This window comes from Panthera tigris, chromosome A1 (assembly GCF_018350195.1).
Source record: "Panthera tigris isolate Pti1 chromosome A1, P.tigris_Pti1_mat1.1, whole genome shotgun sequence".
NCBI lineage: Eukaryota > Metazoa > Chordata > Mammalia > Carnivora > Felidae > Panthera > Panthera tigris.
In genome coordinates this window covers 171,172,139-171,415,931 of record NC_056660.1, presented here as the reverse complement: position 1 = coordinate 171,415,931, position 243,793 = coordinate 171,172,139, and the positions used below count along the sequence as shown (strand labels likewise).

Below are 243,793 nucleotides of genomic sequence, written 5' to 3'. Positions count from 1 at the left end.
GAAAGGGTGTCCCCCAGGGGAGGGTGTTTTAAGTCTCTTCAAGAGTCTTTCCAAAAAGGCTATTGAGAAAAACTATGCTGAGTTCTGGCATTGGGGGGAAAAGCATGTCTCTGACAGTTCTTTCAGGGTGGTCGTACATTTCAATTTTTAGATTTCAAATGTCTTAGTAGGGTTAGCACAGTAGTACAGGCACATCAGACCAGTCCCACTACACTGAGGGTGGGGGCAACAAGGGCACCTGCCTCTCCCTTTCCACCTGCTTTTGCACTCATCGGATTTGCGAAAGGAGCTCGCAAGAGTCTCACCCGACTCTACCCTCCGTGGATTAAGGCTGCTAGACGCGGGGTACGGTCGCCCCGCCGGGAGCCGCTGCAGCTCGGGCCCCTTGCCACTGCCAGGGAGGCGCAAGTCGGGCCGCTGGCCGGGTGTGGCGCTGGTGGCGGAGCGCGGGTGGGGCGGGCGGGGCGGGGCGAGGGGCCGCGCGGGGAGCTGGCCGCGTCAACTAGCGCCGGTCCCGCCCGCCTCCCGCCCCCGCCCTCGCCCCCGCCCCCGCCCCAGTCTTCGCGCTCAGCCCCGGCACTAGGAGCAGCACGGGCGGCGGTGCGAAGGTCCTCGCCATGTCTGCGGCCGCGCGAGAGAGATTCGACCGGTTTCTGAAGGAAAAGAACTGCATGACCGACCTTTTGGCCAAGCTCGAGGCCAAGACCGGCGTGAACAGGAGATACATCGCGCTCGGTGGGTGCGGGGTCGCCACCGCCTGCTGGGCCCCGGGAGCAGCTGCTGCACCAGCTGCAGGGGAAGCGAGCGGGAAGCGGGTTCGGAGGTCGGTGACAGACGGGGGCGAGAGGCATCCTAGGGGCCGTCTGGCCGCCCGGGGAGGCTTGGGGCCAGAGACCCCGCCGGGGCGCCTGGGCTGCGGCGCCGGGGGGGGGGGGGTGCTGGCCTGTGTCCGCGGCCCGGTGGCGGAGCGCCCGGGGAGCGGGGAGGGCCGGCGCTGACGTGTCTGTCCCCGCGGCCGAGTGCCGTGTCCCAGAGGCCTTGCGCAGGCTAGGCTCGGGATGGCAGGGGCCTCCTGCGGGAGGGAGCGCGGGCATGCTCCTAACACTGTCCGTGGAGCTCAGTACAGAGAAGGGTGTCCCCGGGAGGGGAGGGGCCGCGGGCAGGCGAAGGAGTCGGGGCCTCTCTGGATCCTCTGTGGAGCCGGGTTCCCTGGGCTACTGCGCGGTACGGCGGGGGAGCCCTGTGTAGGGAGAGCATGAGGAACGGCTCGAAGGTAGGGGCTGCCTGGTTATCCCCAGACTCACTGCAAAGCCCGCAAAGGCGCGGGCCCCACCTTACGGCGGTTTGTTTTTCTAGATCGCCTATACCCGGCCAAGCCTTGCGGTGTGGGCGGGGGCTGTCCGGCTTAGCGCTTCTTGTCCCACAAGACCCACTTCTCTCCTCATCCTCATGTCTCCAGGTGTCATTGGGCTGGTGGCTTTGTATCTGATGTTCGGTTATGGAGCTTCTCTCCTCTGCAACTTGATAGGATTTGGCTATCCGGCCTACGTCTCGTAAGTGGCTCCCCCTCAACCCTCCTTTCCTCCTCTTCCCTCCCCATCCCCCATCCAGGGCTGCCCTAGTTACTAACACATCCGCATTTTCCTGGGAGAGCGGTCAGTGCACCAGAAGGTAGTAACTGCTTAAGGTTACACATTTTAGAGCCTTAACTTGATGCCTGATCTCCTGATGACTAGCCGAAATGCTTATTTCATCAGATTATGTTGGCAGGGTGGGTGCCTTCTAATGGATGCACAAATGGAAAGCGTTACAACAAAGTCGTCCTGCCTTAACTGGTGGGGAGATCTTAACTGGGTACAGAAAGCTGATTCCTTCTCCTTAACAATTATTTAAATGGATATTTCTCCTTATATGTATGTGCACAGACAGTAAAAACCCATCAAATGGGACTTCCCTAATTCAGAATTAATGTTAATGCAGAAACTGGGGAGACTTTTGCTTTCATGATTTTGAAAAGACTGGCTACTTCTTACAGGCAAATGGAAAACACCCTAGGATAAAAATAAAAACAACCTTATAAAATGCATTCCTAATATAGATCCTTGGTTGTAGAAATGACTCATTTATATAATTAAGCTTAAAAACGCATCTGAATTTATTACTACTTGAGGTTTTCACCCTACAATGGTTATTTTGAAAATATTCTATCTACAATTTTATTTTTTCATTCATTCAAATAGGAATTCTTTCCCACAAATGAATTGTTTTACTCTACACCACTACCCGAGAAAGCTGGTGGGTTTTGCTTTCGTTGAATTGGTCTCTGCAACTTTTCTCGCCTATAGAGATAAAGGAAAACATTTAGGCTGGGAGGCTAAGGCACAGATAAACACATGTATTACATCTTGGGTCTATTACAGGGCAGGCTAGAATTTAATATATGACTAGAAAGAAGGAAACATGTTTTGGAAGTTAGTTCTGATTTGAACAATTAAATTGAAGTGACATAAGTAGTTGCTGTATTAGTTGGGTGCATATCCTTAGTAGCACTCCGTGAAGTCTGGCCATATTAGGATACTACTTGCTTATGAATTTGGAGGTCCTGTCGTCATGTTGAGAAAAGCGTTTACCCTTATCCGGTATTACCTGCTAAAGCACCATTGAGGTTGCATATGTATACCAAAAGATTGTGAAGGGCAGACCAGGAAAACTGATTTGACTTTCAGATCAGTGAGAAAAAGTATAAGAATAAAAGTTTTCCAAAAATGTAATCTACTGAGAATATGGTGTAGGTGTATATAGAAAGTGTGTAGGCAACACTGATTATAAAAATGGCTTGTGGGCACCTTGGTACCTCAGTCGGTTAAGCTTCTGTCTTGATTTTGGCTCAGGTCATGATCTCATGACTTTTTGAGATCCAGCCCAGCTTTGGGCTCTATACTGAACTTGCAAAGCCTGCTTAGGATTCCCTCTCTGCCCCTACCCTGCTTATGCACACTGTTTCTCTCTAAATAAATAGATAAACTTACAAAAAAGGCTTGCACCACATGTCTATGATAACAGACAAAATAACATAAATGTACGTTCCTTCTGATTGTGTATTCTACTTGCAAGAGTTTTTTCTTTTAAATTTTTTCAATGTTTATTTATTTTGAGAGAGAGAGAGAGAGAGAGAGAGAGGGAGGGAAACAAGTGGGGGAGGGGCAGAGAGAAGGAGAGACAGAATTCCAAGCAGGCTCCACACCATCAGTACAGAACCTGATGTGGGGCTCAAACTCACAAACCCATGAGATCATGACCTAAGCCGAAATCAAGAGTCAGATAGATGCTCAATGGACTAAGCCGCCCATGTGCCCCAAGAGTTTCTTTAATAAAAAAGAGTTTGAAGCATTTTTCAGGTTTGTAGTTCAGAGGTTATTGATTATATTTTGAACAAATCTTGGGTGGCATTTTAGTAACGGTCTAGCTACTTGAATTATTTTGAACTAGCAAGGAATACAGACTTTTGAAAATACTGAGGGATAAAAAACTTTTCCACATCAGTACCATTTGGTACATAATCCTGTGAGAAACATAACCTTCTCTGTTGATGTGATGAGATCGCTGATGTGGGCTTTAGTCAAGTAAAAATCTGTTTCTAGGTGGGCTATGTATATTCAGATATGTGCGGTACTCTACATGACTAAAGGTGCAGACAGAATTCAAGTATGTTTCTCCTTGACCTGAAGTGGATTAATTCCAGCAGGAACCTCATTTTCAGTCATATTTTAAAGCAAGTCAGTTTCAGGTTTTTTTTAAAAATCATTTGTTTGTAGTCATTTATTCATTTTCTGCATAGTCAGCTGAATAGTATTGGCTCTTTTTACCTCCAAGAAACCAAATGCTCCTGTCTATTGCTCATAATTCTGTGAAATGATAGAGACAGTCATATTTCTGAGTGGGTCAGGTGGGTGGGTTTTATATATTTTAGAATTAATTCTATTCACTGAGTATACTTTCCTTTCTATTTGAATATTCTGAGGTAAAGTGACATTTGTAGGACACCTTACTAGGGGTTGGAAAAGTGCTAAAAATCTAATAAAGGGAATATCATGAAAAATTCAGGAAATAATGAGCATCTCTAGAGTGGTATTTATTCATAGGATGCTTCCTTTTTGTAGACGCAACTCTTTTACCTATAAAATAAAGATAAGATTCTCTGACCATAAGGAAATTAAGTGAAGATTGCTCTCTGTGGGTATTTGGACTTTTCTCTAAAACAATGGTTCTCAGCCTTAGATGCCCATTGGAGTTATCTGAGGAGCCTTCAGAAGTGCTGAGGCCTAGTCCCAACCTCCAGAGATTCTGGTGTAATTGGCTTGGGATGCAGCCTGGGTTTGGGGGATTCAGGCTCGTTGGTCTTTTACAATTTGTAAAGGGTTCTAATGTCAGCCAATGTTGAGAACGTGTGATGTACAGCAGCAGCAATCTGTGCTTGTTACACTTGAAAATGGGGTACAAGGGAGAGAAAAATGGCCTGCTGACCCTGGGCCCCACCTGGCCTCTGCTTTGTCAAGGTGATGTGGAACTGTGTGCATAGTACAAAGCACACAGACCCCCCCTGTGAGTAAAATTCAGGCAGTCAATGTTAAACATTAGTCTAATCAAGTTTGTTCATCGCTTAAGCAGTGTAATTGTGTAATTGCCAGAAACCCCTTGAAAATGGTGTTATTGGTGGCACCCAAATCAGTGTTAGTTGTGGGGCACCTGGGTGGCTCAATCGGTTAAGCTTCCTACTCTTGATTTTGGCTCAGGTCATGCTCTCATAGTTTCGTGAGTTCGAGCCCCATGTTGGGCTCTGTGCTGACCCTGAAGAGCCTGCTTGGGATTCTCTCTCTCCCTCTCTTTCTGCTCCTCCCCAGCTCCTGCTCTGTCTCTCTCAAAATAAACTTAAAACAATTATTTTAAAAAATGTGATCTGTGATCCCTTTCCCTTTAATAGTTCTCCTTGCCTCTTATAATTCTCCCTGTGCTCCCCAGCCAGAGTTATTCTAAACAATATGGGTTCATCTATTTAGCAAAAGTCAAATCCAGCCACATGCCAGGCACTGTGGCAACACTTGAGATACACGATGGGCTGAGGTCAACATGCTCTCCATTCTCTTTGAATGAACGGTCTACCTACATGCACTACAATAAATAAAGTAGTGACACAGTGTGGTAAGCAAGCCCTGTGAAGAAAATTGACAGGGAGCTGGGGTAGGGGATTGCGGGAAGGACCCCCTTTCCGTATTTATATGAGATACCATCTGAGTTAAGGCTTGAGGAATGAGAAAGTGCCAGGCCAGCCAAGAGCAGAGCCAGGCCGAGGGAGCAGCGTGTGCCAGGAATGGCGCCTTGGACGCTCTGAGCGGGAAGAAAGGTGAGATCGACCCAGAGAGGTGCAGGTGCCATCAGGCAAGGCTGGTGGCCGGTTAATAAGTGTAGTTTTTATTCCTGGTAGTTTGTAAGGAGTTGGCAGGTTTTCTGATTGCCTTGGATGGGTTTTAAATAGGGGGTGACATGAGGGACGCCTGGGTGGCTCAGTCAGTTAAGCTTCCAACTCTTGATCTCTGCTCAGGTAATGACCTCACAGTTTGTGAGTTTGAGCCCCGCATCAGGCTCTGTGCTAATGGTGCAGAGTCCGCTTGGGATTCTGTCACTCCTCTCTGCTTATCCCCTGCTTATGCTCGCTCTCAAAATAAAGAAACATAAAACAATTTAGGGGGTGACATGATATGATTTACATTTTAAGGCCATTTTGGCTACTGTGATCTCTGGAAGGAATTAGCCATCCTGCAAAACTCTTGCCAGTCTCAGCCTTTCTCACCTTCAGCTTTTGCTTCCGCTATTTCCTTTCTTCTCCCTCCATCGTAGGGAGGCCCACAGATTGTATGTAATGGTCAGCACTGGGCTTAGAGGCTGCGGGGCACAGAAATAAAATTTGGAAAAGCTCATATGGCTTCATTGCTTATCCTGTGACTCACCACCTTGGGAAAGCTGTGGGTGGGACCCTGGCATTACCTGGCTTCAGGTGAGGTTGTGGCATGTTGGAACAGACAGCTGGAGGCCTGGCTCCTGGAGGGGCAGTTAGTGCCTTATGAGGTATCCCCTTCCTACCGGTTACTCTTTAAAAAAAATTTTTTTTTAACGTTTATTTTTGAGAGACAGAGAGTGGCAGAGCATGAGCAGGGGAGGAGGAGAGAGAGAGAGAGAGAGAGATAAAGAATCCGAAGCAGGCCCCAGGCTCCGAGCTGTTTGTCAGCACAGAGCCTGACGTGGGGCTCAAACCCACGAACTGCGAGACCATGACCTGAGCCGAAGTTGGACACTCAACCGGCTGAGCCATCCAGGCGCCCCCTACTGGTTACTCTTACTTTCTGGTACATCATTTCCGTATGTTTCCAGGCTTTTTGGCCACACTGTACAGGCACTTTGAAATCTAATTCCAGCCTTCTCATTGTCAAGAGCTATTGACAGAATTGCTGTCATCTCTTTATTCACTCTATTCCTGAGAAGAGAAGGCAGACCACTGCATTGTAGGAACTCTGTTATTAAGGTAGACCCACCCCCATGCTGCCCATTTTTTTGCCAAGATATAATTCACATGCAGCCTTTTTAAAGTGTACAATTCAGTGTTTAGTATACTCATAAAGTTGTGCAACCATCACTGCTATCTAATTCCAAGACATTTTCATCACCCTCAAAAAGAAACTGGATCCATTAGCATTCACACCCTATTTCTCCTATGCCCCAGTCTCCAGAAACCACTTACAATTTTCTGTCTCTATGGATCTGCTTGTTCTGGACTTTTCATATAAATGGAATCCTGTAATATATGGCCTTTTGTTTATGGTGCAGCCTTGCTTTTGTTTGGTGAGAGGGCAGAGGGAGGGAGGAAGGGAGGGAGAAGGAGAGTAGTGGGGCAGGGGGAATCTTAAAGAAGCTCCATGCCTAGCACGGAGCCTGATGCAGAGCTTGATCTCATGACCAAGGAATCATGACCTGAGCCAAAGTCAAGAGTTGGATGTAACAGACTGAGCCACCCGGGTGCCCCAGTACAGCCCTGCTTTTAGTGGCATTGCACAAATAAGAGTCTTTCTGAAAGACGCCCTATGAGCGTGTGCTATGCTGCACCCTCACATGCAGAGTCTGTTGCCAGAGACCTAAGGTAGCCCTCACCAGGGGTCCTCGAGTGGGTGCTAGTCTTGTCCCTGCTTCTTTGTTCAAATGGAATTATGAGGGAAAGTCTAATGACTTTCTTTCCTCTTTAAAAAAAAATTTTTTTAACGTTTATTTTTGAGACAGAGGGAGACAGAGCGTGAGTGGGGCAGGGGCAAAGAGAGAGGGAGACACAGAATCTGAAACAGGGTCCAGGCTCTGAGCTGTCAGCACAGAGCCCAATGTGGGGCTCGAACCCACAAACTGTGAGATCATGACCTGAGCCTAAGTCGGATGCTCAACCGACTGAGCAGCCCAGGCGCCCCTAATGACTTTATTTTCTATTTTTGCTTTTGTCCTGCAGAGAAAGGAAAGGAGGAGAGTTTGCTTTCTATCCTACTCAGCAACTTAAAAAAAATTCCACAAAAATGTCTATTAACTTTTATTTTTATTTCATTTTTTCATAAAGATCAGGCTACCACCTTCCTGGGACTATCAGAGTTGGGCCTTAGAGATCAAGCATGTAATCTAATTCCTTTGGTTTTCTTTTCTTTCTTTCTTTTTTTTTTTTTAAACCCCAGCATAAGGCTTTGAACTCATGACTCTGAGATCAAGACCTGAGCTGAGATCAAGAGTCTGATGCCTAATGAGCTGAGCTACCTAGGTGCCCCTAATTCCTTTAGTTTTCAAATGATCCAGGCACAGAGAGGTAGAGTATGTTTCTGAAGTTCACACAGGGGCCAGTCTTGGTCTGGAACCCTCAGCTACTACACAGGAATGTGAAAGCACCTTGAGGCATATTTTAGTACCAGACTCGAAAAGATTAAATATGTTTAGAGTCCAGCATTTTGATGACTGTATACAGTCTAATGTTTGGCAACACTTTTGAAATCTCATGCCCATTTCAGTGATGTGTGATTCTATCTCCTGTGTCCTCACCAGCACATTAAAAAAATTTTTTTTAATGTTTATTTTTGAGAGCGAGAGCGAGAGCACAGAGCAGGGGAGGGGGAGAGAGAGAGAGAGTGAGACACAGAATCCGAAGCAGGCTCAGGCTGTGAGCTGTCCGCACAGAGCCTGATGTGGGGCTCAAACCCACAAACTGTGAGATCATGACCTGACCTGAAGTCGGATGCTTAACTGACTGAGCCACCCAAGTACTCCATACCAGCCCATTTTAAACTGTGCCACCAATACAAACAATGTTACTGCTTTTAGCTCTTTGCATAGCTGAATACCTGTGTAGCACTTCATTTAATAGATACTTACATCCCTATTTAAGTGCCTTACAAATGTAGCTCATTTAATCCTTATGGCATGATGTAAATACTATGATTGTTCCCATTTTACAGATAAGGAAACAGAGAAAGAAGTAACTTGATCAGGGTCTCACAATTAGTAGATGGTAAAGTGTATTTAAACCCAGGGAGCCTGGGTGGCTCAATCGGTAGAGCATAAGACTCTTAATCTTGTGGGTCATGAGTTTAAGCCCCAGATTGGGCATAGAGCTTGCTTACTTACTTACTGACTAACAACAAACCCAGAGCCCATGTTTTTAAGTTTTATGTTACACTGCTTTCCATGTGGCTCTTCGACTGTCTCAGATACATGCCATGCCCTATGCAGAGATGAAAATTGAACTGTTGATGTAAACTTTTTCTTTTCTCAGTTTGACATTGTCAATACACTGTCTTGATGCAGTGTATTTTTCCTCTCTCAAATAGGGGACTGCCCCCCCCCCCCAACCAAGTCATCTATCTGCACACATAGGCATTTGCAGTGTTTTGGGAACATGAGTTAGAATGTATTAGAAATAACTAACAAGTTATTTCTCTTGTTATGTATCATTGATTTACAACAGCAGTGACATAACTAGTTATTTGCAGAGACTTGCTCTCTTTTACCAGGGCAAGCCCCTATGAGGATGGCACACTGAATTGCATTTCCTGAGAGAATGTGGCCTTGCCTTTAGTTCTGTGTCAGGAGGCAGAGAATCTTTAGGAGGAGATGTTTGGGGGTGACTCCTATGCGGTAAGATCGAAAAGGGGATGGTGTGTAGGGGGGTGATATTTGGGAAAGACACTGTCAGAGTAACCACAAGAGTTGTAATTCAGTTAACCAGAAGTAAAAGCTACTGCCTCTTCTTAGCTAATGATTCACAGCAGACAAAGTGCAGGAGCATAGTTTACAGAGGACTCAGATCAACTCATTCAAGATTTTCAGTGGCAGCCTCCTGTAACAGAGGTGTTCTCCGAAGGAGCATTGGAGGAAGTTGTCTTGGTATGACTGGCAGTTGAGCACCACTTTCTGTTTCGGAAAACAAAGTCCACTGACGCAAAGTGAGGCTTCCCTAATGGTGCTGGAGGATGTGTACTTGTGGTTCTCTTCTGAGACTCATTAGTAAGGGGGGTGTTTGTTTTCTTGGGTGCTTCCCCCCCAAAAAAAAAACTTGTAATTATGGTTTGTTTCTTTTTTACTCTTGAGAACTTGGGGGCAGATAGATACACTTTCTCCTAAGCTGCTTACGTTCCTATTACACTAGCTTTTCTCTCTACAACTGTAAGCTCTGTGCTGGAGTGCTGAAGAGCAGAGTGGCGAATGCCCACACTTTGACTCCTCTGGGTAGTGTGAAGCTCAGGTGGTGTTCTGGCCGACGGTGCACTTGGCTCCATTATTGGCATTGTGTGAATTTTGCCTTCAGCATCCTGAGATGTCAGATGTTTAAGTTTTATCAGCTTTTTATTGGTTGAGTTTTCACTTAGTATTACTGCTAATATTGCTGAGCTATTTTAAGATGGAATTGTGGAGAAACTAAAAATGTAATAAAATATCCTTATAATCGCATGTCACTATTTTTGTAGGCAATTACAGCCAGAATTTTAGATTAGGTTAGGTTAGGGTTCCCCCCATCTCCCTTGCCTGTACCATAGAGAAAGGAAGGTCTTAAGGAGCAAATAAGATGAATGATTTAAATTACTTACTCATGATCTACTTTCTGGGCTCTTAAGCAGTCGTGAGGAGAGATCTCATTCCTAATGTTCTGTTCTAGAATGCTCCCTGTGAATTTTAATGAAAATGTTTTCCTATTTTTGAGGGCCCTAGAGATGTGGTTTATTTGTCCTCTGCCTTCATCCAACTCATCTTGGAGTTCTCTTTTTCAAGACTGACTCTGAATGAGGAGTCCATTTCCAACTTCATTTCCTCTTATGGTATTTAAAACAACTAGAAATACATATGGGACATTCTAAGGTATTGGTGACTGTTGACAACATTACCAATTAGTTAATTTTGAGGAACAATGAATTAATTTAGAATTGGAAAGCAGTTTCAAAAATTGTTCATGAAATGGCTTTTTGTAGCAATTGAAATATAAGTGGGGCCTGTAGAAACCTCTTCTGACTTTGGTCTGTGGCTAGCACACTCTTCTGGTTCTTGGGAGTAGAGCTTATCAGTCCCTCTCAGTCACATGACCACTATATTTATCCTGCAGCCTCCGAGAGTTATGCCAGGTGATCTGGTGAAGGGATCACTTACATGTCAGAGGTAACTCGAGGCTGCTATCTGCCTATCTTGATGTGGCCTTCTTTTGTCTAGGAAAGGTCAGTTTAGATCATTCTTGTCCAGGTTGTGAGGGTACTTGAGCCTAAGGTAAACTTGATGATACTATACTTGACATAGACATTACATTTATAGAACCATTCATTTTATTGACAAAGGGTTGTTCCAGTAGGATTTGCATCTGCTGTTTTATTGCTTTAGGCATACATTTTTTTTAACTATCAAATAGTTTAGCACATTAAGCTTTTTTTTTCTTTTTTTTTTTTTCCTTCAAGCAGGGAAAGAATGATCTTTTATTTTTTTATTTTTTTTCAATATATGAAATTTATTGTCAAATTGGTTTCCATACAACACCCAGTAGCACATTAAGCTTTGAGTTATAAAACGTTAGCTAGTTTAGGTCCTAGAGATCAAGCTGCTGGGTCAAGAGCTACCTTTACAGATTTGGAAACTAAGGCCACAAACAAGTTACTGGACTTGGGTCATGGGTTTGTTGGGGCAAAGCCAGGGGTAGTCGTAGGGATGCCTGAATTCTCTGGCCTGCACACTTTAACATTCCTCATGTTTTATATTTGACTGTAACTGAATATTTCATTTTGCATTAAAAAACAAAATGGTGGGAAGTTGGTAAATAAGATCATTGTAATTAAACACCAAACTATTTGACGACTGAATGACTACTTTTGTTTTATTATTCAGTCTCCCTTGGAGATGTTTTATAGACTCATCTAAAATGTATTTGCCTGTGAATTTAGCCTATTTATGTATTTCATTAAGTCGGTCATTTTATATAGGAGAACAAACACCATATTAAAGAGTAAAGGAGTTTGATATATTTTCGTTGTTCTTGTATAGTAACCTTAGAAGATAGTTTCTACATATTCAGGATGCATACCTAGCTACCTATCATATCTTTTTTCTTTCTTTCTTTTTTTTTTTTCCGAATAGGGGAGGAAGGCTGGCTTGATATAAATCGTAATAAGCAAATGGAGTTTTTCATATGTTCTGTTTTCTTCCATTAGTTTCTCTAGCTCTGTACAGGAGCCTCTCTCTTGCTTTGAGAGCACAACTACTCTGCAGTGGAAAACAAGTAACTCTGAGTGCCCATGGCTTCTTACCTTCTTTTCTTCCATGAAGAAGAAAAATGTTTTTATTAGCATGGAAACAAACTAGTGTTTATGTCTTAAAATACGTAATTTTTTCCTTCTAATTTGATGCACTGTATGTGTCAAATAAGATTTGCAGTGGCATTCTCCTCAACCAAGGTAATAAGAAATTAGTAAACCTTTTTGAGCTCTCAGGAGTTCCTAAATCACACTCTCTGATAAATTAACACAGCAGAAGTAGTCTCATGCATAGTGGGTGCTGTGCATGGTCACGTTATATGTTTGCCGTATCAAAAAGGATTATAAACATTATGGTCTGTATTCTTCATACTTAGGCTTCAAATAATCTACCTTGAACTTGGGAATATTTGCTATTAAATAAAATTTACCACATTAGAGATAAAACAAACCAAGTGGAATCGAGGCAGATTTCTTTCTGTTCTTTACCAACAGCATATCTCAAGGCTGTTTATTATTATAGGTTGTTTTATTAACTGTTTTTTTTTTTTTGATTCACTGTCAGTCTGGTGATATAATTGACTCATGAAAATTAAACTTCCATGGATGGATACAATTGGTTTTAGTAGTAAAGCCAGTGCTTTGAAGAAATATATTATTTAATTTTATGTCATTTGGCTAATCTGAATTGTAGTGGCCAAGTTACATATGAACCATGTACCATTCAGGTGGTGTATACCTGAATTTCTTTGGTGTGAGTGATCAGAAGCATATGTATATAGACCTGATAATTACTAGCTGTATTAACTCTTGGGCAAATCAGATTAACTTTCATAAAGGTCAATTTTCTTGAGTAAAAGGGGTGGATAGTATATGTCAAACACTTGGCACAGAATCTAGCATTCAGTAAGTGCTTAATTAAGGGTGGTTACTTTTACTAATCTACAAAGAGGAAAACTAATCATTGTTGTGATGAACTCTAGGTCATTGAGCTTTTAAATGATTAAGGAAAGACCTCCTTTCATTAATTTTCATTAATTTTTTCCACTTAACTTTTTTGGGTCCTTAAGACATTATTATTCCAAGAGCAAAAAAGTACAATAAGAGTTTGTTCTTCCAGGTTTGTAAATATGTGGTATGGCTGATGGTTTTCTTCTGTTATGGTACAGTGGTGTGCATGTTCCTAAGCACTGGGTGTCATTTTAACAATTTTAAAATCTTAAATCCCATTTTTTACTTTTTGTTTCTGTTAAGATTTCCAGTTTCCCATAACTCTGCCTCCATAACCCTCCTTCATAAGACCCTTCCCCAATCACACATATGCTCCTTAATTAGCAGGGGAACTATTTTTTGACTGTTGGCTTTTGGTCCTTGAGTCTGTTTTGGCCCCAAGGGCTTTAATTACAATGTCAGTTGCATTGTTGGTGCTCAGTATATATACTTGCATCTGAATGAATCTGTCACTGATTTTCTGTGGTGGATTACCATATGGGGCAGGGAATATCTTAGGTTCTCTGAATAATGACTCAGATTTGGAGGGAGAGAATACTGGTAGCCCAAGATTACCTCTGTGCAAACTTTGTTTTCTTTACACGTTTCTCTTTCTCTCTCTCTTTTTTTTGAGAGAGAGAAAGAGAGAGAGGGCACAAGTGAGCAAGAGGCAGAAAGAGAGAGAATCCCAGGAGGGGTGATGTGAGACTCGAACTCATGAACCGTGAGATCATGACCTGAGCCGAAGTCAGATGCTTGACTGAGCCACCCAGGCACCCTCTTTACACATGTTTAATGCTATCCTTTCACTATCCTTCATGCCTGCCCTTGCTTTTAGAAAACAGCAATAAAGGTGTAAACAAACTAATGGGACGTGGAAGGGTGAAGGCAGCCGGTACCAGTCACTGGAGGAGCCCAGTGGTCTGGCCAGTGGGTTCTGTGCATATCAGTACCAATCTAATACCAATGTAAAGAATTTTGGCCCATGAACCTTCACACCATGGGCCTGAAAAATGTTTTCACCAGTGTCTGAGTTTGTTCCCATTGACCTGCCAATGGGATTTGGGGATTTCAGCTCTTTACTCTCTATAGCATTGGGATTTGGAGAGTGAAGTGTAATTAAAATCCATGGGTAATTCTCTAATCTCCTTTTAGCCTTATTAACAATGCTGTTAACCCTCTACCAGCTGTACTTAGCCAGAAGGACTAAGCTTTTTTTACTCTCTTGCCTCCCAATAATAATAATAATATTAGATTATTACCACATTATACGTACTATCTATTAAGGTTATATTTAATGAGAGCTTACTTGGTTCAAGTCACTGATTCTAAGTGCTTTGCATGTAATCATTTAATCTTCATAACAGCATGATCAGGTTTATCATTCCTTCTTGACAAATGAGGAAACTAAGGCCCAGAATAATTTGCTCAAGGTCATGTGCCTAGTAAGTGCTGGAACTGGGGATACAAGGTGCATGCCAAGGGTGGTGAAGTGATGCAAAGCCAGATGAGCATTGGGAAGGAATGGAGGGAAAAGCCAGGCTATTCCATCATCCAGAGTAATTAATAATTTTTCAAAATGTTGATATATTTTGAGAGACAGAAAGCACATGCACATGCGCAAGCAGAGGAGGAACAGAGAAAGAGGGAGAGAGAATCCCAAGCAGGCTCTGTGTTGTCAGTGGCAGAGCCTGACATGGGGCTCGAAATCATGACCTGAGCTGAAATCACAAGTCAGATGCTTAACCAACTGAGCCCCAGGCACCCTGTAATTAATAAATTTTTGATAGTTTGCTTTTTTGAAATAGAAAATTAGAATGAGTCCATTCCATGTGTTGGACTACAGGACTCTCTTCTGATCATTGTTAGAGAAGTTTGTAAGAAAACCATGAGCTGTTTCCTCAAGAGAGAAATTAAATGAATATGCCTGATGTTCACTTCAGTGTTTAACAAAGCCCTAAAGAGACAGTTAGTCCCATAGGAGGAAGTAGTTATAGAAAGCCTGGTGTTTATTTTTCTCTCCCACATAGAAATATTTTTCCTTTCTCTTGTTATAAAAATATTGTACAGGCTCATTACAAAGACCTTAAAAAAGTGAAATTCTGCAGTCCCAATGCCCAGGATTAACTTTACACAATTTGAAATCTATGCTTCTGGATACCATTCTTGGTCTGTAAACACATAGAAATAGATGTCCATGTCTCTTTCTTTTTCAAAACACAAAGTTATCTACTTTTTACATTCAACATTGTAGCTTGGACATCTTTCTTTGTTAATATCCTTTTTAAAGACTTCAGAATATTTCATTGTATGGATATACCAAAATGTATTTACACAGCCCATTGCTGCCCTTAAAAAACCTGTAGACACATACTTCATAATATTTTATTTTCATTGAAATTACTTTAATATCAGTCTTTTCTCTTTGAACTTCATATGTTGGTCTATATAATATAGAACATGAACAGTTTGTCTCTAAGACAGCTTCTAACTCAACATTCTACAATTTCTTTTTTTTTTTAATTTTTTTTTCAACGTTTTTTATTTATTTTTGGGACAGAGAGAGACAGAGCATGAACGGGGGAGGGGCAGAGAGAGAGGGAGACACAGAATCGGAAACAGGCTCCAGGCTCCGAGCCATCAGCCCAGAGCCTGACGCGGGGCTCGAACTCACGGACCGCGAGATCGTGACCTGGCTGAAGTCGGACGCTTAACCGACTGCGCCACCCAGGCGCCCCAACATTCTACAATTTCTAATTCTGCTCTGTGAATTTTTAGAACTGCTAACCCCTCCCATGTATAGTATTGACAGCCATCTTCTGGACCTTAGCCCTGTTTCTGCTGCTCACCCAGGCCTCATTTCTTTTTTGCCCCTTGCTTGAGGTAGACCAAGCTCTGCCCCCGGAACATGGTAGGTGGCTGAGGAGAGAGAGAACAAAGAAGCCATAGAACCAAGCCCAAGTGACCAGGCTTTGGATCAGTGGTGAGAATATGGCAGTGAGTCTGCAGAGAGCAATCTAAGACCATGGTGTCTGTCTTTTGTGAATGTGTAGTTCTAAACCCAGGTTTAGTGTCTGTGGTATGGCTAACGTAGCTCACTTAAGGGCAAGGGCACATTGAGAATAAATAAGACAATGGCCCAGGCCTGTGGGGAGAGTGGTTGGAATTGTTGCCAGCTGTCTTTGGGATAGTTCCAGAACTCCTTTGGGGTTTAGCTAGAGATCGAAAAGCCCCGGGGGAGGTTGATATTCTAGCCAACGTAATAGAGAACTTTTAGATTGGTTCTTAAAATTTTAGCAAAAGAGTTTTGTTTAGGAGATGTTTTTATCTTGAATTCTTTTACAAGTTTGAGAATGCTCAGGTGAGCGTTCTACATTATCTTAGAGTGACTCATCCTAATTGTAGCAGAGATATCATTCAGTTTGCCTTCTCTGTCTAACTTTTCTTCTCTCCTGGCCTCTTGTTTGTTGCGGGAAAGGGGTAACCTACCCTTTGGCTACAAATCCATCATTTGGGTTTTCTTTCCTGGAAAAGATATGCAGAGGTGGTGCTGAGACTGAAACTTTGACCAATAGTTCTGAAACTTGGCTCAGCCTTAGGATCACCTGCACAACTTTCTAAAGCTTAAAGCTCTACATGCCAGAGTCTGAATCACTAGGTCTGAAAAGAACCCAGGCGTGTATGTTTAACTAGTTCTGTAGGTGGTTATGGATCATCATCTAAGTCTGAGAAACAGTGGACTGGGGCACCAACTCAGAACATGTCCTGTTCACTTCTGATAACCTCCCTTCCCTCCCCACCTCTGCCTGTCCCCCCTCAGGTAAGCAGGTTGGAGGGTGGAAGGGTTCTCTAAGGATCTGGGCCTTGAGACTGACTTCTCTTATTTGTCTTCTGTGACCAATTTACCCTTTTTGGGTCTTGGTTTTCTTCAGCACAAGACTAGATCATTCTGGTCCCTTCCAAAAGAAATATTATGAACTCTTTTTGTATTTATAGTAATGCAGTAAATATTTATTAAATGCCTACTTGGTACCAGACATTTTGTTAAGTGTTATGCAGCCTGGTGGTGAGTTGTTCTAAATAGGGAAACAGACTGGGATAGTGAAATAGGCACGGGCTTTGTTGGAGTTAATCTTGGGTGTAAATCCAACCTCTGCTACCTGTTCAATTTCTTTTTAAAGTAAGCTCTCCACCCAATATGGGGCTTGAACTCATGAACCCGAGATCAAGAGTCGCATACTCTACTGAGTGAGACAGCCAGGTGCCCCCAGTCTCTGCTGCTTGTAGCTAGGAGCCCTGCACATGTTGTTTTTCTTCCTTAAGCCCCAGTATTTCCTGAAAATAACAATCCTTACATCATAGGGCTATTATGAAATTAAAATAACTCTTAGGTAGAACACTATGAGGCATTGATGAAAGTAATTGAAGAGGACATAGATGGAAAGATATAACACACTTATGGAGTGAAAACATTAATATTGTTAAAATGTCCATACTACTCAAGGCAATCTGCAGATTCCATGTAATCCCTATCAAAATAGCAGTAGCACTTTTCACGGAACTAGAACAAATAATCTTAACATTTGTACGGAATCGTAAAAGACCCTGAATGGCAAAAGCAATCTCGAGAAAGAACAAAGCTGCAGGTATCACAATGCCAGACTTCAAGATCGATTACAAAGCCACAGTAAACAGTATGATACTGGCACATAAATAGACACACAGATCAATGGAACAGTATAGAGAGCCCAGAAATTAGCTCATGCTTTCATGGTCAATAATGCTTATATGGTTAATCTACAATAAAGGAGGCAAGAACATGAGGTGGGGAAAAGATATTCTTGTCAGTAAATGATGTTGGGGAGGAAAATTATTAGGTTCCTACCTCTTCCCATTCTTTAGCTGTGCCATTTTGGCTAGAATGGAAGGGTGTAGAGTGCTTAAGATTTTTGAATTCCTGTGTTGCCTGATAAGTTGCTACATCCTCATTCTGATATACTGTGTTGAAATATGATTCAGTAGAAGTACAAGGCTGTGGAGTGTATTGTTGAATAGTCACCTATGTCCATGCACTCGGACAAGGAAGTATATAAGTAAATAGCACTCAGGAAATGCCAGTTTTGAGCTCTTCTCTACTCTTCCCATAACTAGATTGGAGTGCTTCACCATTTTGATTCTAAGGTTCCACACCTATGGACTGTCACTTATGTTCTTTCTTATTATGACTAGTTTATTTTACTTATTTTGAGAGAGAGAGAGAGAGGGGGGGGGGGAACACATGTGCCAGCAGGAAGGGGGAGCAGAGTGGGAGAGGGAGAGAGAGAAACCAAGCAGACTCCATGCTGTTAGCCCAGAGCCCGATGTAGGGCTCTATCCCACGAACCGTGAGAGCTTGACCTGAGATGAAATCAAGAATTGGACACTTAACCGACTCAACCACCAAGGTGCCCTTATGGTATTTTAAATTAAAACAGTAATTAAATGCTTCAATTATCTGAGAAATTCTATTAAAAATCTCTTCAGCTTAATAAGACTCTGGTTTTGTCCTGACCTCTTTCATGTGCCTTGGTTTTCTACAAAGTTGTGATCAACCTGTGTGTTGTTTGGAGCTCTTTTCTTCCTGCTTTCGATGTTACTACGTAGTTTTCCAAGTGTATTAACATGGAAGCCTTTGAATGCCTAGTGTTTATAAGTTATGGAAATTAACTATTTAAAAATTTATTCCTTGAAGCACAGAACTTGAACTGTTTGGGGTGGTTTTTCTGGTTTTGAATCTGTGGACCTTGACTAACCTCTTAAAAACAATGACATAGAATGGAATTGAAAATACCAGAATGTTTCCATGAAATGTATATTTCAGTTTATATTTATGTGTGGATACATTTGTTTACTGGATGTTTGTTTACTACATAGTCATGAATTGCTTTGGTTTCCAAAATGAATACCTTAAGTGAAATATAACTCCATATCCCCTCTGCCCAGGAGTGACATCTAAGAAACAAATCTTTATCAAACTAATAACTAATAACTTAAAAGATCCACTTAAATAGAAATGGATAGGAAAATGGCCTTATGTGTAAAGGGGATACCACTGTTAGTTCTTTGGTTAATGTGCTTGCCCACGCTTTTCCTTTGGCCTTTTGTTACATTTGCCAGCTTCTATCTGAGGAAAGCTGGAACACAGACATAGTCCACAAGTTACAAGCCATTATTTTATAATCTGCTCTCATAAATTAATTTTATGATTCTTTTGTGTAAGTTGAAAAACTTTTGCGTTGTCTTGGCTTGCAGAGAGGTATTGATTTTATCTCTTCTTCCTCTTCTCTTCCTCATGTCATTAGCACTCATCTCAGTCAGCTAGAACTTTCCCGTCTTTGGTTGTTTTCTTACAACACCCAGGCATACAAGCGGACCTCAAGCCCACAGCTGCTTCTCATCACTTCAGAGGCTTTCTTAGAGAATGACTCAGCATGATTCAGCAGTCTAACGGTCCCTTTGGGGAACCCATCTTACCAAGTATTTTCAGCAGTTAGCCCATCTCATAAGCTAACAATATTATTCATAGACCTTCGAGTTTCCTGTGTTAGTCCAGCTCAGTTCTGATAAGTGTCCAGACATGTGTTAGGATAGGATTAAAAAATTAAGGAATTCAGCTTTAGAATGAAGAGATTCCCAGGCATGAAAGAAATTTCTGTGATTCAGAAGTAAAAGATTAATTAATTAAATGTTTATTTATTTTGAGAGAGAGTGAGAGAGAGTCTTAAGCAGGCTCCACTCATCCAGGTGCCCCAGAAGTAACAGATTATTTTAAACTTATTTCCATTCATTTGCAGAATGAAATTTGTTTAAGCAGTAGCTGGTACTGAGAAAGTCATGTTATTAACTGATGAGGGAAGGAAAGGCTACAGCCAAAAGATCACACAATGATAGAACCAAATGGACACCATGATACTTGTTTTCACCTGTTTGTTATGAAGTTATGTTACAGACTTTGGGCAGTATCTGACCTATGTCCCAGAAGTTCCTTTGTGGAAGTTTCTACTTACCCATAATATAGCTCAGTTATTAAAAGTACATAAAAACTAAGTTACCATGAGAGAATTCTTTTTTTTTTTTTTTAATGATTTTATTTTTAAATAATCTCTGTACCCAACACGGGACTCAGACTTACAACCTTGAGATCAAGAGTCACATACTCCACCGACCGACTGAGCCAGCCAGGCTCCCTGCCATAAGAGAATTCTTTTTCTTTTCTTTCTCTTTTTTCTTTTTTTTTTTTTTTTTAAGAATCCTTGATAAAGCTCTGGAGGCAGGCCTGCACTTGGGAGTTCCCAGTCATTGGTGATATCTCCTGGTGCCTGGTTAAGACAGAGTGGAAATCCAGGGGACAGCTAGTGCTGGTTTCTCTAGTGACAAGAAGACTGGTAACAGGTAGTCACAATGGCTTGTTATTTCCAGATTGCTTCTTACGTTGTATTCTTATCTCCATGACAAGGTGCATACATTTGCCTGAGTTTCCTACCTGGTATGGGAGGGCAGGCTGTCAAAGTCTGCTGTTCGAAAGTGTTTCATTGAGATCACACTACATGATGTACTTGCTTTTGTATTGCCTTTCAGGATTAAAGCCATAGAGAGTCCCAACAAAGAAGATGATACCCAGTGGCTGACCTATTGGGTAGTGTATGGTGTGTTCAGCATTGCTGAATTCTTCTCTGACCTCTTCCTGTCATGGGTCCCCTTCTACTACATGCTGAAGGTATGTTGGATTTTTGTGAACTTCTCTGTTTCCTTCCATCTATGTATTTGCTTTGTGCCCTACCACTAAAATAAATTCCATCTTAGGACCTATATAACAGGAACAGATGCTTGAGTGTTGGACATCTGTGGCTCTGCCTCAGATTATAAATAGGAAAACAGAATTCGACACACCTCCCTTATTTTGTATACTGTCTTGGAAACAGCCAAAGCAATTGTGTATTCAAGATGTGTTTGGTAATAAAAGATGGAAATACTGTGACCTAGCACAAGCATTGTTGTTAGTTTACCAAGATCCTCCCTTCAGGCAGTGTTACCTAGGTTTGATGCAGAAGCACTGCACACTTTGGCAGGCCATTGACTATTTACAGTGGTGTGTGGGAGTCTGTCTTTCTTTCTTTCTTTCTTTCTTTCTTTCTTTCTTTCTCTTTTTTTTTTTAAGTTTATGTATCGATTTTGAGAGAGAGTGTGAGCAGGGGTGGGGCAGAGAGAGAGGGGGAGAGAGAATCCCAAGCAGGCTCTGTTCTGTCAGCAGACAACCCGACTCAGGGCTCGATCTCACTAACTGTGAGATCATGACCTGAGCTAAGATCAAGAGTCCGACGCTTAACTGACTGAGCCACCCAGGCACCCTAGGAGTCATTAGAAGAAAAAAAAACACCTTATTTCTTATATAGGTTTGGAGAATGAAGATGTGAAGTGGGCTCTCTGAGGAAGTCATTTTGATAACTTTGACAGGTGCAATGGTCAGGGATCAGCCCTGCCACACCTCGTGTTTGGTAGAAATCTAGCCTTGGTCACCACCATGTGAGGACAAGGATTAGGAAGTTGAAACTCATTCCTAATGGGACCTGTATTGATTCTGACTGAGAATGAAAAAGTTAACATCTTTTAATAGATAGAGTGGTTCTTTCTTTCTAGATAGGACAAACTGTCTTCAGTTGGTTCCTTGAGTGTCTTCCGTGGAAGAGACCTGCTTCCCATTAGTTGCATAGAATGTAGATGGTACCTCAGGCTCATGGGGCCAGACTTCCCAAGCTGTAGAGAGTGGGGATTCCAGCCCTTATGAATTCTGAGTTCTCATCTTTCCCTTCATACTCTTAAGTATTCATTTTTTTAAAAGTCACCCGTGAAATGAAGACTCAAATACTTCTGTAAGATTTTTCAAGAAAAACAGCAAACCCTGCTGCCTATACTGCATTCCTTAAAAGCAACCATTATCCCTACATTTATGGCAGATTATTTTGTCATTTACCTCTGTGTTTCTAAATAACATTCTTGTTTAGCCACCTTTTAATTTTTCTATTTGACGGATTAGCTCTTGATTCCTACTGGTAGGATTTGGTTCCCTTTCTTGGCTTGTCCCTGACATACACATGCAGTCCTCCTGTGTCCCCATCTTCCTCAGGTGTTTGTATCATAATTTTGGTTAGATACACATTCACCACTTACATTATTGTGACTTTGTAAATACGATTTAGTTATACCATGTAGTGTACATATCATGTACATGTAGTGTTCTTGCTGCTTTTTATTTTCCCTGGAACTAATCATCGTTTTCTTATTTACATATTCAGACCTATTTCGAGGGTCCTTGTTAGTTCAATTTGTCTTACTGTTCCTACATTTCTGTTTACTTTCTTTTAAATTTTTTGTCTAAAGAAATTTAGATAAAGGAAATTAGATGCAGGAAGCTCTCATTCTTTGGTCTCCCTCACCCCACCTACCAACATGTTGATGTTGTCTTCATTTTTAATTCTGGGCAGTTATGGATACATTTTTGCTTTATCTCTGGCCTTAGCTGTTTTTACAATCTATAGATGTTTTCTTGTGTAAATAATGTATTTATTCAGATACATATTTTTCAATCTTCCCTTCCAGTTTTGAAGTTTACTCCATTCTGTTATATATGCCACACAGCGTATTCTTTATTTCAACTATTTTTTGTATCTAATGTTTTTGCTCGTCTCTTTCCTATATTTTCTCATTCTTGTTTCTTATTGCTCTGTTTCTTCTGACATAGTTAGCAATTTAGCTTAAGTCTTGGTTAGTTCTAATATTTCTATTGCTGATAGAATTTGGTAGTTGATCGTGTTGTCTTTCTTTTTGAAATGGTTGTGCTTTTCAAATCTCCTGTTATTTTGGCCTGTAAGCTCCTTTTTCTCTAACAGTATCAGCTGTTCTGTTAGGCACTGGGATGGAGGAAGACCACATGCCAGTCCATGCTGGTCCCAGGAAGCTGTGGGTAGGGGTGGATGAGTCCTAGGGTAGGGAGTCCCAGCCAGCAGAGGAACTGTGGTTCATAACCCTTCTCCCACCACATAGCCCCTCAGGCCAAAGGAGCACCCTTTGCTCCCCCAGCAGCATTAGGAGGAGGTGCTCACCAGCTGTAACACACAGCTCAAGGGGACAGAGCAGGAGGGGATGGGGAGGAGCTGCCCTGCTACTTAGTTCCACTCATTTTCCTCAGTGCCTCACAAGGACAGGACTTCTATGCCAAAACCTCTGTTTTAGGGGCACCTGGGTGGCTCAGTTGGTTTAGCGTCAGACTTCAGCTCAGGTCATGATCTCACGGTTCTTGAGTTCATTCTTGAGTTCGACCCCCATATCAGGCTCTGTGTGACAGCTCAGAGTCTGGAGCCTGCTTCGAATTCTGTGTCTCCCTCTCTCTCTGCACCTCCCCTGCTCCCACTCTCTTTCTTCTCCTTCTAAATGTGGGAAAAAAAATTTTTTTTAAATGGGAAGGAGAGGGGCCTCCTGGGTGGCTCAGTTGGTTCAGCATCCAGTTTCAGCCCCGGTCATTATCTTGTGGTTTAAAAGTTTGATCCCCCCATTGGGCTTGCTGCTGTCAGTGTGCGGCCCACTTCTGATCCTCTGTCCCTCTCTCTCTGCCCATCTCCACTCTCTCCCTCTCTTAAAAATAAATAAGTATATATACATATTAAAAAATGGGCAGGAGACCTGAATAGACATTTTTCCAAAGAAGACATACACATGGCCAACAGACACATGAAAGCATGTGTCTTTTCAGCATTACTTATCATCAGGGAAATGCAAATCAAAACCACAGTGAGATGTCACCTCACACCAGTCAGAATGGCTAGTGTCAAAAAGGCAAGAAATAACAAGCATTGGCAAGGATATGGAGAAAAGGCAACCCTCATGTCCTGTTGGTGAGAATGTAAATTGGTGCAGCCACTGTGGAAAAGAGTATGGAAGTTCATCAAAAAATTAAAATTCTATACCATGTGATCCAGTAATTCTATTACTGGGTATTTACCCAAAGAAAATGAAAACACTAATTGAGAAAGCTATATACACCTCTGTGTTTTTTGCAGCATTATTTACAATAGCCAAGGTATGGAAACAATCTAAGTGTTGTCAATAAATGAACTAAATGAAATAAAGATGTGATGTGTACACACACACAATGAAATATTATTCAGCCATAAAAAAGAATGAGATCTTGCCATTCACAGCAACATGGATGGACCTAGAGGGTCCATAGCTGTAACTATGCTAAGAATAGTAAGTAAGAGAAAGATGCCATATGTGACTTGACTTATATGTAGAATTGAAAAAAATGAACAAACAAAAACCAGAAGCAGACTCATAAACACGGAGAACAAACTGGTGTTGCCAGGAAGGAGGAAGGTGAAGGGGCTTGACAGGTACAAACTTCCAGTTCTAAAATAAATAAGTCACACGGATGAAAGATACAGCACAGGGAATATAGTCAATAATATTGTAATAACTCTGAACGGTGACGGATGTAACTCTACTTGTGACGAGCATTGCATAGTGTATATAACTGTCAGATCACTGTGTTGTACACCTGGAATTAATATAATATTGTATGTCAACTATACTTCTATTAAAAAAAAAAAGACTTGGAAAAAACTAGTACACCCATACAGTTAAATGGAATGAAATGATTCACATCTATAGAAATGTTTGCATAATTCATTAATTATAAAAAATTGGTAAACATTACATATAGTGGGACACCATTTATGGTAAAACAAAAAAAAAGAACTACATAGTTAAAAAATTTAAATGAAAACATGCTCATTATAATTTCTTAATTTTGAATAACATTACCACAGAATGCCTTGTAAGATGGCTGAAGAATTTTCAAGCAATTTTTTTTAAAAAGCCTGTGGTAGCAATTAAGATTTCAAAGGTTGCTGGATTTTCTGTGTGTTTTTGTTATTCAAAGATGTTTAGCATTTATATTTTTATAATCTTATTTGGATGTCACATATTTTAAACTACAAACAACTTTGAAGTCCTTCATAAGATCCATCTAATAGTAGTGACATCACAGTGCAGTCTCTAAAGGAAAGAGACTTGGCTTTGCCTTGGGCCCACCTGCTTGCTGCAGGGAACAGTATCCTGACAGCAGAGCCACTCACACCAGAAGCTGACCTCACACTTCGAAAACATGAGCAAGCCTGACTCCAGCCCGCTCCTGATCTCTTCTGCTAATGGAGGTCACACAAGGTAAAGAGAGGATCTGAAATACGAGATAATCACCAAATCATTTATAGTTGGTTTTGAAGTACATTACAAAAATTGCTTTGCAGCAAAATTTTCTTCCTTAATAGTAAAAGGAATGTGCATCCATTAGTAGTCTCAGGGCATCCATGAGAATTTACTGCATGTTCCAAATAGATAATATACTTGAGATTATTAAAAATGGATTATGCTGTCAATCAAAATACTTTCTTCTTGCTGTAGTGCATTTTCTGAGTGGCTTCAGAGAACACACTGAGAAGAAGCCTCTGAATTGCAGAGTGGGTAGGAGAATGTGTTAAGGACTAGCATAGACCATATGCCATGTTACAATCACATGGTGATTGTGTGGAGTATGACGAAGAGATCCAAGTAAGGACATGTTTAATATTTGCAAACAAATGATCTTTTGCAGAATTAATATTATTGGCATTTCCCCCCATTTTTCTAAAGCAGCCTATGATTGGAGAAAATAAGAGGAACCAATGATTAGGCATCAAAGATTAGTAGGAAAGATAGTATGTAATCTGTCGCACTAGAAATAGTGGACCGTGCCTGCTCAGAGCTTTGCTCTGAGGTCTGCCTTTACCAGGAGGTTTAAAAATAAATACAAAAGCCTTTTTTCTCCCTCTGATTATAAAAGTAGTGTATTTTCATTTCTTTATTCAGAAGACAGAATCTGTTCTAGGTTAGAAGGATACTTTGGTGAATAAAACAAAGTCCCTGTTGTTGTATTGTTTATATTCATTTGTGTGTGTGTGTGGGGGGGGCATGTTTTATATAAGGAGGAAAATAGCATTTGTAATCGTACCACCGGTCACATGTTAGTCTTCCTATTTTTTTAATGTGCAAGTATATTGGTCCAAGTACATAAAGACACACAGAACCATATATATATGGTTGAGACCACATTTTATACATGATTCTGTATCTAGCTTGTTTCAATTAACATAATACTAGGAGTATTTTCTCATGTTACTCAATATTCTTTGGTAAACTGTCTAATCCATTATCGATAGCAATGTACTAATTCCCCAAATGATAGACAATTTAGGACATTTATCTCACTTTATCACATTTTAATGAGTGACACAATGAATAGCTTTGTATCTTCTCTTTACACTCATTTAGATCACTTTCTAGATTAGTTTTTTAAACAAAACTCTGGCGACTCTTAGTCCTGACTTAGACTGTCACCTGTACTACTGCACCTATGTTGGAAAGCAGAACATTTCTTAACTTCATAAGAGGCAAAGACCACAGGGAAGTCTTCCCCTTCACGTGTTCTTTTTTGAGCTTTTATTTGTGCATGCGGGGCAGTCTGTTTTAACTTTCGCCTATCACTGTTCTTGTGGCTACATTGCAGAGGTTTCCCTATGGATTTTGTTTCTGATCAAGTGATTGTAGTGTATCAGCAGGTCGCTGATGTGTTGAAATGTGGGTGTTTTGTCTTTTTTGATATTAACTCAGTTCTGACCAGGCTGGTCCCAGAAACTGCATATAAAGTGTATCCCTACCTTGGAAATACCTCTTCTAGAAGAAAATTGGATGGCGACAGCCATTAGAACCACAGACAGAATTATCTGGCCTGCTGTAATCTGTAATTTAAGGATTTATCAAATGAGAGCTCATAGTGCCAGGAATTCAGCCAAAATAGCACAGACTCTGGACTGCAGGTAAGAGTGGGTTTGTGTTTGCTCGTGATTGTGCTGTCAGCGGGCACGGTGAGGATCTGTGTCGTTCAGGGTACTCCTGGGCTCTAGAATAGTTATGTAGGTTAAAGAAAGGGAGTTGTAAAAGCTGGTGACTGAATATAGCCATGAGAGTTGAACAGTAATTAACTTTATTTTTTAATACAAGAAAGCTATTTCATTTGAAAACTGGAAAACGCTAATGACATAGGTAGAGAGCAGTAATTATTTTACTGTCCCAAGATGATAGCTACAGTGCCCTGGAAAGAAAGGAGCAGACCAGAGTGAAGCCTGATCACATTGGAGAGGTATAAAAATATAGACACCTGGCTCTGGTTCTGCCTGGTAGTCTTGCCTTAATTCATTCAGAAAAGATGAATGAGTCAGCTTTTCTGGATTGCTGAGGGGCTGAGGTATTACTTGGGCAGATAATATTCCAGAGATTTACAACAACAGTAAAAACTGTAGGATTTGGTAATACCACTACCGTCTTGTATACTTTCTTCAAGTACATTAATCTGTGACTTTCCTAAAATCTTACAGAAGAGAAAATGGACTCTCAGAGAGGTTGTTTATGACCTTCCCTAAAGTCATAAAATAAAGTAGATACCAACTCTTTGATTCCTAATCCAGTGAGTTCTTTCCATTTCACCTTGATGCCTATACTTATGCTGAGGGTTTCTAGGTCTGCATCAATAGTAATCCATTCCTGAAAATTAGATACTCTACCTGGAAATACCAGCCAGGAGACTATTTCCTATAATTTTAAATGGTAAAAATTAAGATATATACACCTAAAACTCCATACCAGTTTCCTAAATATTAGTAAAACACCGCAAAATACCTCTATATAAGTAACAAATGTGTTAGGGTGTTAGATGCTAACACCAACACTTCTTGTTTTCCAAATTGTTGACATAGTTAGTAAAAAATTATCACTTAGTATGTAGTAGTACATGGCACCTCTAGGATACTCTGCATACCGTTGTTGTTGTTTTAGCTATTTATTTTGAGAGCGCATATGTGCAAGTAAGGGAGGAGCAGAGAGCGAGGGAGGGAGAGAATCCAAAGTAGGCTCCACACTCAGTGTGGAACTCGATGGGGGCCTCTGCATAGGGAATTCTAATTTACTGTCAAGAATGTAGTTTTTCCTTTTTCTCACACATCATTTTGTTTAAATTGTTGTGTTGTGTTTTGGGTATATATGTATTAACATTACCTATATAAACAACCAGTGGAAAACACTGTATGATGTTTGGATGTTACAAACCAGAAGTCTTCCACAAGGAAATGTTAAGTACAGAGATGGTCTATAGGGTCTGCCTGGCTCTAAGCAGAGGAAATGGAAGCTAAAGCCAGGGAAAAATGCAGTTACTTATTTCTGAATTTTGGGTTACTACAAATGGCAAATTATGAAATTTGCAATTAAGAAAATCAAGGTTTCTCTGGCAACATCTTCTTATAATTCATTAGGATAGCCAGCAAGCCCAGGAGGTGCTAGAGCAGAGTCTCTGAGAAAACTAGCAGGAAACACGAAACCACCCACACATACTGAGGTGCTGAGGGTATTTCAAGGAATTGGCTTCATTGAGAGGCCTGGACCTGTAGCAGAAGGTCTTACGATGCCATGTGTGTGTGAGGGCTTGGTGGAGTTTGGGTTGGTTGCACAGATGTGTGTGGTGAGACTAGGAGGTGGCTGGTCTGAATGTTTGCTCTTCCCCTTCCTTTTGCCGTGCTTTTCCCCCACTGCTTCTCTCTTAACATTCCATCTTTCTGCTGTTATGTTCAGTAAATGAGCTGTGGAGTCTGTCACACATCAGGGGTAGGAGGTTTGAGGGAGGACTGGCTTAAAATCACAACTTGGAGATTATGACAGGGAATTGCATTTGGTTGAGTGCTTGGATATGGGAAGCAGCCTTTGTAGTCCCTCCAGTTCAGAAATTCTCAACCTTTTGGAAATATATGGAGGAAATTTTGTTTGTAGCTGTTAATAGTCACTGATTTTACTTAGTATTTTATGGTGTTGTCTAGTATAGTTTGGCTTGAACATTTACATGTTCAAGTGTTTATTTTTTGAGAGAGAGAGAGAGCACAAGCGGGAGTTGGGGGCAGACAGAGAGGGAGACAGAATCTGAAGCAGGCTCTAGGCTCTGAAGCTGTTAGCACAGAGCCCGATTCAGGGCTTGAACCCACGAACCATGAGATCATGATCTGAGCCAATGTCAGACGCTAACTGACTGGGCCATCCAGGTGCCCTAAAAATATATATTGTTTATGATAAATTACTTTCACTTTATTTTTCCTTTATATTAAAGTTAGAGAACTTCTTGATTTTGTTTTTTTGGTAATTATATGCGTAGGTGTATCATTATTTTAAGTTTTATTTCAGGTACTAAAAGTGTTAGAAACGAATTGTTTAAAAAGGTATCTATTGGTTCTGAGATTTGATTGTAATTACCCCATTTAAAGCTAATCAGTTAGCCTGTTACTGTTTCATGGCTGTTGGTGAAAGACAGAATTGTTGGAAGAAAGTCCCAGCACTCCTAGATGTTCCAGATATTTCTTATTTTCTCACAAAAATCTATGTGAGGTAGATTTTTTTTTAAATTTCAGTTAATATCTTTTTATAGTCTATACAGACTTAGGCAATTAAGTTACATACACAAGGTTTGCCTCACTAGTAGATGGCAGAACCAGGACTAGAGCCCAGTTTCTCTTGAGACCATTCTTTAACCTCTATCTACTATAATATATAACTCTTTTTTAAAATGCTTGCATATTTTTGAGAGAAAGAGAGAGACACAGAGCTCAAGCAGGGAAGAGCAGAGAGAGAGGGAGACACAGAATCAGAAAAGCAGGCTCCAGGCTCCGAGCTGTCAGCACAGAGCCCGACATGGGGCTCGAACTTACGAACCGCAAGATCATGACCTGAGCCTAAGTCGGACACTCAACCCACTGAGCCACCCAAGGTGCCCCTAACTTTCTTATTTTTTTTTAAATTTATTTTTGAGACAGAGTGAGACAGAGCACAAGCAGGGGAAGGGCAGAGAGAGAAGGAGACATAGAATCTGAAGCAGGCTCCAGGCTCTGAGCAAGTGTGTAGCACAGAGCCCAATGCAGGGGTTCGAACCCACAAACCGTGAGATCATGACCTGAGCCGAGGTTGATGACTTAACCGACTGAGCCACGCAGGTGCCCCAGCCCCTTCCTCTCTTAAAATCAATTTGTTAGGTGGAGAGAGCTGCATATTTTTAGATCAAGATTTTTAATTTGGTATTCCTTGTTCTGTATTCTTACTAGTTTCTAGTTTGTTTGATATTTCAGTTTCTGGTGGAAGTGTTAAAAATCTATGAGTGTGGAATTTCTCCATTTATACAATTATGACTTTAATTTACATAATTCAAAGCTATATTTGGAAGCTATCTATAATTATATAATTATAAAAACAAATGGTATAATTATATAATTACATATATATATATACATACAAAGTTATATATAATTTACATCTTCAAAGATATGTAGGTTTTATGTGAATCTACTTGGCAAATTCTTTTCCTTCTTTATCATTGCCTTCAATAATGTTTGTGTATGGTTAATATTACTTTATAAGCTATTTTGAGAGTTGGTATTTGTCTGATACATCTCTTTCAATCTATTTTTTTTTAAGTTTATTTATTTTGAGAGAGAGCAAGTGGGGGAGGGTCAGAGACAAATGATCCCAAACAAGCTCTGTGCTGTCAGCATGGAGCCCAACACGGTGCTCAATCCCACAAACTGTGAGATCATGACCTGAACCAAAATCAAGAGTCTGGACGCTTAACCAGCTGAGCCACCAAGGCGCCCCTCTTTCAACTCCGTTATTTTCAGTGTTCCTGGTTGGTTTTGCCTTAGGTGTGTTTCTTACAAGAAACATATAGCTTTACTGTATTTTTTTTCAGTCTAGTCTGATAGCCCGTCTTTTGAAAGCTAGCCCCCTGCTCTCCTGTGTCCAACAAATTCTAGTTCATGAGTGTTACTTTTCCAGAGTTCTATAGTTCAGATAATCTAGAGAGGGTAATTTGTTGATAACCTGTGTTTTGCTTTGTATTTTGAGTGTAATACAAATGCAATACAAATTTCTCAGAGCCAAAATGGTACTGATGGAGTGAGCTTTGGGGCACAAATATGTGCATTTTAAGCCCAAGGCTTTGTTACTGGTTTAGTCCTTTACCAAAAGCTTTTCATCTCTAGAGCAAACATAAACTTAGAAAAGCATTGTGGCTTCTCAGTTATTTGAATACATTGTTTGGTTTGGAATAATAAGGACTAAGGCTGTGGAGTTTAATGGGCAGCAGAAGAGGTGCGAGGTTTTTTCTTTAAGGAGAAGTTGTAAAATGTACAGATTTGGAATCTCAAGAAAGGACTTCATTTTTTATATCACCTGGCTATGTTAGAATCTTTCACCCTAAGAAAATCCAGTAGGCTGGTTATTGAACTTTCTAGGGAAATGAGCAGGTCGCTGTGCATATCCCCTTTTTTGCTCAGTGTCTTAGATGAGAATAAGCGGCTGGGACAACTAAAAGGGCTAAGCTGTTGGCATTTGAATAAACAGTAAGGCTTTTGGGGGGGCATAAATATAAGGTGACAGTTCTTGTTAATAAAGTTTTTAGGGCATAATTCTGGTCTTTTTTATTTCAAAAAATTTTTTAATGTTTATCTATTATTGAGAGACAGAGAGCATGAGCATGGGAGGGGCAGAGAGAGGGGGAGACACAGAACCTGAAACAGGCTCCAGGCTCTGAGCTGTCAGCACAGAGCCTGACGTGGGGCCTGAACTCATGGACTGTGAGATCATGACCTGAGCCGAAGTCGGACGCTCAACCGACTGAGCCACCCAGGTGCCCCTGGTCTCTTTTTTATTTCAATGGCAAAGTACAGCCATAAAAGAGTTGGGAAATGATATCTACATTCAAAGTGGAAGATGATGAACAGTTGATTGCAAAGATTCCTCGAAGGCAAAAACTGAGATTCTGCTGAGTTTGTCTATAACAGGATGGATGTAAGCCAACTAAGAACAAGCTTCACAGGTTTCTTTAGACAGTTTTTTTTTTTAATCTATTTATTTTGAGAGAGAGAGAGAGCACAAGTGGGGGGGATGGGCAGAGAGACAGAATCCCAAGTAGGCTCCACATATGGTCAGCATGCAGAGCATGATGTGGGGCTCAAACCCAAGAAACCATGAGATTGTGATCTGAGCTAAAAGGAGTCAGTCACTTAACTGAGCCACCTATGTGCCCCTAGACAGTTTCCTTTACACGTGCAGTTAAGTACTATGTTTCTTAAACTGATTTTTAAGAGTTTTGATTAATAGAACTTCTTGCAGCCATAAACTAAAAAGTGATCCAAATTAGGAAGGAAGTTAGGCCGTCAGATTTGGTGTGTTTTACCTTTCTGTTTTCAGTCTCAGCATTACTAGGTCATGATTTGTCAGGTGTTTTTTCCATCCAAGAAAAGGGCACTTGTAGCCTGCAGAAAACACTGGAAATGCTATTGGAGAACATAGCCGATGCAGCGGCATCCACAGAGCAGGGGCGGCCGTGTGTGTTGTCAGGATGCCCACTGCTGTCCCGTAACCTGCTGACTCTCATTCTGTGCAGTGCGGCTTCCTGTTGTGGTGCATGGCCCCAAGCCCTTCTAACGGGGCGGAACTGCTGTATAAGCGCGTCATCCATCCTTTCTTCCTGAAGCATCAGTCCCAGGTGGACACTATGGTGAATGACTTGAAGGACAAAGCCAAAGAAACTGTAGATACCATCACTAAAGAAGGTAAGGCCCAGGGGCAGCTGGGTTCAGCAGGTGAGAGGACATGGGAAGTACTGGGCCCAAATAACAAGCTGCTTCTCCCCTTTCCTATCAGCTTTCCTCAGCCAAATGCTGAGGCCACCCTGGGATTTCTTTACTAATACTTTGCCTGTCGCCCTTTACTTTTTCCAAGATTCTCCCACCATGCCACATTTAATGCACTGTTTAGTCAGCACATTAGGAAAAATGACTTTCCTGTGGTGGGCAGAGATTTTAGAGAATCATCTGTGTTTATATACCAGTACAATCTCTTTAATTCATTTCAGGTTGAACTGTTTCAAATTGCTTTTGTTAGAGGTCAAGAGAATGCCCTTTCAGGTATCCAGATTCATTCATTCATTCAACAAGTATTTATTTCTTGAGGTGCTTAATATGTGCCAAGCATGTTCATAGCACTGGGGATGAACCAAACAGACCATACTACTTGAACTCATGAAGCTTATACTCTTGTTGAGAGATACACAGTAAAAATTTAAAATTACATGATAGAGTATACAGAGAAAAATAAAGCAGATAGACAGGGAATACCAGGGCTGAAGGGAAAGGTACAATTTTAAATAGAGTGATTTAGGGTATCCTCACCAAGAAGACTATCCTGAATCAGACTTGAAAGAAACCATGGGGAAGAATGCTCTTGATAGAACTGCATGTTTAAACTGGAGGCAGGAGCAGTATGGCTGGAAGGGAATGATCTAGAGGAAGAGAAGAAGGAGATAAGGTCAGAGAGGTTGGGGAGTGGAGGCTGGAAGACCGATCAGGTAAGGCCTTACAGGCTTTTGTAGAGGCTTTGGCTTTAACTCTGTGAGGTGGGGTGCTGTTGGAGAGTTTTGAGCAGAGGAGCAACATGATCCACCCTGTGTTTAACAGGCCACTGTATTAAGAATAGACTGAAGGGGGATGGGGAAGAAATCAGGAGACCAGTTATAAGGTGTTTGCAGTGATCCGGCTGGAGAGGACGATGGTGGCTTGGCTCATAGTAGTAGCAGTAGGGGGCGAGAAGTCATTGGATTCTTGATATGTGTATTTTAAATGTTTATTTATTTATTTTTGAGAGTGTGGGGAAAGGGCAGAGAGAGAGAGGGAGAGAGAGAATCCCAGGCAGGCTCTGCACTGTCAGCATAGAGTCTGTTGTGGGGCATGACCCCACAAACCATGAAATCACAACCTGAGCCAAAATCAAGAGTCCGTTGCTTAACCAACTGAGTCACCAAGGAGCCCCAGGATTCTTGATATATTTTGAAGGTAGAACCCATAGGATTTGCTTATGGACCAGGCATGGAACATGAGAGAGGAGTCATGCATAAAGCCAAACTTTTCAGCCAGAACACACGGAAGGAAAGAATTGTTGTAGAGATGGGGAAGACTAGATAGAGCAGGTTTAGAGGGGAAAATAAGGAATTCAGTTCTGGACATAACTTTGAAGTGTCTATTAGGTACCTACATGGAGTAGTCAGGCAGCTAGTTGGATATATATGTTGAGAATTCAGAGACAGGTTTGGGCTAGAGATATACATTTGGGGGTCACCAACTGGATAGTAATCATGGGACTAGGTGAGATTATTGAGTGAACGTAGTTAGAAAGATGAGGTCTGAGGCGGTGGCCCCCAATGTTTAGAGATTGGGGAGATGGGAAGCAACTGACAAAGTGGACTGATAAGGAGCAGTCAGTTGTGGTAGCAAGAAAACCATGTGACTGATGTCCTTGGGGCCAAGTAAAGAAAGTTTCAAAGTGGGGAGTGGTCCATTGTGTCACCTGCTGCAGACACAGGTCAAGTTAGGTAACGAGTGAAAACTGACCATTACACTTGGTGGTGAGGAAGGCACTAGTGATCTTTACAGAACAGTTTATGGAGTGGTGGGACCCAAATGCTGATTGGAATGGATTTGAGAGATGGGAAGCAAGGCTGAGAGAATGTAGGTCTTTTGGGAAATTTCCTGCAAAAAGGAGAAGACTGTGGCTGCACCTGGAAGAAGGAACTAGGGTCCTAAGGATGTGGGTTTTTTTCTTTTTCCTAAAGTAGAAGGAACAAAATATGTCTGAAAACTAGTGGGAATGATCCAGAAGAGAGCAAAAAGTGGGTATGAGTGAGGGAAGAGCTTCTGGAGCTCCATCCCCAGTTAGACCAGAAGAGATGGGAACCAGAGTAGGAACAGGACTGGTCATGGGGCACAGAGGTTGAGAACACGAGTAGAGATGCTGGCAGGTGAGTGCCTGTGATGGTGGGTGCCTACAGAAGGGACTTTCCCACTGCTTCCCATTTCTCAGTGAAGTAGGAAGGTCAGCGGAGAGGATGGGGAAGATGGTGATAGAAAGAGATGGTATGAAATAGGTACCTAGGACTGGGGTCAGCAGACGTTTTCTGTGAAGGGTCAGATAATAAATGTTATTTTTTGTGGGCCATCAGCTCTTGCTTGGGACTCTCAGCTCGGCCACTCTAGTGTGAAAGCAGCCCAGATGAGTAACCAGTGAGTGTGACCGTCGGTTGCTGGCCACTCCAGGACCATGGGAGAGTGGACGGACTGGGGCAGTGCCACGTGACTGTCAGGAGTATTACAGGCTCATTTGAAGTTGTGTCAGTGAACTTAGTGAGACCAGTTGACACACACAGCTCCGCAGCTGCAGAGCAGGTGGGGCTCTGTGCCAAGGCCAACTGAGTAAAGAACCATGAAGTGAGAGAGGGACCAGGGAGTGTTTAGTGTCTGATGGTGGAACTTCAACTGGCCAAGGAGGGAAGGGACGGTGGAAAAGGTGGTGGGGGAGGACTCTGAATCAGAACAGAGGGCGTGTGCTGCACAGCTGGGCATGGTGGGGGAGAGTGGGATGCTGGACACTGAGATTATAGAGGGACTTCGGTCACAGGTAGTGATGAGGATCATGGAATGAGTGCCTGGGGTTGGGAGAGAGGTGGGGGTTGGTAGGATGGAGCGTAAAGGTTATTGGAGGGGACAGCCGAGAGGCCAGGATACTGGCAAAATACTGAAATCACCAATAACTAAAATAAGTTTGGAGTTAAAATCTTAAAGAAATGAGGCAGCATAACCCAAGAGTCTGAGATGACTGGAAAAAGAAAGGCTGGTAGCAGATATAATCTGATGCCATGAGATTCTGAACGTGGCAATGGAGAACAAAGACAGCTTACCAAACCCTCCAGACCCACTCGTACTAGGGTCAAGGAAGAAAGAAAAATAGCCACCACCTGAGAAAGCAGTGTTCTCAAGAGACAGCCAGATTTCTGTAAAAGCAAGAAGGTGAAAGAAACATTCGGAGAGATGGATGAGGATAGAGGAGGTTTTGCTGATGAGTGGGTCTTGAGTTCCAGAGGGCACAGAAAGGGTTTTATAAATTGGACAAAAGTAGTGAGGGATGTAGACTTACCATTTTGTTTGGAGAGCTCTGTGGTAATTAGAAAGTGGGAGAGTACTGACCTGACCACTGGGCCAGTAAGATCCCCAAGACAGCTCTCCAGCAGTGTGGATATGTTCTCCCTATTGCCCTTCACACACTTCTCTCTCCACTGGACTTCTCCCCCAGGCATACAGCTCCAGTCTACTTGCATTCCTTTTTCTACAGTTTTAAGTGTTTTCTGACTTGTAGCCTTCATGTCCTCCCACCTGGGGATTGCCAGTTTCCTTTTAAGAAGTTTCCTTCCTGTTCCTTGCCTCAGCCAAAGCAGCAACCTCTGGCGATGTCACTTCTGTCTAGTTCACTCACATTGCTTAGACCCTTGGTTCTCTTAGATGTCAATAGTCTAAAATCCAATTTTACTTTGATACATTGCTAAACAGGAGTGTAAGAATGAAAATAAATTAGGAGGGACTTGCATGCTGACCCATTTTAGACTTCAAAACTTCTGGATTCCTCAGGAAGTAAATTTTTACAATGGGCTAGTTAAGAGAGAGGCTGCAATTTCTTGTTAACTGTTCAGCAACTTTAAGTGAAGGGAGAACAGCCTTCGGGCAGCTGGTGAACAGGGAAGGACTGGCAGTGCTTCACCCTGGGCCCCATCAAAAACAGGTGCACTTTGTGGATTCTCCCAGGAGGCCCTGGAGGCTTCCATAACACCCCCATCCCCCATCTCACACTCCACACTAGTTCTTACAGCATATTCCATGTCGCTTGGTAATTAGGAAGAGGAAGGCTTAGTCTCCCACAGATACAAGAATATTTTCTTGATGAATGTAGTATCTTGCCACCAACTCAAACACTTAGAGGGAAATGGTGGCACAATGAAGAGAATATAAAGGTGTATAAATATTCCATCATTTCTGAGGTGTAGGAAGGAGGAATTTCTGTGATTTTTTTTTTTTTGTCACCATGGGATAGATGACCTAGTTGTCATCAGACTGAGACATAGTCAAATTAAACAGGTGAGCACCCAGACACAAACAAGAATTTCTTGCTTGTACAGAGGAGCACTACATGCCCAAGGAATCCCTGCTTCTTGTGACACCTGAAGGAGGGCAGACGGCTTAGAGGAGACGGTTACTGTACAGGGTTAGGCTAGACGACCTTAAAGAAATATGCTAGGGTACTCAGGATCTGTGCTCTGAAGAGGTCTCTCTCTGGTCCACTTCCTGGAAACTTTCTCAGCCCTGCCACAAACCTCAGTGTGTTCTCATCTGGATATGAGTCATCCAAGTTGCTATCTAGTCACTACATTAGGCACAGAGCTGGCATTACAAATAGTCTTGACACAGTTTTCTTCCCTCCTAACAGCCAAGAAAGCAGCAGTGAACTTACTTGGTGAAGAAAAGAAGAGCACCTAACTGCTGACTGGATGAGACCTTTCTGCCCTCTCTGTACCTGCCTATTAGCGCTTGATGTTATATTAGGGACTGTGGTATAATCATTTTAATAATGTTGCCTTGGAAACATTTTTGATATATTAAAAAAAGGAATGTGTGTTTTTTTGGTTTCTTTTGCTTACTTTTACTGTCTATGTACATAGGGGGCGTTTAAATTTAATGCAATGGGCAGCGTCCAAATTTTTGGAAAATAAATTTTGCCTCTGGGAAGGAAAAGACATGTGTTACCATCCTGTAGGAAATAGAAACTTGAAATTCTATATCCCGCAGGCTTTGTACTACAACAGGCTCTCTCTGCATGCATTTTCTCTGTACTTCTATTTTAGGATACTCTTTAAGGTTCTACTTCATGTAATGTACAATTTTGTATGAAATGTTTTTAATGTATTTGTGCATACATATGTGTAGGGAAATGTTACTGTCTGACTGTGACATGTATAATGCTCACAGGGAGCGCCTGCCAAAAGCTGAAGGTTCCAGTGTGCTGGTGTGATCTGTTAAATAATATCTCAGAAAATTAAAAAAACAAATACTGATATTTCCAGTGAATAGTTAAGTGATAAGTGAAGTTGGGTGGGGGTTGGCCTGGTTGTTTCGCTAACTTTGTAGCAGCTGAATACCAGAATAGATGTGTAAAGCAGTCACTTTGGTGATAGATGGGGAAATGTACACACACACACACCAATAATACACAGCTCCCAACTTCCTGTAGAACTAGTAATGTCTTGTGGCCTTTAAAAAAAAGCTGATTATAAACTTTAGATTTGTCTGTTTTAAGATGCTATAACGGAAACCATTCCTGGTTTCTTCTTCAAAGCTGAGTAATATGTTGGTTTAGTCTTGTTTCTTTACTAGTCTTTTTTTTTTTTTTTTTGAAACTAGCCTAAGGAACCTCTAGACTTTCCCACCTCTGATTACAGGTATGTTCTTGTTTCTGTCATTAGCAGCTACATGCTAATGATGACACCAGGCTCTTAGAGCAAGAGCTGGAAGAATGAAAGGATGATCTAACCTATATAATCCAGTTGACAGTGAAGTCAAACTGCTTTCACCTTCTTTCTCTGGCCTTTAAAGTCAAACAAACAAGAGGCCTCCCTGGTTTAAATTTCAGTCATTTGTGGTCCATTTAAATGCCTTCATCTTTATACTCTGTTTTGATAAATTGCAGATAACCACATAGTTTAAGTACAGAACAAAAATTTAACATTAAGGTTTCTGGTTTGATCTGCCCACTTACAGGAACTTCAAAAACTGAGCAACCTTCTGAATTAGACTACACTGACCAAACAAAACCAAGTATAACAAAACAAGTTTAATTATCCCGTCTGTAAAATACTTTTTAAGGCAAAAAGGAGATAATTAGCTCTCCTTTGGATAATGGGTAAGATCATAATGAAATCTTGTGCTGTAAAAAATACCAAAGATATCAAAAATTAGGGACAATATCAGCTAAATATTATAATATGGATCACGTTATTTTTTTCCTGTAAGACAGTGGTAATCATAAGGCATCTTATTAAACTTACCTTAAAGGAAAAAAAAACTTAGAAAATAAGCAATTAATTATCAGCAGAAAATCAAGCCTTAGATAAAAAAAAAAAGTTCCTCCAGGAGTACTTAAGTTCCTTTCCCCATAATAAAGTACACTTTTCTTGGTGGCAGAAGGATGACAATTAGCAACTTCTAGCATACAGAATATATAATCAGGTTGTCAGCATGTAGAATATATAACTTTCAGTATACAAAATACCAGGCAAGAGGGGGAAGCGTACAAGTTACTATTGCTCATAACTACTTACAGGCTGATACCAGTTTAAAAACTGCTACAGTAAGAAAATATATTCTGAATGCAATTATTTTGTCCTTACAGCTTTTTCCTGCAGTGCATTCTGTAAGAAATTTAGGTTCCTGTTTTTGGCAAAGTGTACATACTAATGACAGAAGTTAATGAGTTGAGCAATTGTGTCTGTTTAAATTTCCCAGATAACATATCGCCATGGCTAGAGTATTTGAAAAACTAATTGAGCCTGTGTCTGGCTAGAAGACAAGCATTTATGTGTACATGAATTGTGTTTCAGGGGTAAAATCAAAGAATCTCCCCAACAGTTCTTCCCTTACTTGAAAGCTTTCAGATCAACAGTTACTGCTACTCTGGGGAAAGTTTTCTATCCATAGCCTGAAGAAAATGAGCATAGCCATTAAATAAGTTATCACCCATCCTGAAGATGTGATATATTAAATGGAAATGGATGTAAATAAACTTCTGTTATCTCACTGAACTGTTACGTTTCATTTTATTTTCTGGGGCTTAAGAGAATCTAGAATCATTTAAACAATATCTGAAGTAAAATACAGGTAAATGAACCTTAAACACTGCTGTTCATTAACCCCATTCTTTACCTGGCCTGTAGTCATCCCCTGGTGGTTACTACCTGTCAGAGGAAAAACTCCCAAAGGAAAACAACCATGAAAAGCTTTTAGCAATAATTAGCACTAGATTTAAAAGAAACCTAAGTTGCTTTCTACTACATATTCCGTTACACTCAGTCTCCTATAAGTTGGTTGCCTGTAAGTACATTTTGATGTAGCAAACACTTCCTGCATGTGCCTGCAAATTACTCTATACTTAAGAAGAAACCAAGGAAGGAGGAACTTGAGAATTTTATCAAAAATGTCTGCTTCTGGGGGGCGCCTGGGTGGCTCAGTCGGTTAAGCGTCCGACTTCAGCTCAGGTCACAATCTCGCGGCCTGTGAGTTCGAGCCCCGCGTAGGGCTCTGGGCTGATGGCTCAGAGCCTGGAGCCTGCTTCCGATTCTGTGTCTCCCTCTCTCTCTGCCCCTCCCCCGTTCATGCTCTCTCTCTGTCTCAAAAATAAATAAACGTTAACAAAAAAAAAAAGTAAAAAATAAATGTCTGCTTCTGGAGGACATGCTTTGGTCAGCTTTGTCTTCCACATCTGCTTTTACATGTCTGTATGTCTAGAATCATGGTGTCTAGAGTGAGAGTTCACATCCTGAGCCATCAGATGATATTAAGTTATATGTAGTACAGTAGGAAAGTAATTACGTTTGAGAATGACCTTCATTAAATCTTTTTCTGGCTCTTTATTACAATATTAGCTTATAAAATCTATAATATACATCTCATAGAGTATTAAGAGCAATAAGAAGTTTCTTTGGTTAGATCAGTCGGTTTTCAAACTTCAGTGTGCATTGGAATTTCTCTGCAGGGGAGGGGATTGTTCTAACAGATTGCTGGTCCCATCCAGAGTTTCTGATTCAGTAGGTCTGGGGTGGAACTGAAAAATTTGCATTTCCAGTAAATCTCCAGGTAATGCCGATGGTCCAGAAACCACACTTTGAACCACTGGGTTAGATAACCATTGGGTTAGATAAACGCTACCTCTACACTTAGTATACAGTAGTTTTTAGATCTGGCTGCATATTACAATCACCTGAGCAGCTTTCCAAAAATGCTGGTATCTCCCTTCACTACCAGAAATTCTGGTATCTACCAGAAATTCACTCCCTTCACTACCAGAAAATCTGGTATCTGGTATGCTTTTAAAACTCTAGGGTGATTCTAACATGTAGCCAGTGTTAAGAATTTGTAGAAACTACTACTGGGGTCAAGAATCCCAAGGTCTGCAGTTTACCTTCGCTCATATTGGTTCACCAGGTCTGTGTTTCCTAATGTTGCTATAACACATTGCCACAAATTTAGTGGCTCAAAACAGTATAAATTTAGTAGCTTACAGTTCTGGAGATCAGACATCCAAAAGGGTCTGCATTCCTTCTGGAGACTAGGGGAGAATCCATTTCCTTGCTTCTTTCAGCTAGAAGCTGCTTGCATTCATTGGCTTGGGACCCCTTAGCACTCTAGCTTCTACTTCCCTTTTATAAAGATCCTTCAGATTACAGTGGGCCCACCTGGATAACCACTACTTTCTCCAGCTGAAGATTCCTAATCACACCTGCAAGGCCTTTTGCCATATGAAGTAATATTCACAAGGGGTTTTTTTGGTGGGAGAACAACACATTATTCTGCCTACCACACCTAATCTCTTTGGTATAGACATTTCATTATAGGGTGCCTGCATGGCTCAGCTGGTTGAGCATGTGATTCTTGATTTTGGCTCAGGTCATGATCTCACAGTTCGTGAGCTCAAGCTCTGTATCCTGCTCTGCTCTGGGAGCACGGAGCCTGCTTGGGATTCTCTTCCTGCCTCTCTCTCTGCCCCTCTCCCACTCGGTCTCTCTCTCTCTCTCTCAAAATAAACAAACATTAAAAATTTTTTCATTATAGGGGCACCTGGGTGGCTCAGTTGGTTAAGCATCCGAATCTTGGGTTTCAGCTCAGGTCATGATCTTGCGGCTTACAGGTCAGCCAGGCTCTGCGCTGACAGTGTAGATCCTGCTTGGGATTCTCTCTCTCTCTCCATCTCTCTCTGACCCTCCCCTGCTTTTACTCTCTCTCAAAATAAATAATAAACATTAAGAAAAAATTTTTTTCATTATAAAGTCACCCGCAATATCAAAATAACCACAAAGAACAATCTTAATGTTGGGAGGGAACTAAAATTTTTTAAAAAGGAATAGTGAAAAAACACCTTATCTTCTTTCAGGTGAAAGAGATTGTCCTCCAGAGATAGTAAAAGGATTTTTGGAGTGGGGAGGACACAGGCAGAGTCAAGGGAGGGAAGTTGTAATAAAAACTGGATTGACTCAATGGTAAGACCCATTTCCCCCACTCCAACTTCTCCCACTGGATGCCCAGGTCTTTATCCTCCCGGGAGCTTGTTGGACTCTAGGGAACAGGTCAGTCTAAGAAAAAACACTTCTGATCTTGGAAATGTCCCCTAAAAGAACATCTCGCCCAGATATCCCTTTAGTAAAATTCAGTCTGCAAACCTTTCTTATGTGCTCAGAACTTCTAATCAGCTTTTTGGTTTGTCACTCAAAAAGCCATCAATCTATAACCAAAAAACCCTGGTCTAAGGAAAGCCACTTAATATGACAGGGATCAAAATAAAAACCACAACCACCACCAACGAAATGAAATCGAAAACAAAAGAATATAAAGCATACCCCCTGAAAACAAAATGCTAGAAAAAGGAAATATTCAGATAACAAGAAAGCTTGAAGAAGCTGAAAATATAAGAAAAATGAACAGTTCAATAGAGGGGTTGGAAGACAGAGCTGAGGAATTCTAGGAAATAGAATATAAAGACAAAGAAATGGAAATAAGAGGAAAAAAAGATGAGAAAATTTGTGAACTAGTCCAGCACATCTAATATCCAAATAAGGAGTTCCAAGATCAGAAAGAGTTCCACTGATGAAATTTTCAAGAAAATTCCCAGAACTGAAAGACACAAGTTTCCAGATTGAAAGGCCCATTAGGTAGGTACCCAGCACAATAGACAAAAAAGTCCAAAGCCACACTATTGTGATATTTTAGAATATTGAGATGTTGTGAGTTTCAACAAGAAAAATGTGAGTCACAAAAGATCATTAACTAGAATGACTTGGACTTCCCTTCAGCTAAAACATTAGTCAGAAGACCACGATGCAATGTCCTTGAACTTCTGAAATAAAATGACTTTCGATTCTAATTCTATACTCAGCCAAACTGTGTGAGGGTAGAATGACATGCAACGCCTAAGAACATTTACCTCCCTTGCATTTTTCCCAGAAGATCCTGAAGATGGGCTACAAACAAGGACGTAACCCAAGACAGAATGCACAGGATTCCATAATACAAGATACCCAAAACAGCAAAGCAGTGAAGCAGGTCACTCTGGATGCAGAGTGAAGCTGTGCACTAAGCCTAAAGGGTAACCAGTAGAGATTAGAACCAGGTAAAATGCTCCAGAAAAGACTTCTTTAAAAAGATGAATTAAACGGACATGAACAAACTTTTTTTTTTTTTTAATTTTTTTTTTAACGTTTATTTATTTTTGAGACAGAGAGAGACAGAGCATGAACAGGGTAGGGGCAGAGAGAGAGGGAGACACAGAATCTGAAACAGGCTCCAGGCTCTGAGCTGTCAGCACAGAGCCCGACGCGGGGCTCGAACTCACGGACCGTGAGATCATGACCTGAGCCGAAGTCGGACGCTTAACCGACCAAGCCACCCAGGCGCCCCTGAACAAACTCTTTAAAAGGATATTTTTTGACAGCTGATACTGTGTGGTTGAGTTAGTGATAAATATTTAAAAAACTAATAAAATAATTAGATCTATGGAAAACACAAATCCAGAAAACAAAAATAACAATAGCATACTTCAGTGTTTCTCACTGTAATGTGCATAAGAATCCCTTGGGGACCTTTTAAATTCTGGGCTGGGGCCAAAGATTTTGCATTTTTCACAATTTCCCAGGAGAGACCAGTGCTGCTGGACCACTGACCACACATTTGAGTAGCAAAGTATTGCATGGGTTCAGCTATGAATGGAATACAGGATAGTAATGTGAACTCTGAATACTGATTAAAGTTATGAAATATAGCGGTAGGAGGGAGGGATAGGAAGCATACATTGGGGGATAAAGGAAGGAAAACTAAATCGTTTTCTTCAACAGATAGAAGTTAATGCCTAAAAAACAAACGGGCGCCTGGGTGGCTCAGTCAGTTAAGCATCCGACTTTGGCTCAGGTCATGATCTCATGGCTCATAGGTTCGAGCCCCACATCAGGCTCTGTGCTGACAGCTCAGAGCCTGGAGCCTGTTTCAGATTCTGTCTCCCTCTCCCTCTGCTCCTCCTCTGTTCATGCTCTGTCTCTGTCTCTCTCAAAAAGAAACATTAAAAAAATAAATGGAAAACACACAAATACTAGCTCGCTCTTTACATTATCTATAATATTGATAACAATAAAGTCCTTAAAAAGTGGCCAAAGGATGTGAACATAACTCACTGAAATAAATACAAATGGCATTTCAACATAAAAATAAATGCTCAGTGTTGCTCATTAGAAAAGACTGTGTTTTTTACTTGATTGGCAAAGGAAAGTTCAATTATGCACTGACTGCAACAATGTGAAAAGTTCAATTATACACTGATTGCCGCATTACAGAAAGAGTCCCGAAACCTTTCTGACAATCCCTATTGCCCCATAACCCAAATAATTTTAGACTCTGGTCATCTTTCTGTGAGAAATCTTTTTTTTTTTTTTTAAGTTTATTTTGAGAAAGACAGAGACAGTGTAAGCAGGGGAGGGGCAGAGAGGGAGAGAGAGAGCATTGCCAGCTGCAGAACCCGACGTGGGGTTCAAACCCCAAACTGTGAGCTCATGACCTGCGCCGAAACCAAGAGTCAACACTTAAACCGACTGAGCCACCCAGGCCCCCCCGTGACAAATCTTTTAAGTTGACTGCCCCAATATCCAGTCTCCACTTTCTTCCTTGGCTGACTCCATTTTCATGACTCAAAAAGTTATACAGTCACTTTCCTAGCCTCCCTTGCAGTTCAAGATGGACATGAGCCACAGTTCTTGACAATGAGACTTAAATGAAAGTTGGCTGGGAGGGATTTTGAGAAATCTTTAGCTTTCCTAAAGCAGGAATAAAAGTGTCTGGCACAGCTAGGTTTTCATTCTGCCTTGAAATCTGATGTTCTATCAGCCCTTTTATAAGCTTGAGACAACAAGCTGTTAGAAACATGCCATGGATAGTGGAATGGGAAGATATGAGGGCATCGCTGAGCAGCTGAACCAACACGTGTAATACCTTTGGATTTTATGTTATTCCAAAAAAAGTAACTCCTGCTTAAGTTTCTCATTGTTTTGTTACATAAACACATTCCTAAGTAATAGATCGTCCCAGAGGGCTACTCTGAATCTTGTTTTGCATAGACTGCCCCCATATGTATTTGTAAATCAAATATATAAACTGCTATGCTATTATGTTCACTATAAAATGTATGAACAACAGAAATTATTAAAGAGAGAAAAAGAGTAAAAATTTGAATACTTCTTCCTACACACCCATGGATCACCTTCCTACAGCCTAGGTGTGTAAGTCCATTTAAAACTCTGAAACTCTGGATTCACTTATTTTGTCACCAAGTGGAATTTTTTATCTCAAGCAATAAAAACTTAATGAAAATGGGATTTACTGGAAGAATATAAAGTATAGTTTACAGAATTCACAGAAGAGCCAAACCAGGCCTCAAGAACAGGACTTAGGATAACTCAAATCTGTAGACCATCAACTATCTTAGCTTCCATCATCAACTATATGTCTGTGTTTCTACTCCAGATTTAAATTCCTGAAAAATAAACCATTGGTCTGGCTTGGGTCATACCCTGTGGTATGTCCTATAATTAATAGCCCTTCCAGAAGCATATGGAGTCAGAGAAGACAGTTCCCCAAATGATGCTCAGACAAAAACAAATGGCTGGATAGTGATTTTCTTAAATCTTAACAAAATTACCACTTTCAGAAATAGTGCTTTGGAATAAAGTCAGAATCACCAATCCAATTTAGTGTTTTGAGAAAAAGTATATCTCAAGGTGTTAAAGCATAGATAATAGCATAACTCCAATTAAAATAACGTTCTTGGGGCACCTGGGTGGCTCAGTCGGTTAAGCGTCTGACTTCAGCTCAGGTCATAGTCTCGTGGTCCATGAGTTCAAGCCCCGCATTGGGCTCTGTGCTGACAGCTCAGAGCCTGGAGCCTGCTTCAGTCTGTGTCTCCCTCTCTCTCTATCCCTCCCCCACTCACACTATTTCTGTCTCTCAAAAATGAATAAATGTTAAAAAAAATATTTTTAAATAAATAAATAACATTCTGAAGCCTATAAAACAAGCAAATCTAAAGCTTAAACTCCAGGATTTTCCATGTCAAAAAACTAGTAACTGAACACTCGATGACAATAATTGATTAAAATGATCTGTAGATCAGCTGTTCATAAACGTCCAAGAGGATTTAGCCATTTTCTTCTAGTTTTAAGCTCACACTAAGACTCATTTTATTCTCTTTAATTACCTCTTCTACTAGCATTAGTTCATAGGCAAAAGCTATTAAAAGTCAGTTTCAAATTTTATTTCACTAACTTAAAAGTTGAAGAAAATGTGTATTTCAAATCTTTAATTAAACTCATTATCTGAAACATGTTTACACACAGGATACAGAATTTCAAGTAACTGATGGTAGAATCCATTGTCCACTTAAAAATATGCTTCTTTCTTCCACAAAAACTCTGCATTGAAAGGCAAAGAAATTTTCTTTTATACTGTGTAAGAGCTAGATGCAAACTTCTGATGTAAATTTATTTCATTGTCAGCTCTGATGCTGAAGCTGGGAGGCACAAATGTCCATAGTTTGATTAAATGATGCAAACAAAAAGCTTCTGTTTCTCTTAGATATAAATTAGAAGCCTTCGTTCACGTCTCTCACAGTAGTACCACATACTTGATTCTCATCCCCGATCACTTCTTCTTCTTTCCTTTCCCTTTTTTACTTCCCTCTCCTTGCTGAAGACTTTGGTCACCACCTCCTGTTTTTTGTGTCCTTGTTTTTAGTTTAGGTATCATTTCCGCTGCATACAACATTACTGACTTACCTAGGAACCAGAAGTTAGGCTTAGTGTACAACTTAAGGAATAAGACATAAAAGCTCATTAACTTCAAATTAATCATAAAGGTCAAGAAATTGTCACATCAGGAGAATGACAAGGATTAAAAAAAAAAAAAAAGAGTATGAAGACATGACTTGCTCAAGTGGGAGCCTTTCCTAGAGAAAAGGTTCTAAGAACTACAATGAAATATTTAAGTGAACAAAAAAAAAATTTAAAACACAAATTTTGGTCTTGGCTCTAGTAACTGACTTCAAGATCAAAGGAGAATTAATCTAAATACAAAAACTGGGAAACAGAATGAAGACATCGTTATCTTAAGCTACAGAAACACAGACTGCTTAATTTTGTCAATGTCATCAAGCTACAAAAGATGTCATTCATATGCCCAGATGATTTATGCCTACAGGTACACTCTCTGTGCACCAAATAATTCTTCAGGCTCTAGTAGCTACTTTCAATACACTAAGCTCCTCATTTTTTCTCTTTTTACTTTCTAACTATTTTCTTGCTAGAAACAGGGAGAAAAATGTTTTCAATTTTTTACTTATATTTTACTTACTGGTGAAGTCAAAACTTTTTTGTTTTTTTTATCTTTTAAGAGATAGTAAAGGAAGATGTCAAACCGAAGAAGAAATACACTGGAATATACTACCTGTTACTCTGGAGTCACAATCTTCTTTCCAGAAATCTCTATTAACCTGGAGAGGTTTTAGCATAGAAAAACCTACCTATGTTAACTAAACCAAAAACAATTTAGTTGTCAGCTTGGGATTATTGTGACAAGAAGGGAATTAATAGCTCCATTTAAAAAATTATAGTTTTTAGAAATGAAGAATTCAGAAAAGAATCATGTGTAAAAAAAAAAAAATTCATCTTCCCCAAACTCAGAATATTTTGGGATACTGATATCTAATTGTGTTTGATTACTGTTGTTGTCTAAGAAATAAAATAAGACATAATGCTACAGTCTTCTCTGACCACCATCCCTGTGTCCCCACTCCCTGCTCACCATTAGGTTAATTACTATTTTAAGACTGGGTTTTCTTACAGTCCACTTAAAATACATTTACATATATAATAATCAATAAGCAATAAGACATATATATCAATAAACAGTAATATTTTGTATTTAAATGTACCTAGGTGGTACCACGCTATGCATTTCTCTTGCTTCTTTCACTTAGTATGGCTTTTTAGATTAGTTTTAGAAATTAAACTAATTTCTAAATTAGTTAGGCCCCAGAGCCTCTAGGATCTGAAATGGCATAAACATCTGACCATTCAATAATTCTACACTATTGGGAATAATGATGGACTTGCAGAGGTTCATAAAATGTTCACAAAACAAATTTTTTGGAGAAACAAACAGGCTTCATCACATTCTCAGAGGTCCTTAACTTAGGAGAAGTTAGAACCACTGTTTTCCTCTCTTCAGCAGTAGTCCTTTTCTAAATTAATCTGTAGAATGCCTATTATGATTTTTACTTTTCAAAAGGTCAGTTTTAGAACCTGTTTTGCAGAGTACAGGAATAAGCCGTCCCCAAACTTTGTTTATTCAGAAAAGCTTACGTGATGGAAACTGTACGAGACAGAGGCTGCCATCTTCCTGTTTGAGCTGGACCCGGACTCGGCCCCTGTACTGAACATCACGATTCCATTCTCTAGAGTACATTTTATTTTTCTAATGTGAAAAGGCAAAACAAAAACAAAACAAAAAACAAAAAAAACAGGCTTTAAGAAAGTTATTACATCAATGAGATTGAGTAGGAAAAATAGTGAAGAAAGAAACACCTCTTACCTCAAGGAATACGTTAAGTCCAACTGCTGAGCACACATCTTGAATCTCAGTAGCTGTAGGATTTTCAACAGCCTGAACAGTTAAAACAAAAACACTAAACAGCTTACCGTTAAGTGGCTACTGCTGTATTATTAGGTGAATCATTTCAAATACTACGATCACAATACCTATCAAAACCTTAGGTTTCCTTTTCATTAGGTACAGTTTTTTGCATTGTAATTTTAAAAACTCCTGGGAATAACACTGATTCATACTTGTGTGTCCATCCCCTTCCAACAGAACATGAACTTCACAAAGGCAAGTACTGTTTTATCACTATATTCCCAAGTTATCTGGTATGAGGCTTGGAGCATAGTAAGTGCTAAATGAATACTGATTAAACAACTATTATAGGTAACAACCGTTTTAGAAAATGGTTTGGTAGTGTCCACTAAAGCTAAACATATGCATTCTTCATGGATGGGCAATTCCACTTCTAGTATATATCCATGAAAAATGCAAAACATGTTTCCTAAAAGACAAGCTTAAGAATGTTGACAGTAGTAGTATGTGTAATAGTCCCAAACTAGAAGCAACCCAATTATCCATCAACAGTAGAATAGACTGTGGTATATTTATACACTTCAACACTACAGAGCAGTGGTTTTCAGTAAGGTAATTTTTCCCCTCTGATATTTACAATGCTAGGAGACATTTTTAATTGTCACAGGAGTCAGGCAAGGCACTGGTATCTGGTGGGTAGAGGCCAAACATGCTGCTAAAAAACCTAAAGTGCACAGAACAGCCCCCACACAAGAATGATCTGGCTCAAAATGTCAGTGGTGCTGTTGTTGAGAAACCCTGCTACAGGGCAGTGAAAATTAACAAACTATACTAAAAAATGTGAATAAATTTCTTAAGCTTAAAGTTCAGTGAAAAAAGACAGACACAAAAGTACATAGTGTATGTAATGCCATTTAAATGAAATTTAAAGGGACTCCTGGATGGCTTGGTTGGAGGAGCATGCGACTCTTGATCTTGGGGTTGTGAGTTGAAGCCCCACGCTGGGTGCAGAGATTACTTTAAAATAAAATTTAAAGGGGCGCCTGGGTGGGTCAGTCGGTTAAGCTTCCGACTTCAGCTCAGGTCATGACCTCGCAGTCGTGGGTTCGAGCCCCGCGTTGGGCTCTGTGCTGACAGCTCAGAGCCTGGAGCCTGCTTCAGATTCTGTGTCTCCCTCTCTCTCTGCCCCTCCTCTGCTCATGCTCTGTCTCAAAAATAAATAAAAACATTTAAAAAATAATAATAAAATAAAATTTAAAAAATAAAGTTTAAAAACAAAATTAATATATTGTGCTGGAAGTCAGGACAGTGGTTATCCTTGTGAGTATGAGGAGGGGGCAGTGACTGTGAGGAGACAAAAGAATCTTCCTAGGCGCTGAAAATGCTTTCTTTTTTTAATTTGGGTGCTTGGTTACCCATGTGTGTACTCAGTCTGTGAAAATTAATCAAGATATACACTTAAGACTTATCTATATTTCTGTATGTATCCTATATGTCAATAAAGTTAAAAACCAGTTATTCTCCAAGTTATGTGAGAAATTGCTACCAGAGGCCTCTGTCACATTGGCTTGATGTCAGGCATTATCCTGAATCAGGACTTTGGTATAGTCTCTTTTACTCTGGGGCAGCAAAGCAGACCTTCCTTTACACATATCTAAACAACAAAATGGGAAATATTAAATAACACAAAAATAATGCATCGCTTCAGGTCATTTCCTTGAATCTGTCATTAGATTACAAAACATAAACAGGGCTTTGGGGCGCCTGGCTCAGTTGATTAAGTGTCCCACACTTAATTTCGGCTCTGGTCATGGTTTCATGAGATCAAGCCCATCCTCGGGCTCTGCACTGACAACATGGAGCCTGCTTGGGATTCTCCCTCTCCCTGCTTCTCCACCCCTACCCCGCTTACTCTGTCTCAAAAATAAACAAACATGAAAAAGTAAAACCCAAACAAGGGAAAAATCCTATTTTTAAAAGCTGCAACACCCTACTTTTTAAAAGTATTACACTTTACCCCTAAAAAAAAAAAAAAAAAAGATAATGGACATAAACTATAAAACTCAACACATCTAAATTCTCTACAAGTCTTTTTATTTTTTCTTAAATTAAAAAAAATTTTTTTAAATGTTTATTTATTTTTGAGACAGAGAGACAGAGCATGAATGGGGAGGGTCAGAGAAACAGACACAGAATCTGAAACAGGCTCCAGGCTCTGAGCTGTCAGCTCAGAGCCCGACGTGGGGCTCGAACTCACGGACCGCGAGATCATGACCTGAGCCGAAGTCAGATGCTTAACCGACTGAGCCACCCAGGCGCCCCTCTGCAAGTCTTTTTTAAAAACGCAGTTGCATTCTGGACATATTATACAATAACGCAAGCTTGGTTTCCTTTATTAAGGGCAAGGTTTTCACAATCTTGGTTTAAAAACCAGTAACAACATGCAAACCCTACCCCCACCCATCCTCTTTCAAGCACAGGCTCATGAAGAACCATTTAAAAAATCCCCCCAGCTAGGAATTAGAGCCTTTCTGGTTTCACCACTGTTAAGAAAAGCGCCTCAATTTTTGGCAGCTGTTCACTTCAGGTCCTAAACAATACAGTCCAGTAAAAGAAGCCCTTGCAGCCCTAACAGTACAACCTCTCAGAGACCCTCAAGTACCGAGGTGGCAGCCCATTTACCTTGCTTATGGGGATTCGCCTCCCCTCCGCGATGGTCTTCTTGTTATTTAAATAAGCGGGATAGATACAAATGAATCTGTCACAGAAGGAAGCACAGCTAGTATCAGCAGAGCAGTATTTCCAAAAACTCATTCATTCTTTCATCACCAACAGGACTGCCAGCATACCTGTTAATTTGCTTAGTAGTCTTTCTTTAAATTGCCTCCCTTTTACTTAACTTACCTAAAAAGTAAACTTTCGTTTACTACCTTAGAAAACACCACTTGCCAGAGAAGGTTTAAAACCAAACTAAACCAATGCCTTCACTGTTCAGTTAGCTACAGCTGCCTAGAGAACTTCCCGAGGGTGGGGCCTGCTGTCACACAGAAACTACGGCATCAGAGGTTTTAAAAGACTGGGAAGAACCTGAACGAACCTTCCCGAACGTAACAAGAGAACAGATTTGTCACTTGTGAGTCTGTTACTCAATGTCTGCCCACGTCGCACCCAAGGTCCTTTGTCTCAGGTACAGGCAGACACTGAGCTACCCAGAGTCGGAATTTCGAGGACCTAGAGCCTGGCGCTGCTGGCCTCCCAGAGGAACCGACACCCGGGGAGCGGCCCGGAGCCTGCGGCCGGAGACCAGCTCCCCGCCGCTAGCCTTTCTCGGGGGTGGGGAGGGTGGCGCAGTACCCGCGGGCTGGCGGCAAGCCCGTCCCTTTCTCAGGACCCACCTGTCCTGGTCGGCCGGGGACCGTGCAGCAGCGCAAGCCATCTTCGCCCAGGCCCACACAGCGCCCGCCCACAGCCTCCAGGCAGAAAGCCTGCCGGTATTCGCCTCTGAGATTTCCCAGGCGACTCCGTTTTCCGGCGGAAGTCCAGCCCACCTGCCCGCCTACGCTTCCGCAGTTTTTCAGCTATCCTTTGTTCCGGCAACTGTCGCTCTGCACCAACGTCTGTAGCTTCTGACGTGGCGTTAGCACCTCTCTTATCGCGAGAGGATCCACGAAAGCTTCGAATTCCTTCTCTTGTCAAAACCAGAAGTTTTAGAACCTTACGCTGTCGCTAAAATGGGGTTAATATTTTACGCTCCTTCACATCCAGTTTCACACTGAGTTTGAATGGTGTTAGCTACCTTCACCGTTAGGGGAGGGCTGTATACCGCGAGTGATCTGTCTACACAGATCCGAGTAGGCGAGGAAATGCCTCTTATGGTTTAATCTTGATCTGCTCCTGGGCCTCACAGCTTGCTTGTTTCCAACTTGGCAAATACGTATGTTTATAGTGGTGAAACAAGATAAATTACTGTTTCAATAAGACGTATAAATGTTAAGAATTTGACTATACACCTTTTTAAACTGAAAAACACCTACCTTACAATTCATTATATTTTTGCATACCTTAGGTTAATTGCAAAGCACTATTTCAGCATTTCCGTTCTTCAACTAAACACACCTTCATTCCTATTCTAGTAGCTGCTGTTTAGTCCACACCAACAAAGGCACTTTTCAAAGGTAAGTATTCTTTATTACAGATCAAACAAACAAACAAACAAACATCCTCCCCAAAGCTTGAGTCTCATTGAAGTTAGTTAATGGCCATTCAGGCTAATGATGGCTGAGCATAATGCCCATCTGGTCCTTCTGGAAGCCCCTGACTTTTCTCCACCCCCTCAATTCCTGCCTCTCAATCTTCCTTGTAGTTTCGTAGTACCGGATTAGTTTGGTGCTGATGTAAATACATCAGTCTTACTTCTTTCTTGAAGTGTACATGATTCCTGTAAAAAGAGCTTCATGCAATGTGACCAACAAAACACAACAGGGATGAAATGAATCCAAGCTTTAAAATATCTACTTTGCCTGTTTTAAGATTTATTTTCATACTTTAGTTGCATCATGAAAACTCAAATACTTTTCAGAAAATCAATATTTTATATATCATATGGGAAAAATGGGACATGAACAAGGTAGCCTGAGGTTTAATACATACAGTAGCCTACTCACCATAGGGTTTTCTTAGACCTATGTAAATACTTGCAGACAAAAAGGCCCAATATTAAAATTGGTTATATTTCCTGGTTCCTAAACACTAAGGGAGTTAATGATGGAGCTGATATTTTTGAGTGCCATTCTGTGCTAGATCCATAACTTCTATTTAACTCTACACTATAGTTGAAATATCTTACAAGTACACAGAAAAGATGGTGGGAAGGGAGACAGCAATGTTGTTACTGCACTGATGCTTAAAGAAACAATAAGTGAACACAAAGTTTTAAAACATTAATGCTTGTGGAAAAGCAGGTTGGTTTAAAGGAGGATGAAGTTGCATGTGGCAAATTGTGAAAATGATGAAAGGGCTTTAGAGATTGATGGCCCTAGTTTTCAAATCTAATTTTTTAAATAAAGTTTATTTATTTCGAGAGGGAAAGGAAGCGTGAGTGGGAGAGGGGCAGAGGGAGAGGGAGAGAGAGAATCCCAAGCAGACTCTGCACTCCCAGTGAAGAGCCTGACATGGGGCTCAAACCTACGAACCCAGAGATCATGACCTGAGCCAAAGTCCAATGCTTAACCAACTGAACCATCCAGGTGCCTCTCAAATCTAATTCTTATCAAACTGTCTTTCTTTTCCTTATTTAGATGTGCCACTAAATTCAACCTGCCAACCTTGGTTGAGGCTACTGGGTAGGGATGGGATTCACAAAGGTGGAAAGAGAAGACCAAGATGGGCAAGAGAAATTTTCCTAAAATAGTTGGGAAGAATTGAAAGCAGAAGGAAGGGACTGAAGAAGAGATATGATATATATGTGTGCATGGGCAGGAGGGGACTGGTAGATATGTAAGATGATCTGTGAGCTTTGACAGAAATGTGATTAGGGGAAGAATTGGTGGATTACATGATATCTGTGCTACAAATCACTGGAGGGCTTCTATTGCATTCAGCAAGGACATTTTGAGAAGCTACTATGTGCCAGCTACTTTAAGAAGTGTTAGGGATACAGATAAAAATAATAAAATAGCTCTTGCTCAAATTTCTCACAGCTCTAAGGGGTGAGACTGTTATGCATATAGGTATACCAAGGCCATCCCAGCCTGCACTGAGTCAATGAGAAAACTCAGGCCAGCCTGGCTAACTAATGGGTTGGTCTGTCTGTTTCACTTGTCTATTACAATGTAACAAAACACTCTAAAAGTTAGTGCTTTAAGAGAACAGTGTATCCAGGGCACCTGGGTGGCTCAGTTGGTTCAGCGTCTAACCTGCTCAGGTCATGATCTTGCAGTTTGTGAGTTCGAGCCCCGAGTCAGGCTCTGTGCTGACAGCTCGGAGCCTGGAACCTGCTTCAAATTCTGTGTCTCCCTCTCTCTCTGCCCCTCCCCTGCTCACGCTCTGTCTCTCTCTGTCTCTCAATAATAAATAAATGTTAAAAAAAAATTAAAAGAACAATGTATTTGCTCACAAAACTGTAGTTTGGGTAGAGCTTAGCTGGAACAGCTGATCTCTGTTCCACATGGCATCTGCTGGAGATAGAAAGTCCCAAATGACTTCTTTAGTCCTATATCTCTGCCTCGCTGGTATGGTTGAATCAGCTGAAGGGTTGCTGGTACCTTCCTTTTCCTGTGGTGTAGCATCTCCATATGGCTAGGCTGAAATTTGACAAAACCTCTCTCCTTGACCAAACTTCTTTAGATAGGCTCCTCTGAGCTCTTGTCTTGACTGGCCTTGACCTTGGCCCGTGTTCTTTTTTTTTTTTTTTTTTTTTTTTTTTTTTTTTGCCTGCCCATCCCAGTTTTAGCAAGAATGCTGCTAAGTTAAATGTATCAGTCAGGGTTCTCCCGAGAGACAGAACTGTAAGATATATAGAGATATATGAGATTATTATAGGAATTGGCCCACACCATGGAGGCTGAGATATGCCACAATATGCTATCTGCAAGCTTGGAGAACGAGGAAAGCTGATGGTATAAATCAGCCTGAATCCAAAAGCCTGAGAACCAGGAGAGCTGATGGTGTAAGTCCCAGTTAGAATATCTGAGAAACGAGATCAGATATGGGAGGACAGGAGATGGAAGTCCCAGTTCAAGAAAAGAGAGAGAAAATGTGCCATTCCTCCCCTTTTTTTGTTCTATTTGGACTCTCAACAGATTAGATGATGCCTGCCCATATTGGTGGAGGCAGATATTTTTTACTCATTCCTCTGATTTGAATGCTAATCTCTTCCGGAAACATATTCACAGACACACCCTGCAATGTTTTAACAGCTATGTGGGTATCCCTTAGCCCAGTTAATTTGTCACAGAAAATTAACTATCAAAGTAAGTATGTTGAGCACCCCCCCCTACTCTTGTTATCTGATCACCCTCAATATCTGATCAAATTCCTCATTCCCATCTCTGATAGTCCTTGGCCTGTCTTCAACAAGAATTTACCCTTAGAAATTTTCCATCTACTGAGGCCCTTACTCTGCCCTTTGGTTATAAATCTCCAACTGTCTTTGCTGCATTTGGAGTTGAACTGATATCTCTCCTCTAGTCCAGTATCCCTATTGCAGTAGCCTTGAAGTCTTCCTTACCATTTTTTTTTTTAACGTTTATTTATTTTTGAGAGAGAGAGAGACAGAGCATGAACGGGGGAGGGGCAGAGAGAGAGGGAGACACAGAATCGCAAACAGGCTCCAGGCTCTGAGCCATCAGCCCAGAGCCTGACGCGGGGCTCGAACTCACAGACCACGAGATCGTGACCTGAGCTGAAGTCGGACGCTTAACCGACTGAGCCACCCAGGCGCCCCCTTCCTTACCATTGTAACAAGTGTCAGAGTAACTTTTTTCTTTAACAACTGCCTCATAGCATGGTAGTTTCAGGGCTTCTTACATAGTGGCTAGCTTCCTGCCGATGGCACGGTAGAAACTACCAGGCCTTTATAATGTCTGGTCTTGTAACTTCTTCCACATTTTATTGGTCAAAGCAGTCACAGGGCCAGCTCAGTAATAGATTCCCACATTGCAAAAAAGCATGTGGGATGGCAGATACTGCGCCATCTTTGAAAATATTATCTACCATAGTGTCAGAAGTTAATTTCTTTAAACAAAATTTTTTTTAATGTTTATTTATTTTTGAGAGAGAGAAAGAGAGAGAGAGAGACACAGACAGAGTGCGAGCCGGGGAGGGGCAGCGAGAAAGAGGGAGATAGAATCTGAAGCAGGCTCCAGGTTGTGAGCTGTCAGCACAGAGCCCAATGCTGGGGTCAAACAGTGAGATCATGACTGAAGTCGGTTGCTTAAACTGACTGAGCCACCCCAGAAATCAATTTCTAAAGAACACAGAATCTGCCCTAGGATAACTAAAAGTTAAGTTCACCAACCTGACCTAACGAAAGAGCTTTCAGTCAGGGGGAAAACACAGAGCACAACGTGGTGTTTATGAGTAAGATTTGCCTACATGCCACATCCAGTCTCTGTTGGATTCATATCTATATCTTGGGATGGGAGGGTAGACTAGAGGCAAAATCTTTTTTATAATAAAACTGTTTCATTAAAAATCCTTTATGGCATTTGAACACAAGCACTCTTGTGGGAAAATGTTGATACTGAGTGGTAGATAGGTGCTCTTTTCATTTCTAGAGGAACATAATGCAATGTCTGGGCACGAGGAACTCCTGACAGTACAGTCCGCATGTAGGCGCCACTAAGAGTCTGACTGGTGTCTGATGGAGGGCCATTTTAGTAGATATGGTTGATATGAAGTTGGTGTTCAAGCCATAGTATGGCTTCGTCTCTGCCCCTGCAAAGTGAGAGAAAGGAGATGATGGGAAAGCAGCAATCAGGACCGAGATGACACGAGAACATGTATTGAACTGAAGACTGGAGATCAGTAAGATTCAATATTAAAAGACAGAGTTGTGGGAAAAAGACACGAAACTGGATTTATGCCAGTATAATTTCTTTATTTCAAGGATAACAACAAAACCCTACAATCACTAAGTTAGGAAATAAAAGTTATGTATAATGTAAACAAAACTCAGACTGATATTTGAACTTCTTAGCCACAGTAAACATTAGATTTTTTTTGTTTTGCTTTTAATAAGTTTATTTATTTTGAGAGAAAGAGTGTGAGCAGGGGAGGGCCAGAGAGAGAGGAGGAGAGAGAATCCCAAGCAGGCTCCACACTGTCAGCACAGAGCCTGACATGGGGCTTGAACTCATGAACTGTGAGATCATGACCTGAGCCGAAATGAAGAGTGGGACTCTTAACTGACTGAGCCACCCAGGCACCCCAAACATAAGTTTTTTGAGGAAAAAGAATTGTGACCCAAATTATCCTTTGTGTGACAGCAAAAGAAAACAACTTTAAACGAGCAAGTATTTAGAAAGTATATCCTTAACTTAGCTTTTCTGGAAAAAAAGTAACTATTTAAGGACATAGTCCAGTTAAGGCAAATCATATTAACATGAAGAATTGAAGATAGTGAAAGGCATGTAATACAGAGGAAACAGTGGTGAAAACTTACATCTAATTTATACTTAAATTCAAATAAATATTGATAGTGTGATGGTGAAACCAGTTGCAATTGTTATGAAAAGATTCTGAAAAATAAAAATCAATGAGTACATTAATACTGGAACAGAGATTTTGCAAAGAACTTAGGGTTCCAACTGAAATAACGTATCTCCGTTTCTAAAATCATTTTAACTGCTGTATCATCAAGGTTTTCATATGACCCTGACTTCTCATTTTGCTGACTCCTCTTTCCTTTTGTCCTCTCCTATCTCTCTCTACTCCTCAGCCCCCATCCCACCCCCCGTCATTGCCTGGGTACCCCGAGAATCCCAAGTTCTTGCCTCTCATAAGCAAATCTGTTAAATTTTCTCTAACCCTCCCTCCAGGCTTGGCTTTATAGATCCCAAACCCATGAAGGTCCTCAGCTATAGAAAAGGACCGCTGAGAGCCTTCCTTTAACAAGGTCCACCCTGTCTGGAAGGAAGTTGTGGTTTTAAATAAAAACAGCTCCTTTTGTTTTGTATAGACCACGTCATCTGTCAAACACTGAGTCTCACTTGTTTTCATCGTTTTTTTATTTTCTATTTGTAATTTCATACATTTGATACTAAATCATTTGAAATTTAAAGAAAGTCCTAAGTGATATTAATCTCCTTTTCATTATATTTGCTCCCTTTTATCCAGAACTATACTGTCTGACATAAATTTGCATTAACTACTTTCTTTACATTTGCCTGTGCAAGTGTGGTTGTACTTGTAGTTTTATCCATTCTGGATCATTTTAGTGTGTCTTTTATTAATGGCATATAGTTGGAGGACTTTTTTACTTGACTTCAACCTGAGAATAATTATTATATTTGTTTAATCCATTTATCATTTGGTACTATTCTGTCATTTTATGCTTCTTTGTGGCTAATTCTCCCCTATGTCTCCCATTCTTTGATCTTGTTCAAGTATTCTTAGTTGTTGTCTTTGGCTAGTGGTTTGGGCGGAAATTTTTATTTTTTAACATTGAGGTTACCATTAAACTAAAAAATTGACTTTGTATTTTTCTAAGTTAAAAGTAAAATAGGATCTATTGACACTGCCTACATAAAACTAGAAATTTAGCATGCTTTTATGTCTTCTCTACCTTGTAACTCGTTTCCCAATTTGGGTTAGAATAACCTGGAATTTAATGTTTAAATTATTAAACATTTCATCTTTTCAGTTTTATGTGGACATTAACACTGAGATTTATTATCAGTGTGGATTAGCATTATCAGATTAACTACAATTATTAACACATTTATTCAGCTTGAAAAGTTTTACTGCTCAAATTTTGTTTCCTTAACACTTTTCCATTTGTTTTAATTGTTTGGGCAGCAGGAATACTATGGCAAAACATCTCATGGTTTCTAGTTGCCCAATGCTTTCAAAGTGCCCCTCATGGATTTGGAGAGTTCATGTTTTATGAATCCAGCTTCCTCAATGGAGAAAACAAAACTTGAGCTCCCAGACTCTATACGTATACATGTGACGTAGCCTCTGCCAATCATGTCCACTCCAGCAAGACTTCAGTCCGCAAATGAGCAGCGTGAGGAAGATGTACCACATGTAATCTTGTTTTACAGTGGGTATGGTGTCAGATGGTTCTGGCGTTTAGGGGAAGCAAGTGGATCTTTACTGAAGCAGTTTCACAGATAGCTGGGTATCTTCTCTGCTGTGGGGCTTCTGAGAATGATTTTCTGGCCCTCATACAGATCCCGTGAGCTACCTAGCATTTGTTAAATGAACGTCTTATCTTTTAGAGGTCTTGTTAACAGCTGTAAGGATCCTAAGTGATACAAGTATTTCAGATAAATTAAATGTTAATTCGGCTGGTTTCAAAATTCTTAGGTAATATTCCCATTCCCTTCCAAATACTGCACATATTATTCTATTTTTTCTTTTTTGGCATTTAGCATTGCAGAGAAATATGTTACTAATCTAATTTTTTCTTTTTCTTTTTTGTAGGCAGCCTATTCCTCTCTCCTCACAAATGTTTTTTAGAAAGTTTTCTCTATCTTTGAAATTAAAAAAAAAAAAACTAAGGTATGTCTAAATGTGGTTTTCTGTTATTTTCAAGTTAACTCAGCCTAATGCTACAAGATATTTCAGTTCTAGCACTCAATCACCAACCAGAAATTTCCTTTGTGACTCTTATTTCAAATTGATTGGCTCAGTTCCCTGCCCCTTAAGCCAGGCAAGTCTTTGGTCACTAGCTGGTTGATGATGAGTCTCTCCTGGGGCAAGTATCCACCTCTGGTACAAATAGCCATGGTCAGGGTACATGGGCTGCGTACATGATTCAGTGGTCAACAGTTGGGCTAAGTGCTTAGATTCCAAAAGGTGGTGTAGGTACCATTTAGCATCATTGTCAATAGTTACTTTTCACTAATGTTGCTTTATATTCAATGGTCACCTTCACTAGTATACAGCATGATGAGTATTTTTAATTAAAAAAAGTAACAATCACATAACTTAAAATAAGTGAATAGTCACAAATGTAGAGAAAGAATAATCCTGAATATCAGAGGAAAGAAAGTGTATTTAGCACCAAGAACAATACAATACATGTAGAACATACAGGTTGAAAGAAGCATCAATGGTCTAACAAAAACCAGAATATAATTTTATAGACCACAGGACAGAGTTAGGAGAATGGCAGGAAAATGATGTGGTCTGTACAGGAGTTAAAGTCAATACTTTTTTAACACTACAAAGTAGTATTTTAAAGTCAACATAGTATGAGGGAATTAGACATTAAAAAATAATTTATATTCTCTATTTCAGATACTTTTGAAAAATTATTTGGTAAATTTTAATAATATGACTACTCAAATATTCTTCAGCTCTTGGCAACTTACCTTTTGCATTTCTGGCACTCTGTTCTTTTCGTATTTTAGATACAAAAACACTATGTGATAACCTGAATTCAGGTAACAGTGCAGCTGGCTCCCATCCTCAGCAAAAGCCTCATCCCTTGCATATTTTATGGGAAAACTTTTTTTTACTTACAGTGCTATTTGTTTCTTTTGGGCTTACCCTTCATTTCATTATTTCCCTCTCATTAACGTTCCATTTACTACTCAGGTAATTTGGAAATTTTATTCTCAAATAGCAATTTGCCACAGTTAATTGGCTGTTAATCACTCCCACAGTATATTAGCAAGTCAGGCACATTATCTTTTCATCTAAAATAATTGTCAACTTCAAAGTTCCCTTTTCATAGTCTGTCCCAATCTTACTGCAAATCCAAACTATGTACTTGCTGAAATTTGCCTTTTCAATAACTTTGTTCCAAAGGGAACATAAGCCAATTTCTCAGAAATAGTCATTGTGTTTAGAATTAATTCATGTCTGCTAAATTTGTCTATTATTGGGAGTGGAGATGGATGGGCTATATCAGATTTTATAGCTTAGCATTCATGCCTAAAGCAGGGGAAAGTTTATTTGTTGGAATACTTTGTCAGATTAAAAGGTCCGGTTGAGAGGAATAGCTAGAACTGAAGGCAATCACTCAAGGAGCTTCATCGTAACTTAGTCACTCGATCTCAAAGTATGGTTGCCAGACCAGCAGCATCAAGCAACACCTGACCCCTTCTTAGAATCGCAAATTCTTGGGCCCTGTTCAGAATGAGCCATTTCGGGGTGTGGCTCTGCTGCGTCTTAATAAGCACTTCTGGTAACTCAGATGCAGTCCAGTTTGAAACCCACCGCCTTGGGAGTTGTTTGCTGCAGTGGGAAGCTAGATGGGGCACTGCCCCCTGCTTCTCTCAACAGGTATCATAACTCTTATTCTCTACACTGCGCTGTTACCATTTTCAACAAGCATATACTGGGACCATCTGGCCTGCTATCAGTTATGGCAGCACACTGCAAACTTCTAGAAGTAGAATTGAAGGTTGCCCCTTTCCTAATTCAGAGCTGTTCAAACTGAAGAGTCTCATATAGCAACTTTTTCCTCCACAGGCAATGTCGATTGACAGGACCATCTGACAGTAGGTGTTGCTTACAGTACTTCCTGAGCTTTCTGGCAGGTGGAAGACATCTTTTTTTTCCCAGCATTGATGGTTTGTTTTTTTTTAATTTTTCTTCCTTGAAAAAGGCAATTTTATTCTAATCGATTTACATCCCATCTCTTTCCATAAAAGTACTTGAAGTGCTCATAAAAACTGGCATGCAGTAGTTCAAAAAAATAGAAAATCAGGACTAAAAGAGCAAGGAAATATGACCTATATGTGCGTATCCCTGTTGGAGAAGGCAGCGTTTGAGAAATACATCAACTATTATTATTATTATTATTCACAATCGATCGATTCATTTAGATAAAATGACAAAAATTTAAATGTAGATATATTCCAAAGCTCAGTAAATTGAAGTGTTTGCAAAGTGGGACAGTGGAAAGAGTATGGGCTTTAGAGGATTTACGGGCATTGATAAACACATGTAAGGGGTACATAACCACATGTGATTTCAGGGGCATCAAGCAGATGTGCTTACTCCTTCTCAACCACTTTTCCCAGTATCCCCACTGTACCTAAATATCTTTTCTCTTCCCCCAAAGCAGAATGCATGAATTTTATCACTAAAAGTAAATTTTCATTTATTCAGTATGTGAGTACTTATCATTTTCACCCTCTGATCATTCAGGACAAATTCTGGGAAGATAAAATATGTTAATATGTGTATTAGTTATCTTACTTCATGAAGGAGGCTCTCCCTGCTCTGTGAAGAAGGGGGCAATGGCACATGTACCCCATAACTCTACCCACCAGAAACAGTATTCCTTAACAGGCAGAGGTTTTTAAATTGTCTTTTGAATCTCATAGTGGTGTTAAACCTTTGAAGTTCCGTGTGATTTGCATTTTCTGAGCATGGCAAAATGCTGATTACAATCAGCTGCTGGAATTTTGCCCCAACATATAGGGGGATAAAAGGTGTTCATTCCAGACCCAGTAGCAACAGAGGGTAGATGAAGGGACAAGACAGTTACACTGCAAGACAGGCATGGAAGAGACTACTTATACCTAAGAATAATCAATACAATTTTCAAGTAAAGAGACTATTAAGAAAAAAGAAATACTCTATGTGGGCCTATTATGTTCAACGTCCAGTCCTGTGCTAGGTAGTGCACATTGCTATTCCATGAATCTGTTTTAAATCAACCCCAGTGGAGTAAGAAAAAATATTAAACACCAGGAGTGCTAAGCTAATCTCATATAAGAATAGTAAGTTTCAGGAATGGTTAAGTGCCAATGCATGGAATGGTTAAATGTCAACAGTTAGCTTCAATTGTTTTTATTACAGTAAGAGGAATTTTACTCTTAATGCATAGAATTTGAAGAAAAAATTTATATAAGCTTTTAAAAGAGGCCTTTTTAACAATTATTAATACAAACATGAAATAAGACCCTTCAAACAAATACCAATTTCAGTAACAGTTTACATACAGCAATAATTTATTCTGAAATGTTCATTTAGTTTCTGTTGAGACACGATTCATGTCTCATTAATAAAAGAGCAGCCATCTCACCTCAAATACCAGAATATACAACAAGTTACAGCATAGCAAAATTCTACCTACTTTCAGATAAAATCTAGTTCAGGTAAAATAGTTTCATTCAATGTTTTACAGTTACACAGATTTTTTGATTTTTTTGTTTGTTTTGAGCACAAAATAGTGTAAATTGTTACACTGTAGCTATCTATATGCACATAATTTGACCACAGAACTGTTAATCATTACTTCTGAAATTGAACCATCAGTTTCACTCATGCAGTAAAGCAAAGCAGGCTGGGTAAACTTGTTCATCGGGAACCATATTACTGTGAATTTCACAGCCACATGATTAATTATAATGTTAGATGGATTCACAAGGACTAAAACAGAATGGTTTTTTGCATAAATACCAATTTCTCCCTGATGTAAGTTTAGTCAGTTTATAATCTAGAAATGATTGAGAACAGCAATATATCATATCCTCTATCTGTAGTGTTCATTATTTTAAGACAAGCAATAATTAAAGTATGATGGGATGGGATGCTACTTAAATACATGTAAAACATACTGTACAAATATACTTGGCTTTACCATTTTTTTCCTAACTATCAAGAGTGCCTCCCAAAATATGACCAGTGAAGACAAAGTATACTATCAAATATGGCTTCCAGAACAAAAACTCTCTAACAATCAAACCTATTTACAAAATTTTTCAGTCTTTTAAAGTTTCATCTGAAACAAGATTCCTACATAGCAGTTGTAATTAACACATAATTTTCTTAGTTTCATCATTCCAGCTCTTTTAAACAGATGTCACAAGGTAAGACCCAGAATGGCGCTTAGGACTTTGAGTTCCACTGGATTCTGTGCTGTCAGTTTTTGAATCTCGTTTCTTCGTGTTGTTGTTCACTGGTGTCGGGATCTGAGATGGCCGAGCTGAAGTGCTATCTGCGCTGCTTTTCCTAGGGCTTGGATTGTAGTTAAAAGGAGTCACTCTGGCAGCAACAGTCCCACTAGGTGAACTGTGCTTGCTTGAACTGCTAGAACTGAAAGGGGTACGCTCAGCTATGGAACTTTCATTAGTCTCTGACACAGGGACAGGGTTACTTTGTCCCGGTTTAGCCTCAGTTCCTTTTTGGTCTGGGGCATCTACCTGAATAAAGGAGTTCAGGCGGTTTTCCAAACCCATGGTGCGTATGGGAGCACTGCCATTACCCACATTTTGTTTTCCCTGATTATCTTTTGAATCTTTAGCGTTTGGATTTCCCTTTTCTGAAACAGTGTCAATCACGGGGGGAGTATTTCCTGTTGGGGATCTTCCGGATCTAGGGTTGTTGATGGGACAGTCCTCAATTCTCACCCAAACATCCTCTGTTTTAGAAACAGCAGGTGCCATTTGATAAATCAGAGTCTTTGATTCAGCACCGTTTGCAGCACCTGAGGAAGTGGTCTGAGAGGTACTATTTGTGGGAGAAATCTCATTTTCTTTTATTTTTCTCCATGTTCCTTTTGTGGATACTTGGTTTTCTTTAGTTTGTTTGGTTCCTGAAATAGAGTTCACATGTTTTTCATCTTCACTTTTTGCTTTTTCACTGGATTCTGATGAAGCAGAAAGAATTGAGGATGAACTTCCAGTTCTTCTCCAAGTGCTTACTCGTGGAAGGGATGATGAATGTTTGCTGTGCTCACGTTTCCAGGTTCCTGACCTATTAATTGGAAGTCTAGAAGGACTTTCAGAATGGGAGCGTGCTATATCATGGCGCTTTGCTGGTCTTCCATCATTATACTCTATGGTGGGACTGAGATTAGGTGGGAGTTTTCGCCATCCACCAGACTGAACAGATGAATGTGTGGACAGAGACATATCAGGAAGGGAAGGACTTAAAACTGGAGTCTGTGCCTGGGACCTAGTGGGAGAATCTGGTCTAGAAGATGGAGAAAGAGATTCAAATGAAGCAGATTCCTCCAATTTTCTCCTTAGGGTTGGGCTTGGAGCTTCTTTGATGAAAGTTGACTGGCGTACTAATACAGGTCTCTCTGACCTATCAGATTCACTTCCACTTGATTTAGTTGAGGACATTCTAGAAAGTTCTACCTTTTTATTGGATCCATTCCCATTATTCATCTGATTTAGTCCTTTGGAGGCAGACTCACTTCTTGGGATACTACTGCCATTCTTGGATAAACCCGTTTGTTTGGTAAGGTTCTGCTGGCTCATCTGTCTGCCTGGAGATGTGTATGACATCTTCCCAGAACCTGAGGACTTAGTTGAAGCAGTACTAGGGGATGAAGTCCTTGGCAACTGGGATAATTTATTAGGAGGGCTTATTCCATTTCGACCAGGAGAAATTGAGTTCCGCCCCGGAGACTGCATAGGTCTACTTAATGGTTGTTGGGCAGGTCTTGAAGGAGTGGAATCTCTAGATCCTGATCTAGAAGACCCTTTATTTGCTCCAGCTGGTTGGGATGTCTGCCTGGTAACAGGGCTTAATTCTGACTTCACAGATGGCTTGGTTCCTCTAGGAGAAGTGGTGGCTGGCTGACCTTCACTAGGGCTTTTGGAGGCTGGAGTCTTAAGGGGTGGGCCTTTTTTAGAAACTGGACTTGTACTTGAAGAGCTATTTCGAACTCCTGGAATATGAATCATTGTCCTGCCCCGAGAGATTGAAGGCATGTTTGTTTGAAGAGGCTGTTTCATTTGGCTTGAAATTTCCGAATTAGAACGAACTTTTCCGGTAATTAAACTTCTATAAACTTTTTTTCCTCCTTTGATTCCTTTATTTTCAGATTCTATCTTTTTAGTTTCCAATGTACTCTTCTCCCCAGGTTTTAGAATTCGTGGGCCCTTATTACTTGTAAAGGGTTTTTCCTCTTGATCAGGTGTAAGATGAAATGGTGATCCCAGGGAGATCCCTGATTTCAGTGAAAGGATGGAATCTGAGTCAGATGATGCCTGTCTAGATAAACATGCAGCAGCAGCAGCTTGATGTAAACTACTTACTATGGAATTTGCACCTTCCTGAATAGCTTTCCAATCAAAATTTTCTGAATCCGGGGATAAACCATGTTCTGAATCTGGTCTCTGTATATCTTTCAAATCAAGTGTCAAATCTTCTGCCAACATGCCACTCATATTTCTGGGACTATGCTTTTCATTATCACCCTTCAGTCTTGAAGGCTTTTTCTTTTTTGGCATTGCAGAACTTATACATTCCTGCAACAGGTCATCTTCAGAATCAATACTAAGAGAACTGAGAGAACTATTTCGTGAGAAACAAACAGGGGTATCTTCAACATGAAATGATTTAGGAGCATAACCTGATGCCTGAGGTTTACTGGGTTCTCCCTGTGAGTCAGGGGGCTCTGTCTCTTTGACAGGTTCACCTTCTTTGTTATTGTTGTTTTCTTGATCAATGTCACTAAGAGAACTTAAAGAGGAATTTCGAGAAAAGCACACCGGAGTATTTTCAATAGCAAAATTTTGTAATTTCTCATCAGTTGCTGCTCCCCTGTCTGGAATGTCTTTGGATGACTGCGGAAAAGTGGACTGCTTCTGCAGCATGGGTTTAGACTGACCTCGATTTATTGGATGTTTTGTAACAGCTTGTGTCTTATTAGCTGATTGTTGGCTAGAGGTTAGTTCTGTGTGGCTGGTAACTTTAGCTTCTGATTCTTTATTTTCTTTCCCCTTTCTTAATTCAGCCTTTTCTCTAGAAAGGTCAACATCATCATCATCAAAATCTAGAGAACTCAAAGAATCATTTCGTGAAAAACAGTATGGAGTTCCTTCAATGGGAGTGTAATGATGAGGTGAATCAAAAGTAAAACTTCCTCTGACTCGATCTTCATTATTTGGTAGCTTATCATTGAAGTCCTTGGAATTATTTTTCAAGTTCTGTTTCTTTGAATCTTTGTTGTCTGAGAAAGTTCTTTCAGCATTTAAATTATTTTTTGAGTCTGTATTTTTTCTTACACGTGTCCTATATTCAGTATTTTGTGGTATAGGTTTTACTGGTGAAGTAGGTTTCTTTTTCTTACCATCTAACTGATTTTTGTTAGCTCCAGATGAAGACATAGATGCTTGTTGGACCTGGTCCATTATCTTCTTCACACGGAAAGGCTTGTGACTTTTTCCTTTGGGCATGGCAGAGTTAATGCATTCTGCAAGAATATCACCTTCTTCTGTTTTATTGTCATCCAGTTCAGGTATAGTTGCAGATGGGGTTTTTACTCTTTGAGCCTCATCTGTACTTCTGCCTTCTGTAGGAATGGTATCTCGTTTTTCAAATTCACCAGACTGTGCTCCTGCTCTAACTCCTTCTCCAGCAGCTAACTCATTTGGAGGAGATTCTATTGTTAGATCACTTAAAGATGTAGCTGTGGAAAAGTTTATAGGTGTCCCTTCTACACAATACACCCGTGGCATATCATCTCCTGGTGTAAAACTAACATGTTTTTGTGCCTGTAACCTGTTTTGTGATGGAAGAAGTTTATACACAGGGAGTTGACTTGGTTTCCTTGCCACAGGTGGAGGTAATTTTGGAGCAGTCTGGGCTGGTTTTTTGGCTTTACGTGAAGATTTTGTTGGCATGGCAGAAATAATACATTCTTCTAATATTTCAATATCATCATCATCTGAGTCATCTAACAGATCTTTTTCAGAATCAGTAGGTTTTTCTGCTTCTTTTACCTGGCTTTCATTTGCTTCTTCAGGCTGCTCAGATTCGGTTTCATTCCCATTGTCATTTTCCTGAACTGGAGGCATTATTCTTAATTCCACATCTTTCTGTATAAATGGCTCATCGAGGCTCAGAGCACTCAGGCTAGATGAACAAGAAAATCCATCTGGAGTACTTTCTGTGGCAAAATGTAAGAGAGTATCAGCATCTGGAAGCACCTGGACTCTCTGTACTGCAGCATTTACAGCAGCTTGCTTCGGTCCACTCTCTCTCTTTTCTGCAGTAGGGGCTTTGTTTTTAGGTACCTCTCGCTTACTCTGAACTGTCTGAGGAGGAGGAGGAGGAGGGGTTTTACTTCTGCTTGGTGGCATGGTTTGTCCAGGGCTATCTGGAAGGTCACTGGGGCTTATAATGCCACTTACCATTCCACTGCAGGGTTCACTCTGAACGGAGCTGGCAATCGAACGACTCTCAAAACTATCAAGTGAACTGACAGAAGTGCATCTGCTAAACATGAGTGGAGTCTCCTGAACGTAGTGCTCTGGTGGACTTTTAGGTGTCTGAGCACCACTTTTTGATGGAGATTTGGCCCCTGAAGAAAATTCAACAGCTTTATGCCTGGTCGATTCTGCAGATAAACCAGAAGCCTGAAGTCTGCTGGATTTGGTTCTAATGTGCTGTGACACTGTTGGAACTTCACTCACAGACTCTTCTGTTGATCTAGTCCCACTGTTTTCTTTTATTTCTGCTATTTGTAGAGTATTAGCAGAATCTGTTTCCTGTGTTGTCTGATCACATCCTATTTCATCTTCGGCCGATGACAAAGAGGATAGTGAACTGCAACGTGAAAAACATATTGGGGTATCCTCTACACAGTAAGTCTGTATTGTTTCTTGGTTGATAGAGGGAACTTTGCAGGAGGTGGCTTTTGGGGTCTGACCATTTCTGCTTTGTGTGGAACTTGGATGGTGCTGATTCTGCCTCTTGGCATTAGATGAAGGTGTGGATGTATTCTCACTGCTTGAAGAGATGTGTTCAGTTTTAGTGCTTTGTCCAGATGAACTCTTTGAGAATGAAAATGGTGGTTTCTGTGAGGCAGGAATGTCTGTGGCATATTTTAAACTATAATCGATAGGTTGATCCACATGATGTTTCTCTTCATTATACTTTATGCTATAATTTGTTGGTCTCTCTTCTTCTTCATGCTGCTCTTCCTCGGAGTAACGTTCACTATAGTTCGTTGGCTTATCATCTTCATAGTCATCTTCCTGACACAAAGACTGGTTTACATTTTGATTAATTCCATGATTGGAACTTACTCGATTTGTTTCTGAACCATTGGCTCCTCTTGACCTATATGGGGAAACACATTCCTGCTGTCCAAAATGTGGCTGAAACTTGAGATGTTTATCATCAGTGCTCTCAGTATATACGGGATAAGTTGTGCTTTGACTTCTTGATTGTCTTTGCTCACTCTGTTTTATTTCATCTTCTATTATATGTTTGGGTCTTGCCCATCTTTCATTCTGTGAAGGGCTTTGCCTTCCGGAGTTCAACTGCTCATCTGAATATTTAAGACTATAATTTATTGGTGTATCTAGTTCTCCATCATTATCATCCATATGATTTGCGCTATGTATTTTATGGGCTAGGTCAGCTGGATACTGACCATAGCTGCAAAATTTACTTTCATCATCTTCAGAATAGGATTCAATGGAAGGCTTCATCTGACCTCTTTTACCATAACCATCACTACTACTGACACTATTTAAACTATCATTTGAAGATCTCTTATATTCCAATTTGGCATAAGGCATAGGACATGTCCTATTTGAATTTTCTGACTTAGTGAAGTTGTAAGTGTTTGCATGTGTGTGGGCAGTGGAGCTTCTTCTTAGTGCATTCCTCTCATCTGTCCCACAATGTAACTCGCCAGTAGACCCAGAACTTCTATCTTCCTGGGAGGTATGAATGGCTGATACTTCTTCCATGACTTTGGCAATCTGGGCTGCAGTGGTGGAAATCTGCAAACCTCGCTTTGAAGAAGTGCCTGGATTTTCTGTTGCTGGGTGGTAGTTGCCTAGGCTAATTCCTCGTTCTCTCTCCAAACTTCTATCTTTTTCAGAACGAGAACTGTCTAAACTTCCTCTTGATGAAGAGGAGCTGGGCAACACTGTAGTATTTAAATATGGTGAAAGGACAGTCATGTTTCCAGTATTAAAATTGTCTGATCTATTATCATCATGTCGATTGGTGTCAAAAACATAGTCACCATAAAGATTTGGCTTGTGTCGTTGCTTACTACGATGAGATGCCTTGGGACTTAAATTGTCAATATTGTCAAAAGTTTCTGATAAATGCTGAGCATCTAATTCTGCTTCTAGGGCTTTTTGTTTCCTGACATGAAGAGATGGCAAGCTTGAACCAGGAGACATTATATTGGCATCCTTATACTTTGCAGGTCTATTTGCCATGAGATTCCTTAAAGCTGCAGCGCTTCCCATAGCAATCATTTTGTGCTTTGAATGAATGAGGTTCTTGAGCATGCTGACTGCCCCCATGTCCCATAATGCTTCCTGGTCTTTAGGATTTCTTGCTGAGAGATTCCACAAGGTTCCACATGCATTACTGACTATTGTCAAACTGTGAGATTTCAAGTGTTGTAATAAGGTTTGCAGGCAGTTGTTCTCTCTTAGGATTTGCCTGAAATAAAAAGAAGAGATCCCAAAATTAAGGTAAAAATCTGCTTATTATAACAATAAATAAAAGGTTAGAAAACAAATTTAAATCTAAAGATAACTACTAAAACTGATTAATAGGCACAATAAAACTGCACCAATTTATACTACAAATTTCAAGCGTTTCACATCTCCATTTGTTCCTAGTTCGTTTAATGTTTATTGTTTAAAAATACTCATCTGTCAGACTAAAAGAAGTGTTAATTTTAACACATTCTGTATTTCCTATTCTGACCCAATAGCCTTTAAAATTTTTGCCTGAGCAGACACATCTGCCTTGTTCATATGGTCATAGAGTTCCCCAATAAATATATCATGAAATCTTATGCTAAACAGGGACTTTGTGGTAACTTAATCTATGGATGGGTGCCACAATGTCGACTAATAAGACGTAGTGGAAGACGTGGAAGAATCGATCGATGGATCTTTATATAGTCATAAAGCTGTAAGCTTTATGTAAGCTCCTAGGCCGGCAAACTGACATTTTAGAATAACCTCTATGTCCCTGGATTGAGTCTGTGGTACTGCCATCCCCCTTACAAATGTGCTGTCAAACTGTGCACGTAGTTTGTTATTTCTAATGAAAGGTTTTGGAAATTTAAAGGTAACTTTAAAACAAAGGTTGAGAGTCCCAAAGGTTGAGAACTTTGGGACTTGAAAGAGCTATAGCTTGTTTAATGCACGGTAAACTGAAGTTTAATGACAGCATGTTCAACTTTAGAGGGCTTTAAAATTGATTGGCAAGGGTGTGCAGTGAGCCTTAACATGACAGTTCTCTCAGCAGTCCAGCAAACAGCTGAGTGCTTACTGAATTTAAGAGGTCTTCTTTGCATAGCAGAAAGGGCTATAAGGCTTGTTAGTCTGTGCATCAAAAACCTAAAGAGAAGATGTTCACATTCTTTACAAGTACTGTTACTAAAAGCACCTTATGGACTTTCTGAAAATGGGAAGCAATACTGGATAATAAATAAATAAATATGCTGTGAAAGATACCCATATTTTTGTTGACAAAATACAGAGCCTAAGTTTTGAAAATGTGTGCCTTGTATCTCAGATACTTTCTTAGGTTTCACAGCCCTAGTTAGATAAATGGTTGTTGGTTAAATGACATTATGATTATTAAGACACCGTTAGAAAGAATATGAACTACTGTGTTCTCTGGATTATACACCTAAGTTTTGTTCTTTATAAACCTTATACTCCTTTATGCCATACTAACATATACAATGAGATTTTGTTCTTTGTAGTATTTGTAACTTTTTATTCCCTACGTATGGGTTATACCTTTTAAGTGTCATTTATTTACTTGTACACATCTTTGTGATACTATAAACTTTTGTTAGAATAAATACAATTTGGCTTAGAACCTGCACAATTAAACAAAACACTACTTACAACTGGGTCTTTTTAAGGGTAAGAATTCTACACTAATTCATTTAAAAGTAATATAAAACTTACCTATGGTCCTCATTTGTAGCTATCAAGCTGGACACGTTCCGTAATATTCCACCTCCACTTTCAATAATGGCTAAAGTATTTGTCTGGCTTCGGTAAGTGAGAGTGCCAACCAGAAATGCAAGCGCACCATCTACAGCACATATATCAGCTTTATTCTCAGTGCAATGTGCTGACAAATTCCATAAGGCACTCAATACGCTTTTGAGGGTTGATTCCTATTAAGAAACAGAACATGCGTCATCTAATTAGAGTTGGAATGTGCCTCTTCCAACTTCTGTGTTTACTTCTATTGAGTAAGTTGTTAATTTTTTTAATTTAATTTTTTTAAAGAGAGAGAGACAAAGTGTGAGCAGGGGACAGGGGCAGAGGAGAGAAAGAGAGAATCCCAAGCAGGCTCCACACTCAGTCCAGAGCCTGACGTGGGGCTTGATCCCCTGATCCTGGGATCATGACCTGAGCAGAAATCAAGAGTTGGACACTCAACCGATTGGGCCACCCCAGCACACCTTGAGTAAGTTGTTATTATTATTGCACTACTCCCCTGCTCCTTGCCCCTCATGGGCAAAGTATTAGGAACTCTTCATTTAGGACAACTTTCATAAAATACCAAATGGAACTTAAGTGATATCCCCATAGAACAAGCAGAACACAATACTAAACTAATGACCTTTATGAACTTTATTCTATGTGTTTAGATGGTACACACATATCTTGCAAGAGCTCATATTAAATTTTTTAACGCTTATTTACTTTTGAGAGAGAGAGAGACAGAGAAACAGAGTGTGAGCAGGTGAGAGGCAGAGAGAAGGGGACACAGAATCTGAAGCAGGCTCCAGGCTCTGAGTTGACAGCACAGAGCCTGATGCAGGGCTCGAACTCATGGACTGTGAGATCATGACCTGAGCTGAAGTCGGATGCTTTACCAACTAAGTCACCCAGGCAACCCTGACAAGAGCTCATATTAGACTATGAGACGGAATTGGTGTGCATTCTGAAAAGATGACATTTCATGATAACAAAACCCAGAAAAAACCCTCTATATACTGACATGGAAAGATGTTTAAGATTTAATATTAAATAAAAACAGCAAGTTGTGTATAACAAACATTTATATCAATGCTCTAAATTTCCTGGTATCTTATTGTAATCCACTGCCAGCCCCAAGCAACTACTGATCTGTTTCTGTCATTATAGATTACTGCATGTGTCAATAGTTCATTAAAAAACATTTTTTTAAATGTTTATTTTTGAGAGAGAGAGTGAGAGAGCACGAGCAGGGGAGGGACAGAGAGAGAAGGAGACACAGAATCTGAAGCAGGCTCCAGGCTCTGAGCTGTCAGCACAGAGCCCAGCGTGGGGCCCAAGAGGTCATGACCTGAGCCAAAGTCGGATGCTTAACCAAATGAGCCACCCAGGTACCCCAATAGTTCATTTTTTTAATAGCCAAATAGTATTCCATTGTAGACATTCCATAACTTCTTTACCCATTCACCTGTTGATATACTTTAGAGTTCTGTCTAGTTTTTGGCTATCAAAATTGCTGACATCTGTGTTTAAGATTTTGTGTGAACAGAGGTTTCTCTTTGGTAAACACTTAGAACTGGAATGGCTGGGTTGTATGGTTGGTATATGTTTAACTTTAAAACACTGCCAAATGTTTTTCAAAGTGGTATATACCATTTTACATTCCCACCAGCAGTGTATGAGAATTCCAGCTGCTTAACATCCTAGACAACACTTGGTTAATCTTTTACATTTTAACCAATATAATATATGTAATGGTATCTCACTAGTTTTAATTTATATTTTCCTCATGACTAATGACGTTGAGTATCTTTTTAAGTGCTTCTTGGCCATTTGTATATGTTTTTTCCTGTAAGAAATACAAGTGTTCTGCTATTTCAAGAGCGTTTTAATGGTATTTTTTATGCAGACCCTAAGTATATTTGAATATTATTGTTATAACCAGTTTTTTAATTGAATACTTTTCCTATTTCTAATTATATTTCAGTTGATTTTCTTGGGTTTTCCTGGTATAAAATAATTTCACAAAAATACATATACAAATAAATAAACAAAACTCCCAAATTCTTTATCTTCTCAAAAAAGGACATTTTGAAGAAAAATAATGTAGGCTGTGGGTCCAGGGGGAATGGTTGGGTGAAAGGAAGCCTGCTTAGTCCCAGATTTCAAGTTTAAGCTTTTCTTTTTAAATTAGCTTAGTTTATGAAGTAGATATGCCATCTGGTGATATTTCCTTTTGTAAGCAAACTATTATTTGAGGAATTCCTTGCCCTTGGGTCTTATCACCTCTTGATAGGGTGACTGTCAAAACTGAGGACTCTGGAGAGCACAGAGTAACACTAACACTACGTACACAGTGATTCTCCACTGGGGATGATTCTTTCCCTTTGCCCCTCTGGGGCACATCTGGTAAGATCTGGAGACATTTTTGACTGTCATGACTGAGGGGAAGTGTATTGGTATCTAATGGACAAAGGCCAAATATGCTGCAAAACACCATACAAGGCACAGGTCAGTCCCTTAAAACAAACAATTATCAGGTCCAAGATGCCAACAGTGTCAAATCCGAAAAACCCTGACTTACCCTAGGACACTTTGTACAATCTTCTCCATCTTAATACTTTAGTAGGAGTTTAGAGCAGTCTAAGAATAAGAACTGATGAGATAAGCGGGTCACCAATTAAGGAATCTCAGGGATGGGAAAAAGTAACCAAAGATGAAAATCCGAATGAGAATATTAAATGTTTTCAAAGGTACCTTTTTAACTTCCAAAGCACATTCCATTAATGCTTTCACACTTCCAACTTCGCGCAATGTCTTTTTACTATTTACATCTGCTCGCCAAGACAAATTCCTCAAAACACTTGCAATAACCTGCAAATGAAATCAATTTTAGAGTAATTTGAATATAAAATAATTTATAGTTTTGTTCTCTTTTAGAGTGAGAGAGCAGGAGTGCCAGTGGGGGAGAGGGGCGGGAAGGGAGAGGGAAGAGAGGGAGAGAGGAAGAGAGAGAGGGAGAGAGGGAGAGAGGGAGAGAGGGAGAGGGGGAGAGAGGGAGAGAGGGAGAGGGGGAGAGGGGGAGAGGGGGAGAGGGGGAGAAGGGGAGGGGGGGGGGGGGAGAGAGAGAGAGAGAGAGAGAGAGAGAGAGAGAGAGAGAGAGAATATGAATCTTAAGCAGGCTCCATGCTCAGCTCAGAGCCCAACCTGGGGCTTGATCCATGACCCTCGAATCATGACCTGAGCTGAAATCAAGAGCCGGGATGTTCAACTGACTGAGCCACCCAGGTGCCTCTATAGTTGTTTTGTTTTTAATGCTTTTTTTTTGTTTGTTTTTAAAGTTTTTATTTATTTATTTATTTTTATTTTATTTTATTTTTTTCAATATATGAAGTTTATTGTCAAATTGGTTTCATACAACACCCAGTGCTCATCCCAGAAGGTGCCCTCCTCAATACCCATCACCCACCCTCCCCTGCCTCCCACCCCCCATCAACCCTCAGTTTGTTCTCAGTTTTTAAGAGTCTCTTATGCTTTGGCTCTCTTCCACTCTAACCTCTTTTTTTTGTTTTTAAAGTTTTTAAAAATATTTATTTTTGAGAGAGAGACAGAATGCAAGTGGGGGAGGGGCAGAGAGAAAGGGAAGACACAGAATCTGAAGTAGGCTCCAGGCTCTGAGCTGTCAGCACAGGGTCCAATGCGGGGCTTGAACCCACGAACTGCAAGATCATGACCTGAGCCGAAGTCGGATGCTTAACCACTTGAGCCACCTAGGCGCTCCTTAATGCTACTGTTAAGAGTAGAAATCTACTAATAAAGAAATTCCTCCTAAATGCTAATATGGTGCCAAAAGGAATTCCTACAATATAATTATTTTCCTTTATTCTGGTATTAATGTAACCATAATTGAAACATAAGACACTAAATATTGAGCCAAAGCTTAAATTAATCTAAATCATGATATTAACCCACAAATACCCCCAAAAAACATTTGTGATTCTAACTAGTACCTGCTGTAAGTCTTCACTTTCAGATTTTAGTTGGGCCACAAGTGCTCTCATGCAGCCTTTCATAGAGCAGAGTGTAGCCTGTAAAATTAGAAATGGAACAGAGGGTCAGTAACAAGGCAAAATGAAACTGTGCTTTATTTTTGTCTAATAAACTTCAAATCCAGTTTTAACGGTCTCATTTTAATCATCCTAATATTTTATCCATAAAAGATGTAAAACCAGATTACATAAGTCTTTTGCTATCAGTTCTTCTCTTAGTATACTGGAGAAATAAAATGAATAAATGATAAGAAATAATAAGCAAAGGGTTTTAAAGTAAAGTCTCTTATTTGGACGGAACCAATATATGTGTATACTTGCATACGTCATCGGGATTTTCAGATTTTTGCTCTCATTCCTAGGAACAGTATTTTAAATGCAGTTATATAAATCCACTACTGTGTTCCATGTTTTGCCTTTGTTTAGGTGTAAGACAACGTAATGAGTAAGAATATGCAGTGGTGTGTGAAGTTCAGGTTTTTTATTAGTGAATGTCTAATGAGGAAAGGAAAAAAAAAATTAGCGAAAGGTAGTTTGTATGAAACTAACTCATACCAGAGAGATCTTAAGAAACAGATCTTCTAAAACATACCTTGTTGGCTACATCTCCAAAAGTCAAGTTTGTCAAAGCCATTCCAGCATATCGTCTTAATGTAATACTGTAGTGGTCATTAGTTAGCCCATACATTTCACAGTCCACCTGCAATAATTCTGCAATGGCCTGTAGTCCCCCTAATTTCAAAAGGGCAAGAGGAAAAAGACAATAATCTAAAATAAAACAAGTAATACCAAATTTAAAAACTAATTACTAGGAAAAAATCTCAAAGAATGAGAATATATGGTTTAAGTATGTCTTTAGAACTACAAGCTACAAAAACCGTTATAAAGAACTTTTGTGAAATGCACTCATAAAGTACAAATGATAATTACTCCATTTTCTGCCAGTTTTCTCCACCCTTCAAACCCTTGCATTAGTGAAGTGAGCAATTATACTCTATTTACTACACACACACTGTATCTTCTCATTGATGAAGAAGGCTACTTTCTAACACTAGATCTTCCCGCATGAAGGCAGAAAAAGGTAACTTATTTTTATTATTAGAACTTTACATTCTTCAATGTTATACACTATGGCCTAATTAATGTTTTTGGTTTGCCAAAGAATTATCCTTAGGAACCCTGAGATTTCTAAATAAAACAGCATGAAGCAAAGCTTTTTTTTTTTTTATGAAAAAGAATTATCTGTTCAACTTATTACTAAGTTCTATAAAACTACATATATATTTTAAAAAAATACATATATATTTATATATTTAAAAAATTTTCTGACTTTTCTTTGATACTCTCAAGTGTCAAATACCAACTACACTAGAATTGAGTATTTTTTTCTCTGTGATTCCCACCACTGGGTATGCTCGACCCACAATGGTCAACACTAGGAAGGCAAGGAGAAAAATGAAGGAAAAGGAAAGGGAAAGACATAAAGGAAGGGGTAGTAACAAAACAGAACAAAATAAAAAAGGTAAAGCAAAATGGTGAGCAGGTGAATAAAAATAAAAATGCATATGGAGGCTATTCAAAATATTATTCATCATCAATGTTAATCATCATGGGACTAGGGATGTTGTTTTGTCACAGAGAAGTGGCTTAGAAAAAAGGAGGATGGATATAAACAGGCAATTCTTGGAAATTCTAAGTCTTAACAGTCAGGTTATTAATCTGAAAGAGGACTTGTACATTTAGTATTTTTGTAAATGATTTAGAAGGGTCAGTATGTAGAGGAATCTGCAAGTTTGTAAAAGTTCTAACTGGGGTCAAGAATTCCAAGCCAGGGGAATTAACTGTAGGAAGGCTGGTGCAAATCTTTATGACTAGCAGTAATGACAGATGAGTTTGAACATAGATAAGTGAAAATTAATTTGGTTAAGGAAAATCCAAACCATATTTAGGAAGGTTTTCCTCCAACCACCCATGATGATGGAAAAATACATAGCCAGTGAACAAAATACAGTCACTATCTTTATGGAGCTTATAGATTAGAGGAAAGGCAGACACTGAACAATTAATTAAGGTAAAATGGACTGTGAAGAAGCACAGGTCAAGGTAATAGGTGGATTTAACCTAGATTGGGAGGATCAAGAAAAAGGCTGAGGAAATAAAGTTTAAGACTTAAAGGATGAATGAGTATCTAAAATGGGTGGGACAGGAATAATACAAAAGCATTTTAGGCAGATGAAACAGTAAGTGCAAGAACCCCTGAACCTTAAATTAGCAACAAGGAGAAGGTCACAAGATGAGGCTATAAAAATGGGTGGAGACATCATGCAAGACTTTATATGTCACACCAAGGATTTCAGACAGGAGAAGGAGTAATTAAATGTGTGCTCTAAATAGACTCCTATGGTTGCAAGGTGCATAATGGATTACAATTGGACGTGTGGAGACAAATAAGACAAAGAACTGCAGAACAGAAGAGACGACAGTGGCTTGAACTGGAGATGAAAAGGAGAGCAGTGATGAGACAGATTTAAGAAGCAGAATGAAAGTACTCAGTTACTAAATGTAGGGGATAAGGAGGAGACAGTCATGGATGTCTCCCGAGGTTGTCTCCTGAGCAACTGGGTTGATTGGCATGCCATTTTCTGGGAAAAAGAACCCTGGAAGGGACAGAGATTTGGGGACGAAGGAGATAACAAATTCAGTTGGGGCAGTTGAGTTAAAAATGTGTGAAAAACCATCTAAATGAAGATGTCAGATGAACGATTTGATAATGTGTCTGAAACTCAGATTAAGACGTAAATCTGAAAAACACTGTAAATGAAGCCATGGACTGGAAGATACTGCCTAGGGAGAGACGAAGAAAACCTACAACAGAACTCTGAGGAATTTCTACCATTTAATACTTGAGTAAAGTATTAAGGAGCTTACTACTAGAAGGAGCCAGTAGAAGAAGTGAGAGTTCTGACTCATGAATGGAAATGGGAGTGACTGATGACTTGAAGACTGTGGCCCTATATACTGATAAGATCACCAAGATGTCGAACACTGTAGAGCAGGCTATCAATACCAAAACAAAACATACTATGCTTTGTGACTATATGAAATCCTGCCTGCTATATCAGTATCTGTGACACTTTCTTAAGAAAGTGAAATGATCTAATAAAGAAGGTCTCAAGAAGGCACTAAATGAACAAAGAGTTTTTTTGAACGGAAAAATTAAAAAACTCAGGACTGGGTTCTGAAAACAATGATTAAAGAAGGATATTGTCAATATCAGCAACACCATGAAGAAAAAGGAACATTCAATAAATTTTAGGATATCAGATAAAAGAGAGAATCTTTTATGATTTCAGGCAAATGAAAAAAAATTTCTGTAAATTTTAAGGCAATGAATATATATGTGAAAACTATAAATGGATTCACAAAAATATGATGTGAATTTATGACTGATAGAATAAAAAACAGATGCCCTAAGAAAACTTAGGCTTTTTCAAGGTAATGCAAAGATGATAAGCATAATTTTTTTCACATTCTGCTCAGTGTCTGTGTTTTAAAAAAGGGGTCCAGATGGACCAAATATAATCCAATGTGGTACCTCATAACCTTAAAGCTAATAGAGGACCAATGGTTTCAAAAGAAACCATTCAACAGAATCCTTAATTTAGACTTATATTAAAAAAAGATAATAGAAAGATGATTCTTAGTTTTAAAAGGTGTATTTTTTCCTTTTACTTGGGTTTTCGATATCACCATTAGCATAAAACGTCTCATTCTAAAATAAACATTAGGGACTCAACATAAATATTCTATATATTGGTGTTTCACAAAATTTCCTTATCATAAGAATCACCTGGGTCACTTATTAAATGATTCCTAGGTACCCCCTCTGGAGATACTGCTTTACTAAGCCTGCTACAGGGCCAGGGAATCTATATGGTTTGACAAATACCTCTGGTGATTATTATGATCTAGTTTTGGAAATACTAATACAAATAAGCCATGAGTTCCTTGAAAGTCAGAACCATATCTTCATCATTTTTACCTCCAGGGCCTGGCATGGTTTCTAGGACAGAGTGGGCATTTAATCAATGTATATATCATTGATACTACAGTCTAAAACCTGTGATACTAATTGATGCAAACCTAAATGACCTGGGTAAGTTGTAGAATCTTCTATGTACAAATAACAGTCCCAGCAGACTGGGCTTTGGAATGTCCCTTCATCTATTTGGGACTTCTTTCCTCCTTATCCCTCACTATCAGATACCTTGTGCTTAATTACTCCATCTCCGCACAGTCCACAAACCTTGATCTTTCTTTTGCTTCGTACAAATTTAGAGGCTAGGAATGAGAAGAAGGTAACCCCCTGTGGCTCTGTGCCAACAGTCACACCCCCAGAGGCCCCATCCTGCTCCTCACCTGCAAGCCCCTGCCCTAGCTCCTGTGATGAAATGCCCCGGGTAGCCTTCCTACCTGAAGAAGGAAGAGGAACAAATACTGAGTCTAGGTTTTACTTTGAAATTCAGATGATCAATGTGTCAGTCCTAATCTACAGTTCATTGGAACACAGGGACATTTACAGGAAAACCTTTGTAGTAGCTTAAAATTGGGTTAGTTTTCTTGTTTATTCATGATTTTTATCCCCTTCCCATAATTACTAGCATTAAAAAAACACTCAAATGTAAAATTTTCACAAATGCTGAGATTGTAGTAAGGAGGGGCAAACTCATAAGACCACACTCAGTTCCATGGGAGGCTGGGGGGTGGGGGAAGGAAAGAGAATCAGATGGGCCAACTGCAAGGGCCTGTGGGAAGAAAAGCACGGCTGGAGGACAGGCCTGAGCTCACAAAGTACACAGCCCCCCAAAGTGATGACTCTGAAGGAGACAACACTCATTTTTGGCCATTTAGGTTCTCTGTGTTTAAGAGTCTCATGACTTTGTGACTTTTAAGATAAATGATGAATGACAATGATGAGGGTGGTAGGAATACAAAGTGGGGGCTGGAGTGTAATGTAAAATAAACAGCATGAAAAGCAAGGGCACAGCTACACTAAGATGGGAACTCAGTGTACGGTTCTTGCTTGTGGCACGACTAGAGATCCAGTTCACATGAGATGGCTCAGCATGATGCAATTATAAATACCACATGTGCAAAATGAACCTAGAAATCAAAGAAAAACCGTTACATGAAAAATGGGGTGCACAAAAATGCAGGTTATAAAAGGTTTAGAGTGTGTGATAACACATACACAAAAGAGTAATCCTTCCAAAACTAGTGGAATATTTCTAACTTAAATTAGACCATAATGCTTTTCTTCATTAACCAGTTTCAGAGATATTATGCTGCTTACCATGAAAATCCAGCAAAGTGCTGATAACCACGAAGATAAATGAGAATTTTAATAATAATTTCTTCTGGTGTCCATGAGAAGTGACTGAGTTCAAGAACAATCACCTAGCTCCACATTTCAAAATAATTTAAATTACCCTCCTCATCAACTATCACATAGGGTCTATTATGGCAACAGGGGCAAGGAGTAGCCCAGTTAGTAGTTCTGCTAACTGTTGTCTAAGATTTTGAAAAGTCAAGTTAGTTTAAACAAGGTAGCAGTGCCTATCATTAAAAACCTTTTTTTTTCCTCCGGAAACCAGAGTATAATCATTTCCTACAAGGAGGAAGCAGGTGGTAATAGAAACATGTGGCATTATACTCCAACGATGATGAAAAATGTTGGTTTCTTCTACGGCATTAAGAAACATTTTTGTCTTACCAAGTTCATTCATTGCATGTCTATGTTCTTCATCAAATGAAAGTTTCATTAGAACACACACAGCAGGACAGATCTGATGTTCAACAGGAGCTGGCACTGAAAAATAAAATTGATACAAAACATAATGCTTTGTTTTCTCAAAAGCAATAATGTTTATTATACTTAATAAAAAAAAACAAGGCTAATATCCCTAATGCATAGTAGTTTAGTAGATCAACAAATATTTGCTGAATAGATGAATAAATACGACAAACATGGAAAAGAAAATATGAGTAAAGGGTTTTTCTTGGTTCCAGAAAAATATTTACCACTTACCTGCCTTTAACCAAATCTGTTAGTATAAATCCCTTGCAGGTTTATGCTATAACTCAAATAATAATTTAAAATTATGTTGAATATATAAAAGAATAAAAACACTTTGGTATAAAGTTGTTTTAATTTCTATTTAAACTATTGTCATGAGTGTGGGTTAAAAACACTTAGCTGTGTACAAATGTAATAAAGAAATCCAGTATAGGGCACCTGGGTGGCTCAGTTGGTTAAGTGGCTGGCTCTTGGTTTTGGCCCAGGTCATGAACCCACAGTTCTTGAGTTTGAGCCCTCCATCAGGCTCTGCACTGACAGTGTGGAGCCTGCTTGGGATTCTTTCTCTCTCTCTCTCTCCCTCCTTCCTTTCTCTTTCAAAATAAGTAAGTAAAAACTTAAAAAAAAAAAAGAAGAAATACAGTATGAACCTAGTAGAGAAAGCTTACTATATAGATAGAGAGTAAACAAAAATCTAAAGAGACGTCCAAGAAAATATACCTTCACATTTAATACCATGTACAAAGTTTCAAAACTCATTATGTGAAATCAAAATTTTAAAAGTCTATTTTTCAGAAGTAATAATATTTAATTTAACCATTTTGAGAACAATTCTTAAGATCACAAAATACAAGTTGTTACATGATTGTAGATACCCAGAGAAAACAATTCCATAAAGACAATATTCTCTCAGTAAAGTATCTTACCAGTTTTCCTCATCCCTAGGACAAACAGATATAAAGGACCATTTCTGCTATTTTCTCATTCTTGAAAATTTGTAAATTTAAAATACATTCACCTTTATACGTAAGTTAAAAAAACCTGCTAAATCTTCCTAGATGGTGTTCTCACCATCACCCCTTGTCCCTAAATCAACAGGTTACTACAACAGTCCCCACCCTGTGTGCCTGTGTGTGTGTGTGTGTGTGTGTGTGTGTGTGTGCGTGTTTTCTTACCAGGTGAAAAGAAGATCTTACCTTATATACTTACTGCTTTTGGTTCTTGCTACAGGAATGAAGTAACTTATGTCCCCAAGGGTCCCAACTCCCATGTTCCCTGCTGATGGAGAGGGGTTGGTTGCCCAGGGTTTCTCCCTCAGCAAAGAGCTGGGTGGCTGATCACTCCCAGTAAGTGGGGCCCATGGCCTGAAGTAGGATGGTACAGTGGGAAGAGCACTGGGTTGAGAGTCAGAAGATCTGGCCTCTGTTCCTGACTCTACCACTTAGTAGCTATGAGGCTTCAGGCAAGTCTTTCAGCCACTCCGAGCCTCAGTTTCTTTATCTGTAAAATGGAGATAATACTTTCCCTTCCTACTTCACAAGGTTGTTGTGAGGGCCAAATAACATAACAGATATAACATATCTCTGCATCCACTGAACAGAATGTTATACAAATGTAAAGATTATGGTGTGGTCACTAACTGCTGAAGAAACTTGTATAAAGTCACTTTCTTGAGCTTAATCTATAAAAGGAAAGGGATGGAAAAACATAATTGCTCAAGTTCTTTCTAAATATACTATGATGCTATGACTATATATCTCTTAATTCCCTGTACTTTTTTGGTTGCCCTTTGCTCAATTTTTTCTAGAAAAATACAGACTTAAGCTTTAAACTATGTTAGCAGTGTAGATGGCTACTATGAACTTCCCATTCCTATATCCCACTCATATTCCACTCATAAAGACGACATACTAACTTAAAAAGTTTTCATTTACAAAACTTTACATTTGCTTTGTAACATGCACTACAGGGAACATACTTGGATTTTTGTCCTGGTCCATGCCTTGTTCATGGGCTTCCTGCCACTCCCAACAGGTTTCACAGTAAGCTCGTATCTGTTCCAAAAGATGAAGGACTCGGATTTCACGCCTGCCTCTCTTGTCATCAGGCTGTGAGTGAATGATGTTGTGAAGTGCTGCACTGGCCCTGGCCCGAGCCTCTTTACTGCCCCGGGAATTTCCCAACAACACAGAGTCTTTGTCATTGCCATGTAAAAGCTGGATGAGGAGAGGAAGACATCCAGACTGTCGCATGGATATACAGCTGTCTTGGGAGCTAGACATAGCTAGCAAAGTTCGCGACATATCATCCTTATCATGAGTACCAAGCATTGATAACAATGAATACACCATTTCCACCTGTGGGCCAAATGAGTTTAGAAACAAAATTATGACTTTAATATCCAAATGCTAACACCAATGAAGTGATGAATGGGATATTTATTGTAACTCATTAAAAAGAAAAACAAAACTCAAAACCCCCTTTCCAGGATGAAGTAATGAGCATTATTTCAAAATCCATATAATCATCACCAATTTGTTTATATGAATAAACAGAAGCAGTGGTGACATACAGTGTTGAAAGAGAGAGTAGCTTCTTACATACTTAAACTGCCCTTTTTCTGGAATAGCTGGTAATAACCCATTGATTATAATGAATGACAATCAAATGATTTCACACACACACACACACACACACACACACACACACACACACACACAATGAGGAATGTGGTTTATTTAAATGTACAATTTAAAATTTTACTGTACTTCTTTTAATTTATAACTATAATCAATAAATAGAAAACTTTTCAACAATTATTTACTACATACTAGTTTTCAACAATCACTAACCTTTACCAGATTATAATATTGTTAAAAGTATATAATTTCTCCCTTATACATATAAAAATATTCTGCCATAAAAGGAAGAATGCCATGATCATATAGGGAGTACAAGGCCAGGATTCTTTTTTTTTTTTTTTTTTTTTAAGTTTATTTATTTTGAAAAAGAGAGTGAGGGTGTGTGAGAGTAGGGGGAGAGGCACATAGAGGGAGAGAGAAAGAGAGAGAGAGAGATAGAGAGAGAGAGATAGAGAGAGAGAAGGAGAAAGAGAGAGAGAGAGGGAGAATCTTAAGCAGGCTCCATGCTCAGGGCAGAGATTGACTCGGGGCTTGATCTCACGAATCATGAGTTCATGACCTGAGCCGAAATCAAAAGCTGGACGCTCAACCAACTAAGCCACCTAGGTGCTCCAAGGCCAGGTTTCTTTCTTTCTTTTTTTTTTTTTATGTTTGTTTATTTTTGAGAGAGGGAGAGACAGAGTCCGAGCGGGGGAGGGGCAGACAAAGAGGGCGACAGAATCCGAAGCAGGTTGCAGGCTCTGAGCTGTCAGCACAGAGCCGGATGCAGGGCTTGAACTCACGAACCGCGAGATCATGATCTGAGACAAAGCTGGGACACTTAACCAACTGAGCCACCCAGGCGCCCCTTTCAAGGCCAGACGTCTTAACCATTTTTTTTTTTAAAGCAACCAGTAAACATCAATAACTCTCTGACAACAAATTCTAAGGGTTTGCTCAGAAGCAGATTAGACTGGAAACAGTACCCAGTTATCTTGCACCATGGTTAGCCTCATTTCAATGTGAGAGCTATTACATAAAAATCGAGGCTATTATATAAAGAATGTATCATCTCTATAAATCAGTGGTTCTTAATCAGGGGTGATTTTGGCCCTCTTAGGACATGCTTTGCTTTGGAGACATTTTTTGGTGTCACAACTGCAAAAGAAAGTGTTATGGGCATTTAAAAGACAAAAGACCAGAGATACTGCTTAACATCTTATAATAAAGAATTATCCAGTCAACAATGCTGAGGCTAAGAAACTCTAAATACATAAACACACACTACTTTTTAGATATTAAAGTTTTAGGAAGGGAGAACCGTGGAAAACTGGGCTTTCAAATTTTGGCCCCACTACTTAGGAATGAGCTGTGTGACACTACCAAGTTATTTGATTTCTGAGACCAGTTTTCTCAATTGCAAAATGGAGATATTAACCTAACGAGATTTCCTCTGTGAAGATTAAATGAAATAATACCTGTATAGGACAGTAGCTGGCATTAAAAAATGTAGTAAGGTCTTAATATGATCATTCACCAGTTACTTCAACAGGAAATGGTATTCTAGCTGCCGATTTTCATGCAGTAGTACTGCTGAATATTAGATTTTCTTTATAGTAAGAATTACATGTTGATGTTGGACAGATCTGGGGATGAATTCCAATTTAAATATGCAATAGCTGCCTGAACTTTTTTTGCTTCAGTTTTCTTATTTAAAAAAGAGGGACAAGAATACCTCACAGTGTTTTTGAGATTAGAGAAAATGTACACATAACTTCTAACACAGTTACTGGCATACCAGAGGTCTCAATTAGCAGCTGTGAGTTATTAAAAGTATTAAATCTCATATTAACAATTATCTCTGATTACTCTAAATTCATTTCTTAAATCAGCATTATTTCAGTAACACTTTTCCTAAGAGCCATTATATTGTCAAAGTAAAGAAAGATTATACATAGAGTATTCTGTGAAAACAGTTAATGAATTAGTGAGATTTAACTAAAAATATACTGTTTAGTTAAATTAGAATTTCATCTTTGTCAATATAATATTAAAGACTCTGGCCAACTTATAGAGATGACAACAATACAATAATTATTTTCTTTTTAAAACATACCATTCTAAAGTCCTAAAATACTTGCTAATATCTGAGAGACTCTAAAAAAACTAGCTTACCAACACTGGGTAACATTCCATTTTGATAATTTTTCTATTCACTGAATATTTATTAAACACCCTTATGTGCAGGTTCTGTGCTAGATGCTGCAAAAGATTAAGGAAAAAAGTCCCTATTTCCAAGAGAACTTCATGCAGGGGGATGTAGGTGGCTCAGTCTGCGTCTGACTCTTGATTTCAGCTCAGATCATAATCTCATGGTTCATGAGATGGAGCCCCTTGTTGGGCTCTGTGGACGGCATGGAGCCAGCTTGGGATTCTCTCTCTCCCTTCCCCTGCTTGCACATGCTTTCTCTCTTTCTCTCTCAAAACAAACAAATAAACATTAAAAAAAAAGAAAAAAAAAAAAAAAAAGAGAGAGAGAACTTCATGCAAACTGCAGTGACCCCGAGGAGGTAGACAGACCACAAGGGGAGGTGAGAGGAACTTGGGAATCAGAAAATGTTCTGTAAAGAAGTAAAGCCCAAGAAGAGCTCTAAAGGCTGCCTCGGATTCTGACAGCCATTTTGTGGTGGTGTAGAAAGTGGATGTGTGTGCCATCATAGGCAAGTCATGGAGGCAGAAAAGTTACAGGTAGTGCGTGGGAAGCAGCAAGGAAGCCAGTGTGGCTGGAGCTTAGAGTACTTGCAGAGAAGTGCACGATAAAGCTGAAAAAGAATAAAAAACTAGCTAATTTGGCAGTTTTTATAATCCTTTTTCCTTTGTGCCCTCTTGTATAAAAAGATGTTTCTTTAAGAAGAGATGGAACCAGAATTGTCCTCTAGCTGAATTTAAAAGATGAGTGAAGAATGTTTTAGAGCAAAGTACTCATAGTATTAGTGACCAGAGTTTGTAATCTTCTGTTACCTTGGTTCCCAGATGACTTGTCAGCCTTCGAGGAGCAGAGTGTGTGCTACCAGAACTCAAAACACTGGCTGTTTCATGATCCATTCGCGCAGCTGAACCCTAGAAATTAAGCAAATTATGAATAGAATGATCTAGATTATAAACAAATAGAGCTAACTTCATGTTAAGGTGCACCAAATGAACTGTCTTTTTTTTTTTTTTTTATTTTTAAAATTTTTTTTAACGTTTATTTATTTTTAAGACAGAGAGAGACAGAGCATGAATGGGGGAGGGTCAGAGAGAGAGAGGGAGACACAGAATCCGAAACAGGCTCCAGGCTCTGAGCTGTCAGCACAGAGCCCGACGCGGGGCTCGAACTCACGGACCGTGAGATCATGACCTGAGCCGAAGTCGGACGCTTAACCGACTGAGCCACCCAGGCGCCCCCCAAATGAACTGTCTTTAAGGTAAAGAGCTAAATACGCAATTAAAAGTGTGGACATTTTAACACTCAAGATGAGTATTTTTACCTGTGAACTTAAGTAGGTTTTAAGGCAAAAATGAAGAAAAGGAGATGTGCTGCAAAAGAAGTTAAACTACTGTGTGGAAGTAACCAAACACTGAAGCAATTCTAAGAGTGGTATTTTTCCACAGATCAAAACAGATGAAACCACATTTGGTCAAATAAACATTTATTGATAGAAAGCTTTATTGATTGATGAAATGCTCTAAATTACCACACAAAACTAACTAGGAATTTGGTTCAGTCTAACTTCTCCAGGAGCTCATAGTATAGAGAGGACTGCTTAAAACCTCATTGGAGAAAGAGATGAAAAAATAAATAACTGCACTGTGATATTACAAGCACCACAGCAGAAAAATGCATAAAATACTTAGGGAAAACAGGAAGAAACAACTACTTGCTAAGGAACTACTAAAGGCTGCATAAAGTAACATTTAAGGTAGGCCTAGAATCTTGGAGTAGGGAGACATATAGAACAGTCTGTGTAAAGGTAATAAATATGAGAGCATGGAGTATTTGTTTAATGTGGACAGAGCACAAGGTGTATGGTGGGAGATAAAGATTGGGTTAAATTATTAAGTGTTTCATGAGTCATTTTAAACATGTTGCTTTCAAACCGTGGGCGTTGTGGAGCCACTAGACTTTAGGCAGGAGGATGGCACAACCAGAATTATACCTTTAAAAGAGTATGAAAAGACAGGATGCAGAGCTCAAAGATGGCAAATCAGGAAGAGGGTATTTTCAACAGCTGAGCAGTGAGCAGGACACAAAGTAAGGAAGTGAGAATACTCTATATTAAAAAAATTTTTTTTAAAAAATAATTAGAGTGCGCGTAAGAGAGAGAGAGAGAGAGAGAGAGAGAGAGAGAGAGAGAGAGAGAATATCTTAAGCAGGCTCCATACTCAGCATAGAACCTGATACAGGTTCTCAACTGACTGAGTGCCCTGGGGATATGCATGTGTAGGGGACAGAATCAATTGGTTTGCTAACTGACTGGATGTGAGTAAAGAGACACTGGGAGCCAAGGACAACGTGGAGGCACTGAGCTTGGATAAATGCATGGATAATGCTGGTATTAAAAAATACATAAAACTCAGGAAGAGATAACAGGTTTCAGTGTGGGAAGTGAGATCACCATTCAATATACTGACACCCAGGAAAAATGGACATGTGAAAACCAGGATGCAACTCTGGACATATTTATCTGGGGCTGCAGATAAATATGTGGGACCTATTAAAATAGAGGCCATAGCTAACACAATTCATTAATGATTAAAAATAATGATTATAAGGATAACATCCACCTAGATAGCAATATTGGCAGGTATTCTGTTGTAGTTCTTAACCTTTCAAAAGGAAAAGCTAGAATGTAAACTTTTTGAAGGCAGAAACAAATTGTATGTGGTAGTAATCAAAGAGTACATAAGAAGAAGTTTCTCTTTACAGAAGTATTCCAGCTAATTTTGCACCCCTAATGAATTAATGGAGCTGGGCATAAGGTATCAGTTACTGATAATATCACAAAAAGAGAGACAACCAGACATTATGTGCTTCCTGACTAAAGATGAGAAGACCATAATGCCACTCTGAAAAAGACTTGCAAAAATAAAACAAAACAACTGAAAATCCAAGGCGAATTCTATCTCTAGATCCAAATACCAATTTATTGGAAATACAGAAGATAGAGAGAAATGTCAAACTACATACCATGGAGATGTTATCAGTAAAATCCAGACTTTGGAAAACTGTATAAAACAAATAGCTTTGGTTCTTTAACAAATAAACATCCAGAAAACAAGAGACAAAAAAGGAAACTATAGATTAAAAGACTTTGCAGACTATAACCAAACCCAATCACGAACCTTACCTGAAAAGAGTCAAATAAATTGTGAAAAATTATGACATTACGAAACAACTGCAAATTTGAATACTGACTGGATAATCCGATATATTACTATTAGTTCCTTTGGGAATATAATAATGGCAATATAGTTATATATTTTGAATTCTTTTTTTTTTTTTTTTTTTTTTAAGTAAGCTCTATGCCCAATGTGAGAGCTTGAAGTTGAGACCCTGAGATCAAGAGTTACATGCTCTACTGGCTGAGCCAGCCAGGTGCCCAAATAGTTGTATATTTTAAAAAAGTGTTCTTATCTTTTGGAAATACAGAGTGAAATATTTATGGAAGAAACGATGATGCTGGATCGTCTTCAAAAATAAAATGGGAGGGCAAGGTAGATAGGGTACATGTGGGTTACTCTATTATTCTATCTGCCTCTGTATATGTTTGAAGTTTTGCAGAGTAAAGTTTTAAAATGCTTATTAGCAGCAAAGTGTTCTCCTATCATTTCATTTCTTTCTCAGTCTTGGCTGATCTTCATCACTACTTACTGGCTCTCACTAGAGATCTGGTTCTAAACTTTAAATAGAAAAGCTAAGAACAAATTCATAAATGAATTACACATACAGTTATATACTAAGCAAGCAGGGATCTGACCTGTATAATTTACTTCTAACTTCGTCTTTCCATTTAACTTCCAGGGGAGATTAATCACAGATCAAGAAACACTATTTCTAGAAGGGATGCCAGATCTTCCTTCCAATTAACATATATTTACTGTTATCTACTATTTACCAGGGACTGTTAGGATATGAAAATGGACAAAACTAGATAAAATCTTTGCCCTTCTGGAGTTTAGTCTAGTGGGGGAAATCAATACTAATAAAATAATCACACAAATAAATGTAAACTGCAAATGTAGTCTTCTTCAAAGAATAAGAACGTCCTAGGATGGCCTATAACAATGGGATTTGTATGTTCAAGCCTCTTGGGAAAGTCATGCTTAAACGCGAAGACACGTGGACTGATGTTAATGGAGTAAAATGGGATGAGAAGAGCACTATATGGAAGGGGCATAGATTGTGCACAGGATGTCCAGGAAAAGAAAGCCCAATAAACATGAGCTACTAACAGGCCAGTGTGGCTGAAGTGGTAAGAGCAAAGTGTGACGTAAAGCTGACAAGTTTGATAAGAGCTAGATTATACAGGTCCTAATAAAGGGTTATCTTATTCTAAGAACCAAGGAAGCCAATAAAGGGTTTTATAACGAGGTGATTAAATCTTTGTAAAGATCATTCTGGCAGAAAGGATATGGGCCAGAAACCAGTGAGAGAGGGTGTACAATGTACTTCACACAGTGATAGGGATAAGTCCGCAAGGATAGGAGCTTTGCTGCATCATGCTACTTTGATCCTGAGAGAGTCAGAGATCTGATTTTCATATTCAATTATTGTCAATGGTTTTTATTTCTGGAGCAAATAATAAAACAAAAAAAGAAATCCCAAGAGGTTGTCATGTATATAGATCCTATTAAGATAGTTAAAGGAATCTTGGTTAATTGAATCACAGTCCCACAGATATATATCACTCAGCTACATCAGGATTTGGAGTAGCTGTAGTATTGTTTTAAACAGTGACTAAAAGTAACCAAATAGATGACATTAGCAATATTAGTGCCACAGAAACACCGATTTGGTGGCAGAGTCTATGGCTAATATTGCCAAACAAATGTCTTATCATATTTACCACAGAATCTATGGCAATATCAAAATTCACCATTTGAAGAATGAATACTTGCCACCGATTCAATGTTTTTAACAGATCTCATGTTCATCACAAAAAATTCACACAATACATAAAAATGTAAATATGAAAGTAAAAACAACATAATCCCAACACTAGAGATATCATTGGTAACATTTTGAATATTCCTTCATTTTTCTATGCATGTACACACATATACATATGTACAGTATGGAAGATTACTTATTTTAAGAAAAAATATTAAAATTATTTTTCTAAATTAATAGCATGTATTAATACTCGGTAAACATTAATTTTTTTTAATGTTTATTTATTTTTGAGACACAGAGCACGAACAGGAGAGGGGCAGAGAGAGAGACACACAGAATCTGAAGCAAGCTCCAAGCTGTCAGCACAGAGCCCGACGTGGGGCTCGAACCCATGAACCATGAGATCATGACCTGAGCCAAAGTTGGATGCTTAACCAACTGTGCCATCCAGGTGCCCCAAACTCAGTAAGCATTTAAACATTTACTGTCTATCAAGTACTATGTTAGTTTGTTCGGTTACAATGGTGAGCAATGGCAATATAGTTCAGCTTAAAGGATTTTAAAAAGGAAGACAATTAAACCTATAATAAATTGTGCTAAATTCGGTGAGAACAGAAATAGTACCTGATAGAGCACTTAATCAGTTCTAGGGAGGCAGGAGCAAGGAAAATGTCCTGGAAGAGTGCCTGCCATTTAAACTGAGGGGAAGGATGAGTAGAACACATATTGGTGAACTGAAACAGAGGAGAGTTCCAGGCAGAGAGTGGAAGGACTGGACATACTCAAGGACCCAAAGAAGCTGAAGTTGAGGGAGTGTAGAGAAATGGGGGCATATAGCGATAATGTTGAAAAAGCAGGCAACAAAGAATTTGGATTTTATTCTTTGGGCAGTGGGTAGCCACTGAAAGGTTTAAATAAATAAGCAATATAAGCAGGTATTTTGGAAGGATCACTCTGATTATAATATGAAAAATATACTAGAAAAGGCAAGGCTGAAATAGAAGATCTCTATATAAACAGAGATCTAATTTATCATTTCTAACATTTGTATGGATGTTTCATGTACCACGTAGGTTCTATGAGGCCTGGGACTGTTTGTCCTCTTCAATTCGATCTCTCCAGAGTCTACTATAACATCTGGCACATAATTTTACTTAAAAAATCATAATTATTAGTTATTAACAACAATAAGCTATTATGTTTAATGAGTGTCTATATCCACCAAAAACTGTATTAAGTACATATTGCATTTAGTTCTCACAACGATATCATCTTATTTTGCTAGAGGAAACACTGAAGCTCAGAGTTCATACTTGTCCAAGATCAGTCTCTCAGCTAGTTAGCGGAGGAATGGGATTAATCCCGGTACTGCTGACTCCAGAGCCATTTAACCACTTATCTCAGTCAAATGATAATTTACTCAGTTACCTATTGATTAATATACATTTATTTCTAATTTTTGTTATTATAAATAATATGATGAATCTCTTCAAACATGTCTGAACACTCTTGACTGAGTACCTCATAGCATAAAATGTTAGATATTGCAATGATGACCCACAAGGCAGGTACAGCTAGAAATTTAGATGCTTATTTACAAAACTGCTTTTCAGAAAGGTTGTTCCATTTCACACATGAGAATGCTTATAAACTTACCATTATCAACACTGAGTGTTAATGATCTTTGTCTACCCAATGGCATCCAAAAAAAAAAAAAAATCTTATTTTGGCTATAGTTGATATTTATATATCATTACTATGAAACTGATGACCTTTCCATATGTTTAAACGTCATTTTATTTTTCTTTTTAGTTCCTGTTCATGTCACGTCATTTGTTCATGTTTTAATGATCTTTAATTAATTTATACTCTTTATGTATTTTGAAATGTAACTTTTTCTTGTTATAAATAATTGTAAATAATGAGATCTTAATTTTTGTCTTGTAACCATGCCATAATTTTATGGTGTACTTGAGTTTTATGTTTTTATGTGAAAGCTACTGATTTTTTCCGTTTTCCCACCTCATGATTTCCCTCATGATTATAATCATTCTACCCACATTTTTCTAATCTTTATATGTATATATTTTCTAATCTTTTTATATTTTTAATTTTTATTTCTGACATGAAATCTAATCTACTTAGAATTAATTCTGATATAAAAAGTGTGGTAAGGATCCAATTATTATTATTTTTAAAGTTTATTTATGTTGAGAAAGAGCAAGAGAGTGCATGCTCATAAGCAGGGAAGGAGCAGAGAGAGAGGGAGAGAGAAAATCACAGGCAGGCTCCGAGCTGTCACCACAGAACCCAAATCGGTTCTTGAACTCATGAACTGTGAGATCATGACCTGAGCTGAAATCAAGAGTCAGATGCTTAACCAACTCAGCCACCCAGGCACCCCTCAGTTATTAGATTTTAAATGGGATAGACAACTTATTGATAAATGAGACTTTAAAATACATAATAACTGGAACATGATCCAAAGCATTAATAGGTGGTCTAATCTGAGGCAAACAATTTTTTTCTGTCAAGAACATAAAAATTTTCTTCTTTCTAGATATGTGGAGGAAAATATAAACTTCCCGAATAATTCCCAAAATATAAAGAATAACTCAAATGTGTTAAATATAATTTCTTTTGCCCCAGTTTACCATTTATAGCTGAAGTTTTCCCCCAGTATAATGGTAATTAGTAATACTAAAAATGAAGTATCTCTTTTTTTAACTCAGTAAAATAAATTTACATAATTATGAGACATTTTAAGCTTTAAATTTTAATACATTTCTTTTTAAAAAATATAGTATCATCAAAAACAACCAGAGACACTAAAGGAGTATTTTACATCATGAGTAGGGAAATTATCTTTAAAAACTTAGTGAAATTCTATTTTAAAAAATCACTCATTTACAACAAAAAAATATTCATTGAAAAAAATGTGGAGAATACGTAACACTCCAAGGAAAATTCTGTCATATGAGGATGCATTCCAATAAAACTCTAATAGAAAACTAATGGCAGGATAACAAGACAACCGTTTTACATTAAAAAAAAAAAAATCAAGTTGACTTCCACAATTTTGCTAGCAATGATGTGATAATGGTTAAACATGACTAGGCTAGGTCTCTTTACTTTTTATGAGCATTAGTATCATTTTTTTCAATTATAAAATTTTGATTTCAGATTTATGTAATGTTAAAGTACAAAAGAAAAAAAGAATTATAACAAAGTCCTTATGATCATTTTTAAAAACATAAAAATGTCTTTGCAAATAATCCCTTTCAAAGAATGCCTTAGAGAAAGAGCAAATCTGTTCAATGCAAGCAATAACAACTAGGTCAAATCATATATATAAGCAAAATGCAGCTTAGCATTTATTTTTCAAAAAAACCCCTCTACTCATGTTAATCATTTCAGACTAAAACAGAAATACAGAATTTAGAGGTATAAAATATAGCTCTAAATTAGAAATTTTGAAACGTTATTGTTAGATGTTTATATAAATATCTAACATTTTTAGATATAGCATTTTGGCACTAAATTCTTCCGGAGATATCCATTCAGGATTAAGGAAATCAATAAGATTTACAGATCATTCTGAGGACTATCTCACCCCATATTCCTTTAGAAATATTTAAATAGTTAATTAAAAAGAAAACCAATAAATTTCTTTACCTGACCACTACCAGGAGTTGCCATGTTGATTTCTGCCACTCCTTGACCTTCATTCTGCCGCTCAGCTTCATGTGAGCCGGCTTCATGCTTGCTCTGAGATGACCTCTGTTAATATGGAGTTAATATCATTACATGCAAAAATGGTGTATGCTTTCTTAGCCCACAGCTTTTTTTCCTGTCCTGTATTAAAGCTCTGAATATATCAATTATATAGGTTTACAAAAGCAAAGAACTGCACTTTATACTTCATAACCTCCAGCATGTTTGGCAGTCGACTATTTCAGCAGGAGGAAAGTGAAGTGTGTCCCTTGAGCATTAGAGCCGCACAAGACAAAGGATTTTCTGAGACTCACAGAAACACCATCCTCCACCAGCTGTGCTCGCATCACTATCAGGGATATAACCCCACTAGAATAAATAAGTGTCTCTTCCACAAGGTCACATGGTTCTGGCATTCAATGTAGCTGCAAATATAACAGTTAAACTATTACCTAAGCTTACAAATACCTTCCGTATAGGTATATTTATACACAGAATATATATACATCCTCTGCTAATAAAAGTCAGATGAAATCAATAAGCTCTTAGAATCTGATATGAATAAAACCAAAAACCTTTTTTAATGTAACCACCATCTGTTATATGAAATGAAAATGACAGATTATATCCAGTAAAAGCAGTCATTTCAGGATAGATTATATCCAGTACACAGCAGTCACTCTGTAAAAATACCACTGCAGAATCAAATAAGTAAAATAATTTTTCCATTATTTTTCATAGCAACAATTACAAATGTGCTTGCTTGCTCTAGGAAAATGATACTCTAAAATAAAAATCACCCTTTAAAAAACTTGGCATATTTAATAGTGATAATTAAATTACAAAATGGCTTCCACTAAAATTTCTTTACATACCAAGCTTTCCTAAACCATTTAAATTTTGACTGAAAAGTTACTTTACATGCAATATTTCCATCAATAAGCCAGCATGAGTTATATGTAGGCAAGAATGAGGAAGCCCCAATAATTCAGAAAAAGAATTGTATCATCTGAAAATCACACTAGAAAATTCAACAAATTCAACAGAAGTAGAGACATACACAAAGTCAATCGAGAGATAAAATGAATCAAAAACCACTAAAAACACAAAGACTTTATACTAACATAATTAAAGATGTCAATGCAAAAGTAATTATTGAGCATCTGCTCTGTTACTTGTACTAGGTGCTAGAGACTACAGGGCTGGCAAAACCAGACATTGCTCTATGTGCTCAAGCTTATTGTCTCATCAGGGATACTATCAAATAATGAGAGAGCTAACAATAAAGTTAAAACTTTGACAAGCACACTGAAATAAAGAGTACAAAGTGCTGTGAGAATGTATAGCAGAGGGATATCACAAGGCCTGAGTTTGGGAAAGAGTCCTCTTAGGGAAGTACTGTTAGAACTGAGACCTAAAAAATAAACAGGAATTCTGGGAAAAGGGACAGGGTTAGAGGAAGGTTTTAGATAAAAAGATCACGGACCTAGAGTAGGAGGGAGCATGGTTTGTTCTAGTACATCAAAAAATCATGTGCAGAGAACAGAACAAAAAAAAGGTAAAAACAATAAATCTTACTTTGTTGAATTTTAGTATAATTCTCATACGTCACTCCTGCCCTCACATAACCAATACTAGATTATTAATGGGAAAAGTTAATATAAATTGATCTTTTAAGGTAAAATTTTAATTTTAAATTTAAATGGCCTAAGTAGATAGGAAACATAGAGACCAGTTTGGAGGCTAATATATCAATGTAAGTGTGAGATGATGGTACCTGACACTAGGCAAGCAGTGGTAAAGATAAAAGAAGTAGAGACAGAGAGGTAAATCTGAAGAACTTGATATGATTGGATATGGAGTAAAGGAAGAGATGTGGTGTCAAGAATAATTCCTTTGTTCCTTAGCTTACACAACTGAATAATAATGGTGTCATGTGCAGAGAAGGTAATAGTAAGGGCGTGAGGGGTTTTTGGAGGGGGTAGAGGCATGGTAAGAAGGACTTAGGAGAAGATCATTAATTATGTTTTGGATATATTGGATTTAAAGTATCTTTGAGACATCTTAGTGGAGATTCAGAGTAGGCAGACAGATTTAGGAGTCTGGAACTCAGGGCTAGAAAATGAATTTGAGAGCCAACAGTGTATAGAAGGTAAGTGAAGCTCTAAGCATTAATGAGATGGTCTAAGGGAGAGCTAATACAGACAAAAGAGAAGATTTAAGGAATGCCTATAATTAATGTCCAGATAAAAGAACATGAGCCTATAAAAGCCAAAGAGGTGGGAAAACACCAAAAAACCGTTGTCATAGATGCCAAGAGAAGAATATTTCAAGAAACAGGAAGTGTTAAATCATGTAGAAAATGTCAAGATTAAGATTGAAAATACCAATTTAATTAATAATACAGAAGTCGCTGATGATCCATTTGGGAGTAGAGACTAGATTGGTGTATTTTAAGAGTGGATGGTGGGAAGAAAATACAGACTTGGAGTCTAGAAACACCTTTAGAGTGGGGAAGTGGGAAAAGACAATGAGGGAGAGAAGGGGACAGATGAAGGAAGACAGCTGCAGGGAGAGGCAGAATTGAGGAAGGTTCATTTTATATTATGAAGACTTGAGTCTTGACTTGAGGATGTTTAAATGTCAATGCAAAGGTACCACTGAAGAAGAAGATAAATGTGAGAAAAGAAATAAGAGTAAGAAGTCCCTGAAAAGGCAGGAGTTGAAAATCCAAAGCACAAGAAGGAAGGTAGAATGCTTCCTAATAGGAAGGGCAGGCAGTTCTGATTTCTCTAGGAAGGAGGAGGTGGAATTATTAAAGGGAGGGAGATAAGTCATTTCCAAGAGAAGAATGGAGATCCACAGAAACACAGTAGTCCTGAAGGATTACCAGGCCCATTTGATGATGGTGAGGATGATGAATATGATAAAGTTAAAAAAAAGTCTAATGTTTACTATGCACTAATCACTTGGCATCTATTGATTCATTTAATCCTCATACCAGCTCTGTGACATAGGTATTATTATTATCCCCACTATACAGATAAAGAAACTGAGAAACAGATAATATAAGTATCTGGCTTTAGGTCACATACTTAGTAAATGGCAGAGTCAGAGTGGGGATCACAAGTCTGACTCTGGGGCCTAAACTAATATTTAACACTTACTATCTTTATTTTCTTTCCTTTTTCTTCTTTCCTTATTTGTTATTTACTTCCCTTTATTCTTTTACTGATCCTAGGCTACAGGCCTGCCTGCACTCTTTATCACTGTCCAAAGATACTGCTAACACTGAAGGTAAAGAAACTATTGCTGATTCTTATGAAAGAATAATCCTGGGGTGCCTGGATGGCTCAGGGGGTTAAGCATCCCCCTCTTAGTTTCGGCTTAGGTCATGGTCTCACAGTTCGTGGGTTTGAGTCCCACATCAGGCTCCATGATGACATTGTAGAGACTGCTTGGGATTCTCTCTCTCTCCCTCTTCCTCTGCCCTTGCCCCGCTTGTGCTCACTCTCTCTCAAAATAAACAAACTTAAAAAAAAAAAAAAAAAAGAACAATCTAACTAGAGATCTCATTTCCAGCATTGCCGGACAACTTCCTCAAAGTTGTCTACCCTAAGGGCTGAAAAAATTAAAAAAAAAATTGTTGAGGTATTTATATAACACAACATACACCCATTTTAGACAATTTTTCTGTAAGCTTACCAAGCATCACCATAATCCAGCTTTAGAACATTCTCACCATTCTAATAAGATTCCTTGTGCTCACTTACAGCCAATCCTCATTCCCATTCATGTCTCTGGCTTACCCACTTTCTGTCTTTATAAATTTGCCTTTTCTAGACATTTTTTATAAATGGGCTTACATGTCTGGTTATTTTACTCAGTATAATGTTTTTGATGTTGATCCATGTTATAGTATGTATCACCAATTTACTCCTTTTTACAGCCAAACAGTACTCCATTGTAAGGATATACACATTGTGTTTATTTATTCACCAGTTGATATACATTTGCACTGTTTCTACTCTGGGGCTATTATGAATAATACTGCTATAAACATTCAAGTTAAAGTCTTTGTGTGGCCACATGTTTTCACTTTCTTGGACGGGTATACCTAGAAGTGGAATTACTGGGTCACATGGTGACTTTATGTTTAATATTTTAAGCAACTGCCAAACTGTTTTCAAGTGGTTATACTATTTTACATTCTCAACAGCAATGTATGATGGCTTGTATTTATCCACATCCTTGCCAATGTTTATTACCGTCTTTATGATTATAGCCAACCTAATGGGGTAAGGTGGGATATCACTCTAGTTTTCATCTGCACTTCCCTAATGACTAATGATGATAAGCTTATTTTCATGTTTATCAGCCATTCCTGTATATTTTCTGGTGAAATGTCTATTCAAATCTTTTGCTCATTTTAAAATTGAGCTATCTCCCTATTAATGAGTTGTAAAAGTACTTTGCATAGGATTTTAATAAATATTTCTCACTGGCTATCTAGAGATTTTACAACCATGCTAAAATTCTCACAGCTCCTATCTTTTTGATCTCCCCAAACGTATTTGCTTGTCAGTAAATAACCCAACTGAAAAGATAAACAAGAAAGTGGTAGCACTGGCTGTCTCACATATCTTTTTGTAACTTTTGAGATTTGAACCATGTGCAATAATTACATCACTTGAATTATGTACAGCATTTAAACCCTAAATCAGAGTTGTCAGCAGGTAGGACAAAGACAGTGCTGTAAGAAATATGCTTCATTGTAGAGAAATTATTTGACAGAAATCTTCTCTTTCCCTGTATACACGGAATATGAACGAATTTATGAGTGTCCAAACCCTGGTTTTCTCCATTTTCCAGGTTCTCCCACTTATCTGTATTAGCAAAACAACGACAATGGAATAAAAAAACTTCAAAAAGCAAAATTAAAAAAAAGATTTTGGTTCTTTCTTAAATGTGAGATGGCACCTTCCTTTAATGTACATTCACTGAACTAGTAGACTAAATGTAACCACTGTAGGCTATGACTGACATAATCATTTTCATAACAAAAGAAAGCAAGAGAGACTGGATCACAATGGTAGACAGTTGGACCCAAACCCAATGATATGAATAAAAAGTTTTGAACAAATCCAAACAACATGAACAAGTCCCCAACCTGCAATAAACTTATACTAATGCTGAAAAATAAGGATTGCAATTAACAAATGACAATTTTTTAAGGCTTTCCAGAAGCCAGAAAGTTGGAAATTTTGGAAATACAGGGAGGGAATATGCTATAGTGGGAAAATGATAACAAAAAGCTAGTGTAGTAATATTAATAGCAAACAACGAAATTTAAGGTGAAGAGCATTAAATGTAATAAGGAGAGCTGTTTCATACAAATAAAAAATTCAATCAACTAAAAAAACAAATGTGAATATTGATTTCAAAATAGAAAAGAACTTGTTAGATGCAGACAAACAGTAATAATCAGAATATAAAAAGACGGAAGAAAAAAATGTAACTAAAGAAGTGAGAAACTTGGCAGTGGAAACTCAAAGCAGAAAATGTCAGAAGAGAAAATATAAAATGCAGTGTTGCTCAATGAAAACAAAAGGCTGCCTCTTTAAAAATAATTTTAAAAATAGAGTGTAATAAGTTTAATCAAGGAAAAAAAAAAGATAAACTACACCATAAAGTCAAAGAGGTTATAACGACCAGAATACTACCATGTAACAACACTAGTGAAACTGAAAAAGGAGCAGAGACACCATTTTTTTTTCTAGTCTTTAAGAGTCAACACTGCAAAATGGACAACTTATTCCTTATATTATACATATATTATTTGGTTTTCATTGGCTTAGGACAGCCAAGTTAAAACTGCTTTTAGGAGTAGGACTTAATTGTACTTGTACTTAAACTGCCTACTTAGCAAACACGTTTCTACATATTTCAAATTCGGATGTACTGCAGCCAAAGTTCCTATGATACTAAGAGTCAGGCATAAAGAAACAGGTCACTAGAAGATTGGAACTTTGGGTCAGACAAGTCTCCAGGGAGGAGGAAGAGGGGGACTGGAAATTGAGGTCAATCATATAGTCACCTATGTAATCAAGCATGTCTACATAATGAAACCCCAATAAAACTGTGGACACTGAAGCTCAGTGGAGCCTCCTGGCTGATGAACATACTGATGTGTGGGGGAATGATGTATCCAGACTCTATGAGAGCACGGAAGCTCTGCATTCTTTATCCTTCACTTTCCCCACATCTTGCCCTGTAAGTCTCCTCATTCGGCTGCTCCTGATCTGAATCCTCTAAAATAAAACTGTAATTGTATGTGTAGTATTTCCAATGAGTTCTGAGTCATTCCAGTGAATTACTGAACCTAGGCAGGTGTGGGAAGCCCCAATTTTGTAGCCAGTTGGGCAGAAGTATGGGTAGCTTGGCATGTGAAGTGGGGTTATTTTTGTGAAGGACTCTACCATTAACCTGTATGTGTTAGGTTAACTCTAGGTAGTTACTGTCAGAAGTGAATTGTACTGGAACATCCCCACTTAGGGTAGAATTTACAGCAAGGTGGGCAAAGTAAAGTGCAGTTTGCTTGGGGATGCCTGACACTTGCAATTGGTGTCTGAAGTGATGGTAGTCTTGGGAATGACTTTACCCTTAAATATGGGGTCTACACTCTGGGTAGTTTCAGAACTGAGTAGAATTATAGGACACCCAGTATGTCAGGAAACAGGTATTAGAACATAGCTGGAAATAATTTTCTTTCAGAAGTTTTAAGAAGTTGGTATTCTACATCCCAGCTTCTAGTGTTGCTGTTTATGTATCTAAAGACATTTATATTTTTGTTTGTATGTGTGAAGTTGTTTTCCTTTCTCCAGAATGTTTTAGGACTTTCTTTTTATTTCTAGTGAGATGAAATGGCACCATGATGTGCCTGCTGTGGGATTATTTTCATCTGTGGTGTTAGATATTGGAGAGACCATTTTATTTGGAAAACTATGCCCCCCAGTTCTGGGATATTTTAATTTACTTCTGTGATCATTTGCTCCCTCTAGCTCCTCCATTCTCTTTCTGGAACTCCTCTTTATTTGAATATTGAACCCTCCAGGAATGATTCTCTGATTTTCTCATCTTTTCTGTTTTTCATCTCATATCTTTCTGTTCTATTTTCCGGAAAATTTATCTTCTACTCTGAGTTTTCATTTCTGCTACCACAATTTTAATTCCTAAGAACTCTTTCCTGAATTCTTTGAATATTCCTTTTGTGTACCATGGTTTCTTTGCACTATGGATGCATTATCATTTATCTGAGAATATTAATGTTCGTTTTATGTTTTAAAGTGTTCTTCTTTCTGCATAGTCCATCCCTACTTCGGAATGGGCTACCTATGAAAAGGTTAAGTGAAGCTCTATACATGAGGGATAAAGACTGGCAACTACAGCTATTTTTTTGGGTGGTCCAGCTGGGTCGTTTTATTGGGGAATCCTCCAATGTCAGTACATTTAGGTCTGTTTTCTTGGGTTAATCACATTTCTTAAAGAAGTTGCTTCTAGCACCTTGTCTGTATTATAAGCCTGGATTCAGTGAGGGTTTCAGCATTCAGTAGGTACATTTTCACTCAATTCAGTTTTTAGCATGTAATTTCAGTTACACTGGGCTTACCCCTATCTGAAGATCTTTTCTTCTTTCTAGAATAAGTCCTTCATCTTTTGCTGGGATTAGAAAGAACTCACCCAGCTACTGAGAGTTGAAGACAGGCTCTAGAGGTGCCACCTGCTTCTTAACCATTTTCAACCATCCTCTCACTAAAATTTTAGTCACTTTTTTTAATCTTCACATCCAGAGGTAACTGTTTTGGAACTCCACAGTATAAAATGAGTTGCTTCATGACTTTCTATTGCTGACTTAGGGGTTAATTCACTGCCATATGCTAAAACAGTGCATTTATTTACCTGCTTTTCAGTTCCCCAAATTTTATGATGTTACCTCCCTTGTCTCTGCCTTTTTAATTTCATCCTTTTAGTGTCATTTTAATGAGAATTGTGGAGCAAGCATAAATAACTTTGTATCATGAATTTTAATCATGAATTACATACAAGTTATAGCTTATTTACTAGTTGATAATAGCCAAATTAAGTTAGTTATCTGATTATATGTAATTTGATAACTGAAGTAAGGTATCTGTATTTATGGCTCGATAAATTTTAATTGCATAGGAGTTATTAAAAGATCAACATAGTCAAGGTTTTTGATAATTCATTTAATTTCATGAAAAAAACTTATGAAGTGTCTCCATTCTCTAGAAGAACATCTATATTTCAATGTCACATTAATTATACATATTTTCTTTTCTTAGAATAATTACCTATTTTTGTATCTGTAAATGAAAAAGAAACAATTTACCAACCTCTGCTTCTGTGGCTTGGGACTGTAAAAGCTGTCGTATACGAAGTATGTCCTTCTCTATTTGTTGAATTCTGGTTACTCTTCGCTAAAATAAAAAAGTGACCAAATTAGATCTAATTTTATTAAAAACATTAGTGTAAATAGTCATACTATGGCTATCATTTAGTAGCTCAGGGATATGCTACATCATTCTTCCATAAGAAGTTAGATAATGTGTACATAGTCACACACTGATGACATATGGGGCAGTTCAATTTTTTAATACATCTAACTTTACATGATAGATTTATTTAGGAAAATTGTACACATAAAGTCATGTATCAAATTGCATGGCACATGTGGTATAAAAATTCATATTTAAGTCATTCTCAAAAAATAGTCCAAAGACAAAATTACACCTGAGTTTGATCTTTATATTTATCCAGATGCTAGTACAATGTAACAGATTTCAAGAAAGCATGGTGTATGTGTTAAGGGAAAGAACATCTGATTTGTTTTTATAAATATTAGGGTTTAAACAGTAGGACTAACCTTTCCCAGAGTTATTCCTATTATAAGTCAGATGTACCTTTCAGATATAGTTTTCCCAAATACCCTCTGCAGCTAAACATTATTTTTATTCCCAACACTAGGATCACAATGTTAGAAGCTTTGTGCTTCCCCATTATCTTAAGACCAGTAAATGAACACAAAGAATTTACTATAGATCAAACGACATGGAATTGAAACAATGTGGGAAAAGTGCTTTTTACAAAAAGCTAAATTTTGCTTTAATTTTTATGAACACAAGTGGAAGCGAGAAAAACCAAATCACTTGTATATGAAAACCTTGCAAAGTGAAATGATTTTTAATTACCTTCATGACAACAAACACATAGGTTTTAGAAAAAAGTACTGCCCAGCACCCGCTTGGCTGTGCTGAGCTGCAGCCTGACCCACTGAAGAAACTGCTGCCGTTGCCATCTCAAACCAGCCAGCCCCACCAAAGGCTGGCCAGCGAGCCCATCCCTTTTTTCCGACTTACAGCAGGTCTCCAGGATAGCTGCTTATGCCCACAGTGCACCTTCTCAGATCTGAGTGGACGCAAAAGAGTTGCTGATTGCACGGTCTGGGATCCCATGAGGAGAGGGATCCTTGGACAGCTCTTCATCTCCTCTCTTCACCCGTCTCCAGTCTGCCTCTCCTGGCCCCCAGACTCACTGTGGCTCACACAGTATCCTAACCTGCTACTAATCACAGGGAAGAGTGTGGAGAAGAGTGAGGGTAGAAGTGAGGGTGGAAGTGAGGCTGGAGCAAGGGAGGGTAGAACCATTTGGGATTGGCATTCGAAGCCCTGGCCAGGGCTGGGGTGAGGGTCAAAAGATTAGGGCCTAGTATGTCTTCACTGTCACTGGGAAGGTGGAGGTACCACCGTGAGGGTGATCCCTAGAAGCCTATGGGAGTCCCCTTCCCATTCTTTCTCTTGGCATCACTCCTGTCCCCCTCTCCCTGACTTGGTGCTCACATGTACCTCACTAGGGATTGCGACCAGGGTCTGGATGAGCTTGAGTTTGAATGAACTGAGTTTGTATTTCTAGCACCCTGGGTTTTTACATGTTCAGGCTTTTGTTTTGGTTTGTCACCCTTGATAAGGAAAGTGTATTAAAAAAAAAAAAAAGAAAGAAACAAGTACTATCAATGTTGTATCATCTTCTGAAATAATTCTATAGTGACATCCTAATATTGAGGCATGAAAAATTACGGGTAATTATTTTAATGGACAAAAAATGTGTTAGAAGCTAGATGGAGTCATTTCTAAACTTTTTTTTGTGTGTGTGTGCCCTATCAGTAAAAGATTCCTGAGCATGCATATCCCAACAGATAAATAATAAAAGTACTAAAATAGCTTTAGCTATCTATACTATAAAACTTACACTGATCTATTTAGTTTTATTTAAATACAGTATCCTTATGATTTTACTACACAGTAAAAACATTTATTGCCGCTATTATTTAATGTTATGATAAATAACCACAGAAAAACTCAAAATTGTGCTCACCAAACAAAAAAACCCTCCCAAAACCAAATCCTTCCTTCCCTCCCTCTCCTCCTTTCCCTCATAAAACTATAAGTATGCTCATACTCTATTGTAATTGTGAAAACAGTGAACTAAGGTAAATAAATTTCTCTAACAAACCCTTCCTTATCTAATTTATATCATGAAAACATGGTGAAGGAAGGAAAAATGCCTATATTTTCAGTAGCTCTCTAAAGATACCACAGATATCAGTGGTTACCTCTACAACCATATGATAAACAATTTCTGGCTTTACATGAAAACAACAAAACTATACACAATCAGCTTCAGAATACTGGTTTTCCTCTTTATGTAACAAGCTCCCTGCCACCAATAAAATATTTTTTAAAAATTTTCATTAAGTTTTTAATTTTAGTCCCAGTAAACATACAGTGCTACATTAATTTCAGGTATAAAGTGATTCAACAATTCTACATACTGTTCAGTGCTCATCATGTTAAGTACAGTCCTTAATCCCAGTCATCTATTTCACCTGTCTCCCTACCCACCTCCCCTCTGGTAACCATCAGTTTGTTCTCTATAGTTAAGAGTCTGTTTCTTGGTTTGCTTCTCTATTTCTGCCCCCCACTTCATTAATTTGTTTTTCAAATTCCACATATGAGTGAAATCATATGGTATCTGTCTTTCCCTGACTTAGCATATTCTAGCTCCATCCATGTCATTACAAATGGAAAGATTTCATTCTTTTTTATGGCTGAATAATATTCCACTGCATATACACACCACTCTTCCTTATCCATTCATCAGTCAATGGACACTTGGTCTGTCTCCATAATTTGACTATTATAAATAATGCCACAACAAACACAGGGGTGCAGAGATCCTTTTGAATTAATGGTTTTGTATTCTTTGGGTAAATACTCAGTAGTGCAATTATTGGATTATATGGTAGTTCTATTTTTAACTTTTTGAGGAACCTTCATACTGTCTTCGACAGTGGCTGCACCAGTTTGCATTCCCAGCAGCAGGGCATGAGTACTCCTTTTTCTCCACATCCTCACCAACAGTCCAGAGTCAGACGCTTAACTGATGGAGCCACTCAGGTGCCCCTTCTGTTCATTTTTTCATTGGATTTATTGTTTGGCTTTGGGTGTTGAGTTGTATAAGTTCTTTATATATTTGGATACTAACCCTTTATCATATGTCATTTGCAAATAATATTTTCCCATTTAGTCAGTTGTCTTCGTTTGTTGATTGTTTCCTTCACTATTAAGAAGCTTTTTATTTTGATGTGGTCCTAAGTGTACTTTCGCTTTTGGTTTCCTTGCCTCAGGGGACCTACCTAGAAAAAGTTGCTATGGTTGATGACAGAGAAATTACTGCCTGCATTCCTTTCTAGGATTTTTATGGTTTCAGGTCTCACGTATAGGTCTTTCATCCATTTTGATTTTATTTTTGTGGATGGTGTAAGAAAGTGGTCCCGTTTCATTCTTTTGTATGTTGTTGTCCAGTTTTCCCAACACTATTTGTTGAACAGACTGTCTTTTGTCTGTTGCATATTCTTTCCTGCTTTGTTGAAGATTAATTCACCATGTAACTGCGGATTCATTTCGGGCTTTTCTATTCTGTTCCACTGATCTATGTAGTTATTTTTGTGCCAGCACCATACTATTTTGATTACTACATCTTTGTAATATAACTTGGAAGTCGAAATTGTGATGCCTCCAGCTTTGCTCTTTTTCAAGATTGTTTTGGCTATTTGTGTTCTTCTGTGGTTCCATACAAATTTTAGGATTATGTGTTCTAGTTCTGTAAACAATGCTATTGATATTTGGACAGGAATTGCGTCAAATCTGTAGATTGCTTTGGTATGGATATTTTAACAACATTTGTTCTTCCAACCCATGAGCGTGGAATGTCTTTCTATTTTTGTGACATCTTTCATTTCTTTCATCAGTGTTTTATAGTTTTCAGAGTACAGGTCTTTCACCTCCATGGTTAAGTTTATTCCTAGATATTTTATCATTTTTGGTGCAGTTATAAATGGGATTGTTTTCTTAATTTCTCTTTCTGTGGTTTATTATTAGTGTATAAAAATGCTATGGATTTCTATACAGTGATTTTGTATCCTGGGACATTACTGCATTCCTTTATCAATTCTAGTAGGTTTTTTTTGGTGGAGCCTTTAGGGTTTTCAATATAGTATCACGTCATATGCAAATAGTGAAAGTTTTACTTCTTTCTTACCAATCCGGATGCCTTTTATTCCTTTTTCTTGTCTGAATGCTGTGGCTAGGACTTCCAGTATTATGTTGAATACAAGTGAGAGTGGACATCCATGTCTTGTTCTTGACTTTAAGGGAAAATCTCTCAGTTTTTCCCCAATGAGGATGATGTTAGCTCTGGGTTTTTCACATATGGTCTTTGTTATGTTGAAGTATGTTCCCTCTAAATCTACTTTGTGGAGGGTTTTTATCATGAATGGATGTTTTATTATGTCAAATGCTTTTTCTGTGTCTACTGAAATGATCACATGTCTTTAATCCTTTCTCTTATTGATGCAATGTATCATGTTGATTGACTTGTGAATATTGAGGAATCCTTGCATCCTGGAAATAAATCCCACTTGGTGGTGAATTTTTTTTTTAATGTATTGTTGGATCTGGTTTGCTAATATTATGTGAGGAATTCTGCATCTATGTTCATCAGAGATATTGGCCTGTAGTTTTTTTTTCTAGTGTCTTTGTTTTTTTGGAGCAAGGTAATGCATGTCTTGTAGAATGAATTTAGAAGTTTTCCTTCCTTTTCTATTTTTTTGGAGTAGTTTGAGAAGAACAGGTATTAACTCTTCTTTAAATGCTTGGTAGAATTCTGCAGTGAAGCCATCTGGTCTGGGCTTTTGTTTGCTGGCAATCTTTTTGATTTTATTTCTGGTAATTGGTCTTTTCCAATTTTCCATTTTTTCCTATTCAATTTTGGAAAGTTACAGGTTTCTAGGAATTTATACATTTCTTCTAAGTTGCCCAATTTTTTGGCATATGATTTTTCAAAATATTCCCATATAATCCTTTGTATTTTTGGTCAGTTATTTCTCCTCTTTCATTTCTGATTTTGAGACCTCTCTCTCTCTCTTTTTGATGAGTCTGGCTAATGGCTTATCAATTTTGTTGATCTTTTCAAGGAACCAGCTTCTGCTTTCGTTGACCTATTCTACTATTTTTTTTTAAGCTTCTACTTCATTTATTTCTGCTCTAATCTTTATTATTTATTTCTTTGGATTTTTTTTATGTTGTTGTTCTTCTTTTTAGCTCCTTTAGGTGTAATGTTAGGTTGTTTACTTGAGATCTGTTGTCCTTCCTGACGTAGGCCTGTATTGCTATAAAGTTCCTTTTAGAATAGAATTCAAAAATTTTGGGGACCACCGTGTTTTCATTTTCATTTGTCTCCATGTATTTTCCGATTTCCTCTTTGACTTCTTGGTTGACTTCATTCATTACTTAGTAGCATGTTGTTTAGCTTCCGGGTATTTGTTGTATTTCCAGATTTTTTCTTGTGGTTTATTTCTAATTTCACAGTGTTGTGGTCACAAAAGATGCATGGATTGCCTTTGATCTTTCTGAATTTGTTGAGACTTGTTTTGTGGCCTAATATGTGATCTATTCTGGAAAATGTTCCATGTGCCCTTGAAAAAAATGTATATTTTGCTGTTTTAAGATGCAATATTTTGCATGTATCTGTTAAATCCACCTGGTCCAGTGTGTCATTCAAAGCCACTGTTTCATTTTGATTTTGTTTGGATGATCTTAAGTGGGGTGTTAAAGTCCTCTACCATTATTGTATTACTCTCTATTATTTCCTCATGTTTGTTACTAACTGCTTTAAATATTTGGGTGTTCCCATGTTGGATACATAAATATTTACAACTGTTAGATCTCCTTGCATTGTCCCCTTAATGATCATATGGTGTCCTTCTTTGGCTCTTGTTATAGTCTTTGTTTAAAAGTCTATTTTGTCAGATATAAATATTGCTACCTTGGCTTTCTTTTCACACCCATACGCATGATAAATGCTTTTCCATCCCTTCACTTTCAATCTGCATGTGCCTTTAGGTCTGAAATGAGTCTCTTGTAGGCAGCATATAGTCTTGTTTTATTTACTCATTCCATCACCTTATGTCTTTTGATTGGTTAGTTCATTTACATTCAAAGTAATTATTGATAGTATATATTTATTGCCATTTTGTTACTTCTTTTATGGTTGTTTTTGTAGTTTTTCCCCATTTGTTTCTTCTCTTGCTCTTTTTTTCTCAAGATTAGTTGGCTTTCTTTAGTGATATAGTTGGATTCCTCTATTTCTTGCATATTTATTACTTGTTTTTGATTTGTAGTTACCATTCAGCTTGTATGTAACATCTTCTGTTTGTTTGGGAAGACCTTTATCTCTCCTTCTATTCTAAATGACAGACTTGCTGGATAAAGGATTCTCGGCTGCATATTTTTTTTCTGTTCATCACATTGAAGATCTCGTGCCAATCCTTTCTGGCCTGCCAAGTTTCAAAAGAGAGATCAGTCACGAGTCTTATAGGTCTCCCTTTATAAGTCAGGGCACATTTATCCCTTGCTGCTTTCAGAATTTTCTCTTTATCCTTGTATTTTGCCAGTTTCACTATGATATGTCGTGCAGAAGATCGATTCAAGTTACGTCTGAAGGGAGTTCTCTGTGCCTCTTGGATTTCAATGCCTTTTTCCTTCCCCAGTTCAGGGAAGTTCTCAGCTATTATTTCTTCAAGTACACTTTCAGCACCTTTCCCTCTCTCTTCCTCCTCTGGGATACCAATTATGCGTATATTATTTCTTTTTAGTGTATCACTTAGTTCTCTAATTTTCCCCTCATACTCCTGGATTTTTTTATCTTTTTCTCAGCTTCCTCTTTTTCCATAACTTTATCTTCTAGTTCACCTATTCTCTCCTCTGCCTCTTCAATCCGAGCCGTCATTTCCATTTTATTTTGCATTTCGTTTAAAGCGTTTTTCAGCTCCTCCTGACTGTTCCTTAGTCCCTTGATCTCTGTAGCAAGAACTTCTCTGCTGTCCTCTATACTGTTTTCAAGCCCAGCGATTAATTTTATGACTATTACTCTAAATTCACTTTCTGTTATATTATTTAAATCCTTTTTGATCAGTTCATTGGCTGTTGTTATTTCCTGGAGATTCTTTTGAGGGGAATTCTTCCGTTTGGTCATTTTGGATAGTCCCTGGAGTGGTGGGGACCTGCAGGGCACTTCCCCTGTGCCTGGTGTATAACTGGAGTTGGTGGGCGGAGCCGGTCAGCCCTGATGTCTGCCCCCAGCCCACTGCTGGGGCCACAGTCAGACTGGTGTCTTCCCCTCTCCTAGGGGTGGGGTTCACTGTGGGGTGGCGTGGCCCGTCTGGGCTACTTGCACACTGCCAGGCTTGTGGTGCTGGGGATCTGGCATATTAGCTGGGGTGGGTAGGCAAGGTGCACAGGGGCAGGAGGGGCAGGCTTAGCTCGCTTCTCCTTAGGTGATCCACTTCAGGAGGGGCCCTGTGGCAGTGGGAGGGAGTCAGACCCGCTGCCGGAGGGTTGGCTCCGCAGAAGCACAGCGTTGGGTGTTTGTGCAGAGCAAGCAAGTTCCCTGGCAGGAACTGGTTCCCTTTGGGATTTTGGCTGGGGGATGGGCGAGGGAGATGGCGCTGGCGAGCGCCTTTGTACCCCAACAAACTGAGCTCTGTCGTCCGGGGGCTCAGCAACTCTCCCTCCCTTTGTCCTCCAGCCTTCCCGCTCTACGAGCAGAGCTGTTAACTTATAACCTTCCAGATGTTAAGTCCCGCTTGCTGTCCGAACACACTCCGTCTGGCCCCTCCGCTTTTGCAAGCCAGACCTGGGGGCTCAGCTTGGCCGGCAGGCTGCCCCTCTGCCCTGGCTCCCTCCCACCAGTCCGTGCAGCACGCACTGCCTCTCTGCCCTTCCTACCCTCTTCCGTGGGCCTCTCATCTGCGCTTGGCTCCGGAGACTCCAAATGCTAGTCTTCTGGTGGTTTTCTGGGTTAGTTAGGCAGGTGTAGGTGGAATCTAAGTGATCAGCAGGATGCGCGGTGAGCCCAGCATCCTCCTAAGCTGCCATCTTCCCTCCTTCTGTAACATCTTCTGTATACAGCAGTCTATATTAGGATGATGGTCACTTAAGTTTGAACCCACTCCTTTCCTTTCTTCATTTTAGGTAGATGGTATCATACTTTACATGCTTTCATTTAGTGAGTCCCTTGACTGATTTTTATAGATATACTTATTTCTTTACTACTTCTGTGCTTCCTACTTTCCTTACTCTTGCTTATGGTCTTTCCTTTCCACTTGAAGAGTCTCCTTTAACTTTTCTTGTAGGGCTTGTTTAGTGGTCATGAATTCCTTTTTGTTTGGGAAACTCTTTATTTCTCCTATTCTGAATGATAGCCTTGCTAGCTACCTGAATGATAGCCTCTTTATCACTACCTTTTGCCATCTTAATTACTATGTGTCTTGGTGTAGACCTTCTTGGACTGATTTTGTTGGGGAATCTCTATGCCTCCTGGATTTGGATTTCTGTTTCCTTCCCCAGATTCAGTAAGTTTTCAGTTATTATTTCTTCAAATAATTTTTTTTGCCTCCTTTTCTCCTTATGGGATCCCTATAATGAGAATATTATTTTTGATGATGTTGCTGAGTTCCCTAAGCTTATTCTCATTTTGCATAATATTTTTTTTTCTCTCATGTGCTCAGCTTGGTCACTTCCCATTACTCTGTCCTCCAAGTTGCTTATTTGTTCTTGTGCTTCTACTACTTATTCCCTCTAGTGTATTTTTAACTTCATTTATTGTGTTCTCTGATTGGGTCTTTCATATCTCATTAAGGGTCTCACTGATGTCCCCCACTCTTTTCTCAAGTCTAGTGAGTGTATTAATGATTGGTTCTTCGAATTCTCAGGCATATTGCATATCTCCGTTTTACTTAGGTCTCTTGTTGTGATTTTGTCCTTTTGTTTCATTTTGGACATAGTCCTCGGTCTCATTTTGTCCTACTCTCTATGTCTGCTTCTGTATGTTAGGAAAGACAGCTACATCTTCTGCATTTGAAAGTAATGGCCTTATGAAGAAGAGGTCCAGTAGTGCCCTGCTGTGCAGTGTCCCTAATTCACCAGAACCTGATGCTTCAGGGGTGTCTCCTATGTGTGATGCATGTGCTCTGCTGTTGCAGCTGAGATGCTTTTCTCGTCCAGTGCAGTCATCTGCAATGACTGTCTTTGTCTTGTTGTGGGCAGAATCTGGTTCCTGTGGTATTAGTGGACTAGTCTGGGTATGCCTTAGGCTTGGGTTGAGTCAGACCAGATGTGTGCTAGAGATACAGTAGCACCAAACTGCTGGGTGTTTTCCCTGTGTTGTCCTGAGAAGGTTCTGTTGGTGGGCAGGACCTATAGTCAGAGCACTTGTCTGCCTCCGGTCCACTTCTGGGGCCTCCTTTGACTGGTATGTGTGGTTATCTTCCCCTTTTTCCAGGGTAGGAGTCACTTTGGAGTGGTGCTTGCCACCACAGGAACTGCCTGCACACTGCCAAGTCCGTGGCACTGCCTTGCATGGGCTGTTGCCAAGACAGTATTGAAGAGGGCAGATCTCCTAAAGCACAGAGTTGGGGGGCAGTGCCCAGAGTGAAGCTGCCTGAGGGGCTCCATAGATGCAAAGCCCAGGGGTGGGGGGGTCCACCAGTAAAATCTTAAATTAAAAATTTTAATATTTAGAAGATGATAGTAGGAGATTGTAACTAGTATCTCTCTTGATTTCTGTATTGTCAATATGTCAGTAAATCTTGAAGTCAGTCTATGTCTTGATATCCACCGAGATAAAGGATTCCTTTCCTTTCCTTTTTCCTTTTTCCTTTTTCCTTTCCTTTCCTTTCCTTTCCTTCCCTTCCTTCCTTCCTTCCTTCCTTCCTTCCTTCCTTCCTTCCTTCCTTCCTTCCTTCCTAATTTTATTTATTTTGAGGGAGAAAGAGAGAGCAGGAACAGAGGACGGGCAGAATGAGAGGGGGGAGAGAGAGATAATTCCAAGCAGGCTCTGTGTTATCAGTGCAGAGCCCAATAGGCGGTTCAAACTCACAAACTGTGAGATCATGACCTGAGCTGAGATCAAGCGTCAGATGTTTAACTGAGCCACCCAAGTGACCCATGAAGTAGGGGATTTCTAGTAATACAACCCCTGTGCTTCTGTTTCTGAAAATGAAAATGGAAGAAGCCAGTAGTATTTCTTTCTTTTTTTGTATGATACCCTCGAATATTTATGAAATTATGCTTACTAACAAGTACTTAACAATTCAAGGGAAGGTAGTTCGTATGACTTTTGAAAAACTGATTCTAAAAAATTATAACAGTAATAGAGTTCAAAACAGATTCAGGATAATTCTCAACAAATGAGTAATAGCAGGTAAATTCCTTAACTTGAGAAAGGGTAACTATCAAAAACTTTTGAGTACACAGTATCACTGCTGCTTATTCAAAGACGTACTAGAGTTCTTATGCAATATAAAGAGAAAAAAAACTGCAAAGGACACACAAAATTATCATTATTTTGCAAACAATGTGACAGTTCATATGGAAAATGCAAGAAAAATGTAAGAAAGTCTTAAACTACTGAGACAATTTAATGAAAGAGTTCAAGAAGGTTGCTGGATAATTAAATTCCAGTCATAACAGTAACAAAAACTACATAATATCTAGGAATAAATTTTAAAAATGTATAAAATTTTTATAGAGAACACTACAAAACTGTATAACAAAAATAACACCTAAATGAATGGAGATATAAAATTAATAACACCTAATACATACTGCTTAGTGTTTAGCATGTGCCAGACTTTAAGTGCTCTTACATGTATTAACTCATTTAATTCTCACATTTCAGTTTTGCATTATACTTTATCAATGAGAAAACCGAGGCAGAGAATTTACCCAAAATCAGTGCAGGTAGGTAGCAGGTCTGGGATTAGAACCCAGGAGGTCTGGCTCCAGAGTCCATCCTTTTAACCAAGAACCAATCTTTGTATTGTAAAGATATGAATTCTCCTCAAATTAATTCATAAATTCAATGTGACTATAATAAAAAATGCACTAGGCATTTTTTCTTTGAATTAGACAAGCTGATACGAAATTTCGATGGAAGTGTAGTAAGACAGAATATAACCACATTTTTACAAAAATAGGACAACTCACTCTACCAGGTACCAAGATTTATAAAACTACAGCAAATAAAACAAATGTGGTATGAGTGCAGGCACAGAGAAATTAAAATAGATCAGTGGAACAGAATCTAGAAATATCCAGCAAATACAAACTTACCACATGCCAGAGATGGAATTCATTAGCAATCAATGGGGAACAGTGGAATATCAAATAAATAGGTAATTTTGTTAAAAACATAAATATGCATGTATGTATATGTATCTGTATATATATTATATATAACTGATCATATAATATTAATAAAAACCAACATATTATTTAATATGTAAGTTATATATTGAATAATTACACACACATACATATAAAATCATATATACTTGTATTTATGTAAAATTAGATCCCAACCTCTAAAACATACATGATTATATTTTGGAGATGAATTAAAGACCTAATTGCAAAAATAAAACATTAGAACTATTAGAAATAATATGAAAGTAACTTTATGACTCCAGGATAGGAAAAGATGTACAAATAATTCACAGAAAGCACAAATATGGCAATATATAATTAATTAGCTCTATAACAAAAACTAAGTTTTGTTATCACAAATCTAAAACAGGTAATGGATTTTGCAGGGAGGAGATGTGGTGTATATTATCTGTAATAGATTGGTATCAAGAGGATATTAATACATCTCTCAAATATTTAAGAGTAAGACATTTAACATAATGGAAAATGGGAAAAAGATGAACAAGTAGCAGAAAGAAAGTCCACAGTCTAATAAATATATGAAAAGATATTCAACTTCAGTAGTATTCAAGAAAATATAAATTAAATAACAAGCTGATGTTTCATTGCCCACTATTATAAAGCGTGACTCACAGAGACCTCTACTAGTAGAAATGTAAATTGATAAAATCATTTTGAGTGCAATTTTGCAAACACTAGTTCAAAACACTCATATGTTATGGCCGGCAATACGTTAGCCTGTTGTGAATTAAGCCTGTTAGCCATCTTGTGAATTAAGTTTTACTGAAGCACAGCCATGCCTATTTGCTTACATACTAACATCTATGAGTGGAGAAGCTGTGACAGAGATCATATGGCCCACAAAGAATGAGATATTTTTTTTATGACCCTTTAAGAAAAAGTTTGCTGTTAACCAAGAGAAACTCTTGCACAACTCTTACAAGATATGAATAAGTATGTTTACCAGAGCTGTTTAAACAGTGAAAAATTACAACCTAAATGGCCATCAACCAGGAAACATACAAACTATATTAGCCACACAATTACAAAAAAATTATGGTAAAATGGAAGTGTGAGGAACTTTCAGCCTACCAATCTCCAGTCCCTAGAAGTTAGCTCCATTAACAACTTGATGTACATTTCCCCAGCCTTTGTGTACATGTGTATAGGAGAGTAGGGACCACCACCAGTAGGTGGTAGGCACCATTAGCTGCCCAAATATGTAGTAAACAAATAAAAAGCAAAATAAATAACCAAACTGTTAACAGAGATAGTTGGAAACTGACAATCTCACAGTCATGAGCAAGAATGGATTTTATTTTGAATTTCCCTAAACTGCTTACCAGTCATTTGTATGTTTTTACTAATCACTTGCATTTTCTTTTCTTTTTTTTTTTTTTAATTTTTTTTTAAAATTTATTTTTGAGACAGAGAGAGACAGAACATGAACGGGGATGGGTCAGAGAGAGAGGGAGACACAAACTCTGAAACAGGCTCCAGGCTCTGAGCTGTCAGCACGGAGCCCGACGTGGGGCTCGAACCCATGGACCGTGAGATCATGACCTGAGCCGAAGTCGGACGCTCAACCGACTGAGCCACCCAGGTGCCCCTGCATTTTCTTTTCAATAAAATGATTATATCCTTTACCCATTAAAAAAAAAAAAAACAGATGTCTTTTTTTTCCTTAGTTTGTAGGAATTCTTGCATTATAGGGATAGTGACTTTTTTCCCTTTTATGTGTTAAAAATATTTTCCCTTAGTTTATCTTCTGCAGAATATTTTAAAATTTTATGAAAAATTACATTTGTTGTCCTGTATTTTCTTCCATTAGTTTTAGGTTTATTTTTCACACTAAGATATTCAATCCATTTGTAATTTTTTTCTTTTTTTAAAATTTTATTTATTTTTGAGAGAGACAGAGAGAGAGAGACAGAGCATAAGCAGGGAAGGGACAGAGAGAGAAGACAGAATCCAAAGCAGGCTCCAGACTCCCGAGCTGTCAGCACAGAGTCCGATATGGGGCTTAAACCCACGAGCCGTGAGATCATGACCTCAGCCGAAGTCAGATGCTTAACTGAATGAGCCACCCAGGCACTCCCATTTGTAATTTTTCGTATACAAGGTTTGAATTAGGGATCTAATTTAATTTCTCTTCTCCCAAATAAGTTGCTAGCTGTACCTATGTATTTACTGGGCTATTTACCATTTCCCCCCAAATTTATGTATTTTTATCTTATTTATTTTTTAATTTACATCCAAGTTAGTTAGCATATTGTGCAATGATGATTTTAGGAGTAGATTCCAGTGATTCATCCCCTATGTAGAATACCCAGTGCTCATCCCAACAAGTGTCTTCCTTAATGCCCCTTAGCAATTTAGCCCATCCCCCCACCCACAAACCTTCAAGCAACCCTCAGCTGTTCTCTGTATTTAAGAGTCTTTTATGTTTTGTCCCCCTCCTTGTTTTGTATTATTTTTGCTTCCCTTCCCCTATGTTCATCTGTTTTGTATCTTAAATTCCACATGAGTTAAGTGATAGGATATTTGTCTTTCTCTGACTAATTTCATTTAGCATAATACCCTCTAGTTTCATCCATGTAACTGCAAACCCAAAATTTATGTATTTTTAAGGTACCCGATAAATTCTGAATTTTAATACAATGAAACTTATCAGTTTTTTCTTTTACAAATAGTATTCTATATCTTGCTTAAGAAATCCTTTTTTACCCCAATATTAGAAAGATATTCATATATATTTTCTACTGAAAGGCTTATTTTTAAAGTTTTACTTTTAAAAAAAAATTTTTTTTTAATGTTTATTTATTTTTGAGAGAGAGAGAGAGAGAGAGAGAGAGAGAGAGAGAGAGAGAGGCAGAGCATGAACAGGGGAGGAACAGAGATAGGGAGACACAGAATCAGAAGCAAGCTCCAGGCTCTGGGCTGTCAGCACTGAGCCTGACGTAGGGCTCGAACTCACAAACCGTGAGATCATGACCTGAGTCGAAGTTGGACACTTAACTGACTGAGCCACCCAGGAGCCCCTTAAAGTTTTACTTTTGGCATTTAAGATGTTAATTTGAACAGACAGGGGAGGTAGTGAGAGGAAATTAACAAAAGTTATTAAATGCATGTATCATAACATAAGTAATATAGATATATTAGTTGAGCCTCTAGCCTCATTGTGAAAATAACAGGTATGGACTACAAAATGTATCATGGTACTGGGGCTTAAGTATCTCCTTAGTCTACCACCATACTCTAGCATAAAGCAAATATACATTGTGTTTAGGAAACTACCATATAAAAGATAAAAACTACAGTTTGGGGATGTAAAATGTCTTGTATTAGTGATTTTAAAACCATAAACTTCTTGGAATAAAAAATGTATTTATACCATACATATAAATGTAGGCCCTCCCTTTTATTGACTATTCCCTTAAATAAAATCTTTAAAATAATGTTTTCCTCCCAGTTTGTTGTAAAAGTTTTCCTTTTTTTGTTTTTCTTTCTTAATGCCCATACTTGCTTTGAAACAGACAAGGCAAATGGTAAGGCCTTGTCAGGGCTTAAAACATTAGCGAGTAATACACTTGTGTAAATACAAAGTGCTAAATTCAATAATGTATGAAAATGCTTGACAAATAGCAAAGCTGTTTAATATTCTTTTCTTGACATCAACTGAGGTAGAAATATGGGAATGTTCTCCATCCAACTCATTTCACCTCTCCCTGTGTCCTCTTTCTATATTTCCTTCCTACTTTCTTTAAGTGAGGTCTTCCCTTTTTTTGTGTACAACTTAAAGAGCAGTGAAATATTCTGAATGTCATTACACATACTTAGATTACAAGAAGCAAAAATCTCAAAGGAGATTTTTGAAGAAGAAGTGAAGTTAACTATCAGCTACCAGGTGACCAGCATCTAACACTTTTTCTCTCTTACTATTCCAAGGCACAGCAGAACAGAATCAGGGAAATGAAATACGGTAGAGGCAGAATCACGTGAACATTGGTTATGATGCGCAGCAGCCATAATAAATTATTATTCTGAAACAGTGCCTAAGTGAAGGTAGACTTATAAATATCTTTAATAATAAAATTTAATCAATGTTAACAGAGCTATAATTCATCACATTCTTAATAGCTCTTCTCTAGCCTGTGCTGTTTTATAATTTAATAATAAGTTAAGTTACCTGTGCTCTTTTCTCCATATCCTGGCAAGTACCTAGTTGTTCTTCCATTGCAACTCTGATTTGCCTTGCTTCATATTCCAATTGTCTTCTGGTCATATCTGTTTGTAAGGAAAACTAAAACCACAAATTAAATTGAAATGCTAATATCTCATAAGTTTATCAGTAAAAACAAAAAAGCATATTAATGCCTAAAAAGAAAATGAATATCAAATATGTAAGTTACTACATGTAACAAGATTATTTTGTTCTTCCAGGAGTCCTAAAATTTGATTATAGGTGCTGGGCTCAGTCTGGGTCCCTGATGTGAAATACTGAGTTTAAAACTTTTACTGCCCTGTAGCCACAAATGGCTTTACTTAAATTGTACTGATTCATTTAAAATATATAACTGGTCCAGTTAGGGTAAGCCTATCTTCAGTTCCCATATTATCCTCTGCACTGAGGGGGTACTACTTTAATTACTAAAAACTAGCATATTAATGTGGACAACATAGAAAAATCAAGAAACCATCCATCATCCTTAAGTTTGTATCTCAATTTAAGGATTGTTATAAACATGCAGATTAAACAAAGAAACTCTCCCCATTTGCAAAATGAAGAAAATGGGACAAGGAAAAGCTTTTACATAATATAGATAATCACATATTGCAAGACAACACAAACTTTTTGGTAATTCAAAAAAGCAAAGCTGAAATAAACAAAAAGAAGTTCTTCATACAGGAGGGTGTTAATTCATTAAAAAATCAATTATATATAGTTGTTAAAATCCCGGGCACTAAGATAACTGCTAGACATACAAAAGGATGAAAAGGACAAGGTAATGAAACTTATAAACACATGCCTGGGTGGCTCAGTCAGTTAAATGTCTGACTCCTGATTTCGGCTCACGTCTGATCTCACGGTTTGTGAGATCAAACGCCATGTCAGGCTATGCACTGACAGCTCAGAGCCTGCTTGGGATTCTCTCTCTGCCCCTCTCCTGCTCATGCTCTCTCTCTCTCTCTCTCAATCTCTCTCTAAGTAAATGAATGTAAAAAACAAACAAACACAACAAGTGGTAATAGCTAAAATATGATTAAATAAAATAATAATGGGCCATGAAGGAAATGAGGAAGAGCTATAGATTTTTTTATGCTCTATATGCCTAGCAAAGAGCTGTGTCAGACCTGTGTCTGACTCAGAACGACATTCTGTAGGTCCAAGGATTCCAAACTACTTTGTGAGTTAAGTTAGGGGAACTCTCACCCTTTTCCCTTTCAATAATGCAGATGACACTCTACGGAGAATGTATTTCTATAGGCATACCCAAGTTATGGGTTGCAACACAGATGAATTAGTCTGTATGTTATTTCTAATTCCCAATGAGCCAGTTCTAACTCCACTTACTTATCCTCCACTTCCCAAAGTGCCCTGCAAAAAATAAAAAGGTAAACATGACAAAGTATGTGGCAATAATGTGGTTTAGATCTGATGTCTTAAAAGCAATGTCTAATATCTTGGTATTTGCAAATGAATGTGTTCTTAACTTGCTTCCCAATATAAATGCAAAAACTGTGAAATTAAAAAAAAATTTATGATATACATGCAGTTTACATTTGCTAATGTTGCCAAATGGTCTATAGTGTCTTATATATGCCAATAAATAAATGGGTTATTTAATAAATATGGGGATAATTTATTTGACAACTCATCTTTGTTTCAGATATTAACCAGTTATTCTCTCAAGTTGTCCCATATATCTAAGCACTTTCTTAAACCTGATTAGATGTAGACAACTGGACTCTAAATTTTTTTGTTCTAATTACCAAAGTGAATGGAGAGCAATATGCTTAGGTATTTTTTATTTTAGAGTAAAAATCCCACCAAACCTTCCTGAGTTCCTAATCCCTGAATCCAAGAACTTTCCATTAACTGTTCTTTCACTATCTGAGTCTCCTTAACTCCCCAGAAGATGTCAAGGACACTATCAGGAAAAGAGATCCTTTCTCTTCCTCTCAAAATCTTGTATGATTGTTCTAGGAGACAGTGCATTTAAGCTTCTGGTTCCAGCTCCTGCCAGACAATGCCCATGAGGAAACCTGGCTAAGTACATGTTTTGAAAAAAGCATTCCTTCTTCCTTTTTTAAAAATGTTTATTTTTGACAAAGTGAGCGAGTGGGGGAGGGGCAAAAACAGAGGGGGACAGAGGATCCAAAGCAGGCTCTGTACTGACAGCAGAGAGCCTGATGCGGGGCTCAAACTCATGAACCATGAAATCAGGACCTAAGCTGGAGTCAGAGGCTTAACTGACTGAGCCACCCAGGCACCCTGTGTTCCTTCTTTCTACTTTTGCTTTTTCATTTGTTATATTCTCTCAAAAATGTCATTAGAAATTGAAAAATCAAAGCTAAGAGAGAACAATATATTTTTTTAAAATATTTTCTAACATTTATTTATTTTTGAGAGAGAGAGAGAGATAGACAGAATGAGTGGGGAAGGAGCAGAGAGAGAGGGAGACACAGAATCCAAAGCAGGCTCCAGTCTCTGAGCTGTCAGCACAGAGCCCAACACGGGGCTTGAACTCATGAACTGTGAGATCATGACCTGAGCTGAAGTCCAAGGCTTAACCCTCTGAGCCACCCAGGCGCCCCAAGGACAATATAATTTTAATTAACCTATTTTTTTTTAAAACTGTAAAAAGTATTTATGGATAACAGTAAAATATAATTTTGTTTAAGATTATTAATGTATTCCAGAACATTCTGAAATACTCTTACATGTGTCATCCCATGAATAAATTAGTTGACATGGAGAGCTTGTGTGGGGAAAGAAAAGCTGACAAGATTAAATTCTTTTTCACATAGTTATATTTGCAAACCAAATTTTAGTACTTGTAAAAAGTCCTAAGATCCTTGCCAACAGCTTTTGTCATTTATAATAACTGGAATAGTAGTCAAATTCTTTTCAAAGACACTTTAATTGCAAAAACTATATGGCATGTACTATGGTTAAAAAAAAAATAGATGGTAATAAACAATTCTACAGAGTACGTTTGGTAATTAAACAGACAGAATAAAAAACCAATTGCCTAGTTGAATCCTGAGTCCTTTAAAATTCAAACTTAATAGATTTTCTTAATTAGGGGCTGAAAACAAATTATTTGCTTGAGCATAATGAAGTTTTATACCTTTACAAACAAAAATTCATTAACTATTATACATTTGAGTTTAAAGTTAGATAAAACATAGTACAGTTTACAGAAAACTAAAAACGCAGTTATCCTGAATTTTTAATGAGTAACAGGTATTTTTAAAAGATCAAGTTACTAAAGTCTAAAATAAGCTAAGTTACTTACATTTTCAGTTAAAGGAAGACTATCTATTCTTTTAGTGAGATTCTGAAGTTGAGCATAATACCAGTCTTTTTCCTTTTCTTCTTTGTCAAGATCAGCAAGAAGTAATGATCTGTTTTTCAAAAAAAGGGGAAGTTTACAAAATGCTAACAGAATACATAAAAGTAATTCTTATCAGCTGTAATTGTAATGTTCTCTATTTAAACTAAAGTACTATTAATGAAGAAGCAGAAAACTTAGTGATTTTAGATTTTTGAAGGTGGGACTTAAAATTTTATAATCATTAAAATTTGAGTATTAAAGTTTTTTACTTTTCCACCTAAATAAGATGTTAAACATCCTAACTAGAATGTTCACATTTCAACCAAAGGTTTTCTTCACATTTAGCATAGTCTAAGAATATGATAGTTTACAGAAAAAAGTACACATATAACAAAACTCAAAGTGAATATAAGAATAAAAAGCATAATAGAGTAGTAAAAAAAAGCAATAATTATACAAAAAAACAAACCTAGAGTATAGGAAGCCACTGCACTGGACAGACATGGCTTTCAGCTTCTCAGCAGCCAAAATAAAAAGAAATATTTTGTCACTGTGTATTTCTCCAAAGAAGACATACAGATGGCCAACAGACACATGAAACAATGCTCAACATCACTCATCATCAGAGAAATGCAAATCAAAACTACAATGAGATATCACCTCAAACCTATCAAAATGGCTAAAATAAAAAACAAGAAACAACAAGTGTTGGTGAGGGAAAGGAATGCTCATGCACTGTTGGTGGGAATGTAAACGGGTGCAGTCACCCTGGAAAACAGTATGGAGGTTCCTCAAAAAATTAAAAATAGAACTATCCTCCAATCCAGCAACTGCACTACTGGGTATTTACCCAAAGAATATGAAAACACTAATTTGAAAAGATACATGCACCCTGTGTTTAGTGTAGTATTATTTACAATAGCCAAATTATGGAAGCAACTCAAGTGTCCAATGATAGATGAACAGATTAAGAAGAATGGAGAGAAAAAAAAAACCAAAACAATGGAGTACTACGTGGCAATGAGAAAGAATGAAATATGGCCCTTTGTTGCAACATGGATGGAACTGGAGAGTGTGATGCTAAGTGAAATAAGCCATACAGAGAAAGACAGATACCATATGGTTTCACTCTTATGTGGATCTTGAGAAACTTAACAGAAACCCATGGGGGAGGGGAAGAAAAAAAAAAAAAAGAGGTTAGCGTGGGAGAGAGCCAAAGCATAAGAGACTCTTAAAAACTGTGAACAAACTGAGGGTTGATGGGGGGTGGGAGGGAGGGGAGGGTGGGTGATGGGTATTGAGGAAGGCACATTTGGGATGAGCACTGGGTGTTGTATGGAAACCAATTTAATAATAAACTTTATATTGAAAAAAAAAAGAAGAATGGAGATGTGTGTGTGTGTGTGTGTGTGTGTGTGTGTGTGTGTACACACATATATACATACATACATACTATGGATTACTCAGCCATAAAAAAGAATGAAATCTTGCCATTCACAATGACATGGATAGATCTAGAGAGTATAATGCTAAGTGAAATAAGTCAGTCAAAAAAGACAAACACATACCACATGATTTCACTCATGTGGAATTTATGGAACAAAAATGAACAAAGCAAAAAGAGGCAAACCAAAAAACAGACTCTTAACTAGAGAGAACAAACTGATGATTACCAGAGAGGAGGTTGGGGGTGGGGGGGAATGGGTGAAATACATGAAGGGTGATTTAAGAGTACACCTATCATGATGAGCACTGAGTAATGTACAGAACTGTTGAATCACTATTGTACACCTGAAAATAACATAACACTATATGTTAACTGTATTAGAATTAAAAAAATTAGTTGCAGAAACTTAATAACAAAAAAAGAAATATATTGTTACTGTACAACAATAATAAGTTATTCTCAGAGAAACTTTTTCTTAGTTTGGAATTTGAAGAATTTGTTATGTAATTCCTGGGCAACCCAATAAATGTCTTCAATAACAATATCAAGATACTCTATATCTGATCATTATAAACATGAATGCAAAATAAGAGTGTTAATTTGGGATAAAACTCAGTAGGTACAAAAAGTCTGTGATTTCCTATCATGTGGCTCTTTCCCAAAGTGACCTCTATTATCATTTCCTGGTGTATATTTCCCGGAGATATTCTATAAAAATGCAAGAATCTATGTGTACACTTACATGTACATTTAAAAAATTTTTTTAATGTTTTATTTTTATGTTTTGAGACAGAGAGAGACACAGCATGAACAGGGGAGGGTCAGAGAGAGGGAGACACAGAATCTGAAGCAGGCTCCAGGCTCTGAGCTGTCAGCACAGAGCCCGACGCGGGGCTCAATCGAACTCACAGACCATGAGAAGCTGAGCCAAAGTCAGAAGCTCAACCAACTGAGCCACCCAAGCACCCCACATGTACATTTTTAAACATGAACAGTAGCATGTTATTCTATGTATTATCCTATTAACCTTTTTTTCACTAAAAATCTATCTTGGGAGATCATTCTATGTCAGAACATAAAAAGGTCCTACATCTTTTTTGCTAGCTGCAGAGTATTGATGAATCTATAATGGGATACCCTGTAACTAGTTTTGTTTTAGAAGGAACATAGGGCCTTTCAAAATTTTTGCTATTATAAACAATGCTGCACTGAATATCCTTATATATAACCCCATTTCACAAATGTGCAAGCATGTATTTAAGATAAATTCCTAGGGTATGTAAAATTTTAACTTACTGTTCTTATTACATTGTTATACCAACTTATACCCCTACCACTTTCACTTGATAATGTTTTATCAATCTTTATTTTTGCATATCCAGTTTTTTTAATGGTATATCAACTACAGTTTTAATTTGATTTCTCTTAGTAAGGTTAAGCACTTTCTTTATTTTTTTAATGTTTTTATTTTTATTTTTGAGAGAGAGAGACAGAGACAGGGGCAGAGAGAAAGGGAGACACAGAGTCCAAAGCAGGCTCTAGGCTCTGAGCAGTGAACTTGTGAATCGCCAAGATCATGACCTGAGGCGAAGTTGGATGCTTAGCTGACTGAGCCACACAGTCGCCCCGGGATAAGCAATTATTCAATTTGAAAACCATTTGTATTTCCTTGCCTGTAACTTTTTCTTACTTACTTATAGGACCTCATCCATATTAAGAATGATTGTACTTTGTTAGTTATATGGGTTGTAAATGTATTTTCTCTGTTTATCACTGGTCTTTAAACTTTGTTTATAATGCTTTTGTCATGTAGCAAATTTTGAATTTTTTCTGTAGTCAAATTTGTGGATATTTTCTATTATGGCTTCTGGGGTTTGCTCATTTACAGAGATGATGTCCACTTTAAAACTATTACTTTAAAATTCTGTTTGATTATATTGTTTTGCAAAATATATATACATGTGAATGTGAAAGGTTCTATTCTTGCTAAAATTCCCTTTCCATTACTGAGAAACAATTTAAAAAATAAGAACTATGCCTTCATTTTTGATGTGGCAAGCTTAGTAGTGAGGGAATCCATGGAAAGCCCCTGCTTATAAGATAGTAAGCCCCTGCTTATGATTGTAGCAATGTTGGGGGAGGTGCAGACTAATGAGAATCTACCTCATCCCTCCCATTTCTGACGACAGAAGCAGGAGAAAGCACAGGAGAAAACCTAAACTCCTTTCACAAGCTGGCATAAAGATGAGATCTGATTTTATTTTTCAGTGTTTCCTGGTGAGAACCCACAGGACCTACCAGGACTTAGAGGCATGAAGAGAGAGATAGATGGTGATGCTGCTATTTCCTCTGATTACTCTCCAATAAATGGGCTCATCATTAAGTAACAGCTGGATGTTAAAAGTGCTTAAATTGATAGGCCAATGTTAGTGATGACGGTGGAGGGGAGGCTAGGGAGAAGAGGGACAAGCTGTTATTGTTAAGGTTAAGGTCAAACTGTGATAAAATGCTCTGAGGAAGCCAAGGTCACAATGTCTTGAGCCAAAATGTTAACAAGTGGTTAAATGATAGTGGTTGACAACACTGTTTAAGGCTCAGAACTAAAACTAGGTCTAGACTCAGAGACAGATAGCTCTTTAGGTTTGGGCTTATTTAGTGATTATTAACAATTTTCTTTAAAAAGTAAATCTTGTGCCTTCTTAGTCTTCTAACTTAGGGTCATCTAAAAGAGCATGGCACGTATGTATTAGGTATTTAATAAATATTTGTTAAATGAGTGAATAGCTAACATGATGATAGCCTACATTTATTGAATGTTCTAAGGACCAGACACAGTTCTAAATATTTTTTAATTTCTTTTTTTTTAAGTTTATTTAGTGTGTGTGTGTGTGTGTGTGTGTGTGTGTGTGTGAGAGAGAGAGAGAGAGAGAGAGAGAGAGAGAAAGAGAGAAAGAGAGATGGGGTGGGGGAAGAGAATCCCAAGCAGGCTCCAGACTGCCAACACAAAGCATGATATGGGGCTTGAACTCATGAACCACAAGATCATGACCTGAACTGAAAGCAAGAGTCAGACGCTCAACCGAGCCACCCAGAAGCCCTATTTTTAATTTCTTTTTCTCAAAAGTTTATTTATTTTGAGAGAGAGAGCAATTATTTTTTAAATCTAGTTTAACCCTCACAATACCCTTTGAGGTAGTTATTCTTAGGCTCACTCCTCAGATTGGAAAACTGAGGTTCAAAAAGATTACAGAGCTGTGTAGCTGGGTTTGAGTCCTGGCTTGACTACTTTCTAGCACTTATCTTGGGCAATAAAGAAAACAAGAAAAAAAGAGACAAAGAGAGTGAATCTATGATTTAACAGAGGGAAAGAAAGAATAAAAAAGAGAGAGGAGAAAGTCATCAAAGAAATCATGTAACAGAATTTTCAAAAGTTGAAGGAAATGTATTTCTGGATCAAAAGGGCACAGTGATTATCCAGCATAATGAATGAAGAAAACATGTATACTGAGGCATTCTAAAAGCTTCAAAAGAGGGGAAAATGGCTACCTACAAAGGAATGAGAATCAGATTGGTATTAAATTTCTCATCAATGACATTGATAATGAAGAAGGAAAATGAGTTTGACCTTAGACCTATCTGAACTAGCAAATGAGTGTGACAGCAAAATAAAGATTCTGTCATACAATCAAGGACTCAATTTTTACCTCCCTCCAACACAGTGAGAACCAAGAGGGCACAAGATAAATCAGAACTACACACATACTCTCTTCTCTCTCTCTCTGCTAATAAACTCAGGGCTTTATCTATGTGATGCAAAGTTAGTTCCTAGGAAAGATGGTATGCTCACAAATCCTCTGTTTCTTAATAGAGTTCAAAGGGGACAGAGATGGAAGATGGTAGATGCTTGTTATTCACAACAGTGTTTCCTATAGGGTCAGACAGAAATATTCCTGGCTCGAGGTAAGAAGCAGAGAGTCATGTAAACTCAAGATGAAAGAAAGCTTAACACTATTTCTGGTCCAGAAGATTAACCTATTTTTACAGATGGACACACCTGAAACCAGAGAGAGAGCAGCAAAAGGTCTTTTGCCTTTCAGTTAGATATGCTGGACATTTTTACACTAATAATCACTTTTTACAACTCTGCAAGGTAGAACCATGTTCCTCTTTTACAGGAGAAAACAATACCAAATTTAATGACATGATCGAGATGGCAGAGCTAATAGGTAATGTTTATACATTTTAATATTTCTTCAAGTTTAATAGAATTTTTAGGAATATAAAAATAAGATATTTATGCATTAAGGAATTCATAACCTTTTACAAAACATTTGAAAAAGCTCTTGGTGGGTGATAGATATTCTGGTATTTGTAGTGAGATGATTTTAACTTCAGTAAGAGAAGAAGTTAACACATTAGCTATGAGAAACCAGACTCATAATATATGTCAAGTAATGTTTTTTAAGACACTGAAACCGATAAGTTAAGAAGCGTTTCAGGGGCGTCTGGGTGGCTCAGGAGGTTAACGGTCCAACTCTTGATTTCGGCTCAGGTCATGATCTCACAGTTCTTGCATTCGAGCTCTGTGTCCTGCTTGGAATTCTCTCTCTTTCTCCACCCCCACCCCCCAATCTCCTCCCCTCCTCTCTCTGTCCCTCCCCAACCTGGGTGCCCCCATGCAATCACTCTCTCCCTCAAAATAAATAAACAAACAAAAAAATAAAGGAATGTTTCATTTGTGGCCACTTGTAATAGGCCATCCCTAATGGAAAGTTACCTTATACTGGCTCTGGAGTTATTGAATTTATTTCAAAAGGTACCAAGAAATTCAATTAAAAATCAGTTATGTATTTTAAATGATGTAACTATTATGATCATGTATACAGGGCACTTGAAGCATTTACGTAACAAAGTACAAATCTTAGAATCCCAGGAATTGCCTCTGTTACATTTTCAGATTTAATTTTGCCTCTTTACATTTTTAGATTTAATATAAGTATGATCAGTAACATACTATTTTTGAATTAATAAATGCAAATGCTCTCTTAAGTGTTAGTGATCATCTGCCATACATGCTTCGTAAATTCCTATCTTGTATTTACAAAATGACAAAATAATGGAAAAAATTGAACATTCAAGTTTACTATTTAATGAAGAAAAGTTACCTTTCTTTCTCAAGTTCTTCTAAATAACCAGTATTTTCTCTGCTTCCATTTACAAACCCTCTTTTTGGAAACGAACCCATAGGAACAGGACTGCACTCTCCTGAACGACTAGATACAGATCCTTCGCGGCTTCCATAAGAACGGAGGGACATTTTTGAGCGTAGTTTCACTCCAGGGAAATTACTGCTATCTAAATTAAGTTCTAAATAAAAGAGAGACAAGTTTTTATATAACAATTGCTTTAAGGTGGTCTAAAACATTGCTAATGCAATTAAATAAAATATTAGGTTCATGTTTTAGTCCTCAAATTTTAACCCATAATATAATTGCATATACATTATATTACATAATGCCTGTAGGAGTAGCAAATTTATGCAGGGAACAGAGAAAATCCTTATCACAAACGCTGATGCTCATAGATATTCGCTGACTGCTAGTTCCAGATATAAATGCAATATATACAAATATCAAGTCTTAAAAAAAAAAAGTGTTCACTGCAACTCTAAATTTGTAACAGAGGAAGGCACAAATACACATGACTAAATAAACAATTATTAAGAAACTCAATGACTAAACTTCCCTCCAAAGTCAGCTTGAATCAGGGGGAAAAGGAGTGTGTTAAAGGAAAATCAGACAAAGTATCTTTCCTCAGATTCCTGCTAAATAATAATATATTTTAGGACCTAAAGGTAATTTCTCAGCCAAGTTTCAATTATCATTAAGCACTTTACCTGTTTTGGTATTTGAATTTTTAAGCAACAAAATGAGAAAGATATTCTTTTAAAATTCTACTAAAAATGGCATATAATCAGCTTCTATATGTGACAAGACAAAGCATTTCTATCCTGGATGGAACAGAGAAGGGCATTTATTCCTTCAAGTAAGGAAATAAGCCCAGTCTGTCCCATACAGCTTACTAAAGGCCTATTTAGAGACTGGAGTAATAGAAATGAGCTTTAAAAAGAGCTGAAAAATGATCAAATAAGAAATCTAAAATAATTTATTCAAAGCCAGTTAAATGTCTAACTGAAGGAATGACAAAGAGACATTTTATGTATTTGTATTTTAACAACTAACCCTAATAGATAAGGCTGTTATACCAACAAAACTGAAACAAATGCTCAAGGGAAGCTGTATTTGGGTATACACACCTAAAGTTGACAACTGGAGCTTAAAAATTACTTTAAAATACTTAAAAAAATCTACCTTTGAGACGCTCTAATAAATCAATCTGTCCAGAAGAAGCCATAGCTTCATCTTCAATACTTCCTTGTAGCTGTTTAAGTACTTCCTGTAAAAAAGAACACAATATATTAACATGACAAAATTCTAAGTAATTTCTTGAAGATATGCTTCTAAGTTTCCTGGTGTTTAGGTAGGCTAGAGAAAAAAGTTATTTCAGACCAATGTGAAAATGTATCTTAAGCTGTAAAGCACTCTACATATATTACCTATTATTAATTATGAATAATAAATTATATCTCAATAACAATAGTGATATTTGGAGTGATAATGGAGATTATGGGGAGTCTCTATGCAAGATACTAATATGGAACAGTTAAGATACATTATCTCTAACTTTTAAAACAATACAAGGTGAATTATTTTCATTTTTCGGATGGGTCAAGCAAGACTCAAAAGTCCTGCCCAAGTTGTAAAAGCTAGTTATATGTTTAGAATCCATGTCTCTGAAGCCTGCAACATGACCATGAAAAACACCAAATTAACAATTATAATATGCTGTCTTATTTAACATCCTAACAAATATTCAAGTTTCTATATACCGTATTTAAATATATTCTAGCATACTAATTTACATTCACCCAATAATGAAATGACTATATTCTTGCTTACTGCCTCCTGACTTTTGAAGCAATTTCTTTCCCATCTAAGTTCTTCTCTTGATAAATTTTCCTCAAAGAATGCTGGAAACTGTCATTTTCTACCAATTTTTTCTGCATGTTCCTTAATAATTTATATTGTATTTTTCATATTCCGGGGCATTCCATTCAAGTTCCCAGCAAAGTCTTGTTGACCAATTAGGTTTCCAAACACAGGACAATGTTCTTGAACATGTATGACCTTGTAACTATGGGCAGTATTCTCCAAAATGAAAATGATCCATAAACAGAGTGGAAAGAAAATCTGTCAAAAAGTGAATGCAGCAAAAACAACCTTACTCGTTTACCTTGACAGTGACATTATCAACATTAAAAAAAGAATCCCTATGTTAACAAGAAATAGCCTGTGGACTTACAATCTGACCTTCAAATAACAGACCACATTGGTGGTTGAAAGGAACATGGAGGTGATAGATACTCACATTCAAATTATTAAGGCCAAAATGTATCACATCTGTGGGACAGGAACAAATGTGTATAGTGATGTGATACTTGAATGAATACTCTAAAATGTCTGCTATAAACTTCAGGACACCATTCCTTCCATAAGGTTTGAGAACTATCATTCTAGGCTATCTGTGTTTCTCAGGATCCTGATTCTCCTTCCATCCAGGGCTACTACTTGTAGTGCTTCAATGGCCCTTTAATAAGTATTTCTTATACTCCCCAGCCTCACAGTTCAACAACTATCCTTCAGCAGGTAACTTCAAATCATAGGTCTCTAATCAACTGCAAACTTCAGATTCACTTTCCCAATTTGACTGATAGACACCTTATATCTGGATGATATATATGTCCAGAACTATCATTTTGAGCTACTACAACCTGTTCTCTGCCTTGTATCCTCTTAATTAAATGTAAACGGCCTTTTCTTCCTTTTAGGCTTAGTCCTTAGCATCATCTCCTTCATATCACCAATCGGTTATCAAATTCTGTCTTCAACCTCTAGTATCTCTTAGAACCATCTCTTTTCTATTCTTACTGTCATTATCCTGGTTATTAACCCCCCCCCCCAAACTATTAAATAATCTCCTATGTAGTCCTACCATGCACAGAACTATCAGACTAAGCCTTTTATTTAAAAAAAAAAATTTTTTTTTTTAACGTTTATTTATTTTTGAGACAGAGCATGAACGGGGGAGGGTCAGAGAGAGAGGGAGACACAGAATCTGACAGGCTCCAGGCTCTGAGCAGTCAGCACAGAGCCCGACGCGGGGCTCGAGCCCACAAGCTGTGAGATCATGACCTGAGCCGAAGTCGGACGCTCAACCGACTGAGCCACCCAGGCGCCCCCAGACTGAGCCTTTTAAAGCATAGTTCTGATCAGGCCTCCATACAAGATTCTTCTCCACAGTCTACAGGTGTGGGTCTGAAATTTCAGTATGGATCAGAATCACCTGATAAGCCTATTGCACCACAGACTGCTCATTCAGTAAGCCTGGGATACAGGCTGTAAATCCTCATTTTCAACAAGTTCCCAGGTGATGCTGATGCTGAAAACAATTATCAAGATGTTAACAGTGGTATTCCAAGAAGCTGGAATTACAAGCAATTTTTTCATTTTTTTTGTTTTGTAATTTTTAAACAATGAGTATTAAAAAAATACTGTTTTTAGAAAAGGTATAAAGATGAAAAAGTCCAAAAACAACAACTAAAAGAAATCCTTGGCATATCATAGGACATATGCCTAACTTTTCAAAATTAAAAATAATAAGCAAAAAACTTAAAATCAAAATCAAATTACAAGGCCATGTAAACTTGGATATCCAACAATAAAAATTAATTAAACTTATGGCAATTAGCCATATAACGGAATACTATGCAACTACATTAATATTATAACTATTGATATGAAAAGACTATGATGATACACAAAATTAAAAACAATTTTTAAAAAAATTCATTTTTGAGAGAGACAGAGTGTGAGCGGGGGAGGGGCAGAAAGAGAGGGAGAAACTGAATCCAAAGCAGGCTCTAAGCTCTGAGCTGTCAGCAAGACATGGGGCTTGAACCCAAAAACCGCAAGATCATGACCTGAGCCGAAGTCGGACACTTAACCAACTGAGCCACTCAGGTGCCCCAGTACATACAATTTTTAAGAAGCATGCTGCAAAATATAATCCCATCAAATGCATGCCTGCATATAATGTGCAGAGAGAAAAATCTATACACTGTCAAAGGTTATCTGATTTAAAAAAGAATTTTTAATGGGTGATTTTGATATCTTTTTACTGGTCTTTATTTCTTAATTTTTAAAAATATTGAATATGCACAATTTGTAACAAGAGCTTTTTCAAAAAGTTTCTGTACATATGGTTAGAAATCTATTGAGGGGCACCTGGATGGCTTAGTTGGTTAAGCATCTGACCAGCTCAGGTCATGATCTCACAGTTCGTGAGTTCAAGTCCACATCAGGCTCTGTACTGGCAGCACAGAGCCTGCTTCCAAGCTTCTGTCTCCCTCCCTCTCTCTCTCTCTGCCCCTCCCTTACTTGCTCACTCTCTCTCAAAAATAAAGAAACATTAAAAAAAATCTATTGATAAAAACTGTAACCATAGAGGTAAATAAAATTGTTGAAATTTAAGGTTTAAAAAAGTTTTGAGACTTTCAATTAGTTTAGCATGTTTGTGCACTTCATATAAATGGACTCATACAACATATAATCTTTTGTGTCTCATGTTTTTTGCTCACCAAACATTTATGAGATTCATCCATGCTATTACACGTATCAATTCACAGTTTTTCAATGCTGTACAGTAGTCCACTGTATGAATAAACCCAAGTGGATTTATCCTTTATCCTCCTAGTGGGCATTTGGGTTGTTACTCATTTGGAGGCTATTATGAAGAATGCTACTATGCACATTCTTGCATGTATCTTTTAGTGAACACATGCAGTCACTTCTCGAGTACATATCTGGGAGTTAAAATGCTAAGTCATAGGATTTAACTTTAAAAGAACTGTCTGTTCTCCAACCTGGCTGTACTATTTTATACTCCTACCAGCAATGTATGAGCATCCTGATGTTCCACTGTATGCATGATCAATCAGTCTTTTTAATTTTAGTGATTTGAGTGGAGTGAAATGATATCTGCATTTCCCTGATGATGAGCGATGTTGAACCCCTTTTCATGTGCTTACTGGCCATTTATCTCTCTTTTTGAATTGTCTTTTCAAACTTTTGGCCATATTCTTTAAATTGGATTTTTTTTTTTTTTTTTTTTGGTTACTGGTTTGCAAAAATTCTTTATCTATCCATACTGAGTTCTTCATTAGATATATGTATTGTAAATATTTTCTTGTAATCCATGGCTTGCCTTTTCATTTTCTTTTTTTTTTTTTTAATTTTTTTTAACCTTTATTTATTTTTGAGACAGAGCATGAATGGGGGAGGGGCAGAGAGAGAGGGAGACACAGAATCGGAAGCAGGCTCCAGGCTCCAAGCCATCAGCCCAGAGCCCGACGCGGGGCACGAACCCACAGACTGGCCCACGAGATCGTGACCTGAGCTGAAGTCGGACACTCAACCGACCGAGCCACCCAGGCGCCCCGCCTTTTCATTTTCTTAATGAAGTTTTTTGAAAAGATTTTAATTTTAGTTTTTAATTTGATGTTGTCTATTTTATACCTTTTTTTTTTTGTTTAGTCCTTTATGTGTCCTGAGAAATCTTGCCTACCCAACGTCAAAGATACTGTCTTATATTTTCTTCTAAAAACATTAACAGAAGTTCTTGGTTTTAAGGGATTATGTTTTTCTTTTATGGTTAGTGCTTTGTCATTCTATTTAAGAAATCTTTGCCTACTTTATTATTTAAAAAAAATTTTTTTTACATTTATTTATTTTTGAGAGACAGAGCACAAGTGGGGGAGGGGCAGAGATGGAAGAAGACACAGAATTCGAAGCAGGCTCCAGGCTCCAAGCTGTCAGCACAGAGCCTGATGCGGGGATCAAACTCAGGAACTGTGAGATCATGACCGGAGCCAAAGGTAGATGCTTAACCGACTGAGCCACCCAGGCGCCCCAAAATCTTTGTCTACTTTAAAAACATGAAGCTGTTCCCTATGTTTCCTTCTGGAAGCCCCTATTTTGTCTTTCACAAAGACAAAGGTCTATAATCCAACTTGAATTAATTTTTGCATATGATAAGAGGTAGGGCTCTGAACTCTTTACTTTTTTCTTTATACAAATATTTAATTGCCCCTGAACCACTTGTTGAAAAGACCACCCTTGCCCCAATGAAGTGCAGGGATGCCTTGGTCATAAATCAAGTGACCAAATATGTATGGCTATTTTTCTCAACTCTATTTCTGCTAGTCTACTAGTCTAATCAATTATCACATGTCTTTGTAACTTTGCAACTTTACACTAATTCTCAGCAACTATCTCTTTAAATATTACTTTCACTCCATTCTCTTCCCCTGCCCCTTCTGGCTCCTCTTCAATTATATTTGCCTGTATCTATCTGTGTCCTTCATAACTCTTACATATAGTTTTTTATTCACATTTTTTTATTTTTCTGTGCTTTAATTTGGGTATTTTCTATTGACCTTTCTTACATGTTCACTAATTCTGTCTTCTCACTAGTTCATTAATTCTGTGTTTACATGTCCAATCCAGTAAGTTATTAGTAAAACTATTTCTCAGTTCTAGAATATCTTTTTAATTACAGATTACAATTCTTTGTCTAAATTTTCTGACTTTTCATCCACTTTACCCATCTTTTCTTTTTCTCAAGACATTTATAATAATTACATTAAAGTCTTTTCTAATTCCAACATCTGGATCACCTTTGGATTTGCTTCTATTAACTATCTGTTCTCTTCATTTATCATTTTCGTTTCCTGCATTTCTTGTAACTCTTAGCTGCGTGCCAATCGTTACGTATACAAGAACAAGAGAGACTTAAGACATATTTTCTCTTAGCATTTGCGTTTTCCACTACTGGAGTCTGATCTCCATTCAATCAGGAACTAAAAATGGGCCACAGGTGCAGTTCAAGCAAAATTTACATCAATTTGATTTGCCAAGTTCTGTAAATGTGTCTCTCCCCTAAATTTAGACTGAAAATAATATAGGTTTCTGTCTCCTTAGCCCTTAGCCTCCTTCCCTATACAGCTCCCAAATCTGACATTTATCTTAAAAGAAAAACTAGCCATATTTGATACAGGGCCTACCTACCTTAAGTCTGTGTCTCTCAAGCATTTCAAGATTAAAGAATATTCACTTTGCTTTTCTAGCTCAGCCTTATTCTCAGGTGGTACCTGACTCCTTAGCCCTAAAAGTTCTGTCCCTTGGACGCAGTGAGCTTAGGTCTTTAGTCTGCTCCACAAAGTAAAAATCTGGCAAATGTTTTGTGAAGGAGACCTCCTGTGTGAAAATAATGTGTCCTTCTCACAGCAGGACTTAGCCTCCCAATATTCAGCTTTCCTAGTCCATCCCCAGCATCCTTCACAAGACTCAGCCAATGCCATTGGGGAAAACTAGCCATGCATTTGGAGCTCCTCTATATGTCAATACTTCACATCTGCCCACATTTGTCAAGAGTTGTGACAGTTTCTTTCCTCCAATGGAGTCCTGCTTGTGCCAGTAATTAACAGCAGTCTGTATTCAGAATCAGTAAATATCCATGGGGAAGAAAATCACCAGTGATCTCTGCTCTAGAAAGAGATCTTTCCTCTTATGAATTTTAGTTAATATACCCCTTGATGACTCCACAGTTCTCCAAGGTCTTTTAAAGTATGATTTTTGTATTTTATCCAGTGTTTCTTAGTTGTTGGAGTAGGAATGACTGCCTGGAGCTGAGTACTGCATACAACCTTACAGAAGTAGTTCTCAATTTCAAAGACTTAAAAAACAAAACAAAACAAAACAAAAATGTAACACAACTGCAGAGCAATTCTAAATATTTCAGAAAATGTTTTGATAAATGGCAGTTTTTACAATTAATATGTATTTTGAAGGAGAGAATACTCATTTGCATTTATAAGTCTTGGAAATTTGGTTTTAAAATTATTTATATTATATAACCACACATTATTTTTAAAAACATTTTAAGATTTTGGAAACATTAAAGGATTATTTATTAGAGGTGAAATGTTCTATGGTGATATAAGTGAAAAGAAAATATTTATCAATGAGCAACTATGCCATTTCAGGGAGGTTGTTACTTGACCCACTTCTGTTTCTGTCACTATCTCAGTTATATATTCTTTTCATTAACCAAATATATTTAATAATTAAATCTTCCAATTAAGTTATGAAATGTGTTGATCTGAGTTTTTATTTCTAATTCTTTCTTATACTCTGAAAATAAGATACTCTACATGTATGTGATTTTGAAGTTCTACAACAATTTATAAAATTTCATTCTGACAAAATACAACAAAGATATAAATGGTTCATTAATAATTTACCTACAGATAATTTTTCTATACCATGATATCTCTCAGTTTAAAGGCTTCACATCTCTACATGGCCATGTTTATCTTGCTGCTATGCTCAGCATTTTATTTTTTAAATTACTATTATTTTTTTTTTTTTAGAGTGAGAGACAGAAACTGTGAGCAGGGAAGAGACAGCAGGCTCCATGCTGTGTGGAGCCAGATGCAAGGCTTGATCCCACAACCCTGGGATCATGACCTGAGCCAAAATCAAGAGTCAGACGCTCAACTGACTGAGCCACCCAGCTACCCCTATGCTCAGCATTTTAAAGTAAATCAAGTTGACTGAGTTCCAACCCTGGAATAAAAAATACAGTACATAATTTCTTTTAAATTTAGCTACAATTTCTGTATTTATCTGTTTCCAGGTCATCTAAATCCCATGAAATATCTATTTTATTTTGTCATTTTATTTTATTTTATTTTTTTACAGAAAATGTCAAATATCTACACAAGTATGGAGAACATTATAGCAAACTCCCATGTATCCTCACATTCTGCCTTGATAATTATAAACTTATGATCTTGTTTCATCTATATCCATACCCACTTCCTCTATTCCCCTCCCTGACTCAGGCATCATATTATTTCTTCTATAAATAATTCAGTACATATATTTAAACAGGGATTCTTTCTAAACCATAATGCCATCATTATACCTAAAAGATAAGCTTTTCTTTAATGTTTTCAAATATATAGTCAGGGTTCACATTTCTCTATTGTACACATATTTCCCTGTCACACACACACACACAAATATTTGTGCAGCTTATCTGTATGAATGCCTTGTAATCAACAGCAAATAGTATTCTTTTTTGCCACTAGATGGTACTACCGTGTAAATTTCAGAAATACTTAAATTATCTAGTTGAAGACCCACCTTGCCTTTCTTTGGGATAACCAGGTTAATGAACAGGAAACATGATTCAAGATTATATATATAATCTATTCCAAAGAATAATAAGTGATTTTGAGATAAATAACTACCGTTTTGGATTAACTTTAATCCAATGTAGGAAGTGCCAGTGTTTCCAAGAGTCTTTTCACAAATCAATACTCCAAGACAAAACAAATGGTCATAGTTCATGCTCTTGAGCTTAAAGCGTTTTAAGGAGAGTTACATAAATAATTTCATTATAAGGTTGCAACTGCTTTGATACCATATGCCCAATCCTAAAGAAATATGTGGACGTCTTTGCAAAGATGTCTGCAGAAGCACTTGCTGAGTAATAATCAATTCATGGTTGAATTCAGACATACCTTAAGTGTTCATTATTCATGATGTATAATATTATACCGCATGGATAAGTGGTCAACCTGAAATTCCACTGTAGAAATTTAAGGGTCTGACTTGTATTGTTACTCTGAGACATTCCACTTCAGCATGGAGATGGGTGTAAGGGTAGGTTAAAATGTCTCCCAAAAATTAATCCTGAATTTGCTCAAATACTTAAGCAAAAAGTTAAAAGGGATGTCAAAATTATGTACTATAAAGGTCTAGACAGACCTGCCAAGAGGAGTTCTTTGCAAAATATACTTCCCAAAGTAGATGAAAGAGTAGTCCTGTAGGGAACTTTAATTTTGTATCTTCAAACTTTTAAAACCACATGCCATGTACAATAATTTTAGATATATTGTGTTGATCAGTGTTAAAATAGCAAACTGTTCTTTTTTAACCCATTAGATAACTGATTTGGCTGTTTTTAAGGTCACAGTTCGTGGTGAGGAAACATGTTTATTTAAAGTTTACCTTATGTCCAAAAGGACTGGAAGTAGGTATCTTACAGATCTATCATTGCTGAAGACAGTTTTAGCCACAGAAATAGGTAATTAAAATAAAAAAGATTTATGGATAGAATTATACATATGAGTAAAAGGTTGAACTGTTATGATTAGACTATAAAGGGTAAGAGAGGAGCAAACTAGTTCAGTGATGTACAGAAGCTTGAAGAATAAGGGAGACCTCAAAATGCATAGAAAAAGAATTAGAAGAAAATAGGAAATGAATGAGTAGTGGACAGATAGGAAGAACAGGGTCAGGCACCCGGATGCTAAAATAGCCAAGAGGCAGAAACAACACAAAGCAGGAAGAGTTTTTAAAAGAGAAAGAGGTTAACAGTTTTGTTGATGATCTCCAAATTTATAAAGTTATTAAGTTCAGTGAGAAGATAATCTGCCTAAGTAACTGGAAATTAAAATAGCTAAAATTTTAACCTCAATTATTCTGAAATTAGAACATATCTTCCCCACTACAAACTGAGTATTTTATAACTTTTCTTGGAGGTTATCACAACTTTTCAATGCTATTTGGCAAACCAATTTCAGGACTTGAAAGAGTCATGGAAAGCATCTAGGCTAGTGTGATGCCTGTACTTTCCAAATAAGGCACCTTAAGTCCAGAAGCGTTTCTAAAGGTGATACAACTTGACTTGTGGCAAAAAAAAGGAATAGGACCAGGTACCGACTCTCAGTTCTGGACTCTTCCCATTAGGGAATTCCATTTTTCTTGATCATTTATCACTATAGCACTTAAGTGGAGACAAGATCTGGACAGCTGGGGAGGAAGACTATCTTTAATAATTAAGGTACACTCTAAAGTTGTGAGACTAGTTTCTATGAATTACACAGAACACCCAGCCTCAGTATAGTGATGCTAAAGCTGGTCTCTTATTTTTAAGCTTAAAAACAACTAAGAACTAACTAGTAATTGGGGTTTTACGATTATTTTCTCTACATGATTCGCTGGATTAATTTAATACATTTTGGTCAAAACATACATGTTAACTTTTGCAGGAAGGAGTTTACATATTACTGCTGAACTTAAAATACACTTTTAAGTAAGCAAAGTATCTAACCCCAAGTTTACAGGAGGGAATACTGAATAAAAATGGATAAACTACAATTAAAAGTCACAGTCTTGATACCTTCATATTAGATGCCTCAGTTTCCAGTTTTGTAAGATGATTGGAATTATCTTCTAGCTCTTGTCGAAGATTTGAGTTCTCCATCTTCAGTGCCTCAACTTGCTTTAACAACTGATCATATGAAGCTGCAGCCATCCTTGGCTACCCTTGGACCTATAAGGTTAAAAAGGATTTTGAAATTCACTACTAAAAAAATCGTGGCTGCTTGTTTATAAAGAAAGGGATTAAGAAACAAAATTCTGGAGACATTTAATAAGAACTGTGTTAATTAGCAGTAATGGTTTCAAACCAATATTGTTCAAGCAGCATCTTTCTAAGAGGATGAAACACTGGAGTCTTCGCTGAAGACAAGGAGGAATAAAATAGAAGAGAACCTCAGTAGTGTTTGATTACATTTGCCTTTTCACAGGTGGATGAGATTTCTGTCAGGTTAGGACTTTCTTCAAGTTTTCAAAGATACTTTAACTGGTCTTACAGGCAAAACTTATGTAATGAAGTATAAGCATTGATAAGAAATTTATATTGGTAACGTTATTTATGGATTTTGTCCAATAGCTACATAACTTTAAAGTCAGAGTGAATTAATGAGATTAGGTATTACATTTTGTCACTTTGATAGAAGGACAGTCTTAAGTATCATCCATGGGGAAGTAGTTAGTTCTGAACTTTCAAGAAGTCCTCATTAAAAAGGTAGCCATTTAACAGAACGAATACAAAGGACAGCCCTTGATTGAGAATTCAAATCTTTTTGATAGGAAGATGAAAAATAAGAATTACTAATACAAAGTTCTATTACATTTATTAAAAAAGATGAATATAATAGGCCATGCTATAGCATATGCGGTCTTTGGACCCACTGTGCTCAGAATGAGGCCAAAAGACATTTAAAGAAAACTGATGATTTTGGAAGTAGAAATTGTCAAAGAGAAGTGAGGTAGACTCTGGCAATTAATTACATCACTGTGAAAGAAGAAGGAAGAAAAGAAAGATATAGAAGATAGCTAGGTAGTAAGAGATCCTTAGTATGAAGAATTAGAGATTGCTAAGAGTTAGATTAAGACTAACCAAGTTCAGAAGACCCAGATTCTCTTTTTAGTTTAATCCCAAACACAATTTAGAATAAATAAAATTCTGCCTACCTTAATTCTTTTAGAACTAAAAAGTATTACAAAAGTTTGTCTGTAAACGATACTTAAAGATCTTGACATAAGAAGATGCTTCTGTAATAAAATCCACTACACAAATCAAGGCAGCCAGGTTATAACACTAACTAGTCAAGGCAATATTGGAGTTCAGCAACTGGAAGGTCCTTAACAAGGAAAAACAAAGGACTCTGATATAGCCATTTCTTTGAGTTAATGATATATTTGATGCAACCCATTGTCATCTGAGGAGGAAAGTGAGTCATGGGAGGTGGGCAATCACTGACAAAAATCTTTACGATTGAAAACAATGAGAACTAGATTTGTATTTGGAGACCCAGGTCTTAATTTCAGGCTTGGTCATGGTTTAATCTTTGTCCCTGCATTTTAATTCCTTTCACCATTTGTAAAATGGCTATCTACTACTATCTGCACAAATAACAGGGATACTGTTAGTGCTTTCTTCTGCAGCATGTATATTACAGGGATACTGTTAGAATTAAGTAAGAAAAGGCAGGTTGAAAATAAAAGTGCTATGTAAACATATGTTATAAAAAGACACATGTGGGGCGCCTGGGTGGCTCGGTCGGTTAAGCGTCCGACTTCAGCTCAGGTCACGATCTCGCGGTCCGTGAGTTCGAGCCCCGCGTCGGGCTCTGGGCTGATGGCTCAGAGCCTGGAGCCTGCTTTCGATTCTGTGTCTCCCTCTCTCTCTGCCCCTCCCCCGTTCATGCTCTGTCTCTCTCTGTCTCAAAAATAAATAAAACGTTTAAAAAAAAAAAAAAAAGACACATGTAACATATCTTCCTTAGAAAGACCCAATGTCAATCTGTTTTAAGCTTCTGTCCTGTGACCAAGGGACAAAGGGTAAAGAAGTAATTCAGCCACTTGAAAAGTACAGACACATCTCAAAAATGAAAGAGAAACTAGTGGGTATGATCATTAATCTGCTTTACATCATCCCATTAACAAGCGGGTCTGAAAATATACTAAAAACCATGTAGCAGAAGTGGGGAACTGACAGAATTTAATAATGCAAGCCCTGAAATTCTTTATTTCAAATAACATTTTAACAGGCAACTTTGCACTAAAATAATAAAATATTAAAGGTAACTAACACTGGAAAGAAACAGGTATACACAGGTATGTGAAGACATGGAGACCTCACACAATCACAGAAAGAGCCAGATGGGCAAAATGAGCATAGACGAAGCGTTCTTTACTGAAGGGAAAAACATTCAACCCTTCATATGGATAATTAAAACATCTGAACACTTTCCCCCCCTTCCAGAATCACAATCATAATTTGATGGGAACAAGAAGATGTTTCACGGAGTAATACTCCCTTGTATTCTTTTAAATTGTTGCAACCATTCTTCCCTAAGTTAAAACTGCTTGATGCAAAATTTGAGAAATCATAAATTTACTTTAGAACACCTTTTATACAATCATTAGAATTACATGCCAAATAGATCTTAATTGCAAGTCACTCAGCAACATTAAAAAACTGAAAATTTATCTCATGAAATTAATAAAACCTTGGAATCTTTCACTTTAATGGGAGTATGCAAATATCCCAATTTGTTTTTCTGTAGTCAAGATGCCATTAGAGAGATCCTCACCCCATCAGAGAAAGGTTAAGAGAAAAGAAAGCAATGGGACTGTTATTCAGACTTTTATCCAAATGTTCACTGAAAAACAAACTTAGAAGTATCCGAAGAAATTAATGCAAGGAGGAAGAAAAGTTGCAGGCTGGTAAGATATTCAATTAGAATTAAATTTGGAGTTATCATTATTACTAATGTACGAAGTCTGGGATCATTTTTTTTTTAAATCAGTGAAACTGTTTTTATTGTTTTGTTTTGATGGATTAAAAAATATGTATTTGCTAGCACTTTTAGGTGGCAATAAGAGGAAAATACTAACAGAAAGATAACAAAGCAAAAGAATCCTAAAAGACTACTTTGCTCAACTGTATGCAAATAAACTTGAAAACTTAAATAGGTAATTTCTAGAAAATGTAATCAATCAAAACTAACAGCAAAGAGAAAGAAAATCTAAAATTTATAATAAAAATCACTATTAGAAAATCGACATCATTGAACATACTAATAGATCGACACAGAAAACAAAATATGATTCTGGCAAAGGTGATGAAAAGATGTTCTACAAATACAGTGCCGTTCTTGGTTGAGAATACTGAATGTAAAAGGACTCTTCTTCTTCTTTAACATGACATCAGCCCCAAAGCCAGAACCATATTTAATGTGAAAACAGTGGATCTATTTCCAAAGTCAGGGAAGCCCATTTTTACCCCTATGTTACTCATTGCACTAGAGTAAAGAAGTTAAAAGGAATAAAATTGGCAGATGAAATAATTACATACCTAGAATATCCCAAAGAATCAACTAAATATTACTATAAGGTAACTGAGGTATTTAGCATAGTCCAAAACATACAGAAATCTTTCCTTTTTATGTGCAAAGAGAAATCAGAGAGAAGATGAAATGGAAGGAAAGGTCCCTATTTCTAATTTTTAGGGGTAAAAAATACTTAGGCATAAACTGAACAAAGAATCCAAAACATATATGAGGAAATATAAACACACCTTGTTCATGTAAAGATTCAGTATCATGAAGATGTCATTTCCCCCAACTTAATTTATAAATCTTATACAGTCCCAGTAAAAATGCTACATAAGGTTTGTTTTCATTTTGTTTTCTGTAGCTAGACATTTGGAAAAACAAGCAAAAAAGGGAAAATATGAAAAGAGAAGAGAAGGACTAGAACTACCACATATTAAAATATTGTACAAAGCCTTTATAAATAAAAAAAAGTATATAGTTAACTACATTGTACCAATATGTTCATTTTTTAGTCCTGATACTTGTACTGTGAATATGTAAGATGTTAACATTATGGGAAGCTGGGAAGTTGAGTGAAGGGTATACAGGAAATTACTATACTATTTTTCCAATTCTTTTTTAAGTCCAAAGTCATTTTTGGGGATGCCTGGGTGGCTCAGTTGGTTGGGCGCCCGACTTTGGCTCAGGTCATGGTCTCACAGGTTGGGGTTCAATTCAAGCCCTGTGTCAGGCTCCATGCTGACAGCTCAGAGCCTGCCTGCTTCAGATTCTGTGTCTCCCTCTCTCTCTCTCTCTCTCTGCCTCTCCCCAACTTGTGCTCTCTCTCAAAAATAAATAACCTTATTTTAAAAAGTTTTTAAAAAAGTTTTTTAAAAGTTAGGATATCGTCATTTGAATAGGTCAACCATGGGAACACACACACACACACACACACACACACACACACACACACACAAATCCATAAGTAAATACATGTAAATTTAGTCATAATGAAGGTAGCATTTCAAATACATGTGAAAAGTTGGGCTTTAAATATGGGCACTGGGCAAAAGGACAGCCATAAGAAAATAGATAAAATTGCATCTACTACTCATATTACACACTAATATGAATCGAAGAAGGAACAGAGATTTAAATGTCTAAGAACATTATATTGCACTTAAATTATGGAAACAGTCTTGTTTTTTAATTAAAGATATTTAAATGGAATACACCCTCTTTTGGAGTTCTCTGATGATGTCTGTAGAGTAGGAGTAAAAGATCAGGTATGTTACTTCAAGCAAGTGGGAGTTTTTATTTGGTATAAAAGCATAACTACTTTTAAATAAATAGGATACAACTGTGCAGTGGAATACTACACTGGCATTAAAAAGAATGAAGTTGATGTTAAGAAAAAAAAGGCAAAAAACCCCCCCAAAACCCCAAAAGAGTGCAGGTCATTGCATCTCATATGGTCCATCCTGTTATATTAAAAGGACTGTGTAAGCATAAAAAATGTCACCAAAAGGATATACAAAAATATAGTCATTGTCTCTAGAAAAAAAAAGGTCTGAGGTCTGCTGAGAAGCCTTCTTTGATACCTTTTAGTAGAGTTTGAAGATTAAAGCAAAAAGTTGGTTCTCTGAAAAGGCTAAATATGATTAGACAGAGAGAAGAGACCAAATACAGAATATGAACAAAATTTGGAAGGGGGTTGCTGATTTAAGAAGAAATAGAAAACCTTAATAGTTCTATAACTATTGAAAAATTGGAGCAGTAAATATTTTCTCCCTTCTCTTCCCAACACAAAAAAACACCAGATCCAAACAGTTTTACATACACTTTCTACCAAACATTTAAGAAACAAATCATTCCAACTTTATAAAACTTTCCCAGGAATAGAAATAATAGTTAACATGCATTCTATCAGGCCAATACAATTATGATATAAAAGTCAAAGGTAGTGCGAAAAATAATTATGGCTAATATTATCATGAATATTAATACAAAAATCCTGAACAAAGTATCAGGAAGCAGGATATATTAGTATACAGTAAAGAAACTATAGCAGAATCAGGCTGGGTTATCCTATGAATCAAAGGATACTTTAACATTATATCATTTATGTGTCATTCACTACATTAAAATATTATATAAGAAAAATCAAAGTCATTAGCTATGCAAGAAAAAAACTCTTAATAAACTGGAAACATAATGGAAGCTGGCAAAAGCTAAACATTTTTAACAGTGAAATGTTAGGGGCATTCTTTTTAAAATGAAGAATAAGATAAGGATGTCTATTATTACCACTTTCATTCAACACAATCCTTGAAGTCCTACTTACTAATTAGCACAGTAAATTTTTTTGAAAGAATAATGATTGAAGAGGCATTAGCAAAGGATAAAAATTTTAAATTATGAAAATTTAAGAAGTTTGTCAGATACAAAAACCATTATACCAAAAAAAAGTTTTGTTTTTTTTAAATATGAAATTTATTGTCAAATTGGTTTCCATACAACACCCAGTGCTCATCCCAAAAGGTGCCCTTCTCAATACCCATCACCCACCCTCCCCTCCCTCCCACCAAAAAAAAAAAAAAAAAAGTTTTAATTCCAAGCAGAGTCCTCACCTATTTTTTATTCTTCTTCTTTAAAAAATTTTTTTTTTTAAATTTTAGAGAGACAGAGAGAGAGAACACATGAGCAGGGAAGAGGAGCAGAGGAAGAGAGAGAATCTTAAGTAGGCTCCATGCTCAGTGCAGAACCGAGCGTGGGGCTCAATCCCACAACCCTGGGGTCATGACCTGAGCAGAAATAAAAAGTCGGACACTCAACCGGCTGTCACCCTGGCACCCAATTCTTTTCTCTTTATTTAACAACCAATCCAGGTCCTTATCTTCCATTCTACTTCTCTTCCTATTCTCTACTAAGACCCAATAGGTGATGATATTCAGTTTCCTATCTGCTATATTCTTTGCTCAATCCTTCCTTTCCTTGCATTCTGTAAATGGCTACTTACTTTGGCTGGACTCTATCCAAGCCTATTCCCAGCAAGGACAAGCTCCAAGATGGCCACCAAAATTACCTGAATTGGCAAACATTTTCTGAAAAGGCTTTGTGAGCCCTAAGATTTCTGTCACAATCACCTTTGTTGTTTTAACACAAAAGCAGCCACAGATAATACCTAAATAAATGGGCATGACCATGTTCCAATAAAACTTATTTTACAAAGACAATGGCAGTTTGCTGACACCTGGCCCAGAACATGAATTTCCAATTCTGGTATTTAAACACCCCAAGGTAGCCCAGATAATTTCAGGTATTTAAACACCCCAAGGTAGCCCAGATAATTTCAGGTATTTAAACACCCCAAGGTAGCCCAGATAATTTCAGGTATTTAAACACCCCAAGGTAGCCCAGATAGTTTCAAAGGCTACTGAAAAATTCTCAAGATTAGTATTTCACTTTTAAATAACAGGAAACAACCTGCTACGCTGGAAACAACAGAGAACTAAGAAGTCTTAAGGTCCGTGATTAATTTTTAGCAATCATTTTTAATTTCCATGATTTCTTCATCTTCCAGAAATTTGCTGCAATCTCTATTTGGTTCCCTCTCACTCTATGGCATTATAAGTACATACCTTAAAAAAAACCTTTTTTTTACTATCACTTAAATGGGGTCTTAGGAGAAAGAGGTGATAAATGCCAGTGATTAATTTACTAGCTGGCATGAGAAACTCTATTTTTACTTTAAGGTTTTTAATTCATATAGAATTGCTGTTTTTATATATGGTATGAGTATAGTACTTTATTGTCTCCCATATGGAGAACCAATTATATCAGCACTATTTATTAAATAAAACATTTCCTTTCCACTGAACAGAAATGTTATTTATCATTTGCTAAACTCTCATGTATACTTAGAAGTGTTATTGCATTACATTTCTATTAATTTGAGGCAGATTACATTTCTATGATACTAAATCTAACTTCTCTCTGTCATGAATAATTCAAGTCCTTCAATCAAATTTTCTAGTTTTTCAAGAAACGTTCCTATGCCTTTTCCATCAAACTTATTTGTTTTTTTGTTGTTGTTTTATTTGCCGTGAATAAACACCATTCCATGCCAGATACTGCTAATACCGGTAAGAACTACTGATTTTATTTAATACATATCCCTTATGCACCCACCTTCTCAAATTATCCCATGAATTCTAATAGTTTTTCTTATGTATTTTCTGGGTATAATTATATAAGTTATAAGTAAAGATAACTTTTGTCTCTTCTTTCCCAGTATTTACACATTCCTTATCTTGTTAGCGTGAAACTTCAAAATAACATTGAATAGTGATCTTATCCCTGATTTTAATAGGAATAGTTTAGTGTTTCACCATTTTATAGTCTTGCTCTTAAGATTTCAGTAAGTAATTTTTAGGCATTTTCCTTTTAAGTTTTTATTATTTGATTCATTAATAGTTCACCGGTAAATTATTTCTTCTAGCTTTTCAAGTGGATTACCACAGAGTTGTATATGTTCTCTCATTTAAAAATTTGCCACTTTTCTTATTTGTGCTCTTTTGGTCCTTTGTTTTCTTAATCAGACTTGGTAGTGTTTCATCTGTTTTATTGATCTTTACCAAAAAAATAAACTTTTGGTGTTATATATCCTTTCTACAACTTTATTACTTTACTCATTTCTGTATTTATCCTTAACTAATTACATTATTTCCAACTGATTTATTTTGTTCTTGTTATTTAAACTGAATATTAATTCATTTATTTCCTTACTCTATTTACATGTTCGTTTATCAATTTCTATCTTAACAATATAAGTACTTAAGGGTATTAATTTTCTTCTCAGTGTAAGCTTGGCTATGTCCCATAGGTTTTCGTATAAAGTGTTTTCCTTTTTATTTCTTGACAATTCATAACTTCAATAGATTTCCTCTTTGATCTAGGGGGAAACTAGATCTTTCTCAATTATTAAGTGTATAAAATGACTTGAGTCATTTTTTTATTGCCACTAACTGATTATTTATTAGACTGGAGACTGTTGCCCTCAAAACTGCTACTATTCAGAATTTTTTAAGGTTTGCCTTGTGGCCAAGAACATGACTAATTTTCAGAAATAACCCACTGAAATTTTAAAAAAGGAAAAAGTGTAAAAAGTTCTATCACTTAAATCCTTTATATGTGCTTTTCTGTGTATTTGGTATGTGAAATTTATAAAGTCTACCATTTATTGCATACTTAAAATACACTATGTAGTACAAGTGCCCTACATATATATCTCATTTAATCTTCAAAACTGTAAGGTAGCTATCACTCACCATTTTAGAGTTAAGGGATGGGACTTCAAAATGCTAAATAATTTTCGTAAGAACACAAATCAAGTTGCTAAGCCAGATTTCAAACTCCTGTTTCTAATGCTCATGCTTTTAAAGACCATATAATACTATCTTTATGTGGTTTTCATGACCTGTTATATCGGTTAAGTCTACCTTCCAAACTTAAGTTCTACTAGGTCTCAATATAACCCTTCTCAAATCCCTCCTCATTATCCCGTGTAGACTGTTTTGTACGTTTGTTCACAATTTGTCTCCTTTTTGAATGTCCCTTCCTTTTTTCCTCTGCTTTGCAGTATCTCCATCGTTTAAGGCATAGTTCTGTTGCCTTAACATAAAATCTTCCTGTCCTCTCCAGCCAATAATGAGTCTTTCTGCTGCTGCTGAGTTTTTGATGAGTTTTGTTTTCTCCACCTTTAAGACAAAGTTTATTATTGAACACTTAGACAGATTTTGTTGTTTTTAGGAGAGAGAGAGAGACAGCATGAACGGGGGGAGAGGGGCAGAAGGAGAGTGGTAGAGAATCGTAAGCAGGCTCCATGCTCAGTTAAGAGCTTGATGCGGGGTTCAATCTCAGGACCACAAGATCACGACCTGAGCCAAAATAAGAGTCAGACATTCAACTGACTGAGCCACCCAGCCACCTCTCGAATACTTAGCTTTTGTTAATTCCCAAATACTTTATTCTGTGACAGCCACAAAAAGACAAATAACAAGCAGGAATAAACTGAAGCAGTGCTTTACCAGCCACGGAGAGCAAGGAAGAGAAAAAGAGGATACAAGTTCAAAGAATGTCTAAGATGACTTTTCCATTAAAACAGTAAGATGATGGGGGCGCCTGGGTGGCTCAGTTGATTAGATGTCCAACTTTGGCTCGGGTCATGATCTCGCGGTTTGTGATGTCAAGCCCCCTGTCGGGTTCTGTGCTGACAGCTCAGAGCCTGGAGCCTGCTTTGGATTCTGTGTCTCCCTCTCTGTCTGCCCTTCCCCCACTCATGCGCACATGCATTCTCTCTCTCTGTCTCTCTCTCTCAATAATATATAAACGTTAAAAATTTTTTTTTAGATAGTAAGATGATGGATTTCTCTCTATGGCTATACAATTGAAATCAACAAACATTTGACAATTTACTATTCACAAGACACCATACAAATATTATATAGAGATTTTGTTAGGTTGAAATGTGTTCTCCAAAAAGATACATTGAATCACAGGTAGCTAGCCCCTAGTATCTCTGAAAAGTGACCTTATTTGGAAGCAGGTCTTTGCACATGTAATCAAGTTAAGATAAGGTCTTAACAGATTAAGGTGGGCCCTGAATCCAATGACTGGTATCCTTAAAACAAGACCAAGTGAAGAGATGGAATCACCAAGACAGAGGGAAAATGCTATGTAACAATGGAGGCAAAAACTGGAGTTTGCTCCAGTGGAGGCAATGGAGGCAAAAACTGGCAGCTGCAAGCAAAGGAATGCCAAAGATTGCCAGCAACCACCAGGAGCTAGGGAGAGAGACACGGAATAGATTCTCTCTTAGTATCTCCAGGAAGGAACCAACCTTGATGACACCTTGATTTCGGATTTTTAGTTTCCAGAACTGTAAAGAAATAGATTTCTACAGTTTTAAGCCGCTAGTCTGTGGTACTCTGTCACAAGAGCCTTATGAGACCAATGCAAGGGGAAAGGTAAGTTGAAACATTCCTTATTCTCAAGTATCTTATTATCCAGCAAAGGAGTAATATACTAGCAGCATGGGTAAATCAGGTGAGTATACAAATGTATCAGATGTTTGTGTACCACCTTACATTCTCTTGGTTGTCTTTAACTTCAGATGTAAACTGACTGTACATTAGCTATACCAGGTATCTTTTGCTTTCTGTCCTAGAGACACCCCAGCATGGGTCCCCGACATTCATGCATGTACAACTGATAAAAGAATGAATGTTTGATGGGGCAATCCTTGACTAAAGGGGAATGGAAGCTAGTATATATACTCTTTTTATGGTTGGATAATTAATTCTATGTGGTTCCTCAGAAAGTCCTGACAGATCAAGCCACAGTTTTCCAAAGTGACAACTGACTTGAGAACCTATACTTATTCTGGCTGTCCCTTTTCACTTAACTCTTTCTAGCCCTCTATTCCTAGAATCACTTCCTAAAAAAAGTACTTCATCCAAGGCCTTGTCTCAAGATTCTGACTTACAGGGGAACCAGGCTAAGATGCAAACTATTTACAATCCGAGGGCAAATATAGGGCTCTTGTGTGGCTCAGGTGGTTGAGCATCTAACTCTTGATTTTGGCTCAGGTCATAACATCATGATCATGATATTGAGAACCTGCATCCAACTCTGTGCTGAGCATGGAGCCTGCGTAAGATTCTCTCTCCCTCTCCCTTTGCACCCCCCTTCCATGCCTTCTCTCTCTCAAAAAATAAAATAAAAAAAAATACAAATTTGTATTAAAAAACATTTGATAGAATGCTATGGAAGTAATACCTTGCTGAGAAAATTAGGAAAAACATTGAGAATGCAAAAGCCATTTAAGAAGGGACTTGAAAGATAGCATAAATAGTAACAAACATAAAGGTAAGAGGTTAGTATTTTAGAAAAAGGAACAGCATGATCAAAGTTCAGAGGTTAGAAAAATGATGTATATTTGGGAAAATAGATGGCAATTTAATTTAGCTGAAATCCAGTGTAGAGGAATCAGGGAAAAGAGGGAAGTAAGAGCATAAATATGGTCTGGAACCACATTGTGGTTGGGTGACTTCATACTGTGAGGAAGAAGAGGTTTGGACAGAATAGCTACAGAAATGGTATGATAACAAGCCTAAAAGGTAGGAGGCCATGTTGCTTTAACGTTTCTATTATAAACCATATCAGAAGTAGGTGATATACTGACATAGATTAAGTGATAATAAAACCAAAAATCTAAAAGTAGTTGGTGGAATATGATTTCAATACTCTTCAATGTTATGTTTATTTACCATATGAGTGACATTATACCCTATACTTTAAACAAATCTGGTACTCGAAAATCTGAATTTACCTAAAACAGTAACCTTCATTCCCAAAAGTATAACTAACTTAAAAACAAAAACTACAAAACTTCAGCTTAAAAAAAATAAAGAACTGTGTGTATATATGCCTACAGTAGACAGAACAAGGGCCCCACGAAGATGTCCACATCCTAATCCCTTAAACCCATGAACGTGTTACTTTACATAGCTTAAGGGACTTTGATATGATTAAGTTAAGGATCTTGACATGGGGAGATTTTCCTGAATTATATAGGTGGACCTAAGGTAATCACAAGGGCTCTTCTAAGGGGACAGAAGGGTCAGAGTCAGAAAAGCATATGTGACAACAGAAACAAAGGGTCAGAGTCAGAGAGAGATTTAATATGCTGCTGACAATGAAGACAGAAGAAGGGGCTACAAGCCAATAGAGGTGGCCTCTAGAAGCTAGAAAAAAAGGAAATGGATTCTCCCCCGTAGCCTCTGGAAGAAATGCAGTACTGCTGCTATTTTAATTTTGAACCAGTGAAAACCATTTTAGACTTCTGTCCTCTAGGGCTGTAAGATAATAAATGTGTGGTCTCAAACCACCAAATTTGTGGTAATTTGTTACAACAGCAAAAGGAAAAAATGCCCTATGGTCCAGAGATCCCTCTCCTAGGAATAAATTCCACTGAAATTTCTCATTGGCCATGTAGTTTAAAACATATCTACAATTTCTTTGACCCTATTCCTTCAAAAGGTAGAGCTTAATTTATCTTCCCTTGTGTGAGCTAGACTTAATGACTCACTTCTAATAAAGAAAATATGGTAGCGGTGTGACTTTTGAAACTATGTCTTAGATGGATTACTTCTTGATCTTTCTTTCTGGGATCAAGGGAAAAAGCCAGCTGCCCTGTCAAGAAGATACTCAAGCTGCTCCATGGAGAGGCCTATGGCAAAGAACTGAGGCCTCTTGCCAAAAGTCAAGAGAAACAGGCTATGTGAGATCCATCTTGGAAGTGGATTCTCCAGTTGAGTCAAACCTTCGGATGACTGTAGCCCTGGCTGACATCTTGACCGCAACTTCATGAGATTGTAAGCCAGACTACACTTTGAATTTCTGCTCCACAGAAACTCTAAAATAATAAATATTTGCTGTTTAAGCCATTAAGATTTGCAGTAACTTTTTATGCAGTATGAAACGAACATAGTCTATAAAGAGTCATGTAGTAGGATGTACAATGTAGCAGTGTGGGTGGTAAAAAGAGATTTGGAAAAAACCTAGGACCCTCCCAGAGGACTAATGATAGATACTACATAACACTATACAGAAGAATTAGCACAAAAAACTACACAGACATAAAATAAGATATGTAGATCTTAAAAACAGTATTGAATTAAAAATGTTCAAAAATTATGTAAATTAAAAAACAAATTTGGGTACATACCCCAAAGGAATGAAAGCAGGGACTCAGAGATTATTTGTACACCCACCTTCCCAGCAACATTATTCACAATACCTGAAGATGGAAGAAAACCGAGTCCACCCACAGATGAATGGATACACAAAATGTGGTATACATACAATATTATTCAGCCTTAAAAAGTTAGGGAGTTACGACACATGCTAACTATTTCACAAGAACTGATGCATGTTTAAGAACACATTTGAATGAGTGCGTAAAAAGGGAGTGGGTGTAGGGTGTGGGAATAAAGAGGATAAGGCTTGCCCTATATGGATTGATGATGTCATGATTTGATTTACAAAAAATAATTTTTGAGAAGGTATCTTTTACATAATATGTGAGAAGCCACCTATACCAAAATAAGAGCTGGTGTACCTTTCCTTCTAGAAGCTGACCCTACAGAAATCAAGAACCACAGATTATTGACTATTAGAACTAGAAGATCTAGAAATCATTTCATCCAACCTTCTCACTTTATAGTCAAGACACTTAATATTTGAAAGTAATTTACTTTTCAGAATCATCTGTGATTCCAATCAGATTTTATAAAGCATGGTGTTTCAAATCGCAAACTACCAATTTCTCTACATTAGAAGATACTTTAGGTGATATAAACCCTTAAAGATCCTGGGAGTAGCCAAAGCAATCAGTCTTTAACTAGCAATGACATTTCACTTAGTTCTTTTTTGGAGGTAAGTTTCCATGTTTTATTTGATTCTCCAGCACATTTTACAGGTCTGGCATTTTAATAGGTACTCAAATATGTAGTGAATGTACTCCCTTGAGTACTATTCATCTTCTCTATATCAAAGTGCTCTATCTCATCTTGTGGGCTAAGTAATATTCCACTCAGATTTGAAAGAAAGAAAGAAAGAAAGAAAGAAAGAAAGAAAGAAAGAAAGAAAGAAAGAAAAGAAAAGAAAAGAAAGAAAGAGGAGCGGGAAGGGGGAAGGTCAAAATTAAGAAATTAAGGATAACATTTAATATAAAAAGACTGGTTACATTATGTGTAATTAATGACAGTAAAAAATAGAGAAAAATGATAGGACAAAAATCCACACAGCGTCAATAAATAGCTTTGATTCAGTTCTCGGGCATATTTATGAATATTTAACTTTTGAATTCCTTAAAGTTCAATTTCAAAGACCACAAAAATCAACAGTCCAGTCTTATGTTAGGTATTTCACACCACAAGAGGAAAGAAATCAACTTTTCTTAATTTAGTTATTTAATTCCAGAAAGTACTAAAATTTAATGTTATTCTATTTAAAAGTGTGCATATGATTAATGAGATGCTCTTTAAAAAAAAAAAAAAGGATGTTATGAATGTCATTATGAAAACTGCTGTCTCTCCATTTGCTTAGCTAGCAGATATTTTACAAAGCATTCTTCTATCATGGTTAGAAACTCAAAACCAACTAAGATTTATTTTTCATTTAATGAATAATTTGTCAATGACATATTACTTTTCAAATAATTTCTATGACATACTATTCTGTATATTATGTAGTAAGAGATATTATGAAATATTTTATAGACCTATGCCCTTTATATCCTTTTACAATACATGACCTTGGATAAAGTCACAACATAGTTAAGAATACTCTTAACACTTTAAAATGAAAATAATGCTACACCGACGTATTTAAATAGTAAAATAAGATAATCATAAACTCACAAAGACTATGCTAACTGAGGTTCAAAGAAATGACTGGTATTAGCTAGTAAATTTCATTTGCAACTTTAATGTGACATCTTTAATTCTAGCTGCAGTTTCCATCAGATTTAAAAAAGAGATCTTAAGGACTATTAACCCTGATATACATGATCAAATAATTCTTAAAGTAGAAATAATTGTTTAAATAAAGAACAAAATTGCTTTAATTTATCAGTGAAAACTTTACATAGTCTAATTTATTCAAGTCCAATTCCTTAATATGTTGAAAAAAAATTACTAAAACAAAATTACAGGTTCTCAGAAGACTTTCTACCACATAAGCACTATTTAAGAGACACTGTCCCTGATCCTCGAGGGCTTTACAAAGCCAATGCCATCCAGTTCAGGGAGTAGGGAGGTGTGGCAGGCTGGCTGTCATAATATGCATAAAGATAAGGTATTTAAAATCATATTTAATCTGAAAACATGTTTTTAGCAAGAAAAAAATAACTGCAATGAAAACACTCTGTATCAAGAGTATATCTTATGAGTGTTTACTAAACAAATAAATCTAAAAGAAAAACCTTGGTGCTTTAATTTAAAATATCTGCCTTTGGAGTTTATTCAATAATATCTAAAAGTAACCAAAAGTAATATAAAATTACTTAATACAGATCTTAAATCTTAAGCCCATGAAAAATTTATCATTAATTTTTCATAAAGTAATTCACATTATAGTGATTTATTCTCGAACAACCTAGTTGATGGCATAAAGCTACACTAACAAAGGAAAAGAGCCACACTGCTTCATACATAATTTATTAACATTTCCTATAGGATTTACGTTAAAGGAAAGAATTTGAACATCTCTTGTATGATGTAGAATCAAGTGTCTGATACATCCCACTGCCAAAACATTCACAGCCCGGTATTTTTCCTACTTTAAAAAATTAAGTATTTTTTTTTCTCCTATTCAGTTTACAATTATAAACTATGGCTTCTTGTAAAAGGAGTTCTACCACCAGCATTGCTGCAAGGTTTCTTATTCCTCTGCAGTTGTCTTTTCAGTCTAACAGAGGGAGAAGAGCACTGCTGCAGTCATCTACAAAATGCCACTACCATTTCGACTTGTAACTAACAAAGACGCTGGTATCTTTTTGCCACCCTATTCAGAGACTACTGTTCATTTAGATGTGTTGCAAAAGCAGGCACTTTGGTGACCAAAATTTCTCCAATCAACCAAAACCATCACTCAAGCTCTGCAGTATCTGCCTCCTCCCCTTCCTCCTCTGAAGTAGCCCTGTCCACTAGATTCACATCAGCCATCAGCAGCAGCTTTGTATCCCCTCTCTTGGCTACCACTGCATATGTCCTTGTGGCCAGGGAGGAAAAAAAGCCTTTCAATGGGCTAGAGCTTTTGCTCCTCGCCATGAATATGTTCCATTCTTTGTTGTCCTCTACCCGTTTCCTTAGATACTGTTATTGCACTCTGTCAACAGGCATTATAAAAACAAAACCTCCTCTAGCTTCAAAAACAGCTTTCTCACCAGACTCCCCTTAAGACTCCTACCCCTCCCCCCTTCTTCCTCTTCTGTCAAAAACCCAGGATCAGAAGCACAGGAAATCCATCTCCTGTGCTGCAGTGGGGGGAAGGGGGGAGACGCCCCTGCCTCCTGGCTTGGCATGTGGCAATAGACCCTGTGCCAAGGAAAGGCCACCGGTTTCAGACAGTGCGAGGGAAAACCGCGTCCCCCTCCCCCCGCAGCAAGCAGGGCTATCGTGGCTCCAGCACTTACCCCATTTCCGAGCCCAGCAGCACCTCCATTCCGTCTCCAGTGACACCCAGGCGGGCTGCGCCAATACAGCCACATGTCGGTCACGTGAGCCCACGCCCAGCCAATCAGCAGGTCCCCGACGGGAATGAGGAGCGCCCTGGTCCGCATCCAGAGGATTACACAGCTGCTTCACGCTCGGTTTCCAGACCCGCACTCCGCACTCCGCAGTAGGGCACCAAGCCCCGCCCCACTGCCCGGCAGCCGAGCCCTAGCCCGCACCTAGTGCTGGTGGGTGCGCCCATATCGCGCCTTTCCCCGGCAACCCACAGAAGCCAAAGAAGCTGACTAGCATAATAGGTTGGGTTGGGGGAGGTTCACAGGGCAGAAAGATTAACATGAGATGCTGGAGGTAGGTGGGTGAATAATAAATTACATCTCATTTGCTAAGATTTACATTACTTGCAGCACAGAGGAAAAGAATTCTATTAAATATATTACAATGAATCACTTCACATTACAAGTCACTTGTGATTTGTTAAAAATACAGTTACTACAAAAGCTATGATGGCAGCATAGAGTGGTTGAGATCAATCATGGAGTTACAGGGTCCGGAATGAATCTGCTCCTGCCACTTACTAAATGGGTGGACTATAGTCACTTAAAGGCTTAGTGTTTCAGTTTCCCCTACAAAATGGGAGAAGTATATACATGATGCAGTATTTACAGCAGTCCCTGACACAGTTAAGTGCTGTTAGCTTCTACTAACCTGAGTGGAAATTCTATATTTCATTTAGAAAAAAAAAATTTTTTTTTTTTACATTTTTATGTATTTTTGAGAGACGGAGCACAAGTGGGGGAGGGGCAGAGGGAGAATGAGACACAGAATCCAAAGCAGGCTCCAGGCTCTGAGCTGTCAGCACAGAGCCCAATGCAGGGCTGAACCCACAAACCTTGAGATCATGACCTGAGCCGAAGTAAGACGCTCAACCGACTGAGCCACCCAGGCGCCCCTTCTATATTTCATTTAAATCGAACCAAGTGAAGCTTAAATTACTTATTTTTAGAAGTTCAAAAGTTCGAAGGGCAAATTCAAATTGCCAAGAATTTTAAGTAGATTTAAATTTTGGTTTAAATGGGGGGAGGAGACCAATTTCCATGATATATTTCAAATTTAAAAGGATATTTAACTTCAGATTTGTAAATGAAATATTATTTACTATCATCTTTTCTTAGTTTTTCAAATCAACAGCATCAAAAGCAGCAAGCTATTAAACAGCATATTTGGAGCATTTCCATTTTATTAAAAATTGTATGAATTAGAAAAATAATAAATACAGCAAAATGCTCATAGACACACAACCACTGTTCACAGTGGTCATCCTTGGAAAGTGGGATTATGGAGTTATTTCTTTTTCTTTTGTGCTTTTGAATATTTTTCTCTTTGTGTTTATCTTATAATACCATACATGTATATACATATGTATATATACATACATATATAGCAAATATATATATATACACACCATATCTGTATATGCCATATATAATGCCATATATAATATATATATTTAGGGGCAAATAATACCCTCTAAATATTGTTGGATGAACACATGAACACTGACCACATATTACTAGTAATTACAAAAATTATATATTAAAAGTTTAAATATATTTAGAAATAATTTCTCTTCATATTTGAAATAAAGGAAACATGTGAATCAATTTGATTCTATCTCAAATATCCCTTTCGTCAGGATGACTTAGTTTTACAAAAGGCTTTCAATCTCTTACCGAAAGTGCATGATTCACTGAACAAGACTTAATTATTTATACAGTCATTGAGCATTTGTGACAAATCCAGAATAGATAATTCCTCATAAGGCCTAAACTTCTGGAAAGAAAAAGTACCCTTCAAAACAAAGAATACATTTTAGAAGCTCCTAAAAATAACTTCTTAGTATCTTAAGAAACAATTCTATTACTCTTGACTCAGACTATGATTCAAGCTCTTATTGAGTAAATCAGTTTGTAGCCAAAACATTTGTCTAAATTTTTACTGTTATGTATTGCACAAGTCAGAGATTCAAATGACAAAATTCTGAAGAAAGTTCTGACCATTACATGTTCAATACTCATGATAATTTAAATCTAAAAGCAAGCCAATGTAAAAACTTCACATTTTACAATGTCAGTGAAACATTAATTGGTGTTACCAGTTTGCATGTATCTCAGAATACAGCTCCTGCCATCCCTATTTAAATAAAAATGTTAGCATTTACAGTACATATATATGTTTGCACTAAAAATATTTTCTGATTAAAGTGAAATACTAACAACAAATTGTATGTTACGGCTATTAACGTGCTTGTACTCACAAAACATGCCCTTGGTTTCAAATATCTGTTCATTTATGATCAAATTTGACTGTTTTTAGTAAACGTTAGTAAGTAAATACTATAAATATGAACACATATTTCAGAAAACCTTCTGAACCTTCTGCAGCTTAAAAAAACTAATGACTAAATACAATGAATAGGATTAAAAAAAAATTTTTTTTAATGTTTTTATTTATTTTTGAGACAGAGAGAGACAGAGCATGAGCAGGGGAGGGGCAGAGAGAGAGAGAGGGAGACACAGAATCTGAAGCAGGTTCCAGGCTCTGAGCTGTCAGCACAGAGCCTGACACGGGGCTCAAACTCACGGACTGTGCAATCATGACCTGAGCTGAAGTTGGACGCTTAACCGACTGAGCCACCCAGGAGCCCCACGAATAGGATTTTTAATGTCTTAAATATTGCATTCCATTTTAACATAGACATGTTTGGGCTAATTTTAAGACTTGTGACTTCAAAAACTGATAAGAATATGGGCAACATTATTAACTAGTACAAAAGGAGTTAAAATTCGAGCTCCTTTCAGTTATCTTAATGGACTCTTATACTTTGTTAATATTTAACTTTCTTTTTACTGGGAGATTTCTATACTTTATAGTGAAATCGATTTATGCCTATGAAGATATCAAGTTTCTTTAAAAATAATAATTATGTATTGAAAAAGCACATGCTAGTGTAAATCCAAGTTCTCCAGATGATAAGCCATCAAATAAAGCTGATATTCATTTAGAAACCTCTGGTCTTTAGATTTATATTGGGTTATAGCAAGACAAAGTGAAAGAGAATAAAATGAGACCAATCTCATAGGCCATATTGGCTATGAAGATCACTTCTCCCATATTTTCTATATTTTTCACAGAATCTGGGAAGGAGCTGAACTGTTGCAATGGCAATGGGATTTTTAGTGATGTACAAACTAAATGGAAGATACAATCATAGTCTTCTACAAGCCAGACTTAATCTGCCTCAAGAGGCAAAAGTTTCCAAAAGAAATCTGCCTAGCACCAACATTACAAGCTTAAGTAGTTTTTCTACCTCCAGTCTTTCTTTTCTTTAACTGGCAAACACCAAAACAGTTTTTTATACCCCTGCTCAAAGAATATTTCATGGCTTTCTACCGCTGACAGTGGAACTGAGTCAGTTTGGAGTTTAATCATGGAGTGCCCTGAATGGCATATCAATTCATTAGTTTTCCTACACTGATAGTCTTCTACTTGTATTAAATTTCCTATGGCTGCCATAACAAATTACCACAAAGGCCATGGCTTAAAACAACAAAATTTATTATCTCACAGTTTTGCTGTTCACACGTCCGAAATGGGTCTCATTCTAAGCTAAAATCAAGGTATCTACAGGGCTGCATTCCTTTCTGGAAGCTCTAAGGGAGAATTTGTTTTCTTGTCCTTTCCAGCATCTAGAGACCAAATTCCTTGGTTCAAGGCCTCCTTCCTTCATCTTTTTTTTTTTTTTTTAATTTTTTTTTTTTAACGTTTATTTATTTTTGAGACAGAGAGAGACAGAGCATGAACAGGGGAGGGGCAGAGAGAGAGGGGGAAACACAGAATCTGAAACAGGCTCCGGGCTCTGAGCGGTCAGCACAGAGCCCGACGCGGGGCTTGAACTCACGGGCCGCGAGATCATGAGCTGGGTGGAAGTCGGACGCTTAACCCACCGAGCCACCCAGGCTCCCCTCCTTCCTTCATCTTCAAAGCTAGCAACAGTGGAGTCTTCAATTTGCAGCACTCTGATCTTGCTTCTGTTGTCATCATCTCTTTCTTTGGCTCTTGTTCTACTTCCCTCTTACACTTTTATTATTATTTAAAAAATTTTTTTTTAAATCTTTATTTTTGAGAGAGAAAGAGAGAGGGAAAGGGAGAGGGAGGGAGGGAGAGAGGGAGAGAGGGAGAGAGGGAGAGAGGGAGAGAGGGAGAGAGGGAGGGAGGGAGAGAGGGAGAGAGAGAGGGAGGGAGAGAGGGAGGGAGGGGGAGAGAGAGAGAGAGAGAGAGAGAATGAACAAGCCGGGGATGAACAGAGAGAGAGGGAGACACAGAATCTGAAGCAGGCTCCAGGCTCTGAGTGGTCAGCACAGAGCCCAAAGCGGGGCTCAAACTCATGAACTGCAAGACCATTACCTCAGCCAAAGATGGATGCTTCATTGACTGAGACACCCAGGGGCCCATTCCCTCTTACACTTTTAAAGATTCATCTCAAGGACCCTTAAATAGGTCCACCTCAGCAATCCAGGATAATCTCCCTATTTTCAGGTTACCTCATTATCAACTATTCCATCTGCAACCTTAATTCCCCTTTGTCACATCATTATTCTGCCTATCACACTACAGCTTAACTTTATTTCAGAACCTGCATCCTAATAATAGTCCAATTAAACTATTTTATAGAACCATTTAAGGATTAAATGGGCAATTTTGGACAGATTTTATAAACTACAAAATACTTTTTTAAAGTAAAGGATTACTAATTGCTCTATTGGTCCAAATCAAAGTTCATCTTCAACATACATTTCCATGAAGTAATCTACCATCCCATCTTGAATCAATTCACCCTCCTCTTCTCTCTATTGTTACTACCTCTTTTATGGCACAAACGCATTTTGTACCTTTGTGTGCACGTTTCCTTTCCTATTCCTGACTATAATAATCTTAAAAAAATTTGTTTAATGTTTGTTTATTTTTGAGAGAGACAGAATGCAAGCAGGGGAGGGGCAGAGAAAGAGGGAGACCCAAAATCTGAAGCAGGCTCCAGTCTCTGAACTGTCAGCACAGAGCCCGACATGAGGCCTGAACCCACGAGATGTGAGATCATGACCTGAGCCGAAGTCGGCCGCTTAACTGATTGAGCCACCCAGGCGCCCCATGACTATAATAATCTTGAGGGAAGAGTCATACTTGATTTTATCTAGCATGTTTCATGGTGTGTAGCACAATATTTTGTGCATTATAGGTATTTATTAAATATTAGTATAAGGAATGATTCAAAATTAATCTCCAGGGGTGCCTGGGTGGCTCAGTTGGTTAAGCGTCCGACTCTTGATGTTGACTCAGGTCATGATCTCATGGTTTCGTGAGTTCAAGTCCCACATCAGGCTCTGTGCTGACAGCATGAAGCCTGCCTGGGATTCTCTCTCTCCTCTCTCCCTCTGCCCCTCCCCTACTGGTGCTGTCTCTCTCTCTCTCTCTCAAAATAAATAAACATTTAAAAATAAATAAATAAGATTGATCTCCAAAGGTATCCAATGCAGATGCTCTCATGGAATAAAAGTAGAACAAATACTGAATAATGAATATTATTGCAAAATAACTTTCTAAGAGGAAACAGAATGCTTTAAATAAAAACCCTGGGCCCTGTAGATGGGAAAAATGCGATGCAGCCTTGGGACCAAATTTTTAAGGTTAGGTGGCGGCACACTAAGAATCACTTTAGGAGCTTCAAGAAGTTTTCAAACACCATTAAATCAGAATCTCTAAGAATGAAGCCCAGGCATTAGTATGTGCTGCCAGGATTAAGTACGAAGCAGTTTCCTAGCTTCAGCTGCCAAAGTTCCCACTGTACTACGGGAGGGAGGCCATTTTGAAATGCCTTTTCATTTAGAGTGCTATACAGCTTGAGGCATCTGCTTAGAGAAGAAAAAACTTCTTCCTGTCAAAAAGCTCTCTAGGCCTATATTAGCAGTTAAGATGAGAAAAAATATGTAGAACCAATAAATATACAGAAAATGTTCTACTACATTAAGGAAGCAAAGAAATAAAAGCAAGAATATCATTTTCACCTATCTTATTCAATAGGTGAAACTTAAAATAATATTGTGGGTCAGTAAGGATACATGAAAATAAGCAGCAGTTTCAAAAGTCCTTAAATACTATGTTTAAAATGCTCATACTGAAGTAAGCCCAGTTAAAAGAAATTATCCTACATACAGATACATGCACAAAGAATTATATTCAAAGACACTCAGTGTTGTTCACACTAGGGAAATGTTAACAAACAGCCTCAATGATTGAAACAAATGTTTGGTTCATTATACTTATGTTACAGTTAAAGAGAATTAAAATTATGTCGGATATACAAGTGCATAAAAAGGGATAAAATACTTAGGAATAAATTTAACCAAACAGATGAAAGATCTGTACACTGAAAACAATAAGATACTGATGAAAGATATTAAAGACACAAGTAAATGCAGACACTCCATGTTTATAGAATGGAACAATTAATATTGTTAAAATGTCCACACTACCCAAAGCAATCTACAGATTTAACACAATCCCCATCAAAATTCCAGTGGCATTTTTCAAACAAACAGAACAAATAATCCTAATATTTGAGTAAAACCACAAAAGACCCTGAGTAGTCAAAGCAATCCTGAGACAGAACAAAGCTGGAGGCACCACACTTCCCGATTTCAAACTATGTTGCAAAGCTATAATAATGACAACAGTTTGCTTTTGGCATAAAAAAAGACACAGGGATGCCTGGCTGGCTCAGTCAGTAGAGCATACAACTCTTGATCTCAGGGTTGTGAGTTCTAGCCCCATGTTGGATATAGAGATTACCTTAAAAAAACAAAAAACAAAACAAAACAAAGAAAAGACACATAGATCAATGGAACAGAATAGAGAAAAATGTGTATATGGTCAGTTAATTTATAACAAAGGAGCCAAGAATATAAAATGGGAAAAGGACAGTACCTTTAACAAATGGTGCTGGCAAAACTGGACAGCCACATGCCAAAGAATGCCCTATTTTGCACCACACACACAAGTCAACTCAAAATGGATTAAAGACTTAAATTAAGACCTGAAAGCATAAAACTCCTAGAAGGAAACATATAGGAGGTAGGTTACCTGACACCGGTCTTAGCAATGACTTTCTGGATTTGAAACCAAAAGCAAAAAGAAACAACTGGGACTACATCACACTAACAAGCTTCTGCACAGCAAAAGCAACTATCAACAAAATGAGGGGTGTCTGCGGTGGCTCAGTCAGTTAAGTGTCCGACTCTGGTTCTGGTCATGATCTCACAGTTCATGAGTTTGATTCCCGCGTTGGGCTCTGTGCTGACAGTTCAGAGCCTGAAGCCTGCTTAGAATTCTGTGTCTCCCTTTCTCTGCCCCTCCCAGATTCGTGCTCTGTCTCTGTCTCTCTCAAAAATAAACATTTAAGGGGTGCCTGGGTGGCTCAGTCGGTTAAGCATCCAACTTCGGCTCAGGTCATGATCTTGTGGTCCGTGAGTTTGAGCCCCGCGTTGGGCTCTGTGCTGACAGCTCAGAGCCTGGAGCCTGTTTCAGATTCTGTGTCTCCCTCTCTCTCTGACCCTCCCCCGTCATGCTGTCTCTCCCTGTCTCAAAAATAAATAAACATTAAAAAAATTTTTTTTTAAATAAAAAAAAATAAAAATAAACATTAAAAAATTAAAAAATATATATTATTCAACCATGAGAAAGAAGGAAATTTTGCCATTTGCAACAATATGGATGGACCTTGAGGGCATTATGCTAAGTGAAATAATCCAGACAGAGAAAGACAACTACTGCTTGGTATCACTTATAGGTGGAGTCTAAACAAAAAGCCAAACTCATAGAAAATAAAAAATAAAATGTCACAGAAGATAATTATGTAATATATAAACACATAATTTATATAATATTAGTGAAAGTGTAGAGTATTGTATGTTTAAGATGATACCAACTAGCTTTTTTTTTTTTTTTTTTTTTTTTTTTTTAAAGAAGAATGATATATGTGCACAGATAAACCAAAATATGTCTCCTCCCTGGGTATAGGATTTTAGAAATTCTAATTTTTCTGAATTTTGTAAAATTTCCATAATGTAACACACATTTCAATATATATTATCTGTAATTTCTTTTTAAAGTTAAATACTTCTAAGTTGAACACAATTTGAAATCACATTTGAAGGAGAAAGAAATTAAATTAACATTTATTACTCATCTAACCTGTGTCCAGAAGCAGATTCAGATTTTGTGGGGACCAGAAGCAAATATAAATTGTGGGGGAACCTTCCTTAAGTACAAATTAATTCAAAATTGCTAGGGCTACAGCAAAAGGGCTTAGGAAGGGCCCATGCAATTAGGGCATTAACCTTCATTAGTTTCATGATAAATTTGCTTCCAAATCAATAGCAGACATTACATTAGGCAAATACATATAATGTCATCTAATCCTAATAAAACCTCTGAAGAAATTGTTTTTTAAATCACTATTCACAAACACACAGAATTGAGGCTTAAAGCAATTTAAAGACTCATCCAAGTGCACACAACACTGAAGTGGCAGTCTGACTCCTAAGCCAATGTTGATCAAACTGCTCACCTTTCAGGTCTCATGAACACTTCCCTACACTAAATCATATCTAAGTATGTTATCTCCCAGAGCAGCTTGTACTTCTCGTTTAGAACCTCATGTCTCATAAAAAGTTACTTGTTCAAGTATAATCCTGATGATTATTGCAGCACCTGGCTGTGCAGAAGGTGCTCAATAAATATTTATTATATGAATACATTTTTAATAATCAGAATAAGTGAAAATGAGAAGACTCAAAATAGTTTTGAAAATGTCTATTTGGAATCTACAATAAATCCCCTTCACCCATATCAGTGAGTAACCACAGATTTCTCTATTAGATACCTAGGACAAAATTTCTTTAAATGCAGAAGACATTTCTGTATTAATTTCATTAAATAAAGAGAAACATAGTTTGGAGTTGTTTTATGGGGGTATGGCAAATACAAGCAGTGCGTGGTAGTAGGCACATCAGTAAAGGCAAACAAACAAACAAACAAACAAACAAACCAAGAAAGAAAAACTATGAATAACTTAATCATGGTTACTCTGAGTTAATTCTGCTTCACTGTCCTTGTACCATTTAAAATATGTTAACTATGTATTAGGTTAAACATGCCCTGTTGTTACTCTAGTGAGTATGCTACATTACATGGTAAAAAGGACTTCGCAGATATAACTGAGGTTATTAATTGGCTGATTTTAAAATTGGGAGATGTAACTGGAATTAAAATAAAAACTGAAAAAAAATAGGGAGATTATCCTGGGTGGGTGCAATGTAAACAAATGATCCCTCAAAAGCTTCAACGTGGTTTATGACTTCCCAAAGAAATTAGAATAGAATTTCAAATTCCTCACCTTGGTTTATAAAACTGCATAATCTAGCTTTTGTCCTCATTCCCACTCTCCTCTTCTGCCTTGCCCTTTCGTCACTCTTTCTTATGCTTTTGTACTGCCTTTCCTTTAGCCTCAAGAACTCTGCTTCCAAATCTTCAAATGACTGCTCCATCGTTATCATTCAGATCTTGGCATAAATGTCACATCTTCAAAGAGACCTTCCATGGTTACCTTATCAACATTGGTACCGTCCTTAAACTTTCTACCACATAATCCTGTTTTGTCCTCAAATCATTTTAAGATCTGAAAGGCTCTATCTATGTACCTATTTATCTATTTATTTTTGTCTCCCACATTGTTTACCAAAGTAGAAAATAAATTCCATGAGGACAGGAACCTAGATTCTTGTGCACTGCTGTTTCCTTCACACCTGGAACAGTGCTTCGTGCACAGTATGCATCAATACATACTCCTGAATGTATGAATGTAGATGATATAAAGATGAATTAGGCATTAATTTAGAATCAAGTAGGGGACCTAAAACATTTACAACAAAAGTTTTAATACAAGGCAACATCTGTATCAAAGGATGAGAGATTAGATGATTTCTGGCTAGATGATCAAGAAAAATTTCAGACAGAAAATAGCAACAGAACTAGCCTTGAAAGGTATTTAGGAATTTTTCAAGACAAAGATTTTGATTTTGTCTGTTAGGTTAAAGAATTTAGACTTCATCTTATAGGTAAATGAAAATAAAGATGTTTCAAATAAGTTAGGATACACAATTAGAGACAAGATTCACAGAAGTTAATAGGACTAGTTTCTAGTTCCTACTCAAGAGGAGAAATAATCAGAAATTATATGCATGTTACTATTAGTTTATAGTTAAATGTAATGACCAAAGACTTTTTCAATTGGAAAATATAATGGTAGGGAAAAATATTAAATTTTATATTCTGTAAGAAACCTAACTTTGCTTTATTTGGTGTTATTTTAGCAATTTTGACAACACAGTTATTTATTAATTTTATGTTGTTAATAAAACAACAACAAAAAAACCCACAAGGTCACCTTTGGCAACCATTTTATCCAACTAACAAAATATAAAAATATTTGCATGTAAGTAGGGGATATTTTGTTTTCTAAATTCTTAACATGCCCTAATCTGGTAAAGTGTCAGAATCAGGACATCCAATGTTTTAAACTATCCCCTTGGGGGAAAAAAATTCTAATCAATTTTTTAAAATGAAATGTTTAAAACAAGACTTTATGCTTGCCTTTTTAAAAAAAAAAATTATGTCTTGCTTAATGTTAACTTTGATCTTCACTGAAAATCAGAAATAGCTATAAGATTGCTCCCTAAAATACAATTTACAATACAAACTTATAAACCCTATTCATTTTAACACTAACAGCTCAGGGACATAAGTCACCAAAACAGTACCAAGTGTTTATGGTATCACTGTGAACACAAGAAAAAGAAGCATGCAGAGTGAGTTTTTGAAAACAGTCTTTCTCTAAGAAAAACATAATTAAAAATTAAAATCACATTAACATTTAAATTATCATAGGGGTGCCTGGGTGGCTCAGTGGGTTAAGCATCCGACTTTGGCTCAGGTCATGATCTTGTGGTTCATGAGTTCGAGCCCCATATTGGGCTCTGTGCTGACAGGTCATAGCCTGGAGCCTGCTTTGGATTCTGTGTCTCCTTCTCTTTCTGTCCCTCCCCCACTCGCATTTTCTCTCTCTCTCTCTCTCTCTCTCTCAAAAAGAAACATTAAAAAAATTTTTTTTAATTAGCATAAACTACCTAGATTACCTGAGGAATCCTTTATCAACTTATAACATATACATTGGCCTCTGAAATACATAAGGATCAATAAGGAAAAAGCCAATTTTAATTGAGGTTAAAAACAAAATTTGGTGTACATAAGAAAATAAATTATAGCCTAATAATGGCACTTACTTTATTTATTAGAACCTTAAACCAAATCTTTGAGTCAAGACTTTTATTCTCATTCCAATATCCCCAAATCCTTTACCCTAGATGAGGAAATAATCACTTTTTCAACACCCTATATACCAGTTGCATTTGATATTACCTAATACTGTATCATTTGCTTCCTTTTTGAAAGTGTTCCCTTCTTCTTGCTTTATGCTAAATTTTAAACATAGAAGGCAAAGTATAAACTAAAATTATTTCACTTCTAGGTACTTAAGGATAAATGTTTGCTAAATAATCCGAACTTATTATTAAGTAAAATGAAAAAAGAAAATCTACCTAGCATTACTGGACTGTGTCAATCAAATCAGAAACCTCTGGTCACTTGGACTATCCCCAGTAGTACCATATAGAGTCATTTTAAGATTTAGGATAATGAGTCACCTAATAAAAGAATTCAAAATGAATACTTAATATTATACTCTAAGAGGAAGAGGGAAATGAAAATGAAGGCAAATGAATAAATGTAATTCCCTCCTTCAATATAGATTAATGTTTTTAAAACTGAACTTCACATTTACTTTGTAATGCCTTTTTAAACTTTCTTAAAAAAATTTTTTTTGACAATTATTCATTTTTGAGAGACAGAGAGAAACAGAGCGTGAGTGGGGGAGAGGCAGAGACAGGGAGACACAGAATCCAAAACAGGTTCCAGGCTCTGAGCTATCAGTACAGAGCCCAAGGCAGGGCTCAAACCCACAAACTGTGAAATCATGACCTGAGCCGAAGTTGGACACTTAACCGAATGAGCCACTCAGGCACTCCTTTTTAAACTTTCATTGTCAAATCCTCCAAGAATGAGCAGAATTACTTGAAGTGTCACATTGCTTTTATAGAAGCACAAAGTAAGATTTCATAAGAATTGGACAAAAATTCATTTCACATTCTAATACCTTTCTCAGTAGACACCAACAATTAATCAATAAGCATCATGGTCCCAAAGCAGTCTATACCTAATACAATATGGAAAAGGCATTTTCTTAATCTTTTCACAAAGAAGGTCCAAAATTTAATTCAAACAAATAGTTATATCTGCTCAATAAAACACCTGAGACTTTCACAGAGAAGAGATCTTTGTGATATTTATTGTTTTACAAAAGAAAACACAAAGTTCTTTACAAAAAAAAAAAGTCTCCAATGAAGTGATAAGACAACTTGACTGGATTTATCAACCATTTATTTTACACAAAAAGTCTATATAAAATATTATCTGTCGAGAAGCTTGGAGGGTTGATTCCCACCCTCTTCCCATGGTCCCTGACCACTTGCTTTGAAATAGTTTGTCTAACACTCCTATAATATTAAGAACGCTATGATGCTTGAAAGGTTTAAAAAATAAAACAAACTTAACAGTGGTTTCCTCTGGAGAGTAGAATTGAGTGGTGCTTTAATTTTTACTGCTTAAAAAAATTTTTTTTTAAAGTAAGCTCTACACTCAATGTGGAGCTTGAACTCACAATCCTAAAATCAAGAGTTGCATGTTCTACCAACTGAGCCATCCTGACACCACCTTTCCTTCTTAAATTTTTAACAGTGACCTGTATTACTTTTATATTAACAACAACAAAAATAGCACTAAGCTATACTTAACAAAAAAATAATCCTTAATTGCTGGCTTCTACAAACACCCTTCAAGATCAGTATTTTTTACCTTTCATAGAGTTCAATTGGTGACAAAATAAAAGTTCAAGCTCATTAGCAATACATGTAAGGTCCTTTATGATCTGAGCCCTTCATACCTCTAGGCTATGCAACTACTCCAGCTACATTCCAACCGTGATTCCTGTGCACTTACCACCAAGTCATACTATTTTGTCTCCTGGAAGGTTCTCACCCCCTACTTTTTCACCTACCTAATGCTGACCCATTTTTAGGACTCAGTTTAGATGGCATCTCCCAAAAGCCTTATCTAACTTCTCTTGCCAGAGTCAGATCCCCTCTCCCTCAGTATGCTTCCCCAAGTCCCTGAATTTACCAACTACTTCTTTAACCATTCACTTGGGATTATTTACTTACTGATCTTTCTGACTCAACTCTTTCAGAACAAGACTCTCATCTTGTATTTCAACATTGTATTCTCAAGAGCTAGCACCCTAGTCAAAAGTAGTTGCTTGAATGCTTGGAATATGAATGAACTACTCTTATACATCAAGATACAATTCTGTGAAGCTGTCTTTATTCCAAGTAGTCAGATGATCTTACCTCTATGCTCCTGTAGTAAGTACTTAAATCATTTACCAACTGAAATTACACCTATTTCCCCCATTAGCTGCTTCTTTTTTTAAAAATTTTTTTTAATGTTTGTTTAAAAAAAATTTTTTTTAACCTTTATTTATTTTTGAGACAGACAGAGACAGAGCATGAATGGGGGAGGGTCAGAGAGAGGGAGACACAGAATCTGAAGCCCGACGCGGGGCTCGAACTCACGGACCGCGAGATCATGACCTGAGTCGAAGTCGGACGTTTAACGGACTAAGCCACCCAGGTGCCCCAATGTTTGCTTATTTTTGAGAGAGATAAAGAGACAGAGTGAGAGCAGGGAAGGGGCAGAGAGAGAGAGAGAGAGAGAGAGAGAGAGAGAGAGAGAGATACAGAATCTGAAGCAGGCTCCAGGCTCTGAGCTGTCAGCACAGAGCCCGACACAGGGCTCAAACTCACAAACCGGAGATCATGATCTGAGCTGAAGTCAGACACTGAACCAACTGAGCCACCTGGCCACCCACCCCCCATTAGCTTCTGAACAAGGATCTCTGCCTTAATTTTCCTAACTATACAATCCCTGTCGCAGGTATCTAGTAGAAATTAAATTGTGTTGAGTAAATGAAACAAATATTCCTTAAAAAGTACAAGTGAAAAAGGAACAAGGATAGGATAGCCTGCTCATTTCTTATTTGTCTATATTTACAATAGTAATATATCATAAAGTTCAAAAAACATTTTGTGCTTGTTTAGGATTAGGGACAGGCAGCCATTAAAAGAATGAACTATCCCCCAGACAGCTCCTTATCCCCTGACTTCCTAAAACTCTGCTCTCTTTTTCATCTAAATTATATTCTCATTTTAAACAATTACTCCCTTGACCCAATCAAACGTGTATTTAATAAAACAGCAGAGAAATGTACGTAACACATATAATCAAACAATATATTTTTTTAAATGTTATTTTTTGGGAGAGCGCAAGCAGGGGAAGGGCAGAGAGAGGGGGACAGAGGATCTAAAGCAGGCTCTGTGCTGACAGGTTGACAGCAGTGAGCCCAATGTGGGGCTCTAACTCACGAACAGCAAGATCATGACCTGGGCCAAAGTCGGACGCTCAACCCACTGAGCCCCCAGGTGCCCCAATCAAACAGAATATTTTAATATTACGGTATTAAAAATATGAAACTAATAAAACAATAAGTTAATCAAATACCTCCCGACCTTCAAGCTTTTCAATGAACATCCTCACCTATTTATCTTAGTTTAAATCTGATGACACCACTTTCTTTGCTACTTTCTCAAGGGAAGTCTCCTTTCCTCTCACATCCCCTTAGGCAGGGGTCGGTGTGGAGGTGGTGATGTTCAGATAATGGAGCTGGCTGGTTTCACTTTAAATGTACAACTATAAACACACACATATTCAACACTGCCTGGCAGCACTACTGTGTTTCCTAGGAAGCCTGCATTCCCAGTCTCTGAGTTAACTTCTTGGTACCTTTTTTCTCTTTTAAAACCTACAACCCATCTATTTTCCTACCTATGCCACTCTCAGGTGAAGACCTACTTCACTCCATTGGAGAGAAATTCTCTCATATCTCCCTGTCATGCTCACACTGCTTCCCTATTAAAATGCATAAAGCACTCCTGTTCCTATCAAAGACCAATATGCCCTTTCTTGGGCAATGGATTCCAACTACTCTTGGCTATCCAAGAAGTCATCTTTGAGCAGTCCCTCTCTCATGCATTGCCAATTTCCCCTTTGTACTTGATCATTCTCATGAACACACAAACAGGCTCTAGTATCACTCATCTTTACAAATCCCTCTCTTGACCTTAGTGTCCCCCACCATACATACACAAGATATGACTCCTTTTCTCTGTTCTACTCACACCAGAATTTCTTGATTTAGTGGCCATCATTTCCAGTCTCTATTTTCTCACCTCTGATTCACTCTTTTTAAAAAATTTATATCCAAGTTAGTTAGCATATAGTGCAACAATGATTTCAGGAGTAGATTCCTTAATGCTCCTTACCCATTTAGCCCACCCCCCCCTACAACCCTTCCAGTAACCCTCTGTTTGATCTCTATATTTAAGTCTCTTATATTTAGTCCCCCTCCCAGTTTTTACAATATTTTTGCTTCCCTTCCTGTATGTTCATTTGTTTTCTATCTTAAAGTCCTCATATGAGTGAAGTCATATGATATTTGTCTTTCTCTAATTTCACTTAGAATATCCTCTAGTTCCATCCATGTAGTTGCAAATGGCAAGATTTCATTCTTTTTGATTGCTGAGTAATACTCCATCATATACCTTCTTTATCAATTCATCCATCGATGGACATTTGGGCTCTTTCCATACTTTGGCTATTGTTGATAGCACTGCTATAAACATTGGGGTGCATGTGCCCCTTCAAAACAGCATACCTGTATCCCTTGGATAAATACCTAGTAGTGCAATTGCTGGGTCGTAGGGTAGTTCTATTTTTAATTTTTTGAGGAACCTCCAAACTGTTTTTCCAGAGTGGCTGCACCAGCTTGCACTCCCACCAGCAATGCAAAAGAGATCCTCTTTCTTCACATCCTTGCCAACATCTGTTGTTGCCTGAGTTAACGTTAGCCATTGTGACAGCTGTGAGGTGGTATCTCATGTGGTTTTGATTTGTATTTCCCTGATGATGAGTGAACTTGAGCATCTTTTCATGTGTCGGTTGGCCATCTGTATGTCTTCTTTGGAGAAGTTTGTATTCATGTCTTTTGCCCATTTCTTCACTGGATTATTTGTTTTTTGGGTGTTGAGTCTGAGCAGTTCTTTATAGATTGTGGATACTAACCCTTTATCTGTTATGTTGCTTGCAAATATCTTCTCCCATTGTGTCGGTTGACTTTTACTTTTGCTGATTGTTTCCTTCACTGTTCAGAAGCTTTTTATTTTGACGAGGTCCCAACAGTTCATTTTTGCTTTGGTTTCCCTTGCCTCCGGAGACATGTTGAGTAAGAAGCTGCTGCGGCCAAGGTCAAAGAGGTTTTTGCCTGCTTTCTCCTCAAGCATTTTGATGGTTTCCTGTCTTACATTTAGGTCTTTCATCCACTTTGAGTTTATTTTTGTGTATGGTATAAGAAAGTGGTCCAGGTTCATCTTTCTGCATATCGCTCTCCAGTTTTCCCAGCACCACTTGCTGAAGAGATTGTCTTTATTCCATTGGATATTCTTTCCCGCTTTGTCAAAGATTAGTTGACCATAAGTTTGTGGGTCCATTTCTAGGTTCTCTATTCTGTTCCATTGATCTGAGTGTCTGTTCTTCTGCCAGTACTATACTGTCTTGATGATTACAGCTTTGTAATACAGCTTGAAGTCTGGAATTGTGATGCCTATTTTGGTTTCTTTTTTCAAGATCTCTTTGGCTATTCGAGGTCTTTTCTGGTTCCATACAAATTTTAGGATTGTTTGTTCTAGCTCTGTGAAGAAGGCTGGTGTTATTTTGATAGGGATTGCATTGAATATGTAGGTTGCTTTGGGTAGAATTGACATTTTAACAGTATTTGTTCTTCCTATCCAGGAGCATGGAATCTTTTTCCGTTTTTTTTTTTTTTTTTGTGTGTGTGTCCTCTTCAATTTATTTCATAATCTTTCTACAGTATTCAGTGTACACATTTTTCACCTCTTTGGTGAGATTTATTCCTAGGTATTTTATGGTTTTTGGTGCTATTGTAAATGGGATCAATTCCTTGATTTCTCTTTCTGTTGCTTCGTTATTGGTATATAAGAATGCAACCGATCTGTGCATTGATTTTATATCCTCCTGCTTTGCTGAATTCATGTATCAGTCCTAGCAGTTTTTTTGTGGAATCTTTTGGGTTCTCCATATAGAGTATTATGTCATCTGCAAAGAGTGAAAGTTTGACCTCCTCCTGGCCAATCTGGATGACTTTTATTTTTTGTGTTATCTGATTGCTGAGGCTAAGACTTCCAATACTATGGTGAATAACAGTGGTGAGACTGGACATCCCTGTCTTGTCCCTGACCTGAGGAGGAAAGCTCTCATTTTTTTCCCGATTGAGGAAGATATTAGCATTGGGTCTTTCGTATATGGCTTTTATGATCTCGAGGTATGATCCTTCTACCCCTATTTTCTTGAGGGTTTTTATCAAGAAAGGATGCTGTATTTTGTCAAATGCTTTCTCTGCATCTATTGAGAGGACCATGTGGTTCTTGTCCTTTCTTTTATTGATGTGATGAATCACATTGATTGTTTTTGCAAATATTGAACCAACCCTGCATCCCAGGCATAAATCCCCTTGGTTGTGGTGAATAATTTTTTTTAATGTATTGTTGGATCTGGTTGGCTAATATCCTGTTGAGAATTTTTGCATCCATATTCATCTGGGAAATTGGTCTACAGTTCTCCTTTTGAGTGGGGTCTTTGGTTTTGGAATCAAGGTGATGCTGGCTTCATAGAAAGAGTTTGGACGTTTTCCTTTCATTTCTATTTTTTGGAACAGCTTCAAGAGAATAGGTGTTAACTCTTCCTTAAATGTTTGGTAGAATTCCCTTGGAAAGCCATCTGGCCCCAGACTCTTGTTTTTTGGGAGATTTTTGATTACTAATTTGATTTCTTTACTGGTTATGGGTCTGTTCAAATTTTTTATCTCTTCCCATTTCAGTTTTGGTAGTTTCTATGTTTCTAGGAATTTGTCCATTTCTTCCAAATTGCCCACTTTATTGGCATATAATTGTACAAATTTTCTCTTATTTTGTTTTTATTTCTGCTGCGTTGGTTGTGATCTCTCCTCTTTCATTCTTGATTTTAATGATTTGGGTCCCTTCCTTTTTCTTTTTGATTAAACTGGCTAGTGGTTTATCAATTTTGTTAATTCTTTCAAAGAACCAGCTTCTGGTTTCTTTGATCTGTTGGTTTTTTTTTTTTTTTTTTTTTTTTTTTTTTTTTTTTTTTTTGGTTTCAATACCATTGATTTCTGCTCTAATGTTTATTATTTCCTGTCTTTTGCTGGCTTTGGGTTTTATTTGCTGTTCTTTTTCCAGGTTTTTAAGGTGTAAGGTTAGGTTGTATATCTGAGACCTTTCTTCCTTCTTTAGAAAGGCTTGGATTGCTACATACTTCCCTCTTAAGACTGCTTTTGCTGCATCCCAGAGGTTTTGGGCTGTGGTGCTGTCATTTTCATTGGCTTCCATGTACTTTTTAATTTCCTCTTTAACTTCTTGGTTAGCCCACTTATTCTTTAATAGGATGTTTTTTAGTCTCCAAGTATTTGTTATCTTTCCAAATTTTTCTTGTGGTTGATTTTGAGTTTCACAGAGCTGTGGTCTGAAAATATGCACAGTAAGAGCTTGATCTTTTTGTACTTGTTGAGGGCTGATTTCTGTCCCAGTATGTAACCTATTCTGGAGAACGTTCCATGTGCACTGGAGAAGAATGTATATTCTGCTGCTTTAGGATGAAATGTTCTGAATATATCTGTTAAGTCCATCTGGTCCAGTGTGTCATTCAAAGCCATTGTTTCCTTGTTGATATTCTGTTTAGGTGATCTACCCATTGCTGTAAGTGGGGTGTTGAAGTCCCCTACTATTATGTTATTATTATCAATGAGTTTACGTTCGTGATTGATTTATGTATGTGGGTGCTCCCACATTTGGAGCATAAATTTCTACAATTGTTAGGTCTTCTTGGTGGATAGACCCCTTAATTATGATATAATGCCCTTCTTCATCTCGTTAGTCTTTACTTTAAAGTCTAGATTGTCTGATATAAGTATGGTTACTCCAGCTTTCTTTTGCCGACTACTAGAATGATAGATGGTTCTCCATCCCCTTACTTCCAATCTGAAGGTGTCTTTAGGTCTAAAGTGGGTCTCTTGTAAACAGCATATAGAAGGATCTTGTTTTCTTATCCATTCTATTCTCTATGTCTTTTGATTAGAGCATTTAGTCCATTGACATTTAGAGTGAGTACTGAAAGATATTAATTTATTGCCATTATGTTTCTTGTACAGTTGGGAGTTTCTGGTGGTGTTCCTTGGTCCTTTTTAGTCTTTGTTGCTTTTGGTATTTTTTTCTCATCTTTTCTCCCCTCAGAGAGTCTCACTTAAAATTTCTTGCAGGGCTGGTTTAGTGGTCATGAACTCCTTTAATTTTTGTTTGCAAAACTTTTAATCTCTTCTTCTATTTTGAATGACAACCTTGCTGGATAAATTTTTGGCTACGTATTTTTCTGATTCAGCACACTGAATATATCCTGCCACTCCTTTCTGACCTTCCAAGTTTCTGTAGATGGGTCTGCTGCAAACCTGATTTGTCTTCCCTTGTAGGTTAAGGATTGCTTTACCCTTGCTGCTTTCATGATTCTTTCCGTGCCTGAGTATTTTGTGAATTTGACTATGATAGGCCTTGTTGATGGTCAGTTTTTGTTGAATCTAATGGGAGTCTTCTGTGCTTCCTGGATTTTGATGTCTGTGTCTTTCCCCAGGTTAGGAAAGTTTTCCACTATGATTTGCTCACATAACCCTGTTACCCCTTTTTCTCTCTCTTCATCTTCTGTGATCCCTATGATTCTGATGTTGTCCCTTTTTAATGAGTCACTGATTTCTCTTAATTCTTAAATCGTGCTCTTTTGCCTATTCTCACTCTTTTTTTCTGCTTCATTATTCTCCATTAGTTTGTCCTCTATATTGCTGATTCACTGCTCTGCCTCATCCATCCTTGCTGCCATGGCATCCGTTTGAGATTGCAGCTCATTTATAGCATTTTTTATTTCATCCTGACTAGCTTATCTTTTATCTCCACAAAAAGGGATTCTAGTCTATTTTAGACACCAACTAATATTCTTATTATTGAGATTCTAAATTCTGATTCAGACATCTTGCTTGTATCTGTGTTGACTAAATGCCTGGTGGTGATTTCTTCCTGATCTTTCTTTTGGGGTGAATTTCGCTTTGTCATTTAGAAGGAAGAAAAGAATTAATAAGGTAAAAAAAACCCCTAAAATTAAAAAATTAAAAACAACACACACACACACACACACACACACACACACAAATCAAATAAATGATGCTAGATCATAGGTGTGTTTTGGTCTGATTGCTGAAAGGAGCTTGATAGATAAGAGAAAAAAGGGGGAGAAAAAAAAGAAAAAAAATGAAAAAAGAAAAAAAGGAAAATTTTTGGAAATTTGAAAAATGAATACAATGAAATGAAATGATGGAAGTAAAACAGAATTTGAAAAATTTACAAAAAAGTAAATAATATAGTAGAAAACAAAGAACAATATTTTTAATAAAAATTGAAAATAAAACTAATTTTTTTCTTTCTGTATTCAAGAAAAAGAGAAAAAAAAGAAAACTGAATAGATGGACCAGCGAACAAATTAACATACAATTGAAATTACATCGTTTTCCTCTAGAAGTCAAACTGTGAAGCAATTTACAGTCTGTAAACTAAGCAGGTGGAGAGACTGGGTGTTCCTGAAGTGTGAGGCCAGCTCAGTTGGGCGGGGCTTAATGTAACAGCTCCGTTCTCCACTAGATGGTGTGTCACAGCTTACTGGGGTGGATTTTCATGGCACCTGTAGGTGTGTATGCGCATGCGCAGGAGTGAAAATGGCATCACCCAGCTATCCATTCTCTCCTATTGGAACTCTGTTCTCCCTGATCAGCAATTCTGCACCTGTCCTTTGTCTCCGGCTTCCATCCACTCTCTGCTTTTACACTGTCCGTGACCAAGCTGTCAGGTTGCCAGGCAACACCCCCCCACCCCCCGCCAAGTTTTATCTCAGATACAGCTGTATTTCCCAACCCCTCACCCCTGATGGACTGTGGCTTTGACCTGTTCTGCCTTTCTGCGGGACGGTCTCACTGAGCAATGACCAGGTGCCGGCCACACCCAGGTATGTCTGCAGCGTGCTGCTGTCTATGCCCAGACACTGTGGCTGGGTGCAAGCCCACCCCAGAAAAAGTTCATGTGATTATGTGGCAGCAGTGTTTCAGGGATTATGAAAAATCACAACATGCATCTGGCACCAGGGTGTACCCTTAATGACCCTATTCCAGCACAAGCGAATGTGGTTATTCTCCAGGGTCTGCTGGCACCTTAGAGTGGGGGAGGGGGGGGGAGGGCCACAGTACCTCTACCAAATGTCCTCCCAGCAGGGGAACTGCCTTTCTCCGTGTGGCCCAAGGAACCCCAGACCTCCCTATGCTCCTGGGGATTCACCCTTCCCACCAGAGCACTGCCAGGTATCGACCTGCAGAGTTTCAGACTCCGTGCTCCCTGTTTATAGAGTCTTAATGGAATTTAAACCCTCTCCTTTCTCCCTTTTTAGTTCAGTCCATGCAGCTGTTTACACTTTTCCACTTTCTCTCCAGCTGATTTTGGGGGGTGTGCTTTTCCAGCACTCTCCCCCTTCCCCATCTCCATCTTCTCTCTGCAAGCAAAAACAGTTCCCTGCCCTCTGTGGCTTCTCCCTCCCCCAGTTCACCTCTCCACCCCACATTATCTGCTGAGTTCTGTGGTTCAGGTTGTGCAGATTGCTGTGTTAATCCTCAAATCAGTTTTCTAGGTGTGCAGGATGGTTTAGTGTTGATGTGGCTATATTTCATGGATGCGAGACACACAAAAAACTTCCATGCTGTTCCATCATCTTGGCTCTCCCCCCCCCCCCATTCATTCTTTAACCCACCTTAATCTTAAACAATTTCCTGAAACTCAACTGCCAAGGTCACCAATGACCACCATGTAGCCAAATTCCCCTGACCTTATCTTAGTACAATAATTTCTCGGTAACATGAGACAAACCTGATCTCTTATACCTGAAATAGACATCTTTTCTTGGCCTGTATAACATATTCTCCTGTTTTTCCTCTTCCCTCTAATTTCCTTTAATTGTTCTGCCTTTTCACTAGTCTTCTCAAAGATGGGAGTGTCTCAGGGGCTCTTGGGTGGCTCAGTTGGTTAAGCGGCCGACTTCACCTCAGGTCATGATCTCCCGGTTTCAGTTTGAGCCCCGCACCAGGCTCTGTGCTGACAGCTCAGAGCATGGAACGTGCTTTGGATTCTGTGTCTCCCTCTCTCTCTGCCCCTCCCCTGCTCACACTCTGTCTCTGTCTCTCTCTCAAAAATAAACAAACATTAAAAAATAAGTAAATAAAAGATGGGAGTGCCTCAGCAAGCGTTTTAGGACTACTTTTTCTCTTCGATGTTTTCTCACCCAGTCCCAAGGTGTTTTAACCAACATTCATATGATGTTACATCTCAAATTCATATCTCTATCCTAATCCTCTCCTCTGAATACCCAAGTATCTCATATGTCATCTGGATGTCTCAAACATTTAACCTAAACTGACACATGATCCACAAATCTCCCTGCCTCCACCCTGCCACACTTTAATCTTCAAATTCTTACTCCTCTAAAGATTACTCTCAAACATTACACATGGGGGATTTTTTTTGTTTTATCTTACAGTGGCAGTCTTACTCTTCCATACTATTCCAGCAGCATAAATATGCCAGCACCTTTAATTTCTGCAGATTATAGTCAGAATTCATTATTTTTGTGAGTGAAAGATGCCCTATATCCATTCCAATTTCTGGATGACACCTGGATTCAAAGGCTAGATTATAATAGTAACTTCTACAGATGAGGTAGCAAAGACTTCAGCAATGTGTTAGGGCTAAAGGATATATCCTACAACTTCTAAGAGGAAGCCAGTGTTTGTTTCTTTAAACAGTCCCAGTTTACGTGAGTTTTCTTCTCATCAGACATCAAGCATAATAAAAAATAAATCACTGCAAAAAGCTTAGCAATCAAACATGCATTTTCTTGAGCAGCACATAAATAACAGAAAGGTGTACACCATCCTGAAAGCCTTAGGCTTTTCTGCATAAATTCCCCTTAAGATTACCACAACATCAAATGTAAGAATGCAGATTCAATCCTTATTTAAATGGGGGTGAGGTGCTAAGTTAGGAGGTACTTCAATCACACTCCAAGATTATCCCCAATAATCTTTAAAAAGTTGGTATTCAAGGGGTGCCTGAGTGGCTCAGTTGGTTAAGCGTGCAACTTCGGCTCAGGTCACAATCTCATGGTTCGTGTGTTTTTGAGTTCAAGCCCCATATGGGGCTTGCTGCTGTCAGGGCAGAGCCCCCTAAAGATCCTCTGTCTCCCTCCCTCCCCCCCCCTCTCTCTCTGCCCCTATTCCACTCACATTCTCTCTCTCTCTCTCAAAAATAAATAAACATTAAAAAAAACTGGTATTCAAGTCTTTGGATGGTACTCTCCCATGCTTAATAGACTTGACCTATAGATCAGTAAGATAGTGCAGAAGTGACTTCTGAGGCTCGGTCACAAAAGACGCTGTAGCTTCCATCTTGATCTCCTGGACTGCACACCTTCAAGTCAGCCACCATGTTATGAAGATACTCAGGTAACCCTATGGAAGGGCCAACATGGGGCCCAAACCAGCACCAACTTGTCAGCCAAATGAGTAAGTGACTGACCTTGGAAGCAGATTCTCTATCCCCAGTCAAGTGAACAAATGTTGCTCATGTAAACAGGGAAAATGCAATACAGAGAGATTCTCTCACCTACTGTAAGCCACAATGGATTCTCTCACCTACTGTAAGCATATTTATGCTGCTGGAATGGAAATTCCTCAGAACCACCTTTCCATCTTTTTGTGTGGCTAGTGAATGAGCTACTCTAGTCAGATTTTCCCAAATTAACTTTTAATCACGGAACTACTTTTGTTAAACTCCAAACAAGTAGGATTTTCACAATGAGGTATCGGATAATCAGACTTAAACAGAAAGTTGTTTATCCTCTTAAAGTATCTGTTTTATACTTTTTAAAGTAAAAAACTCTTCTGGAGCTTGAATAAGAGTTCTCATTATGATTTAAAATTCTTAAGTACATCATCATGTTCCAGAATGCTAATTTTTGATGAAAACACAAATCACTTTACCATATTAGCATATGTATTTGCCTTCCTGAAGAATACCCACAGATATGTTTGTGAAATTTTGAGCTTCTGTGAACTACAGTATGAAAGGCTAAACGTGAAAGTGGTAACAGAGTTTGCCTCTATGGACAGGTTGCAGGTGGCTGAAGGACAGTGCTACAAGATTTATTTTCATTACATTCATACTCTCTTGGACTTTTGGAAATGTGTGCTACATGCATGTAATATCTGTTTATTAAAGATATCTTAAAGTCTCTTTTCTTGACAAAGCTGTATTTTTTAAAATGAGAGATACATAAAACAACCTTAGTACTTTTCAAAACCATGCTCATTACTTTTTTTTATGTTTACTAAGTGTGACATTATCTCAGTATCTTATTAGTGCCTATATTTAAGTTTGAAGTCAAGAAGTAAGTTATGTGTTTACAACTCTGGAAACAACCAAGATGATATGACAAGAATTAATCTGGCTTTGATAATATAAAAACAGAACATGATTTTTTTTAATTTCACATGTAGATAAGCTTATCAGCTTTAGACAGTTACCTGAGATAGTGGTTCCTTATACCACTTCAGAAAATTATTTGAAAAAAAAGGAGTTAAAACACAGTATGCACTCATTCTGTAGACATAAAAGTTAAATCACAGGAATGTTAAGTGATTTGTCTTGATCTAGCTGAAGACAGCCAAATATTTGACTCCAGGTTTCACTCTCCACTGAACCAAAGTTAATTATTTCTGATTTAGAAATCTAAATATATTTATTTTTAACAAAGAAAGATTTTTCTCTACCACTGGTTTGTCCTTAACTGAAATAAAAAATGGACAAATATAAGGTGGATATATGTACTAGGTAAAAAATCATGGGGTGCCTGGGTGGCTCAGTCAGTTAAGCATCTGACTTTGGCTCAGGTCATGATCTCACAGTTTATGAGTTCAAGCCCCGCATCGGGCTCTGTCCTGACAGCTTGGAGCCTGGAGCCTGCTTCAGATTATGTGTCTCCTTCTCTCTCTGCCCCTCCCCAACTTGTGCTCTGTCTCTGTCTCTCCAAAAATAAATGTAAAAAAAAAATTTTTTTTTTAAATCAACAAAAACAGGTGAACACCAAGACATATCATAGTGAAATTTGCAAAATACAAAGATAAAAAGAGAATTCTTCTTAAAGCAGCCAGGGACAAAGGTCCTTAACCTACAAGGGTAGACATAAAAGGTCAGCAGCAGACATGTCCACAGAAACTTGGCAGGCCATAAGGGAGTGGCATTACATATTTACTGTGCTAAGTGGGAAAAATATACAGTCAAGAATACTTTAACTAGCAAGGTTGTCTTTCAGAAAAGAGGGAGAGATAGTTTCCAAGACAAAAATTAAAGGAGTTCAAAAACACTAAACCAGCTATGCAAGAAATAGTAAAGGGGACCCTGTGAGCAGAAAGAGAGACCAAAAGCAACAAAGACTAGAAAGGAACAGAGATTATCTACAGGAACAGCAACTTTACAGGTAACACAATGGCAATAAATTCATATCTATCAATAATTAGTCTGAATGTAAATGGACTAAATGCTCCAATCAAAATACATAGGGTATCAGAATGGATTTAAAAAACCACACCAATTGATATGCTACTTACAAGAGACTCATTTTAGAATGAAAGACACCTCCAGATTGAAAGTAAGGGGTGGAGAACCATTTATCATACTAATAGACATCAAAAGAAAACTGGAATAGCCATAGTTATATCAAACAGATTTTATTCTTTTTTTTTTTTTTTTAATTTTTGAGAGAGACACAGTGAGAGCAGGGAAGGGGCAGAGAGAGAGAGGGAGACACAGAATCTGAAGCAGGCTCCAGGCTCTGAGCCATCAGCTCAGAGCCCGACATGGGTCTTGAACTCACAGACTGCGAGATCATGACCTGAGCCAAAGTCGGATGCCCAACTGACTGAGCCACCCAGGTGCCCCTCAAACAGATTTTAAACCAAAGACTGTAATAAGAGATGAAGAAGAGCACTGTATCATAATAAAGAAGTCTATCCAATAAGAAGACCTAACAAGTGTAAATATGCCCCCAACTTGGAGGAAGCCAAATATATAAATCAGTTAATAACAAATTTAAAGAAACTCATTGATAACAATACAAGAATAGTAGGGGACACCTCACTTACAACAATGAACAAACCACCTAGGCAGAAGATCAACAAGGAAACAATGGCTTTGAAGGACATACCGGACCAGATGGACTTAACATACATATTCAGAACATTTTATCCTAAAACAACAGAATACACATTCTTTTCAAGTACACATGCAACATTCTCCAGAACAGATCACATACCAGGTCACAAATCAGACCTTAACAAGTACAAAAAGACTGAGATCATACCATGCATATTTTCAGACCACAATGCTATCTATGAAACCTGAAGTCAACCACAAGAAAAAATTTGGAAAGGCCACACATACATGGGAGTTTAAAGAACATCCTACTAAAAAATGAATGGGTTAACAAAGAAATTGAAGAAGAAACTAAAAAATACATGGGAGCAAATGGAAAATGAAAACATGACAGTCCAAAATCTCTGGGATATAGCAAAAGCAGTCATGAGAGGGAAGTATATAACAATACAGGCTAATCTTAAGAAGCAAGAAAAGTCTCAAATACACAACTTAACCATATGTTAGGGGAAAGGCTAAAAAAAAAAAAAAAAAAAGCTAAAAAAAGTCTTTAGGAAAAAGTCTAAAACCAGCCAAAGGGAAGTAATAAAGATTAGAGCAGAAATAAATGATATAGGGGCACCTGGGTGATTCAGTCAGTTAAGCGTCCAACTTTTTTTGATCTCAGCTCAGTTCATGATCTCATGGTTGGTGAGATCGAACCCCACATTCAGCTCTGTGCTGACAGCGAGGGGGCTGCTTGGGATTCCCTCTCTCCCTCTTTCTGCCCCTCTCCTGTTCGTGTTTTTTTTTCTTTCTCTCTCTCAAAATAAATAAGCTTTACAAAAACAACAACAACAACAAATGATACAGAAATCAAAGAAACAGTAGAACAAATCAATGGAACTAGGGGCTGGTTCTTTGAAAGAATTAACATAAACCCCTAACCAGACTTACCAAAAAGAAAAGAGAAAGGGCTCAAATAAATAAAATCACGAATGAAAGACGAGAGATCACAGCCAACACTGCAGAAATACAAATGATTATTAGAGAATACTATGAAAAATTATGTCAACAGACTGGACACTCTGGAAGAAATGGACAAATTCTGGAGTGCCTGGGTGGCTCAGTCAGTTAAGCATCCAACTTCGGCTCAGGTCACGATCTCATGGTCCGTGGGTTCGAGACAGCTCAGAGCCTGGAGCCTGCTTCATTTCTGTCTCCCTCTCTCTTTGCCTCTCCCCAGTTCATATTCTGAATCTTTCAAAAATAAAATAAGCATAAAAAAAAAAGAAGAAATGGACGAATTCCTAGACACTGACACACTACCGACACTCAAATGGAAGAAGCAGAAAATCTGAACAAACCCATAACCAGCAAATAAATTGAATCAGTAATCAAAAATCTCCTAAGAAACAACAGACCAGGGCCAGGGGAATTCTACCAAACATTTAAAGAAAAGTTAATACCTATCCTTTTGAAATTGTTCCAAAAAATAGAAATGGAAGGAAAACTTCCAAACTTGTGCTACAAGGCCAGCATTACCTTGATTCCAAAACCAAAGACCCCACTAAAAAGGAGAATTAAAGGCCAATATCCCTGATGAACATGGATGCAAAAATTCTCAACAAGATACTAGCAAGTCAAATCCAACAGTACATTAAAAGAATTATTCACCATGATCAAGTAGGATTTATTCCTGGCCTGCAGGAGTGGTTCAATATCTGCAAATCAATCAGCATGATTCACCACATTAATAAAAGAAAGGATAAGAAACATATGATCCTCTCAACAGATGCAGAAAAACCATTTGACAAAATACAGCATCCTTTCTTGATAAAAACTCGCAAGAGAGTAAGAATAGCAGGAACATACCTCAACATCATAAAAGCCTACGTGGCTCAGTTGGCTAAGTGTCCAATGTTGGCTCAGATCATGATCTCATGGTTCGTGGACCTATGGAAGACCCACAGCTATATTATCCTCAATGGGGAAAAACTGAGAGCTTTCCCCCTAACATCAGGAACACAAGGTGTCCACCCTCACCACTGTTGTTCAACATATTACTGCAAGTCCTAGCCTCAGCAATCAGACAACACCAAAAAAAATAGCATCCAAACCAGCAAAGAAGAAGTCAAACTGTCACCCTTTCTTTGCAAAGAACATGTTATTCTATGTAGAAAACCTGAGAGACTCCATCAAAAAATTGCGAGAATGGATACATGAATTCACCTAAAGTCACAGGAGATAAAGTCAATGTACAGAAACCCGTTCCATTTCTATACACTAATAATGAAGCAGCAGAAAGAAATATCAAGGAATCAGTCTCATTTACAATCGCACCAAAAACCATAAGATACCTAGGAATAAACCTAACCAAAGAGGTAAAAGATCTGTACTTTGAAAACCATAGACCACTTATGAAAAAAAAGACACAATGAAATGGAAAAACATCCCATGCTCATGGACTGGAAGAACAAATATTGTTAAACTGTCTATACTACCCAAAGCAATCTACATGTTCAATGCAATCACTATCAAAATACCAACAGCATTTTTTACAGAGTGAGAACAAACAAATCTAAAATTTGTATGGAACCAAAAAGACCCCAAATAGCCAAAGTAATATTGAAAAGCAGAGCAAAGCAGGAGGCTACACAATTCCAGACCTTACGCTGTATTACAAAGCTGTAATTATCAAGGGAGTATGGTACTGGCACAAAAGCAAACACAAAGATGAATGGAACAGAATAGAAAATCCAGAAATGAACCCACAATTATATGGTGAATTAATCTTCAACAGAGCAGGAAAGAATATGTAGTGGTAAAAAGACAGTCTTATCAACAAATGGTGCTGGGAAAACTAGACAGAGACATGCAGAGAATGAAACTGGACCACTTTCTTACACCACACACAAAAATAAATTCAAAACGGATGAAAGATCTAAATGTGAGATAAGAAACCACCAAAATCCTAGAGGAGAAAACAGGCAGCAACCTCTTTGACCTTGGCCACAACAACTTCTTACTAGGCATGTCTCTGAAGGCAAGGGAAATAAAAGCAAAACTGAACTACTGGGACTTCCTCAAGATAAAAACTTCTGCACAGCAAAGGAAACAGTCAACAAAACTAAAAGGCAATCTAGAGACTGGGAGAAGATATTTGCAAAGGACATATTGGAAAAAGGGCTAGTATCCAAAATCTATAAAGAACTTATAAAACTCAACACCCAAAAAATAAATAACGCAGTTAAGAAATGGGCAGAAGACATGAACAGACATTTCTCTAAAAAAAACCAAAAAAACCCAAAAACATACTAATGGCTAACAGACATATGAAAAAGTGCTCAACATCACTCATCATTAGGGAAATACAAATCAAAACCACAATGAGCTACCACCTCACACCTGTCAGAATGGCTAAAATTAACAACTCAGGGAACAACAGATGTTGGTGAGGCTGTAGAGAAAGGGAAGCCCTCTTAAACTGTTAGAGGGAATTAAAACTGATGCAGTCACTCAGTAAAATAGTGTGGCGGTTGATCAGAAAGTTAAAAATAGATGGGGTGCTGGGGTGGCTCAGTTGGATGAACATCTGACTTCAGCTCAGGTCATGATCTCATGGTTCGTGAGTTTGAGCCCGCATCAGGCTCTGTGCTGACAGCTCAGAGCCTAGAGCCTGCTTCAGATTCTGTGTCCCCCTCTTTCTCCGCCCCACCCCTGCTTGTGCTCTCTGTCTTTCAAAAATGAATAAACATTTAAAAAAAATTTAAAAAAAAGTTAAAGATAGAGCTACCCTATGACTCAGCAACTGCACCAATAGGTATTTATCCTAAGGATACAAAAATACCGATTCAAAGGGGCACATGCACCCCAATGCTTACAGCAGCACTATCAACAAGAGCCAAATTATGGAAAGAGCCCAAAGATGTGGTGTATAAACACACACACACACACACACACACACACACACACACACAGGAATATTACTCATCCATCAAAAAGAACGAAATCTTGTCATTTGCAATAATGTGGATGGAATTAGAGTGGACTGTGCTAAGTGAAATAAACCAGAGAAAGACAAATACCACATGATTTCACTCATACATGGAATTTCAGAAACAAAACAGGAGAACATAGGGGAAGGGAAGGAAAAATAAAGATAAAAACAGAGAGGGAGACAAACCATAAAAGACTCTTAACTATAGAGAACAAACAGGCTTGCTGTAGGGGAGGTAGGTGGGGTAATGGGCTAAATGGGTGAGGGGCATTAAGGAGGGCACTTTTTGGGATGCACACTGGGTGTTACATGAAAGTGATGAATCACTAAATTCTACTCTTGAAACTAAGACTACGCTGTATGTTAACTAACTTGAATTTAAATAAAAACTTGGAAAACAAAAAAATATATGTATCAACTGGGATTCTAACAAGATAGCTTTTGCTATAATTGATAAATTATATGAAAGATATAAAAAATAAGCTACGTTTGAAAAAAAGTAAAACCACAAGAAACTATCAACAGTAAGAGATGTGGACATTAGGTCATTATAACTTTAAGCAAATCAAGTCACCCAGACTTCCTCAGGCCTCTGTCTTCACGCTTTTAAAATGGGAGAAGGGAGGAACAGAGGGCACATGAAAGACCTGTTATCTGGAGTCTCTTCCAATTTTAAAATTCTGTCACTTCATTTCCTTCTTTGGTTCTCTGAAGGGAAGTGAGCAATCCTAAAACAAAGAAGCTATTTAAATCTGACACAGTAAGGAAGTTAAGGAACTGTAATTAACAAGAAACTTACTAGTTTCTTTTAGCAGAGAGAAAAAAAGAATCAAGTAAACAAATACAAGAATTCTAGGTTTCCTGAAAATAGAACTGCTTTTGTATTTTGTTGTTTTATCAACATAATCACAAAATGCCAGGTGGTATTTCATGGTAACACCTATGATTAATACCAAGTTAAATGTTTTTAAAATAAAAATATATTGGTATGTTACACAAAATTTTCAACACCCCTCCAACCACAGAATGTTAATTTATATAGATTACTACATTTTGCCTGGTAAGATTTCTAACCTGTATGTTCAACCTATTTAATAGATTTAATTTCTGAAATCAAATGCAAATTATACATATAATATTTTAAATAGATATGGGTAAAAAGGTTCAAAAATCATATTCTATCCCTGAGATATACCAAAAAATATTTTGGAAAATAAAAATAGACATCACAATATCCACATGGCAAACAGAAAACTGTTACAATTACTGGAAATGAATCCTACTTTCAACAAAAATACTAAAGGACAACTGTTTGCAGTCTTCCTTCAGCTCAGTGTATTCTCCTTCCCTCTTCACATATCTCTGCCTCAAAAGCATTCACATTATATCTCTTTGCTCACAGGAAGAATTCCTCTCCCAATGTAACTATCCGTATGTTACAAGTATTTCTGACTTCTGTCAAAGAAAATATGTCTGTCTCCTTCCCTTGAGGCTTTGCAAAGTAATGGAATAATATGGTAAATAACATATGCTGAAGTATTAAAGGGCAATACCTTAAATATTTATCTTTTCCAGATATCTCATTTATAACATAAAAGAGCCCTTAACACGAAGAAATAACTACTGTAGAAATGTCAATTCCTCCTTGAACAAGTTGGTGAAAGAAGGAACCAGAAGGTGGCCCAGAAATTGGATTAAGATGGTCTCATACTCCAAGGCACTTGGCAATAGCAAATGAAAATCTCTAGAGAAAATTAACTTCATCTTATGCATCCAATTTTTTCCACAACAGACAACAGAATCAGACCCACAGAGTTGACATGTTGGAATTACAAGACACAGACTGAAAAATACTATGCACTCTAAGAGATAAAGTCAACCTTAACTATTTTTCCATGGAACTGAAAACTGTAAGAAGTGGCATGGTAGATATGAAAAAGAACCAAATAAAAATTCTAGTAACCAGTAAAAATAAAAAAAGGTAGTAACTTTGAAAAAATAAGGGGAAAAATCTGGAATGATAAAAGAGCCAGCTTATCTAAATGGCAAGAAAAGGGGGGCCTGGGTGGCTCAGTCGGTTAAGCGTCCGACTTCGGCTCAGGTCGTGATCTCGCGATCCGTAAGTTCAAGCCCCGCGTCGGGCTCTGCGCTGACAGCGCAGAGCCTGGAGCCTGTTTCAGATTCTGTGTCTCCCTCTCTCTCTCTCTCTGACCCTCCCCCATTCATGCTCTGTCTCTCTCTGTCTCAAAAATAAACGTTAAAAAAATTTTTAAAAAGTAGAAAATAAATGTTAAGAAAGTAGAGAAAAAGGAACAAATAGGGCAAATGTAAAGTATATAGCAAGACGGGAGAGTTAAATCCAACCATGTCACACAGCAGACACCAAAAACAGACAAAAAGGTTAGAGGTAAAAGAATAGAAAAAGGTATACCACACAAACAATAATGAAAAGAAAGCTAGTGTTGCTATAGCAATCTCTGACAAACTAAACTTTAATGCAAAAAAAAAATTATCCAAATAAAAGATGAAAACTTCGTAACAGTCAGTAAGAATATGTAACTACTGGAGGAGTCAACATGGCGGAGAAGTAGAGGGACCTCAAGTTCCCTCCTCCCTCAAACACAAGAGTACTGGGGCCAGAAGACTGGGAATTCCAGGAATCTGGGCTACAGAGTGACAGAAACATCTCCAGGGGCCAATGGGGACAAATGGGCGGGCAAGAGGTGAATGACTGCAAACTGGGAGAGAAGAAACGGGCAGTGTAGGCATGGAAGGGGAGGGATCCCCTTGTGTTCGGAGAAACAAAAGGAAGGGGAAGAGAGGCTGTGGAGGTGTAGGACTGTATTTGGACAAGATAAAAACCACAGAGCGGGGCACAGAAAAACAGAGAAAGAACCAATTTCTACCTTATTCTAGGGTTGCGGGGCTTTCTCAAGACTGGGACAGCTCTGTGCACACACCTGGGGAGGAGGGGAGCCAGCCGTGGGCTTGGTAGCCACCTCAGAGGTGCAGTGGGAGAAAGCAATCCTCCCCCTTGAGTGCTGTGGGAAGAAGGCAAATAGCCTCCAAAGACAAAAGACTCTGCAGGCTCCGACCAGCCAGAGAACTTGTACAGGCTGGCTGGGTGGAGTGGCACTTTGCTGGAACCAGGGAGTGTGGAGCAGGATCTGGACTGCTTGCGCCGGGCAACACTATGAGGGGCCAGAGGCCCTGTGTCGGCTCCCAGGGTGGAGTGGTACTTCCCTGGAACCGGGGCACGAGGAGCAGGATCCTTTAAGACATCAGGGTTTGAATCCCAGCCGAGCACCTGGGAGGCAAGGGAGACTGTGGAGCGAAACAAACTGGTGCACTTGCACGGTACTGTGAGGATGGCCTGAACAGAGTGGTTTGGGACACTTGGTGGGGAGTGGGGAGAGACTGGGGTGTCACCATTATTCTCCCCATCACCAACAAGGTGAGGCTTCAGGGAACAGACAGTGGGCCCACAGCGGAGGCAGATCCGCCTACACCAAACCATGCCCCTTGTACCTGGTAATTGCATATGTACCTGAGCAAGATTGACACTGACCAGACCAGACAGCCCCTCTTCCAGACCAGCACAGTCATCAGTTCCAAGGCACCATCAAGTATCAGTCCGGCAGTTTTGCATTTTCTGATTTGGTTCTTGGTCAATTCTTATTTAATATGTATATATTTTTCTTCTTCCTCTTCTGCTTATTCCTTCCCTTCTCTATTCTCGTTATTATGGTTGCTGGTTTGTTTAAGCAGACATTTTTAATCCCTTCTTTTTACACCTCTTTTGTATCTCTTTCTTCATTTTCCTCTGTCTCTTTCTCTCTCTCTCCCCCTCTGGATCAAGCCGTATAGTTTCTCTGATTCTCTGCCTGGTCAAATTTTTTTTTTTTCCTTTTTCCCCCACCCCTGTCATTTCTCTCTGCATGGGATAAAGCTTCTTCCATCACCACCCCGCCTTGCTTTTTTTTAAAATTTTTTCCAGAGTTACTTCAATGGACAAATCAAAGCACAACTGGTGGAAGGCCCAAACCACCAGTACCATCAGTATAAAGCAACCAGTCACAACAATAGAGGGCACACAACACACTCCAAAAACACCTCCTGAAGGACCAGGCCCTGGACAGTATATGACCTGTTTTTAATATAATAGTGCTCACAGATAAAGGACACATAATAAGCTATTAAAACACAGAAGGGTCAGAAAACTAGTCAACCTGCCAAAATGGAAGAATTCTCCCCAAAAGAAATTCCAGAAAGAAATGACAGCTAGAAAATTGCTCAAAACAGAATATAAACAATATATGTGAGCAAGAATTTAGGATTAATAGTCATAATAATTAATAGCTGGGCTTGAAAAAAGCATAGAAGACAGCAGACAATCTATTGCTACAGAAATCAAGGAACTAAGGAATAGTCATGATGAATTAAGAAATGTTGTAACTGAGGTGCAAAATAAACTAGATGCAGTGATATCAAGGATGGAGGAAGCAGAGGAGAGAATAAGTGACAAAAGAAGATAAACTTCTGGAAAACAATGAAGCCGAGAAAAAGAGCAATAAGAAAATACTAGACCACGAGGAGAGAATTAGAGAACTAAGTGATTCAAGAAAACATAATAATATCTGTATCATAGGAGTTCCAGAAAAAGGAGAGAGAGAGACAGAGGTAGAAGGTTTACTTGAACAAATTATAGCTAAGAACTTCCCTAATTTGGGGAAGGAGGTAGATATCCACATCCAGGAGGCACAGAGAACTCCCCTCAGATTTAACAAGAATAGGTCTTCTCCACGGCAAATCATACTGAAACTGGCAAAATACAAAGATAGAGAATTTTGAACACAGCCAGGAACAAACAGGCCTTACCTACAAGGGTAGACACTTAAGAGTAGTAGCCAACCTGTCCACTGAAACTTGGCAGGCCAGAAGGGAGTGGCAGTAAATATTCAATGTGCTTAATAGGAAAAATATGCAGCCAAGAATCTTTTATTCACCAAAGCTGTCATTCAGAATAGATGTAGAGATAAACGCTTTCCCAGACAAAAACTGAAGGAATTCATGACCACTAAACCAGCCCTGCAAGAGATCCTAAGGGGGATTCTGAATGGAATGCTGCAAAGACCACAAAGGACCAGAGACATCACCACAAGCATGAAACCTACAGATAACACAATGACACTAAATCTTTATCTTTCAATAACTCTGAATGTAAATGGACTAAATGCTCCAATCAAAAGACACAGAGTATCAGAATAGATTAAAAAAAAAATGACAAGATCCATATATATGCTGTCTACAAGAGACTCATTTTAGACCTGAGGACACCTTCAGATTGAAAATGAGGGGATGGAGAACAACATATCATGCTACTGAAAGTCAAAAGAAAGCTGGAATAGCCATACTTATATCAGACAAACTACATTTTAAACGAAAGGCTATAACAAGCAATGAAAAAGGTCATTATATCATAATTATAGGGTCTACCCATCAAGAAGAGCTAACAATTGTAAATGTTTATGCCCCCAGCTTGCAGCAGCCAAATATATAAATCAATCACAAACAGAAGCAATCTTATTGGTAAGAATATGGTAATTGCAGGGGACTTTAATACTCCACTTACAACAATGAACAGATCATCTAGGCAGAAAATCAATAAAAACACAATGTCCTTGAATGATATACTGGACAGATATATTCAGGACTTTTCATCCAAAAGCAGAATACACATTCTTCTCGAGTGCACATGGAACATTCTCCAAGATAGATCCCATACTGGGTCACAAAACAGCCCTCAATAAATATAAAAGAACTGAGATCATACCATGTATATTTTCAGATCACAATGCTATGAAGCTTGAAATCAACCACAAGAAAAAATTTGGAAAGCTTCCAAATGCATGGAGGTTAAAGAACATCCTACTAAAGAATAAATGCATCAACCAGGCAATTAAAGAAGAAATTTAAAAATGTATGGAGGCAAACGAAATGAAAACACTACAGTCCAGACACTTTGGGATGCAGCAAAGGCAGTCCTAAGGGGAAAATACATTGCAATCCAGGCCTATCTCAAGAAACAAGAAAAACCTCAAACACAAAACCTAACTGCACACCTAAAGGAACTGGAAACAGAACAGCAAAGAAACTCCAAAGCCAGCAGAAGAAGAGAAATAATAAAGATTAGAGCAGAAATAAACAATATAGAATCAAAAAAAAAAAAACACACAAAACAAAACACAGAACAAATCAGTGAATCTAAGAGCTGTTTTTTTGAGGTTTGTTCAAAAACAAACAAAACTGATCAACCAGACTTCTCAAAAAGAAAAGACAGAGAACCCAAATAGATAAAATCACAAATGAAATTGGATTTATCACAACCAACCCCTCAGAAATACAAACAATCATCAGAGAATACTATGAAAAATTATATGCCAACAAACTGGACAACCTGGAAGAAATGGACAGATTCCTAGACACCCACACACTTCTAAAACTCAAACAGGAAGAGAAAATTTGAACAGACCCATAACCAGTGAAGAAATTGAATCAGTTGTCAAAAATCTCTCAACAAATAAGAGCCCTGGGCCAGATGGCATCCCAGGGGAATTCTACCAGACATTTAAAGCAGAATTAATACCTCTCCTTCTCAAGCTGTTCCAAAAAAAATAGAAACAGAAGGAAAGCTTCTGGACTCATTCTATGAAGACATCATTACTTTGATTCCCAAACCAGACAGAGACCCCACTAAAAAGGAGAATTACAGGCCAATATCACTGATGAACGTGGATAAAAAAGCTCTCAACAAGATACTAGCAAATCGAATTCAACAGTATATTAAAAAAAATATTCACCATGATCAAGTGGGATTCATTCATGGACTGCAGGGCTGGTTCGATACTTGCAAATCAATGTGATACATCACATTAATAGAAGAAAGTATAAGAACCATATGACCTGACAATAGATGCAGAAACAGCATTTGACAAAATACAACATCTTCTCTTAATAAAAACCCTCAAGAAAGTTGGGATGGAAGAAACATACCTTAACATCATAAAAGCCATATATGAAAAGCCCACAGGTAATATCATCCTCAATGGGGAAAAAAATGAGAGCTTTCCTCCTGAGATCAGGAACACAACAGGAATGTCCACTCTCACTGCTGTTATTTAACACAGTGTTGGAAGTCCTAGCCTCAGCAATCAGACAACAAAATGAAATAAAGAGTATCCAAATTAGTAAAGAAGCCAAACTTTCACTTTTCACAGATGACATGATACTCTACATAGAAAACCAGAAAGATTCCACCAAAAAGTGATACATGAATTCAGCAAAGTCGCAGGATACAAAATTAACGTACAGAAATCGGTTGCATTTCTATACGCCAATAATGAAGCAACGGAAAAAGAAATCAAGACATTGATCCCATTTACAATTGCACCAAGAACCATAAAATACCTAGGAATAAACCTAACCAATGATGTAAAAGATCTGTATGCTGAAAACTATAGAAAATTTATGAAATACATTGAAGATGACAAAAAGAAATGGAAAAACATTCCATGCTCATAGACTTGAAGAACAAATATTGTTAAAATGTCAATACTACCCAAAATAATCTACACATTCGATGCAATCCGAATCAAAATTGCACCAGCATTCTTCTCAAAGCTAGAACAAACAATCCTAAAATTTATATGAAACCACATAAGACCCCAAAAGCCAAAGTAATGATGAAAAAGAAAACCAAAGCAGGAGGCATCACAATTGTGGACTTTAGCCTCTACTACAAAGCTGTAATCAAGACAGTGTGGTATTGGCACAAAAACAGATACACAGACCAATGGAATAGAGACTCTAGAATTGGACCCACAAATGGATGGCCAACTAATCTTTGACAAAGCAGGAAAGAACATCCAATGAAAAGAGACAGTCTCTTTAGCAAATGGTGCCGGGAAAACTGGACAACAAAATGCAGAAGAATGAAACTGGACCACTTTCTTACACCATACACAAAAAATAAACTCAAAATGGATGTGAGACAGGAAACCATCAAAACCCTATAGGAGAAAACACACAACAACCTCTTTGACTTCAGCTGCATCAACTTCTTACTCGACATGTCCCCGAAGACAAGGGAAATAAAAAGCAAAAATGAACTACTGGGACCTCATCAAGATAAAAAGTTTCTGCACTTCAAAGGAAACAATCAAAACTAAAAGGCAATTGACAGAATGGGAGAAGATATTTGCAAATGACATATCGGATAAAGGGTTAGTATCCAAAATCTATAGAGAACTTATCAAACTCAGCACCCGAAAAACAAATAATCCAGTGAAGAAATGGGCAAAGGACATGAATAGACACTTTTCCAAAGAAGACATCCAGATGGCCAAACAGACACATGAAAAGATGGGTAACATCACTCACCATGAGGGAAATATAAATCAAAACCACACTGAGAGACCACCTCATGCCAAAGTGGCTAAAATGAACAAATCAGGAAACAACAGATGGTGGCAAGGTTGTGGAAAAATGGGAATCCTCGTACACTGTTGGTGGGAATGCAAACTGGTGCAGCCGCTCTGGAAAACAGTGTGGAGGTTCCTCAAAAAATTAAAAACAGAACTATCCTATGACCCAGCAATTGCACTACTAGGAATTTATCCAAAAGACACAGGAGTGCTGATTCACAGGGCACTTGTACCCCAATGTTTATAGCAGCACTTTCAACAATAGCCACATCACAGAAAGAGCCCAAATGTCCATTAACTGAAAATGGATAAAGATATGGTTTATATATACAATGGAATACTACTTGGCAATGAGAAAGAATGAAATCCTGCCATTTGCAACAACGTGGATGGAACTGGAGAGTATTACGCTAAGTGAAATAAGTCAGTCAGAGAAAGACAGATACCATGTTTTCACTCATATGTGGAACTTGAGTAACTTAACAGGATATCATGGGGGAGGGGAAGGGAAAGGAAAAAAACAGTTTCAAACAGAGAAGGAGGCAAACCGATAAGAGACTCTTAAATACAGAAAACAAACTGAGGGTTGATGGGGGGAGGGGCAGAGGGGAAAATGGGTGATGGGCACTGAGGAAGCCACTTGTTGAGATGAACACTGGGTGTTGTATGTAAGCGATGAATCATGAGAATCTACCCCTGAAACCAACAGCACACCGTATACAATGTATGTTAGCTAACTCAACAAGAAATTATATTAAAAAAAAAAAAAAAGAATATGTAACTACTATACATTTCCATGCATATACTAGCACAGCCTCAAATACATAAAGCAAAAATTGAAAGAACTACAAAGGGAAACAAATCCATAATCATAACAGGATATTTTAACAGGATATTTTAACATATGCTTCTTCATAACTGATACAAGCAAAAAAAAAATGATACTGAAGATATGAAATACAAGATTAACAAACATGACCTAATGAAAACATAAAGAACACTGCACTCAATAAATGTAGGGGGGGAAAAAAGCAATATATTGAGCCATAATACAGATCTCAAATTTTAAAGGTCTGAAATTAGAAACTGTTGAAACAGAATATATTCTCTAATTATCTTGTACAGTTGTTAGAAATAAAATTTAAACTTAAAAATAACCAGAGTATCTCCATGTATTTAGAAATTAAAAAATATAATACTTCCAGCTAATCCAAAAGTGAAACCAATAAAACCAATAAAAATTAGAAATAATTTTAAGTGAATTATAAAAATACTGCATATCATAATGTGAGTAATATAGCTAGCTAAAACAGCGCTTATACGAAATGCTTAGCCTTAAATACATGTAATTAAAAGGAAAAAATGGTTAAAAGTAGTGAATTATAAGAAGTGAATAAAAGAACAAAAAAGTAACCCCCAAAAAACATAAGGAAAGAAATAAAGGAGGGGCACCTGAGTGGCTCAGTCGGTTAAGCTTCTGACTTCAGCTCAGGTCATGGTCTTGCGGTTTATGGGTTTGAGCTCCGCGGCAGGCTCTGTACTGGCAGCTCAGAGCCTGGAGTCTGCTTCGGATTCTGTGTCTCCCTCTTTCTACCCCTCCCCTGCTCATTCTCTCTATCTCTCTATCTCTCCAAAACAAACAAACATGAAAAGATAAGAAAAGAGAAGAGAAGAGAAGAAAAAAGAAATCAGTTCAACAGAACACAAACATACAATAAAAAGGATCAGCAAGGGGTGCCTGGGTGGCTCAGTGGGTTAAGCTTCTGACTTCGGCTCAGGTCATGGTCTCAGGTCATGGTCTTGCGGTTCGAGGGTTTGAGCTCCGCAACAGACTCTGTGCTGGCAGCTCAGAGTCTGGAGCCTGCTTGGGATTCTGTGTCCCCCTCTCTCTACCCCTCCCCTGCTCATTCTATCTCTCTCTCTCTCCCCAAAAGAAATAAACATGAAAAGAAAAGAGAAGAAAAAAGATTAGAAAAGAAAAGAAAAGAAAAAAAAGAAAAGAAAAAAGAAATCAGTTCAGCAGAACACAAACATGCAATAAAAAGGATCAGCAAGGGGCGCCTGGGTGGCTCAGTCGGGTAAGCATCCGACTTCGGCTCAGGTCATGATCTTGCAGTCCGTCAGTTTGAGCCCCACGTCGGGCTCTGTGCTGACAGTTCAGAGCCTGGAGCCTGCTTCAATTCTGTGTCTCCCTCTCTCTACCCCTACCCTGCTTGCGCTCTCTGTCTCTCATAAATGAATAAATATTAAAAAATAAAAATAAAAAAAAATCTATCCACAAAGAAAATTCCCAGCCCAGATGGCTTCTCTGCCAGATTGTAGCAAAAATTTGAGGAAAGATAATTCCAATCAAACACAAACTTTTCTAGAATAGAAAATAAGGGTCAGTTCACTTTATGAGGCTAGCATAGCATAACATTGATTTCAAATCTTAACAAGAATATGGGCCATCTCATTTATGAACACTGATGTAAACTCCCAAACAAAATATTAATAAACTGAACCCAGCAGTAATTTTAAAAGATAATATAGTAAAACCAAATTAGGTTTATCCCAGGTATCAGATTAGGTTTAACAGTTAAATAAAATATAATTCAATATATTAAGTTCATATGGTAATGAAAAGCTACAAAAAAAAAAGCATTAAATTCAAACAAACAGAACACAAAATTGTTAGTAAACAAGACACAACAGAGAACTTTTTTTAAGTTTTAATCACCCAGTGCTTATCTTGACAAATGCACTTCTTAATCCCTGTCACCTATTTCATCTCCCTCCCACTCACCTCCCCTCTGGTAACCATCAGCTGGTTCTCTATAGGTAAGAGTCTGTCTCTTGGCTTATCTCTCGTTTTTTCCCCCTTTGCCCATTTGTTTTGTTTCTTAAATTCCACATGAGTGAAATTATATGGTTATTTATCTTTCTCTGACTTGTTTTACTTAGCATTATACTCTCTAGACCCATCCACGTCATTGCAAATGGCAAGATTTCATTCTTTATTTTATAATTTTTTTAAAGTTTATTTATTTTGAGAGAGACATAGAGCGAGCAGGGGAGGGGGGAGAGAAAATCACAAGCAGGGTCTACACTGTCAACACAGAGCCCAATGTGGGGCTCGAACTCACCAAATCATGAGATCATGATTTGAGTTGAAACTGAGAGTCGTATACATAGCCACCCAGGTGCCCCATATTTCATTCTTTTTAAAGGCTGAATAACATTTCATTGTATATATACTACTTTCTTATCCATCAGTGGGCTGTTTCCATATCTTGGCTATTTTAAATAATGCTGCTATAAACATAAGGGTACATGTATCCCTTTGAATTAGTGTTTTTGTATTCTTTGGATAAATACCCAGCAGTGCAACTGCTGGATTGGAGGGTAGTTCTACTTTTAACTTTTTGAGGAACCTCCATACTGTCTTCCACAGTGGATACACCAGTTTGCTTTTCCACCAACAGTGCGGGAGGGTTCCTTTTTCTCTACATTCTCACCAACAGCTATTGTTTCTTGTGATTTAACTATTGTGACGGGTGTGAGGTGATATCCCATTGTAGTTTTGATTTGCATTTCCCTGATAGTAAGTGATGATGGGCATCTTTTCATGTTGGTTACCTGGATGTCTTCTTGGAGAAATATCTGTTCATGTCTTCTGCCCATTTTTTCATTGGATTATTTGGATGTTGAGTTGTATAAGTTCTTTATGTATACTGGATACTAATCCTTATCACATAGGTCATTTGCAAATATATTTTCCCATTCAGTTGGTTGTCTTTTAGTTTTGTTGATTCTTTCCTTCACTGTGCAGACACTTTTTATTTTGATGCAGTCCCAATAGTTTATTTTTGCTTTTGTTTCCCTTGTGTCAGGAGACCTATCTAGAAAGAAGTTGCTATGGTTGACGGCAGAGAAATTAACTGCCTGTGCTCTTTTCTAGTATTTTATGGTTTCAGGTCTCACATTTATGTCCTTCATCCATTTTGAATTTATTTTGTGGATGGTGTAAGAAAGTGGCTCCATTTCATTCTTTTGCATGTTGCTGTCCAGTTTTCCCAACACTATTTGTTGAAGAGACTGTCTTTTGCCTGTTGCATATTCTTTCCTGTTTTGTTGAAGAGTAATTCACCATATAATTGTGGGTTCATTTCTGTCTTTTCTATTCTGCTCCACTGATCTACATAGATATGCTTGTGCCATACTATTTTGATTACTACAGCTTTGTAATATAACTTGGAAGTCCAAATTATGATGCCTCCAGCTTTTCTTTTTCAAGATTGCTTTGGCTACTTGGGTTCTTTTGTAGTTCCATACAAATTTTAGGATTATGTGTTCTAGTTCTGTGAAAAATGCTATTGGTATTTGGATAGGGACTGCATTAAATCTGTAAATTGTTTTGGCTTGTATAGACATTTTAACAATATTTGTTCTTCCAATCTATGAGCATGGAATGTCTTTCCATTTCTTTTTTTTAATTTATACTATTTTATTTATTCAATATTTGAAAAAATAAAACATACAGGTATGTTATTTTGTTATATTTAAAAGCTCAATGAATATGATTGAACTGGAAAAATCATTATTTGTGGCTGTTATTGTTCCAGTCATTTATCCTTCTTTCCTCCTCCTTCTCTCTCCTCTTCCTCCTTTTTTTTATGTATTTCTTTTTATTTTATTTTATTTTATTTTATTTTATTTTATTTTATTTTTTATTTTTCTAAAATTTACATCCAAATTAGTTAGCATATAGTGCAACACTGATCTCAGGAAGAGATTCCTTAGTGCCCCTTACCCATTTAGCCCAACCCCCCACCCTCACAACCCCTCCAATAACCTTCTGTTTGTTCTCCATATTTATGAGTCTCTTCTGTTTTGTCCCCCTCCCTGTTTTTATATTATTTTTGTTTCCCTTCCCTTATGTTCATCTGTTTTGTCTCTTAAATTCCTCAGATGAATGAAGTCATATGATATTTGTCTTTCTCTGACTAATTTCACTTAGCATAATACTCTCCAGTTCCATCCACGTAGTTGCAAATGGCAAGATTTCATTCTTTTTGAGTGCCGAGTAATACTCCACTGTATGTATATGCCACATCTTTATCCATTCATCCATTGATGGACATTGGGGCTCTTTCCATACTTTGGCTATCATTGATAGTGCTGCTATAAACATTGGGGTGCATGTGTCCCTTTGAAACAGCACACCTCTATCCCTTGGATAAATGCCTAGTAGTGCAATTGCTGGGTCGTAGGGTAGTTATATTTTTAGTTTTTTTGAGGAACCTCCATACTGTTTTCCAGAGTGGCTGCATCAGCTTGCATTCCCATGTCTTTCCATTTCTTTGTGTCGTCTTCAATTTCTTTCATCAGTGTTTTATAGTTTTCAGTACAGGTCTTTCACCTCTTTGGTTAGGTTTATTCCTAGATGTCTTGTTATTTTTGATTCAATATAAATGGTATTGTTTTCTTAATTTCCCTTTCTGCTGCTTCATTATTGGTGTATAGAAATGCAACAGATTTCTGAAGATTGATTTTGAGCAGGGAACTTCATTAGTATGATAGAAGTTTAAATAAAAACAAAATAACAAAAAACAAAGTTTCGGCCAATGCACTTGGGAGTGAAATGTTAAATGCTTTCTCTCTGAGATGAGGAACAAGACAGGGAGAGCAGCCCTAGGATGACGCAGTGTTTTATTTTTTGACCTGGGTAATAACTTTGTGTGTACAATAACACACTAAGTTCTTCATTTTATGTTTTATATATAATCTAGAATATATGTTATAGGAAAAAAAACAAAGAAATACTTGGAGATGAACAAAAGGCTGATTTAAGACTGTCACTAAAGGTCAGGAACTCTGTAGGTCTTAATTTCCCTCCCATTATGATTAATTTCCAACCAATTAACATTTATTGGGCCTATAAGACATTGTACAAACTGGCAACATGCGTTATTAACCTTAAAGATGTTTGCAGCTTATCATCTAGTAACTCCATTATCTATGAACTCATCTTAAGGGAAATGGCCAAGATAAAAAGAAATTCATAATGTGCTAAGATGTTCACTGCACACATGAAAATAAAATGGAAAATGACTAAATAACTACAGGGAACAGTTAAGAAAAAGAATTCTTACAATGGGATTATTATGCAGTCAATAAAAATACAATTTACAAAATAGTCTAAGAAATGCAAATAACCTAATTTTTTAAAACTGGAAATATATACACACATACATTTGTACCATGACTAAACGGGGGGGTGGGGTGGGAATGTCATAGGCACAGAAAAAAAAACAAAATGAGAAGGAGGGAGAGAGGGGTTGGGGGAGACAAAAACTATACTGGTTTTCTTTATATGATGAGCTTATGGATGTTATCTTTACTTTTTAGTTTACTTCCTGAATTTCCTTTAATGACTATATAAAGCTTTAATAATGTGGTACACAAGAACTGAAGAAAATAATCACAAACCTAATGTATCCTATTTTTTAATTACTTCAAAATGTAACTAAAATTTCAATTTTAATTTCAGTATGATATTAATCAGGTAAATTATTTTCTAACAGTTAAACTGTGCAAGCCTATAATTTGCTATTTATAATAATTTCTAATTATAACTAGTGTTTCAAATCATATAACCTTAAAAATTAGATCACCACAGATATATCATGTCCAATTTTCTGGCCATAATTCTAAACCAGTTTGCTCCTTGACAGCTAAAAAAGAAAATGATCTATTAACAGGCTTCAATCAGTCATTTCCATAAGAACAAAATAACTGTTAATCTCTGAATAAAAGATGGTCACGGCTCCTCATTTTCAACTTCAGTTTTGCCAATCCACTGGTATTTTCTGACCAGTTGTGAGGTATGTCTCAAGTAATTTGTTATCAATCATAAAATATAAATGTTTAATGCTTATCATTAGAAATAATAATTGAAGCAAACGTTAAGGTTAACCCTGTATCACTTAACATAGTTTGCATTCCAGCATACTTTAACGAGAAGAAAAGAACACAGTAGATATAAATCCTTCATTTGGGAATTCCATATTCACTTTTTCAATATTTACTGAGCATCTATTAGAGGCCAGACACTAAAGGCACTGCACAAACAACAGAAACAGACTTGAAATCTGTTAGGGTTAAATATAACTGTCATTTTACAATTTAAGCTTTGAACTACCCAATCTTACTTTTCACTCTTTCCCAGAACAAACTTTTCTTCTCTAGTTCTCTGAATTTCTTTTAAAACACTTTAGGCTTCCTTGCTACCAAACCTCTGCTCCAGCTGCTTCTGAGCCTAAGTGCCTTTTGTTCATTCACCAGCACCTATAGACTGCTCACTACATGCTACTACAGTACTACAAGTACTGTACTTGGCATGAGAGAAGGAAAAAGCCTCTTCTACCCTATCCATTCTTTGAAGTCCAGGTCAAGTCCTGCCTCTTTCTTAGAGAATTTACTCATTATCCTTTCCAGACTCTGAATGTTGTAACTATTACTATTCAACACAGTGGCTCCCAATCTTTGATATAAGAAACATTTTTAGTATTAAAAGGTTCCATAAATCTCATTCTCATTCCTTAGGTGATACCTGGTGCCAGGGCCCTAAATACCACCTATACACTGATAATTTCTACCTCTTCCTTAAACTCCTCATATACATGCCTATTCAATGTATTCACTTGAATACTATCTGATAGGTATCTCAAACATAGCCACATTCAAAACAAAATTGATTTACATCTCCAAACCTACCCCTACCCCTGCCCCATAGCCCCCATCTCAGTAAAATGTGCCACCTTTCCCCAGTTGGTCATGTTGAAAAACTTGGGAGTCATCCTTTACTTCTCTTTCCCTCATACTCCACATCTAATCCATCAGTAAATCCTAAATACTCTACTTTTTAAAAAAATTTTATTTGAGAGAGAGTACGCACATGTGCAAGCAGGGGAGAGGGGCAGAGGGGGGGTGAGAGAATTCCAAACAGGCTCCATGCTCAGCACGGAACCCGACATGGGGCTCGAAACCATGACACTAGGATCACGACTTGAGCTGAAATCTAGAGTCAGACACCAACTAAATGAACCACCCAGCCCCCCTAATTACTCTGCTTTCTAAGTGTATCAAATCTGAACATTTCTGGGGCACCTGGGTGGCTCAGTTGGTTAAGCGTCCGACTTCAGCTCAGGTCACGATCTCGCGGCCGCGAGTTCGAGCCCCACGTCAGGCTCTGGGCTGATGGCTCAGAGCCTGGAGCCTGCTTCCGATTCTGTGTCTCCCTCTCTCTCTGCCCCTCCCCCTTTCATGCTCTGTCTCTCTCTGTCTCAAGAATAAATAAATGTTAAAAAAAAAAAATTAAAAAAAAAAAATCTGAACATTTCATTGCTCCTCTACCATTAAAGGGGCTGCTTCTCCAAGCAGCGTATTTCCAACCTAAATTATTTTCCTAACTGGTTTTCCTGCTTCCATTTTTGCCTCATACAATCAATTTTCACCATGTAGTCAGAGTAATCCTCCAAAATAACAAGTCAAATCTGGATATTCCCATGCTTAAACCCTTCAATGATTACCATTTCACCCAGAGTAAAATCCAGTCTTTCCATGACCTTCAATGCCCTACCTGATCTAGCCTCTGCCTGTCCTACCACTCTCCCCTTCACTGGCTCTATTCCAGCCACACTGCTGGAATGTTGTTCTTCCAATATGCCAAACACATTTCCATTCAGAAGGTGCTTACTGCTCCCTCTAAACATTTTCCCTCAGTTAGCTCCAAGGCTTACTCCATCACTTCCTTCAGGTCTCTTAGCTCAAAGGCTTCTCAAAAAGCCCTTCTCTCACCAACCTATCTAAGGTAGCATCCTGTTACTCTTTAAAAAAAATTTTAGCAGTCGGCTAAGCGTCCGACTTCAGCCAGGTCACGATCTCGCGGTCCGTGAGTTCGAGCCCCGCGTCAGGCTCTGGGCTGATGGCTCAGAGACTGGAGCCTGTTTCCGATTCTGTGTCTCCCTCTCTCTCTGCCCCTCCCCCGTTCATGCTCTGTCTCTCTCTGTGCCAAAAATAAATAAAAAACGTTGAAAAAAAAAAAATTAAAAAAAAAAAATTTTAATGTTTATTTATTTTTGAGAGAGAGAGAGAGAGAGCGCGCGCACACACGTGAGAGTGAGCGCGGGGGAGGCTCAGAGAGAGAGGGAGACACAGAATCTGAAGCAGGCCCCTGGCTCTGAGCTGTCAGCACAGAGCCTGAGGCAGGGCTGGAACCCAAGAACCATGAGATCACGACCTAAGCTAAAGTCGGACACTTAACTGACTGAAATACCCAGGCGCCCCCTGTTACTCTATTATCCACTGAACCTTCTTTATTTATGTCAAAGCCTATTAACTACCTCATGTGTCTGTGTGTTCACATGGATAATGTTTATTAACTGCATCCCTAACATTCACACTCAGAACACAGGTTAGGTTTTGTTCACCATTGTTACTACACTACATGCACATAGCAGACTTTCCAAAATATTTATTGGATGAATGATAGTTACTGCTTTTAGTTTTGTTGAGAAAATAATGAAAAAACACTACTAGAATTTAGTAAGGCTTTCAAATGATTTTACACACTATTAATCACAAGAGCATTATATACCTGCTTTGGTGGTAGAAGGAGTACAATGCACGTAATTCCAGATTCAATAACAACTAAGGGATGGGGCCTTCTTATAATTCTGTCTCTTCCCACATCCTTCCTTCCTATGTCATTCACTGATTCTTTCCATAAACAGTTATTGTATACCTCTAAGTGAGAATATTCTAGACATTAAGAATACAAAAATAATTAACACAAGGTAATGCATGAGACATAGAAAAACAATACTTATAGAATATGACATACAATAGAGATACAAATATAGATTAAAAAATTATAGCACAACAGGGGAAATAATCAACTTTGGGGGGTTCTTTAGGGAAGGTTTTAGTAATGATGATACTCAACAAATACTTGCAAAAAGTATTCTCCAATTTACTTTATATGTGAAATGAGGGTTTTAAGTCTGACAGTGCTCCAGTAATGTGCTGCCATGTGCTAGCCTGAGAATGAAACCAAAACAAGAGGAATGACAGAGCAGAACAAATCACAGAGAAACTGAGCCAAGTCCTTGATGGTTTCAGGCAGGATAAAGCCTTAGATAAAGTTTAATTACAAGATCTAATCATTCCCTTTATTGTTTAAGCAGTTTGAATGTGATTTTCTGTCACTTGCAATATAAGAATACAGATGAATGTTTACCAATTCTTTCAAAAAGCAAAGTATATTTCAAGGTATAAGGCCACTATTGGATATATGAAGGGATGAATCCTGTTTTGTGGGCAAACATCACAGGACTTCTAGTATATCTGATCTCTATCCACTAATTGTCAGTAGAAGTTCAAAATCATTGTGACAACCAAAAATGTCCCCATGTATTTCCAAATGCTTCCCACCCCCAAGGGGAAATACAAACCTATTTCCTAAGAGTTCTATATGTACCCATTTCTCACAGTGGTTCCACCATCTATGCATAAATGTACTTAACATCAACCTTAGAATAACTGGGATATACCACTCAAATAGCTTAATTTTACATAATCAGATTTTAATCAGTTATTTATGACTATCCTACATATAGCTTATATCAACCCTTGCAGTGCTATAAGTTTGCTCCTACTATCGGAAAATTCTTATTTATTTAAACTTACTTCTCCATAAAATATTATCAAGATATGTCACCGATCTTGTTGGTTACCTTCCTAACTTCCTCTTAGACTGAAATGCCAGCTAATGTATTTTCCAGCCCCCTTGCAAGTAGGGTCTAAATGTGCCAAGATGACATCGTACACAGGGTTTCTGTGAAAGGTTTACTTGCCTAATCAAGAGAAGACAAACTTCCTCCTATCTTTGGTGGCCGTGTGAGAATGTGATGTGTGGAGCAGCAAGAGCAATGTACAACAATGAGAGGACAAGGGCACAATGAGCACAAAGATGAGCACGCTAAGGATAAAAATGAAAACTACCTGGATCCTGGATATAACATCACTGTACAGCTACAGTGACGAACCAGGAATCCTCCCACTCTGGGCTTTTTATGTGAAATACTGTTTACTATTGGTCGGGTATTATGTAACCTGAGGCCAAACTAATACAAGATATATTTAAGATATGACAGATGCTGAAAGTGGGAGAAGAACCAAGGTTAGAGTGGGTTGCTGGGAGAAAGGTGTTTAGAAGAGAGAAATTAGAAGGAAGAGAAATACATATACACACATGCACACGTAAACACACTAGGTGAGGATAGGTACATGAAAATCAAATTCCATTTGATTCCAACTGGTTTGAGTTAAGCTTACAGTAGTACATTTAAGAGAAATATAGCTAACAATGTAGGTGAGAAGTCAAGTTGCAGAACTGGGAAACATTCCACACAAAAATGATTTGTGTCATTAAAAATAGGATGGGGCACCTGGGTGGCTCAGTTGGTCGAGCGTCCGACTTCAGCTCAGGTCATGATCTCACTGCTCGAGAGTTCGAGCCCAGCATTGAGCTCTGTGCTAACAGCTCAGAGACTGGAGCTGGCTTCGGATTCTGCGTCTCTCTCTTTCTCTGCCCCTCCCCTGCTTACGCTCTATCTCTCTCTCTCTCTCTCTCAAAAATAAATAAACATTAAAAAAAAAAAAAAGGTTTCAAAAACAGGATATAACCACCAGAAAACACAGTGAAAAGCACAAAGACCCCTGAGTACACTGGTTATCTCTCCCTCATTTTAGATAAGGTTCATCCATGAGTTAGGCCAATTAGAATAATTCCACCCCTCTTGACAAAGACATTGTGACAGACTTGGCAGCATGATCCTTCTAATTTGTTCAATCAGAACAGAGCTTAGGACTTTTGGGAAAAGGCTAGTCGAAAAGAGAATCCTTCTCTTTACCTTTGGAAATAAATAAAGAAGGCTATCACATGAACATTGCTGATAGCCATTTATTTATTTTTTACTAGGAGGGAAGCCAGTCCGAGCATAAAGCCCAAACAGTAGGACAAAATTGAGATAATAGCAGAAAAATGGAGTTTCAGCCCCAATGACATAAGCCCATGAACAAACTACTCTTGAAGCCAATTCTATCTATGCACTTGCCAATCACATGAGCCAATACACTCTTTTTTGCTTTTAAATCCAGTTTGCATCCTAATATATGAATCACTATGTTTTGGGGGAAGAACGATGCAGGAATGTGAAAAAAAACTTTCAGATATCTAAGAGAATCAGGACATACAATGCAGAAGAACCAAGAAATCAGATAATCTTATTCCTGTGGTGTATATGGTTTTAGGAAACCAAGGATGACTGAAGGAAAGCCAATAGATGCGGTGATTAGGAGATCATAGGGGACTTTTAAAATAGCAATTTCAGTGCTGAAATGGTAAAGGAAGTTAGAGTGCAAAGGAGAATATTTTATATTTATTAGGAACTCCATAATGTACCAAACACTTGGATGGAGATCTAACATGTGCTAAACTCCTTCAATTATGACTCTAAGTTTAACACTCTTTTATAGATAAAGAATAGAGTCTGAGTAGTAACTTGCCCACAGCCACATAGCCACTAAGTGTTTTTAACAGACTTCAAACCCAGATTCACCTGGGTCAAAAGTCAAATATTCTTGCTACTACACTAGGCTCCTGGGACTAAAGAAAAAAATACAGTGGCACAGCAGGCTCAAAATTCAGACTGGCTTTACTGAGTTACACAGCACTGTATTTGGCAGCCTTGAGAAAGATATAAGCATGTACATAGGCTAGAGAGGGAGAGACTGAAGAAGGAATGATAATGGACAGTTCTACAGAAAGAAGGATGGGGAGGGATGATTGTGGACACATCAGGAGGGGAGAATATTTCCTTTTGTGAGATAGGAGTAAATAAGGAAATAATACAGAGGATAGAAAAGAATATACCTCAGACAGTTGAGATTTTTCTCAAGAAAGGAAGGTATCAAGTTATTTGCTATAAAAACCTTCCGGAAATGAGACAGAAAGGTACACGACCAGCACTTAAAACCCAGGAGAGAACAGGGCACCAACTTGTATGGAAATGAACCTATATCCTCATACAAGGGTCTCTTGCATCCTTTAGGATGTCAGGAATCAAACCGAAAGAGCTAGTGATAATGCTTACTCTGGACTGGGCACTAGAAAGGTAAATCTACAGAAAATAAGGCATTCTAGGGCATCAGTGAGAGCTTAGTAAAAACTGATGACAGTGAGATCCTGGTTATGTAGGGAGGCAAATGAAATCAGCAGTAGGCTAATGGGTTGGATGAATAGAGAGACAAAGAGGGGTTCATAAAGACAGTGTGAGAGACAGAAAACAGGTACCATAAGAGTGGAAGAGTGAGAGATTTTAATGACAGTTTGTGATCAGAGATGTGTTTTGACACAACCCTTCGAATTATTTTGCCAGAGGCAGGGAGGCACTGACTGGAGTTAGTCCTACGATCTCTTCAGCCAGAAGCACAGAATTGAGACATAACCCCCTTTAAAAACATGCAGTCCTTAGTTGTAGAAAAAAATGAAGGCCTAAAACAAACAAATGAATGAACTAGCCCATACAGGAATCAAACATAAAAATATCTCCTCTTTTTTTGAACTAAACAATTCCATCTCCAAATTTAGGAAATTAAAAAAATAAAAATAAAAATAAATTAATTTAAAAGGAAATTCATTAAGGTCAGAGTCTACAGCAAAGGGAAAAACAGATTATGTGTCATGAGGTAGAATGAAAAGTAAACAAATCTGTCAGGCCAATTATATAACCCACATATTAAAGACTAACTGTTAGTATAGAATTCCAATAGGGCAAGGATAGTTTGTGCTTTCATAACCTGGGAGAGCACCTAGCATAGTTTCAACAAATGATATTATGCAATTTAATGTTAATAAAAAAGGTCCACCTATTTGTAATCTCAAAGGAGAAGCTATCATTTGCATCTATAATCTCAGTTTTACAATTTGGGGGCTCTTGAGAAATTATCCAATTAGTTCTCCGCATGGAAGTAAATTAAGAAGGCTATCACATGAATACTGCTGATAGCCATCTTTTTTTGCTAGGAGGGAAGCCACTTTGAGCAGGAAGCCCAAACAGGAGGACAGAGCTGAGATAACAGCAAAAAGATGGAAAATATGGGAGAAACAGCCATGGCAACTTCCTCCACTACTACTTCAATCCTGTGGTTTGCACTTACAAACTCTGGCAAGGTACCATGTTATTCAGGACAGTTTCTTACACCATTAATTCTGAGTACCCTTGCCCCAGTAATAAAGAAAGAACTGAGACTGGCACAGCCTGAATTTTGCAAAAAACATCAGGTCTTTCAGGGACTGTTAAGTAGTAACAACAATTGAGAATCCAAGAAATTTGAGAAGTTTTTAGTTTAAAAAGCTTTTCTCCATTTTAGCCCTTTCTAAATAAAACAAAGGGCTTGTACAATACGGTATTCTAAAGCTTCACTGGGCAATTTAAGCGAACATTGGATAAAAGAATAAATCACTTAACCTTTCTTGTGCCATTACATATCTTACATTCACAAAGCCTTCCTTTTAAAAACGAACACTTCCCAATTCTTTCACTAGACCTAGAAAACTTAAGCCTCTGCCTCAAAAGTTCGGAGACCAAAGATTTAGAGATTAATTTCCATGAACAATCATTTGCATCACAGGCACCATTCTCTCCTTTGCAGTTCAATGGGCCAAGGAATCCAACTCTTCAAACCACCTCTCCTGGGGACAGGACTCCCTCATCAAGGTGAAGCTTTTTCTTTGTAACTCTCTCTATATGAGAGGCTACCGGGTAATCTTCCCAGACAGTTAAACTTTTAAAGGAAGCCAAGAGGGTCGAAACCAGGAAGATGGGGAGGCGACTAAAATAGGAGGGGCGACGACCCACCCACCTAACGCGAAAGAGAGACCGCTTGGACGCGAGAAGCTTCACCAGGAGTCGGGGAAGATGCGGAGGGCGGCAGGCGTCGCGACCCCCACCCACTGTGTGAGAATGGAGGGCTTGCAAAGCCAGGGGCCAACTGGAGGCCTGAAAGAGGGCGCGGGGCGGGGAGAGGGTGGGACGTGGAGACAAGAGAACGGCAGACTCGGGCCGAGCACCGCTAGGGTCTGGAGCAACGGTGGGGCAAAGACGCCAATGCTCACGCTTCACTCACCTGCCAGACGTTCGCCCCGCGGCCAGAAGTACGGACGCCGCCTGGGCGCTTCCTCTCCTGCGGGACACGGCCGCCGCCGCCGCCGCCGGAGCTCCAGGACCCGAGAGTAGAGGGTGGTGCAGAAGCAGGCAAAACGGCGACCGGACCCGAGCCCAGACAGGCGTACATAGGGGGCGCCGGGCGTCCGGGAAGGCAACTGTGCTTCACCTTCCTCACCAGTAACCAACAACACTTCCCGGGAACAGCATCGTGCCAGCCTCGGCCCGCTGCTCCCCGGCCTTCTCCCGCAGCTCCCCCCAGCAGCGGCCGGGTTTCCGGCGGCCACACTCCGCCCCCTCGCTACTTGGCCTCCGCCATCTTGCTGGAGGCGGGAAGAATGTAGCGCGCTTGCGTGCGCCGAGATTGCCGGCGCTCTTCTACCCAGCAAGGAGGGGCTGAAATGCGCAGGCGCGTTGTTGCGGCGCTCAGACCCTCGCTTCTTCACGGTCCAGTATGATGTGCGTTTGCTACTTGGAAAGCCGAATCTCCGTTCACCGGACTTACTTGCCTTTCCTGAACTGTGCTGCAGCCGATTTAGTAGAACCCGTCTGCACACCCATAGTCAAGTTATTCTGCAAACACCTAGGTAGTGCCTACAATGTGATAGGTTCTAGGCCAGGTGCTGAGGGTAGATTAATAAAACCTATCTGTAGCCCAAAAGGAGCTCATAATCTAGTGAAAAAGACAGATGAACGAGTAATTCCCCAAATTCTTGTTTTGTAGCTGCGCACCACCTCCTCTCCCTTGCTCCCACTATTTTAATTCAAAGCATACTTCTTGGGAAGTCCTCCTAGTTTGTCTTACACAAACTTTATCTTTCATTACCTCTCTAGCTTAATTTCATTCAACATTAATTCAACAAATAATATTTGAGTTTCTATTATATACTTAATATTGTCCTAGGCTCCAGATTTATAGCAGTAAGAAATACATTCATGGAATTTACATTCTGGTGGGAAAGAATGGGCAATAAAGACAAATCACAGAATTAATGTTTGATAGCGATAAGGGATGGGAATGATGGGATTTGGGGGTGATGGTGGGGTTTGGAGCTGAAGGTCAAGAAAGAATTCTTGATGACATCTTTGGTGCAAAATGTGAATTTACTTAAGCATGGGGACAGGACCCTAGGGCAGAAAGAGCTGCACTGGGGTGGTGATAGATAACTGATTAAATACCTTCAGGTTGGAGGGGGGTTGGGGATAGAGTAAGTCTCTAAGGTATTTTGGAAGCAAGGTTTCCAGGACCTTGAGGGCCAGCTGCTGTTAGAAAAAAAACCTCAGTCATGAGACCCTTCACATGTAGATCAGGGAGCCATAAGCTTGGGGTATGATTGCCAGCATATACCTTGGGGGAGTTGAGATAAAGGAAGTTTCCAAAGCAATTTTTATATGTTAAAGTAGACTTAGAGGATCCTGAGGGGTCAGGATAACGTTAAGCCAAGGTTCCCTTTTGCCCCTAGCAAAGTGTCATCATCGAGGCAGCTGAGGTCCTAGAAGGATGTCACTCTGCCTGTTTCAAGGACTTGTCAATGGGCAGTAGGCAATAAGGGAATTTAATTTTTCATTTGCCTTTGTTTCCCACATCACCACAGCAAGCACTTAAACCCCTGTCCTTTGCTCTTGGGTAGCCAGGGGTGTCCAAAGAATGTCACACATATCCCACCTGGCAGGGGGAGGGGGTGCTGTTAGCCTGTACTTTGCTCTCACCTTGCCCAACATTCCCTCATCAGGAGGAGAGCAAACCACCAAAAGATGATGGCGTGAAGGACCGTAATTAGCAATCTCTCTCCAGAGATGACATTTGATCTGAGGCCTGAATGACCACAGGGGCCAGGAGCCAAGAGAAGATCTGGGGCGGAGACTTCCAGGCAGAGGAAACAGCTAAAGCAGAGGCCTGAGGTGGGAATGAGACCTGCAGGTAAGAGGGACAAAGAGAATAAGTGGCATGGACAGTGGGAGGAGATGAGGTCAGGGAGAGGCAGGGGTCAAGTTGGCAAGGGCATTGAGGGCATGGTTAGAGTTGGATTTTACTACAAGGGTCCTGTCTAGCTTGTTGACACTGCCCCAACTGGTTTTCAAATACTAATATTTCCTGACAGCCTCATTGCTTTGCACATGCTGATCCTACTATCTTGAAGACCTTACTATTGTTTTTTATGTGTGTAGCTTGTCATCTTCCAGGTTTCAGTTGAAGTGTCACTTCAGAAAGGCCATCCTTCCTCAGCTATGTCTCCCTTCTGCTCTCTAATTAGTTTTCAGTATTGCACCTATCATTTCTTCCATGGCCCTCAACATTTTTGTTTTTCTATTTCACCTATCTCCCCACCCACCTCTCCTCTGTCACCCTAGTTTGTTCTCTGTATTTAAGAATCTGTTTGTTTGTATCTTTTTTTCTTTATTTGTTCATTTGTTTCTTAATTCCATAAGAGTGAAATCATATAGTATTTGTCTCTGTCTGACTTTGTCATTTAGCATTATACCTTCTAGGTCCATCCGTGTTGTTGCAAATGGCAAGGTCTCATTCTTTTTTATGGCCAAGTAATATTCCATTATCTATATCTATATCTATCTATCTATCTATCTATCTATCTATCACATCTTTATCCATTCATCTATGGATGGACATTTGGGCTGCTTGCATGTCTTGGCTATTGTAAATAATACTGCCATATACATAGGGGTGCATATATCTTTTCAAAATAGTGTTTTGCTTTCTTGAGGTAAGTAACCAGTAGTGGAATTACTGGGTCATGTGATAGTTCTATTTTTAATTTTGCGAGGAACCTCCATACTGTTTTCCAGAGTGGCTGCACCAGTTTGCATTCCCACCAACAGTGCAGGAGGGTTCCTATTTCTCCACATCCTTACCAACACTATTATCTCTTGTCCTTTTGATTTTAGCCATTCTGACAGTGTGAAGTGCTATCTCATTGTAGTTTTGATTTATATTTCCCTGATGATTAGTGATGTTGAGCATCTTTTCATGTGTCTTTTGGGCATCTGTAGGGCTACTATGGAAAAATGTCTATTCAAGTCCTCTGCCCATTTTTAATTAGATTATTTGGGGTTTTTTGATATTGTGAAGTGTAGAAATTCTTTATATATTTTGGATATTAGCTCCTTATTGGATATATCATTTGCAAATATTTTCTCTCATTCAGTAGGTTGCTTTGTCATTTTGTTGATGGTTTCCTTCACTGTGAAAAGCAGTAGTCCCAATAGTTTAATTTTGTTTTTGTTTCCCTTGCCTGAGGAGACATATCTAGAAAAATGTTTTTTATAACCCGTGTCAAAGAAAGCACTGCCTATGTTTCCTTCTAGGATTTTTATGGTTTTAGGTCTCACATTTAGGTCTTTAATACATTTTGAGTTTATTTGTGTGTATGGTATAAGAAAGTGATCTAATTTCATTCTTGTGCATGTAGCTGTCCAGTTTTCCCAACACCATTCATTGAAGAGACTGTCTTTCTGCATTGTATATTCTTGCCTCCTTTGTTGTATATTAATTGACCATATATGGGTTTATTTCTGGGCTCTCGCTTTTGTTCCATTGATCCATGTGTCTGTTTTTGTGCTAGTACCATACTGTTTTGATTATTGCAGCTTTGTAGTACATCTTGAAATTTGGAATTGTGATACCTCCAGTTTGTTGTTCTTTCCCAGCATTGTTTTGGCTATTCAGGCAGGGTCTTTTGTGGTCTTAGGATTCTTTGTTCCACTTCTGTGAAAAATGTTGTTGGTATTTTGATAAAGATTGCATGAAATCTGTAGATTGCTTTGGATAGTATGGACATTTTAACAATACTGGTTCTTCCAATCAATGAGCATGGAATATCTTTCCATATGTTTGTGTCATTTTCAGTTTCTTTTATCAGTGTCTTATGGTTTTGGGGGTACAGATCTTTCACCTCCTTGGTTAAGTTTATTCTTAGGTATTTTATTATTTTTGGTGCAATTGTAAAGGGATTGTTTTCTTAATTTTTCTTTTGCTACTTTATTATTAGTGTATAGAAGTGCAACAGATTTCTGTATATTAATTTTGCATCCCGTGACTTTACTGAATTTGTTTATCAATTTAAGTACTTTTTTGGTGGAGTCTTCAGAGTTTTCTGTATATACTATCATGTCATCTGCAATAGTGAAAGTTTACTTCTTGTTTACCAATGTGGATACCTTTTATTTTTTGTTGTTGCTGTCTGATTGCTGTGGCTAGGACTTCCTGTACTAGGTTGAATAGAAGTGGTGAAAGTAGACTTCTTGAAACATATAACCTTCTAAAACTGAATCAGGAAGAAATTGAAAATTTGAACAGATGAACTACAAGCAATGAAATTGAATCAATAATCAAAAATCTCCCAACAAATAGGACCAGATGGCTTCACAGGTAAATTCTACCAAACATAAAAGAAGAATTAATAGCTATTCTTGTCAAACTATTCCAAAAAATACAAGAGGAAGGAAAACTTCCAAATTCATTCTACAAGGCTAGCATTACCCTGATATCAAAATCAGATAAAGACTCTGAAAAACAACAACAACAACAACAACAACAGCTAACAGGCCAACATCTCTGATGAACATAGATCCAGAAGTCCTCAACAAAATATTAGCAAACCAAATCCAACAGTACATTAAAAAAGTCATTCATTACGATCAAGTGGGATTTAGTCTAGGGATGTAAAGGTGGTTCAATATTCACAAATCAATCAATATAATACATCACATTAACAAGAGAGAGAATAAAAGCCATGTGATCATCTCAATACTTGCAGAAAAAGCATCTGACAGAATACAATATTCATTCATGATGAAAACCCTCAACAAAGTAGGTCTAGAGGGAACATACCTCAACATAAAAAAGGCCATATATGAAAAACCCATAGCTAACCTCTTCTCAATGGTGAAAAACAGAGAGCTTTTCCTCTAAGATCAGGAACAAGAAAATGATATCCATTTTCACCACTTCTATTTGACATATTTTTAAATTATATATTTATCGTTTCTTTTCTGTCCCATAAATTGTGAACTCCACAAGGAGTGAAGATGTTCTGTTTATCAATGAACACCCTGTGCCTAGTACCATGCCTGGCATGGCTGGTTACTTAATATTTGTTGAATTAATGAATGTGGAAGTGTGTCAGCACCTAAAGCAATCAGTGACATACATCATTGTTTTTCACTTGTTAGTTTTTTAAATTAAATGCAAGTCATTTCCTATTTATATGTCTCCTCAACTAGGTTACAAATAGGAACTTTAGAAAGAGAGAGGGGGAGAAAGAATACGATAGAGAAGAGTAGGTAATGGTGGGGCAGTGGGCAGATTATATTGCATATGTTTGCAGGGCTGGGAGAAAGCTTCAATTTAATGGAGCACCTATTATATGTGCTGTGCACTATGCTAAGTACTTAATCCTTACCATAACCCTGCTAGGCAGTTGTCCTTATTTTTACACATAGAAAAATTCAGAGAGATTAAGTCATTTGCCCAAGGTCACATATTAAGAGATAGTGCTGACCTGGGGCACCTGGGTGGCTCAGTCAGTTAAGCATCCAACTCTAGATTTTGGCTCAGGTCATGATATCGGGGTCATGAGATTGAGCCCTGTGTCAGGCTCCACCCTAGGCATGGATCCTGCTTAAGATTCTCCCTCTCTCTCTCTCTCTCTCTCTCTCTCTCTCTCTCTCTCTCTCTCCCCCACTACCTCCACCTCCATGTATTTTCTCTCTCTCTCTCTCTCTCTCTCTCTCTCAAAAAAAAAAAAAAAAAAGATAGTGCTGCCCCTAAAGACCATGCTCTTCCATCTAGAGAAACTGGATTTGGAGGTGGGCCTATTTGGTGATTTGACTCTGTATCATTAGCATGCTTTTTTTGGAGACTTCAGCTACAGTCATTTACAAATCCCAGTCATATTGCTATTCTTGTGTAGGCTTTCAACAAAGGGCCTGATTGGAAATTGCTGTCATTCTTTTCTTTTGGATTGGAGCAGAGCTCATTTTACCATTTCCCTTTCATGTTTTTTAAAAATTTGTATTTCTTTTTATTAATAGGTTCTATATGTTTCATCAAAGGAAAAGAAGAGATGGCAGAAAAATGGGTGTGTATCTTAAATGCTAGCTGCACCCCTTGGTTAGGCTTGTTCCTGTACAGCTAGCTCTCTCATCTAGATCCCAAATAATGCTTTATACATCAAAGACAGTTCTCTGGCAAAGAGTGACAGGCTTACCATAACAATCACTTATCCCATTTCCTCATCAGAATTACACACCATCATTTCCCTCTAAACAGGAGAGCTGCCTCAGAATAGTTAGGGAGAACTATGAGAAAGGATGCAGCTACTATCTTATATCTGCGGCCATTCAGTCTTTATATGAGGGCAGGAATACACTATATCTCATGATAATATACACTTTCAACTTAACCCAGGTAGTCCATGTGCAAGCCCAGTAGTAGGTGGGAATACAGACTTGAGAAGTCTCACCTTCTACCCTGCTGTAGTGTAATTCTTCCTTGGAATAAATCCTGGATACAAGATGATGTTTTCAGTTTCTATGGTATTCTCTCCTCTTTCTTTTTAATGTTTTTTAACGTTTATTCATTTTTCAGAGACAGAGTGCAAGTCGGGGAGGGGCAGAGAGAGAGGGAGACACAGAATCTGAAGCAGGCTCCAGGCTCTGAGCTATCAGCACAGAGCCTGACGTGGGACTCAGACTCACAAACTGTGAGATCATGAATGACCTGAGCCACCCAGGCGCCCTGGTATTCTCTCCTCTTATGGTGATCATCCGTTATAGGCTGAACATGCTCCCACGCCCCCTCCCCCACTCCCCCCCCCCCCCGCCAAATAAAAGATATGTTGAAGTCCTAATCTCCAATACTAAAGAATATGAACTTATTTGGGAATAGGGTCATTGCGTATATAAGTTGAAACAAGGTCATACTGGAGTAGGATGGAGGCCTAATCCAATAGCTAGTGTCCTCATGAGACAGCCACATGAGAGAAGAGACACACAGAGTTGGAGTTATACAGTTACAAGCCAAGGAACACCAAAGATTACTGGCAAACCATGAGAACTCCCTACAGGTTTCAGAGGGAGCATGGCCCTGCCACCTTGATTTCAGACTAATAGCCTCCAGATCTGTAAGACAATACATTCCCATTGTTTTAAGTCATTGGTTTGTGGCACTTTGTTATACCAGCCCTAGAAATGAATATACCATCTTATGTATATTGCAGGGCCTGAAATACAAGAAAGGGTTGGGGATGGGCAGTGAGGAGGTCTGGGCTACTGTCTCAATTTGGCAGCACACTGGCTATGAGACCTTAGGCTAGTCACTCTACCCCACTGAGCAAGCTTCCTCCTCTGTATGAAGGGATAATGACAGCCGCTCTGCCTACCTCAGAGATCTGCAGTGATAACTAACAAGTATTCCTCTAGAAATGCTGTGACCAAGATGGCCTGACAGCTACTGAGAAACAATTATGTAAAAGTCAGGATTCCTGCCATGGGGAATTTCATTTCAGAGTCTGACTGAAAGGCACCTTCCCATAACATAATTTGCACAGGCCAAGTGTGTGGTTTGGATCTGATAGACTATTGATGTTGAAAGGAGGAAGGATCACTGTGGACTAGGATGGAGAAGAGAACCTTCATGAAGGATCTGAGCTGAAAAGTGTTTATTAGAAGACTACTGGATACCTGCAGGATGTTCAGGGACAGTATTCAACATTAGGCCTAGAAGTGGTCTCAAGAAGCCTCCCCGGCACCCACTGCTGGGTACAGACACCAAAACTAGGACCACCAATACCACTTGCCTTGACACTGGCTGACGCCACTTCTACCTGGAAACAAGATAGAGTCTCTATTGCTGCCACTACTCTCACTAGAAAAGAGGGTCACCATGACTTCACTACACTTGCTTTCAGTCAGAAGCTTGGGGGCAAATGATTCACAGAGCCCAGTCATAGGTTAGCCCTCTAGCTCAAGGCTGACCAATAGAAATATAATGCAAGCCACAAACATAATTCTAAATTTTCTAGTAGCTACATTAAGAAAATCATAGAAAAAAGTGAAATTAATTTTAATACTATATTTTATTTAACCCAGTGTATCCAAAATATTATCATTTCAACATGTGACGTTAGCTGCATTTCAAGTATTCAATAGCTATGTGGCCAATGGCTGTCAGATTTCCCAGCCCATCTCATTATGCAAATTAAGACAATGATTTCTGATAAATTTTACTTTTGTGCTCATAATTTTTCTTTAATCAATAAGAATTTTTTTAATACATTGCCTTATGGTCACAAACATAAAATCTAATAGATTAAATTCAATTTGTTTCTAGCAGAGATGTATGATAAGATTATTAATAAGAGACTTACAGACACTCACTTCTGGTTAAGTTGGAGTAACAAGTACCACATACACACCGTGCTTTAAAACACCCCCAAACTGGGCACAATATGTGAAGCAATGTTTTTTGAGGCCCTGGACACTGGGCAATAAAGAACAGTGAGTCCTAAGAGACAGGAAACAAATGTCTTAGATGCTTCTCTTGCTCATTTGTTCTGAGGAAGCCAGCTCCCATGTTGTGAGCTGCTCTATGGAGAAGCCCATGTGGCATGGAACTGAGAATGTCTCTGGCCAAAAGCCAGTGAGGTACTGAGGTTTTCATTCTAACAGTTCGCAAGGAATGCAATACTGCCAACAATCATGTGAGCGAACCTGGAAGCGGATCCTTCTCCAGTCAAGCATTTAGAGGACACCACAGTCTCAGCTAACAGCTTCATGGGAGATCTTGAGCCACAGGCAGCCACATAGACCATGCTCAACTCCCTGACATATAGACTGTGAAATAATAGCTGTTTCTTGTTTTAAGCTAAGTCTTACAATGAATTGCTATTTAGCAATAGATGAATATAGGAAGACAGACATGCAGTATGAATTCCATTTCTAACACTACTGGAATTGGTCAAAGAGCAGGCTTGAAAATCTCTCATTGCATGACCAGTTACACATTTTCATTCTTTTCCTTCTATTTCTTGTACCTGCTTTAACTTTTCATTCATAATAGAATAAAATGCCCTTCCTCTAAGCTCCACCTATTCCTTAAATCTTTCCAACTAAAGTGACTGAATGTAATAAAGTAAGTAGCCAGAGATGCTGTGCTTTTCCATCTAATGACAGAAAAAAAGCAAATACTCCATCTGGGTGAAAATTGATAATTAACCATATCCAATTCCTGGACATCTGGCTTTTAAATGAAACAGAACATAGTAATGTCTATTTCCCAGGGCATTCTTTTACCGAAAATGCTATTTATTCTTCTAGTCTTTGAAAGGACAGCACCAATGTAATTTTAAATATTAAGTTACCAAGGATTTGTCTCAATTTTTTTTCATACTACCTTAGTGCTATATATTTATTGCAGAAAATTTGTAAACTACAGAAAATCACAAGAAGAAGGAAAAAATTTTCACCATCTAAGATAATTGTTAACATTTTGATGACTATCTTTTCAGATTTGAGTACAAAAATAAAAGGCATTTTGGAATAACAATTTTTCTCCCTCAACAAATCCTCTTTAAAAAAAAAACCCAACAGATAATTTTAATGAGTGAAATTTGCTGAAGAACACCAAATCATTTTTTCCACTGAAATTCACCTGCATTTCCTCATGTGGTTTATGGTGTGGCTGATGACACTGATATTTCAGCCCTGATAACCAATCTGAATAGCTCAGGGAAGGATCCCATACAGTCAAAGCAGTTCTGGCAGCATATTGAGAGTAGTGTGGTCCAGGGAAACAACATATGTTTGCACTCTCCCTTCGTGTTGCCACTGCTGCCCCAGAATTTGTGGTGGAGGAGGGATTCATAAATGTGCATCCGGATCCTTAATGGGCTAGAGCCAGCTCAAAGAAGTGCTAGAGACCTGACTGTTAAATTTTAGGAATTTCCTAAACTGATTATTAAACACAGTCATTAAAAATTAAATGATATAAACTTACAATTAAATTACATTCAAAACAAAGGTAATAAATACTCAAAACTCATTGCTTTTTAATCATTTTACTACATTTGACTATTACCTATGTGCCTGGCATTGTTTCTATCAATTTATTCTGTGTGGTGGAGATACTATTTAATGGTTTGACGGGGCACATCTCTTTGTTATGTGTATCAGTAATTCATTTATTTTTATTGCAGTATTGGATTGCAGTATATAATGCTATGGTTTGTTACCATTCATGGGCCGAAGAACATTTGGGTTGCTTTTAGTTTGGAATGATTATGAACAATTACACTTGGTTTGTTTGTTTGTTTGTTTGTTTGTTTGTTTGTTTAAATACTTTCTTTAAGATTTTATTTTTGGGGCGCCTGGGTGGCTCAGTCGGTTGGGTGTCTGACTTCGGCTCAGGTCATGATCCTACAGTTCGTGGGTTTGAGCCCCATGTTGGGCTCTGTGCTGACAGCCTAGAGCCTGGAGCCTGCTTCAGATTCTGTGTCTCCCTCTCTCTTTCTGCCCCTACCCCGCTCTCACTCTGTCTCTCTGTCTCTCAAAAATAAATAAACCTTAAAAAAATTGTAAAGATTTTATTTTTAAGTATCTCTGCACCCAGTATGGGGCTTGAACCCGCAACCCTGAGATCAAGAGTTTCATGCTCCACCGACTGAGCCAGGCAGGCACCACCTAGACTCTTTTTTAAGAGCAGTTTTAGGCTCACCACCAAATTGAGAGTGAGGTACAGAGATTTCCCATATACTCGCTGCCCCACCATTCATGATCATATTATTATTATCAACATCAATCGCCAGAGTGGTACGTTTGTTATCAGGTATGAACCTACAGTGTCATGTCACAATCTCTCAAAGTCTATAGTTTACTTTAGGGTTCACTGTTGGTGTTGTACATTCTATGGGTTTGGATAAATGCATAATAACATACATCCATATTATAATACCATACAGAGTATTTTCACTGCCCTAAAAATCTTGTAGGTTCTGCCTATTCATCCCTATACCCCAAGCCACTGCCACCCCACTCCTGGCAATCACTGATGTTTTATTGTCTCCATAGGTTTGCCTTTTCTAGAATGTCATATAACTGGGATCATATAGAATGTAACATTTTCAGATTGACTACTTTCACTTAGTAATATGCATTTAAGTTTTCTCCATGTCTTTTCATGGCTTGCTAACTCATTTCAAGTTCTAAATAATTATCTGTCTGTGTTATAGTTTATTCATCCATTTACCTACTGATGTATATTTGGTTGCTTCCAAGTTTTGGCAATTATGAATAAGCTGCTGTAAACATTTGTGTGCAGGTTTTTGTGTGGATGTAAGTTTTCAATTCCTTTGAGTAAATCCAAATTGTATGATGAGAGTATGTTTAGTTTTGTGAGAAATTGCCAAAATGTCTTCCAAAGTGGCAGTGTCATTTGCATTCACATCAGCAGGAATGAGAATTCCTGTTACTCCACATCCTTGTCAGTGTTTAATGTTGTTAGTGTTTTGGATGTTAGTCTTTCTAAGATCTAAGAAATCTTGCCTAACTCAAGGGCACAAAATTCTGCTCCTATGATACCTTCTAGAAGTTTTACAGTTACAATTTTAGTATTTGTCTCTATGATCTATTTTTGCATTTGATACAAAAGAGGTTCTCTCTCTCTTTTCCTTCCTTTCCCCTTCCTTCCTTCCTTCCTTCCTTCCTTCCTTCCTTCCTTCCTTCCTTCCTTCCTTCCTCCCCCTCTCTCTTCTTTCTTTCTTTTTCTTTTTTTCTTTGTTTTTCTTTTGCATCTGTATGTCCAGTTGCTCCAGCATCATTTATTGAAAAGATTGTTGTTTCTTCATGGAATTGTCTTTGCATCTTTGTTGAAAAGTCAGTTGACCATATGTATGTATATGGGTTATGTTAGAATTTTTAAATAAGACCTTCTGTGTCAGAGACTATGAATGACTGTTTTCTGGGGGAGGAAAGGGGTAACTCAGAAGGCCATAGACACTATTCTCACCCTCCCAGGTTTTAGTAAATTCTTGAAGCAGGGAAGTTGGAGGAAGGCTCAGGCCTAGGCTTCCTTTACTGTGAACTGGAGGAGCCAGGCAAGTTTTTGGTTGATTACTAAATGCCCTGCTTATTATATATCTTATATGCCTGAATACAAGGGCAATCCTAAATATAAGGAGACTCCTCATTTTTTTCAATAAGATACTTTTAATTTTTATTTATTTTTTAGAGAGAGAGAGAGCACGAGTGGAACAGAGGGGCAGAGGGAGAGGGAGAGAGAATCTTAAGCAGGCTCCATGCTCAGTGCAGAGCCTGATGTGAGGCTCCCTCTCATGACTGTGCGATTATGACCTGAGCCAAAATAAAAAGTCTGAGGCTTAAATGACTGAGCCACCCCAATAAAATAATTTTTAAAGAAGTTCTTTAGGCCAACTTGAATGTAATATATACTTCTAGAGATACAGAAAAAAACAGTCAAATGTCTCTTTTTGAAAACTTTGTTATAATTAACAATTATTTAAAAAGTCTATATTGTATAGTGTGATATATAAATTTAGGAATGTTGCTTTTTTTACTCTCAGTTATCAGGACATAGTTTCACTTAAGTTTTTTACATGTATATTTATCAGACTCTTTGCCAATACTATAACTAGTTCTTGTGTCATCTAACCTAGTTTTTTCCAGAGCATGTCAGCAGCTCTGTTATGTGAAACACCATACTATGTGAATCTCTGCATGAAGCTGTCTTCAGCAATTTTATCACAAGCCACAAGCACCTATTTGCATAACATTAGAGTAGTTGACATTTTTATTCATTCTATACTCATGCATTTGTGATTCCTACCTCATGATTATTTACAGTGGGTATCTTTTTAAAGAAAATATATCTAGGAATTTTATTGTGCCTCTTCCAGTCTCCCTATCAAGAAGGATGGCAATAGAAAGGGGGAGCAAGCTAAGGCACTAAAAACCCTAAGACTCACAGTGCAGGGATTGTGCAAATGGGGAACTGAGGAACAGGGATTGATAAATGGGGTTGAATCAACTCCTAGGAATGCCTTCATGGGGCAGGAGAAAGGTGAAGCATTCTTGGCTGCAGGGTGATAAGGAGAGTTTGGAGTTCCTGGGGGCTTTGCTCCTTACCTGATGGGGCAAAGCTGGATTCAGAATTAAGAGTCTCACCAGTATTCCCCAGCAGTAGAACTTGTCAAAGGGCTTATGTTTTGATGGCTCATTTGTAAGTCCTGGGATTTATTCCTGAGCTCTGACTTGGAGACCTTCAGATAGCCTTATGAAATGGAAAGCTGTGAGTATCTGGCTGTTTGCTTATGAATCCATGGATGGCAACTTAGTACCTCTGTTCACGTTCCTAGAGAGAACAAGAAAAGGTTTCCTGTGGACTAAAGTCACTTTGCCTTCTGAAGTTCTTCATATTGCCCTTTGGAAAATCACTTTTTTGTAAAGCTGAGCTCACATGGGTCCCCTCAGTGTCTTGTGTCCGGATTCTTGCCCTGTCCCATCTTCCCTGTGTCCTGTAGGAATGTGTCTTTGTGTGTGTCTATGTGTGTGAATGTGTTTTCCCCACTAAATCATGAGCCCCTAGATGACGAGGCCCTTCCACAGACAGACTAAACATCACGCTAGCTGGCAGAGGAGAAATATTTAGCGTCCATCTCCACTATCACAGAGTAGATGATGACTGTGAATTCAGAGCTGAGAGTGGATAAATTGGTAACTAGCACAGCATCTCATGCCTGAAAAGTTCAGGCTTCCTTCTCTGCCTTCTCAACCGAAGTCAATCTTCCTGGAGACAGGGAATTTTTTCAGTGTTCCCAGCCCTCACTGTATATACTGGGGTAGAGCCCTGCCCTAGGGCACGGGGTTGTGTGTTGGGGACAACAAAGAAAGTCCCGTCACTAAAAAAAGGGAGTAGCAGTAGCATCACTAGATGCTGTGTTCTTGGTGGAGGTTGGGTGCTGGTGTGGATTCTGTTGCTGTTTGCAGACAAAAGCTCTTATGTCTGCAAAGAGATAGGGGGCCACCTCCTAGTTCTACTTTGTATGTAATGAATTCAGTCAGGTGGATGTTGAAAATTTTGTTCTTGAGCTGCTCAGCTGAGAATCATTGAGGTCACATGTAGCGGCCTCTCTCTTAGGCATGTCCAGTGATGCCACAGACATGACAGTAAAGTCTTGAGATACTGTGCATATAAGCAGACCGGTGGTAAGGCAGGTGTCATTGCTATTACCGGTCATCTGCATAACATTACCCAGTGCTGGGTGGGGGATAGGTGGGCAGTGGTGAAGGTGGGAGGAAGCCCCAAGTGTTCTGTGCCTCCAGCTATGGAGACCAAAGATACTTCATGAGGCTCCCACAGAACTGCCAGTAAGTAGGTGTAGGCTGTCCCAGGATAACCACTCCAGGAAACATAGCTCCCGTGACACTTGAGGGTCTTCCAGACTATACCTCTATTCCTCTAGCCTAGCTAGCTTATTCACTTTTGAGCAAAGGGGATCCTCCAGGCCTCAGTGTCCCTCGCTAGCCCCCATTCTCACATACTAAAAGCACCCAGGCCTAGTTCCCAGATCATAATTTTCTATTCCAAGAGCACCTTGGGGAGAAATTGCTTGGAAAGTGATGGGTCAGAGGTGCTGAAATTATTAATGCTCAAAGACGTGTCTGTTGCTGCCCCTTTGCCCATAGAAAAGAAGCTGAGATCAGCGAGAACAAATTGCTGCATGAGTCATCAGATACTGGCGAAAATGATAGAATTTGAAGCTTCAAAGATCTGCAAGCCCAATTAAAAACACACAAGATTTCACTAGGAATACTTTTAGAATTTAGATTTTAACTATTATTACTAAGAATAAGAATAGTATTTTAAAATATGGTACTTGAGTGCAATTAGATTTTTTGTTTTATTTGTAAGCCTGCTTACAAACCTATCTGCTGCTTGTGTTTGAAGGAGTAGTTCGAAAGTTACTCGATTTTGAAATAAAGAGCAGGCTGGGTTAAGATAATATACCTTTTTAATATCTCCAAATAGTAGAAAAGAGTCAATGAAAGAATCTGGAAAGAAGAGAGCAAAAGAGGGGCACCTGGGTGGCTCAGTCGGTTAAGTGTCTGACTTCAGCTCAGGTCATGACTCACACTTAGTGGGTTGGAGCACTATGTTGTGCTCTGTTGACAGCACAGAGACTGGAGCCTGCTTCAAGTTCTATGTCTCCCTCTCTCTCTGCCCCTCTCCTGCTGTTCTGTCTCTGTCTCTGTCTCTCTCAAAAATAAAATAAAACATTAAAAAAAAAAAAAGGAAGAGAGCAAGAGAGTTTAGCTGAGACTGTTTGCTGCCCCCCACCCCCCAGGCTTTCTTCCCACCTTCCCCCACCCCCTTCTCCTGCCGACACCTCTCCCTTTTCTCTGTAGGGGGTAGAGACTGGTAGATAAGCTTAGTAACCCTAAAGCAGAGGGTTTGACCCTCTTTGGAACCCAGAGTGGAAATGGGAGTGTGGCAGGGGAAGCAGAGAGAAGGCTGGAAACAGTGCTCGGAGCCTGAACGTGGAGCTCTCCATGGAGTTTCCAGCAGAGGGCAGGGGTCCTCTTGCCTTGGGCAAGGTGACCCTATAGTGCAGGATCTTGGGAGGGTAGCCCAAAGGATCAAGATGAGGTCCAGTCTCCAAGCTTCACTACAGACAGGAGGCACTGAATAGTGGTGGGGGTGGTAGACTTTATTACATTAAGACAACAGACTGCAAATTATTCAGCTGCAAAACTGTGAAGCAAAGACAGGGGCATCTGGGGCACAATCAGACCCTTCCTGCTGTTCTCCCCCTGCACCCAGACACAGCTTGAGGGGTAAGAGGAGAATCCTTGTGAATGGAAAACACCTCTGATGTTGAATGTGAGCTCCAAATGGATTGAGCTCAAGTCTTTTATTTGACTGAATATTCACTCCAAGAGGCTAACTTTGAAACTGCAATGAGAGTGACAAGATTGAGTCTCTCCCCCTCATTGAAACTGGAGATTTTAGAGTTAAATCTAATTCATTTATAGAGAAATAAGCTAACTTGAGTTGAGTTGTTTGTTGACTGTGAATTTGAAATCCATTGCACTATCATAGTCTCCCTTTGAAGTCCTAAGCCACGCACCTGGTATGAACAGGTATATGACTCAGGTGTGAACTCAGTAAAACAGTATGGGCAGTGTCTGTGGGTTCTGTAGTCCACACTTGGAGCCCTTGGGCACATTTCACCCATCTGAGCATCTGGCTCAGAGTCTCCAGAACTTTTCAACTTGCCCCAGATGACAATAGCCCAATGATGACCTAGCTTCTTCAGAGGCTAGGATACATTATACTTCCCACCAATTATCTTTATATGACAAAAAAAAAATGAATAACACTCATTACGCACTTTTGGTATGCTAAGTGCCAGTCTGTAAATAATATGTTGGAAGACAGGAACTTCCTTCAGGAAGCTCAATGAGGGAAACAAGGAGATAAGACATCAGACTTGTAAACGCATCCTAATAAAAGCATTTGCTAAATAATCCAGGCCAAATCTCTCAAATAACAAACTGCTTTTCCCTCTCCTTTGGTGACTAAGAGGACAGTGACAAAGAGCAGCAAAGGGGCAGGGTGTAAAATCAGGGGCAAGATGGGGCAATGAGTAAAGTTGGAGGCGTCAAAGCAGGAATGTCATAACTGTAAGGATGAAGAAACAGCTGTATCAGCATTCGCTCTAGCAAGCTACTTGTCTGATTCCCCTTCTCCATCTGGTTTCCTCCTCTACCATCAGCCAAACTCACAGCATTGCCAATGAGAATTCTCCCCTGCTTCAAGTCTCATTTGACCTGCGGGAGAGTCCAATGGGGTGAAAGCTGTAAGGGAGAGGGGCCTGCAGGTGTAGGGCAGTGTCAATGTGGCTTAGGAGGGCAGCAGTAAGAGGTGGGAGGGGCTCGTTGAGTGGATGGGAAGGCAGGGAGGTGCTGAGAAAGAAAGGCATTATTTCCTTTCTAGTGGAAGGAACAATAGGCCTTAAGAAAATTATTATTTAAGGTAGAAGTGTCTTCTATTACAGGGCTCTGTCTTTTCTCCTGCATTAGTTCCCCACTCCCCCTCCCCCCAACCTAGAGAGACTAATCTACTATTCTGAGGAGGAAGAGTTCAGTTATCTTCCTAAAAATACTTTATGCTGGGACATGCAATGGAGGTCATTGTAAAATACAATAGCCTCATCTCTTCATTTGTATGCAATTTCCTTTCTTGAGTAATAGGTCTTTTCAAATAGAGTTTGCTTTGGTCTAATCCTTTAAAATGTCCCTGCCACTAAGCAACAATGTGAGTACAAAGGTGAGTACCCATTAATTCTAAAATTGATTCTATTTATTAAATGTTTTACTTTTTTTTCAAATGCTTACTGTGGTAATACTTATGTTTCAAACCCCTGTACTGACTCAGGCTGTCTTAGTAAGACAGGAATAGCATAGCATTAAATTAATTTCCACAGCAACTAATATCATAAACACCAGATTATGGCTTTGTTACAAAATGTAGCAGATGGGAGAAAGAGCTGAGAAAAACAAAGCTCCCTTCAAAACATGATATTTTTAAAACAGTTTTTTAAAACTGATAGTGAAAGGAATACCAAATAGTAGCTTCAAAGTTGCATAACATTTACCTAAATTTCTTATTTACTTCCAAGAATTGTGGTTAGGACTCAAATCTTATTTCACAAATGAGCTCATAGAGGTTGTGCAAGATTGACGTAGAACTTTTTGGTAAAATCTCCCCATAGGGAGTTATTCAGATGTATCGTTTCTAGGTGTATTACCCCCGGATCTGTTACAGATTGTCTTTTTAGGTGTCAAATAAAGATGCTGGACTTGCCTTTAGTAAGGGAACCAAATGGCCTGTTTGGGTACCAGAGTTTAATTTGTCTGAGGCTGAGTTTGGAGAGATGTGATGCCCACCATTTGCTGCTGGAGGAAGGCAGAAAGGAGCAGGAGGTGGCGGGTGGGGGGGGGGGGGTTAGATGGGGCGAGGGCTATGTTACTTAGAACAACCAAATCCTGACACTAGGAATTTAAGAAAGGCAGCCCTGGAGAGCACAGAACTCCTCTGTGTTTTCTGAAACAAAGGAGAGAAGCCAGCTATCCAATGGCCTCTTGTCTTGGACTTAAAACTTGCAGAGAGAGGGCTGCATGGAGGACAGTGGGATGGGTGGGTTTAATCTCCCAGTTCTGCCACCAGCTCCTCAGCTGGAAGCTTTTTCTTTGGATTTAGGGTCCCCAGGGTGGGGTCATCCAGAGCAGCTCTTGGCTGAAACTACAGAGCATCAGCTGGATCAAAGTGATTTTGAAAATTGAGGCAAATGGTCTAAATAGTTCTATCAAAATTGTCCTTTTGCTCAAACATACAGCTGGCTGAAGCAAAAGTGGTCTTTTTGGCTTATCTTAGGTAACAATAAAAATTATTTGCATCATTGGTAGGTATAGATGAGAGTTAAGATAATTCTTTTGGAAAAGTATATTAATATAGATGAAGCTGCTAGAATACATTTAACCATAATGTTTACTAAGAGCGAAAGACAATGTCCAAGCTGTCCAAAAGACAGCTTCTGATGGTAAAATTATAGAGCGAAGTGTGAAATGTGCACATATCTCAACCTCAAGGGTAAGAGTCATAATAGTGACTTACTCCCCTGGGTTGACAGGAGGCATGTGATATCCTGGATAAAAGGGCAGGTCTTTGAGCCAATCAGTGCCTCCAACTTACTCAGAATCTCATAGCATCTTTTTTTTTTTTTTTTTTCTTCAAGTTTTCTATCTTGGTTTATTTGGCTTAAAGCTAATGTCAAACAAGGTATATTCTAATCTGTAGCAAAAGAGTCAAACTCTGGACCTATGGAGTCCATGCTAATGCAAATTACTCACATTCACATCTTGCCCTTCCATTAAGTACTAGAGTGACAAAGCCTGACATAGTTGGCAAGACAATGAAGGGCCTGCCCAAAAGAATGTCCTGCTTCAGGCTCCACCAAGGACATTTCTTCAGTGGAGCATACCAGCTGCCACAGGAGAGCAGAAGCAGAGTCTGTACCAGTGAGTCTAGAACCTACACTTTCCAATTTGAAAGTACATTGGTCTTTGTTGAGAGGTCACTGTAAAACTGTTTATTGTGAAGTTCTCATGGTAAAAGAAAAATAGAATCTCTTTTCACCAGAAAAAAAAAATGTTCATAATAAATAGGATACACTTAGAAATGGTTTTTATTGTGGAAGATCGAGCAGTTTGAGGTTAGCATTATCTTAATTTAAATATCTATAAAATGAGCTTCATCATTTGTACATTCAATGACTCTAGCTGATTTTCCCAAAATACATCACATAGGCCAACATTCCCACCATGCTAAGAATAGGAACAAGCTGTTAGTAACAGAGAGGGGTTGCTGAGAACCGGAGCTGCCAAGACTGAATGATTAAAAATGATCCTGAGTTGAAAAAAGCAGAGATCTCCCCCACTCAGTTATATGATAACATCTACAACAGTAGCACAAACACTTCTATGATTTACAATAAAAATGGCAGAGTTTCTTAGGCCCGGGGACTTACAAAATAAATTCTCCTCCCATACTGGAGCCATAGTGGGACAGGTGCAGCTCTCTTGCCCTATGGCTTTTTCAAAAGCAGCTAATTGATTGTTTAAATATGCCATGTATTTCTTGTTTCTAATAAAGTAAAAGGAAACCTTATTATAAAGAGAATGTTGATTAGCTGTTCCTCATCTCTGGTGTAAATAGGAAGATGGGAATAGGGTTCAACTTCATTAGAAGGGGTTCAGAGTAGGAAGAATGTCTTGAATCCAGGAGCTGTGCAGCACAGAGCAGATCCTGATGAATACGCTTTTCCTGTCCCTGGAGAACTCACAGGGATGATGGGGGATACATCTGAGGATAGAACCCGCAGGCACAATATGGCATACATTTGGGGGAAGGGAGGAGGGGGTGATAAGTGTAGTAATGGACTCAGGAATGCAAAATATTAGCTATGGAATAACAGGTTGTTCAGTTGCTAAGGAATCCTAAAAATAGGGATGAGGGACCAGCTGAGAGCAGTGGGGACGAGTGAATACTTCTGTGGGTCTCACTGGGCAGCCGAGGCCTGAGCAAGGCAGTGCAGAAATGCAGCAATGAGCATGGCAGCCAAGTGTGAATCCCAGTTATCTTGTAGAGGTATTCCTGGCAGTCGCCCTGCTTCCTTGCAACTCTGGCCAGACCCAAGTACGTACAACTCTTGGACTCACAGTAAGGGTTGGAGGCTCAGTTCCCAAGGGGAAGAACAGGGGTCTACATTTGCACAGCCCTACTCCCACCCTCATCTACCTTCCAAACTAGTTCTCCTGCTTGGGAAGATGTTGGATAACAGACTCAACCTATCTTCTCACAGTGTGCAAATCTGACCATCAGGGAATGGATGAGAGGAAGCTAAGTGGAGAGGAGCAGGATGGATGATGTTATTTGGGAGCAATGCAGTTTTTGTTTTCATTCTGAATAGGTTGACCTTTCTGGTCTGATGATTTTTAGTCTGATGATACCCTCAAAATGTTTTAAATAAATTTCACTGCATAGCAAATAAATGGAGAAACTCTCTAGGGAATAACATGCCGGAAATTTGCCTGCACATTTTCTGCGTCCTCATGCTGATAGGCTATCAGTGCTGTGCTACTTGTTTTCTCTAAGAGAAGTGCCATTAGAGATTGTGGTTTTCATCTGTTGTTTCCTTGCTTGGTGAGGTTTAAAAAATGTTCTTATGTTGTTATAACAAAGGCTTTGCTCACCAGTTTATTTTTCTTTTATTGATGATAAAACATGGTACAAATGATATTTGGTTGCTGTGTTGACACCAGGCAGATGGTGGGAAAATGGAGAGAAGAGAGGGGGAGGGCATCAGCTGAGAAATGGAAACCTAGCTCTCCTCTTCTGAGTAGGTGTGGCTATAGGACACAGCAGGTTGTATTCATGTTCTCTCAATCTCTCTGATGCCTTTTTTTTTTTTTTTTTTTTTTTAACTGGCTCTCAGGAAGAGAGCTCAGGACTGTTTACACAGATTCCTACTTTATTATTATTAGTTTGTGGGCCTGGACACTAAGTAAGTGACTTTCTGTTAATGGAGTTTAATCACAAAGGACATTCTAATGAAAAAATAATCTTTCTCTAAACTTTCATTAAGATTCAGTCTTTAGCTAAGTCAGTATCTTATCTTCTCCTGGAAGTTCTGTTAAATTCAAAAAGCAATAAAAGAAATACTTGGTAGGGAAGAGCTATTTTATATCATTATTAGACATTATTACCTTATAATATGATGACTAGTTGATAGGGTAGAGGACATGGAATAGGATTTTTTTAATCTTAAAATTTAAGTATAATTTAAATGTTATCTCTTTTAGTGTAAAGTTCTGTAAGTATTGACAAATACAAATAGTCATGTAACCATCACTATAATCAGAATATAAAATAATTCCATCACACCAAAAAATTCCTTCACATCCCTTTGTGTCAAACCTTTCTCTGTTCCTTAACAGTTATTGATCCGTTTTCTGTTTCTGTATGTTTGCTTTTTCCAGAACATCATATAAATAGGCTCATACAGTAATATAGCCTTTTAAATCTGGTTTTAGTTGCTTAGCATAATGCATTCGAGATTCATCCATGGTATTTTATACTTCAATAATTTGTCCCTTTTTATTTCTGAGTAGTATCTCATTGTATGGATGTAATAGATTTTCTTTCTTTATTCCCTAGTTAAAGGACTGCTACAGACTGAATTGCGTCCTTCCAAAAGTCATATGTTAAAACTCTAACCCCCAATGAAACAGTATTTAGAGACAGAGCCTTTAGGAGATAATTAAGGTTACTGAGATCATAAGGGTGGGGCCCTAATCTGATAGGGCTGTGCCTTTACAAGAATAGGAAGAGACAGACACCAGAGCTCTCTCTCTCTGAGCACACGCATTGAGGAAAAGCATATGATCACATAGACATGAGGCTGTCTGCAAACCAAGAACAGAGCCCTCACCAGAAACTGAATTGATTGGTACCTTGATCTTAGACTTTCTAGATAACACAACTATGAAAAAATAAATTTCTGTTGTTTAAGCCACCAAGTCTGTGGTATTTTGTTATAGCAGCCTGAGCAAACTAATACAGGGACCCTTGGTTTCTTTTATTTTTGTGATTATGAATAAGCTGTTATAAGCCAGACTTAGTAAGCTTTTAATTTTTTACTTTAATTTTTAAGAACAGCTAACACAAGGACACCTGGGTAACTCAGTCAGTTGAACATCCGACTCTTGGTTTCAGTGCAGGTCATGATCCCAGGGTCGTGGGATCGAGCCCTGCCTTGGGCTCCATGCTGAGCATGGAGCCTGTTTGAGATTCTCTTTCTCTTTCCTGCTCTCTCTGTCTCTCAAAAAAAAAATAAATAAAAACATAAGAATAAAAAAATTGTTAATGCATTTTTGTGTTTCAAAATTTAAAAAGTAATATTGTAGTAAATCCAATAGATGGGCTTGTTCAGCCTGTACGCCAACTTTCTATAAGGTACAGGCTGAAAAGTGAAAACTATATCTAAATAGATCCTTGAAACTACAGTTTCATATACGAGTTAGATTTACCAATCAGACCGACTTTTATAAAATTTGAATTTGGAAATAAATTATTTGGGGCAAGAAATGGCATGTCAGTCATCCATTTAGCTGATGAGAGTGGTATCAGCTAAATTGTAGCTAAGCCCAAGTTCTCCTCTAGTCAGCTGTAGTGGCTCTGACTCTGCCTTCTGATCTGTGGAATGAAACTAAGCTGGATGAACCTGGAACCAGAAGTCAAGTCCATAAATTTCTCTCCCTCACTGCCCTCACCCCAGTTTCCTGAGAGTGGAAGAGTCAGCAGTTTCCTTGAGCATTTGATGTTTCTCTGGGAGCATTTTTTTTTTTTTTGGCTGGGGGGGGTGGGGGAGCTATTCTAAAGTCTGTTCTTCCAGCATTTCCAGTGAGTTTTGTAAGAATCTAAATTTTTGTCTTAAAGGCACTTCTGTTAAAACTAGCCAGGGGGTTTCTTTTAGTTGTAACTGAATCCTGACTGATTAAGATATACAGTGGAAAGACATCCTTTCCCAGCCACTCAGTTCCTCTTTCTGAAGGCAGTCACTATTATTAATTTCTCATGTATCTTTACTGATGCATTTTATATAAATATAATCAAATGTAAATTTGTCCTCCCCTTTTTTAAAAAGAGGAATTGCAACATATAGCATACACTCTTCTGTATCAACTTGAAAAACTTTATATCCTAGAAATCTTTTCCATATCTGCACATAGAGTTTCCTAATTCTCTTTTATAGTTGCATAGTATTGCATTATATATATGGATGTACCATAATTTATTTAGCAAATCCCTTTTTGGTGGAAATTTGTTACTTCCAATAGTTTTCCATTACCAACAATATTGCAGTGAATCTCATTTGTATACACTTGCATGTGTACTGGTGTATCTGTAAATTCCTAGAAATGGACTTGCAAGGAACATACACATTTCTAATTTTGGTAGTATTGTCGAATTTCTCTTCATAGAGATTGTCCCAATTCTTTCTCCATGCCACCAATATAGCATATTATGACATTTTTATGTTGTGCCAATTGAAAAGGTGAAGAATATTATGTTATTGTAATTTTAGTAGGCTGTTCTTGAGTAAAACTGAAAATCTTTTCATATGTTTAAGAAACATCTGTATTTTCTTTTCTGGTGAACAGTTTTTTGTCTGTTTTTCTGTTGGGCTTTGGTTTTTCACTTAGCATTTTATTTATAACAGTTGTATTAGGTTAATTAGCTCTGTGTTTCTGATATGACTTGTAAATTCTCCTCCCCAGTTTGTTTCTTGACTTTGTTTTGGTGATTTTAGCATGCACTTAAAATTATGTTATAATATTTTTGCATCATAGTTTAGTAAGGTCTCTGCCATTTTGAGTATTCTTTCTTTCTATGATTCTTTTATTGTTTCCTTTTTTAAAAGACTTTATTTTTAAGTAATTTCTACATCCAACATGGGGCTCAAACTCACAACCCTAAGATCAAGATTCCCATGCTCTGCCGACTGAGCCAGCCAGGCACCCTCCTTTTTTTGGTAAACGTTTAAGTTTTTGAACCATTTTGGATTTATCTTGGTAGATGAGGAAAGGTGTGGATCTGTTGCGAGTCAGTTGTCCATGGAGCTCTCAAATATCTGTGCATCTTACGACAACTTTCGTTCTGAACTCTCTTTGCAGGGATGCTTATGTAGTGATCAGCCTTGGGAGACAGAAATAATATTTCTCTCCAGGACAAAGGGCAGATTTCTTTGCTGTCAGGATAATAAAGATGTTTCCCTCTAGGTTAGATAGGTTTGCTAGCAGTCCCCTTATGAGATGGAAAGTTTCCTAAACTCAAAATTCCTCACCCTGTGACACAACCTACTGTGTGGGGCATCCCCCGGGCCAATCTCTGCACCACTCTCAGGGTACTTAAGGAGCAAGGGGGAACTGATGCTGTTATGGAGCTCATGCTTCTTTTGTCTTTGACCCAGGAGTCTCTCTTCTGAGAGCATCTCTGAAACCCTAGCAGGCTAACTTGTTGGGTACGATCTCAGGCTTGTCACAATTCTTGACAGGATCTATTTCTATTTTCTCATAGATGGCTATATTATTACCACATCACCGTCTAAAAAAATTTAATAGTTCCACCTTTCCCAGCTGATACCAATGACAACTTTTTTGTACCCTAAATTCTTGTGTGTGTGTGTGTGTGTGTGTGTGTGTGTGTGTGTGTAGGCTCATTTCTAGGTTTATATTCTATTCAGTTAATCTGTCTATGTGTGTGCTAGTACATACTTTTGAAAGACAGACTTTATAATGTTTAATATCTGCTGGAATAAATGGTCACTTACTCTCTTCTTTTCCAGAATTTCCCTGGAACTTCCTGAATGATTGTTTTTGCATATGAAATTTAGAATCAGCTTATCTAGTTAAAAATATTCTGCATTTTATTAATGATAGTGACAGACTTACAAATTAACTGAGGGGGGATTAATATCTTTATGATGCTGAGTCTTCTTCTTTAGGAACATGCTATGCCTTTTTTAAAATTAAAGTTTCAGGACACCTGGGAGGCTCAGTTGGTTAATCATCTGACTCTTGATTTTGGCTCAGGTCAGATCTTACAGTTGTTGGATCTGCACTGGGTGTGGAGCCTGCTTAATATTCTCTCTCTCCCTTTCCTTCTGCTCCTCCCCTGCTTGCTCTCTCTTTCAAAAAAAAAAAATGAATAAAGTTTAAAATTTAATTTTTATTCATATACATGGTGTCTATTGATTTCTGAATGTGAATTTTATACTCTACTATTTATAGAACTTTCGTATTGGTTTTTGGTAGTTTTTCAGGAGATTCTCTTAGATTTCCCAGTTTTATAATTACAGTAACTGAAAATGTAGATAATTTGATCTTTCCTTTTAATACCTCTAAATTCCCTTCTCCTATCTGTTTGGTTTGTCTACTTGTCTAGTACCTCAAAAAATAATGTTAAATAATAATGATGATAGTAAAAAGTTATTGAGTATTTATATGCCTTGTAGTGTATAAGTACTTTATACTTGTCAATCTACTTACACCTCTTAGCAAGCAGCCTTAAGAAGTAAGTCTCATCATTATCTACATTTACAGAAAGGGAAATTCAGCACAGAAATAGTAAGTAAATTTCCCACAGTCTCATAGGTCCTAGGTGGCATTTGAACTTTGGTGGTTCAATACCAAAATCCATGAAATTTATCATTTTCCTATAGTGACTTATGAGAGTTAAGAGTAAATAAATATCCTTTGTTTATCCGACTTTGGTGAAAATGTTTCTAGTAGCCCCCCATTAGGTATGATGACAGCTCTGGGGCTAAGACAGATCTACTCAATCATGTTGAGGACTGAGAGTTTTTCTGAAGAACAGATGTACATTTTTTTCAAGAGCATTTTTAGCATCAGTGGAAATGATCTTAGATGACTCTTCTCAGATATATTAAAATGAATTAAGTTAATAGAGTTCCTAAAATTGATTTACTTTTGCAGCTCTAGAATGAAGCTCACTTGGCCTGAGTGTGTTATTCCTTTGATGTGCAGCTAGATTCTGTTTGGTAACAATAAAAATTGATTTCTGCATTGATATTGATACATGAATAGTTAAAGCTTTATAGGAGAACACATTCTGATATACAGGAAGGAGGAGAAAATTTTAACATTTATTTATTTTTGAGACAGAGAGAGAGAGAGCATAAACAGGGGAGGGTCCGAGAAAGAGGGAAACACAGAATCCGAAACAGGCTCCAGGCTCTGAGCTGTCAGCACAGAGCTGACGCGGGGCTTGAACCCACAGACCGTGAGATCATGACCTGAGCTGAAGTCAGATGCTTAACCGACTGAGCCACCCGGGCGCCCCGAGAAAATTTTAGCTAGAGGCCCCTTTTGAGGGGCACCCGGGTGGTAGCAAACAGAGAAACACTTAGGTCTTCTCAAGAAGAAATGGATGAGAATGTGGGGAGTTCCAAGTCCGTAAGAAAAGCATTGAAGAGGAGCTCCACCTATTTTATCCAAGTTTCTTAAGATGTGGTTTCAAACAGAGAATGCCCCTACACCTCCTATATATTTCCTATTATATGCTTTCTCTTCAAAGTGTCTAGTGGTCAGAAGGGAAAAACTAGTCCCTCACTACTAGTTACTAATAAAGGAATAATCATATGATAATTGAACTGTTGCCTAAACATAGCGGCCACGGTGGATAGCTTTCTGCTCTTTAGTGAAAAATAGTAAAATAATAACTGAGATCTAGAGCTGGAGCCAACAATTCATTTCTTCTTGGAGAAAAATTGAAGAAATACCAGAATGAGAAAAGAAGATGACTAAGTTGACATATGTCAAAATAATGCTACTAACTGCTCTTAATTCTTTTTTATGAGTAGTTCTGCCTAAAATCCTGAAGGAGTGTAGATGCTCATTTCATCCTTCCCCAAGGGGGAGAAGAGAGCTCAGGTCCTCTGAGGGGCACTTTGAGGGGGTGCTCTGCTTGCTCCTCAGGCAGCGTGCCTCAGATGAGAGGTGATGGGATCACCTGCATCAAAATTTTGTTGTTTGCGAAAAAGCATGTTCCCAGGCCCTGCCTGGGATGAGAATCTGAAATCTGAATTAAAAAAAAAAATTGAACACTTGTTCATTTTTGAGAGACAGAGAGAGAGAGAGACAGAGTGTGAGCAGGGAAGGGGCAGAGAGAGAGGGGGAGACACAGGATCTGAAGCAGGGTCCAGGCTCTAAGCTGTCAACACAGAGCCCAACCTGGGGCTCGAACTCATGGACCATGAGATCATGACCTGAGCTGAAATTGGATGCTTAACCATCTGAGCTACCGAGGGACCCTGAGAATGTGGTAATTTATTTCAGCTTTTTTTGTGTGTGCAGAGAAAACCAGACAAGTTGATATTACTGAAACAAATTCATCTAGAGGTAGACAACTGACCTTCCAGGATCCATAGGCTTCTGTGCCTAAAATTCTCCAGTCAAATCCTAGATGTCAGTGCTGCTAAATGATGCATATCCTTTCACACCTTTTAGCGTGTTGAATGCTGAAGGGAGAAAGTTCCTGTGGGCATTACCATGGGGCATCAGAGGAAGACAGCTGTCTCCGGCTCCCAGTCAACAATCTGCAATGAAAAATGAATGTTTCAGTGCTTCTGAATAGTCTGCTTAATAATTTGGAAAGCAGAACCCATCTCTCTGATGCTCACTAAGCATTTTTGGCAAGTAATTTGGACACATTTATCTTCTCTGACATTGCCTAATGGAGCTATCTACTTCCCTGGCATATGTTGAAAGTGACTAGCTAAAATGTGTGCATTCTGCACTCTACAATAAGGTGTGTGTGCCCTACAGATGGAAGCAGCCCACCTTGGGCACCCAGCCTAAAAAGTTAAACTAACCAGTACTCCAGTAGCTGTTCACTGGGTATTTATTATTTTAACCTCTTAAGTAAGGTCTCAGATCTTTCAGGGCTGGTCTCTGGGAGTTAAGTTTTAATCCAGGACTGCAAAAATATATTCCCGTATAAAAAATATTTAATTTTAAACTGAGTGGGAAAGCAAACATTAGAAGTTAATTAAAAGGAACATTATAAGTGTTTTACCAATGTTCCAATTCTTGAACCTAGAGAAAGTGGTCACAGTAGAAAAATGTGACTTAATAGGATATTTATATAAGAAGCTTTAAAATTGCCATTAAGAATTGAAGAAGAGGAAGGAGAAGGAGAAGGAGAAGAAGGAGGAGAAGGAGACCTATGGGGATTTTTGTTCATAATATCTTTTGTAAGTCTGACCAGAAATTAAGAAAAAAAAGAGGGAGTAGCAGGCAGCTAGAGAAAGGAAGACTCTAAGACGCATGCTTACATTTCAGCAGTCCTCAAATTCATCCAAGAAATGGCATACACTTGTAAACGAAGAGGTGAAGCTGTGGGTTTTCATTGGTAGAGTCAAGTGTGTACAGGCTTCTTCTAACTACTTGAGGAGAGAGAATTCTAGGAGACAGATGGCTTTCACTGAAGGGGCAAGTTCATACTCTGATTATAAACTTTGGCATGGCAAGCCTTCCAAAACCTGTCTTTACAAATTCATACCTCACAATTCAACGTTCATCACCATCAACTTAGTTTTTCATTCCAAGAAAGGTGATAAAATCAGATATCACTAAAATTGCTTTTCATATAAAAAAAACTTATTTGCATTCTATGCAGTTTCATAGAATTCCTAAGCAGCTATTGAAAACTGAGTAACTAAAAGTTACAGATGGATATGAATATTTCAATCATCTGCCATTATAAGTGTAGCAAATAAATGCTCTTGATGCTTTGGGTCTCTTGTCTTTCAAGATGGATTCCAAATGTTAAATGCTACATGTTAGAACTAGGATTAGAAAATATTCAGAGGAGGCACTAGTGAAGTCAGCCAATACCTTTTCTTGAATTGTGACTATTCTCATTTAACCACCAAAATAGTTTTTTGGAGCAATCTTTAAAACTCTTGTTTTTGTTGTGCTTAGTAAGTATTTATTTCCACTACTTGGTGGAAGTTAAAAAAAAAAAAAAAAAGAGGATTTCCATTTCTACTCCTATTCTAAGCCTCAGGCCACTGATTATACTTCATCCTCTGGATAGAATCCACTGTTGGTACAGCACCCTCAGCTGTTGAAGTCACTATATGACTGCATGGAAAATGAGTAGAATATAATAATTATAGAAAACAAGGTTCAAAATTGGATTCATGTGATGATTTATGATTATGTTGAAATGATATATACATGCAGATAAGACTAGAAGAATACATGGGAAAAGTTAGGCCAAATGATCTATTGGGAAGTGAGATTTGAAATGAATAAACTTCTATTTTTAAATTTCTAAAACTGTTGTTATTGTATTGTTTGCAAAATAATTTCTTTAAAAAAAAGAATTTGGTTGACTTATACACTGAAAACTAGAAAACCTTGATGAAATAATTAAAGAAGACACAAATCAATGGAAGGAAACCAGTGGTGATGGATGGGAAGATGTAATATTGTTAAGATGTCATTGGGGTGCCTGGGTGGCTTGGTTGGTTAAGCGTCCGACTTTGGCTCAGGTCATGATCTCACGGTCCGTGGGTTTGAGCCCTGTGTCAGGCTCTGTGCTGACAGCTCAGAGCCTGGAGCCTGTTTCAGATTCTGTGTCTCCCTCTCTCTGTGACCCTCCCCCGTTCATGCTCTGTCTCTGTCTCAAAAATAAATAAATTAAAAAAAAAAAAAAGATGTCATTACTACCCAAGGTGATCTATAGATTCAATGCAATCTCTATCAAATCCCAACAACATCATTTGCATAAATAGAAAAATCCATGCTAAAATTCATGTGGCATCTCAAGGGACCCCAAGTAGCCAAACAATATTGAAAAAGAAGAAAAAAATTGGACATCTCATACTTTCTGATTTCAAAACTTACTACAAAACCACAGTAATCAAAACAGTATGGCACTAGCCTACAGACAGACATATAAGCCAATGAAATAGAATAGGGAGCTCAGAAATAAACCCTCTCATATATGGTCAAATGATTTTCAACAAGGATGCCAAGACTATGGAATGAAGGAAGGACAGTCTTTTCAATTAATGGTGTTGGGAAAACTGGATATCCACATGTAAAAGATTGAAGTTAGGCCATTACTTTACACCATATACAAAAATTCAGTCAATATGGATCAAAACCTAAATGTAAGAGCAAAAACTGCAAACTCTTGGAAGAAAACATAGAAGAAAATCTTCATGATGTTGGATTTGGCAATAATTTTTTTGGATATGATACTAAAACACAAGCAACAAAAGAAAAAAATAGCTAAATTGCACTACATCAAAATTAAAACATGTGCGCATCAAAGGACACTATTAACGGAGTGAAATGGTAACCCAAGGAATGTGAGAAAATATTTGCAAATCATATAGCTGATAAAAAAGATTGATATTTATAATGTATATAGAAATCCTATAACTCAACAGCAACAAAACAAACAACTGCTTTAAAAAAAAACTGGGTAGGGGCGCCTGGGTGGCTCAGTTGGTTGAGCATCCGACTTCGGCTCAGGTCATGATCTCACAGTTCGTGAGTTTGAGCCCCACATCGGGATCTGTGCTGACAGCTTGGAGCCTGGAGCCTGCTTCAGATTCTGTGTCTCCCTCTCCCTCTGCCTCTTCCTGCTCATGCTCTGTCTCTCTCTGTCTCTTAAAAATGAATAAACGTTAAAAAAAACTAAACAAACTGGGTAAAGGACTTGAATGGACACTTCTCCAAAGATGAAACACAGATGACCAGTTGCACATACAGAGATGCTCAACATCACTAGTCATTAAGGAAATGCAGATCAAAACCCCAATAGGATACCAGTTCACACTCATTAGGATAGTTGTTATTAAAACTCCCCAAAACAGAAGATAAAATGTGTTATCAAAGATGTGGGGAAATTGGAATCCTCATGCACTGTTGGTGGGAATATCAAATGGTATGGCTGCTGTGGAAAATAGTTGGTAATCTCTCAAAAAATTTGAAAATAGAATTACCAAATGATCCAGCAACTCCACTTCTGGGCATGTACCCAAAAGAAGTAAAAGCAGAGATTTGAAGAGATTTATGCACTCATGTTCACAGAGGCATTGTTCACAAT

At 38.2% G+C, this 243,793-nt stretch overlaps 3 protein-coding genes and 1 long non-coding RNA gene across 8 annotated transcripts; 2 read left to right on the top strand and 2 right to left on the bottom strand.

The window, feature by feature from the left end:
- The first annotated feature begins 555 nt into the window (after positions 1 to 555).
- Positions 556 to 39,681, top strand: REEP5 (receptor accessory protein 5). Its single transcript, XM_042991333.1, has 5 exons — positions 556 to 735; positions 1,460 to 1,553; positions 20,409 to 20,547; positions 32,392 to 32,560; positions 37,314 to 39,681. The coding sequence occupies exons 1-5, from the start codon at positions 618 to 620 to the stop codon at positions 37,361 to 37,363; spliced, it is 570 nt and encodes a 189-aa protein (XP_042847267.1). The 5' UTR covers positions 556 to 617; the 3' UTR covers positions 37,364 to 39,681.
- Positions 39,682 to 46,472: 6,791 nt separating this feature from the next.
- Positions 46,473 to 52,415, bottom strand: SRP19 (signal recognition particle 19). Its single transcript, XM_007085547.3, has 5 exons — positions 52,213 to 52,415; positions 51,500 to 51,575; positions 48,776 to 48,847; positions 48,547 to 48,658; positions 46,473 to 46,962 (listed from the first exon to the last, which is right to left on the bottom strand). Exons 1-5 carry the CDS (start codon positions 52,251 to 52,253, stop codon positions 46,829 to 46,831), a joined length of 435 nt encoding a protein of 144 aa, XP_007085609.1. The 5' UTR covers positions 52,254 to 52,415; the 3' UTR covers positions 46,473 to 46,828.
- Positions 52,416 to 52,543: 128 nt separating this feature from the next.
- LOC122240255 lies at positions 52,544 to 60,125 on the top strand. The gene is made up of 3 exons (XR_006219711.1): positions 52,544 to 52,751; positions 52,884 to 52,992; positions 59,966 to 60,125. It is a non-coding gene; the product is annotated as an uncharacterized LOC122240255 (long non-coding RNA).
- Positions 60,126 to 63,276: 3,151 nt separating this feature from the next.
- Positions 63,277 to 212,786, bottom strand: APC (APC regulator of WNT signaling pathway). Of its 5 annotated transcripts, none has more exons than XM_042991281.1 (17): positions 212,453 to 212,786; positions 141,135 to 141,287; positions 131,075 to 131,159; positions 129,869 to 130,070; positions 123,218 to 123,326; positions 119,884 to 119,997; positions 104,205 to 104,288; positions 95,752 to 95,856; positions 87,942 to 88,040; positions 84,278 to 84,656; positions 82,216 to 82,311; positions 80,862 to 80,915; positions 77,035 to 77,174; positions 76,404 to 76,481; positions 75,151 to 75,267; positions 72,370 to 72,584; positions 63,277 to 70,876 (listed from the first exon to the last, which is right to left on the bottom strand). In XM_042991281.1, the coding sequence occupies exons 2-17, from the start codon at positions 141,267 to 141,269 to the stop codon at positions 64,297 to 64,299; spliced, it is 8,592 nt and encodes a 2,863-aa protein (XP_042847215.1). In that variant the 5' UTR covers positions 141,270 to 141,287; positions 212,453 to 212,786; the 3' UTR covers positions 63,277 to 64,296. The 5 variants fall into 5 exon arrangements, with proteins under 5 accessions (XP_042847215.1, XP_042847233.1, XP_042847222.1 ...); XM_042991299.1 differs by having other exon boundaries at positions 84,278 to 84,353; XM_042991288.1 differs by lacking the exon at positions 212,453 to 212,786 and adding an exon at positions 157,883 to 158,633.
- Positions 212,787 to 243,793: the final 31,007 nt, after the last annotated feature.

Excerpts from the sequence above, each read along its gene's own strand:
- SRP19 (XM_007085547.3), bottom strand. The coding sequence starts at position 52,253 with ATGGCTTGCGCTGCTGCACGGTCCCCGGCCGACCAGGACAG. Across the intron at positions 48,848-51,499 it reads GGCGAATCCCCATAAGCAAG|GCTGTTGAAAATCCTACAGC; the intron begins GTAAATGGGCTG and ends TTAACTGTTCAG. Across the intron at positions 46,963-48,546 it reads TCTCGTACAGTTTCCATCAC|GTAAGTCAGTAATGTTGTAT; the intron begins GTAAGCTTTTCT and ends TCTGGTTCCTAG.
- REEP5 (XM_042991333.1), top strand. The coding sequence starts at position 618 with ATGTCTGCGGCCGCGCGAGAGAGATTCGACCGGTTTCTGAAGGAAAAG. Across the intron at positions 736-1,459 it reads CAGGAGATACATCGCGCTCG|GTGTCATTGGGCTGGTGGCT; the intron begins GTGGGTGCGGGG and ends TCATGTCTCCAG. Across the intron at positions 32,561-37,313 it reads AGATACCATCACTAAAGAAG|CCAAGAAAGCAGCAGTGAAC; the intron begins GTAAGGCCCAGG and ends CCCTCCTAACAG.
- APC (XM_042991281.1), bottom strand. The coding sequence starts at position 141,269 with ATGGCTGCAGCTTCATATGATCAGTTGTTAAAGCAAGTTGAGGCACTG. Across the intron at positions 95,857-104,204 it reads CCCAAGCCACAGAAGCAGAG|AGGTCATCTCAGAGCAAGCA; the intron begins GTTGGTAAATTG and ends CCATATTAACAG. Across the intron at positions 80,916-82,215 it reads ACATGCAATGAATGAACTTG|GTAGGAAGGCTACCCGGGGC; the intron begins GTAAGACAAAAA and ends TTCCTTCTTCAG.